The 288,358-nt window shown below is 40.7% G+C and overlaps 2 protein-coding genes across 3 annotated transcripts in view; one reads left to right on the top strand and one right to left on the bottom strand.

The window, feature by feature from the left end:
- Positions 1-122,345, top strand: part of JMY (junction mediating and regulatory protein, p53 cofactor) — a 128,158-nt gene extending 5,813 nt beyond the window's left edge. Inside the window, exons 1-11 of one of the 2 annotated variants that reach the window (XM_043546398.1) lie at positions 27,562-27,700; positions 27,815-27,988; positions 45,626-45,776; positions 52,985-53,154; positions 71,151-71,316; positions 78,720-78,907; positions 90,734-90,820; positions 102,932-103,027; positions 104,077-104,620; positions 112,962-113,272; positions 119,360-122,345. In XM_043546398.1, the coding sequence (XP_043402333.1) occupies positions 27,575-27,700; positions 27,815-27,988; positions 45,626-45,776; positions 52,985-53,154; positions 71,151-71,316; positions 78,720-78,907; positions 90,734-90,820; positions 102,932-103,027; positions 104,077-104,620; positions 112,962-113,269 (2,010 nt within the window). In that variant the 5' untranslated portion in view covers positions 27,562-27,574 and the 3' untranslated portion in view covers positions 113,270-113,272; positions 119,360-122,345. Of the gene's footprint in view, positions 1-27,561; positions 27,701-27,814; positions 27,989-45,625; positions 45,777-52,984; positions 53,155-71,150; positions 71,317-78,719; positions 78,908-90,733; positions 90,821-102,931; positions 103,028-104,076; positions 104,621-112,961; positions 113,273-119,359 lie in introns of those variants that run through there. The other variant, XM_027829003.3, reaches the window with a different exon arrangement.
- A 12,689-nt stretch (positions 122,346-135,034) lies between these two features.
- On the bottom strand, positions 135,035-285,844 carry HOMER1 (homer scaffold protein 1). Its single transcript, XM_027829001.3, has 9 exons — positions 282,278-285,844; positions 246,360-246,516; positions 224,417-224,548; positions 215,278-215,370; positions 208,485-208,627; positions 169,975-170,131; positions 149,073-149,183; positions 148,446-148,526; positions 135,035-139,321 (listed from the first exon to the last, which is right to left on the bottom strand). Exons 1-9 carry the CDS (start codon positions 282,280-282,282, stop codon positions 139,133-139,135), a joined length of 1,068 nt encoding a protein of 355 aa, XP_027684802.1. The 5' UTR covers positions 282,283-285,844; the 3' UTR covers positions 135,035-139,132.
- Between the last annotated feature and the right edge of the window lie 2,514 nt (positions 285,845-288,358).

The following is a 288,358-nucleotide window of genomic DNA, read 5'->3' as shown; positions in this document are numbered from 1 at the left end:
AGTGATGTATTTGCATGATAATTCCAGTAACTTAAAAACTAAACCATAGTTATTTGACTATCATGTAACGCCAATATTTAAGAAGGGCTCTATAGGTGATCATGGAACTTACAGACCGGTAAGTCTCACGTCCGTACTGGGCAAATTAGTTGAAACAATAGTAAAGAATAAAATTGTCAGACACACAGAAGAACATAAATTGTTGCGCAAAAGTCAACATGGTTTCTGTAAAGGCAGATCGTGTTTTACTAATCTGTTAGAGTTCTTTGAGGGGGTCAACAAACATGTGGACAAGGGGGCTCCAGTGGACATAGTGTACTTAGATTTCCAGAAAGCCTTTGACAAGTTCCCTCACCAAAGGCTCTTATGTAAATTAAGTAGTCATGGGATAAGAGGGAAGATCCTTTCGTGGATTGAGAACTGGTTAGAAGACAGGGAACAAAGGGTAGGAATAAATGGTAAATTTTCAGAATGGAGGGGGTAACTAGTGGTGTTCCCCAAGGATCAGTCCTAGGACCAATCCTATTCAACCTATCCATAAATGATCTGGAGAAAGGGATAAACAGCGAGGTGGCAAATTTTGCAGATGTTACTAAACTGCTCAGATCACTAGATCATTACCTGTTAGGTTCACTTCCTCTGGGGCACCTGGCATTGGCCACTGTCAGTAGACAGGATACTGGGCTGGATGGACCTTTGGTCTAACCCAGTATGGCCATTCTTATGTTCTTATGACTGCTACTAACAATTTGGATTTAGCTTTGACATAAATGTATCTGTTAAATGTGTAGCCATGCACTCTGTCTCTTCTCATAATTCAGTGCCCTGCTGTTTAAAGTCGAACATTGCCTTTTTATATCCATTCTGGATTATCAAATAGTTTGTGTATAGAATCATTGTTGTGATTGAATACTGCAGAAGGTAAAGATAAATCCTGTCTAGGAACTGTAATGGTTAAATCCGAAAGATTTGCAAGACTTCTTGTAAGAGGAATAAAGCATACTTTTTGTTTTATACTTCTCTTTGATTTGAAATTGATTTGAAATTCAGAGACTTCAAATCTTGGCTTCTTTATTCATTATTCTGAACCTTTTATATGACTTTCTCTGGTGGTAGTCATCAGTTAATAGGGTGGTATTTTTTTTTTCAGTTGAAATAAAAGGGAGCAGAATAAAGCCAGCATTGAGCACTTCGAAAATCGCAGATCTCAAATACTTGTTGGTGATAGTTTTATTAGAAACCAATATTGTTGTTCTGCAGTCTTGATTCAACACTGAATATTTGAACAAAATGAACGTGAAACCACTCAAGGTGAGTGTAATGGGTTGGATCACAGAAAACCCCTTGGGAACTGCCAACTAATGTGCTGAGACTACCTCTGAGCCCGTCTTCCCTGGCAGCGTGGGACTTCAGAACCTTGCCTTGTTTGAGCCAGACATGCTAGCCTGCTACAAACACAGACCTAGGTCTGAACTACATTCCACAAACTGCAGGCTTAACTGAAAACAGCTTGAGAAGCGTTCCTGTCTCCAGCACCCAGGTACCCAGCTTCCAATGGGGTCCAAACCCCAAATAAATCCGTTTTACCCTGTATAAAGCTTATACAGGATAAACTCATAAATTGTTTGCCCTCTATAACACTGATAGAGAGAGATGCACAGCTGTTTGCCCTCCCAGGTAATAATACATACTCTGGGTTAATTAATAAGTAAAAAGTGATTTTATTAAATACAAAAAGTAAGATTTAAGTGGTTCCAAGTAATAACAGACAGAACAAAGTGAATTACAAAGCAAAATAAAATAAAACATGCAAGTCTAAACCTAATACAGTAAGGCAGTGATTACTAATGAAATCTCACCCTCAGAAATGTTCCAGTAAGCTTCTTTTACAGACTAGTCTCCTTCTAGTCTGGATCCAGCAATCACTCACACCCCTCTGGTTACTGTCCTTTGTTCCAGTTTCTTTCAGGTATCCTGTGGGGGTGGAGAGGCTTTCTCTTGAGCCAGCTGAAGACAAAATGGAGGGGTCTCCCAATAATCTAATCTTTCCAAGACCAATCATAATGTGCACTAATTAGTACCTAGTTGGGAGCCCTAGCCAGAGAGGATTTTTTTCCAGAGTTGTCCTTACTCAGCTGTCTTTTTCACGTAGGGCATGTTTTCACTAGCAACGTTAAAGCGCTGCCGCAGCAGTGCTTTAACGTGGCTGTGTAGTCGCAGCACCAGCGCTGGGAGAGAGCTCTCCCAATACTATAAAAAAGCCACCTCCAGGAGGAGAGTAGCTACCAGCATTGGGAACACAGCTCCCAGAGCTGGTGCACTGTCTACACTGCCACGTTACAGTGCTGAAACTTGCAGTGCTCAGAGGGTGTTTTTTCACACCCCTGAGCAAGAAAGTTGCATCGCTGTAAAGTAGCAGTGTAGACAAGGCTTTAGTCTAAGTTAGAGTTGCTGTCTGCATACGGGCCCATTGGCATTTTTTTTCAGTTTATCATGGACTACTCAAAGCTTACAAGTGCCTTAGAGTCAAAACTCTTAAGATCTAGTTTTCTACCTGACTCATCCTGCAGCTAACACAGCATTGAAGGTACTATGATGATATCGTAGATAAATAGAAATCACAATGGAGTAACTTTCCCATCTTGCAAACTAAAAATGCAAATGCATCAACACTTCTTTCTTTTTCAAAATGAAGATCTCTGCACTTCTGAAATATCAAGTGTATTTTGTTTAAAGATTAATGTGTTATGTACAAGGTGTATGCCTGTGCCTTAAAATGTTATCAATTAAACTAAAACATTTTAATGTTGAGAGTGAGATATTAACTTGAAGGCATGGAAACATTTGACTGAGGGAGATATAGAGCTTACTCTAAGGGAACATTATAAAGAATTCTTGAGCCTTAAGTAAAACTTCTGAAGTTCTGCTGGAATTATTTTGTCCTTTTAAGTAGCAGTCTTTTGTTGTTTTTAAAAAAAAAAAAAAAAAAAAAAAGCTTCACCGTTTTGCCTTCCCTTCCTACATTTTGTTGTCTTTACATTTCACTTGTTTATATATTGCTCTTCCCTTTTACTTTTGTTTTGTGGGCAGAAACAAATTTGAAACAATTTTGGTCTTTGAAGCAGTAATATCCTATCTTTTCTCAGCGGTTAGGGTTATTGTAAATGTGATTTTGCTTTCCGCTGACAAAGTAGCGTGTTGGGGAAAACAACACAAGAATGAGCTTCTTTAAAAGTGTACAAAATTAATAGTTTTAGGCACTTCATTTGTAATAGATGACTACATCTTTGAAAAAGCACTTTCCCAGATTCAAACCTCTAAAATTGACTTATGCTTAGAAATCCTCGTGCTTTGGGAGGTTTGTGACCATAGGTAAATTGAAGTTCTGGCTTGCTGCTCTGAACTGTTGCTTTCTTGTTCCCAAGCATTATAGGGTACTTGGGCCAGGTCTGCACTACAAACTTACATCAGTATAACTGTGTTGCTCAAGGGTATGAAAAATCCACACCCCTGAGCAATGTAGTTACACCGACCTAACCGCCGATGTGGACAGCAGTATGTCAATGGCAGAGCTTCTCCCGTCGACCTAGCTACCACCTCTCGTGGAGGTTGATTAACTACACTGACAGGAGAAGCTCTCCCATCAGCATAGCAGTGTCTTCGCTACAGCGGTGCAGCTGCGTCGCTGGAGCACTGTACGTGTAGATAAGCCCTTTTCTCTAACAAAGATTCCTAGAAAACTGGACAATGTTGCATACATGTAAAAATATTAAAAAATGTTTAACATTTATATATGGTGCTTCTGTGGATGGACTTTGAAAAAAAGAAATCCTTTTAGTTCTTTATTGCTTTTACTAAAGATAATCATGGGTACTATTTTAATCTAAAAAACAATAGAATGTGCGTAATACCATACATATCCCAAAGGAAGAAAAGGGCTTTAAATTTATACGTACACTGAAAAAAAGGGTACCTACTCAAAGACTCTGGGCTCCAATTTAAAAATCCCACATTAAAAGTAACACTAATGTAACAAAAATGCAGCAATACCATTCAGTATGGTCTGTAACTAGTGAGCCAGGAAGTTTTAAAAACCAAAATCACTTTCCTTCTTCAGTAACTCCCCTCTCACTTTTCTGGCCTCTTTTCAAATGCCTGGGGAAAAAGATGAGCTGCTTACACAGCAGTAATATACTATCAAAGCAGGTTATTTAACTGTGTAGACTGTGAGTGGGGAGCATCTTGATTTTTGTGCACTGGGGACTTTAAAATTGATCTAAGGTCAGTAATAATTATTTAGTATTCAGTGTCAAAGTTTGAGTTGTTCATGCTCCTAGGTTCTGGTCATAATAAATATGCTGAAGTTTTTTTATAGTGATACTAATCTAGGCATGTGCAGTTGGATCACCTTAGTGTGCCTGAATATAGAGGGAGTGGATGTCTATGTAATATACACTTTTTCGGCTCAGGACCAGAATTAGGACACTTGCTATGTTTACACTGGCAGAGTTACATCGCCAGCAGCTAAAGTGCCGCTCAGAAAGCACTGAAGGGAAAAAACCGCTGTTGTGTATTCACACCATCAGCTGCCTGAGCAATAGCGTGTTCACGCTTGCGGCACTTGCAACGGTATTTGGAGTGGTGCACTCTAGGCAGCTATCCTGCAGAGCATCTCTTCCTCTTCTGCTGCTAAGAGTTGTGTGGAAAGGTGGAGGAGGTTGCGGGGCATCCTGGATCCTGTCCCAATGCCCCGTGATGCATTGCTTTGCATCCCGGCAATCCCTGTGCTTCCATTCGCATTTGGTGCCATCTTTCAGTGGTTTGTGTACTGTATGCTCTGCCTCTTCGGTCTGCAGGAATGGATCCTGCGTTGCTGACCAATATGCTGCTTTCTCTCACTAGCACATTACGAGTGGCAGTGGAGTAATTCCTTAAACTACAAAGGCAAGAAGAGTTCGACATGGATCTCGCCACGCATAGTAGCTATGACACGAGATTGCTTGTGGCATTCATGGGGGCGTTGACCACAGTGGAACGCCGCTTTTGGGCTCGGGAAACCAGCACGTTGTCATGCATGTCTGGGATGACGAGCAGTGACTGCAGAACTTTCAGATGAGGAAAGCCACGTTCATGGGACTGTGTGATGAGCTCGCCCCAGCCCCGCGGTGCAATGACATGAGTATTAGAGCTGCCCTGTCACTGGAGTAGCATATGGTGATTGCACTGTGGAAGCTGGCTACTCCAGACTGCTACCGATCGGTCGCTAACCAGTTCGGAGTGGGAAAGTTGACCATTGGAGTCGTGTTGATGGAAGTGTGCAGGGCCATTAATCGCATCCTGCTCTGAAAGACTGTGACTCTGGGCAACGTGTGTGACATTGTGGATGGCTTTGCAAAAATGGGCTTCCCTAACTGCAGAGGGGCGATAGATGGCACACACATTCCAATTTTGGCACCACACCACCTAGCACATTAATCGGAAGGGGTGTTTCTCAATGGTTCTCCAGGTGCTTGTGGATCACAGTGTGCGTTTCACAGACACTAATGCAGGCTGGTCCGGAAAGGTGCATGACGCACGCATCTTTTGGAACATTGGCCTATTCAGGAAGCTGCAAGCAGGGACTTTCTTTCTGGACCAGAAGATAACCATAAGGGAAGTCGAAATGCCCATTGTGATCCTGGGAGAGCTTGCCTACCCCTTAATGCTGAGGTTTATGAAGCCATACACAGGGCATCTTAACAGCAGCAAGAAGCGGGTTCAACAACAGGCTGCTGTCCATTTAAAGGCTCGCTGGTACTGTCTATATGGGAGGCTGGACCTGGCCGATGACAATATTCCTTTGCTTACAGCCACATGCTGTACGCTCCATAATATTTGTGAAGGGAAGGGTGGAAGCTTCACTCAGGGCTATACTGCTGAGGCTCAGCGCCTGGAGGCTGAATTTGAACAGGCAGAAACCAGGGCTATTAGAGGGGTGCAGCGCAGGGCCATAAGGATCGGGGATGATTTGAGGCAGCAGTTTGAAGCTGAAAGCCACTAATATTTGTTGCTATGTTCGGGAGTGCAATGCTTGTAATGCTAGGAGGTGATTGTGATTGGTGCAGACGATGCACTATGAATGTTTAAGAAAACTGCCTGTTGCTTTGCAGGGCTCTGTTTGCTTTCAATTAATGGAATACAGATTGCTTTCAAACCAAAACAATTCTTTTATTAAAAAACAACAACCGGAGGGGAGAGACAAACAAAAACCACATCAGCACTGTGGGGGAAGGGAGGGTCCCAGGAGGAGGTGCAGTCCAAGATGGTTAGATTTGTGTATGTCCAGATATCCTATGCAACCTTGTCCTTTGGAGTACAGTGCAGCGGGTACTGTACTTCAGCAGGGCTCAACTGTAGAGGGATGGGTGTTGAGTGCAGTGGGTACTGGGAGTCCACAGGGCTGGACTGTGATGGGGGAAGAGTGGAATGCAGTGGGTACAGACTGGAGCCAGGAGGTTGATAAGAGTTGGTTGGCGGTGTCTAGGGGGTGCATGGGAAAGGGTTTTGCGACAGTGGCTGCAGGGAAGGGCGGGCATGGAGCTGCTTGGTTTGCAGTGCTAGTAGTGCTTGAAACATGTCTGCTTGGCGCTCCATAACTTTTAAGAGCTGCTCCATGGCTTCGTTCTGGTGCACCACGTTCTTCTTTCGGTCCCTCTTCTCGCTGTCCCGCCACTGTTTTAGTTCTTGTTTTTCGATTGTGGAGTGCACCATGATGTCACACAGAAAGTCCTCTTTAGTTCTTCGTGGCTGCTTTCTAATTTTGTGCAGCCGTTCAGCTGCCGATAACAAAGAGGGTGGCTGGGCTTCCGAGGTGATAATCTGTGAAGCCAAAATGCAACATTTTACAGAAGCAGTATTTTTTGCAACACACAGACCACTGATTCAGTGATTTAGAACACAGCCACTATTTACATACCTGTCACTAACTGGCTGACCCCAGGCAAGCACACAGGAGCCACAAGACCCCCAAAATGGGGAGTAACTGCAGGGGCAGGGGAAATCAGTGTTCCAGAACCATACTGTACACTGGGCACATGCCTCTTGGGGAGAGCCAGCACTTTAGGGGGGGCTTTATAATCATTCCTGTACCCACATTTTCCACAGGCTGTGTTTGTTATGGAAGGTATTTCACTGCTGAGGGTGAGCAGAGAATCAAGGGAGGGCCTTCTCCAAGGCTGCAGCTTTCACCCTGGCTCTTATGCAGCTCGCTTGTGTGCGACAATGGTCCCCTCCCCAGTGACGGCAGAGTGGCACGGGAAAGTTACCCTCAATGGGGCAAGAAACAAAGCAGCTCTGCCAAAGAACCTGCGGCAGCAGATTGCCCAGTATCTCTGAGAGTTCCGTGGAGATCTCTGAGGCAGATTCCTGTGAAGTGAGGGAGTCCATCAATGCCCTGTTCTGCCGCTCAGACTAGGCGTGTGGTGGTACGCGCATCCTACAGATACAAGCCTGCTTTCTCCAACCATCCTGCCCCAACAACTTGCTTCGGCTATTCCCAGAATCAAATCCACTTACCAGGGGCCTCCTCTCCTGTTTGCGCTTTGCCAAGCTCTGACAGCTGTGACTGGCTAGCCTCTTCCGGGGTAGAGAAGAGCATGCATCTCTGACCTCTGAGTTGTCCTCTGCCTCTGGGTCCCCCTTCCCCTCCACATCCTTGTCCAAGATTTCCTCCTCCTGACTTGGTCCACTCTTGACTGGCACGCGAGCCACCTAAGTATCCACAGAGGCCCTTGCAATGGAGGTGGAGTTGCCACCGAGTATCGCGTCCAGCTCTTTGTAGAACCTGCAGCTCGTGGGCACAGCCCCCGAGCGGTGGTTTGTCTCCCGCGCCTTGTGGTAGGCTTTTTGCAGCTCCTTCACTTTGACCCTGCACTGCAGTGTGTCCCAGTCATGGCCCCTTTCTGTCGTGCATCGTGAAATCTGTCTGTAGGTATCATAATTCCTGTGACTGGAGTGCAGCTGGGACTGGACAGCCTCCTCTTCCCAAATGCTGATGGGGTCCAGCAGCTCAGCATTGCTCCAAGCAGGGGATCGCCTGGTGCATGGAGCAGGCATGGTTACCTGGAAAGATGCTTGGAGACCACTGCATGAGTCACCAAGCAAACAGGAAGGGGACTTTCAAAATTCCCAAGGAATTTAAGGGGTGGGGCTGATGGTTGGACAGCTGAGGACAGGGCAATAGAGTTCAAACCGATGACCAGAGAGGCGAGAAGAGGCATTGTGGGACACCTCCTGGAGGCCAGTCACAGCACTGTAATCGGCCAGTGTGTCTACAGTGGCACTGCAGCGCTGTAGCCCCGGCACACAAAGCTCTACACCTCTAGGGGTGGTTTTTTAACAGCGCTGCAACTGCGCAGTTTCTGTTCACTAAATGGCTTGGCAGTGTGTATGTTATACCAATAAAATAAAAACCAGCAGGATCTTATTAAAGGGAAAAAGGTAAAATACCTCATTTATTGTGAATACAGAAAGAATCATAGTAAGCAGTTAGTTATAGCTATAACATTCCATTCAATCTCATATTTATTCACACATTCATTCCTACAAACACACATACACACACAGGTTCTGCAAGGTTGTTATCATAGTTACCAGCCTTAGAGTTGCTCATGCCAAGCCACTGCCCAGATGGCCTGATCATGAGGAGGGAGCAGGGCCTTGTCAGATGCTCATCTGATGCTCCTGGAAGTTGGTTTGCAGCATCAGACCCCAAAATTCTCACTTTCTAGAGTCCATTTTTATAGGAATTTCTTCCTATGCCAGTCTATGGGAATTGCTTCATCATGCTGTTGCTGAATCAATCAGCAGATGGCACATTCCTGACGGCTCCCTGCTGCCAGGTGTTATTTTGTTCTTTGGCTCTCCCATTCTTGAGGCTGTTGGGTGGATTGCAGTCTGCCCTCCGGGGGTCCTCTGGTTATTTCCACTTGACGCCTTCTTCAGCCGATGGACACTGGATTGTTAGGCTGGCACCTCCCTGATCATTCAGTTATTATCCACGCCAAGCATCCATCCACATACATCCTCTATCTCTATTTTAATCACAATTGTTAATACAACAAAAGGGCAGGGAGTCTCTGGGTGCTGTTTCTGTTGTTACAGAGTATTGCTTTGAGTCTCTCTCTGTGTGAATTGCTTTGAGAGCAGACTCTGTCTTAGAATGTACTAACGCAATTAGCAGCTTGCAAGTTTCACACATAGAGGGAGAGAAACAGTACCAAAAACCAAGAGACCTCTTAATTAGTAATACCCTGGAATTTAAACTATGGGGAATCAAACTCATTTGTGATTTTAATACAGAACTTCTTTAATATGATCCAACATGTACACCGCGGGAGTTACACTGCAGAAGCTGCTTTACTGTGCAGAAACTTGCCAGTGTAGACAAGGCCTCAGTTGCTTGGTGTTCCTTCTCTCTTTCCACCTATTGCTGTGTTGCTTCCTGTCCTCTGCTTTCTACTTTACTTCATCTCTCCCTCTCTAGTTTCCTTCCCTTATTCCTAAATCATCTTTTCCCCTCTTTTATTAAATGTCCTGCAGGGCTTAGCTTTAAAGTCAGTCCTTTCTAAGTTGCTTACAAAATCCTGTTTTTGTTTTGTCTTCTTCACAGACTCCTATCTCTGAGATGTTTCAGAGTAACAGCCGTGTTAGTCTGTATTCACAAAAAGAAAAGGAGTACTTGTGGCACCTTAGAGACTAACCAATTTATTTGAGCATGAGCTTTCGTGAGCTACAGCTCACTTCATCAATGAAGTGAGCTGTAGCTCACGAAAGCTCATGCTCAAATAAATTGGTTAGTCTCTAAGGTGCCACAAGTACTCCTTATCTCTGAGATATTGCCACATAGGTAGGCTCTAAACTAGACAGCTGGTTCTTTCCAGTCATTGCATCTTTTTTTTTAAACAGCCATTTCCCTTCATAGTGTGTCTATAGTATGCTACAAATGGCCAGCAGGGCTTAGCTGTTATATAGCTTTTTATAACTGTGATGTTGCTATAATAGAGATGGAGGAGCCACTGAAAAACAGAATCTTGTAAATGGCTGGACCTGGCAGTTCTTCATAGGCCGCTGTGTAATCTTTGCCAGGACACATTTTGTACATCCTTTTCTCTAATCTAGTAGAGTGGTCTCCAAAGTGGGGTGCATGTACGACCATCCCTGGGACTGGGTGGCAGGAGGAGTGCCGCCAAAGGAGCACCGCCTGCACGGCAGCAGCAGTGCTCCTGGACCTGTGATTCTTCGGTGGCATGCCAGCGGCAGCTCAGCTCTCCTCGATCTGTCTTTGGCGGCACCTCTTCTTCTTCTTCTTCTTTTTTTTTTTTGTTTTGTTTCCCTAGAGCTGGCCCTGGGGGTGCGCCATTCAAAAAGTTTGGAGACCACTGATCTAATACACTATTGTTGGTACAATTCTAATCTGTTTAAAATAGCTGCTTTTAGGATAGAACATCTGCAAAAGTATAGGCTTGATCCAGTTAACTAATAATTTTATGGAATTCTCTTGCTTTTCAGATGACATTTATGATGAATATAATGTTGGGAGAGGAAAGGTTAATTCTGAATTTCTTCAGTCCCACCCAGATTATCCTCCAGATGTTTGGTATTTTTGTTCAGAGAGATTTTAGCGCCCACACTAAAAAAAAATCTGCAAAAAGGAGGCTGTGGATAGATAGGATAGGTGGGGTGCCTTTGTTACGGAAAATTAACATAGGATGTATCCTATATAAATGGCTTGAGCGCTTTGTTTAAAAGTCAGGCAACTCTTTTTAAATATGGCTCCACTCCCAGTAACTTCTTACAATAAGAACAATTATTTTCCACAAAAATAAGTCTGCATTTCAAGTCTTAGGACCTGCTAATTCTACTGTGTAGCTTTTAGTGTCATAAAGCCACTACAAATGGCAAGAAAATCAATTCTTTTTGAATTTTGTGATTGTGATGTGCGTACAACATTTTATGCAGTTTTGGGCAGCTCCAGTACTCAAGAGATGTCAATAATTTAATGTTTGTATGTTATTTTTTCCGTCTTTGTAGAGAAGAGCATCAAATGACTTAAGGGGGCAGCATCAACTTAAAAAAAAAAAAAAGACAACCTTTAGGATTGTCACCATATAGTGGTTAAAGGAGAACTAGCAGATCTGTGGCCTTTCAAGAACATTTTGATAAAGTCCCTCACAAGAGGCTATTAAGGAAACCTAATAGATGGAGTAAGAGAGAAAATACCATATATTTAAAAACTGAGATGGAAAACAGGGTTAGACTGTCACTATTAACCTTTTGCCATGTTGAAAATTGGGTGCACAAATGTTTGGTACTAGGACCAGTGTTCAGTGTATTAGTGATCTAGGAAAGAGGGTAAATCCACAGTTACAGATTTTGCAGAATTATTTAGGCTCATCAAGATGAGATGACTGAAACTGAGAAATCTTAACAAAGATAAGACACTTTGGAACAATGCACTTGAACTACTCTTATACTTTGTAGGATACTAAAATTCACAGTACCAGTCAGAACAAAGATCTCAATGTCAGCGTGTGTAGCTCAATGAAAGCCCTTCTCAGCTTGTAGTGCTATTTAAAAGCAAACAATATTATCATGTAAAGACTGGGATGGAAAATATTATACCACCATTATATAAATTGATGGAATGCCCTTCCAGAACTTTGGAAACTGAGATTTGTTGGTGTATGGGATAGTTTTCAAGGATAGCAGTAGAAGTGCTATTACTTGAATTACCTAAAACTAGGCTGTAAAAGGTACTGGAAGGAACAGCCCTCTACTAATTAGAGGGATAGACTAGATGACCTAATAGGTCTCTCTGAGCCATAACTGGTATGAATTAATAAAGGCTCTTTTCTTGTTAAGGTACATTGTCTAAACTTGCAGAGCTACTGAAGTCAGAGGAAGGTGGATCTAGACTCGGGAGCGTAGACTAGGGAAGTGGTTGACAATATTTTAAATGGTCAATTGAATTAAAACAAATAGAACTTAAATTCATCCTTGGTGTAAATGGGTGCATATCCACTGAGCACTGTGCAGCACTGACTTTTCCCTTTATGTCCTTGCAAGCATCTCTGTGCTCATCTCTTGACGTTCATCCACACTCCTCCCTCCTCAGCATAGGTGATGGCTGTGGTAGGGTCATGTGTTTGGTGTTTCTTTTATTTTTGGGTAGCAAAACTTTTCAACTGGTGCAATTCCATTGGTAGTAGCAAGAGATCTGATGTGGACAAGGTTCTGATGACAGCTGGTGTTTAACACAGTGTTGCTTAAACCTGCTTTGAGAAGGTCTAAACGACATGGTGTTAAACACTGGTGGCCACATCTACACTAGGACTGTCAATAAAATAGCTCACAGGAGCGTTGGCTGTGGTGGAAATTTTTTTGCAATCAAAATCCTACCATAGAGAAGACCAACATTTGTTTCTCCCCACATTCTGTTCATTCTTCTTTCCTTTGTCCTGTGCTGTTCCTTTGTCTGTTGTCTTCACAGTGAAACTTACTGAAATTTAAGGGTTTTTTTGCAGTTCATGGCACAGGCAAACACTGTCTGTGCTATAAAATAGAACTCTGACTGAAGTTGTGTTTCAGCAACAGGTTTCCCCTGAATGGATATTGAAAAATGGTACTAGTGTCATCTTGGCAGTATTGTTTGTTACCATTTCAGAAAGCATAACTGAGTCTCCATATTTTTCAAAATGGTACTGAAGAATGTCTTCCCCGCTCAACATGAGCATTTAATTAGGTTCTAGTACTGATTCTGGGGACCTTCTGCTGACAACTGTTGTTGACCGTCTTAATCAGAATTTAATCAGAATTTCCTGGGGTTTTAAACTTTTTTTTTTTTTATAATTGCAGCATTCCTGTAAATGGTTTTACCCCTAAATTGATGATGTATGCTCTTAATTTTTTGGCCTGGGATAGATATATAAGGTGCAATTGAAATATTTTATTACCACTCATTTGGGATGACTTGTAGGTCATTGATACAAGTAATCCTAAATGAGTGCCAACAACATCTTTTGTGCCATACCACACAATACCGTACCAACTGCATTCTATCCCTTTTTGGCTTTAAAAAGTCACATACTACTGTTCACTACTGCTAGAAACAAATGCCTTGTAATAGTGAAAAGGCAGGTTTTCCAGTCTTTCAGTGATGTAGTATTTGATTCTAGCTCTGATGCATTACAAGACTGGACCTTAAGTGTAACACTGGTCAAGTACTAATTGACATTTGACACTTCAGGCCACTGAAATTTCTGTAAAATTCCATACTTTATGGAACGGATGTGGCATTGTGGCTTGCTTTTTTTTTTTTTTTTTTTTTGGTGTGGGTGTATGGTGGTTAGACACTGTTCTGGAATGTTGCAGTAGTCCTGGCAGAAATAGATTAGTGGGACTGATGCAGTGGAGGTGATTAAAAGCAATTTATCACACACCTTTTATCTCATTGTTCAATGTGGATATCACCCCCGCCCCGGGTTTATTTTTCCATAACGTTCCCTCCCCCCAACACCAAATAAGCAAAATCATAACCCTTCAAACTCTCCAAGTTTATTCTGTGGCACTTTATTCCTTTGGTACTAATTTAAATTGCTGCTATCAAGAAAGCTGTACTCTACAGAAGTGATTGCACAGATTGCTAATTATATGGAACTTGACTGTTTTGAGTGGGAGGAAAAATGTTGTGTGCAATATGGGACTTCCACAATTCCATGCACAAGTTTAGCCTTTTATTAATAATAATAGTTTCTAAATTTTGTCTTCTCTGAATGTTCATATGTAGATCATCTACTGTTTGGTTTATTTTTAATTCATAGAATCATAGGGTTAGAAGGGACCAAAAATGTCATGTAGTCTAATAATTGGTTATTTGTGATATAACAATAGTTGCTGATAACTAAGAAGATTTCAGTTTGGAAACTTTTTCATAAATCTCTTAAAATTGGGTCACACTACTTTCTTCTTAGGGTAGCCATTTCTTATTTCCTCTGTTTGAATATGGTGTTGTGGAACCTTGGAACCATATAGGAGAGCTGTGACCATTTTGGGGGTGGGCACACAAGGTCCTGCTTGTAGCGCTAAGCATTTGATGCTCAAGGCTTTAAAGTAGATGTGGTCCCTGTAACCAGCTTGATTTCTCCTTCTCCATGGCTTTGAGAAGAGGAAACTCAGCTGTGCCCTGAGTCTGCTTTGCCATACCTTTCTTGCCTTGCCCTCCCCCCCACACCCCAATCTCTGTCTTAATTTAGTTTTAATAGATTTTTTCTATCCCAGAGTTAAGGAAAATCTTATCAGTGTGGTGATGTGCATCTAGGGTTGCAGAGCAATTATGGTTTGGGGCTAGTATTGTGGCTCCCATGAACTAACTGAAAAGTGGTGGAAGAGGTGCATTTCTTACCTTTCTGTTTTCTGAGCATCAGACGCCCAAATCTAATTTCTGATCTGCCTAACTAACTTCTGGACTTGTGTTTGTTGGGCCAGGCCTATATGCCCAGGACCTGCAAACAACAGACTTCATGTTGTCTTAATAAAAAAAAGTCCTTGAGAGTGAAGTCCTTGGATGCACCTGAGGACAGAGGCCTTACTGTATATTTGTCTGTAAATACTATTAAGTTTTGGCACTTGACAATAGTATTGTCTTTTTTCCCCCCCTTGGCTTACATGAGATATCCTACACATAATGTCTTTAGGCCAGGAGTTAACATGCTTTACGTTACAGCATAGATTCCCCAATACTGACACTACTTCCGTCTCTCAAATTCCTGGTCTTTTGGGACTTTTAGACCTGATTCTTGCAGGGCAAGTTCTTCTGGATTTATAAGGATCTGAGTAGAAAAGAGTCCTTTGCCAAACCCTTAGGATAAGATGTTACCTAGAAATTTTTTTGGTTCAAAGTGACTGTCTCCACTGATCATTGTTAAAAAACGTATTCATTAGTGACTTTATTTTTGTTGGCTTGTTTTCCATCTTTCCAAATGGAAGAATAGGAGATCTTGGATACTCTGTTTACCTTGAAATAGAGTGTACTCATCCATCCCCTCTGTTTTTCTCATCAGAATACATAGTATTAATACATCGCAACACAGATAAATACCTGATCTGTCTTCATTGTGTTAGTAATAGAAAAAGTATGTGACTGTTCCCAAACAAGGACTAGTTACATGAGTGACCTGCATAACCTGTTTAGGGCTTCACCTTTCTGAGTAATGTGCTCAAACCAAGCAAATGGCAGGTATTTATTGGTCCTTGTATGGTATGATAGTGTTAGTCAAGATTGGGACAGCTGCGTTATGAGGTGAGTTATGCAGGTTAGCCAATTACCATCTTAAAACAAAAATACTTGTACTATGCTGTCATGGATTTGCTTGTTGGCCTTCAGAGAAGAAATTTGAGTCACATATTTTGTTTATAAAAGATGCTTGGTTTTAACCTGACATTTTTTGCATTGCCTGTAAATTGCTGTAGTGACTGTAAATTATGATTACAGTTAGCAACTTAACTAAATAGAATAGTTGACTGTGAACCCCGTCTGGGGGCATGTTTTTGTGGTTTACTGCATCACAGTAGTATTTTTAATAGTAAATATTGTACTCTTTCCGCTTCTGTAGCCTCCTTGTCCAACAGTTCATTTTTTCCTTCTATACTGTCTGTGGTGATTTGGCTGTTACTGTATTTGTACTGTGATAGAGCCTAGGACTGAGCCCCCATCAATGACCAACGCCACATTATGCTAGGCAGTGTACATACACATAATGAAAAGCACTATTCTTACCTCAAAAGCTGTCAGTCTTTAAGTATAAGACACCACAAATGGTGAATACAACAGACACACACAGATCATTTTTATAAGTTTTTAAAGGGTATAGTTTCTGAGGCTTGTACAGCTGGACACATGTATATGCCTTTTTAAAGGCAAAGGGTTAGAATTCAGTGCCAGTTTATTTTTTTAAAAAGCTCTCAAACATCTTTAAAACACTTTTTACAGTGTGTGGCAGAGTCAGTCAAAATTAGATACTAGCCAGCCCATTAGGCATTGATCTTTCAAACCAGCGGCTCAGAGTTGTCAAAATTTTTGTAGGCATCACAGCAAAGGAGGGATTTGAAGGAGAGATCAGTGGCTTTGGGTGTTTACAAGGAGCTTATGCCATGTATATAGGGCTGCATGGGAGAAAGCATGAACGCGTGTGTGCATGGAAAAACTTTGCTTGCTACTTAGTATTTTCATTTATTTTTCTTAATTTTAGTTATTCTAAATATTTGATAACCCTCCCAATTATTTGAATTATGTTTTTGTTTTTTTTATTTTAATCAACTCATTCTTTGTACTAAACAGCATCTCATAAATACTAACCCCTGCCATATTGCTGTTCAAAGGCCAGGTGAAACAAGTGGACCCTGCAGCATACTCTAAAAGCTGACAAATCTGAGGTATTTTGGACCAGGGGAGGAAAGGTATTCTAGAGTGTCCTGGCCCTTATGGAGAATACCCTGCAAGTCCCATCCCCGATTTCATGTCTGTGTCTTCGCTGATTGCAACGGTGGCAATGTATAATGAGGAAAGAGACAGTCTCTCAGGTAGGCTGGTGTCAGGCTCTATTGGCCTTGTAGGTAAAAACCAACACCTTATAAAACCTGTCTGGAAGCTCCTAGGTAATAGTGCAGGTTCCATAGCACACGTATCATGTGCTGTCTGAGACTCACCATTTATCATGTGGATGGCCACCTTCTGCACCAACTAGAGCTTCCAAATCAATTAACGATGTATCCCATTGTAGAATATCTTGCAGTTGTCCAACCAGTTAGGCCACTGGTGTGTTGAGACTACAGCCTGTCATGCTGAACAGTATTGTCTCATTGCTTCCTTGTACTCCTCTGTCTGACTCCGTCTTGTGTCTTGTAAATGTATTAGACTGTAGGCTCTTTGGAGCAGGAAATGTCTTTTGTACAGCACCTGCCACTATGAGGTCCTGGTCCTTGAGTGGGGCTCCTTGGTGCTATAGTAATTCAAAATAATAACCTTGAAGTTACAAAGGCATCAGGGCCGGATTAACCCAGGGGCTTTAGGGGCTGCAGCCCAGTGCCTTGGGCTAAGGGCCCCTCCCTGCAAAAATAAATCCATAATTATATACAATTCAGTGGTCACCAATCTGTTGATCGCAATTGACTGGTCAATTCTAGAGCCTCTGCCAGTCAGTTGAGATCTCCGGACCATTAAAAGTCCAGCGGCGCAGCAGGGCTCAGGCAGGCTGCCTGCATGCCATGGCCCCACGCCACTCCCGGTAGCGGCCAGCTGCTGGCACATCTCTGCGGTCACCAGAAGCAGCTCCGCCCGCTGGGGTGGGAGGCAGTTCCGCGCGCTTCCCCCCTGCCCCCAGCACCATCCCCGCAGCTGGGGGTGGTGCTTGCGGGCATGGGCAGCACATGGAGACACGCTGTCCCCCTCCCCCCAGGGGCGTGCAGCTGGCCACTTTCGGGAGCAGCGTGGGGCTATGGCAGGCAGGAAGCCTGCCCGAGCCCTGCTGTGCTGCTGGCCGGGAGCCACCTGTGGTAAGCGCCTCCTGGCTGGATCCTGCACCTCATACCCCCTTCTGCACCCCAACCCCCTGCCCCAGGTCAGAATCCCCTCCTGCACCCAAACTTCCTCCCAGAGCCTGAACCCCTCACCCTCTCCTGCACCCCAACACTCTTCCCCAACCTGGAGCCCCCTCCTACACCCAAACTCCCTCCCAGAAAGAAACTAATATAACAGCTGTTCTAAGGTAAGAAGTAGGCTATTTTGAATTAACTTACATTTCAGTCTTAACATGTAGAATATAGTTAACTACAGGACAGCTTTGTTAATTAAAAGTCAAGTTTAGTATATCATTAATAGCCTCGATGCCATAATTGTGATCATTTTGTTTTAAATTAGGAAAAAGACTTGTATACAGGGCCCCCACAAAGTCTAATAGCCCCAGGCCCACAGGACAGTTAATCCGGCCCTGAAAGGCATGGATGTTGATAGCAGAATTCCTATCTCCAAGTCTGGTGAGGCTTATGTAGTAAGACTTTTTTGACCATCCCTGCTACTTCATCTTCTAAATGCAGTAGTTGATGGCCAGAATAGGGGACCCTGTGTGTGAGGAAGGCAAAAGTAGTTTACCAGTAATCTTGATTCCATATAATTGAAGACTATTATTCTGGCCAAATCTATTCTGTACTGGTTGTGTGTGTGGCTTCTGTTGTTGTTTTTCGGGGGGCAGGAGGGTGGATTAATGGGATGTCTTTTGGTGGGTGCAGAGGGTGAGGGAATACAAATAACTTTAAACATTAGAACATGCATACAGTTTCCAATCAAATTTTAATTGCTGCTAATATTGTATCTGAGGTTTATGTACCATTGGCTTTGGAAATGATCTCCTGGGGCTTGTGTGTTCAGTAGTCCTGCTGATCTATAAGGACTTGGCAACAAAAGGAGAGAACTCTTTGAAGCTGCCACTGTTTGGAGAAAAGGGCAGAAGTATCTAGCAGTTGCTTTAGTTTGAGTAGTGCACTCCTGCTTTGTAAATTTAAAATGATAGATAAAGCTAGGCAGTAGTTCAATATGCCTCCGTAATGAAAAAAAAAACCTTTAAAATAACATCAGGGATTCTTCCTTCTTGAGAGGCAAATCCAAAATGATAGGCAGGATTATGAAGTTTCCGAGGACATTGCATTCACTCATACGGCACCACAGTACTCTTAAAGTGTTTGTTTTAAATAACAAGCATATATGAAACCATAAGTGACCTAAAGAGTTGTGTTTGTAACACTTTAGCATCTTAAGTAAAACATCTAAATCTATGTGGTAATGAAGACAATAACATTCAATATAGAGTAAAACAAAGGAGCAATGCTAAAGGCCCTGATCCAATATTCATGGAAAGCCTCCTGCTGACTTCAGTGGTTTTGGATCCGGCCCAAGATTAAGAACAGCACATACATGTTTGCACAGACCTCTGTAATTCAGTGCAGTGCTTTTAAAGCTTTAATGGCAAAGCATTTGATTTTTTTAAATTAAGGATGGAAATCATCTGCTATATTTTCAAATGCATGGACTGTTCAGTTGAAGGCTTGGGTTTTTCTGCCAGACAGACCCTATCCGCATAATAGTTACCCAAGATGGAGATTCATTTAGTTGTGAACAGTGTAACACAATGTAACATCTGTAAAATCTGTCCTTTGAATACTGCATTTATTTTTAAGATTTCAACATCACTCAGGCCTGTAAATTCAGAGGTTACTCTTCCCCTCGCCACTTACTTCAATTAAAACAAATTTATGAATGGTTGCAAATTTTATACAGAAGTTAGGCTATTCACACACTGCAGTAAATGGACAGCTAAAGTAACACTGATTTGCTTGTGTAGAATTAATTACAGGTGTGAGGGGGAAAATATATCAACATTGTGTTACACATTTTATGTTAACCCTCTGACAGCTGTGCACTTCTTATGCATTAAGTTTATTTTGGCAGTCACCGAACTCTTCCAAGGCCTACATCTTATAGAAAAGTACTTACTGAATTTTATGTGCCTACATAGTTTTTCCTCTTGATAGTGCCTGTGGGAAACTTTCAGCATGTACAGTTAAACTGTCTGGTAGATTGTTTCCTATTGGTATTTAGAGGATCTAAGTGGCCTTATACTATAAATGGATTCAGACATTAAAGAGAGACTTTGGGCTTGTCTACACTGGGAAGTTTTGTCGTCAAAACTGCGATAGCGTACACACTGCAACACATACTTTTTTTGGAAAAAAACCCTAGTTTTGGTGACAAGAAACTTCCACCCCTGTGAGAGACTTTTGCCTTTCCCCTCCCTTTATTGTCGACAAACAGCCAGTGTAGACACCACAGAGTTTTCTTTTTATTTTTATTGGCCTCCAGAAAGTATCTCACAGTTCCCCTGCTGCTGCTCTGGTCAGTGGTTTGAACTCTGCTGCCCTGCAGCCAACCCGCCACTTCCCCTTGCAAGCCCTGGGACTTTTAAATCTCATTTCCTGTTTGCTGGCTTTGGAGAGGAGCTTCCCAGGTGAGCATGGCTGGCTATCGCCCCAAACGCGCTCCCACTTGGGCCACCGTTGAGTTGTTGGATCTGATCAGTATATGGGGAAGGGAGTCTGTTCAGTCGCAGCTGCGAGTGACCCGTAGGAATCGGAACACGTGTTGGCAAATTTCTCAAGGCTTGGGTGAAAAGGGCTATGATCGGGACACGCAGCAGTGCAGAGCGAAGATAAAGGAGCTGAGGCAGGCATACCATAAGGTCCAGGAGGCAAACAATCGCACCGGTGGTGCACCTAAGACCTGCTGCTTCTATAACAAGCTGAATGCTATCCTCGGTGGTGACCCCACCTCCATCGCCGATTGCCCTGAGGATTCTTTGCAGGCTGCTGAAAGGGGGTAAACCCTGAGGCTGAAATTGTGGATGAAGAAGTTGAGCTAGAAAGAGGTGGGGTCGCCCGGTGGGGCATGCAGCCAGGAACTTTTCTCCACTCCAGAAGTGCTCAGTGGGGAGCAGGAAGCAGATGAGACTCCGAGTAAGTTGCTGTGGCTTGGGTAGGGAATCAAAAAGTGGGAGGCAGGTAGTGTGTAGCTGATCTGCATGGCCAAGCATGGTGTCAGTGGACATCGAGACCTGCAGGGAATCCTCCAGAGAGAGGTACTTGTTAATCCTCTGCCGCAGATTCCAAGGGATTGTAGCCTTGTTAGGTCCCCCATTGTAGGAAACTGTACCATGCCATCCAGCAAACACTGGAGCTGGGACCAAAGCAGCACATAGCTGAGCTGCATATAGACTGGGGTGAAAGCCTCAAGCGTTCAAAAGCTGAGTCTGGGTTTCCCTAGTCACCCTCATCCGTGAGACGTCAGCCAGCAGGTTGGCCGCCTGTGAAAAATTGTGGGATAATTTTAGAATCAGTTCCCTGAAAAGCTCCCCTGCAAGCCAAGACCTTTTTGTCTGTATGCACAACCGCCTTCCCCCCACTCCTGGAACTCACCATGATTGGGATGCTTGTGGGGGTGTGTGCCTGCCTAGAGTCTCAGAGAGAAAGTGATTTCTATTAGCAAAATGCCCTTTTAGTAAAATGTTTCAGTCATTTGCTGGAATGTAACAATCCCTCTCCTGTTCATCAAAGACCTTGAGGAACACACCACGCACCCCTGTCAACCGGCTGCGACAATAAGAAAAAATCCTAGGCACAGCAAAGAGGAGATGTTCTGCGAGGTGCTGCAGCGTGACGAGAGACAGAGCAGGACACGGAAAGAGTGTTGAGAAGCCAAAAGGCAGGACAGGAAAGAGAGTGCTGCTTTTGCTAGGCAAGCGACAGAGAGGATGCTAAAAGTTATGGAGGATCAGACAGAGGCTCAAGTCCCTGATATAGCTGCAGACTGAGCAAATCCAAGTTCAAGTGCCTCTGCAGCAGATGCACAATTCTTTGCCAACCACAGCCCCCTCTATGCCCACACATTACTTTTCACTCCACAGCACTCCTGAATTTCCCCATCACTCCACCCCCCTCACAGCTTGAGCTACACACACTTTTGAGGTTTTACCCCTTTTAACAATAAATAAGGCTAATTTAATGGTACAGCGTTTTTATTCAGTGTTCTACAAAAGCGTATAGCAATCAATTCACTCTCGGACACAGGCTTCTAAAGCATTGTGTTGCACGGATCTTGGGCCCCAACATTGTACATGGATGCAACAGGGAAGCAACTCCAAAGCAGACGTGTTAGTGCCCCCCCCCATTGTCAAAGTGGTTCCTCAAAGCCTCTCTGATGTTAATAGTAGCCCTCTGGGCTCCTCTGACAGCCCTAGCATCTGGCTGTTCAAACTGTGCAGCCAAGCGCTCTGCCTCAGTTCTGTACACCCAAGCAAACATTTCACCCTTAGATTCACACAGATTATGCAAAGTGCAGCAAGTGGCTATGACAACGGGAATATTATCCTCGGTAAGGTCTAGCCTGCCTTTAAACACCTCCAGCGAGCTTTCAGACGTCCAAAGGCACATTCGACTACCATGCGGCACCTGCTCAGCCTGTTGTTAAAATGCTCCTTGCTGATGTCCAAGTGCCCTGTGTAAGGTTTCACGAGCCAGGGCTGTAAGGGGTAAGCAGGGTCTCCCAGGATTACTATGGGCATTTCCACATCCCCCACTGTGAACTTGTGGTCTGGAAAGAAAGCCCCTGCCTGCAGCTTTCTGTACAGGCCACTGTTCCTGAAGATGCATGTGTCATGCACCTTTCCAGACCAGCCTGCACTGATGTCCATGAAACGCCCCCGGTGATCCACAAGCACCTGCAACACCATGGAGAAATATCCCTTCCTATTGATGTATTCTGAGGCAAGATGGTCTGGCACTAAAATTGGAATTTGTGTGCCATCAATAGGCCCGCCACAGTTAGGGAAACCCATCTCTGCAAAGCCATCCACTCTGTCATTCACATTTCCCAGAGTCACGGGCATATGCAGCAGGATGCAATTTATTGCCCTGCACTTGGAGTAATACAGCCCCAACAGTGGACTTTCCTACTCCAAATTGATTTGCAACTGACCAGTAGCAGTCTGGATTCGCCAGCTTCCACACACCAATTGCAACAAGCTTCTCTACCGGATGGGCAGCTCTCAACCTGGTGTCCTTGCGCCGCAGGTCAGGGGCCAGCTCAGCACATACCTCCATGAAGGTTGCTTTACTCATCCTAAAGTTCTGCACTCACTGGTTGTCATCCCACACCTGCATGACAATGCAATCTCCCCAATCAGCGCTTGTTTCCCTAGCCCAAAAGTGATGCTCTTCTGTATTCAGCTGCTCTGTGAATGCACAAAGCACTGATACATTGCTGTCGTCCATATTACACTTGGGTGACTGCGATTCATCCTCTGCTAACTTTGCGAGTAACTCTGTGAGTAACTGTGCTGCCATGCACCATGTCCTCATGACAGCTAACAGCGCATAGGAGAGAAGTGCGGGATCCATCCTCTCACTGCAGATGCTGGCACGTACTACAAAAGAATGACAATTGGAAAAACGGCGTGAAAGAAAGCCAGCGACCTTTGGAGGGATGGGACACAAAGAGGTGGATGATGGTACATTTTGCATGTCCCAGAATGTGCTGCATTCCGTTTCCGCATTCCTGCAACATCTAGCGACGGATGGTGTTGCCAGGTACTGTGGCATACATACCCACAGTCCATTGCTCTCGCTGTCGACAAAGGTGCCCTGAATGTGGACACGATCTGTTGACAGAGGGAGCAAATATAGACACGCTTTGGTAACTTTGCTTTTGTCGATTTTCCCTTGTTGACATTAGTTTAATTGATAAAACTTCCCAGTGTAGACAAGCCTTGTAAATGGGAATGAAGGTAAGGTTTAGTTCTTCTTTGAGTGGTTGTCTACACATATTCAATTCTTGGTGTGCATGCACCTCATACATGAGACTATTCTTTTTGGTCAGCAGTGTCCATTGATCAGCCTGCGTCCTAGATGCCTCATGTCCCTCTACCCTAGACTAGAGAGGGTGGAGCAGGCAACCTTCCCTTAGTTCAGAGGCAGGCAAACTTTTCGGCCTGAGGGCCGCATCAGGTTTTCTGAAATTGTATGGAGGGCCGGTTAGGGGAGGCTGTGCCTACCTAAAGAGCCAGGCATGACCCTGGTTCCCCTCCCCCCCCAGCTTCTCGCCCCCTAACGGCCCCCCGGGACTCCTGCCCCATCCACCCCCCTCCCCCCCGCTCTCGGTCCCCTGACTGTCCCTGGACCCCCCGCCACCCCATCTGAACCCCATTCTTCTTCCTGACTGCCCCCCCGGGAACCCTGCCCCATCCTACCACCCCTTCTCCCTGACCGCCCCTGGACTCTTCACCCCTAACTGCCCCCCTTTCCTGACTGCCCCCCCAGGACCCCTGCCCCATCCACCCACCTGTCCCCTGAACGACGCCTGCCCCCATTCAACCCCCCTGTTGACCACCCCGACCCCTGTCCACGCCCCTGACCACGCCCTGAACTCCCCTGCCCTCTATTCAACCCGCTCCCTGCCCCCTTACTGTGTTGCCTGGAGCACCAGTGGCTGGCAGCACGGCTGCACCAGGACAGGCAGCTGTGCAACACAGAGCACCGGGTCAGACCGGGCTCTGCAGCCCCACTGCCCAGAGCATTGCGCCGGCAGCGCAGCGAGGTGAGGCTGTGGGGGGTGGGGACAGCACGGCAGGGGCTGGGGGCTAGCCTCCCGGGCCGGGAGCTCAGGGACCGGGCATGACGATCCCGCAGGCCGGATGTGGCCCGCAGGCTGTAGTTTGCCCACCTCTGCCTTAGTTCCTTCTTACCACCTTTATAGAACCCCTGCAGTGTCCACTTTTCTCTCTGAAAATAGCTAGTGTTAGTTGTTAGGTCTTATAGTCAATAAAGGTTTTGAGATTGTGGTGTGTTGGGGTTTATTTTGGTTTAGATAAGTTTTGTTTTGGTTAGGCTAGACATGACATCCCTGTGCTCCCCACCTCTCTTCCATAGCTTCCTGCAGGGGTGCTACTAACATGACAGAAGCTAAATCTCTCTAGGATTTAAGACCTATCCCTCATGTGAAGCTTTGCTGGCTAATAACTGGCAGTCCTGGTGCCTCCTCTGCTTAGGAGAGGGACATATCCCCAGGCAATGTTCCATATGTTGCTCCCTGTTTGGGGGACATCTAGACCGTTTCTAGCCTTTGTGGAGAGGGTTACGGATCAGTCAGTATTCTCACCGAGGTACTCTAAATGGGGTCTGCAACTATATAAAAACATGGTACGAGTTAGTCAAGTCAGATCCGTCTATCCACACTAGAGCTCATTCCACTAGAGATCAGGCAGCCTCTACTGCCTGTTTGAAGAGCGTCCCTCTTTCTGAAATCCATAGGGCAGCTATGTGGAGTTTGGTTCACACCTTATAGGGTATTAGTCTTTGGTAGCGGCTTCCAGATTGGATGCCTGTTTTCATAAGGCTGTCCTGCAGTCATTGTTTAATTAGAACCCCAAGTATCCATCTCCAAGCAAAGAGACAACTGGTTCTTAGTCATCGAGTGGAATCCATAGGGACAATCACTTGAAGAAAGAACAGTTACTTACTTTACAGTAACTGTAGTTCTTCAAGATGTGCTATCCACACCGATTCCATGACCTCTCCCCTTCTCTGCTTCTACGAGTTCTGTTTCTGTGCGATTCTATATTGGTGAAGGAACTAAGGGTTGTTTGGCCTGAAGCATCCTTTATGACCTTGAGTGGCTGGGTTTAAGGGGATCTAGGGTGCAGGTGCAGCCCCAACAAATACTGCAAGCCGAAGAGAATCTGATCTCATGCTTGTGGAGTGCACGCGCACTAAGAGTGGAATCCACATGGACAGCACATCTCTAAGAATGACCGTTACTGTAAGGTAAGTAATCCTTCATCACGGATTTTCAAGATACTTTATTTTATGCTATCGTTGTTTTTTCCCATTTATGGGTTTATACAGTAATATAAGCACTCTAACTTTGATTTCATATACAGCTATTATATATGTACCTATACTTTCAGCATTCAAAAAGAAAAGACAACTTTAAAGTACTATAAATTTGAGTCTCAGCCCTTCACCTAGCATTTTTCCACCAAAACTTCCTTCTGCAGGATTACTGTGTGCTTCCCAGAATATCACAGAGCACTTAGATATGCCTTGAAATAATAATAAACTGCAGTATAGAATAATTAGTAAAAGTTACATTCATGCTGTTGAGTTCTTGACTTAAGACTGCTTATTCTTCCAGAAACAATGAAAGAATTAAAGTTACTCTTATTTCCTTCCTGTGGGATTGACATTCTAGAATCTTAAAAGGTGGAGACATTTAAAGTAGTGCCCAGCATAAATACAACAAGAAATAAGGCTGCTTTCTTGAGTTCTCTGACAGAGGGAAGATTGCTGTGCCAAGACTATGGGAGGACTTTTTAAAAAAGTGGCAGGCAATAGAAAATTTGGGGCAAGTTAGAGGTGAAAGAATGGCATTGGCAGAACTGAGGAAATGAGTAAAGAATGAGAAGGAAAGGAGTTGAGGGAGGAGGTGGCTTTTCTTTAGGGACTACACTGTCAGGAATGTCCATGCTGTTGGAGTTAAGACGTCACTTACTGGATCAGAGACACGGTAACAGTTCCTGACACCACAACTTGGTTTAAGGTATACTTGGCATGCTTATAGTTTGGGGATTTCATTTTAAAACTATAAAAAAAAAATAACTAGAAGATATGACTTAGTTTAAGGGGAGGTTAAAATAATTTTGTGTGTATGGGTCAGAAAAAATGTAATGTGTGATATAAGCAGAGTAAGCTTTTGAAGCAGTAACACAAAAATGAGCTTTGATTTTTTTCTGTGGCTGATAATAAGGCTAATAGGATAATCTGCTTTTTGTGTAGATACTTGGAGACATCCCAAGTAAAGGGTAGGGGAATTGGTGTGGTTTGTTTGTTTGTTTATTTATTTATTTATTTTAATCATTAGCTTTAGCTAATCAGTAAGTGGCTTTCTAGATATGGCAAATGAGTTAAGTTGTATGGCCTGACCTGCCAAGGCATGTACACGAAATGGTCTCAAAGCAGGCATATGAGATAAAAATTTAACGTAACAAATCTGTGAAAGTTTCTGTTTTATCTGACTGACTGGGATTATGTACAGACAGTATTTTAAGAGAAGATTGTACAAATGGTCACTTTCTTGAGGAAACAGTTTTAGGTTGATTTAGGCCTCAAATTTAGGACTTGTACAAAGTTTACAATACATCCACAACTTTTTTGAATTCTAATGAAAATTCTTTGGACACCTTGGATTTTATTTCACCTTCCTCTGCAGCATGGAAGTGTAGGTCACTTGCCAGGATCTTCTGGGTATCTCTCAATCATTTCCCTGTCACTGAGGGAGAGTTGGGGTGTTTGTGTATCTTGGTTCCCCCTGTTCTTTGCATATAGTAGTCTCATCTCCAGTGGGCAGCAATACTTTGGACTCATTTCAGTTGGGTTTAGCGTGCGTATGCTGGCTGGTGCGGGTGGCCTGTGATACACAGGTGTTTGGACTAGATGAGCTAGTGGTCCCTTCTGGCCTTAAACTCTTAAGACGTTGTTTGCTTAATTTGTAACCTAGATAATAAAACGTGCTAAAGCACATGAACCAGAAAATAAAATAGACTAGAAATGTAGGCCACTGTCCTGCAAGCTGCGCCACACAGGCAAATCCTTTCACCTGTGTGGAACTGCAGTGACTTCATTAGGGCTCTTTGGGCCCCTGAGATCCCCATATGTGGAACAGCTCGAAAGGCCAGGACTTAGATTGTAAGTCCTTTGTGATAATGCACTTGTCTTGTGTTTTCTGTGATGCATCTCTCATCTTTGTGGTATTAAAAAATAACAACTAGAAAAATCGAAACCTGACTTCTCTCTTATTTTTTGTCTAAATGGAGTGAAATGCAATAAGTAAATGGCATAACTGGTGAAAAGTAAATCAGATTTCATCCTCCTAGCTCCACTTATGGCTATGTCTCCAGTGCCACTGTGTTTCAGGAAACTCTTGGAAAGCAGTGATAACCTCAACTCTGGAAGTTCAGTAATCAAAGGGCTGTTCAGACTTGACTGGCTTAGTTCCTTCCTTAGTATGGTAAGCTGTGCCATGGAACTTTTCATGTCTAAGTGGATTTTTTTGGGAGGAGTCGGGGGGATCAAATTTGTTAGCAGGAAATTTTGAAGTAATATTTCTCTTCTCTTTATATAGCTGTTGGAAAAACACAAGAATACAGAAAGCATGGTAGAGCTGCTTGAACTGTATCAAATGGAAGATGAAGCCTACAGTAGTCTTGCTGAAGCTACCACAGAACTGTACCAATATCTACTACAGCCATTCCGAGATATGAGGGAACTTGCAATGCTCAGAAGACAGCAGATCAAGGTACAAACTTTTATCAAGAGATAAGCCATGATTTCTATTTGAATATAAAATAGCAGTGTAGGTTGAAACCAAGCCTGTTACACCTGAATGTGGAATTTCATGTTTTAAAATCTGTTGTTGCTTGAGAACCTTCTGTCTGTATTAAAATATCTTTAGAGCAGTACATTTCTAGGTCTCCACTTCTTTCCCTTCCCCCACAACTTCTCCCACATCCACACATACTTATTACCTTTCAAGGTATTCCTACAAGCAGTAAAGAGAGGATGGGTAGGGAAAGATTTTTTTTTTTCTCATTTGGGGGAGTGCTAAAACACTACAGTGAGGAGAGTCATAAAAAGTACCTAGACAGATCATTTTTTCCCTTGCAACCTGCACTGCAAGCTTTTCAACTAAACAGTACCAGTTTCTTCCTTTATGCTCAATCAGAATTGTGAGTACATTGAAGAGTAAGCTGTTATTGTCTTAAGCCTGTACCTAATGCATGCAGCTAGTCGTCATTTTGTTTAATTTTATGTGCTTGTGACCATTTTAGTTCCACGTTTAAGTTCTTATTTAGTATGTGACGTTTACTGTGTTATGGCTTACTGGAAGTATTGACTAATGTGTAAAAAAGCTAAACGTGCTTTCTAAAATCTGTTACTGTTTAATTATTTAGTGAGATTATTTTGGAGAGTGATGACCCCCCCTTCCCCCCTTAGTGACTACTGGATTGGAGAACTTGGGTGGTACATAGTTGAGTCTAATGAGGTGAATGTATGTATGTTAAGATCTTTTCCTAATTTGGAAAACTTTGAGTATGCAAGTTGGTCAGCTGGACTTGTGAGAGAGAAAGATGCCATCTCTTGTTTTACTTTCATTGGTAGAAAGAAAGCAGTACTTGTATCTGTGATGACAAATTGTGTTCATCTTGGTAGCTAGAGTAGAAGACTTGGTTTATAAATTAAACTTGTTGGCAACAAAGTTATTTATACTAACTCGCACAGCATATGGAGTTCTAGAAGGCTTAGAAGTGGAATAAAACTCCACTGGGTTGCTATAGTTTCTTGGAGCTCCTTCTCAGGCTCAGTAGAACACTCAACATCTGAATGCCAACAGGAGCTGTGGGCACACAGTACAAGTACTACAGCAGTTTGTCTAAAGAAAATGGATGAAAGAGGAAAACTAATAAAGTAAGCTTCCATGAAACCCAGCTTCTGCAGTCAAGCATGCCTACAGAATAGTTTTAAATAAATGTTAAAGTTTAAAACAATTTAAAAATCATATTTTTATCAGGATATCAGGTGTAACTACAGGTGGTACAGCTAGTGACACTTGCAATTATGGTTGCCCCACACTGTCCATTAAAAGACCCTGTTCTCAGTTGTTTATAGCTTTTTAAATTTAAACTGTTTGGGCTGAATCCTTCTGTGTTGGGAGTTCTGCCTTGAGCTAAATTTATTTTAAAAAAAGTTTCAGATAAAACAGTTGAGCTCTTTCAGGGAATGAGACTAGGAAAAACATGTTTTGCCTTTAATCTTTCAGATTTTGCATTGGGAAAATCTAGTGCCCCAATGCTTTGGAGCAAGGGGTTGAAATTTGGCTGGGAGGTTGCCCTAGTGTCAGGGATGTAAATTTTTCAGTTGGTGTGAAACTCTGGTGACATTTTAAGCCTTGGGAAAAATATTATTTCACACATGCTCAGTAGAAACTTTAGAGTTGTGCAGCTCAATTCTTTAGTGATTCCGTCTGCACTGGTCATGCTCCGTCTCTTCACAGCACCTATCTGGAATTGCTGGTGCATGTACCGTTTCCACAGAGTGACTGAGCAAATTCTGCAGAGACTGAGCACAATTTTTCCTGCAACTGCTTTGGATTGTTATCGAGCAGAGCCCATCATCAGCATGGACGCATATCCCCTGGAATGGTGGTTGAAGCCTGAAGGGACATACGAATCTTTAGCGCATCTGGCATGTAAATATCTTGCGACACCAGCTACAAAAGTGCCATGCAAACGCCTGCTCTCACTTTCTGGTGACGTAAATAAGAAGAGGGCAGCATTATCTCCTGTAAATGAAAACAAACTTATTTGTCTTAGCAATTGGCTGAACAAGAAATAGGACTGAGTGGACTTGTAGGCTCTAAAGTTTTACATTGTTTTGTTTTTGAGTGCAGTTATATAACACAAAAATAAAATCTACATTTGTAAGTTACCCTTTCACGACAGAGATTGCACTACAGTACTATTTCTTTTATTTATAATGTACACTTTGATTTCAGTTACAACACAGAATACAATATATATGAAAATGTAGAAAAACATCCAAAATATTTAATAAATTTGAATTGGTAATCTATTGTTTAGTAATGCAATTAAAACCGCGATTAATTACAATTTTTTTTTAGTCGCAGTTAATTTTTTTGAGTTAATCGTGTGAGTTAACTGCGATTAATTGACTGCCCTACTTTTTATATTCTTTTCTTTACCCGAAGGATCCTAAAATGCTTTACAAATGTAAATCTAGAGTTCATAAGCTTTTTGGGATGAAGGGATCTGTTGAGCTGGGATTTGAATGAAGAGAAGGTGGTGATATAAAGGACTGAGGCAATGAGGAATATAGGAAGATACAGCAAAACTCTGTTTATCTGATCTAATTCGGATGGGGCCAGATGGGATAATCAGAAATCCAGATAAACCAGAGAATGGGAAAGTGCAATGCTGCAGTGCCATCTAGCGGCCACAGGAGAGATCGCCCTTCTCTGGACGTCAGTGTGCTGGTAGTCTGGTTAACACACAGAGCCGGTTAATGGAGGGTCAGATAAACGGGGTTCTGCTGTATATTGAAAAAGGCACATTAAGTGAGAAGGAACATACAGAGAGGGGCACACTGTGTGACCAGGATAGAGTGAAGGGGCAAGGGAGAGATGAAAGGTGTTGAGCAGAGTTTGTGTTTGAAATAAAATTGTGCAGGGTATTGAGGACAAGGAAAAGTAACTTAAGCATTAGGGAAAGATAAGGGGAAGCCAGAAAAGGGACAAAAGTTTTTGTTATGGTATTGCAGGAATTTTGCAATCCAGAGTTTATCTGAATTTCTTGACTGAATGGAGTAAGTTGCTTTTATGCTTCTGCTGCTGCTATTTCTTCCACAGCAGCAGTGAGAAACTTACATGATGCTAGTCAGGGGCTTTTGCTGTGGCAGTATCTGCAGAGGCTGCTCCCTACTGCTGCTGTGGGGCACTATGGTATGGGGTAGACTATGAAATGTTTGTCAAGTCTTGCTCCAAATTAATTACTTTTAATAAAAGGTCATATGTACCTGCTCTTTGTGACAGCTTTATTGATGAACTGTACTATGGTAATATACAATCACGCTATTGTATGACCTTGTGCAAATCTTGTGTACGTCATGCTTAATTCTGATTTTTGTTAACTCATATGAACTCTGCATGGAATATTGGAAATCAAAATTTGTCCTACCGGATGGTGGTGTTGACAGATACTGTGCAGCAATTGCTTATTCAGTTCAAACTCACTTTGCACCAAAGACCATTTTCATCAGTTTAATTGTCTTCCCTTTATTAGGGCATATTGTTTGAAATCTTTCTTTAGTAATCGGTGATTTAGAACAGATTCACAAGTGTAGATTACCAAGCAGCAGTCTTACGTTCAAGAGACGGAAGAACAAACAATCTTATTCTTACACGCTCTATAAGAAACTGGCTGACCTTTACTGTAGTAAGTTGCTTGTGCATAAAACATTCCGGACAAAATTTGGACCTGGTGTAAGCAGGTGAAACTCTTAAGTGGATATAGTTTTATCTACTTATTCCATTTGGCCACAAGTAGTTGAATATTTGCTCCTCAGCCTATTCGCTGCTTTTGCTCATCTTTCCAGTTGTCTAATGCTATAAGTACCTGGTTCTTATGCTTTCTTGATGACCTATGCAAAAGTAAGCTCTTAAAATGGATTCCCAATTATTTGGGTTTTTTAATTGCCAGCCTTATTGGAATAAAATGTTGAAATGTTCTCTCTTATCTGTCTCAAGTATGTGTTCAAAATTGTGTGTATATGTATGCGTCGAAATAAAACTTGTATGGGCAATGTAAACTGATGCTATTTAAATATTAACCCGGTCATTTTCATCTACAAAAGGCCCGTAGAGCATCATAAAGCACTCTCACTCCTCTTTAAACCCTTCCCTCCCTGTTTTCAAGATTCCGAATGACTAACAACTTATGTATACATTTTAAAGATGAAGTGAATTTTATCTGCTAATGCCTGAGTTTAGGATTCTGGGTTTTTCACGCAACAGTCAATGAAATTATAGTCATCCTGAGCAGCAGTTCTAGTGATTTGTCTTTTCCAGGAAAAATGCACAACTCTGAAGTAGGACCATGGAAGGTAAATAAGGGTTGAACTGATGTTAACAGCTTCAACTTCCTGTGTATTTATTTAGTTTCCCTATGTATTAAGGATTTTGAGGTCTTAATGTTTAAATGTGAGGGGGAGGAAAAAACACGTCATTAAAGGTTTGTAATAAACACTACATTATTTTATGGGCCTGTGAAGGTGGAGTGACATAATACCTAGGTTTCTTTGTTAGTACCTTTACAGTATATTTGTGTGTACTATTTAAATAATATATTTATGTAATTAAAGATGATATCAGAGTGGATATGCATAAGATAGCAAATTAAGTCTGTGCAGGCAACCGTAAATCTTGAACTTCCTAACGTTTAAGTGTTTAGTTTTCTAGCCTAAATAACATTCTCTTAACGAAGGGTTTTTTAATGAAGTTTCCTAGATTTCCTGAAGGGGGGAAAAAGTACACAATAGAACTTGTTTTTACAACTGTAACAACCCCTTATCATGCATCAACTTCAGGATTTGAACCCTGAACCTTCAGCGTTGACTTCTACCACTCAAGCTACAGGACAAACTGTTAGTTAGTAGTAAGAGAAGGCTGTCATCCCACAGTGGGGGAATGGGCTGTCAGGCACTATGTTCTAGGCTAGGGCTAAGGGATGGTTGGCAGGAAGATCTGATCTATCTCTTGATCCTTCCCCCAATGCCTGGTGAGTTGAGTGGAGTTTCTGCTCCATGTGATATGCCCAGAGGGGGCAATGGGCTGCTGGATTCTGGAGTTGGTTGTGGGAAACTTGACCACACATGCTCTTGGATGTTGGGAGAAGCACCAGCTGCATATGTTACCATGAGAGGGAGTGAGGGAATGAACTGTTAGGGCTAGGTGGTGAGTTTGCAGGAACAGGGGAAGAGTGTTTATGGGGGCAGGGAGCCTAGCCTGGTTCCCTGAATGAAGCTGGGCTTGGGGCACTGGGGTGATGTGCTGGGTTTTGGGGCAGGGGAACTAGCTGAATTCTTCTTCGAGTAGATGCAGATGTGTATGCCAAGTAGGTATGTGCGTGCCCTGTGTCCTGGAGCTGGAGACTTTTGCTTAGCAGTACCCATAGAAGGATGGTGCTCATGCCTGTAGCCCCTCATCTGGTTATACGAGGCAGTGCCGCCCTGATCCCCCTCAGTTCCTTCTTATCACCTATTGGCTGGATTTGGAGTTCTGTGTGGTTTATCTTAGCATAGTTTTTTTACTGTATATAGTTAATAGGTAGCTAGTTAGTAGCATTATTTAAAAATTATAGGATGTAGTATAGTGGTAGTGTTCCCCGGTGATGCCCTCACAGGGTTCAAGAATTGCCCTTTGTGTGGAGTGGCGATTCCTAACTGTGACCCCCCACATGTGGTGCTTGCTCTGTCTCAGCGAAGCCCACCTTAAGGAGCGCTGTTTGATCTGCAGATGATTCAAGAAGAGGACTCAGGTTGTGCAAGACTTTTTTGCTTTAAGTATTACCTGCTTGACCAGGCCATGAGGCCTGACCCAGTACCGAAGCTCTCCTTGGACTGCATATCACCCTCCAGCTTGGAAGGCGCTGCTGCCTCCTATTCTGGGGCAGGGACCTCTCAGAAGAGGTGCAGGAGTTGTTTTCTGTCCTCGGCACCAAAGAAGAGATCATATAAGACCAGTTAGGAGTCCTGCAGGTCCTGAAGCAACTCCTGCTTTCTCTAAGAAGAGCGCAGCCTGGCATGGTGCCAGCTCTGATGCATGGGATGGTGAGCGTGCCTCCCTCAGCATAGGTTGGGGATGGCAGACACCCTGTATTGTCGACCTCTGGTTCTGGTCACTGGGCATCTGTTGAGTCCGGTACTGATGGGAACAGTGCCGGTACCGACGGTGTCAGTGGTGTCAGTGTATCAAGCGGTGGTGGACCTACTCTGCCTTTTGGTCCCATCCTCGCCGCTGGTCTAAGACTTTGCAAGGCTGGCACCCGCAATGGCTCCCCTGTTGGAGTGTGCCGCTGAAATCTTGTCACCACACCACAAAGTACCCCTACAAGGGTTGATATGAGCAGAGTACTAGGGACAGTACAGGGTTCTTTGGTACTGGGCCCTCGTTCGGCACTAACACAATCATTGCCATAGATGGTTCCATGGAGTGAGTCGCTGCCCTCAACCTTGAGGCACACAGGCACTCCGGTACCATTGTTTGCACTGGGACTGACCTTGCTCGCGGCACTGACCTTTTTAGTACCATTGTTTCTGACTATGCCGGTGGCACCGATTCTGACCTCGTTCTAGGTTATGGATAAGTAGGATCGCCTGTTGGCTCCTTCTGAAGTCGCCCCTCTGATGTTTCCTAGATCCCAGGACTCCTGTGCTTCAGAGTTGGGCTCCTTATCCTCTCGCTCCACTTCACCTGAGGGAGTCTGGAGGTCACCAGTGGACCAATGCAGTTACCAAGGTTGGCTTGTGCCTTGAGGTCAGGATGAAGGCCCCTTTCCCAGCACCTACTGGCTACCAATACCTTACACGTACTAATTGCCCTTTGGGCCCAGTGAGAATCCCCTCACTCCTGGAGGTCTTGCTCGTCATCAAATTCAAGAATGAGATCCTCTGCTCGTGCGGCATTGGTGGCTGCAGACCAGCTGCAAGTCCAGATGCCTGCAGTTCCCCCTTCCTGTGGAGCCACCAGTGTTTCCTCATGTGGAGCAGGATCTCCCTGTAGTCCTTGTCCTCATCCCTGAACGATGTGGTGTTGCCCGGTTCGTACTCCCCTTTCATCCCAGAGGACCTCAGGGCATACCAGGACCTGTTATGTTTAGTGGCCTCGTCCCTAGGTATTCAGGAGGAATTTCTTTGGGAGAATACCCATACGCTTGTGGATATTCTCCAAACCTCTGACCCTGGGAGAGTGGCCCTCCGTTAATGAGGTACTCCTCGAGCCTGTGAGGGCTCTTTTGGTTACACTGGCCTCGATACCTCTGGTGGCCAAGTGCTTGGAGAAGCGCTATTTTGTCCCAGTACAGGGATTCAAAGGGTTTTATTTCCATCGGGCTCCAAACTCCCTGGTGGTCATGGCGGTGAACGACAGGGGTCAGCAGGGCAGAGTGAAATCCTCCCTCAAGGATAGAGACTTGAAACACCTAGATCATCTTCTTGGCAGGAAGATATCCACCTAATCATCACTGCAGATGAGGATCACGAACTAACAAGCCCTGCTGGCCAAATACTGCCTTCCTCAAGTGGTCAGCTATTGCCAAATTTGAGGAGCAGTTGTCCAAGGCTTCTTGAGATTAATTTTGCGTGTTTGTTCCTGCGGGCTGCTTGGTGACAAAAACATCTTTGCAATCCACTGTGGATTTGATGGACACTTTGGCCAGGACTATGGCCTTGGCAATTATAAAGAGGGCTTTCTGGCTCCAAAACTTGGGGATTGTACTGGATGTCCAGCTAGCTATTGAGTACTTGCCATTCGATGGCAGGACCTTGTTTTTGGAAAAGGACTGATGGAACCTTGTGTTCCTTTAAGGATTCAAGGGCTACCATCAGATCTCTGGGGGTGTATACACTCTGTGTGAGTAGACGCCATTACAGGGCACAGCAACAGCAGCCCTATAGGCTACATCACTTCTTTGTGCAGTCCTTCCCCCTTCTCCCCACTGAGATAATGAGACTACCCCAGGAAGAGATACAGGTCTCTCAAGAGGAAGCACTCGAGCTCTGGGCCCGGTTGCACTGCCCACCTTCTTTCGGTGCCTGCTAAGCACACATTTTGATTCACTGATCTAGAGCTCTGTTCCAGTTTTTTCCCCTCCTTTGTTGTCCCCCTGTTCCTTTGGAGACAGGCTGGCTCATTTTTATGATGCCTGGGTCTCAATGATGACGTCTGATAGTTGGGTTCTAGGTACTATCAGATTGGGCTATGCCATCCAGTTCCTCTCAGTGCCCCCTCCCCACCCTTCACCCAGTCCTCCTTCAGGACCCCTCTCACAAGATACTGCTCTTCTAGCATTGGGAGCAATGGAGGAGGTTCCACAAGAACACCACAGTCACAGGTTCTACTCCTGTTTTTTCCTGATGTCGTCGAAATCCAAGGGTGGGATGAGACCCACCCTCGAACTCTGTGGACTCAACAAATTCGTCTAATATGTGAGTTCAGCATGGTCACTCTTTCTGTTATCCTCCCTACTTTGTCTAAGAATGACTGACTGGTTCATGACTGGTCTCCGGGCACCAGGGGTGCTCAACTCCGGCTCCGCCCCAAGCCCTGCCCCCACCCGCCCCCTTCCCCCAAGCCCCCCATGCTTCATCTCCGTCCTGTCTCTTCCTGCTCAGTTCCGCCCTCTCCCCTGAGTGCACCCCATCTCCACTCTCCTCCTCCCTCCCAGTGCCTCCGGCACGCTGCGGAACAGCTGATTCACAGTGGGTGGGCAGTGCTGAGAGGGAGCGGGAGGAGTTGATTGGTGGGGCTGCCAGCGGGTGGGAGGCTGCCGGTGAGTGCTCAGCATCCACTAATTTTTTTCCCTGGGTGCTCCAGGAGTGGAGCACCAATGGAGTCGGTACCTATGACTGGCTCACTGCTCTGGACCTTCAAGATACCTACTTCCATGTGGCCATTCTGCCAAGTCACAGGAAGTATCTTCTCTTTGTGGTAGGAGTCTGCCACTTTGAGTACACGATTCTCCCATCCGGCCTCTCTCCTGCTTCACCAGATGTATGGCAGTGGTCATGGCCTACCTCAAGAGGAAGGGGATCCATATCTTCCCTACCCCGACAACTGGTTTCTGAAAGGCAGCTCTAGGGAGGAGGTTCTCACCCATGTTGAAACCACACTATGATCGCTTGACCGTTTGGGACTTGTTCTAAACATCGTGACGTTGACCTTGGCCCCCACTCAGCAAATAGAGTTCACTGGGACCCTGTTAGATTCCACAAAATTGAGGGCGTTCCTGCCGACTGACCACTTCCAGGCGCCTCTTCAGCAGTTAGGAACATATCTGATGAGAGCACAGGCAATGTCAGTGGCATTCCTCAATGATATTTCCATATTGGATGTTTGTAGGTTGGCCACATGGTCGCCTGTGCATACATTTATGGACCATTTTCAGTCACCGCTTCTTTTGGAACGGACGCTAATGTGGGAAGAGCAAACCTGCAGTCTTTGCTCAGGTAGACTCCCAGTCCTGCCTCCGAATGGGGGTACTGCTTGCTAGTAACCAGCTTGGAATACATGTCTACATCTGCTAGAAGAAGAAACAATGGTTATGTCAGGGTTCCCTCCCCACTCCAAACTCTAGGGTACAAATGTGGGGACCCGTATGAAAGACCCCCTAAGCTTATCTCTGCCAGCTTAGGTTAAAAACTTCCTCAAGGCACAAGCCACCACCAAGTGAGTTAGACAAAGATTTCGGAAAAGGGCCACTTGGAGTTCCTGTTTCCCAAAAATATCCCCCCAAACCCCTTCATCCTGGGGAGGCTTGAGAGTAAACAAGGTGAGCACAGACCAGACCCTTGGGTTTTTGGGACACTGAAAACCCCAATCATATTCTTAAAAGCAGAACTTTTATTATAAAGGGGAAAAAAAGTAAAATGAACACCTCTGTAAAATCAGAATGGAAGATAATTTTACAGGGTAATAAAATTTAAAACACAGAGGATTCACCTCTAGGCAAAACTTTAAAATTACAAAAAAACAGGAATAAACCTTCCTCTTAGCATAGGGAAAATTCACAAGCTAAAACAAAAGATACTGTAACGCATTTCCTTGCTATTACTTACTATTTCTATAATTTTAGATGCATCATTCAGTAGGAGCTGGATTACTTGTTTGGTCTCTCTCTTTGTCTCCGGAGACAAACAAAAACCTAAGTATCTTGTTTACAAAAACGAAGTATCTTCTTTCCCCATTGGTCCTTCTGGTCAGGTGCCAACTAGGTTAATGGAACTGATTAACCCTTTACAGGTAAAGGAGGGATTTTATGCCTTAGCTTTATGTTTATGACAGGTTACTTATTGTAACTGTGGTTCTTCAATATATAATGCAGACGTATTCCATGACCCACCCTGCATCTCCTCTGCATCAGAGGCTTTCCCTGGATGTTTGTTGCGAGGGAACTGAGGGAGGTCAGTGTAGCACCACCTCAAAAAGCCAGGAGAGGGGCTCTAGGCATGAGGTGTGAGCATTGCCTCTATATGGGTACTGCTAGACAAAAGTCTCCAGCTCTTGAGCACACACACACCTACCTGAAATACATGTCTGTATCACATCTTGAAGAACCACAGGTACAGTAAGTAACCCTTTCCTTCTCTCATTCTCCCCACCCTCTCCCCAGTGCTTCAGCTTCTCTGGCGATGTCCAGGAGCTCCCAGATCAGTTGTGGGCTGCTTTGTTCTTTTCCCCCCATGTTAAAATAAAATCTTCCAATTGTCTCATTTAGAAGCTGTTAGCACCTCTGTGGTTTGGTGTATGGACTTGAAATTGGGCAGGGAGTTGACCTGGTGTTAGAAATGTGCTTTTGCCTAAGTTATGAGCCTCTGAAAAATCTTGATTTACACCTGCTGAGTGAAGACTTAGTGTGGCAGCCACATGCTGTAAGGAGCCTGCCTGTACTGAGTATGCTCCTGCAGAATGGAGAAGCATTTGCAGGGGAGACTCTCTCTCTCCTGTGCTCTCGTTGTTCCCCTTGCTGTTGTCCAGGCAGCGTGGAGGAAGAGGAGGAAACATCTTGACTGGAAAGCAGAGGGGCGAGAAGTGTTGGTGGCAGAAGGAATGTGGAGACGCCAGATGGTGAGAAGTAGCAGAGGGAGTGTGTGACGTTCCCCTCTGGTGTTATCTGGACTGGTGATCTGCTAGGTCACTCCAATCCTTGACTCTGGGAGCCAGCCTTACCCTGCTCTGCTGTGAGAACCCCCGTTCCTGGGCTGTTCACGCACAGCCTCTGGCATGTAACCTGCTCCCAGCTACTTGAAACCGAATGACACTAGCCAATATCTCCGGTCCCAGACATAACCCTAGGAACCTCCATCTTGCAGTGTCCAGTTATGCCCGCTGGACGCTGAAAGCTTATAGGAGTTTGTCAATTTAACAAAGAAATTGATATGTACCAGGCTTGTTATCCTAAGGGGAGTCTCTGACATGCTTCAAACCAAACGCACTGCTTCAGGTAGAATAAACAAACAGATATATTGACTATAAAGATAGATTTTAAGTGATTATAAGTCAAAGCATAACAAGTTGGATTTGGTCAAATGAAATAAAAGCAAAATGCATTCTAAGCTGATCTTAACACTTTCAGTGCCCTTACAAACTTAGATGCTTCTCACCACAGGCTGGCTGGTTGCCCTTCAGCCAGGCTCTTCTCTTTGATCAGTGCTTCAGTCGCTTGGTGGTGATGTCTGTAGATGGAGGTGGAAGAGAGAGGAAGAGCATGGCAAACGTCTCTCCCTTTTATCATGTTCTTTCTTCCCTCTTGGCTCTGCCCCCTCCCCCCCTTCAGAGTCAGGTGAGCATTACCTCATCGCAGTCGCAAACTGACCAAAGGAAGGAGGTTGACTCACTCGAGAGTCCAACAGATCCTTTTGTTGCTGCCTAGGCCAGGTCCTTTGTTTCTGTGAGGCTGGGCTGGGTTTGTCCCATACATGTCCTGATGAGGTGTGAACTGCCTCTCTGCTCTTGGAGAGTTTTTGCCTGGGCTTATTTTAAGCCATGAAGACACATTTTCAGCCTCATAAGAGTATACATGGAATTATAACCTATAACATTACTACAACATTACTGTAACAACAATTACTATAAAATCACTAGAACAACAATGCTTAGTGCATCATGAGCCTTCCGAAGACACCCGACATGACAAACTTTACATTGGATACCACACAATCATTTTATAAGGATGAATATGGGTGTGTAGGGTGTTCCCATGAGGTACAGAATATCACACTGTGGTTGGCCAGGAACCATGGGATGGGGTCAACAGATAGGAAGAAGTGACTGAAACTGGTTTTGGGGCAGGGTAGGGGTGGGTGGGAAGGGCGGCTGTAAAAAAAGCAAGGAGGCAGGAGCTGGGTTGGAATAAATAGAAGAGCTGGTGGACAAAGACAGGCTATGGGGCACATGGGCTTAATGCTCTAACCACCAGAGTACACTCTTCAGAATCTGAAATGTTGCTGATAGAACCTTAATTTGGCCTGTGTGTGTGTGCATTATGATGATCTTTTATTGTGTGATCTATTTCCCCATCCCTCCTCTCCCCTGCACCCCAAACCCTTGCCTTATTCAGTGCACAGGATGAGAACCAATCAGGGTTGTGTAGTGAATGAGACTGTCTGTAGGAACACTGCTTCATTTGTTGCAGAAGTTGGAAGGTGTGTAGTGAATGAGATGGGATTGTAGGAAGAAAGCATGGTCTACTGATTAAGGAAATTAAGTGCCACCCTGAAGAATTAGATTCTATCCTTGCTTCTGCTACAGAGTTCCTGTGTGATGTTGGGTAAGTCACTTAAACCAAACTTTTCACAGACCGTCATTAATTGAGTTCCTCATTTCCTGGGTGCCCAGTGTGAGACGTGTGACCAGATTTGCAAAAGTGCTAAGCCCTTGCAACTGGAACTGGAGTCTTACGTGGCACTTTTCCTCAGTAGATCTCAAAGTACTTTACGAAGGAAGTCAGCATCATGGGGATACCACCACGTGTTCTCACAGGGATGTTGTGGAGATAAATTCATTAAGGTTTGTGAAACACTTGGTGAGAGCATGATAGAAATGCCCAGCAGGAAACTAACAATTTTGTATTCAGCACAGGGTTTGGATGGTATATGTTAAATAAGATTGGGGGGCATGCTTTGAATCAGTAGGATAAAAAGGAATATTGATTAACTGCACATTCACTGAATGAATCAGTTGCAAAAATAGTATATGATCATGTCACTAAAGACAGAGACTGCTGCATCATAATTCATAAACACAAGGGGACAGAATTAAGTTGCATGGACAGCGTTAATTCTGGCAGTTCCTAAACTATGGGCACTTGACTTTGCAAGTTTAACTTTCTTAATGTAGTGTTTTGAATATAATTTTATATACAGTTTTATGTTCCTTCTTCTTCATCTCCATTTCCAAGATAAACAGTCCTAATCTTCTCACTTTTCATGAGAGCTCTTTCATACCCTAATCATTCTCCCCTTTCTCTGATTCCCCTCCACTTAATTCCGCAACAACACGTTTTTGAGATGGTGACCACTACTGCATACAGAGTCCATATGATGGTGCAACATTTAATTATACAGTGGAGTTATACTATCTTCTGTGTGAGTCTACATTTCCATTTGTTCATCCTAATATCTTGTTAGCTGTATCAAGTCAGGAAAGGGATCTGAGCATTATTGTGGACTGTAGTGAAGATGTGGACTCTGTGTGCTTGTAAAAAAAACCAACCAAACAAAACAACCCAAACAAATTTAGAGCTCCATAAGGTATGAGAAGTTAAAGGGAAAAATTTGATTTATCAATGTTCAGTTCCATCTTAGCATTCAAGAAGTTAGAGCGTAAAAGCCCAAGTTCGTTTCAAAGTTTAGATAACTTATTTAGACTGGATAGGGAGTGTGTAAATACATTTTTGGAAATATCTTCAGGAGTATAGCTATGTTACAGCTGGTTCTACAGGTTTTTAATAATAGTCTTTGGAGGGAGGATGGAGCTGAAATACAGTCTCACTTGCTGATATATCAACCAAGCCAATGTCAGGTCTGAATGGTGTTCTGGTTGCAGGAATGCACTGAAGTAGCTTTGATAACTTTTGGTCTAAAACACCCCCTACATATAAAACTATATATTTTTTTCTTCAGTATACTGCCTTGTATCATAGATATACTCTGCTCCCTCAACTTGCTTTCATTCTTTCGTATTACTTTAACAGCTGTTGGCACATCTTATTTATCCTTTTCTACCCTCTAGTCCTGGGTAACTCGTAGTAATGCTGGTGGAGGGAAGATGGGCAGGACAGCAAATTCCCACTTCAGGCAGTAGTGTGGCCTGGCCAGAGTCTATTTCCTGTCACAGTTTTGCCCTTATTGCATTGACTGGTTGTGCAAAGAAGCTGGAAAAGTTCAAAAACCAAGGGAAGGGAGGGGGAGGATTCCTAGCTGAGGGAGATGTATACAGTATGAGATTTCAGGAAAAAGGCACGGTTGCAGGTCCCATTTCTGAAATCATGGTGCCCATAGCACACCCACTTTCTCTTCCCTCCTCAGCACACCTTAAAAATAAAAACAAACTTTGAGGACTTTCCTAGGGAAGTAATGACATACTTTTAAGAGCAAGGGCCCTGTCTTCCTTGTTCAATCCCATCTGGCCCTAGGAGGGAATAGGAACCTGCTGTTACAGACTGACAATACCCTGAACAGACCTTATGGAATTAAATAAAGTTAAACCTTATTGAATTAGAATTAATACCTTTTGGGGGTATGTTTGATCAAAAATGCAATTGTTTATGTGTTGTTGTGGCATTGTAGAAGATAGAAAATGCAGCTTTTTTTCCTCTGGTGTTGATTCTCACTTTGCAAGCATAGGAAAGAAGAAATAAGATGGGGAAGGAAAAAGGGGCGTGTGTGTGACAGAGAGAGAGACAGTCTCACATTCCTGGTGGTGGTCAGGATTTAGCTGAATCTGATAGAAGTGGCAATATCATCTGGGTCCCTCTTGGCCTGGTCTGGTCAGGACATCTCTTGGGATCAGAATGACAAAGGCCCAGTGATGTTACAGTTGATCCCAAGAGACAGCGGGAGGTAGCAGCATGATGGTGAAGCTCATTTCTTCCCCTTCTTTCAGTCAGCATTTGTCCCCCTTTGTTGCTGCTCTGCCAATTTCCCTTTTTCTTTTTGAGGACCACAAAAGAGAGCAATGGGCATAGTAGTTCATTCTTGCATTATTTTGTCTACCAGTAGGCCTGATTTCCAACACATCAGTTATGGTTTATTGACTCTCACTTTTTGTATTTGCCAGGCATGATCTTAATACAGTCCTTGAGTTATATCAATAGGCCTTCTTGTTTGGAATAATTCAGTCTCACTTTTGCACCTTTTCCGATCAACATTTTTTGTTGATAGGTTATTGTGACATTTTATACACTTTATTTCACTTTTCACTCTTGAGCTCACAATTAGGATAAATTTGTAGGGTAATTATTTCAGTTCCACTCTACTGATACATTAGGCTGTCAGAGGCAGCAAGCTGTTTGGTGACTCACTTGAAAAAATTGATTGAGCCAGGAAGCATAGGTTCTCAATAAGTTGCAACTTCCTTAAAAGGGAAAGACACCATCAATCAAATCTGTCACTCCAGAGTGTTAACATTCAGTAATAAGTGCCTTGCTGACTTGTTTCTTCTCTGGGATTAATTCTCCAACTTTTAGAATAAAATGTTAATCTCAGACCCCTTCCAGAAAAATCATGTTTAATGTAAAATGCCTTTTTAATATGAAAAGAGGCTATGCGCAATTGGCATGATATTACTCAATATATTCTGCTCCCAGGGTATATTCAGAATTGATGTGCAAAATTTGTTTTGCTTTTTACTCCTCATAGCACTTCAGAGCCAGAAAGTTTGAGGAAGAGTAAATGTATTCCGTTCTTGTACATGAACAGAATTGTTTACAAGCCCACTGAGTGCAATGGCAGTACACTGGTATTGCAGCAGGGCACAATATAAAGGCAAACTTGTATAAATAAAGATTTTATTTGTCCTGTAGAAACTCATAGATTCATAGGTACTAAGGTCTGAAGGGACCATTATGATCGTCTAGTCTGACCTCCTGCACAACGCAGGCCACAGAATCTCACCCACCCACTCATGCGAAAAACCTCACCTATGTCTGAGCTATTGAAGTCCTCAAATTGTGGTTTAAAGACTTCAAGGAGCAGAGAATCCTCCAGCAAGTTATCCGTGCCCCATGCTACAGAGGAAGGCGAAAAACCTCCAGGGCAGATTGGAAGAGGCCCTGGAGGAAAATTCCTTCTCGACCCCAAATATGGCGATCAGCTAAACCCTGAGCATATGGGCAAGATTCACCAGCCAGATACTACAGAAAATTCTTTCCTGGGTAACTCAGATCCCATCCCATCACAGGCCATTAGGCCTATTTACCATGAATATTTAAAGATCAGTTAATTACCAAAATCATGTTATCCCATCATACCAACTCCTCCATAAACTTATCGAGTTTAATCTTAAAGCCAGATAGATCTTTTGCCCCCACAGCTTCCCTTGGAAGGCTATTCCAAAACTTCACTCCTCTGATGGTTAGAAACCTTCGTCTAATTTCAGGTCTAAACTTCCTGGTGGCCAGTTTATATCCATTTGTTCTTGTGTCCACATTGGTACTGAGCTTAAATAATTCCTCTCCCTCTCCGGTATTTATCCCTCTGATATATTTATAGAGAGCAATCATATCTCCTCTCAACCTTCTTTTAGTTAGGCTAAACAAGCCAAGCTCCTTGAGTCTCCTTTCATAAGACAAGTTTTCCATTCCTCGGATCATCCTAGTAGCCCTTCTCTGTACCTGTTCCAGTTTGAACTTGCTACTGGTGGAAGAGTCAGCTGGGGAGGAAGAATAGTTAATGTATAGAGTACTGGACTGCGAAATTGGGTTTAATTTCTGGCTTGGCCAAAGACTTTGGGAGCTTGGCAAGTCAATTAACCTATTCTTTGTGTCAGGCATAAGGGGGGAATTGAACCCACATCCTAGAGTACTCTAATCAGTGAGCTAAAGGTTATAAGCTAGGCCTCCTCCCCCTCAAAATCCCTCCTTCAAAGCATTTTTTAAAATAGTTCTCTTTGGCTTTTGTCAAAATGCAAAAAATCTAAACAAAATTGTCTTGAAATGGGTTGAAACAGAATGTTTTGTTTCAACATTTACTAAAATGTCTTTTTTTTTCCTTTTTCTTTTTCTTTTTCTTTTTTTTGGTTTGGTAGACACTTTTGTGAACTCTACACACATTTTCTAACAGTTCAGGATCAACTGAAGCTGCAATTTTTCACAAATAAGTAATTTGCTGAAAAATTGTGCCTAGTTCTACCTCAGAATACAACTTGCATTGACTTCAGACTGCAAACCTTCATTGGTTGAAGCATTTAAGCTATTTTGACTTGTCGAAGGTGGCTTTGGTTGCAACGTAGTATGGGCTATTCGTTTACCAATTTGTTGTTTTGAGTTTCTATTCTCACAGTAAGAATGTTAGTGAGGCCCTACACTTGTTCTTTTTCAGCATAATTTAATTTGTTGATGTTAATGATGGACTGATTTATTTTCAGATCTCCATAGAGAATGATTACCTAGGTCCCAGGAGAATTGAGAGCCTACAAAAAGAAGATGCAGATTGGCAGCGGAAAGCCCACATGGCTGTCCTTTCTATACAGGATCTTACTGTTAAGTACTTCGAAATAACAGCCAAAGCACAGAAAGGTAACCATTTTCCACTGTCTTATTTTTTTCACATAAAGGTTATTTAAAATCGAAGTTGAATTTTAATAGTTCACTTCCCCCCTTTTTTAAAAAAAGGATCTGAGAAACTACAGGCCTCTTAGTTTGACCCTGGTTGTATGCAAGGTCTTGGAACAAATTTTGTAAGAGAAAGTAGTTAAAGGCATAGATGTTAATGGTAATTGGGATAAAATGCAACATGGTTTTACAAAAGGTAGATTGTGCAAGACCAACCTGCTCTCCTTCTTTTAGAAGATAACTGATTTTTTAGATAACGGCAGTGAAGTAGTTCTAATCTACCTGGATTTCACTAAGGCATTTGATAAGGTTCCACATGGGAAATTATTTGTTATATTGGAGTAGTTGGGGATTAGTATGAAAATTGAAAGGTGGATAAGGAACTGATTAAAGGGAGACTACAATGGGCCATACTGAAAGGTGAATTGTCAGGCTGGAGGGAGGTTACTAGTGGAGTTCCACAGGGATCAGTCTTAGGACCAATCTTATTTAACATTTTTATTATGGTACTTGGCACAGAAAGTGGAAATGTGCTAATAAAATGTTCAGATGACACAAAGTGGGGAGGTATTGCCAATATAGAGGAGGACTGGAATATCATACAAGAAGATCTGGATTCCCTTATAAACTGGAGTAATAGAAATGGGATAAAATTTAATAGAGCGAAGTGCAAGGTCATGCATGTAGGGACTAACAAGAAGAATTTTTGCTATAAGCTGGGTATGTATCAGTTGGGAGTGACAGAGGAGGAGAAAGATCTGGGTGTATTGGTTGATCACAGGATGACTATGACCCGCCAATGTGATGCAGCTGTGGAAAAGGCTAATGCAGTCCTAGGATGCATCAGGCCTGGCATTTTCAGTAGAGACAGGGAAGTGTTAGTACCACTATGCAAGGCACTGGTGTGACCTCATCTGGAATACTGTGTGAAATTCTGGTTTAAGAAAGATGAATTCAAACTGGAACAGGTGCAGAGAAGGGCTCCAAGATTATCCCAGTAATGGAAAAACCTACCTTATGAGAGGAGACTCAAAGAGATGGGCTTGTTTAGCTTAACCGAAAGAAGGCTGTGGGGAGATCTGATTCTCTTTATAAATCCATCAAAGGGATAAATACCAGGGTGGAAAAGGAGTTATTTAAGTTAAGCACCAATGCAGACACAAGAACAAATGGATATAAACTGGCCATCAACAAATTTAGGCTTGAAATTGGATGAAGATTTCTAACAATCAGAGGAGTGAAGTTCTGGAACAGCCTTCCAAACAGAGCAGTGGGGGCAAAAAACCTAACTGGCTTCAAGACTGCGCTTGGTAAGTTTATGGAGGGATGTTATGATGAGACTGCCCTCAAAGGCATGTAGCTGATCTGTGACTGATAGCAACGTCGCCAACGGCCAGTAATGGGACAGTAGATGGAGAGGGCTCTGAGTTACTACAGGCAAATCTTTCCCAGGTGTCTGGCTGGTAGGTGTTACCGACATGCTCTGGGTCTAACTAATTACCATATTTGGGGTCTAATTCACTGGGTTAGATTGGCAGAGATCCTGGGGGGTTTTCATCTTCTTCCGCAGCATGGGGCATGGGTCACTTGCAGGTTTAAACTAGAATAAATGGTGGATTCTCTGTAACTTGAAGTCTTTAAATCATGATTGAGGATTCAGTAACTCAGCCAGAGGTTATGGGTCTGTTAAAGGGTAGGTGAGGTTCTTTGGCCTGCAACGTGCAGGAGGTCAGACTAGAATCGATGATCACAATGGTCCCTTCTGACCTTAAAGTCTGTGATGTTGTGCTTTTCTTTCCCTTAGAGGAAACTAGAGCTTTTTCCCCCCACCCCCCCTTTCATCCTGTTCCTGCCTGTCCATCTCTCTCTTTAATCGGTCCTCCTTCTTGAACAACCACAATAGCAAACAAAAATGCCCCCTCAATGCAATAGTGTTTGTGCTCCTGCACAGCAGCACTTTTTGTGATTAGGCAACCCCCATGCAGACGAGAATTCCTACAGGATATTCTTCTTTTTCAGGCAGGTGGCAACCATAATATCAATTTTGTCTCACTCTTTCATCTGACTCAGCTTTTCTTGTTCCTTTCTCTCATCAGTTAGACCTTACAGAACTGTAAGAATCTCGTAAACCTATGTTATCTTGCTACACTACTTAGAGAATACTTTACCCAGGTTCATCTGCAAAAGGTATCTGCTGGATGGAAGTCTGGCAACTAAGGCCTTTTCTATATTAGAAAATGCACCAGTTTAACTAAATCAATTTAAAAGTCACTCTAGTTAAACCCTAAAGGAGACATGCTTAAATTGGTCTGACCCTTCCCTGTATTGATTTAGCTTAAGTCAGTATCTTACCAATGCAAGCTACACTGATTTAAGCAAGGGTTAAACTTGTTTAACTACAGTGAATTTTTAAAGATGTCATTTAGTTAAATAAGTGCACTGTGTAGTACAGACAAGACTTTAAGTCAGAAAGCATGTTAACTGATAAAGAAAAATGTTTTCCTGTGACTTACTTGCCATCAACGAAGGTGAAGTAGTTAGAATGGTCCCTTGAAAAAATGTGTTAATTACTTAACGTTAAACAATCTGTTCCACCTTGTATTGAGTTGTGACACTCTGAATAGGTTTCCCAGACCTGAAGAAGAGCTCTGTGTAAGCTCAAAAGCTTGTCTCTCTCACCAACAGAAGGTGATCCAATAAAATATGTTACCTCACCCACCTTGTCTCCAATATCCTGGGACTGACATTGCTACAACACTGCATCCATCCATCCCTCTGTTGTCTCTTGGCTTATATTTAGATTTTCAGGTCTTTTGGGCAGCTCTTTTTGTTCATATTTGTACAGTGCCTGCCACAATGGGGTCCTCATCTATGATTAGGGCTCCTAGGCTCTATGGTAATTCTAAGAATAATAAAAATAAGGACAGATTTTGTTACTGAGTGAGGAAGCAAGGTGTGAGTAACCATGTTACTAGCTTGCCACTCAAGAGCTATCCCTTACTGAGGGTACCACTGCTTTAAACACCTGGGCCCGGTTTTAGGCCTAAATTTCTTTGAGGATCTGGGGCCTGGAGACTGATTGCTTCATCTGTGAAATCCTGAATTTCAGCCAGTTTTGCTTAGCAGAAGTGTTCAAGTAATGTCATGTAATTGCCCTGCATAGTTTAAATCAGTGAATGGTTTTCTGTCTCAGCCCAAGTAGTGGTTGATGCTCAAGATAAATGAGTCCTAATCTTGATCAGGCAAGGGACTTTTGCTATCCTGGAAGGTTCCTGAAGAAGTTCTGTTTCATCTGGTTATGACCAGGTCTTCCTGTACTCTGTATGGTTAACTTGAACCTAATTCTGTAGCAAGGAGCCTGGATTTTCCAACAGCTTCAAATTTTAAAATAAAATGTTTTTGTTACGTTAAATACACAGTTTACAGTATTCACTATGGTGTTCAATTTAATATTAAAGTATAATTTTGTTGCCCCATAATTCTTAATTTTCTTAGTGCTGCAGATTTACACACAACTGCACTGTAGAAGTTGTTAAGGGTAGCTGGAGGCTTTGGTAGGTAGAAAATGACATTTGGGATTCTTAGCAGTTGGGAACATATGGGAGGCAGTTTAGAATTTTAGGCTAAACACATCAGCTGGATATTTCTGTTAAATCAGGAGCCTCAACCTGGAGGTCATAAATAAACATTGGGGAATTGCAGTTATGTTGCCCCTCACATATTGCTATTTGGGGGCAGGTGGTGGTTCCTTCTGGAGATAGTTTGTACCATTGTGCTAAAATGATTAGTAGTGAAATAATATCGGCATTTAGATTGCCATTATAAGGGCTCAAAGATAACACTCAATAGGTAGGTTTCAGAGTAACAGCCGTGTTAGTCTGTATTTGCAAAAAGAAAAGGAGTACTTGTGGCACCTTAGAGACTAACCAATTTATTTGAGCATAAGCTTTTGTGAGCTATAGCTCACTTCATCGGATGCATTCAGTGGAAAATACAGTGGGGAGACTTATATACATAGAGAACATGAAACAATGGGTGTTAACATACCTTAAATGATCACTCTCTTTACAGTGTGTATGTTAACACCCATTGTTTCATGTTCTCTATGTATGTAAGTCTCCCCACTGTATTTTCCACTGAATGCATCCGATGAAGTGAGCTGTAGCTCACGAAAGCTTATGCTCAAATAAATTGGTTAGTCTCTAAGGTGCCACAAGTACTCCTTTTCTTTTTACTCAATAGGTAAATGTGGAAGCTGACACTTATTTTAAAGATATTATTCAGGCTGTTTGCAGACTTGGGTCTCTCTATCATTCATTTGGAAAGTTTTCTTTACAACCAGTAAAGCTAAAATGTAGGGCCCTGGAAGTATCATAGAATCATAGCCCTGGTCTGCACTGGTGTGGGGGGGATCGATCTAAGTTACACAACTTCAGCTATGTGAATAATAGAGCTGAAGTCGCTGTACTTAGATCGACTTACTGTGGTGTCTTCACTGTGGTGAGTCTGCTGCTGCTCCCCTGTCGACTCCACCTGCGCCTCTTGCAGAGCTGGAATCGATGGGAGAGCGCTTGGGGGTCGATTTATCGCGTTTAGACTAGATGCGATAACTCGATCCCCGCTGAATCGATCGCTGCCCACCAATTCAGCTGGGAGTGTAGACATACGCTTAGATATGTAGGATTGGAAGGGACCTTGTAGGTCATCTAGTCCCGTCCCCTGCACTGAATCAGGACAGAGTATTATTTAGATCAGAGGTTTCTAGACTTTTCTTATTTTATACCCACTTCCAGATCAACCAGCTGCTTGCGTACCCCCAGTGATGCTGTGAATATAAGAAAGGTGACCATTTGTATCACTGTTGTTACCACTGTTACACAATTTCCATAAATCTGGTACAAAGTATGGCATATAAGGCATCAATGGAAAAGTTATGATTTGCTAAGTATGATTATCTTCTTTATATGCATGTTATCTTTGTATCTGAAGTTATGAATATTGGCTATGTACTTGTATCTTAAACATGTATTGTATTCGTGGGTGACTTTCCCAGATAGCTGTCTCGCCCTAATGTAAACCTATGTCAGAGGTGGTCAGACTGCCACTCGCGAGCTGCATGTGGCTCTTTTTACAGTTAAAATGCGGCCGCCCCTCCTCCCCCTTTCTCTTCGTACCAGACTGGGGCAGGGAGCTCAGGGTTTCAGCCCCTGGGGTTGGGCCTTCAGCAGGAGTGGGGCAGAAGCCCCGAGCCCCAGCAGGCACCTCCCATGTGTCTGAAGCCCTAAGACACTCCCCCCACCCCCGTCCCACCACAGGGCTGAAGCCCCAAGACCCCTGCCACAGGACAGAAGCCCCGAGCCCCAGCAGGTGCTCCTGGTTCTCAAACTTTTGAAGATTATTGTATGTGGCTCGGAGGGTCAGTAAGTTTGGCCACCCCTGAGCTATGTATTGATGGCCCATTAAGGTCACTCCACTCTCTCATATGGCCCATTGAAGAAACTCATCCCACTCAGCAGGTCTTCTTGTGGATGCCTCAGACAGTGAGGAGCCAATGGCCACCCCTTGTGATTCAGCAACACATATACAGACATGTGATATGTTAATGTGACCCCGGACTCCATCTTGGGCCAGTAACTTTCCATACACAGGCTGTGGGCTTTCTTTGGGACAGTAAATTTCCATGCACATGGCAAAGAATAGAAAAGACACATGAGACAACTCCATTTTGCTTCTTTCCTGCTCTAATTCTCTGTGCTGTGGATTTACAACTAAAAGGAGCATCTTGAACTATGGACTGAGGACCTTCCAATCTTTTGGAAGTTACTAGAGACTTTTGCAAGCCAGCAGTCTATTCCATCACTGCTACAAACCTGATATAAGGATTTTGTAATAATTTTTGAATGTATATGATCTGTTAACCATTTATAACTCTCTTCTTTTATTAATAAATCTTCGATTAGTTTACTAAGGATTGGCTGACAGCATGATATTTTAGTAAGATCTGAGATACATATTGACCTGTCAATAAGTGTCTGATCCTTTGGGATTAATAAGAACCTCACATATGGTGAAATGGGTTTTCAATAATTTCTCAATATATTAGACTTGGCTGTCTGGATGGGAGCCAAGGGCTGGAATGCCTAAAGGGGACTGCGTATTGGCTTCTGGTTAACCAGTGTGGTACTTCAGAAGCTGTTTTATTACTAGCTTGGTGAATCTAATTATAGAATATGCCACCAGCTTTGGGGATTGCCTGCTCTATTTCTTGCAGTCTTCCCTGAGTGTGGCATTCTCAGTGTGGTCCATCCCAGGCACCCTGTCGTACACACTTGCAGATCTCCCAGCTGCCCATGTCCCCTACCCTTCTCCGCACTGATAGTGTGTGTTTTCTTCTTAACACTACCTGTTTTTAGCCATTTGTCCATATTTCACTGTTACGTAGAGATAGAGTTATAGTGCGATGTAGGCAACTGAAAAAAAGCCCCTGACAAAGTTCTGAGCTCAGTTAGATTGGACAGTTTATGGGCAACTGAACCCAGACTGTTTGATTATTGGAGGTGATGGCTCTCTACATCAGCATCTCTGTATATCTGTGTTCTCATTGTAAACTACCGTATTTTATATAACACATTCCCACAGAGTTTTAAAGCTTTGTCTGGTTAGCCTATTAGGAAAATGCAGTAAATAAAATAATAAATCCACCATTATGTAATTTCTCCCACATACCCCCCAGAGATGTCTGAGGGAGGAGGTTTGCATGTTCTTGTTGTTTATTTTAAAGCCTTAGATTTTCTGTCAGTGGGTGGCTTTTGTGGCTGGAGTATGATGATAAACCTGGAAACTTAACATGGCGAGTGCCTCAAACAAAGTAAACAGAAATTTGAAACAAACTAGGGTTCTAAAATTTTACTAAATTTCAAACTGTCTGCAGTGGTCAGGAGCAGAAGTACAATGGAGACTGACAGTTCTGTGGAGATTATGTAGTTGCAGAAATCGTGCATCATGTTTAAGCTCTTGGAAACTTATTTTCATAATAGCTATTACTATTGCAGAAATTGTTGATGTGTTTATAGGAATTGTGATAGCGTTAACAAATTGTATATGAAATTTGACAGCACCTCAAATTTCGTGTATTTTATCTGTATTAACGGAGCTCTGTTTTTGTTTTACAGCTGTGTATGATCGAATGCGAGCAGATCAGAAAAAGTTTGGTAAGGCAGCTTGGGCGGCAGCAGTAGAACGTATGGAAAAGCTGCAGTATGCAGTTTCTAAGGAAACACTGCAGCTGATGAGAGCTAAGGAAATCTGTTTGGAGCAAAAGAAACATGCACTGAAAGAAGAGGTAATTTCTCATACAAATCTATTTAAAATTAAAAATATTGGGATTTGTTGTGAATTAATTCTGAGTTTAATTTTCTTAAAGATTTTTATCTAAACATTTATCAGGCTATTTACAAAAAAATCTCTAATTTTTTACCATTGCAGAGGGAGATGCTGTCATCAGTCTTGTTGGGCAGATGGCAGCAAGTTGCAATGTAGATATTGTATTGTACCATTTTCCTTCCATATTTTCCAGTACCCTGTGTTGTCTCCTTCCTTGTACTGTTTAATAAGCAGTCTAGAAACTCTTTGAGAAGACTCTTTTTAGTAATCTTAAAATTACTGACAATCTTAGTGGAGCAAATAGAATGGGAGTGTGGAGGGGAGGAGTAGGATCAGAAATCTCCTAGTGTATAATCTCAGCACATCATTGTTCCAAAGAGCTCTTGGAGGCCTGAGAGCAGCATTGGATCTACAGTGGCTCAATGTATATCAACATCTGAGATCCAGAAAAAGGTGACAGTCTACCCCCTCCCCCAACAAAAACAACCCACCAAAAATCACTGTCTATGGGGTGTGAGGGTGGGGGGAAATGATAGCATACTTGGTGAAAGCTGCAGAAGCAAGAAGCTTTGTTTTAGGTTTTCATTGTCTATGTGGAAAATTCTTGCTCCTTCAACTTTCATGAAGGATGTTACTCACTTTGTTTTGATGATGTTTGTGTGTTTTACTATAAATGACTAGAATTCTACTGAATTTCCAATTTGCTACAACCATGTATATGTAAACCTGCCTCTTTCTCTCTCAAGAAGTATTGAAGCCTGTTTCACTAGCCAAAATGATTCCAGAATCATTGAATCATATAAATGATTAATAGTGCACAAACAGAATCTTCTAACTTTGATTTCAACACAGAATTTTCCATGTGAACAAATCTCTATATTGTAAAATCATATTATCACTTTTATCACAAATTAGCGCATTAAAAAGATAAATACAAAGTAGCATTGTTTGGATGCCGTTTCTATGTTGGAAAGTGCAACAAACCGCTCCTTGGACTTAAACACTTATGCCTGATTTATTTTTGGCAAATTCAAATTTTTCTCCTCAGTTTTTGAATCCTTGCATCTAAATGGGCTTCTTATTGTGTGCTTTATCCACAAAACTTATAGTGGTCTCTGAAGCCCCATAGTGTAATCATGGCGTTATTACATGGTTGGCCAGGACCAGTCTGCTGCTTCTTTACTGTGGTAAAAACAGTCATACAGTATATCTATAGTCTGTCTGTCTATATGCATATGAGCTAGGGAATAGGTTGAGTAATTAATATAGCCCTTACATGCAACTTCTAGAGTTTTATTTATTTGTAACTATCTGTTGTATTGAGGGAATAGTAGGATAGCTGGCATGTAGCTGACTAATTCCTGTAAATCTCTATGGATAACTAAAAAAGGTTGCTTAAGGGATTGTGTCTTAACATTTTAGAAGTTGTGACTGGAAATCCTGTTAAGGGTGTTGTCCTTATAATATTTCTATCAACTTTTTCATCATAATGATACATTCTTTTCACTCTTCTTAAATAAACTAAATTAAAACAAAACTGTATATTGCCTTTTCCTATATACAAGTTGGAAAAAGAGCACTCCAATTCCACAAAGATATCTGTTGAAAAAGCCATTTTAGAAAAGGTGATAGCTGTTCAAATTGACCACGTTCAAATAAGCCACTGTTGAAGGTAATGCAGTCTCTGCTTTTAAAGCCTTGCCTAAAATAGCATCATCAGTGCAGGGAGCTGGACTAGATGACCTCTAGACGGCCTTTCCTGCCCTACATTTCTGTGATTAGGGCCATAATACACCACTGATGCAGCTCCACTCGTGTTAGCCTTGGTGGAAGCTGTACTGTGGTAAGGGTTCATGGATTTTTACCACCATCTATACCTCTGCTTCCATTTTTGCTACATTGGTGGAACCTTACCAGTATTGAATTGTGAATACTTATTTGCCAGTGTATCCACAGTCTTGGAATTTATTAATCAACACCTGGGGCCTCTGAATTGGAGACAAAGGGACAAGCTAGTCTTTTTTTGTTTTTGTTTTCACCTCATAGTTAAAGTGTAACCCTTTTCTGTTGTGGTCTGTAAGAATAGCCACATCTTTACATAACTAAATTTCTGTTTCTGCATTGTAGCTCCTAAATTCCATCTGTGATTGCTGTGCTCATGCTTTGTTTGAGAGGAACTATGTAAAGAGTCATCAGAGGTAGACCAGATTCCATTTTATGGACTGGTTGCCAAGTCTTGTCATCATGATGGCAAACAGAAATGTATTAAATCACAGTGAGCGCTCCCTTTCTCTATACATACGTAAAATTGTTTGGATACATGGAAGTGTGTTATTGGTCAATGCATTTCCACCAGTGTCTCATTGCAGACTTTTTACTTGTTGCTGAATTCCATAGACTTGACCTGCTTTGTAAATAGTTTGTTTATAAATCTGTTACAAGATTATTTATAAATAGAGAACATTGCATCAGATTATTTATAAGATCCCTCACCAAAGACTCCTAAGCAAAGTAAGCTGTCATGGGATAAGAGGGAAGGTCCTCTCCTAGATTAGTAACTGGTTAAAAGATAGGAAACAAAGATAGGAAACAAAGGGTAGGAATAAATGGTCAGTTTTCAGAATGGAGAGAGGTAAATAGTGGTGTCCCTCCCAGGGTCTGTATTGGGACCAGTATAATTCAACATGTTCATAAATGATCTGGAAAAAGGGGTAAACAGGGAGGAGGCAAAATTTGTAGATGATACAAAATTACTCAAGATAGTCAAGTCCAAAGCAGATTGTAAAGAATTAAAAAGGGATTTCACAAAACTGGGTGACTGGGCAAGAAAATGGCAGATGAAATTCAATGTTGATGAATGCAAACCAATGCACATTGGAAAACATAATCCTAACTATATATATAAAATGATGGGGTCAAAATTAGCTGTTACCGCTCAAGAAAGAGAGCTTGGAGTCATTGTGAATAGTTCTCTGAAAACATCCACTCAATGAGCACTGACAGTCAAAAAATCGAACAGAATGTTGGGAATCATTAATTAAGGGATAGATAATAAAACAGAAAATATCATATTGTCTCTCTATAAATCCATTTTGAATACTGTGTGCAGATGTGGTCGCCCCATCTTAAAAAAGATATATTGGAATGGGAAAAGGTATGGAAAAGGGCAACAAAAATTATTAAGGTATGGAACAGCTTCCATATGAGGAGAGATTAATAAGACTGAGGCTTTTCAGCTTGGAAAAGAGATGACAAAGGGGAGATATGATAGAGGTCTATAAAATCATGATTGGTGTGGAGAAAGTAAATAAGGAAGTTACTCCTTCTCATAACACAAGAACTAGGGCCACCAAATGAAATCAATAGGCAGCAGGTTTAAAACAAACAAAATGAAGGATTTCTTCACACAACACAGTCAACCAGTGGAACTCCTCGCCAGAAGATGTTGTGAAGGCTAAGACTATAACAGGATTCAAAAAAGAACTAGATAAATTCATGGAGAATAGGTCCATCAATGGCTATTAGCCAGAATGGGCAGAGATGCAAAACAATGCTTTGAAGTGTCCCTAGCCTCTGTTGTCAGAAGCTGGGAATGGGTGACAGGATGGATTACTTGATGAGTCTCTATTCTGTTCATTCCTTCTGAAGCACCTGGCATTAGCCACTGTCAGAAGACAGGATACGGGCTAAAGGGACCATTGGTCTTGACCCAGTATGGTTGTTCTTATGTCCATCCAAAAATGTACAAATCAGCAAAGCAAAAGGTGAAAGCAACAGATATCTTTTTAAAAACCTTGCAAGATATATACTCTGTAGATTATTGACACATTACATGAAAGCAAAATCATTTCCTTTCTTTTCTTTCATCCTGGCTGATGGGGAATGCTGTTTGTCTTTTCATGCCCATTAAGATGTTGGATGGGAGGGGGAACTCGACTTATTTGTGGGAGACTGGTCTTTTCAGTCACCTTCTAGATTTTTATTTTTTTAAAATCGTTTTTAAGTTCCCTACTGCATAAAACTGTTACCAGAGATCTCCAAAGGCTAGTGATATGCTCCTGGTCTTTTGGCTCACCCAGTGCCCTGGCTGACCACAGCATACATCTTTTGAGGATGACCCTTCAAGACTGCATCTTTGACCAAGGGCTCAGGCTCTCATCACATTTTCCTCTGTGGTCTGAGTTTTATTTTCCTTCTTTCTGGAAGGTCCTGATTGTGACTGTCCCCAAAAACAGTCATTGATCGAATTATGTTAACACAGTGATTATTTGATGTAGAAAGTCAGAATCTAAATCAAAATAAACCATGACAACAACCTAGGGAAAGCCTATTTAGCAGGAAAAAGATCATAATTGTGTATTACTTAATCAGGATAAGTCTTGCATCCCAGCAACACTTGTGTGGCTTTGTGTTCAGTGGCCTTACCACCAGATAGCCTTGTCTATTTCTCTTAAGTGTGCAATCCATCATTAGCAGCAACAATGTGAGCATTTTGTCCATATACAGGCAATATTTCTCAGTTACAGCACTGTAAAGAAAGTTTATTCTCTCTTGCATACGCTTAACTTTAAGTTCCTGTTCAGTGCTTTGATGAATAGAGGTGAGATTACTCAAGTGCTTAAAGTTAAGCATGTGCTTAATGGCTTTATTGAATTGGAGCCAGAGAGATTAAGTGGTTGCCTAAATTGATGCCGGACATTGGTGACAGAGCAGAACCCAGGTTGCTAGAGTTCCAGTCCAGTTTTAAGTCTTTTCTTACTCCAGAAAGTTTTTCCTGTTTCTTTTCACTGTGTTAGCCAGCCTGAGATTCTACACACACATTACCATTCCTACCATGAATGTCATCAATTCAGCAAATATTCCAAATTGGAGGGCAGATCAGAGAACTGTCAAATTACTCTTTAGTTGCTAACACTATGTAATTTTTAACAATGCTGATTTTCTTTCTTAAATTGATGGAAGTTATTAGCACTAACTTTATCACTTCAGATAGTTAATGAAGTGCTTGTGTAAACTTTTAACGTAAACAGTTTAAAGGAAAAATATACTGTGGATACATGTCTGGGCAAGTTCCCTTCTCAGATAGTGACACAGTATAAGATCCCTGGAATGCTAGAAATTTGGATGATAAAGAATAGGTTTGGTGCAATTGTGACACTTCTGATACAGCGCTTTCCTTTTACAATGAGAAATAATTTCTAAATGCCAAATATCAGGCTACACTGTCTGACATAAGAACACCATTTCTGTGTTCTATACCTCTCCCCCCTCTTTTTAGGGGAAGAATCAAGCCTGTTATCCTGTTTCAGAGTATTTTACAAGCTATTAATTGTTTGAATGTGCCATCAATGTCCCACTTGTTCTGTTGGCCACAGTCAGGAACTTAATGTGGGTGCCCAGTAATAGACTAAAATAATGTGTCTTGGTGTTACTGTGGTATGCAAATTACAAACTACGTATTCATAGTTTAGTGTCTGGTCAGGCTATGCCTGCTATTGTAATGAGAGTAGACGGTACTACCTGCAGCTCATCAAACTCACTGCCTTGTGAGGTGTATTTGGGAGGACGTAAGGCTAAGGGAGCAAACCATGACAGAAAAGCCCCATGGCCTTGTGGTGAATTTGGGAGAATGTAAGGCTATGAGAGTAAACTCAGACAGAAAATCTGTAGTGGAGACCCAAAGGCAGTCAGGTACTAATATCTTAGTATCTTTCTGCCAACTCCTGCAGTGGATCGGGTACCAGATGTATTGGTTCTTCCTCTCTTCTGGATTTCACCAGTGATGCTGAGAGGGGTGTCCTGATGCATAGGCAACTCAGGGCCTCCATGTCATCTGCCCAGGCTTGCGACCTAGAGAAGTACTCCAGCTTCACCTCGAGTGTCGACACAACACAGGAGGCAGCAGTTCTAAGCTCTTACTCGATTGCTGTAGAGTTGAGCACCTGGGGCTGTCTCAGACAGTGGGAGAGATCATCATATCTCACTGGACAACCACTGCCTGCCATAAAACTGGGCAGCTCCCAGACAATAGGGTGGTGTTCCTCCACAGTCTGCCTGCTACAGTGGGTGCTTGGAGCTTAGAGTTTTATAACATGACAAGTGGACTGTAACCAACACACCAGGCAAATCAAGTAGAAGAAAGAAAACATCCTTAAAAATAGGGTGCTGGAACGTTCGCACCATGACAACCAGATTATCTGAGGACCTTCAAGAAATCAATGATGCACGTAAAACTGCTGTAATAATGAGCTGAAATGACTCAGTGTGGATATTGCGTCACTCCAAGAAACACGGCTAGCATTAAGTGGCTCTCTCAGGGAAAAAAACTACACATTTTTCTGGTAGGGGAATAGCGTTGAAGAAACGCGAGAGCACGGAGTGGGATTTGACATCAAGAATTCACTTCTGGGGATGGTTGAGCCACCTATAAATGGATCAGAGAGAATTTTTGGCACTATGCTTGTTCACATCTGAGGACCCAGTCAACCTTGTGATTGTGTATGCCCCAACACTCTCCTCATCTTCTGACATCAAGGACCAGTTCTGTGACCGGCTGAACACCACCATCAGCAGGATTCCGAAACATGAATATGTTTTCCTGCTAGGGAAGTTCAATGTAAGGGTGGGAGCTGATCATGAAGCATGGACCAACTGTCTTGGTCAACATGGAACTAGTAAGATGAATGGAAATGGTCAGAGACTGCTAGAATTTTGTTCCTATTACAACCTCTGTGTAACAAACTCATTCTTCCAGACAAAGCCACAACACAGAGTGTCTTGGAAACATCCCAGATCTGGCCACTGGCACCATTTAGATCTTATCACAAGGTGTACCAATCTCAACGCTGTCCTCATTACCCATAGCTACCAAAATGCTGATTGCAACACAGACCACTCTCTGGTATGCAGCAAGGTTAGACTTAAACCAAAGAAAATGCACAGATCTAAAGTAAAAGGATGTCCTTATATTAACATCAGTGCCATTGTGGACCAAGAAAAGTCACAGCAATACAAAAACTTACTCCCAGAATCCCTTGACTCCAGTGATTGTGCCACAAGTGCCCAGCTGAAATGGGAGCAACTGAAGAATACAATCTACGATCAGCCCTGTCTGTCTTTGGGAAGAAGGAAAATAAGACTGACTGGTTTGACACATATCTCAGCGCGTTGACACCAGTCATAGAGGCCAGATGCACAGCCCAAACCAACTACAAGAGAGACCAAATTAAAACACCTTACAAGCACTGAGAGTGGCAAGAACCAAGGTAAAACAAACTGCTTGACGCTGCACCAATGACTATTGGCTGCACTTGTGCGAAAGCATCCAAGTAGCAGCTGATGCAGGGAATGTTAGTTAATGTTAAGATGAGCTATTAGCAGCGGGAGAAAAAAACGTCTGTAGTGATAATCAGGATGGCCCATTTAGACAGTTGAAGAAGGGGTGAGGATACTTAACTTAGGGAAATAGATTCAATATGTGTAATGACCCAGCCACTCCCAGTCTCTATTCAAACCCAAGTTAATGATATCTAGTTTTTATATAAATTCAAGCTCAGCAGTTTCTTGTTGGAGTCTGTTTTTGAAGCTCTTCTGTTGCAAAATTGCCACCCTTAAATCTTTTACTGAGTGGCCAGAGAGTTTGAAGTGTTCTCCTACTGGTTTTTGAATGTTATGATTCCTGATGTCAGATTTGTGTCCATTTATTCTTTTGCATAGAATCTATCCTGAATCATAGTGCGGCTTCAGAGCTTTAAGTTCTACTAACAACATGATGTTCTCACTGAGACCGCTACGAGAGAAATGCAGAGAACGAAAAAAAGCCCCTTTACATAGCCTTCGTTGATCTCACAAAGGCTTTTGACCTTGTCAGTAGAAGTGGATTATTTGCGCTTCTGGAAAAGATTGGCTGTCCCCTCAAGCTCTTAAGCATGAGTTGATCTTTCCATGAAAACATGTATAGCACAGTTCAATACAGCGGCTCAGTCTCTCTGGCATTCCAGATTTGTAGCAGAGTTAAGCAAGACTGTGTACTTGACCCAGCTCTGTTTGGGATCATCTTCTCCTTGCTACTAAAATAAGCTTTTGGTTCTTCAACTGAGGGAATCTACTTGCACACAAGATCTGATAGATAGCTGTTAAATCTTACAAGACTCAGATCTAAAACCAAGACTCTGGAAGCCCTTATCCAAAACCACCTCTTTGCTGAGGACGGAGCAGTTAATCTCTAAAACTTTATGGACAGTTTTTTCCAAAGCCTGCCAATAAGCCTAAAAAAGACTAACATAATGTGCCAAGGAGTTGAGGAAGCACCCTCTATCAAGATCAACAACTTTGAACTTGAAGTGGTGAACAAGTTCACATACCTGGGCTCCACTATCACAGTCAACCTTTCACTTGAAATGGAACTCAACATCTGCATTGGAAAAGCCACCACAACAATGTCTAGACTGAGCAAGCGGGTATGGCAAAACAACAAACTGAAGAACACACAAAGATCTGTGTTTATCGTGCGTGTGTTATCAGCACACTTTTGTATGGAAGCGAGATATGGACCTTATACTCTCATCAGGAAAAGAGGCTCAACAGCTTTTTTATGCATTGCCTTCGTTGAATCTTTGGCATCTCTGGGGGGAGAGTCACCAACACTGAGGTGCTCAAGCGGGCCAGCATACCCAGCATTCAAACACTCCTCAAACAGAGATGCCTCTGCTGGCTTGGGCATGTGTGCTGAATGAATGATGGCATCCCAAAGGACATCCTCAACAGTGAATTGCCATCTGGAAAAAGACCCAAAGGGCAGCCAAAATTGCATTTCAAGGATATGTGCAAGTGAGACCTCAAGAAATGGACATGGATGTGGACAACTGGGAAGATCATACTCAAGACCGCAGCCTTTGGAGACGAGCTAAACAAAGGTCTCTGGAGTTAGGAGAGGAAGCAGTCCATCTTAGAACAGGAGAAAAGAGCTCGCAAAAGGCAGAGCCCAAAGGGTTGAAATATCTTTAAATGTCGCAGATATGGCAGTGATTGTGTCTCTCTTGAGTGGGTCTCTTCAGCCACAGCTGCAGCAGCCATAAAACTGACTAAATTCTTTACCTCTCAGGGCCTTATACCCGTGGCCTCGAGACTGAAAGATGCCTACTAATTCTCAGTTGCAGTGTTTCACTACAATATAAATGTGTAGAACCTAATTTCTCTGTAAGAGATGCTCCAGTCATATCAGGCTGCTAATTATATAGACAGAAATTTATTCAGTAAAATACAGTAAAAATGTTTGAAATTTTATAATGTTTAATAATATTAGCAGTGAAATGTTTTTACAGGTAAATAATATAGATTACAAGGTCAGAAGGGACCACTGTGCTTATCTGGTCTGACCTCCTGCATAACACAGACCATAGAATTGCCCCAAATTAATTCCTGTTTGAACTAGAGCATATCTTTCAGAAAAACATCCAGTCTTGATTTAAAAATCTCCAGTAATGGAGAATTCACCTCAACCCTTAAATTGCTATATGATTGATTATCCTCACTATTTAAAATGTGCGCCTTATTTCTAGTCTGAATTTGTCTAACTTCAGCTTTCAGTCATTGGATCTTATTATACCTTTGTCTGCTTCATTGAAGAGCCCATTGTCAAAGTTGTGCTTTCCATGTAGGTACTTAGACTCTGATCAAGTCATCTCTTACCCTTTTTTTTGTTAAACTAAACAGGCTGAGCTCCTTGTATCGACTGATACAAGACATATTTTCAAGTCCTTTAATCTTCCTCGTGGAGCCCACTCCATTTTATCAATACCCTTCTTGAATTGACACAGTATTCCAATAGCAGTCACACGAGTGCCAGATAGAGGTAGTATACAACTGCCCTACTCCTGCTCAAGATTCCTTGTTTCCCCAAGGATCATAAGTCCCCACAGCATCGTATTGGAGACTTATGTTCACCTGATCATTCACCATGGCCCCCAGGACCTTTTCAGAATCATTTCATCCTGGGATAATGCCCGTCAACATGGGGGACTCTAATCATATCACCTTCCTTTAATTCTTCATTGAGTACCGTATCAGCTGTTCAATTATTTTCCTGGAATCAGTGTCAGTCTGACAGGTGTGGTCATCCCACTTATCATTTTTAAATACTGGGAGAATATTAGGTTTTTTTCTCTAGTGTTCTAAGAGGTATTGAAAATCAGCATTAATGTTTTTAAACTGGGGGATGCAAATAATGTAAACCTGCTGATTTTAAAAATATCTAATTTTAGTAGCTGTTTTTAATATCCCCCTGAACTACTATTGGAGTAGAAAGTATTTCATCCTCATATATGGCTACATCTGGCTTTTTTTTCAAATTCAGAACAGATATTTATTGAACAGTTTTTTTGACTTTTCTACATTATTTTTCTTAGATGCAGGTGTGTATTTCATGTAGGTGCGCATATGCACCCAGCACACTGAAGCCAGAGAATTTTGCCTAGCAGTACCCATAGGGGTTGCGCCAGTGCACTGTGGCCCTAGCTCTTCCCTGGACATATGAGGGCAGCACTGCCTCGAACCTCTTCACGGCTGGAGGTGAAACTTGGTATAGTGTTTTCACCTCACATTTTTAGTCTGTTTTCTGAGGGTTTTTTCCTCTAGATCAGTGGCTCTCAATCCGCGGCTTATGTGACATCCTCAGGGCCATACAGGTAGTATATATATTTTATGGGTGCGGTCCACATAGGACAGAGAGAGCTGCATACGCGGCCCACAGTGTTAAATAAGTTGAGAACCACTGCTCTAGATAATAGTTAGTAGTACCTTAGGTTTAGTTTAGTGTTATCATAGTGTTGTTTATAGTAGCTGGGTGCCATATGTGTTGCCTTTACCAGGGTTCAAGCATTGTCTACCATGGGGGTGGGGGGGAAATGGGACCATCCCCAATACTGATCCCCACATGAGGTGCTTTTGTCTTGGTAATGGACATGTTAAAGAATGGTGTGCCATCTATAAGTCGTTCAAAAGACCGCATATTCCAGTTATATTACATTCACATTCATTAGCATATTTTCATAAAATCATATGGAGTGCAATGTCACATATTCTTTGCTGCCCGGTACAGAGGATAGAGTTTTTAGGGGTTGTGTTTGTCTCTTCCTAGGCCAGAGCATTTCTCCCAGAGTCTGAATTCCAATTCATTCAATCTCTAATGACAGACCTCAAGTTTCATCTAATCACAACAGCCCAAAACAATACAAGGCTCCTAGGGCACATGGCCTCTTACACTTATGTAGTACAACATGCAGGGCTGCACTTCAGGCCCCTCCAGATGTGGCTGGATTCAGTGTACTTGCTAAGCCATCTTCATTGGGGGCCTGTGATCACGATACTATTTAGTTCTGATTTTGCTGAATTGTGACTGGATCCTCATCATTTGTGTAGGCGTTCTTTCTCAACCCTCAGTGACTCTGGTGTCAGATGAGTCTGCTCTAGGGTGGAGAGCCCACCTGGGGCCCCTCCAGATTCTGGGTCTTTGGTCCTTGCGGGAACTCTCTTTTCATATCAATGTCAGAGAACTCAGGGCTATGCATCTTGCCTGTCCGGTTTTTCTACCTTATAACAGAGGGGGAAACTCATTTGTTCTTATAGACAACACCACAGCTATGTTTTACCTCAAAAGGCAGGGAGGAGCTCACTCATCCATCCTTTGTTGAAGCAGTTGACCTGTAAGAATTTTTGAATAGCCCATTCAATCAACCTTGAGGTCTCTTACTTTCCACTTTGCAGAATGAGCTAGCAGACGACCTGAGCAGGTCATTTTCTAGTCACCACAAATAGTCTCTTTGCCTGGATGTAGCCAGATGAATTTTCCAGCGGTGGGTGACTCCCTAGATTGACCTATTTGCATACAACTTTCTGCTCCCTGCAAGGCGCAGTCCGGGCTCAATCACAGATACCTTTCTGCTACCCTGGATAGAAAAGCGATGCTTTCCTCCCGATCCCACTCCTACAGAGTGCTACTAAAGATTAAGTAGGACCATGCCTGGTTTATATTAATAGCCCCAGCATGGTCCTGCCAGCACTGGTTCCTCCACTCTGCTTGACCTCTCAGTGACATCTCCAATTTCATTCCTGTTGCACCTAGATCTGATCTCCCAAGATTGTGGTCGTCTACTCCACCTGAACGTGCAGTCCCTTCACCTAATGGCCTGAAAGCTCCATCGCTAAATTCCAGAGAACAGTCTTGCTCGGAGCAAGTTTTTCAGCTCTTACTAAAAAGTAGAAACCCCTCCAACAGGACATCTCCTTGTCAAAATGGAAGCAGTTCTCTATCTGGGCTTGTCAAATCAGCATCTTGTCAATGCATTTGTCCATCCAACATATACTTGACTGTCTGCTGCACGTAAAATACCAAGGCTTAGCAGTTTTCTCTGTCAAGGTTCATTTGGCAGCTGTATCAGCTTTCCACCTTCACATGGATAACCGGTGTGTTTTTTCTAATGGTATGACAATCAGATTCCTTACAGGTCTGTAAAGGTTTTACCTTCAATTAATGGAGCCCGTTCCTCCATGGGACTTGAACTTAGTCAAGTCTGAACTTATGAGACCACCATTTGAGCCTTTAGTAACGTGCTCCTTACTACACCTTTCCTGGAAGGTGGTTTTCACTTCTGCCAGAAGAGTCTCTGAACTGCATGCGCTTGCTTCTGAACCATCATCTACAGTCTTTTTTAAAGATAAGGTGTACTTACACCATCATCTGAGTTTTTCCTCTAAAGTAGTTTCAAGTTTTAAACAATCAGTTTACTTACCCATTTTTTAACACAAACCACACAAATAGGGACAAGCAGCGGCTACATGCTTTGGATGTTAGACAAGCACTGGAGTTCTATTGAGATAGGATCCATCCAACTGTTCATGGCTATAGTGGACAGAATGAAAAGCCTGCCAATCTCCTCATGGAGAATTTAGTCATAAATGACTTTCTGTCTCAGCGCTTGTTATGATCTGGCAAATGTTTCACCAACAGACAAGCTGACTACTCACTCCACAAGATCTCACACGTTCTCAACAGCATTCCTAGCGCAGATCCCTTTCCAGGACATTTGTGAAGCAGCAACCTGGTCATCGGTGCGCACTTTGTTCTTCTATTACACCACTACCCAGTAATCTAGAGATGATGCCAAATTTGGTGGAGCTGTACTACAATCCGTAGACTCCAATCCCTCCTCCTATATTATTTCTTGGGAATCACCAAGAGTGGAATGTACATGTGCAATCACGCAAAGAAAGAATAGTTGTTAATCTTTCACAACTGTTTGAGATGTGTTGCACATGTCCATTCCACAACTTGCCCTCCTCTACATTGAGTTTCCAGGATGATTCTACAAAAAAAATTATTCTGAAAAAATTGTAGTCTTAATAATGAACCATTTTTTGTTGACGTTTCCACTATTTTCATCTATAATGGACCAGTACCATTGTTAGGATTCTCCTGTTCCTAATTCACTTCTTCTCATTGTCCTTTTCTGTGATGGCCATAGACTTCCCCTTGTGTCCCATAGACTTCTTGTATCAGTTCCTATGTTCGGTACTATCAACTTCTGTGTGTGTGTTTTGATAGTTGCATTTGTTTCCCCTTTAAGCCAGGTTGATTTTTTTTTCTGTAAACTTTTTCTTTAGCCTTCTTTCTGAATTGTGATTTTTGGTCATTTAGTACAAACAGTCTTAAACAATTTCCAATTATCATTCATATTTTTTAGTTTAAATTCTTTCTCCCAGCTACTTGAATCATAATTGTTTTCAGCTTTGTGAAACTGGCCTTTTTAAAGCACCAAGTATATCTATTATTAGTTTGGTCTTGATTATTTTTGCACGTAACTAATGTGATCAAGTCATGATCGCTCTTACCTATGTTACACTAATTTTTAATTCTGATATCAATCAAGATGATGTCTAATATAGAATTCCCCTGTGTTGGATGCAACACTTTTTGAGTTAGGAAAGTATAATCTGTAATAATTAGAAATTCCAAGGATGTTTTGTACTGGCAGCATGAGATTTGTTTTATATGTTCTCAGATTGAAGTCCCCCATGATAAGTGGTTAAGGAACCAGTCTTCCTATTCTCTAGTGCAGTGTTTCCCAAGCAGTGTCCTTCAGCACGCTGGTGTGCCATCAGGCATAAACAGGTGTGCTGTGGAATTTTGGAAAAGTCACTTGTGGGGGTGAGGTGGGGGGAATTCTAATTATTTTAGTTAGTGTCAAAACCAGATTAAAATTTGTGATGTTGCTCTTTGGGTGTACGTGCGTGAGGCAGACACACCACACTATGCTCAAATTACCTTGCTGTTTGCATAGTATCACGTGGGAGCCATGTTTTCTTTTCAACGGTTAAGTTATCGTGGTGAATTTTGAATTGAAGACTCTAAAACAGACACATACTTGAAGAAAAGAGATTCTGGCGCCTCCATATCTACTTTCAGTGATGAAGCTGAATGTGAACTGAAAAGCAAAGTGGTGAGCCAACACTACTCTTAAGAGCTATTGGCAATTTGGATTTTTGTGTACAGGTGAGCCATCTTTTCCTCTTCTGCAATGTCTTGTGTGTGAAGAGAAACTTTCAAACCGTGCAATAGTGCCAAGTAAGTTAAAAAGACACCTTATAAACAAACATCTGTCCCTTGCCAACAAGGACAAATTTTTTTTGAGCATTTAAAGGATCAGAATGAAAAACAAGTGCAAATGATGAAAGATTGTGTAACTGTTTCTGATACAGTGCTGGAAACAAGCTGCTTGGTTTCTGAGCTTGTAGTGAAGACAGATAAACTACACACAATTGCAGAGACATACATTTTATCAGTATGCAAAGAAATGGTGAGAGTTATGTTAAGTGCAAATTCAGTCAATGAAATCGCAAAAGTTCGCCTTTCAGATTATGCGATATGTCGCCACATGTTGACTGATACTGAGACTGCTCTAACAAAAAATTAAATCAAGGGGAAAATTTGCATTGCAGAGTGATGGATCAACAGATATCAATGGTCATGCTCAACTGTTGGCTAACATCAAGTATGTTGATGCTGATAGTATAAGAGAATTGTTTATTCTGCAAACAACTGCCAGGTCACATGACAGGAGAGGAAATCTTCAGGATGACAGCGGCCTACCTTGAGGAGGGAGAACTGCACTACAAAAATTGTCTTAGTGTTTGCACAGATGAGGCTACCTCTGTGACTGGCAAAGTGAAGGGGTTTGCAAGCAAGGTCAATGAACAAAGCTAGATGTGCTGGTGGCCCACTGTTTCCTGTATCATGAAGCTCTTGTGGCCAAAACATTGCCAGAAGAACTTTCTTTAATGCTAGATGGAGCAGTAAAGATAATGAACTTAATAAAATCATGGTCTTAAATACACTGGCTTTCCCATGGAAAAGTTCTCGGTCATTTGTATGAACTGAGAGATTAATTAAAATTGTTCTTAACTTTGGAGGAATCCACATATAGAGACTTGATCTCTGATGTGGCATGGTGTGCAAAACTTGCTTATTTGGCTGATATATTCCACCACCACATGAGCAGGAATGCAAGGTAGAAATGAGAATCTTCTCTCCTGCATGGATAAATTGCAGGTGTTTAGATCTAAGTTAGCCCTCTGTAGTAGCAAAAGTCATAGTAGAAATCCTCCCCTCTCCCCCCCAAGCACACATGGCAGATCCTACTGGTCAATGTCATTTCTGAACACCTGAAAGGTCTGGAAGAAAAATTCAGCTCATATTTTTCTTCAGCCTATACAGAAGATTTTGACTGGATCTTTGGACTTTCCTTTGCAGTGGAAAGTGCTAAGAATCTTAAAAAAATGGCTCGAGCAATTTGCCAAATTTGCAAAGGATGGACTGCACTTTAAAATAAAGTTTGGTGACATGTCTTTGGACTCCTGGTTGATGATGGCAGATCAGTACCCAGTAATGTTACACCGTGCTATCTCCATTCTGTTGCTGTTTTCAGCAATGCACCTGCTTAAATTTTTTAAGCCCAATTTGCATCAAAAACAAAGAGTGCCTGAGATTGGTGGAGCAAGAGCTCCAAGTTGCATTGTCCACATTTCCTGCTAGGATTCAATGACTCTGCGCATCAAGGCAAGCTCAAATTTCTCATTAAATGTAAGTTTTCGTTTAATAATTTTAGCATGCCACGCACATTTTATTGAAGTCAGTGTACCTTAGACTGGAAAAGGTTGGGAAACACTGCTCTAGTGTGATCTGGTGGTCTAGAGCAGATACCAACTAACACCGCATCTTCTGCTTTATCTGTTAGGATATCCAATCCTTAACTGTTTATGATCATTTTCTTCTAAGTTGCCAAAGACTTGGAAACAGGTAATGCCTTTTTGGACAGAGTGCCAGTCCATGTTTGTCCACTCCATGTTTCAGTCTTGTGTGGAAACATGCTTTTCTAGATTAATTCAGAAAACACTTTAAAGATCATTTCAAATCAGTAAAAACTGGGAAGCCAATTTATGGCTGACTATTGATTAGAGTGAAGTTTTAATCCTTGAAGATGCTACCATAACTTAAATCTACTGGGAAGTAAAATTTTGTTCTTTTTAATTAAAAAAAAAACAACAACAACAAAAACTTTCACTTTGTTTTGCACTTTCTCACGAGATGGCCCCACTTCCTGGTTGAGGATTTATAATATAGAAGCTGGATTCTCTTTCCTCAGGAAAAGAGGATGGGCAGACTAGAAAAATGCGTCCAACTGAAGCCAAAATGTCTTTCTCTCCTGCCTCAGCTACGAGGGGATCCAGACTCCGTAGACGCTGGCAGGGATTCATTTTGTTAGGAAGTTGGGTTTGGCTTTGGCAGTGACTGGTAGGTGGGAAGGAGAACTAGAGAAATCCAGAGCGTAGATTCTCCTATAAAATGCAGCAAAAGATGAGAGATTCCTTTCAATATCAGCTGACTCTGCAGTTCTGAACTCCTACCCCCACTTTCCAGCCAAACAGGATCTGGCTGCTATGCATACTTGCCTACTGTGGGAAATGGAAAAGCTTGGAATTTTCATTTTGGCTGTTTCCTGAAACCTCGTCTTACATGTTCCTTTCTGATATATGACCGGAAAAATTGACATAATTGTTTTAAACCTGGAAAAGTCTCTATTCTCTTACTTTACCTCCAAAACAATTAGGCTCAAGAACTATCAACTTTTTTCCCTGACTAAAAAGGATCCAATGTCCTCTTCTCTCTTCTGTTCATTGCTGCAACACTGGATGTCCTGAGATTTTGAAGGGAGGCCTGAGAAATGGCACAAAAGCCTGTGGTTAGGCAGGTATGCTGCTTTATGTCAGCATCTAGGAAGGTTACCCACATAGTGTGTGAGAGTGGAAAACATGGAGTAAAATATTTATATTTTATTTTCTGGAAGATTCCTCAGTTGTTGTCCCATTGAGAGAGAGAGAGATACATCTAGTCATTTTTTTAGTTCACCGTGACCTAGACTGTCAATCTTAACTTCAGTTTTTTAGGTTTTGTTGGTATAACAGCCTCTAACAATTTTAAAACATTTTTGCATCTAAGCTAACACAGTACCGAATGGTTACATTAGACCTCTATTGCTCTATTTACAAAAACAAACAAAAACATGAAATACAGAAACAGAAGAAACAGGAAGTTGGGGGTGTACCTCTCTCATCCTTAAAGAATGGGCAGTCATAAACTGTAAGCTGATGTAATAGACCTCCTAGTGCTATATGAAAATATGTTGACTATTACATCTGAAGTGAGAGTAGTCAAAACTTTTACAGCACTGACAGTATTCAATTCAACCATATTTACAATAATCTGAACTCTCTCTCTTAAAACTAGTTTTTGGCATGTTTTAATTTTTTTAAACATAAAGATGAATATCTCGGGCTTGGTTTTACTAGGATCCTGTAGTCATGTATCATTCACTTTTTCTTTTTTTTCCTTCCTCCATTCAGATGCAGAGTTTGCAAGGTGGTACAGAAGCCATGGCCCATTTGGACCAGTTGGAAGCTGATTATTATGATCTACAGCTTCAGTTGTACGAAGTGCAGTTTGAGATTTTGAAGTATGAAGAGCTGCTGCTGACAGCACAACTTGAAAGCATCAAAAGACTAGTATCAGGTACAGTACACATTTTATGTGCATAATCTGTATTACCTAAGACAGTACTAATACTGAACTGTAAAACTTAGAATCAACCATTTTAGCATTCTTTAAATAAGTAAAGATTTAGGACTTTGAACATAAGTACAATTAAAATCAGTTGAAATCTGCATCGAGGAGAAGGAGGTAAATTTTTAAATCTTTATGTATTGCTTTGTCTCCTTAACTTCAGTTGGAATCATATACCTAACGTCTTATGCAATATTGGGAAAAATTAGGGCTGGAAAGGAAGGAATTATTTTCTAAGTGTTCTTGTGTACTGCAGGTTTGGCTAACTTACAGGAGTTGTTGCTCTCAAAATTTCTGAAATAATTGTTTAAGTGTAGCATGTGGCTGTCAAGGAGGTGTCAGGCAAATCAGAATCCTCTAGGTGAGCTTTTGACACATTATGAAGCATTTATGTTACCCTTGTAACAGAGTTTAGATCAGGGACACACAAGCTGTGGTCCCTAGACCTGATGTAGCTCACAAATCATTTCAAACCAAGTCATAGAGATGGTGCAGGGAAATTTAGTGTGTGTGTGTCCAGCCTGATATTCTGAGTTTTCTTATGCTTATACTTGTACTCAGATGTTAGCTTTCTATGCTGGCTCAGTGCTAAAGGACTTGTGGAGGAAGTGTTCATCAGAAAAGTCACTGTAGAGCAGAAATTTTCAAATGTGCTCATATTGTGAGTTACATCTTGAGATACAGCACCTCATGGCACCTTTTCTCCCATTCACAGTAGTGTGGACTGCCTCTTCTCACATGGTGATCCTATAACATCCTTATGGCAATTACTGTAATTGAGCCCATGGCGAAAGAGAGCTTAATACATTTTTAGCTGTCTTTTAATGAAATTTTGCAGTCAGCCTAGCCAGCTCTCTGCAGGCCGTGAATAAGTGCTCAATAGACAATTCTTTGTTCACAGACTGCTTTACGATATGATTCTAGTTTTGATGCTGATGTTACTGAACAGTTTACTTTCATGCAGCTAATAGGGAACCTATCTAGTAAGAGAGACAAAGGAGGAAGAAATAGTTAAATCAATGTTCTTTGAATTAGTATTAGCAAAACTATAATGTTATGTTGACTTTTACATCTGGAAGGTTCACTGAGTAATTTGAAGGACCTTTGAGTTGAGGTACATTGTCACCGGTACTTGGATTCAGTTTGGATATTGAGATTATTCCGCTATTACCAACTTTTCCCCAAAAGAACAGTGGACGTGCTGTAAAAGTAGTGTACATCAGTTTTTGCTCATGGTGCACATGGGCAAGCTTTCAGATGATTACTGAATCCAAAAAATTCTTCATAGCTCACTGCTTAAGTTACCCCCAATTTTTTTACGTTCTAAAAATATTCTTATTTCTCAATATTACACTTTTATATTAAGCCTTTATCCAAAAAAGCATAAAGGGTTTGGCTGACTTTATTGAATGCAACAGTCTGTGTTAGGAGCTAGCATTTTTAAATAATGTACAGCAACACTACACACAGGTTAGGACAGAATACTGAAAGAATACTTGGTCCTGTTGAAATTATGGGGAAGTTTTAGTTAGGCAGAATGAAACTATCTATTTGGAATTTATCCAGCAGAACTAGTGCAGTTACTCTTGTGAAAAATACCATAGGATTTTTAAATAGTCACATGTGGTCAAGACCATCCTGCATCTCCTCTGAAACGTGGCATCTCTCAAAGTACAGTGGCCTCTAGCACACACGATTTACTACTGACTCAGAGAGAGAAATGCTATTTATTGGATCATCAATCCTACTTTCTTTATGGTTACGGTCAGAAAAGTAGCAGCCTTCTTATAGAACAGATCTATGACGCACATTTTAATAACCATTGTAAGCTGGAACTACTTTTTACTCCTGGTAGCTACATTCACTCTGTAGTGCTCTGAGAATGCAGTTGGATTCTGTTCTGATTTCTGAATCATCAGCAGAATTGAGTAAATTCTGGCTGACAGTCTTTTACTGGTAATGCTAGAGCCAGAAAAAACACAACTTTACTTCAAAATCCTAGCTTGAATGTCCAGGTTGGTAGTTAGGGAGGGGAAAAAACGTTGTTTTATTTGTAAATGGAATACAGTTGCTCTGGTAGCTATTGAGACAGTAAACGGGATGGTGGTTTTTAGAGTTACCAACAGAAGATCTGTACTTGAATTCACAATCTGTAAATTAAGGCTTTTAAAGGGACAACATACCCAAACAGGCCAGCTTCATCTCTGCTGAAGGATTTGTGGTGGATGGAATGTCATCAATAGATAATGTGATAGTTGGCTGCTGGCTTAGTATTTTAATTTATCTGGCAAGTCTGAATGTTGTGGGACTAAACAAAAAAGGAATTATTTTAATTTGCATATTTTTTCATGCTCTAGTTATAAGAGAGGTTCAGTACTTACCAACCTCACAGACACGTTTTAAAGGCCAAAAAGAATAGTTTGTTTTTCTGATGAAAGACACAATAGAATTGCAAGAGTTTTTTTTAAAATATTTGTACGTTTGCAGGTCCCCTTTCATGTCCCAGTTTTAACATGGAAATGCTTGTTAAAGATATAATTGAGTAGGGTAGATTTGATTTAAAGCAAATTGATTTAAATCCTGATTTAAATAACTAGTCAGGAAGACTCGATTTAATCATGGATTTTTACATAAAAGTGCATTCTTGTTGGTTGTTATAACCTTAATACCTATTCTTCACAACTCAGAGATAGACGTAGGTTTCATTTTTAGAAAGTACACACTATACATTTTAAGTGATTTATTTTGAAAACTTTTCAGATTAGTTTTACAGCTATATCAGAAAATGAATGATTGTTTGGGTATTTCATTTACCAAAGGTAATTGAAACAGATATTTCTGAAGTCATTGGGAGGTGAACTATCTCCGGTTCAACAGGTTAATCATTAATATTTGGAGGATTTTCTTGCCATGCTGTATTAGGAGGAGAACATCACCAGACAGACATTTAAATTGTTTTATTTAACTAAAACAGCAACATTATGTATTCTGGATTTTTTTCTTGAACAGCAAACATATAATAAATATTTTAACAAAACAAGCATATGAATTTCTGAATTTAGTTTAACATTCAAGTTTTTTAAAATCAGGTTTGTTTTTGTTAAAATTATTTTTAACTAAAATATTTAACTGAAATATTTTAAAAAAATAAAAAATCAACTGTCAGCCAGGTCAACATGAGAAACCTAAAATATTGGCTTCTGCAGCTAACTGTCGTTTTCACCTTCATTTTCCTGTTCATAATCTGGAAAAGAAAAACAAGCTTTCCTGCTTTTTCAGATCCCAAATGATTTCTTAATTTGGAATGAATTAGTCCAAAGGAAGCAAATATTCTTTCTACACCAGCAGAAGAAGCTATTGCTGTGAAAAGTGAGATTATCACTTCAATAGTCTCTGAATCCAAGCACTTAAGTGACTTCCACCAGTTCACTTGTGTGACTTTCTTTAAAACATCATCAGCAAATATATATTTCTTGAATGGTTCACCCTTAGCTCTGAAGTTTGTTATAGTTGGTATTATGGAGGGATGATTGCTGGATGTCCATGTCATAGCCAACTCTTCTTCTTCAGTAGTTAAGGTTTGACCCTGGTACTGAGAATTGAGTATTGAGAATATTTGCAAGAAAATGAGCTGGAGATAGTGCTTGTCCCATTCATTTTTTTAATGCTTGTAATTTAACTCTGTCATTTCATATTTCTCTTTTTAAGTTCTCACTCAGTTCCTTCCAAATTTCAACAGTGTCAGCAATAAAACAAAACCTGCATTTTGTTCATGGCTACAGAAATAGGCTTCAGGGTACTCAGCATGTGTTCAACACTTCTCTTAAGCCCAATGTTGAGAACTTTGGCTGTGACAGTGCCATCTATTTTTTCATGATTTTGTTCACAAACTGTCATCAGATTAGACCAGTTCTTGATATAGTGCTCAAACAGTCCACTACTGAGTTCCAATGCACGTCTTGTGGGAGAGTTAGCTTGGTTCCTCCCACTTTTTTCAGAGCAGCTGCTGCAAAGTGGTTGTTACGGAAGTATTTTGCAATTTCAACAACATTAGCCTTTATTTCTGAAGTCTTTGGCTAGGAGGTGCATCAAACGAGCACGGCAACCGTATGATATTAGCTTGGGACTGTCTTCTAAATAATTTCTTCTCATCTTGGATACATTTGCAGCATTGTTTGTGACCAAGCTGCATACTAGACATTTGAATTATTTTTCAGTTTTTTTTATAGCTTTTATTGCTACTTCTTGTAAGCATTCTGTTGTGTGTGCATTTCCTGATGTATCAATTGTTTCTGTAAGGAAGACATTCCCTTCTTCTGTTGTCACACAAGCACATACAACAGGATCATTGTGGACATCGCTCCACCCATCAAGACTCAGGTTAACAATTTTACCCTCTAGACCTTTTGCACACTGCTCAATTTCTCTTTCATACACTTTATCCAGCAATTTGCCTGCGACATCTGCTCTGTTGGGTGGACTGTATCCTGGTCTTAATGACTGAACCGTGTTAATGAAGTGTGGGTTCTCAGTCATACGGAAAGGAGAGTTTGTTGCATAAACAAACTGGACAATTTTTTCATCCATTACCTCTTTTTGTAATCTGCTGGTTCTTATCACAAACTTATCTATGGTTGTTTCTCTTTTTGCTACAGGTGATATACTGTGGCTATGTGACATACATCATGTGACTGAAACACTATCATTGGCAAATAACTCTGAAACTATAGAAAATGATGGTGATCTTGAAGGTGGATAATCTTCAGAATCCTGTATGTTGAGGATGGATTCTCCTAAACAAAATAAGTCAATGCAGTTATTTAATTATCATACTGCTCATTTAGTATTACTCATTGCATTCACTGACACTCAGTACTACTTTAAAGGTGAAATTGTAAAAGGAAGATCTGCCTATTCCAGCTATTTATTTTTATCACAACTGCATCTAACATGATAGTACCATAGAGTAACAACTATATTGTTTGCTCAAACATGAGAATTCAAGAATAGTCCAGAAGGAAGAGAGGCAGTCCATGAACTATTGGAACTCATTTACAAAACTTTTCTTAAACAGTACTTGAATATATTGTCTTATACTATAGAATTAGAATTTATAATCCCTATTCCATGATGAGATATCTTTGAGCTATAATGTATCTTTAGATAGGTTTTTTCCTCAAAAAGCATTTTATCAAAAAAATCTGATTTTTTTTTTATTTTTATTGTTTAAATAATTGATTTTTATCCACCCTGTAATTGAGTCTGTCAGTTAATTTGTAAAATCCTATTTTACGACTCGGCCTCATTTTAGAATGAAACCTGCACACAGAATTCTCTCTTTGATAGCTGCTTAAGAAAATACAGTTTTAGGTGAATCAGACATAAAATTTTGCAGGCTGATGTTTCATAAAGTGGTCCAGTGACATGTGTAGCTAAATTTTTTTGTTGAATTTTTTTCTAAGTGAGTGCTAGTTTCAATGACTAGTGTTGGGTTTTGTTGTACATTGTTTTGATTTTAGAGTTATGAAGTTCTGTCCTTACTTGCTAGAATCACTGTCTTCTTCTGAGTTGCTGTTTGTTAGAGGGGTGATATAGTCAGCACCAGGGGACAGAAGATGCTACATGCAGATAACACAGTAAATGGCTGCTGCTTTTAAGATGGGTAGCCTCAGAGAAGGGAGGAGGGAAGCCCTTGCCCCAGAAGAATCCTTCAGCTGGGTAAGAGGAAGTTAGAGTTATATGTAACCAGAGTAGCAGCTTTCCTGAGAGGTGGCTGACTGCAGGAGAAATAAGAAGAGAGTGTTTCTAGGTCAGGGACAGGCAAACTTTTTGGCCTGAGGGCCGCATCAGGTTTCAGAAATTGTATGGAGGGCCGGTTAGGGGAGGCTGTGCCTCCGCAAACAGCCAGGCATGGCCGGGCTCCCGCCGCCACCTCCCACCCCTTCTCCCTGTCCCCTGGCTGCCCCCCGCTGCCCCATCCAATCCTTCCTGACTCCTGCCCCCATTCAACCCCCCTGTTCCCCGCCCTCTGACCGCCCCGAATTCCCCTGCCCTCTATCCAACACTGCTGCTCTCTGCCCCCTTACCACACTGCCTGGAGCACCCGTGGCTGGCGGCGCTACGGTTGTGCCGCTCGGCTGGAGCCAGCCACACACGCGTAGCACAGAGCACCGGGTCAGGCTGGGCTCTGCAGCGGCGCTGCTCCAGGAGCTCGCAGCCTCACCGCCCAGAGCATTGCACCAGCAGCGCAGTGAGCTGAGGCTGTGGGGGAGGGGGAACAGCAGGAGAAGGGCCAGGGGCTAGCCTCCCAGGAGCTCAGGGGCCGGGCAGGAGGGTCCTGCAGGCCGTAGTTTGCCCACCTCTGTTCTAGGTGCTCAGGGCTGGGCAACTGGCAATAAGGTCAGCACTAAGTGTTCACTGTCCTTCTTGTTTGAGCCACCTGCACTGAACTCCCCTCCTGGTAGCATCCTTTGACCTGCCTGCAGCAGAGGATATAGAGGGGTTTAGAAGGCCTTTGTGTCTCCCTTACCCAGGCATTCACAGTGAAGGATTCATCACCTTTATTCTTTTTTTTTTTCTTGGTAAGAGATTAGAGGTCAAATGTTCACAATGACACTCATTACAGCATTTGAATTCATTAGTGCTCCACTGTAGGCAAGAGAGACTATAGTGTGAAATACAAATTTAAAAATGATAGGTTGTGATAAAACCTTTTGATAATGTCATTGTCCTCCTAAATGTGGTGTCTTCAAGGTAAGCCTAACAGAGGTACTCACCCTGCCTCCAATGAGCAGAAGCTGTGTGACTACGAGCCCAGAAACCTCCTGATGGGAGGAATCTTGGGATCATCATGTTGTCTAATTTCTTTTTCATGGTATATATATGAGATATCTGAAGAAGAGTCACACAACGAAAACCTTAGGAAGTGGCGATATAGCTTGAACTTTACAGTGGAGATCACATGGGATGACTGTGCAGCATAAACTCTCCCCTCATGTTAGTTAAGTTCAAACGCTGTCAGGGGCGTAGTGTTGAGGTGACATGGGGTTATGTTTCCTTCACAAATTCCTGCTCACAGTTATTCTTAGAGTGGTATGTGAGCCAATAAAAATAACAGGAGGTACATAATTGATGTGGATTTTTATGTTTTAGCTAAACTGTAGAGCCTTAGGAGATTGTGCCACTTTAACACCTTGGCACTCAACTGTCATTTTTGTCAAGACCAGCTCTTCCTGCACATTGTCTAATGCAGGGTTTAATGTTAAAAAACAAACAAAACCCACCAACTTAGTGGTTTATGTCAATCACATACACTGATTTGACTTCTTTTATTGCTGACATTTTATAAACAGAGAAGAGAGATGAAGTGGTGTATTACGATACTTATGAAAGTATGGAAGCCATGCTTGAAAAAGAAGATATGGCAACATCTATACACTTACAAAGAGAAGAGCTGCAGAAGTTGCAACAGAAAATCCGCCAGCTGGAAGCAAGGCGTGGACGCATTTCAGCCAAGAAAGCCTACCTCAGAAATAAAAAGGTAATATTAAATTGTACAATTCTTCTCTAACAGAGACTTCCCTTTTTAGTAAAACCACAGAGGCATCCAGTCTTGGATGGGAGCCCACACAGGGAGACTCAACACCCAATAAACTGGGTTTCTTCAGGAACAGTAGCTGCACATAAGTATTCTGGGGTAAGGGATATAAGATTCCAAGTTTTTAATGCTTCTTAAAATTATGGAGGTATCCGTTATAGTTCCACAGTGAAGGCTGAGGAGTTTTGTAACAGTTCAACCTTGTTCTGTAACCCACAATTACAACACTTATTCTTTGAGCGCACATTTCATTTTTAGATAATTTATAAATCAGTCTGTTAAAAATGGGTCCTTTAATAATTGTTTTAGTCTCTAGTAATCTTAATAATGGAAAAACACTCTTCAGACTTCCAATATAATTAAAATGTCCTGAAACCTTTTTTTTGAAGAAGTTTTTGTTAGAGTTAAAAATATTTATTTCTTAGTGAGTTTGTTTATTTTGGTAGCTGCTGCTGTTCTTCACAACTGAAAGTTTCTCTTTTAGTAGAGGTTAATGTTCTTCTACAGAGGATTCCACCAAGAATTGTCCTCTTAAAATAGCTGTTGTTCACTATTCAGTGGAACATAGTCAGCCCACAGTTAAGATGCCCTTCTCAAAATGGCTTCCATCTCTGGTTGTTCTCAGTGGGATGGGAATCACAGGCTGCCCTTAGCAAAGATGGTCACTGTCTTCATTCACCTGCTGCTCAGTCATCCTGTCTTCTTTGTAACAGGATAGGGGCCACCATCTTTCCTTTGGGCAGCTTGCTTTCAGTCCCATTAGAAGTGTGGAAATTCACAATTTAGAGCACTGAAATAACTTTAACTCTGCCATATAGTGACACCATGTAATGTTACGATTAGGGCATTTCATGGTTTGGGTTCCCAGATTAGATTAAATTGACTTTTAAAGAAAAATTAGGTTTTTTCCCGCCAATTCAAAACAAGTCAGAAGACTTAAGTAGAGAAGCAACGGTTTTTCATGGAACTTTAATTTGTAATCAATATGTGAAGAGATTTAAGTTACAGTATGGATTATCTCTTTAATATTGATGATCTATCCTGAAAGATTAACAATTGTGATTCATGCGCAGAATTGTTGCAAATATGGATTATGTTTTCAAGTCATATGTTAGATTTTTGTAAATGCATATTCATTCGTTTCTCTGAAAGACTTGTTTGTAGTTCCCTTAAAGCCCATGCAATTTTATGAACATGCATTATTTGAGTGAATATATTAATGAAAATAAAACATCACAGAACTAGAGATAGTCCTGAGTTTTTTCGTCCATTGCTGTGTACTAAATTTGAAAAACAGCTGAAGAGTTAATACAGTCACCAAGCAGTTATCTTTATACTAGCTAACTTTATACTTTTTTTTTTTTTGTACGGACTGCTTTTCGGTCACCACTGTCTCACCTATCTCACTCAAGATTGCATGGGAAAGAACACAAACAGAAAAATAATGTACAGAAATTTTCCCTTGTTACTTAATCATGGGAAATATTTAGTTCAGTCACCGAGTTCACTTGTTTGGAATCTTGTTTTGGTGCCTTTTTAATGTGCCTTACTCTTCAGCCAGTAAAGAAAACACATGCAGAATAATATGTATTTAAATTTGCAGGGTTGACCAAAGATTCTATTTTTATGCAGAAAGGACAGGGGATTTCAGTAATCCTGTGCCATTAGGCAGCAAGTTTTAGGGGAAAAAGATACTTAGGCAGTTCAGGATGAGTATCTAGGTCAAAGCATTGTTTACTGTAGTTGCTCAAACTAATTTTAAATTCCATTACTGACCTCATCTCTGATTCCATGCCCTGTTAAACCTCATAGTAATTATTTGAAGGAGAAAACATCCTGTGGCTTTGACTCTCACGTTAAGTAAGCACTATCGGTCTTGGAGTACCATTGAGCTATTCTTGCCAGTGGTGGTATTAACATTTACCTGTAGTTCCATAGTTGTACAGAGTGCACAAGTCTGTAAGAAGATAAGGTCTCCATGCTGAGAAGTTAGTCTAAATTAAACTTACAGAACAATACTACAGGATGTGGGGTGACAGTAGAATCAGATGGTCTGAGGTGAGAACATTAGTGATTGAAGGCTAAGTGAAAAAAGTGAATTTTGAGGAGGGATTTGGAGGTTACTTGGTTGATCTCTCCATTCTTGAGTCTCTCCTTTAAATTTATCATGGAGTTCCAGGGAGAATAGACTGTCACTTTTCAAAATACATTCCCATTCATTAAGAGCTTAATTTAGCAAAGCATTTAAGTTTCTTTCCTCACTTGAGGCCTTAGAACCTATGCAGTTGCTGCCACCTCCTCCCCCTTCCCGCCCCAAACCACAGAAAACAAGCTGTATGTTAGATGGCATATGCCACAAGGTTCTGCTGTAGCAGGAACTTCAGAGCAGTCTAATATCTCTTGCTACGGTATAGATTTTTGGGTATTAGGGTTCTCTGTAGCCAGCTCCCTCTTTCAGGCTAAAATCCTGAATAGGAGAAGACTAGGACTGCATCTCTCTCTCTAGCTCCTGCTTGCGTTTTTTTTGCAGGAGATATAGCTAATCTAATCATCCAAGAAATTGAAAACCTCTCTCGGAAAAGTTAAAATATAGTGATGTAATATAAATCCTTTTTATTCATAAAGTTCTGACATCAAAAATACAGAAACATAAAATGAAGTGTAATGTACAATTGATAATGCACATTGTACCTGACAGTTGGTAATAGTGTAAGATCATTCTCAGAACTTATACTTCATGTTCTTCTTCCTGTTTTGTTAACAATGTCAAATCATAGCACCATTGTAACAAACCTTATAAAGTAAGAAACTATTACAATTTAAAATCAATAAGGAAACACCTTATCTTTCATTAATAGTGGAGCTGCTACACAGTACATGGAGCATGTGTTTTGAGACACTTTTTAGATGCCACTGATGCAGAATTGCTTAGAGTAGGCTGAAAAAGTAACTAAAACATTATAGCTTGATAAAAGCCTCATATCTTAAGTTGACTACACCATCTTATCCTTGTAAAACTTAAATTAGTTTCACAGGTGGTCTTTTTTCTCCATAGTCAGTCATTTTTCCAGTGCTGTTACTTCTTCCTTCTCTCAATCCAGGTGAGGTGGTTCTTCATAAACTAGTTCTTAATAGGTAATGTAGTGTAAAAGGAGTTGTCTATTTTCCATTTTTCTTTAACATCCAGCTCTGGATTCTGCCTGCAAATGTAGCTGTATTGTTATCCCACTGCTCTGACCCTAACCCTAACCCCTTGAGGAATTCCACCATGATTTCAACAATTTCCATCCCACCATCAACCTCAGCCTAGACCAGTCCACACAAGCGGTCCGTTTCCTGGACACTACCATACTAATAAGTGATGGTCACATAAACACCACCCTATACCGGAAACCTACTAACCGCTATACTTACCTACATGCCTCCAGCTTCCATCCAGGACACACCACACGCTCCATTGTCCACAGCCAAGCTCTAAGATACAACCGCATTTGCTCCAATCCCGCAGACAGAGGTGTTGTAGGAGTTTGTCAAGCATTCTTAAAACTACATTACCCACCTGCTGAAGTGAAAAAACAGATCCAGAAGAGTACCCAGAAGTCACCTACCAAGGGACAGGCCCAACAAAGAAAATAACAGAACGCCACTAGCTGTCACCTTCAGCCCCCAACTAAAACCTCTCCAGCGCATTTTCAAAGATTTACAACCTATCCTGAAAAATGATCCCTCACTCTCACAGATCTTGGGAGACAGACCAGTCCTCGCTTACAGACAGCCCCCCAACCTGAAGCAAATACTCTCCAGCAACCACACACCACACAAAAAAAACACTAACCCAGGAACCTATCCTTGCAACAAAACCTGATGCCAGCTCTGTACACATATTTATTCAAGTGACACCATCCTAGGACCTAATCACATTAGTCACGCCATCAGGGGCTCGTTCACCTGCAAATCTACCAATGTGATATATGCCATCGTGTGCCAACAATGCCCCCCTGCCATGTACATTGGCCAAACCGGACAGTCTCTATACAAAAGAATAAATGGACACAAATCTGACATCAGGAATCATGACATTCAAAAACCGGTAGGAGAACACTTCAATCTCTCTGGCCACTCAGTAAAAGATTTAAGGTTGGCAATTTTGCAACAGAAAAGCTTCAAAAACAGACTCCAGCGAGAAACTGCTGAGCTTGAATTTATATAAAAACAAATACCATTAACTTGGGTTTGAATAGAGACTGGGAGTGGTTGGGTCATTACACATATTGAATCTATTTCCCTAAAGTTAAGTATCCTCACACCTTCTTGTCAACTGTCTAAATGGGCCATCTTGATTATCACTACAAAAGTTTTTTTTTTTCTCCTGCTGATAATAGCTCATCTTAACTAATTAACCTCTCACAGTTTGTATGGCAACTTCCACCTTCTCTGTATGTATAGATATTTCTTCTTACTATATGTTCCATTCGATGCATCCGATGAAGTAGGCTGTAGCCCATGAAAGCTTATGCTCTAATAAATTTGTTAGTCTCTAAGGTTCCACAAGTACTCCTGTTCTTTTTTTAGTATAGGATTAGTTATTCAATTAGTGTCCATATGGCTGTTCCACATCAGGTGCGCATTTGCCTCTTGAGCCCTTAATTGGAGATTTTCAGTTAGCAGTGTATGTTTGGCCTGTGCATGCTCCCTGTGCATCTTCGTGCTGGGTATCAAGGCCATATTAGGCATGCATGGGCAAACTGCCCCCTGTTCCTTCTCAACCATCTTGGCCTGAGACGGAGCCATAGCGTGTCTGCCTTGAGTGTGCTTTGGCTTTTTTTCTAATATTAGTTTTTATAGTTAGTTGTTTGTTTTACTCCTCTTTCCCCTCAGGGAGATTGATTCCCCCCCCCCCCCCACCCTTGGCAGGGCATCCCTGGCTCTCCAGGTTTCAAATGTTGCTTCTTCTGCCAAGAGGAAAAACAAGAAGATTAAACTCAGAAGACTGCTAACGATGGCCAGCTTCTGAGTCAAGTCAGGAAACGCCCCTACCCCATACCTGTTCCAGACGGATCCAGCACTCCTCCTACCTCAGCACAGGCTTCCCCTAAGAAAGGGAAGACTTCCAAAAAGAGGAGTGCAGACTCTCACCTGAAGGAGACAGCTCTGAAAAGGTCTAGGTCCCCAGGGAGATCTGTGGTCTCTGAAACCTCAACCTTTCAACTCAACCCCATGCGGTTGAACTGAAGGACTCCTCCTCCTGTACTGGTCGGGCTGTAAAGTCCCAGAGGACGAAGTAGAGAGACATCTCCAATAGGGCCTTGGTACTCTCTACCAGCAAGGAGAGCAAGCATAGACAGTAGGGGCTGGTGATATTGAGTTCACACAGCTGTCAGTACCTGTGTGTTCAGCCCAGCCATTGGTACCCATGCATGCAGCACTCTTGGCACCAAGCAAGCAGTGGTGCCACCCACCATTGGCTTTGGCTACTATGTCAATACCAATGCCCTACTTGATAGCACAGGAGTTAAGATCTACTAAGGACCTCTCAATAACAACCAAAGTTCCCACTCCTCATGGGTACTGATCATCTCTTGGTACTGAGACCCTGATCTACAGACTACTGTTCTCCAGTACTGCAGGATTCTCCACCATTTTTGGTGGGTGCTCTCTCTTTGGATCAGATAGAGGAGGATAAAAGAGACTTCCAGTTGGTCTCCTCTATTTCTGTTCAGACGTATCCAACATATCCCTTCAACAACCCATTCTCTGAAAGATATAGGGAAGATAGAGATCATTATCAAGGGTGGTGGTCCCTCATGCCACTCCCCCTTCTGTATGCCCCCAGTGTCCATACTTGGACCTCTGAACTGCCTATCAACAATTTGCCAGACCACAGGTGTTGCATAGGAAGGCCAGAGTTGTACAGCCCTCTCCTCCCCAGCCCTCCCATAGCAGATGGTTGAGGTTCAGGAAGCTAGGGTAGATAAGGAGGTCACCCCTCAAACATCTCGTTATGCCTTTGCCACTATCCATGGCTCATGATTTTTGACAATATCAAGACCTCATAAAGAAGATAGCTGACACTCTTCAAATTCCTCTTGAAGAGGTCAATGATTCACAGCACAAATTGTTGGATATCTTGTAGTCAGTAACCCCTCCAGGGTGGCGTTACCCATCAATAAGGCACTTGTAAATCTGGCTAAGCTTGGTGGCAGACAGTTGCCACTGTTCCAGCCATGTGGAAATAGGCAAATAAGTAGTATTATGTTCTCCCTATGGATTCTTATTTCTTGCTCTCCCAGCCTCCACCTAACTCCCAGATGGTGGAAGTGGTAAAAAAAAAAATGGGGTAGGGAGCACTTCTCTAAGTCTACCCCATATGATAAAGACCAGAAAAGGCAGGATCTCTTTGGGTGAAAGGCCTCTTTGTCAGCAACCCTGCATTTCAGGATTGCGAATTGTCAGGTGGTCATGGCCAAATATAATTTTACACATTATAACAGATTCACAGTTTTTATTGAACTTCTGCCACAAGAACATAGGGAGCAATTCCAGTCCATCATCTGAGGGCCACTTTGTGGCCAGACCTGCCTGTCAAGCATGCTGGTGTGCTGCAGACACTGCTGCCAGGTCCATCTCCACAGCAGTGTTTATGACCAGAGCATCATGGCTCCATATAATGGGGTTTCTGAAAGAAGTACAGATTGCTGTCGAGGATCTCGCCTTCGGTTGTAAACTGTTCTTGGAAACCATGGATGAGTCCTTGTGCACTCTAAAGGACTCTAGGGCTGCTTTATGATCCCTGGGTATACATACACCTACAAATAAGAAAAAGTTTAGTAGATCACAAACTTCCCAGAGATCACATCCCATTCAGTGTTCAAGGTGCCATAGATTCACTAAACCCCCTGCTAGAAAGAGACACAGATGTCAGAGAAAGGCCAGAGAGAGCCATTTTGAAGCAACAGTTTTAAGGGATTGGTTGATGATTCAAATCCTCCTGCACCCCTGGATTTACAGCTGCGCCCATGAGCCCACCTTCCCCGTTTTGGAGATCAGCTTGCCTATTTCCAACATGCTTGGAGGTGGATCACTACAGACAAGTAAGTCATAAAGGTCATAACATCAAGTTATACCACTCCATCCCCCTTCCCTATCATTCAGAGACCCCTCTCATGACTTTTTATTGAGACAAGAAGTGAACTCTCTCCTTCGATTAGGAGCAACATGGCTAGTTCCTCTTCCTAACAAGGGCAACAATGTTCCCTCTAATTTTTCCCATCCATGTGCGGAATGAATTTTATTATGTGCACCAAATTATTGAGGTAATGTGTGGATGTGCGCCACCAGTAGAAACAAAAACCATAGATATAATATGCATTTAAAAAAAGTTACCATAGGGATAATTACTTTAGCCAGGACAGGTTAGGCACTTTAGAACTCACTACTCAAAGAGTTAAATTTAATCGTAAGAGAGAGATAAAAGTTATGAAATGCATAGACCAGTCAAAAAACTCAAATAACAGCACGTTGAAAGAATAAAATTACAGAGAATATATGTGCATTGCAGGAAGTGTCAAGAAGTAACAATAATAATAATACAAGTTTGTGTAGGGAGGTGAATGTGAAAGACAGAGATGCACATTGTGAGAGACAGACACATTGCCACTTTAAATATGTTGCCCTTTTAAGTAGATCGGCACTCAAAGCAACCACAGCAGAAGCCACCAGCACACCTGTGAGGTCATGTAATTTTAAAGCTGGGGAACTGAGGCATGAAGAATAAGGACAAAATTGACCATTGTCCACTAATTTTAGGTGCTCAGTTTGAGACATCTAGGACCTGATTTTTTTTCAGAGTATTTGGCATCATATAGGGATTTTATATGCTTGAAGCAGAGTGCCCATTGACCTCAATTGCAGTTAAGTGCTTATCAAGCCCCAGAGGTTCTCCCCTCTCTCCCAACCTCTTGCCCTCTTCTTCCTTAGGATGTTTCCTTCTCCTCCATATTGCCTGGATTCCAGCAAGTGGAATGTTTGAGATCAAAGAAGACACAGCCGCCATATTCTGTTCTAGTGTCCAGTGGCCCCTGGCAGTTAGGAGGAACAATTGCAGGAAAGGCCTTGCTCAGTATGGCTGACACAGAGCTCTTTGGGGGAGGAGCATGCTTAGTGGAGGTGAAATATTTAAAGAGTTTTGTAAATGCCCCATAACCTCTACTGAGCTCCTACAAAAGGTGATGTTCAGAGAATTGTAACTTGGCCAGATTTGGGGTGGATTTTCATGATGACAGGCAAAGATCTCTCTGTTCCTACGTGATTTCTCCCCTCCCCCCGGACAAATATGAAGTCCCAGCTCCAATGTGTGAGTGCTCTAGATCAAGGTCTCACAAGAAATTTTTTGGTGGTCTTGGAGTGCGGCCACCAATTCTTTGTGGTGGCCACTCTTACAATTTTTCCTAAAATACTTGGTTAACTTCAAGAAAAACAAATAAATATGCACACATACATGTCCAAATTTTAATTTACGTATGTAGCTTTTTATTGTAGACTCAATAATAAAAATAATGTTCAGTTATCTTTATTCTTTACTGGACCTAAACAGAATAGAAACAAATAATGTACTTTGCATGTTCTTGTGTTTTTTGTTTTGTTTTGCTTTTTTGGTTGCTTTTATTAAGACTTGCTAGCTACTAAGTCTGTTTCTATGAAAAGTGATATTTATTATATGTTTGTTAACACTGCTTTGTCCCCCCAATCACCGCCCAGGAAGCTGTGGCCGCACAAAAAACCATGGTGGCTGCATTTGAGAAATGCTGCTCTACATGTTCTAAATGAAACCAGTTGTAAGATTCATTGTTTTGCCAGTTTTGCATGCTTTTCCCTAACCTCATTCTTGACAATGGCTGAACCATTTTTGCTGAAATTTTCCCAGAACTTCAGGTAGACACCTGGCATTGAAAATTGCAACCTGAATGATTAAATTCATGGATTCCAAAGACAGAAGGGACCATTGTGATGATCTACTCTGACCTCCCGTGTAACACAGGCAATAGAACTTCCCCAGAATAATTTATTTTGAGCTAGAGCATGTCTTAAAAAAAATCCAGTCTTGATTTAAAAATGTCCAGTGATGTAGAATTTACCACAGTTCTTGATTTAAATTGGTTAATTACACTCACTGTTAAAATTTGGCAAAGTTATAAGCAACTGAAAACTGGATCTTTTAACGGATAGTGTTAGGCAAACTTAATATAGGTAGTGTGGCCATCTCTACCTATAACAACATTGTTATGGAGTACAAACCCATGCAAGATAATTTTTTTAATGCACTGTATTTAAATATGAATGCAAAGTACAATGGAAGTTACAAAATCAACATATGTGTTCATTTCTGCTAGTATTAATCAAGTAGTTTTATCAAGTGACAAAGGTTGAAAGGGTTGACCAGATTTTTGTTAGAAAAAGTGAAGATAATTTGTAAACTTGAGGGTTTTCTGTTTTCTTTGTTTTGTTTTTGTTTTTAAGAAATAGAAGCACAATTTGATATCACTGTAGAAATTAGCCGACTGATTTAAAGAGAGAGAACCTGTTACTATAGAATCCATTAAAAAAGCCTGCTCTTTGCAGCTATTCCCATATGTTTTCTGAAACAAAGCCGTAAAATGCAAATAGCATGCATCTTTAGCTAAGTCTCCATGATCTATGAATGTCTAATTTCTAAATTAAAGAGCATCGGAACAAGACTTTGATTTCTTACATTGATACCATCCTTTATTTTTGCATCTTAACTTTAAGCATTCCTATTTTAATTAGCATATAATCAGCACTTCTTACAACCAAAGGAAGGGCAACTGTACTAAAAATAAAAGTTAAACATTTAGTCATCTTTTCATGTTTGTGTCTCTTATCTTAGACCTTGAATTTCTCTCTCTCTCTTTTTTTTTCTCAAGGCTTTATTTAAATTTAATAACTTTTAAAATTAGGGTAATTTTAGTGGATAATTTGTAAATTCAGTCCTGCTCAAGTAACATCAGAGCAACGTTCTAATGAGCATCTCAAATTTTAAAGGTCTTATTTTAATAGTTCCAAATCAGAGTTTTTATTTAGATATAAAAAATAAAAGAAATAGAGACCTAAAATATTAGAATGGGTCATTTCTTGATTACTAGAAAGTGAGCTCACTATAGGTTTTGTGCTAATTGTTTACTTGCCTAACTCATTAGAAACATCTTTCATTTTTGTTGTTTCAAATTTTTCTTTATTGTCAACTCTTAAGTGAAACTCCTTTTTTGGTACATTTGTCTGAGGAATTATCTGTAAATATAGTAACCTTTGTCATTTTCTTTCTCTAATTTCTCTTTTCTCCCCACCATACTAGTCACAATTTAAAATATATTAGCTTAGAAATGCAGTACCTTGCCCAAAACGTTACAATAATCTTTTAACCAAGGTAATAGGTTAGAGAGAGAACAAAACAGAGATAAACTAACATTAAAAAAGTCTCAGCTTTTATCACATTCTAAATTTATTATTGTAGTCTGCAAAGTTTAGTTTATAGGAAGCTTTTGCTGCCTAGTGCCTTTATTATCAGGCAGTTCGTGACCAATTAAATGATTGAAAAATGAAAGTGTTAGTATTTACCAATAGCAATTGCTATAGCTAAAGTTGAGAAGGGTATTCCATTATAAACCTACATTCTTCTTTGAGTATTTCCTGCATGCATTTCCATGTGGGTGTCTGCTCTTTGAAATTTTCCAGATAACATTGCCAGTTGAGGCTGGATACAAACGCTGCCTACCTCTGTGCCCAGCACTATCCCCGCTGGTCCTCTTTGAGGAGAGTGTAGCATTTTCCCTTTATTTCTGTTGTAAAGGATTTCCCTTTCTTCTTAAAGTTCAAGAGTTACTGTTAAGCTTCTGTCATATTTTTGGTCTCCATTAGACATTTTGATTTCTTTGTTTTCTTGACTTAATTGAGCCTTCCTATCACCACTGTAGGTGTCTGTTGATTTATGGCTTAGGTCAAATCAAGTGTCTTTGATGATGCTTGCGATGGTGCCTTGTCTGTAATGGATAAGCATACCCAGTGCCCCTTCCCTCTTAGGGAGGGGCATGCTTGTAATCAGTGCTCCATATGGAGCATAATCCAACTGAAGTTTGGCCAAGTTTACAATATTGTGAGAACTTCCTGTAACTAATTTGAGGTAACTGTGTGTGTGTGTGTGTGTGTGTAATGTAACGCAGTAAGTGTAATGGCTAAAGAGCCAGTTTTCATCAGTTCTTTAAATTAGACATGTCAGAAATGACTCTTAGAAAATAAGGTGCAAGTGCAGAAATGTAGATACAATAGCATCCATGTTCTGTGTGCAGTCACCAATTGCACATTGAAATTAGGAATTTGCACTTGTGAGTTGCCAGTTGTCTAGCTGAATACATAATTATCTAATTTTGCTTGAATGTTAGCAGTCATTGCTCATGTCAGTTAAAATGGAGTTGCCTGAGCAGTTGTGCACTCTCAACTCTGAAAAAATCAGTGAGTTGTGCTACATCTGTAATGGTCTTAGACTTGGCTAGTGGCTGCTACCTATATATGCTCTGGGGGTAGTCAACACAGTTGTTTAGGTTTTGTGTTTTTATTCAAAAGTTAAATTAGATTGTTTAAGCAGTCATCATATAATTTACTTTTTAATGCTTAGTGCTGTTTATAAAAGGTTACAGTAAGCCTTTATAAGTTGATATTTGGAATGTATGCTTTATAGGTAATATTTTGTCTCTACAGGAGATCTGTATTGCAAAGCATAATGAAAAGATCCAGCAGCGCCATCAGAGTGAAGAGAAATACAGAATGCATCATACTGTGCAGCTAGTGAGTTTGTGCTCTTACTGAAATTAGCTTTTGATTCATTTTTTATATCTCTCACAATGCATTAATTAGAGCAGTGTTTTCAGATGGATTACTGTTTTGAACAGTTGGCACATAACCTGGAAACTTTGGACAAAGATGAGTAAGTAGAAGTTGATGATAAGATATCTTCTATTTTTGAAAGTAAAACTTATGCTGTTTAACCCCCAATACTGTGTGGGAGTCATTAGCTTTTTATTTTCTTTTACTATAAGTCTTTGGACTTGTTTTTTATTGTGATATCTTTAAAGAAATATTTTGATATATAGTTAGAACACTGAAATGTGTTATGTGGTAAAAAGGGGGTTCATCTAAATTGTTGGATGTCAAGTAAGTTTATTTTAAAAATTATAAAAATATTTAGTTTAGAGAAATAAGAAATGGTAAGTCAGCTCTTACTAAATTTTTTTCTTATCGCCAGTTCTGGGGTGTGACTCCATTATTTTAGTCAGAGGGGTTCTTTTACATATCTTAGGGGATATCATGATTGTGTCCAACCACAATAATCATAATTATTAACCATAGTTCTAAAGAAAGGAAAAGAAAACATTAAACAAAACACCACATGACAGAACATAAATGATAAACTGCTTACTTCGTTATACTCTCTTCTGTATGTGTCTGTGTGGAGAGCTTTTAAAAGAAATTACACCCTTGAGAGTAAACCACCTCTGGGGAGCATTTTTCTCTTAAACTAAGACTAAATTATATTGTTTCCCAAAATCATCGTAAATTCACTCTTTGTATCTTCTTAGATACTTAAACTGTTTATGTATGAGCAAAACAATTTGTTTAAGGGCAGGTGGAACTTGTCCAGTTATTAATAAATACCAGTCAGTTTTATAGATGGCCATACTAAACAATCTTAGTTAAATCCTAGGAAATCAAATTAGCTATTTAGAAGAAGCCATGTGAGCTGTCTTGAAACAGGCGAGTTACAAATATCAACAATCTTAAATCCCACTGTTCTTCTGTTTACCAATGTTTAGCCTCTGTCTCCTCTCTGAGAATACACGATCTAACCATCTGGTGATTAACAGGAAAAACTGTTAATATTTTAAGTTACAGCAGCATTTTTACATCCCAATAAAATCATTAAGAATTTTAAATCTGATCCCTTGACAATGTTTTAGTTAATGTTCTCTCACCAAACCATGCTGAAATCTTGGTGAGGTTTTCATGGGGTTGTTTCTTCTTGTGTTCCCTTTCATAGCTGTCTGTGGTAGCTTGCTTGTAGAGATGGACAGGATGAGCTATACTGAGTTTGAGCAGGGTAGCAGAGGGTGTGTTTTATATCCTTCTTCCTATTTTCATAAAATTACAGGAAAACATACCTCTTTCAGATTTATTTAGATTCAAAGTTGGTTGCTGTCACCTCTTCACTGTTAGATTACTTCCATTGGTTGTCCTCAGAGGCCTCTTCATCTTATGAATATGTAGTTTCTTAATGTATTGGAGTTCAGCAGGAAATGAAATTGTTTTCATATATATATAAATTGTTTTTATAGAAAAGTTTTTTTTGTTTTGTTCTCAAAACAAAGTCTTTGGCTTAAACAGTTATTAAAGAAGTTGTTGATTCTATGTGATAGTTTTTAGAAAGATGATTCTTCTTGTCGTCTTGAGTTGGGTGTAAGAATTCCTTGAGCACTGCCATTAATTAATTAATTTTTACCCATGAATATAAATAGCCTATACTTTAATAGCATCTTACATTAGTAATTAGTTAGCAAGGTCCATCTTGATACATAAAGCATTTTACCATTTACGCAGCAATGATATTAGGAGTTTAGCATTTGGTTAACGTATTTGCAAGTATGCATCTCACAAACTTTTAAGAAATAAAAAAAAGATTTAAAATATTTCCAACTACAAATGTTTTTCCTGGTGTTTTAAAGAGTAGCAGAGGTTTTTTTCATAGTATAAACTCTTAGGGGTAATAAACATGGGTTTATGGTTAAGGAGATGTTATATTCCCGGCATTTGCTTGTCTTTGGGAGACAAACAGAAATCTCATGGAATTTCTTTGTAGCCTGAACATTTTGTGACATATTAAGTTTAGCTAGTTATGTATTGTTATTTTCATGTATTGTGGCTACAATCTACTTGTAGCTATGTCGTCTTATTCAGTAAAGATGCAGACAAGTTTGTAATGACCTATCATCAAAAAATGTATAATTTAATATCATTTTTCATCAATAGTGAGGTCTCTCTGGTACAGTATCTTAAATGGCAAGAAACAATTGCAAAGAGACAAGAAATGTCATTTTTCTTCCAGTTAGGCAAAACTGGCAAATTGTGGTGGTCTATGAATACGAGGTAGTATCCCTGCCATTAACTGCTGAAAGGTTGTTTTGCAAGAAGCAGTGAAATAATATAACTTGGAAAAGTGTAGGAAGGATTTCTTGGCATATTTAAACAGCCAGTGAATCTTGTCTTGTAGTTACATTAGGGTTTGCAGCTGTATTGAAGTTGGGCACAAAATACAGTTAGTCAAAGGCTGTTTATAATACTATCCATCCGTGATACTTGTCATTCAGAAACCCATCTAGAACTGGCAGTGGGTGGTGCTATCTGAACAGTAGCTTTCCACCATGTTAATTACAGCCATGCCAAACAACTGAACCTGATGTGGGTTGGTGAATCCACTTGCTTACAAACTTTGGCAAAATTATATTTCAGTCACATTGGCATGTCCACAGTTACCATCCCCCATAGCAATGTGTAACTGGACATTGAGAATCCTGGGTAACTATCTCATACTGCATCAGCAACAGATGTTAGGTATGAAATTATAGTCACTTTCCAAAAAGTTACTTTGTACCTAGTATTAAATAAAACAATATGTAGTCCCAGAATCTCTCAGCTGTATACTTCATGGCATTGTTCCCCCTCCCCCCCCTCCCCCCCCCCCCCATCACAGAGGCTGTATTAGCTGTTTAAATTGTCATATTTCTCTCACAGTTCCTGTTAGATGTGGTGATTTTTCAAAATTCCTTATGGGTCTTGGACACTTGTTTATATTTAAATATTTATATTTAGTTACAATATTTGGGACAGAGATGCACCACAATCCAAATAGTCTCTTCGCTGTCAAACATTGATTAAAGTAGTAAAAGTAGACACACTTTATATCATACATGTATGATAAACTTGTCCTGAGATCATGTAACATAATTTGCATCATGAAAGGGCTGCATGTGAAATATCACATATGAATTTATATATTGTTTCAAGAAATTGCAAAAATATCAAATTCACTCTGACAGTGAAAATTGATAGTTTAGTTCAGCTTTTACTATAAAGAAAAGGACTCTGGTATGTCAAGAAAATTAATTTACTATTTTATTAATCATATTCTGACATACTGAAATCAGTTTTCCTTGTTTCTGTTGAACACTACAATAAGCTTTAAAGAGCTTAACAGTGTTGCCATCTCACATGATTTTATCACAAGTTTCTCACTGCTTGCTGTTTTTTTTCCATAAATCCCAAGCTTCTGGAGTCAGTGATTATGTGAGAATCTCTGCATTCACATCACAATCCATCTGGTCCACAAACACTATCTGAGGTTCATGGGAGGAAACCATTATTGACAATACAGGGTTCTATCATTTGGGCTATCAGCAGCTCCCAGGGTATTCACAAAGTGCCTAACTGTTGTAGCTGCCTACCTCAGAAAAATGTGTACCCAAGTATTCCCATACTTGGATAACTGGGTAAATTTGGGGGACATCACAAAAAGTGGAGGAAAACGGTCAACATATCCTTCAATTATCTGTCATCTGGGCCTATTAATAAACAAAGAAAAGTCTGTATTGATCTTCTCTCAGAGAATAGAATTCACCAGAACTGTATTAGACTCCATCACAGCTAGCTCCAGAAACGTTCCAAATAATGCTCCAGTTATATAATCCACCTCCCCAGCCCTCCCCCCCCCCCCCCCCCAAATCCCCAAGCCTACCAGCTGATCTCTGTCAGAATTTGCATCAAGTGGCTAGGCTTCATGACATCATACATCTTTGTGTCTCAACATATGAGATTTCATCTGAGAAATGTGCAGGGCTGATTGGGATCAGTATACTGACGAAGCAAACATCACCTGCATGTGTTAGTATACATCCCAACCAAGGACCTCTAGTCACTGAATTGGTGGATGGACCTCACAGATAGTTGTAAGGGAGTCTCCTTTGCCTCAGCTCCTCCATCAAAGATTCGTGTAACAGACGGTTCTGCACTGGACTGGGGAGCCCACATAGGCAGGTTAACAGTTGAGTGAGCTTGGTCCGCTTGGGACAAGTCCCTCCACATAAACATACAAGAGTTAAGTGCCATCTACAAACCTCTGAGGTTTTCTTCAAGAAATAAAAGGCCTTACTATTCAAGTAACGATGGACAACACAACCACTGTATTTTATATAAATATAAACAAGGAGCAAGATCCTTCCTCCTTATGCAGAGAGGCGGTAAGATTGTGGAAATTCTCTGTCCTCCATGGCATTACCTTGACCGCTATGCACTTCCCTGGGATCCACAGTGTGCTAGCAGACACTGTAAGCAGATGATTTGTAAATCGTCACAAGAGTTCCATTAAATATGAAGACATTCACACCATCCCCTCAGAAGGGGTTTCACTTGTATGGTCCTGTTCACAACAAAAGACAACAAAGCATCATCATTTCTGTTCAAGGGAAGGATAAAAAGCCCCGGAGCCAAATAAGATGCATTTTTAGTCACGGATCTTAGGCCTATTCTGCGCATATCCCCGCTTCCTCTCCTGCCAAGAATAATAAAGCAGATCAAGCAAGAAGTAGCCAGATTACTTATGATAACCCCAGCACACCCCAGGCAGACCTTCAGAGCTTCTTGGTGTGACCACCCATAACCTTACCTCTAATTTTGGATCTGTTCTCTCAGAATCTTGCGTGGCTTCATCTGGCAGCATGGATGCTGAATGGTTAACTTCCTCAGAGAGGGGGTGGGTATGCGTGGTGTGTGTATTCTCCTCTGATGTGCAGAACTAATACACAGTAGAAAGGAGTCTACCAGGTCTACATTCCCAGTAAAATCAAAGAGATTTTGCAAATCGGCGCTACAACATCTGTCACCATCAAAATCTCAGATTCTTATTATTCATGACTACTTATTACACCTTAACAAATTGGGGCTTTGATTAAGGTCTCTGCAAATACTCTTAGCAGCCATCTCATCCCCCTATACTTGGATCCGCAGTGTTCTCTCACCCAGTGGTGAAGAGATTTATGAAAGGTTTAACAAAAGTTTTTCCTCCAGTAAAAGACTCTGTTATGGTGTAAAGGAGCGGACTCACCCCTGCAGCGCCTTCTGCTGGTTATTGGGGAATTAGCTCTTTCCAGTGTGGAGCGCCCTCTGCAGGCCGGTGATCCGCTACAGCTCTGGCCCCCATGTCCCTCACAGACCCCCTGGCAGCACCCCCACACTCTACCTCTGGGTCTCCCCTTCCTGGGGAACCCCCAACCCACTATCCCCAACTTGCCTCAGTCTGGGCTACTGCCAGTCATCACCAAGCCCCCACCCTGGGGCAGACTGCAGTGTAAAGGCCACTCATTGTAGGCAAGGGGGTTTAGACCTGTTGCCTTCCTCTGCCTCCCAGTACCTCTGTGGGCCTTGGCCCAGGCCCTACAGCCTGGGGAGTTGCCAGCCTGGAGCGCCCCACTCAGCCTGCTCCTTCCCCAGCACTGCATCACCCTCAGTACCCTGTCAGGCAGGCAGCCAGGCCCTGTTCTCTCCCAGCCTGGAGAGAGACTCCTTGGGCCTCTGCCTCACAGCCTTTTTATACAGGCCATTCAGCCATCCCAGCAACAGCCCTCTCCAGGGCTGCTTTTAACCCCTTCTATTTTAGGAGCAGGGTAGCCACCTTGCTACACACAGTTTGGGATTTAAATCTAGTTCTGTTAGGACTTGTGTGCCATGCTTCAAACCCCGGCTCACATGCTCTTTTCCATCTTGCATTTAGGCAACTTTCCTGGTGACAAGAACATCGGATAGGGGAGTTGCATTGATGGCAGGCCTGCAATACACACTTTTCCACAAGAACAAGGTTTCCATAAAATCATGCCCCAAGTTTCTATCTAAAGTGGCTTCAGAGTTTTATTTAAACCAGGTAATTGACTTTTTTCCAAAGCCACATTCTGATAAAGGGTAACAGAGGTTACATTAATTAGAAAGTACTCTAAGCACATCATTTTGACAGAACTAAAGACTTCAGAAAGTCTCCTAGATTGGTTGTAGTTTATGGAGAAAGTCACACAAAGAATCTCTAGTTGGATCTCCACATGTATGAGACTTTATCAGCTGGTTAGTAAACCCCCACCTGCTAAAATACTTGCTCATTCAATAAGAGCTCAATTCACTCTGGTGTTCTCTCTCAGGAACCTACTGATTTGAGACACCTGTGAAGCAGCAATGTGGTCTTCTGTCCACACATTCACTCAGCACTATGTCATTTCACAGGCTTGCAGAGATGATGCCATCTTTGGTAGAACTGTGCTTCATTTTCTGTTTAACAGATCATTGCTTGGGAGTCACCAACAGTTGAACATACATACATATAATATATCAAACAATCACTCGAAGAACCTGTTACATGTATACTAAATGTGGTTACTTTTGAGATGTATAGTCCATACATATATTCCATAACCAGCCATCCATCCACACTAGTGTGGAGTCTTTCATCACTGATTCTGCTGGTGGTGAGAGAATTGAGTGTGGTTGGGATGACCTTTTCCTTTATGCCCTTGGTTTGGAAGCACAATGACATGCAGGGTGCATGTACCATCCCAGTCTCCGGCTCAAGCACATTGGGTCTGCACCCATCAGCAGTGGACTATATATGTATATATGAAAAATACGTCTTGAAGAATCACAGGTTCTGTGCAGGTAAGTATGTGTTTGTTTTTCCTCCTCGGCTTTTCTATGATGCTCATGACTCTAGTATGAATGTTTCACAGACATTAATGAATGTATCTTCACAACACCCCTGCGAGATGAGGGGGTGATATTATCTCAATTTTCTGATGGGGAAATGGAGGCACAGAGGGATTAAAATGAAAAGTGTTCTCTGAGTTTAGGTGCTCAATTTGAGGTGCTTAGCACCTGATTCTTAGTGTACGTAGCATTATATAGCACTTCAAGCACAGTTCCTAATGACTGCAGTTGCAATTATGAGTGCTTAGCATGTCTGCAAATCAAACCTCAGCATGTCAAGTTTGACACCCAGAAAATAAGGAACACACAATCTGGATATGTCTGCACAGCAATTAGATACCCATGGCTGGTCTGTGCCAGCTGACTCGGGTTCGCAGGGCTCGGACTACAGTGCTGTTTCATTGCAGTGCAGATTTCCGGGCTCAGGCTGCAGCCCAAACTGTAGGACTCTGTGAGGTGGAAGAGTCCCAAAACTTGGGCTGCAGCCTGAGCCTGGAAGTCTACACTGCAATGAAACAGCACCGGGAGGCCAAGTCAGCAGGCAAAGGCCAGCTGTGGGTTTTTCTTCACAGTGTAGACTTATCTTAGTGACCACCTGTGAAAAATCTGGTTTATGTGACTTGTCTAGCATCACACAGGAACTCTGTGACAGAGGCAGGGATAGAATCCAGGTCAGCATTCAGCTGCCTTAACCATGAGACTGTTTTTCCTCTTCCTGCAATTCCCTGCCTCAGCTTCCCTCTTCCTCTACAAGTGAGGCAAGGGATCCTATCAATAGTCTCCTTCACTATATAACCCTGCGCATGTCCATCCTGTGCAATGAACAAGGCAGGGACCTGTGGAAAAAACAGTATGTGATCTGTATCGTATTGCCTAAGTAAAAGGGGGCTGAATCTTAATTCTGGCGTATCTTAACTTTTGACTGTTTGACTTTTCAGCTTTAATGCTCTGTTAATGTAGTTTTTGTATGTAATTTCCTCTGTGTTTAAAAAAGCAAACCAAAAAAAAATCAAATGTCATTATGTGGCTTATATTGATGTCCACGTGGGTCGTCAGCAGAGTTGGAACCTCTAGATCCATCACGCAGATCTCTGCCATTTGAGCTTATGGAATAATTAAGAGCAATAGTAGGTTGTCATCTTCTATGTGGACACACAGGAGAGGGATGAGACACACTCTGCCAGGGGGTTTCCCAGATGTTGCTGACAGCAGAGGAATGGTGAAACTCATGAATCTTGGGTTCTATTCCAGGCTTTGGAAGGAGTATTTTCTTGTGGGCACAGACACTTCTTTCTCTTTCACCTCACCTCTCCTCATCCCACCCCAAACTTGATGCTTTCTGTCCTGGTCCCTCCAACCTGTCCCAGTCCTCTCTTTCCTGCCTGGGGCTCCTTGTCCTTGTCCCCTACACCTTGCTGTCCCAGTCTGTCTCCACTCCTCAGGGTTTTCATCCCATTTTCAATCTCCCTGCCCAGCCAGTCCCAGTTCTCCTCTGCACCCTAGCTCGTTGGCTGATCTCAGTGTCCTCTCCATCCCTGGACAATTGGCTCCCAACTCCTCATCCTCATTTCCACCATTGGCTCCCAGACTCCTTCCTCCCACCAAATCCCAGTGACAGTTTCTATTCCTCTCGCTTCCTCCCTCTCTTCTCCATTCCAAATTGATCCTTTGCATTTCTTCCTCTCCCTCACCTCCAGTCTGGCTCTTGTACCCTGTGCATTCAAGTCAGGTGGATTCCTCTTCCATGCTGTGTGGGTACCAGACGAGGAGCATTATTGAGAGTACAGAAGAGAGAAGCCCCTGGTTGTCATTTCTGCTGCCCAGCTCCACTCCAGCTGAGAATAGCAGCAGTTGCAAGGAAGGTCCAGCTCTGCCCCTGTAGTTCTGGTGGATTATGCTCTGTGCAGATGGTGGACAGTCTGGTCAGGACTAAGAGCTGAGAGGCTCGAGCATGCTTGGTGAGGAGGGAATATTCAAGGAGTTTAGTGACTAAAATCTAAATCTCTAGAATTTTTTTTGTACAGTTTATTTTCATAGACTTATAACTTGGCCAAATTTAGGTGGCAAAAGGCATATCCCTCACACAAAGGCCAATCCCTGCCAAATTTCAGGTACCTGCTTCAAAGCCTGGCACTACCACTTTTTATCGACAAAGTGGCTAGGATCTTTTAACATGGGCAAAATAACATTTTTCCCTTGTCTAGTTCTCAGAAATGACTAAACTGTTCTGACTTTAAAACTCCAAAAAAAAATTCAGCACGAGGTAGATACTTAGTATGGAAAACTTCAGCAGAAATGGTAAAACTTTGGCAAAGTTATAAATAACTGAAAACAAGGTCTTATAATGGGAGGTGTTGGCCAACCTTCAAAAAGGCAGTGCCACCAGTTCCACCTGTAACATTTTTATGAATTAATTGGTATTTCTGTTTGTACTTGCATTGTCTTTTGGCAGTCACATATTGAGGAATAGCATACTGGGGTTGGGATAGAGGGAGTTGAACTGCTTCCCCTCATACAAAATTTTGCAATATGCATCTTCACATTTGCCAGTGCAAATACTTTTATCTGGGGGAGGGGGAACCAAACCTTCAGTCCTCTGTGGAGAAAGAAGTGGTTCAGGACTATTTAGAAAAGCTGGACGAGCAGAAGTCCATGGGGCTGGATGCACTGCATCCAAGGGTGCTAAAGGAGTTGGCGGATGTCATTGCAGAGCCATTGGCCATTATCTTTGAAAACTCATGGCGATTGGGCGAGGTTCCAGATGACTGGAAAAAGGCTAATGTAGTGCCCATCTTTTAAAAAGGGAAGGAGGGGGATCTGGGGAACTACAGGCCAGTCTGCGTCACCTCAGTCCCTGGAAAAAATCATGGGTGATCAGGAACAGTCAGCATGGATTCACAAAGGGCAAGTCATACCTGACTAACCTAATTGCCTTCTATGATGAGATAACTGGCTCTGTGGATGAGGGGAAAGCAATGGACATGTTATTCCTTGACTTTAGCAAAGCTTTTGATATGGTCTCCCACGGTATTCTTGCCAGCAAGTTAAAGAAGTATGGGCTGGATGAATGGACTATAAGGTGGATAGAAAGCTGGCTAGATTGTCAGGCTCAGTGTGTAGTGATCAATGGCTCCTTGTCTAGTTGGCAGCCAGTATCAAGACGAGTTCCCCAAGGGTCAGTCCTAGGGCTGGTTTTGTTCAATATCTTCATTAATGATCTGGAGGATGGCGTGATTTGCACCCTCAGCAAGTTTGCAGATGACCCTAAACTGGGAGGAGAGGTAGATACGCTGGAGGGTAGGGATAAGATACAGAGGGACCTAGACAAATTAGAGGATTGGGCCAAGGAAATCTGATGAGGCTCAACAAGGATAAATGCAAAGTCCTGCACTTAGGAAGGAAGAATCCCATGCACTGCTACAGTCTAGGGACCGAGTGGCTAGGTAGCAGTTCTGCAAAAAAGGGGTTACAGCTGAGGAGAAGCTGGATATGAGTCAACAGTGTGCCCTTGTTGCCAAGAAGGCTAACGGCATTTTGGGCTGTATAAGTAGGGGCATTGCCAGCAGATCAAGGGACGTGATCATTCCCCTCTATTTGACATTGGTGAGGCCTCATCGAAGGTACTGTGTCCCGTTTGGGCCCCAAACCACAAGAAGGATGTGGAAAAATTGGACAGAGTCCAGCAGAAAGCAACAAAAATGATTAGGGGGCTGGAACACGTGACTTACAAGGAGAGGCTGAGGGAACTGCGCTTATTTAGTCTGCAGAAGAGAAGAGTGAGAGGGGATTTGATAGCAGCCTTCAACTACCTGAAACGGGGTTCCAGAGAGGATGGAGCTAGGCTGTTCTCCGTGGTGGCAGATGACAGAACAAGAAACAATGGCCTCGAGTTGCAGTGGGGGGAGGTTTAGGTTGGATTTTAGGAAAAACTTTTTCACTAGGAGGGTGATGAAGCACTGGCATTGGTTACCGAGGGAGGTGGTGGAATCTCCTTCCTTAGAGGCTTTTAAGGTCAGGCTTGACAAAGCCCTGGCTGGGATGATTTAGTTGAGGTTTAGGTCCTGCTTTGAGCAGGGGGGTGGACTAGATGACCTCCTGAGGTCCCTTACAACCCTGATATTCTATGATTCTATGAAACCTACTTTATCCCTAATTTGACTGCAAATGGGTTTTAAAAGAATTCTTTTACACCAGAAAAAGTGAACCATTAAATGGATTCACTTTTCACAAGTGTATAGACTGGCATTTTAATGTTTAGACTGGGCATGTATCAATGTAACTAATAGTCTTCTGTTTGCTCATCGTTTTTCTTAATCACCTAAATTCAGTTCTAATCATATGAAAGTAGGAGACCAATAGTACCAGTCTGAGCCAAGAATGACACTGGCAATGCTGTGCAATCTTTCCCATACTTTTGTTAATGTATTTCAGCCAGCATTTACACTCCTGCTTTTCTAGTGGTGGACATCTAGAGCCAAAGAATATGTTTTGATGAATTTTGTGGGCAAATTAAGATTATTTATTTTTAGATCAGTTTTGTAGCAGCATAAATTGAGAATAAATTTGAAACCTGAGGTCTCATTAGGGAGCCTTTAAATCCATTTAATCTTCCAACTGCACTAATTCCTTACAGGCAGCCTGTTTCGTAGTCAGACCGTGAATGCCAAAGCACACTTGTTTTTTAAACAATTACTTTTTCAGTTTAGTTTTATTTACTTAATAACATAGGATCTTCCACACTGGATCAAACAGTGGCCCATTGAGTCCTATATGTTATCTCCAACAGTAACTAGTCTTGGCTGCTTCAGAGAGACAAAATCTGCAGTAGGCAGTTATGGGATAACTAGTCCCCAGGGCATTATACTTCTGGCTCCCGAAAGTTAAAGTTTGGTTTATGCCCTGAAGTTCGAGCGTTTATATACCTTTCAAAATTCTTGTTTACTTTACTTTTGTAACTTAGGATATTCTTGTTATTCATATACATATCTAATCTTGATAAGAGTAGAATCCTGATAAGCTCTTGGCCTCAACAATACCTTGAATTTGAATTCTTATGATGTATGTTGTTCTATACATAGTAACTGATGTGGTTTTGATGTCCTTTCTTAGAAGCAAGATCAGCTGCAAGATGAAGAGGAAAAAAAGAGCTCCTGGGTTAGTCAGGAGCGACAGAAAACACTGGACAGACTTCGCACATTTAAACAGGTAACAGAAGTAATGACTACTCTTCTTCATTGTGTAGCATTTATTTTTGAAAATATGCTTCAGTTATATTCTGCTAATATCCTGAGAGAGATCTGTTCTTCTTTAAATACTTAAAGCATTCATTTTGGGAATAGGTGTTAAAATTCCCATAGTCTTTAAGTGGATTTAAGTGGAAATAAGGTACAGCATTAGATAAAATTCTTTGGATGTTTTGCAGCATAGTTCTGTGCTTAACCTCCATCTTCTCAGTTTCTCTTCTGTTAATATTTACAGGAAAATAATCAGGAACTGAAGCAGGGTCTTTCCTTTCCTTATATAGATATGATCCAGGTGCTGTTTTACACATGTATTGGATCATGTGACCTGTTTGCATTACCATAGTACCTAAAAGTCCCTGTCTCAAAGAGCTTACAACCTAATACCAGACAAGAGACAACAGATGGGTGCAGACGGGAGTACAAGAAAATGACACAATATTAACTCCTTTTAATGGTTCCTGGCCTATGCATCTAAGACTGAACAAGTAATAAAATTGGAGAATTTCTATTAGCAAGAAATCTTGTTTAGTAGTGATATAAAAAATGAGTCTTTCCACCCGAATTGCTTGCAAGGCTGCTAGAAACTTACAGCTTCTATACACTAGTAAATTCACACACTGAAGCAATAGGAAATTAATCAAGTAATTAATGGTTACATTATGTATAGTATATCCATATGGATAGGATCTATGTAGCTTTGTAAAAATGTTATGTTTTAAGTCATTTGTGGTAATTTAAAAAAAAATACACATTGGGCCAGGTTTTCAAAAGTAGCCTTTAATTTCACCTTCAGCAGTTTGTATGCACAGTTGCAATTTGAAAGGACACAAACTGGGGGGGAGGGAGGGGCAAATACAATAGCAAAATAAAGAATAAAAATAGCAAAATAAAGAACAAAAAGAAGTGAGTTTCCTTGTCACAAAGGCAAAATCACTTGATCACATGTTCTTTAGTTTCTAGTATAGTATATTGCATACACTGATCTAATTTTAAATAACTGTTTCCTTTTAGCGGTACCCTGGGCAAGTAATACTTAAATCAACCAGACTGCGACTGGCACATGCAAGAAGTAGTAGTACACCCAGCTCAGTGTCCTATGTAGATCAACCTCAATCTCTGCCAGTAACCACACAGATCCAAAAGAAAACTGAGGAGGTGGAATTGGGAAAAGTAATCCAGCCTTTACAAACCCAGGAGCCCAGAAGCTTAGAACAACTTGAAGATAGTTCGTTACCACCCAATGGCATTACCTCTGAACTGTCTCATCATACTACTCCTCCACTTCTTGCCAGTAATGAGCTTCAACCAGATCCTGTTACTGTAGTTCCACTTCCGCCTCCTTTGCCGCCACCGCCACCACCGCCTCTGCCTATCAAGGAAGATTCTACTGAATCCTTAGAGAAAAGTGACAGCCCTGTTAAACAGGAGAGTGAGGATAAGGGAGTCCCACAGTCTACCACTGTCCCATCAGCACATCTTTTTGATAGCAGTCAGTTAGTCAGTGCCAAGAAGAAACTTAAGAAGACAGATCTAGAGGGTTTACAAAGGAGGAGAGGTAATATTTTTGTTTATATTTATTTAAACATAATTAACTGCTAAGGAATGTACTTGTAGTCATTTTGTTTCCCCCTTTTTTGATTGCTGTGTAGAAAAGGGTATGGTGGATTTTATATATAATTATCAATGCAACACTTGTTTTAATGCCCTTGACTGAAAAGTTTGGTGAAATCAAGTGGTGGGAATTTGTACTGTAGTGTATGCTGTTGATTCAGTTATATCTAACTCCACGTAAACTGCAAATTGTACTTGAGGATGCAGTCAGTTTTTCAGTTGACAGACATTACATAACAGACGTCTTTAGATCAGACCTGGGTGCAAAAACTTCTGCAGTATACAAAAATGAAATTAATTGCAGTACTTACCTTATCTGTCTCACTCTGCCACCTTTGTGTATCCTTTCTCTTCCCACCAAACGAGTTGGTGTGGGCAGCCTTGAATAAACCCCCACAGATTGCTAGTTAGAAATTAAATAAACATTGAGACATAGGTGATGAATTTTAAAATTTTAGTACTTAATTTTCATTGTTTCCTCTGGGAAGCATGGGAAAACAGTCTTTCCTTACCAACTTGGGATGGAATCCTTGCTCCAAGAAGTCAATAGGAGTCTTCCCATTGACTTAAATAGAGCCAGGATTTCACACTTTGTACTTTTCGTTTAGCAAACTTTGTTTTCTAAAATACCTACCCTTCTGGGTCTGTGCCAGTACCTTGATTTAATTAACCTTAATTAAAAGTGTGCTGAGAAGTAGTCAGACATAAGTGAAGCTCCTTTTGTGCCTCATGCACAGAGCTATGGTAGTGACTGGATGGAGCCTTTATTTGTACCCCTTATTGTTAATCACCTAACTCCTTCAAAAAGGTGATGTTTTTAATTCTCCTACCACAAAAAGAATTCTCTACTATTGTAAGCGCACAAAAGCCCTGATCCTGCAAGGATGTCTGTGTGTGGAGACCCATGCACCTGTGCAGCTTTCTATTGAAGTCAGCTATGACCCAGAGCTCTGCCTGCATGAAACTCCATGTCTAATATACTCATGTGTTTGTAGGTGGGATGATCCTTACTCTCTAGAATTCTGTTTTACATCAATTTTAGGGATTGCAAAATCTGTGTGAAATGAAGAGTATAATTACATTTGTTTAGTATTAATATGGAATCTCACTAATGCCTCAGCGGTTATTTCTGTAACTTTGTCTGTTTTTAACTCCCTTTTTGGCTTTTTCCAAAAACTTCTTTTGGACTGAAATTCCTAGTGGTCGGTCTGAAACTAGAAAGGAAACTTTTGGACAATTGAAGTATATTAGTCAAGCTTAAAGCTTAAAACATTTTTCAGTGTTTGGAAAATGTCCTCAAAATTTTGCAAAAAGAAAAGGAGTACTTGTGGCACCTTAGAGACTAACCAATTTATTTGAGCATAAGCTTTCGTGAGCTACAGCTCACTTCATCGGATGCATACTGCATACCCAGTACCGAGTTCACCCAGAGCTCTAGACTCGCCAATGACTTCCTGCCACATACCGCCCTTTCTGTCATCTGAGTCAAAAAGTGAGCAAGAGGACCTGGCTTCCCGCCTCTCTTCTCACTTGCCATACAGAGCCCAGTTCTACTATGGACATTGGGCACACTGCCCCTCTGACCCACAGCCTTCCTGGTTTGGGCAACTGTGGTACCAACCACTGGCCCCCTTCCCATCACAGTAACCATACTGGGACCCTTGGGGGCCTGATGCCTTTGGGCCTGCCATTACCTCTAGTGTGGCCTTCCAGCAGCCAAGGAAGTACCCTCCTTCAGCTGCTGCCTCAAGGGCCTGTGAACCCCCCGAGCATCCAAGGGAGGAACTAGAGGCCAAAGTTGAGGAGGAAGTCACTCCTCAAGCCCACTTCTTGTCATTGTCACCAGACAAGACAGCGATGTCCGCCTGCCATCAATGGTGGATGACTTTAAACTGTACCAAGACTTGGCACAGAGGGTGGCAGAGGCACTACAAGTACCACTACAAGAGGTGACTGGATGAATCACACCACAAGCTGGTAGACATTGTACATTCCTCCACCTCTTCCAGAGTGGCCATCCTATTAATGATGCTCTGCTGGACGCCCCCCCCCCCCCCCCAAGGAGATATGGCAGACCCCCGCATCCACTCCACCAACTTGCGAGCGGATGGACAAGAAATATTACGTGCCACCAAAAGACACAGAATTTCTATTCTCACACCTACCTCCCAATTCGATCATTGTGGACACAGTTAATTCTAAGGGCTGCCAACACCCAGTTTAAGTCCACCCCTTATGACTGGGACTGGAAGCGCCTAGCCTTTTTGGCAGGAAGGCTTACTCCTTGGCCAGCCTCCAGTTCAGAGTGGCAAACTATCAAGCCTTGTCTAAATATGACTATCAAAGCTGTGCAAAGCTTAATTATTTTATTGAACAGCTCCCCAATTCTCATAAGCAGCAATTTAAGGCCTTAGTCAATGAGGGCCAACTGGTGGCTGAAACATTTCTCCAGTCTGCACTCAATGCAGCTGACAGGGCAGCTCATTCTATCTCAGTCGCCATTGTGATGAGATGGGCCTCATGGCTTCACCTATCCCTCTTCCCAAAGGTGGTCCAACTGACTGTGGAGGACCTCCCTTCTGAAGGGATGAAATTATTTGTCGATGAGACTGATGCCTCCCTCCAGACATTAAAAAATTCAAGATCCACTCTTCGATCCCTCATGATCTGTACACCTGGGTACAAAAGAAAGTACAGCACTCAGCCAGCATTCAATCCTCTCTCATCACAATACTCATCTCAATATTCATTTAAATATTCACAGAGATCTTTTGAACCCCAGAGGAAGAAGCCCAGGTTCCCAAACAGAAGACGTCGGGATCTCAGCAAATTTCCTCTCAACCCTCTCAACTCGAAGAGACAGTTTTGAAGGGTTGGTCGAGGTGCCCGTAGAACACTCTCCTCACTGCTGCATCACACTGGAAAACCCCACCCATCCCTTTGGCGACCATCTCACTCTATTCCTCAGCACCTGGGAACAGATAATCTCTGACAACTGGGTGCTGGAGATCATCTGGGATGGGTACTCCATCCATTTCTCCTCCTTCCTTCCTCCATGATGGTTTGTGGACAACTCTACTGGAAAAGGCCTAACAGAACTGTTTATGAACGTTTTGAATGAGAATAAAATAAAGCTTCAGGATGCTGCAGCCAAGGCTACAGCAGTGGCGTGAACCTGAGGGGAAGAAAGAGTGGTGTCCAGGCAAGGATCCTTGCGCTGAGTTCAAAACCCTTTTTGTGTGCCTTGTGGCTGCCATTCCCTCAACTTGGTTGTGTCAGATACAGTGTCATCATCTTTAGAATCAGTATCTCTCTTTGGAGTACTGCAAAGGATATGTCTTGTTTTCAGCATCAGCTGTCAAGTGGAAGATCCTCATGGACAATGTTACAAATCTGACTGTGAAGCCGCTAAGTGACACTTGCTGGGAGAGCCGCATTGACAGCATAAGGCCAGTGATGTACCAAATGACTGAGGGTTACAACGCCTTAATGGAACTGGTGCAGTTGAGTAAAGCTGAGGCCAGGATCTGATATGAGGCACAAAGCCTGGCAAACCAGATCATTGATTTCAAATTTCTGGTCTCAATTGTCATTTGGCACGATATCCTGTTCCAAGTAAATGTAAGCAAGGCATTACAAACTCAGTCCATGGACATCGTGAAGGCTACTACTTTGATAAGAAGCTGCCTTGCTTTCGTTGTGGTCTACAGAGACAACGGATTCCAAGGAAATGTGGAAAACTTAGGAGTTGAGCCTGTCTTCAAGGAAACTCATATTTTTCAGAAGAAAAGACAATTTGGTTACGAGGGCAGAGATAAGGTGATGGTAAGCTTGGAAGAAAGATTAAAGAGGGAGTTTTTTACTCACTCGTTGAAACTGCTTGAATGTCCATCGAAGAAAAGTTTGGACAAGTGAAGCCTCACAAAAAGACCTGGGGTTTTTTGTATGACCTCAATAAGCTGCTGGCAGACAGGAAAACACTTGAACAATTTATATGGACCTTCACCAGACCCTGACACATGGGGAATGTTTGGATGTCAATGATAAAGACCTCTGTCAAACTGGACAACATCTGCCACATTTTGCAACACAGGAAGCACTCTCCACTTCAAGTTCTCCAATTCATTTATGATGCAGAGCTGAAAGACACTTTTCCTAATGTCTGGATAGCTTTAAGGAGTCTTCTTACGCTGCTGGTCATAGTCGCAGGTGGTGAGCACTGTTCCCTGTAAGCTGTGCGCATGTGTGCTAGCCCAGACCCTAAACCCTGCGCACACGGTGAAACACCGTGTGCACAAAAATTTGCACAGAAGCAAAACAATTTGCACAGAAGAAATTTTTTTGCGCACATGGCCTATCAAAAATTAGAGGGAACATTGGTGGTGAGTGCAGTTTTTCGAAGCTGAGGCTCATTAAAACATATCTTTTATCGACAGTGGCTGATGAGAAACTGACATCACTTGCTGTTTTGTCGCTTGAAAATGCCAGTGGCCAGTCTTTGGATCTCTCTGACTACTGTGCTTCAGTTTGCGAGGGCAAAGGTGGAAAAAAGCGACCTTTTGAACTAAAGGACTAGGGTTAACATTCTAAGACTGTCACTTACTGTAACACTATTTAATACTGATCCACACAATATTGGTGCACAGTTCAATTTTTTTATGTTAATACATTTCAGTTATTCCTAAAATTTAAAAGTTTCTATAAGCTTAGAGGAAATGAATTTTTTTTATTTTCCTGTATGTGGCATGAATAAATTCAGATTTATGGATCCTAGCATGCAAATGTATTGTCTTTTATATGACAGGGATAAATCATGCACTTAAATCGTGCATCAAAGTCATGAAATGGGCTACAAATGCAATAAAAAATAAGGTATTGAAAAGTTTAACAAGTGGAGGGGAGGGCGCTGAAGATAATCCTCACCTGGGGTGCCATTTGGTCTAGGCCGGCCCTGAAGACACTTACTTAGAATGTACCCTTATGTGTTTGTCTTTACAAAAATCTGAGCTAGCTTGACCAAATTTGGGCAGATTTTCACAGAGGAGGAGGGTCTTCAAAAGGCATATCTCTGACAGCCCAAGTCCCTGCTCCAAAGCATAGAAATGCTAGACCTTTCTTACGAAAAATTCACTAGGTTTTGTTTTTTGCATGGACAAACAACATTTTCCCTCAGTCTTGTTCTCAGAAGCAGCTAAACAATTTTGGGTGAAATTTGCCAAAGAAATTGAGCTTGAGGCAGACACCTTATATGGAAATTATCAACCCAAATGGTTGGTTTCACAGTTTATAAGCAACTGAAAACAGAACTTAATAATAGGGGCTACCAGTCCCATCTCTAATTGTATGTGTAATTTGATATTCAGTTATATATAAATTAGGGCTGTCAGTCACGATTAACTCAAAACAAATTAACTCTATTAAAAAATAAATCATGATTAATCACAGTTTTAATCACACTGTTAAGCAATAAATAGAATATCAATTTAAATTATAAATATTTTGGATGTTTTTCTGTATTTTGAAATATATAGATTTCAGTTACAACACAGAATAAGTGTACAGTGCTCACTTTATAGTATTATTTTTTATTACACATATTTGCCCTATAAAAAGATAAACCAAAGAAATAATATTTTTCAGTTCACCTCATACAACTACTATAGTGCAATCTCTTTATCATGAAAATGCAACTTAGTTTTTTTTACGTAACCACACTAAAAAACAAACCTATGTAAAACTTTAGAGCCTACAAGTCCACTCAGTCCTACTTCTTGCTCAGCCAGTCTCTAAGACAAATGAGTTTGTTTACATATATGGAAGATAATGCTGTTGTAGCCGGCATTGCAAGGTATTTATGTGCCAGATATGCTAAACATTCATATGTCCCTTCGTGCTTCGGCTACCATTTCAGAGGACATGCTTCTATGCCGATGATGCTTGTTTAAAAAAAATGCAATAATTCAATTTGTGACTGAATTCCTTGGGGGAGAATTGTATGTCTTCTGCTCCATGGTTTTACCCGCATTCTGCTATATATTTCGTGTTATGGTAGTCTCAGATGATGACCCAGCATATGTTGTTCAAGTTAAGAACATTTTCATTGCAGATCTGACAAAACATAAAGAAGGTACCAATGTGAGATTTCTAAAGATAGCTATAGAACTTGACCCAAGGTTTAAGAATCTGAAGTGCATTCCAAAATCTGAGCGGGATGAGACATGGAACATGCTATCGGAAGTCTTAAAAGAGCAACACTCCAATTTGGAAACTACAGAGCATGAGCCACCAAAAAAAGAAAATGTTCTGTTGGTGGCATCTGACTCAGATGATGAAAATAAATGTGCGTTGATCCACACTACTTTGGATCGTTATTGAGCAGAAGCTGTCATCAGCATGGAAGCATGTCCTCTGGAATAGTGGTCGAAGCGTGAAGGGGCATACAAATGTTTAGCATACCTAACATGTAAATACCTTGCAATGCTGGCTACAACAGTGCCATGGCAATGTCTGTTCTCACTTTCAGGTATCATTGTAAATAACAAGCCGGCAGCATTATCTTCCGTAAATGTAAACAAACTTGTTTATCTTAGCGATTGGCTGAACAAGGAGGAGGACTGAGCGGACTTGTAGGCTCTAAAGTTTTACATTGTTTTATTTTTGAGTGAAATTATGTAACAAAAATTTTACATTTGTAAGTTACACTTTCACAACAGAGATTGCACTACAGTAGCTGTATGAGATGAACTGAAAACTGTTTGATTTCTCTCTTTGACAATGCAATTATTTGTAATCAAAAATAATAGAAAGTGAGCACTGTACACTTTGCATTGTGTTGTAATTTAAATCAATATATTTGAAAATGTAGAAAAATCCAAAAATATTTAAATAAATTGTATTCTGTTTAATAGTGTGATTAAAACTGCGATTAATCGTGATTATTTTTTAATCTTGCAATAAATCAGAATTTTTCAATTGTTTGACAGCCCTAATATAAATAAAAACATAAAAAGAAATTGCACACATTATATTGTGTAATAATATAAAAACTATAAATCTACCCTCTCCTCCCCAAGAGTATCTTTGACTTCTGCATCTGCACTCTCCCCACTAATCCATCTCCCATTGGATTTATTTAACATTCTGAACTTCTACGTAGCTTCTGAAAGCTGAGTCTTTATAACGTTGATTTGCCAGAGAAACTTCACCCCTTACTCCCAAATGTGGGGCCCCATCACAGCAAATATATAAATAAATAAAAATGCTTGTCCAAAGCTCAGGATTGTTGAAATCCAGAAATGGATAACAAAGGATATCCTGATAATGTATTCCACAATACACTTAGGAGAATTGGAGAGAGTTTTTCAGCTATGGATAAATGTTTCACTTTGGATATGATATGCTGGTACATAGCTAGTTCCCATTGTTGTACTGAAAATACTATGCTGTTTTGTTTTTGTTTTTTGTCGACACACTTAATCCTGGCCTCTATCTAATCTGGAGACCTGCAAAGCCAGAATCCAGTTGAAATACTAAGTGTGTTTCACAGGGGAGTAAAGCTTCAGGACTATAAAGGGCCCTCACTCTGTGCCTTAACATAGCTAAATTGCTGCACTGCTTGCTTTAATTGCTGGGGAGGGGAGCATTTGAGAAGGCTGGGATTAGTACTGTGCAAATCCACCGGCCAAAACCTCCACATTTCAGATTGGAGGAGAAGGAAATATATGCTGTTGCAGCTGACCACATCTGCTACTCCCGATGGCTTGTAGTAGAAGTCATGCAGTGGATACAAACCAGCTACCTCAGGCATGTTGTGAGAACTCAGTTTCTCCTCTGGTGCTTGCATTACACAGAGTATGCAGCCCAGTCAGTTAAGTTATGTGCTCACTATCAGAGTTTCAGCCATGGGAAATAGACATCATAATGTATTTTGATTTTGTAACTCATTGTCTTACAGGCAGGATAATTTACCTGCCAAAGTAGCCATACTGTATACCATATGCTGATGATGCTTGGTTTTCAGAAGTCATATTATGGTGTTCATGGTACAAATATAATTTCTTCTTGACATTAGAGAAAAATACAATTGGAGATAAAAACACCATTAGAAAGTTAGCACTTAACCAACAGTTATATGACGGTATCTAAACTACTACTGTTTTCCCTCTATTTAGGATGCAAAATTGCTGTGGTAACTACCCTTTGTCATATAGGAAACAAAAATGAAGATGCTGAAATGTGTAAATATCTTAAACTTATTACTAACTCAGTCTTTTGATTTGTTGCAGTGAGTTCCCCAATGGATGAGGTGCTGGCTTCCTTGAAGCGTGGTAGTTTTCACCTAAGAAAGGTTGAGCAGAGAAATCTCCCTCCTTTCCCCGATGAAGATGACGGCAATAACATCTTGGCACAGATAAGGAAAGGGGTGAAACTGAAGAAGGTGCAGAAAGATGTTCTGAGAGAGTCGTTTACAATTCTGCCTGACACTGACCCTTTAACACGTAGCATCCATGAAGCACTGCGAAGAATTAAGGAGGCATCACCTGAATCAGAAGATGAAGAGGAGAGTTTGACTTGCACAGACTGGGAAAATTAACCTGTAAATTTCTTACATTTTTAAAAATTAAATTTTAATTTTGTTGACACTTATTTAGGAATACCTCCTAAGCTTGGGCTAGAAAGTCTAGGAGACTTAGGAGTGTGCCTAAATCATCCAATATATATAAACTGGTAAAAATGTGAATATCTAATCTGAACCACTGGCATTTCAAAGGGAGTTAATTAAACTTCTTATAAGGGAAACATATTTCTGGGCTGTTGCCAGAAATTTTTTTTGTAAACATTTTTTGCTAAACCCGTGACAAAAATTGTCCTCACAAAAAACCTACACCTCAGTATATTGATGAGACTGTACCTTATAAGATTGAAAAGGGCTTTCAGAAATAATAATGCAACAAAATCACTCTTGAATATATCCCTACATTTACTAATGTCAAATGTTTTCTAATTGCTTCTGATGTGTAAAAATCCAGTGTATTTCCCGCTTGAAGCTAAATAATTACAAGTCAAAGAAGATTAGATTTGACTACTAAGCATATTGAAATCTTGTTGACTACCCTGTCTGTCTGTCTTTTTGGTGGCTGGCTTTTTGATAGCTTTCTTTCAGATCTGTGAACGGTCTGATTAGATTTCTAAACCATAAACAGTAAATATGCCAGTATAATTTACACTTCTGCTATGCATAAAATACCCCACAAATTTCCAGGCGTTAGATGTGATACAAGAACAGAACTTAGACTTAAGATAGCTAGTTTTAATGAGTTCAGAACAATGTAGAAATAGCCAAGGAATTTTAGTTTTCAAGATTGTGGTGGTAGTCAAAAGACACAGATTCTTCTGTGCTACTCCTATAAACTGGACTGACAGAGTGCTGTATTTCTGAAGCAAATCTGCTGATAGAACATGGCCATATTTAAATATAAATAAAAGGTTCAAATAAACATATTTGTAAGTAAATAAAAATGTAAATCTAGATCAAGGAGAAAGGCACAAGGATCTCTAAAGAACTTATTTCACAAACTTTCTAAGAAATGGACTCTCACAAGGTGTATAGTGAGTTAAAGGGAATAAATAATACATATTGCATTCAAATTACATATAGTGGTAGCAAAAGACACCCCATTTGTATGTTAATAATTAAGCAGTAATGCATTCCAGAGATTGAGAGCTTTTGGGACACTGCCACAGCTGGGAAATGACATTTAGTGCAAGTACCACAGGTATTAAAAAGGGATGGTAGCCCAGCAAAACAACCAACCTGTAGAATTGTACTGTGATGACAAATCTTTATTAAATTAAAGCCAATTTAATTTCCTATTCTAAATTTTAAAAAAGGAAAATAGTTACCTGACACCTGCCTCAAAACTATTATTAACTTCACAATGATTGCAGGTTTGGGTCCCTCATGATTTCCTATGGCCATTGTTATAATCAAAGAAGATGATGTGGGCTGAATTGCTTTTTTAGTGTGTTTATTCTTCTGTCACTCTTCTTAGACATTTGACCAAACCTGTTTCAGTGATTTGGTTTTATGTAATTGTTTTGTAAGCCTAATTGTGTCTCTTTGAATCTTGTTTTCCTCTTGGGAAGAATACCCTTTAATACCTCAGGATATTGTGAACTTTTTGCTTTCCTCAGAATCCTTCCCTTTTTTTTAATCTGAGGTATTGATAGGGCACCAGTTGCCATCATCTTTTGTAAGCTAACGTTATCTGAACCTTAAATACTCTCACCATGAGAGTATACTTTTATGGTCCTTTCCCTTGTTAAGGACACAGTCCTGCCAAATGCTGAGTTTTCAACTTCTACTGAAATCAGTAAGTTGAAGGTGCTTAGAATTTTATGGAATTTGGACTCTAAGTTCTGTAGAGATTTATACACACATTTGGCATTTGCATTTTACCCCCCTCCAAACTCTGTTGTTATAAAAAATACTTCAGTGGGGTGTAATTGTTTAACTGACAGTTTTTTGATACATTTGTAATGGTTTGTGTTTAAAAACAAACTAACTTACAAAAACTAGGCTATGCTGAGGAATTGTATGAACTAATCTGATTTCACGAGCAATAGACTGAAACATATGTAACACTATTCTCCTGAATTACTGTTGTTTTCACAGATATGACCCTACTTGATTCAATGTATAAATTGATTTAACAGAATTAATTACATAGTACTTTAAATAATGGTCTACTGCAGAAATTTCAGAGCATGTTTTGTAGTACAAGGAAATCAGTTTAATGCCAGGACCTGTTAAAAGGATGACATTGTTGATTAAAATTACATCTCTGGGGCAAAATACATTACAAGAAGGTATTTTATACTGCAAATGGGCATACATTGTGTACTGGCAGATATTATAAAAAATCATCTTCACTTAAATCTGTATAAGCTAAATTTTATACTGTAATTAATACAGTACAAATAATACAGTAAAAAATAAGCTTTAAGGCTAAATCTGAGCCCTGGTCTACACGGGGAGGCGGGGGCGGGAATCGATGTAAGATACGCAGCTACAGCTACGAGAATAGCGTAACTGAAGTTGATGTACCTAGATCGACTTACCTCGGTGTGTTCATGCCAGTAAATCGACTGCTGCCGCTCCCCCGTCGACTCCGCTTGTGCCTCTTGTGGCACTGGAATTCCGAAGTCGACGGGAGAGAGCTCGGGGATCGATTTATCACATCTAGACTAGACACAATAAATCAACCCCCGATACATCAATCGCTACCTGCCGATCAGGTGAGTAGTGTAGACCTACCCTGATACTTTCTCTATTTCAAACATATAAACTATATTTAAATTAATACACTACATGGTAAAGAAAAGAATTAACTAAAAGGGAAAATAAGCAATAATGAATGACTAACAGTTTAAGGGATTTCCCTTTATAACTGCAGTCTGAAGATAAAACAATTTTAAAAGAATCACCCTCACTAAAAAAAAAAAAAATTCGGTCCATGATAAATTGAAATAAAATCTGAGCTGACTTGGTAGAAAGGTGTCCCTTTGGTTGATCTTGGGTATGTCTCTTCCTTATAATATAAGGAAGATGGTAAAATTGTTTGTGAATGCTTTGTTTCCTCGAATACGGATAACTTAGTTATAACTCCAAATAACAGTAAAGATTTGGGGCAAAAAAAGTATAGTGGATGTGTAACAATTAGAACTGTAGATTTAATCACAGTTAACTCATGCGATTAACTCAAAAAAATTAATCGCGATTAAAAAAAATTAGTTGCAATTAATCGCACTGTTAAACAATAGAATACCAATTGAAATTTATTAAATATTTGTGGATGTTCTTCTACATTTTCAAATATGTTGATTTCAGTTACACCACAGAATACAAAGTGTACAATGCCCACTTTATATTATTTTTTATTACAAATACTTGCATTGTAAAAATGAAACAAAAGAAATAGTAGTTTTCAATTCACTTCATACAAGTACTGTAGTGCAATCTCTTTATCATGAAAGTGCAACTTACAAATATAGGGGGGTTTGTTACATAACTGCACCCAGAAACAAAACAATGTAAAACTCTAGAGCCTACAAGTCCACCTAGTCCCACTTCTTGTTCAGCCAATTGCTAAGAGAAAAAAGTTTGTTTACATTTATGGGAGATAATGCTGCCCACTTCTTAATTACAATGTTACCTGAAAGTGAGAACAGGCGTTCGCATGGTACTGTTATAGCTGGCATCGCAAGATATTTACATGCCAGATGCGCTAAAGATTCATATGCCTCTTCATGCTCTGGCCATCGTTCCAGAGGACATGCTTCCATGTTGATGATGCTTGTTTAAAAAAAAAAAAGTGTTAATTAAATTTGTGACTGAACTCCTTGGAGGAGAATTGTATGTCTCCTGCTCCATGGTTTTACCCACATTCTGCCATATATTTCATGTTATATCAGTCTCGGATGATGACCCAGCACATGTTCTTCATTTTAAGAACACTTTCACTGCAAATTTGACAAAATGCAAAGAAGATACCAATGTGAAATTTCTAAATATAGCTACAGTGCTTGACCCAAGATTTAAGAATCTGAAGTGCCTTCCAAAATCTGAGAGGAACGAGGTGTGGAGCATGCTTTCAGAAGTCTTAAGAGCCACACTGATGCGGAACTACAGAATCCAAACCACCAAAAAAGAAAATCAACCTTCTGCTGGTTGCATCTGACTTAGATTATGAAAATGAACATGCGGCGGTCCACACTGCTTTGGATTGTTATCATGCAGAACCCGTCATCAGCATGGACGCATGTCCTCTGGAATAATGGTTGAAGCATCAAGGGACATATGAATCTTTGGCGCATCTGGCATGTAAATACCTTGCAACACTGGCCAAAACAGTGCCATGCAAACACTTGTTCTCACTTGCAGGTGACACTGTAAACAAGAAGCAGGCAGCATTATCTTCTGCAAATGTAAACGAAGTTGTTTGTCTGAGTGATTGCCTGAACAAGTAGGACTGATTGGACTTGTAGGGTGTAAGTTCAACTTTCATCATAAAGAGATTGCACTACAGTACTTGTATTAGGTGAATTGAAAAATACTATTTTTTGTTTTTTACGGTGCAGATATTTGTAATAAAATACATAAAATTGAGCACTGTACACTTTGTATTCTGTGTTGTAATTGAAATCAATATATTTGTAAATGTCAAAAACATTCACAAATATTTAAATAAATGGTATTCTATTATTAACAGTGTGATTAATCATGATTAATTTTTTTAATTGCTTGACAGCCCTAGTAACAATGTTTTATAAGTACTTCATAGGGTGCTCTGTGTAATATATATTGATCCTAATTTATTACTCATATAGAGTCTTAAAAATGCATGTGTTTTCAAACAAAGACTAAGTCCTTATCCCAAGGAGCTTATAAAATAGGGTATGATAAAAAATAAGGGTGACTTATTTGGGAGCTGTGGAGAGGGTGGCATGAAAGGAGTATTCCTTTTTTCTTGAATTTTGAGAGAAAACTAGCATTTATACAAGTTTTAAAAGAGGAAGCATGTGAAGTGTAAAATGAGAATTTAAAGTGGAATGTTCGGTTTCTCTGCCAGTTTTAAAATGTAGTGTTCATCTCAGACTAACTCACTAAGAGGGGAGTTGAAACTTCCATTTCTTATTCATATTTTCTTTGTCTTTGTCTTCAAATAATTACCTGTTTCTAAGACCTTAAATCACACAAACTGTCCCTTTAAAAAAAAAGTCCCCCTTGCACTTTCTGAAGCACTTAATTTATACTTCCTTGCATAGAGTATAATCCTCTGTTAATTGTACGCTTATGCCATAATGAAAGGCAAAAGTGGAATATCGATGCACTATTTTAAGCATTTTAGCAACCCTTGTATACTTTCACAAGAACTTATTTTAGAAGTTCTATAGATGAGATTGTAATTTGAAAAATAGTTATAAATATACAGAATGAAACAACACATGAAAGATTAAATCTGGTCTGTCAGAGGTTCCAACTACGTTATGTGAATTAGCTTCTGAAACTAAATTTTTTCCATTGATGTCTTCCCTATAATTTCTAAATCTCACAAGACAATACATGAGTCAGCTGCATTCATTTGAATCACTACCAGAAGATGCAGTGGCACACAGAAAATTGTTGATGCTCAGAAAATAGCCAGTTGGAAGTTTTAGATCCTTTATACTTTTAAGATTGCATAGTCTCTGTTAAAGAAGTTTGTTTTGACTTCAGTCATCAATCAAATGCTGTAATAACATAAGAGCCCAGATTCTCAACTGAGACCAAGGAATGCCCAGAGCAACTCAGGGAAGAGGTGACTGTAAGATTTTTCTAGATACTTTGATTTTGGGCCAGCTATGTGACAGTGCAGTCCCCTGTAGCAATTTAGAGCAACCTGAGAGTGCTCTAACTTGTATTGGCTGCCAATAACCCCAAGAGGGCACAGTGGAGGCCTGGTTGTGCCCCATACACTGGTTGCTGGGATTGGTAGGAGCCATTCTGATGGCTCTAAAACACTGGAATTAGTGAGAATCTAAGGGTTTAGAAATGCTGCTTAATGTATTTAATGGAGGGGATTTGTACAGCTGAGATTAAATTATGTTTTTCAGTTATTCTTTGTTTTGTTTTTTTACACAGGTGACTAGCAGCCACTGAAGCAAGGGAAAAAAACAACAACAAAAAATAGCCCACAGCTGGAGATCAATCTTCCTCTTCATTTCAGAAAATTAAAAGCCAGCAATTTTGACCATCAGCTGCATAGTAGAAAAAAGGCTTCCTTTGGCAAATGATTGAGTATGTGAAAAAACGTGAAACACTGATTTTTTTCAGATTATTTTTTATTCATTCCACAAGTGCAAGGTTGGACAAAAAGCTAAGTTGTTTAATTATGCATTTTGTATAACTGTAATGAGAAAAGGGTCTTCAGGATGTTTTCTCAATTCTTTAAGCACTTTTTACATTTGTGTTAGTATATATGGCCAGTTAAGTGAGGGAACATTTTAAGTGGGAAGAATGCTGCATTGATAAAGCTACCAGGGGATGCAGTTAAAACATCAGGACAGCTATGAAACCTACTTTTCAGTGCACTGAAAATATCATCTGCTTGAAAAACAAATTTAATAGCTGTTCCACAATAGCTAAAATTCAGATAGAGATGCAAGTAAGATCTCTTTAGTTATTCTTCTCACTGCAAAGAAATGTGTTAGTATGAAAAATAACAACAAATGACTGTACAGTCTAATAAGTACCATAACAGTGGAATACATGTATTTAAGAATGTATGTGTTTACAATATGGTACACTTAACATGGCATATTACAGCACCTTTTTAGAAGGTCAGATATAATCTTACACCCTACATTTTAAAAGTAGATTTTCCATGCTCTTTTAAACAGTAATATTTAGGTGAGATGAACTGAGTTAATAGTTATACCATACATACAAACATGTTATAAGAAGCAATATTTTGTAATTTGATACTTAAAATTATTTTTCTCTGTTAGCTTGACCTGTTCTTGTTTGATTACTGTAAGTAACCTTCTTTACTTTCTTATTTAAGGAGAATGCAGGACTTAAACATATTAACACCAGTTATGAAAGTTATGCTTCTCTGTTAATTGTTAGTATTTCCTTTAGTAGCTACAAAAAATTGTACATCATACCTAACAGCCTGTTTTGCTGAAAACTACACTTTTATTGCTCGCTGTATGTGTCTCTAAAGGAGGGGAGAGTACAATTTTCAATACAGTGAGAACTTAAAAAGAAATAATCCTAAACTGCATGACTAATAGCTGCGGGCAGCTAGTTTTATAATGCCAGTGTACTTAAAAGTACATCTTATACAGAGTAATAAGTAATCTTGTACCATGTTAAAGGCTCCATGTAATGTTTGTTAGTTGAGAAGTGCTCAAATTCTATGAAAGTCTTGACCAGCATTTTATTTCATTAAAATTTTATGTACTGTTTGAGAGACACGCCACCCCTTTCCTTTTACAAAATTATTTTTGTGTTCAGTATTCATTTTATGAAGGACAAATTACTGTACTCATTTTCATTTAGAAGCAGATTCATGAATTGCTATTGTTGTGTAATGGAGTACATATTCCTCTTAAACTTTTATATCAGTTCTTCTTAAAATAGTTGTGGGAGCAAGAATATTTACCTTGGCAATAGGTTATATAACCAAAATGAACCTCAGATCTTGGAACATTTAGGCTGTTTTACAATGATTGTCCTGAATAATAAAGATCTGTCATGTTTTGAAAGATAATTTGCCACTCTATACTTGGCATTGATAGGCATTTTTCTTGATTTTTTTTTGCCTTATCTATAATGTTTAGTGAAACATTTTCATTTTCAGAAGAAATGCTTATGAGCAGCATTTTTCAGAAATGATACCAGTTTTGCTCCAGGTATCAGCTTTTGGGGCAGCATCTTTCTTGGACAGAGCATCAGTTCTATGACACATCCATCATTAGCTTGTCAAGGACCTGACAACCTAAGTTCTTCCCAGTTTATTTCTATGGTTTTACATCTAACTAATAATTTCAAAATGTATCATGTGTAATCATTTAGCATAGATCATAAATGTAAGTAGTTTGTGTGCCTATGGTGTACAGGCATCCATATTCCAGATTACATTACAGTATAAACTGGGTCCAGTGCATGAATTTTTAGCTGTAGCACAAAACAGAAGTATCTGCAAATTACGATAATATAGTGTATGTCAGTGGTTCTCAAACTAGGGCGGTCGCTTGTTCAGGGAAAGTCCCTGGTGGGCCGGGCCGGTTTGTTTACCTGCTGCGTCCGCAGGTTCAGCTGATCGTGGCTCCCACTGGCCGTGGTTCGCTGCTTCAGGCCAATGGGGGTTGCGGGAAGCGGCACGGGCCAAGGGATGTGCTGGCCGCCCTTCCTGCAGCTCCTATTGGCCTGGAGCTGCGAACCACGGGCAGTGGGAGCCGTGATTGGCCGAACCTGGGGATGCGGCAGGTAAACAAACCGGCCCGGCCCGCCGGGGCTTTCCCTGAACAAGCGGTGGCCCTAGTTTGAGAACCACTGGTGTATGTGAAGCTGAGTGCTAGACCAACAGCAATGGTGGGACATCAAGTATGTCTAGTTTTTCTTGCTGCAAAAAACCAAACTGCAGATTGGACAGTGTGCATAAAACACTGGCAAAACTTTTGAGTTGGGGGGGTGAATAGTGTAATTTGAAAAAACAGGAATAATGTTCCTTCCCCTTGCACTAAATTTATTATCCACAAATTTATCACTATATAGGGAGATGTTTAAATAGCTCTGTACTGGGTTGTACTACAGAGTTCTCAGGTTTATCTACATATGATTTGTCAACTTTGCATTGAAAACTTGTTCATGATTAAGAATAAACCTGTCCTTGATACATATATATTTAGTTAAAATATTAGATTCCTGACTGAGTCTGTATACATTGCTTATTCATAGGAATATCATATTTTATGCACATGCACACAAAAGATAGCTGCTGTGCTGAGCATAACAGTTTATATCAAATTCAAACTGCAACTTTAAAAGGGAAAGATGGGGTGTGTTATCTACAGCATATTAAAAATCAGGTTTTAATCTAAAGTAGTTACTGGATGTCACAGTTTCAAACAGTTATTCAATTTAATAGCCATTTACAATTCCATGCATAAAAATACTCCCAGTGCTTTTAGATAATGATTTATACTGGTATTGCAAAAGAAGTTATATGGGGAAAGTCCAATTACTTTCAGAAGAGTTAGAGAAATTATGACAATCCTTGCTAGTCTGGCACATCTGTGACTGACAGTAAGTTTATTGAATAGCTCTGCACTTGAGATACCATGGCAAACATCACTATGGGGATAGCATTAATACTTACATGTGTACAAGAGGAAAAAAAGCTTTCACATAAAATGATCACTAGAGATTTTCAGTATTTGCTCTTCATGGATGCACTACATCATTTCGCTGAATTGTTCTTTTTCTAGCCACTGATCTTCAACAATTTCTCATCTTTTGCGCATTCTACATTCCAGGAAAACTTGCTTGTTTATTCAAAATAGAGCAGTTTGGTAGTGAAATGGGTTCACTGAGGTAAGGAATTGGAATTTCCCAATCTGAAATACATATAAATTCAGGAAGCATGAGTATATACTGTACTTTGGGGACTGAGAATTTATCAGTGAGAAAAAGGAATTAAAACGGTTTATTTTTATTAGAGTAACCAAAAATGAAAAGTAAACAATAGTCTTTTGATCAGGAATGGGATTAGCATTTATTTGAATTTCTGTACCTCCCTCACTGTGGTCCCAAAATCCATTAAAAATGACTAACATTCTTATTTTATTCACTTTTACATATTATGTTTGCATATTTTGAGTGGGATTTAGTTTTTAAGCATAGATGAAAGTTTTGTTTCTCTTTTAAATGTTACTTTTAAGATTTCTTTAAAAAGTTTAGCAGCCTGTATTCTACAACACGTAGCTGTAACATAAGTAAACTTGATCCGATATTGTGGTGTTCAATGGCTGCATCAGGGACTTTGGGTTCAATAGACTTCATCAGATTCTTTGTAAAGAGTCACTTTGCCTTTCAGCATTATGTTCTGTAAAGTCAAAAATCTTCAAACTATGAACGGTTCTTTATTGAAATGCAACTAATTGAGACGAGGAAGCAGAAACTTCCATTAGTTAATATTCTCTTTTATTCCCTTCGTTGCACTGAATTTAAAGACTGTAACTGTAAATTAAGGTTACTTGCAGTTTAAGCAGCTGTTTTCATTGTAATACTTATGTACTTACTTTACCTGTGTTATTTCTGGTAATGATCCCGTAAGCATGAAGCAAGATACTGTGTATAATGTTAGAGAATCGATATGCTACAGCCAAGCAAGGCTTATTGTAAAGAGAAGCAGTAAGATCTGGAAGTATCTTACTGAGAGAGCATGTTGCATTTGCTGAATGCTATTGGAGTATATGGGAAAGTAGGTTCATTCTAAAAAGTGCTCTTTGGTATAGTGAAGCACATTGACCTGTCTTGCTAGCTAATGCTGTGTAAAATACAGAAGTGGCTGTTTTTATCCTATAAATATACTGTAATTTAAAATTTTCCTACAAAATGAATTTATATTTAATTGCTGCCTAAAACATCATGTATTAAAGGTTAGAATTTTTAGGAGGGGGCTGGGTATGCCAGTGTATTTTGGGGAGAGGGGGGTGTTGTTGTGTATATTATTCTTTGCACTGCCCATTCAGTTACAACTTCGTCCAAAATTCCTGGCTTTGACCATGGTGAATCTGCAACTTGGGATTTATATAACTTTATTGTAATTCACATCTCCTAAAACCTGTGTCCTTGGGCCTTATAATATTACCAAAATGGTCTTCCTTCCCTTCCCCTCTGTGGATCTCAGATATCTTTAAATATGGACCATGACCAATTTGTGACTTTATTGGACCTATAATTATGTGAATGAGGAAAGACTGCCTACAGCTGATAGAAAAGACCAAGCTGGGGGTGTCTGTTAAAAGAAAAACCTTGACTGGGCACATATTGCTCGTTTATTATCTCAGTGGGTAGGGTCCCAACTAATATGAAGCACAGCATCAAGTTTTTAAATAATTCATCATGGCTTTTATTCAAGTTGTGCTTGGTAATTCAAAGGTTCTACAGTAATTAATTAACCGGTAGAGTTGCTTGATTTTCAAGTCTTCACATCCATTGGAAGATACTTTTCACCCTCATGAATTGTGGAGAGGTATGTGATTAGAGACAGACTCACTGTGACCTCTCCATACATGTTTCTGTGGTTGCTACCTACTTTACAAGTTATCTTATGTATTTCTAAGTGCAGAGCCACAAAGTTAGTGACATGCAGAAAGCTGCAGATTTGCATGAATAAAGGGTTAATAAACTGACACTTTCTAACTTTGGTTGAATAAATCAGAAATAATCAAATGGAAAACTGATTCACCATCCACTAGCTTTGTGCAATATTATGAATAGAATCAAACACTAGCACATTGTGCTTGGCTTTAAGAAAGTCTTTAACACAATTATATTTAAATGGACATTTTAAATGCACATTGTATTATAAAACTACTCCTGCAAATTTACAATACCTAATAATGCTCAATGTTCTAAAGTATTAAGCAACAAGTGTAAAAAATAAAAACTAAGTGAGCATTTCTAGCAATACCTGAAAACTAAAAAGAAAAAAAATATTGGTTTGACTGTTTGCCTTTTGCTCTCTTTCTTTAGTACAGCTTTTCTGTAATTATTATTATTCTGTGTATTTCATGTTTTTACTATCATGACTTCAAAGTTAAACCTGTACACAAAGTACCAAATCACCTTTTTCTTGTACATGCGATGTAACAACATACTCACAGTTTTGGTGCTTAAAAATGATTTTTTTCTTTAATAAAGGATATTTATTTGAACACTTGTTTGATCTGAGATTGTATCTCCTCCACTTTTTAAAACAATCAACACCATTTAGTTCCCAAGATGTTAATTATTTTTATGAAACATTATCCTTCCATTTCTATAGCATTCTTAACTGCTGATGGCAAAATTTAACACTTAGAAGTACCTAACTTCAGCACAGGTGTACGTCAGGCTGCTGACATGCTAAATTCCTGAGTGTTTGTATTATCACTACACTGTTGCATCAGTGGATAATTATTAATGGTTGGTAAAGAGACACTGAAAAATTCTGCATTTATTTATGCATCCCTTTATGGAACTAGGTAGCATCTACATCTTATTGTGGAACCAGAACAAGCCTCCAGCTGCAATTTACTTGGTTTAAAAAGACTTGAGTTAGAATTAAAATAGACTCAAATACAAAAATGAGTTTTTAGGATTTCTATACAGTTTGCCTTTGCTTATTGGAATATGTACAATATAATCTTCCAGAAACAACTAAGAGACCAGATAAGTCTGTATTATGAGTATGGACTGCCTACCTATCTCTAAATGTCTTTGCTATTCCCTTATATTATTACAAAAAATAAATCTGCATTAAAAGGGTGTTATACAGATTGCAAGGTCAAGCACTCAAATGTTAGGAAATTCCCATTCAGCCTTCTTTTGTGTATATGTTCGGATTGTCTGATCATATTTCATCCATAGTATCCATGCCTAATTTCCAGTGATTGTTGATGTGTGGGCCTGTGCTTACATTAGAATGAAATTTGTGGTTTTGGCATGATTCAAAATGTTGCTGACAATGCAAGTGCCAGATGGAAAAGGTGATGGCTAACAGTTTGTGTCACCCAAACCTGAACAGAATTCCATGGGACAAAGAAAAGGCCGAAGGATCTTCTCCCTGCCCAATTTTGCAAGCAACAGTAGTATGAGTACTTAGGTATCTTATAATGGAAAGTGTCAGGCAGCCTAAATATAAGGCTGGTTACCAGCTGCTATAGTACTGTATGTACAAAATGCTTTTATAGTTATTTTGAAAAGATTCACCCATTTATTTTCTGGGGGCAAGGGAGGAGGGGAAGTAGTTTAGCTAGGAACCAGAAATAGGTACCAGGGGTGAAATTTCCAAAGAGAAACTGTTACCTTTTGTGTCAACTGGCTGATTTAAGTACCTCCACAAAACGGACATAAAGATAATTTCTATGTATCTATCTTACAAAAATATTAAGTTACTACATTATTGAATATGGCCATATACCATTTACTTATATACAGAGCCATTTTTCCTTATATTTGTTTGATATTTAGGATCTATACCCATGTAAATCCACTTGCAGGAATCTGCTATTAAATTGTTAGCTTGTGGGGGCAGGAACTCTGCCTTTTTATATGTGCAAAATGCATAGCAGATTGTTGTTGGAAGCACCACAAAGATTGCTCAATTATTCCCACATTAAAAAAAAGTGCACTATGGTTACATTGGATGTGCAGTTATGCTTTGCAAAGTGTCTTTGTACAAAATATGGTATTCTTGAGTTCCTCTGCTGTCTCAACTTTCTAAATTAGCTGAGTTTACACTGAGATTTTGGAGGGCATGTCTGGTACTGTGGATTGTGCCTGGGATTTACTCAACAGCTACAATCATCTCGGTATCATTTTTTGTGACTATGTCCATCTGGATCACTCTTTTAACCTTGGGATACATCTCTACCCGCTTGTCCCTGACTGCTGCAGCAATGTACTTACTCTTTCCTGGCGTTTTGTACTTACTCCTTAGGTTCCACTGACTTCAGGCCATTCCATGTGATGAATCAGCAGTTGAGAGCAGCATGGGTGGAGATTGCAGGGTCTCTTCTGGCATAGGCTTGAGTGGATGAGCAGCTCCTCTGTGCACACTTTCATCTTAATTGATATGTCCCTATCTCAGCAGTGTATTTTTAATGTGTACAACAGAACCTTGCAAGTTAGATTGTGTGAATTAGTGAATAAATCAACAAGCATACTAAGAAATGAAATGATTACCACCAAATGTAGCTAAGGTCACTACTGTACTAGAGACATGCTAGATATAAAGGATAATTACTCACTAGAAAGCCACTGTCACAATCCTCTTTCCAGTCCTATAGGAATAAAGCATTACATCAGCCTGTTATCTCCACCAAAGGGGGACGTAGGTTAGCCACCTTCACAGCAAAAAATGAAAGAAGGGAAGGAAGTTTTATGCAAAACCAACCCACTGAGGGTTCCTTTTCCCATTGCTCCTCTTCCTGTTATTCATCTTGGAGAAAACCTATTATGTTACACCTAGTGCCACAGCAAAAGGAAAGCCTCTGTGAAACAAAATTTTTGAGGACACTTCCATACACAAACACTGGTAACATTTGAACTGATCATGTGGTTGCTCTGCAGTTCCTGTCCACTAAAGCTTCAGCTTTCTGCTTACAATACACTTGTTTCTCTGCTCAGCACAATGATCTAAGAGGGCAAGCTTCTGTCCACTTTTCTATGGTGGAGGACTGCAGGTAAAATGTGTTTTTGGTTGCTGAGATGCCTTCCTGTCCTCCTCTCACACCTAGATTCTCATTGAATCCTGTCTCGTTTTCTATAACTTGTCCAATTCTGCATCACCTTTTCCATCCCAACTGCCAACACTCTCCTCCACACCTTTAAAAAGAAAAGGAGTACTTGTGGCACCTTAGAGACTAACAAATTCATTTGAGCATAAACTTTCATGAACTACAGTTCACTTCATCAGATGCATGGTGTCCCCTGAATAGATATGTGGACACAGTTGGCAACTGTTCAAGGGCTTTGTTGCAAGGATAAGTTCCTGGGTTTGTGTGTTTGGTGTGTGGTTGCTGGTGAGTATTTGCTTCAGGTGGGGCGGCTGTCTGTAAGCAAGGACTGGCCTGCCTCCCAAGATCTGTGAGAGTGATGGGTCGTCTTTCAGGGTAGGTTGTAGATCCTTGATGATGCATTGGAGAGGTTTTAGTTGGGGGCTGAAGGTGATGGCTAGTGGCGTTCTGTTACTTTCTTTGTTGGGCCTGTCCTGTAGTAGGTGACTTCTGGGTACTCTTCTGGCTCTGTCAATCTGTTTCTTCACTTCAGCCGGTGGGTATTATAATTTTAAGAATGCTTGATAGAGATCTTGTAGGTGTTTGTCTCTGTCTGAGGGGTTGGAGCAAATGCGGTTGTATCGTAGAGCTTGGCTGTAGACAATGGATCGTGTGGTGTGGTCTGGATGAAAGCTGGAGGCATGTAGGTAAGTATAGCGGTCAGTAGGTTTCCGGTATAGGGTGGTGTTTATGTGACCATCGCTTATTAGCACCATAGTGTCCAGGAAGTGGATCTCTTGTGTGGACTGGTCCAGGCTGATGGTGGGATGGAAATTGTTGAAATCATGGTGGAATTCCTCAAGGGCTTCTTTTCCATGAGTCCAGATGATGAAGATGTCATCAATGTGGCAAGTAGAGTAGGGACATTAGGGGACGAGAGCTGAGGAAGCGTTGTTCTAAGTCAGCCATAAAAATGTTGGCATACTGTAGGGCCATGTAGGTACCCATAGAGTGCTGCTGGTTTGAAGGTATATATTGTCCCCAAATGTGAAATAGTTACGGGTGAGGACAAAGTCTAAAGTTCAGCCACCAGGTTTGCCGGGATACTATTCCTGACCTCTTGTAGTCCATCTGTGTGTGGAAGGTTGGTGTAGAGGGCTTCTACATCCATAGTGGGTAGGATGGTGTTTTCAGGAAGATCACTGATGGATTGTAGTTTCCTCAGGAAGTCAGTAGTGTCTCGAAGATAGCTGGGAGTGCTGGTAGCATAGGGCCTGAGGAGGGAGTCTACATAGCCAGACAATCCTGCTGTCAGGGTGCCAATGCCTGAGATGATGGGGCGTCCAGGATTTCCAGGTTTATGGATCTTGGATAGCAGATAGAATACCCCTGGTCGGGGATCTAGGGGTGTGTCTGTGCGGATTTGTTCTTGTGCTTTTTCAGAGAGTTTCTTGAGCAGATGGTGTAGTTTCTTTTGGTAACCCTCAGTAGGATCAGAGGGTAATAGCTTGTAGAAAGTGGTGTTGGAGAGCTGCCTAGCAGCCTCTTGTTCATATTCCGATTCATGACAACAGCACCTCCTTTGTCAGCCTTTTTGATTATGATGTCAGAGTTGTTTCTGAGGCTGTAGGTGGCATTGTGTTCTGCACGGCTGAGGTTATGGGACAAGTGATGCTGCTTTTCCACAATTTCAGCCCGTGCACGTCGGTGGAAGCACTCTATGTAGAAGTCCAGTCTGTTGTTTCGATCTTCAGGAGTCCACCCAGAATCCTTCTTTTTGTAGTGTTGGTAGGAAGGTGTCTGAGTTGGTATGTTGTTCAGAGGTGTGTTGGAAATATTCCTTGAGTCGGAGATGTCAAAAATAGGATTCCAGGGCACCACAGAACTGTATCATGTTCGTGGGGGTGGAGGGGCAGAAGGAGAGGCCCTGAGATAGGACAGATTCTTCTGCTGGGCTAAGAGTATAGCTGGATCGATTAACAATATTGCTGGGTGGGTTAAGGGAACCACTGTTGTGGCCCCTTGTGGCATGTAGTAGTTTAGTGTCCTTTTTCTTTTGTAGAGAAGCAAAGTGTGTGTTGTAAATGGCTTGTCTAGTTTTTGTAAAGTCCAGCCACGAGGAAGTTTGTATGGAAGGTTGTTTTTTTATGAGAGTATCCAGTTTTGAGAGCTCATTCTTAATCTTTCCCTCTTTGCTGTTGAGGATGTTGATCAGGTGTTTCCGCAGTTTCTTTGAGAGTGTGTAGCACAAGCTGTCAGCATAGTCTGTGTGGTATGTAATTGTAATGGATTTTTTACCTTCAGTCCTTTTGGTACTCCTGCTAGTAATAGCTCACCTTGCCTGATCACTCTTGTTATAGTCTGTATAGTAACTCCCATTGTTTCATGTCTGCTGTGTGTATAAAATCTCCCCACTTTATTTTCCACTGCATGCATCCAATGAAGTAACTCACGAAAGCTTATGCTCAAATAAATTGGTTAGTCTCTAAGGTGCCACAAGTCCTCCTTTTCTTTTTGCGGATACAGACTAACACGGCTGAAACCTCCACACCTTTGTTACTATTATCTGCACTGCTCCAGCAGTTTCATGTGCCTGCTCTCTAACCCACTCACATTGTAGCTAGAATAAAATGTTCCTTTCCTGCCATGCCAGTCATGTGTTAGCTGGTGCTCAACTCCACTCTGGGCTTCCTGGCTCATTCCAGGAATCCCATCAAGGTCAAACATCACTTTCAGGATCAATATAATTTTTTCACACTTACTGTAAATAATCTGACATCTGAATGAGACTCAGACCCTGGATAGATAAACTAAATGTCAGAGAGGACACTAACCACTGTTCTGAGACTTTGTGATATTAAAGCTTTGGGAGTTTAGGATTCCCTAGATGCAGACCTCATACACTCAGACAACAATGGCAACACAAGACTAAGTGAAGTTGATGAGGCCGGATGTGCTTATAACTATCACTGAGTCCACCACTAGCATAGATCAAACTTTTTGACAAAAGATTTCAACTAGAAAATAATTTTGTAGAAATCAAAACAGTTCAGGGGATCATTTAATGAAACTTTGAAAAGTAAATAGCTTTGACTTGTTTAATGTCAACATTTTACTTAATAAAATACTAACTTTGAAACAAATGTAATCTATAAATACAATCTTCAGAATGATTTGACATACTGTTTCAATGATCCTGGCTTGATTTTTTTTTTTTTTTTTTTACTTTAACTTTCTGTGAAGTTTTGACTTTTTCTTCCAATTTGGAACAAAAACCAATGTCAGAATTTTCCATGGAATGGAAATTCTCTTTTCCAATCACCTCTGCCTAGACTATCCATCAGACTATCAGAAGACTAACCCAGGAGTTCACAGAGCCATAAATACAATCAGGGTGGGGGTATGTTCTCACTAACTTTCTCTCATAGTGGTGATGTTCTTCCCAACTTTGCTGGATAAGTAAAAAATGAGTCAGGTCTGTTCCCCACTCCTCTGCTATCTGAAGAGGACAGCACTGGGAGAAGGAGGTGAATGGAAACATCAGGAGGAAGAGAGAAGAAAAGGATTAATACAGCCTGGGGAAGGGAGAGTATGAGGGTGGATAAGAAGAGCCTTTGGAATGACACTATGGAGGGATTGGTGAGGGAGTGAAGAGGGTGAGGTCTAGAAGGAGAAAGTGAAGAGGAAAGCAAGGAGGCAAAAAGCCTGAGTGAGGAGACTATTTGGGCGGGGGGGAGCATGAACCTGTACATGAGAGAGGAAGGGGAGAGTACAGAAATTAGGATCAGGGAACACCAAAGAGTGCAAAGGAGAAGAGAGGGAGAGTGTGAAAACTTGAAGGAAGAAGAGACAGAACAAAAGGAAAGAAAGATGTGGGGAAAGAAAAGAAAGGAACAATTATCACACAATACAGAACCATACTGAAGGCTGCATGGATAAAAATCAGATTTTTAAATTCAGATTAGCTTTATTTAATACGTTTTTTAAAAAACGCAACCTGTGTTGAAGCCTAAACTTACTATAATTATTAAAATGATTTAGATTAAATAAATAATACCATTCAAGCGTTATATGTTTGCTACCAAAGTTTTCAAGAAAGTCAAGCTACTGAACTGGTGGAAGTTACTGGTTAATCACCGGGAAGCAGAGTCTGCTGAACTGCTAAACCAGCTTTTGACAGCAATAGCCTCTTGTAAAGGTGAGGGAGAATATTTTCTTCATTGAGTTTACTCAACTAGTTCAGCTCAATAACTAGTTCAGTCAAAGTTAATAAATTTACTGGGAACTGAAAAAGCAGGAAAGCTTGTTTTCTTCTTGCAATCTATCAACAGCAACAACTAGCTGTGAGACAATGAGATCTGCTAATTCTAAAATCTTGAAGGACATGGCGACCAGAAACAATCAGTTCAGTTCACTAACTACACATAATACTTACCTTGTTTAGTAATTGTTTGCAGTGTCTTAGCTGTGTTGGTCCCAGGATACAACAGTGACAAGGTGCGTGAGGTAATATCTTTTATTGGACCAACTTCTATTGGTGGAAGGGACAAACTTTTGACCTACACAGAACTCTGCATCTCTGTGTAGCTCAAAAGCTTGTCCCTTCCACGAACAGAAGTTGGTCTAATAAAAGATATTACCTGACCTATATTGTTTAATAAGTCAGTTTCAATGCAAAACATGTTTGGATAAACGGTTTTTCTTACATACCAAATAAAAAGTACTTTTCTTTTTTTTAAAGATTTTATGAAAGTTTTAATTGAATTCTAATTTTCATCCAAATACACAAATCATGAGTAAAACATGATCAGCTAGTAAATAAATGCATTATTCACCATTTTTTCTAAGAATAAACATGTAAAAATTAAGAATCTGAATAAATATAAATTAAGCCCTATAACTGCTTCCATAAATGTATATAGACACACTATATCCTCCTGGTTAGTTAAAAAAACCCAATTTTAGTGTGAAGGGTATATTCAGTTGCAAATCAACCTTTTTTTACTGGTTACCTACCAATGGGAATCAACCTCTTGTTAGGAAAATAACTAAAATTAAAAATGTACAACAAGATTAAAATCAATTATTTAAATCATGATTAAAATCAGTGATGAAAATCAATCCTCTCTGAGTAAAACAGACTGAAAAAGGCATAGAAAAAAACAAAGTGAGAAAGAAAAAACAAATACAAGGGAGATAAAGTAAAATTTTAAGAAGTTTTTACGTAATAGTGTGATGCAGAAATGATAGAACACAGACATCTATGCGGTTATTTATTACTTTTTAAAGCGTGCAATAAAATATGCTGGGGGAAGAGAAATTTGCCTAGGTTGAGTCCTGGCTGCCAATTCTGCTTCTCCCGTTTAGTTGCTGGTGAACAAAATTCTCCCTCCTGGTCTCTCTCAATTTTTTTCTGTGGCTGCATGTATATGTATATACAAAACACACAAGAGCAGAATGAGGGGACTGACATATACAAAAACCACCTCTGGGGAGCTAACGTAGAACTAGACACAGATGCCTACAAAAAAGGTAACACAAAACTAAAGTTTTAGAGGGGCAACCCAGAAGAGCAGCTGCTGGAGACAAGAAAAGGACAGCATATTCAGACAGCCAGACCTGCATAGGGGATGGATGTGCTGTGTGTTTGAGGTGGGGGAGGGGCTTGGTTTCTTTGCATCTACATCTGCTGGTTGGAGGATATAATAGCCTCTTACTAGGCAGGGATATCAGGAGGATTTTTCCCTCCAAGATATTTCTCTTATCTGGGGATGAGTATCAGTTAATGGTCTGGGAATCTGAAAGGTCTAGTCCAAATTTGGGGGCGGGGCGGGGGGAAGCACATTAACCTCTAAATGGCCCTAAATCCTGTCAAGGAAAATTTGATTTCCCATCCGGTGACAGATACTTTGTTAAGACTAGATTTTTTTAAATCTTACCTGTTAATTGTGGCTCTATTTCTTCTCTCAACATCTCGGTGTGTCCTTCATTTGTGAAGGTTCTGGAACCTCTGCATTAGCTTCTGAGGAGGCTGATTCTACCTGACCTACAGGAAGAATTTGTTCCTTATCAAAAATTCCCACATTCACAGAAGTGCAAGTTCTTTTCCACTAAAATATTTAGGTTGTTGGTCTATCGTTTTGTGCGTAGTGGAAGCAGTGCTTGACAGGTATTGAAAATCCTGGATAAACAACTGGAGGAGGTTTCTGCCAGTGGATCATCTTAAACTACCCAAAAATGGAAGGGAAGGGAAAAAATGAATCAATTAAAAAGCAATCTTCTGTCATGCTAATAGTGTAAAGGTGTGAGACATGGGTGGCCCACAGCTGCTGTGACACCAAAATAGCTGAGTATTTAGAGACTGTGAATGGCAAGACCACCACCAAAATACTTTTTGGATTTGTGGAGGCAGAAAGCCATGAGAAAATGGGGTTTGCGGGTACCAGGGTTCTCAATGTATTTATAAAATATATTCCATACTGAAGTATGTTTGATACTGCTCTTGGGATCCCTGGCTGTATGACTCTTCCTCCTGGCACACCCTTTTGCAGTTAGTTTCTCCAGCTAGTTTGGATGCACCCAAAGTTAGAGTGGCATGAGGAATTTGGAAAGCGGTGCCTTTTTCATGAACCTGCTGTTGCAGATCTTCACTTCAGAAGTTGTATATCCTGCCTTGAAAGCTATGAAATGTCTATTTCTAAGCTGGGTCATGTGACAGATTCTCTATGAGAAAGCTCTCAGGATTCTTTTACATTCTAAAATATTTTTTAAACCTGTGCTTTTTTCCGTCTCCATAAACTAAATGATCTAAAATAACATCAAGATCCAGATATACTGGTCTATCTGAGCTCATCTTTATTCAAGATTGGACCATGAACTGCAAATGTGGCTTTAAATCACATATATGTTCTCCTGATCCCAGGGCTGGCTGCCCATACCCCAGAGGGTCATTCTGGCAACTAGGACATATTGGTTCCCCAGTCTCCTTTGCTTTATGCCAAGACGTGAGCAGAGTGAGGAGCACAGGAACCACTATTCCACCTATGGATTGCCCTACACATGTGGACTCCCCATGTAAACAATTATGCCAGCTTTCCAGTTCCTTTACACTGCCAGAGCAGTGGAAAGTAGCTGAACTAGGATCCAAGATCTAGCCCATAGACTCTACTCACTATCTTGCATTTAACATAGTGGGTCAAATTAAACTCTGATGTAAATTGAGTAAATCCAGGGGTTCGTTTTATTAAGCAGGACTAGGAATTTTTAAAATATTATTCAGCGATAAAGTCCCAGCTTTGTATCATTGAGAGTTGGTGCATGGACATATTATCGTCAGAAAAAGCTCCACCAACCAATCAGAACATTGCTTTGCACAATCCAGAGCCTTGTTTAGAGAAAATGAGTGCATAATTGCGTGTCTAATTGGCATAACCAGTTACTGAGAGTGCACACAACTCCAGCCCAAGTGGGCTTGATTTTTTTAAAATTACTCCTCAATGTTCAGAGATGTACTCTAATCAGATTGACATTTGGCCCTATTCTAAGGTAATGACAAGTAAAGTAGTCAATATATTCTTAATGCTAATGGGCCAGACTTTGCAAGATAGAGAATGACCAGGAAGGATTGCAGCCTTTTTCTCCTTTGCCTCCCACCCTGAATTTGTGACAATAGCCTGATGCAGATTTTGCATTTGACTCTGTAACTACCTCCCTCAAAGAATATGATGCATAAAGGAAGGACATTGTTCAATAGCCTCTTCAGCACAGAAACAGAGAACGTGAGGATGGAACCAACTGAGGTTCACCCATTTACTCAAGTTAAACCTAGATTTAACCCTTAATTGATAGGCTGGAGAAGGAAAAGGCGTGAAAAAAGAAAACTTTCCATGGCTGGCAATTGAAGGAGGAAAACCAAAAATATTTTCCCTCAGTTGATGCATTCTTATCCACTCTCTTTTCTTATTAAAAATTTACTTTATTAAAAAAAGAATTATCTTCTCCAAATGCCACCATCACAATATTAGTCACAACCACCACTTCCTTACATTCAGTTTCAATTATATCTGTGTATTCACTACTCTAAACTACTTCTTACCTGAAATGCGTGCTTCTTTGAGATTTTATAACAATTAATTATTCCGTATCCTTCCCTGTACCATGTAAAGTCCACTGTTGATGAATTATTTTTGTTTTCCTTTCCAGTTTTCTTGGAAGTTTGCTGAGAGCAGGAAATCATGGCCTATATTACAGTTGACAGATTTTAATACGTCAGTACAGAAGAATACAACTTCGGGTCATTCCGGCATACGGATTACGAGAGAGACACTCCAAAAACTAACTTTCCAGACGGGGATGTACTTATAAAACCTTTTATGTCAAAGTCAGGATTTCACAACATGACACGCCAATGCAAAATCCAGTAGCACCTGAAGGATTAAGGTAACTGCTGCCATCACTTGCACACTTTTTAATACTTGAAAAAGTTTTAAGAAAAAAATAAAGAGAAAAAGTACATTCTCCAGAGAACAGCAAGTGTATTTCAAAATAAAAATTATATTTTTGGGGTTTTTTTTCTTTTTCTTGTTGGGGTTTTTTTTCCATTTTTTTTTTTTTAAATAAGACTCCATAGTTGTCATATAACAAGTTATACACAATGTGATTGCTCTCCTCTCCTGTGTAGGTTCTTGTTCACATTTTCAGGCTACAGTACCCAACATTGTTTTCTGGCATACATATTCCCACAGTTTTATCTAAAGTTAGATACAATGTATAATATCTGTTTCTGGGGAAAAATTAATGTTTCAAATATCTTAATACAGAAGTGGAGAGGCTACAGTAGGTATCACCACCTAATTATGAACTTTAGATTACAATTTCTATACACTCACCTACTGAAAATGAACATTTAAAATATTCTTACAATAAGATTTTATTTATATGTGCACTTATGTCCACCTTATCCCATATCCATGTTTGACGACTATTTTGGGAATTCAAAGGTGCAGCCCTCAATAGATTGCATTATTTTAAAAAATGAAATCAAGCATCTCTACTTTATGAGAAAAGAAATTTTCAAATATTATTTTCCAATTTTAAATTTCATTTCACTAGGAAAATATTAAAAATGTGCACATCTAAATTTTTCCCATGTACTATATATACATATGTGTATGTATGTATACATAAAAATACTCATGTAACACACATATACAAAAAAGTAAGTGGAAATATTTTTGTAAGCTATTTTCCCACATGTAAAGGATGACATTTTAAAAAATTCTGATAATATAATTTAAAATAATATCACATTTATTATCCTATCAACTTGCTATTGTTTCACCTTTTACTTCCTCCTAATTAAGCCCATCCAGTTCTAATGGCCTTGATTCTCCTGGCACATAAACCAGTTTTAACCAGAGTAACTCCATTGACATCACTGAAGATTCTTCTGATTTAGACTGGTGTAAATCACAAGAGAATCAGGCCCAAATAGCTTCATGTAAATTAAAACCTGGTGATTTCTGCTCACCTGATGAAGTTACCCATATCATCATCATTTAACATCCACCAAATAAAAAATACGTAACTCACCACAGCAAGCTTTCAGCCATATGCACACTGAACTAAGCTTTTTTTCCCCTCTTAATAAATAAAATAGGTGAGAAAATACCCTAAAAATATGGAGGAAATGTAAATGGTGTGTACAGTACATACGATATAATATATGATGGTTTAGTATTTGAACTAAACTGTTCTCCTGACTTGTCAGGGGAACCTGATAAATCACTTGTAAAGAAAAAATGATATTTTATAAACAAACCATGTATTTTCTCTCTTTCTAATGTAAATTAGAATGCGTGTATTATACATACAGTACACACACACAAACCAGACCTACATTTTCTAGTTTTGAATAGCACTCTGTAAAAGTGGAGAAAATTGTCTGTTATACAAATTTAGTAATCATCTGGATTTTGTATTTAACATTCAAATTAATTTTGGGCACAAACAAAAACTCAGTGCATCTTGAGACTCTTGAGTCTGATACTCATTCATACATTTTTTTTTAAAAAAACCCTCTCCAACATTGCAGGCAATTTATGGCAACAACATACTTTGATGCACTTCCCATTCAATAAGCAAACATATGACACTTGGCTTACCTTTCAATGACTTTTCTTAAAATCAATATATTATTATAGAGAAATGCATGTTTGCCAAAAGTCTGTTAAAATTACATCAAAACAACTTTAAAACCCATTCACTGAGGATAAGTGAATTCAATTCCTCTTTTTAAACAACTATGTAACAGTTCAGTTGCCTGGCGTGGTTTCGGTAAAATGTGGTGTGAAGAACTATACAGAGAAAACATGTCTCCATTTCAATTTGCTATGACTACACAGCTTCTAGAAACATTTCTCTTGGCTGGACAAGTTCAATGCAAAGGTAATCCCCTTGTAATAGCTCTATATCCCTAACATGATCAATAAACAGTGTTCTCCACTAGGCATTATTACACAAAACTGAAATGCACTGATCATTCCGAAAAGATTTCTTGCAAAATAGGCTAATAAAACATCTTCAAGTAACTGCACATTCTAATTATATTTGATGTTTAATAAGGCCAGACAATAAATTACTGGCTTTTAAATTTAAATTTTAAATTTAAAAATATTTTTTTCTGAGGAACTCACCTGCCTTCATTGGTTGACTTTAAAATGTATAATAAAATGGGAGACAGGATCTCATTGTAAATACATGGAAATAATATGGAAAGTAAACCATACACTGGACAATATTATAGAACACCAGAGTGAACTTCATAAAGAAATACAGTATCTTCCAGTATAAAAAAAAGGAAGAACTCTATACAAGCAGTTCTATTAACTATGTTTCAATTAAAGATGCAATTCTCTCTCACTCCTGGCAAGAATTAATTGGTAATGGCACTGTTTCTCAACAGCGCAAAGTATCCTGAGAAATTATTAAGATTACAACAAAAGACAGGGCTGTCATCACTAAGTTTTTGCACAAAACACATCAATTAGATATCTTAAATAAAAAAAGCAGATAATCTATATCGTGTCTAACACAAAAAGGGGATGTGACCTGGGACACTGCTAATTCTTCCACTGGCTAATAATCAGAAAATCATTGCATTCAATTACTGTTAATATCTTTCTTCAAGTTATTTATGGCCAATAATATACATGGAGGTAATTTGTAATTCAAGTGTTTTCTTTTTCAACTAGCTACAAGATGATTTCTAAATTTTACATTGAAATATACTATTCAAATTTAAAATAGGCCCTCTTGGAGGAGCATTTTTCTAATTTTGTGCAACTTTGATGCAGAGCCCAACAAAGTCCTATGAAGAGAGACAGTGCATCTTTAAGATGATTGGCACTGAAATCCCATTTCTTTAGCTGCATTCTATTAGCTTGGCCAGGTTATCTCGTAATTCTGTTAGTTCAAAGATTTTTCCATCAAGAATTTCTAAAAGTGTCTTCAAGTTATTGCGAAAAGCTTCTTGCTCATTCTGACTTTTCTCCAGACGTTGCTCTAGGTCAGACAGCTGCCCTTCCAGGTCCTTGTTTCGAATTTCTACTTCCTTCAGAGAAAACATGTAATATGTTAATGTACTGTTTATAAATAGAATGTAGTTTTCTCTTTCTGCTGTCATTCATGTATGTCTTAGTTAATACAGGTTTTAAAAGACCACAATTAAATTATTTGCAATCTCTCAGTTACAGCTAACTAAAAAACCAGTTTTTTTTAAAAGGACAATGAGGAGTTTGAAAAAACACTATCTTTCTTTTATCTTCTCAGTAAAACATCCAAGGGAGAGGACATTTGGAACAGAGTGATAAAATTATATAGCCACTGAGTGCCATATTGAATGCAAGACATTAACTGAAGTAAATTTGCTATTGTTTCAGATATATAAATATGCCACTTACTAAAAGTGGCTTCTCAAGGGATTATTTTAATCTTAGCCATTCTCCATTTTAGAATACATAGGACACACTCCCCACTAAATAAAAAGAATGATCTTATATCTTAGACATTACTTCATGTGTGATTGAATACTATCCCACTATAAACCCACTGTATATGCTATTTCACACTACACACTGACCTATATAGAGTAAGACTAATATCAAGGTCAAGGTAACTGTAAGAATGTATAAACAATAACAAAATACTAATTACGTCTTTTATTTTACTGAAATATATGTTTCAGAGCTTATCTCTGTTCCTAGGTGCTATGTGAGTACAGTTTCTGAGATAAGCTATAACAGTGGGTAGGAGGGGAGACAATGTGTCTGCATGTCAAATGCAGCTCAAGGGGAATTACACCATGGCAAATGTCTTTTCTCATCTTTAAGGCAGAGGAGCAGCCCACAGTTGCTACAGGCCACAGAACATGATGCTGCTCAAATCCAGGCTATTGGATCAAGATGCAGAACTGTATGCTTGGACCTCTAATCTCTGGGGTCACGTATTAAAGAGGAGGGCAGCTATAATAAGCTCCATTTTATGCAAATTGCATGCTGCCCTTGGGCTCCTGACAAGTTATCAACATGAGCCTCATTTGTGTCTGGTGTAGCTTATTGTTATTTGAGTATGTCTCAATTTTAAATTTCAATTATTTGTTTATATAATATACTGTCTACAATGAAAAACAGTTTTCAGGAAACAGACAAGAAACATTATTTATATATTTATTTATAAACATTTTTTCATCATTTTGTGGGCTACTTGGACTTCCCCCTGTTTCTCCCTTCTCCCAGAAACTCAGCTGCCCTTTCAGTAGAACTCTGTGACAGAACAGTCACTTTCAACTCAGTTGCATTTTATCAAATTAAATTTGAAATATTTAATAGTTCCAATATTAGGTTTTACGATGACTGGTTTCAAGCTGCTGCTGAAAAGCACTTTGAGAAGGGGTCAATTTACAGTGGTCACTTTTTCTCCTTCTGCGTGTCCTCCTCTCCCCTGCAGCTGCCTGCATTCACCACCTCCCCTCTCTGCACTGCCTGTTACCATTTCCCCCCCAACTACTTAACCTAATGACTGTACTAATATTTTCCATTGACATGGGCCCAGCCATATCAGTGGGAGCTGGACAAGGACAATAAGAACCCATCTATGATGGGGCAGCTTTATGCTGACTGAGTGGCTCAAAACTACCCTAAAGTCAATGTAATCAGTTTCTCACTGCACAGGGAAATCCTTGTGTGGTGCAGATAACTGTATTGGCTCCTACACCATCCCACCTCTTGACGACTGGTCACAGGCTGAAACTGGGGGAAAGGTGATGTGGTGAAAGCCCCTCAAGGCCCAAAGAACAGCCCCTGGAGCATGTGGGCCAGAAAGCCACAGGATCAGGGAATCACAAAGGAGGCTTAAAACCACACTTACATGAATGCACTGCAACCCACCCTAGGTGAGCATGTGCTCATGGGTTACATTAAAGTTAAACTGGAACCCTATGCTTGCTTTTCATTTGTAAACAGATGTGTGTTCAAAAATCTTAACAAATCACGGGGTTTTGATTACTGTGTCTTGTACAAAACCCTATGAGTAGGACTTTCCCCCTTGCTCTCGGAGTCCACAGCAGAGTACTGTTAGGCCATTTATAACTGAATACGATAGTTCTGGAAGTACTTAGAAGGGAGAATTGACTGAAAAAGATTTATTTTTACTGAATGGCATTGCTTGGAGCACTTGGCATTGCTTTATAGGCTCCTATTATTACTAGGTATGTAAGAATTGCCATAACAAAACAGACCAATTGTCCATCTTTGAATCCATACCTGTGCTAAATTCTATTGCCCTGCTCTTTCGTGTTTACAGCTGTACTGTGAAGTGTGTAAAATTGTACCAAATTACATGTAAATGATTACACAAATGCAATGCAGTAAAGAATCAGGCCCCCTTTGTCCAGATCATCAGTGACATATGCCTAAAAAGAAAGTGTAACTCTTTAAAATGTTCTTAGCTGCACAATGTCTATTTCTTCTTTCCAAAGCGGAACTGACTGCTGCTCTTTCTCCTCTTCTTTTTCTGACCTCCTGGCAGAGCCCCTTCTCCATTTCCCAATGCTACATTACCCCAAGATCTTAAAATGCTGTAAGCAGGGAGGGCAAGAGGATGTACTAGAACATTTTTAATCTCTAATGATATTCATATAGATGGATGTGTGAATATCATCTAAATATTAGTACCCCTGAATATGTACATCATCCAGGTCTAAATAATGGCTGATTTGCCTATATCTAATATTGAACACCTTCCTCAGTCTAGTCCACTGTCCAATTGCTCTTAAAAAGTTAGGAATTTTTATCTAATATCTAGCATAAACATTCCTTTCCTTACTGTGCCCTTGTTCCTTGTCCCAATATCTTCTGAGAATATGAATACTTTCTTTCTTTCATTTAAATTATCTTGTGGGTACTTACAGACTGTATTTATGTCCCTTTCTTGTCTTCTCTTTTCTAAACTATACACAGTTAGCTCCCCAAATATTTCCTCATATATATATTCCTCCAATTCTTGCATAATTTTTGATTTCCTTCTTTGTATTTAGTATACTTACTAACCTGCAGGAAACAGAATTGCATGCAATATTCCAGCTCCAGTTGCAGAAGGGTTATGGAAAATGTTATCTCCTTAGCTTTACATACAACCTTCCTATATATACACCCCCAAGAATAGCACTAGCATTTTTGGCCCAAGTATTGCCTTGCAAGTTCATAGGTTTCAGAGTAGCAGCTATGTTAGTCTGTATCCGCAAAAAGAAAAGGAGTACTTGTGGCACCTTAGAGACTAACCAATTTATTTGAGCGTAAATAAGATACTGAAGTGAGCTGTAGCTCACGAAAGCTTATGCTCAAATAAATTGGTTAGTCTCTAAGGTGCCACAAGTACTCCATTTCTTTTTGCAAGTTCATAGTTAGTTTAGTATCTACTATTACAACTAGGTCTTTCTCACACTTGTTGCCTTCCAGATAGCTACGTCTCTCTGTTCCCATCTGTAGGTATGAGATTTAACTTTGTTATAATCAACTCACTCTTCTGATCTCTCCAAGTCCATTTGCAGCTATATTCTCTCCTGTGTTTTTGAGCTCCTCCTATAATGGTATTGTGCTTAATTTTTTTATAATATATTTTTCATTTCGAATAAAAATGTCACACAACAAATAGTGTTTGTTGTTTACGTCATAATAAAGTCCTGTGGGTCTTGTGCAAGGTATGTAGTAAACAGATCAGAATTAAATATACATGTTTTGAGTAAAAGCTATATTTATGAATCTGCTATTCTAATGAAGGAATACTTACTTATTGTGAGCTTATGTGATCTTGGCTGATTGTGTATGCTCTCTCTACATTATTAATGAAAATATTAACTAACAAGGCTCCTAATACTTACCCCTCCACTGTAATAGCTTACTTGATACTGTTACCCATTGGAGTTCTTACCATTAATGGATTACTCTCTGTTTCATTCCTGTTCATCAATAGATTTTTATCTAGTTGATATGCAGAACAACGTGATATACTTTATTTTGTATAAACTTTTTTTATACAAGATGTATTTCAAAACATTTTAGAGGTACACAATACATTAAATTGAAAATAATAAAACAGAGAGAGAGGAGAGAAATGAAATGAGAGTTATGCAGAAAGGAGAAAACATCTGTTTTTAGATGAGATCTGAAAACAGAAGACAGATCAGAGAATCACAGAAATGAAGGGCTGGAAGGGACCTTGAGAAGTCACCAAGTCTAAACCCCTTTGCTGAGGCAGGATCAAGTAAACCTAGACCATCCCTGGCAGATGTTTGTCCAACTTGTTCTTAAAAACTTCCAAAGATGGAGATTCCACAATCTCCCTTCGAAGCCTATTCCAGAACAGAGCTACATCGTTAAAGCTTTTCCTCCTAACATCTAACCTAAGGGTGCGCCTTCACTAGCAACGTTAAAGCACTGCCGCGGCTTTGTTGGCTGTGTAGTCGCGGCACCAGCGCTGGGAGAGAGAGCTCTCCCAGCGCTGTAAAAAACCACCCCCACAAGGGGCGTAGGTACCAGTGCTGGGAGCGTGGCTCTCAGCACTGGTGCACTGTCTACGCTGCCACTTTACAGCGCTCAGGGGGCTGCCAGTGCCTGTGGACAGTCCATGTAAATGAAGTGTCTCACGGCCCGCCACTGGATTACCCTGATGAGCTACATGCGGCAGGATGCCCACCACGGCACTTGTTTGTTTTGAATTTCATCTTGTTGATTTCAGACTAATTCTCTAATGTGTCAAGGTCATTTTTAATTCTAATCCTGTCTTCAAAATGCTTGCAACCCTTCCAGATTGGAGTCATCTCCAAATGTCATAAGCACACTCTCCACTACATTACCTAAGTCATTAATAAAAATATTGAATAATACCAGACCCAGGACTGACTCCTCATAGAATCATACAGGATTAGGGTTGGAAGAGACTAGTCCAACCCGCTGATCAAAGCAGGACCAACCCCAACTAAATCATCCCAGCCAGGGCTTTGTCAAGCCAGGCCTTAAAAACCTTTAAGAACAGAGATTCCACCACCTCCCTAATTAACCCACTCCAGTGCTTCACCACCCTCCTAGCAAAATGTTTTTCCTAATATCCAACCTAGACCTCCCCCACTGCAACTTGAGACCATTGCTCCTTGTTCTGTCGTCTGCTACCACCGAGAACAGCCGAGCTCCATCCTCTTTGGAACCCCCCTACAGGTAGCTGAAGGCTACTATCAAATCCCTCCTCACTCTTCTCTTCTGCGGACTAAATGAGCCCAGTTCCCTCAGTCTCTCCTCATAAGTCATGTGCCCCAGCACCCAAATCATTTTCGTTGCCCTCTACTGGATTCTCTCCAATTTGTCCAAAACCTTTCTGGAGTGGGGGACCCAAAACTGGATGCAGTACTCCAGTTGTGGCCTCACCAGTGCTGAATAGAGGGGAATAATCACTTCCCTCGATCTGCTGGCAATGCTCCTACTAATGCAGCCCAGTATGCCGTTAGTCTTCTTGGCAACAAGGGCACACTGTTGACTCATATCCAGCTTCTTGTTCACTGTAATCCCTTTCTTCAGAACTGCCGCTTAGCCAGTCGGTCCCCAGCCTATAGCGGTGCATGGGATTCTTCTGTCCTAAGTACAGGACTTTGCACTTGTCCTTGTTGAACCTCAGATTTCTTTTGGTCCAATCCTCCAATTTATTTAGGTCACTCTGGACCCTATCCCAACTCTCCAGCGTATCTACCTCTCACCCTAGTTTAGCGTCATCCACGAACTTGCTGAGGGTGCAATCCATCCCATCATCTAGATCATTAATGAAGATGTTGAACAAATCCGGCCCCAGGACTGACCCCTGGGGCACTCCTCTTGATACCGGCTGCCATCTAGACATCAAGCCATTGATCACTACCCGTTGAGCCTGACGATCTAGCCAGCTTTCTATCCATCTTATAGTCCATTCATCCAATCCATACCTGTTTAACTTGCTGGCAAGAATACCGTGGAAGATTGTATCAAAAGCTTTGCTAAAGTCACGATATATCACATCCACCACTTTCTCCATATCCACAGAGCCACTTATCTTATCTTATAGAAGGCATTCAGGTTGGTAAGGCATGACTTGCCCATGGTGAATCCATGTTGACTGTTCCTGATCACCTTCCTCTCCTCGAAGTGCTTCAAAATGGATTCTTTGAGGACCTGCTCCATGATTTTTCCAGGGACTGAAGTCTGTAGTTCCCGATTCTCCTTCTTCCCTTTTTTAAAGATGGACACTATACTTGCCTTTTTCCTATCATCTGGGACCTCCCCCGACTGCCACGAGTTTTCTGAGATAATGGCCAATGGCTCTACAATCACATCAGCCAACTCCCTCAGCACCCTTGGATGCATTAGATCCGGCCCCATGGACTTGTTCATGTCCAGCTTTTCTAAATAGTCCTTAACCTGTTCTTTCACCACCGAGGATTGCTCACCACCTCCTCATACTGTGCTGCCCAATGCAGCAGTCTGGGAGCTGACCTTGTCTGTGAAGACGAAGGGAAAACAAGCACTGAATACTTCAGCTTTTTCCACATCCTCTGTCACTAGACTGCCTCCCCAATTTAGTAAGGGTTCCACACTTTCCCTGACCACCTTCTTGTTTCTAACATACCTGTAGAAACCCTTCTTGTTACCCTTCACATCCCTTGCTAGCTGCAACTCCAATTGTGCTTTGGCTGGCTGAGTTTTGGAGACAAGGGATCCTTGGTCAAAAATGGCTGGGTCCTAAATGTGGCAGCATCCTAAATGTGGCAGGGGAGGAATTTAATTAGTCAGAGATGGCTGTATTCAGGAATTATCAAGCCATATAGAGTCAGATTATGGACTTTACAGACACCATTGGCTATTTTTATTATTTTTTTCTTCCTGCAAACTCACAGATGACAGGAGAGGTCCCTGAAGATTGGAGAAGGGCTAATATAGTGCCCATCTTTAAAAAGGGGGGAAAGGAGGAGCTGATGAACTATAGACCAGTCAGCCTGACTTCGATACCTGAGAAGTTACTAGAGCAATGTATAAAACATTTGATTTGAGAATATCTGGAGGATGAAGAACAGTGGTGGGCAACCTGCGGCCCATGGGAATGATATAAGATTGGAGGGAGGTCTTAAGGGGGGTTCCACAGGGATCTGTTCTGGGTCTGGTGTTGTTTAACATCTTTATTAATGATCTGGATGTAGGTATAAAGAGCATGCTGATCAAGTTTGCAGATGACACAAAGCTGGGGGGGGGGTTGCCAACACTTTGGAGGCTAGAACTAAAATTCAAAGGGATCTTGATAAATTGGAGAACTGGGCTATAGACAACAAAATGAAATTCAACAAAGACAAATGTAAAGTGCTACAGGAAAGAAAAACCAAATGCACAGATATAAAAGGGGGCGGGGGGCTGGCTAACTGGCTTGCTAGCAGCACTGCTGAGAAGGATCTGGGAGTTGTGGTGGATCACAACATCAATGTGTGTCAGCAATGCTGTTGCAAAAAAAGCAAATGCAATTTTAGGTTGCATTAACAGATGCATAGCATGCAAGACACAGGAGGTGACAGTACTGCTCTGCTTGGCACTGGTTAGGCCTCAGCTAGAGTAGTGTCCCATTTTAGTCACCAATTTATAGAAAGGATGTAGAGAAACTGGAAAGGATCCAGAGGCAAGTGACAAAGATGATCAAAGGGATGAAATACAAGCCATATGTGAGCAAGGGCTGAAGTATGTTTAGTTTGAAAAAAAGAAGATTAAGTGGGACATGATAGCAGTCTCCAAATACTTGAAAGGCTGCCATAAAAAAGATGGAAAAGTTGTTCTCTTGCGCCACAGAGGGCAGGACAATAGGAAATGGGTTCAAACTACAGCATAGCCGATTTAGATTAAATCTCAGGAAAAATGTTCTAATTGTAAGAACAGTAGGACAATGGAACAGACTATATAGGGAAGCTCTTTCACTGCAGGTTTTAGAAAGGAGACTGGATAGCCATCTGTCTTGGATGGTTTAGACACAACAAATCCTGCACCTTTGCAGGGGGTTAGATTATATTATCCTTGCAGCCCCTTCTAACTCTATGGTTCTATGATTCTAACAGACACAGAAAAAGGCAATGCAAGCCTCTTCCTTGCCCTGTCTACACATTTAAATCTAGATCTGTAGGGACCTATTCTAGGAATTAGATGTGGGCCCAAGAGACACAATTCAGATATGAATTTCAAAGCTCCTAAATTTTGGGGGTGTTTGAACACAGCGTCTTAGTTAATGCCCATCTCTGCTCGAAATAAAAGAATAGTTCAGTCACCAACTACATCTGGGCTTCTGCCGAGTCTGCCATATGGTTTTCAGTTAAAGGGACAGACTGAGGTCACCAATTCATTTTACACAGGACTACTGAATTGTCAGACTAACAATTTTCAAATTGGGGCTAAATTTATACTGATTTTGAAAGATGAAAGGCTCCATGTTCCATTTCCAATTTGCAGAGGCATTCAGCTCTAAAAACAATTTTTACAAACAAAATGAACACACCCCAGTAAGACCCCCAACCCAAATCCTGGGTTTAGAGACTCCTGAGAGAATGTTAAGAATTGTTAAGTTATTCAAACCAACAAGGAATAAAGAGATACTATATAAATGGACAGTTTAAAATCAAATTTTATTACAGTACAGTTGCAATTTGATCTAGATTCATCCCCGTGTGTTCTAAATAACCTGATGAAGGCACTCAATGGCAGCAGGTCTGCCAGAAAGGCCTGAGAGAAGCCAAGTAGTGCTCAAAATGGGAAGAGTGTTGGCCAGTGAAGGAAAGTGGCCAGAGAATGCATTAATGTGGTGCATCTCCTAAGCAGCTTCCACTACAGTGGCTTCTATGTGGAGCTCCAGCTGCAACTTAAAACTGTTCCCCTGTGGAGCAGTTAGGTCAAATGGCCCAAGGGAGGGCAAATGGCAATTTGGTGTGAATTCCCCCTGGAGGACATGGGGTCCAGACTGGTTCATGGAGGCATAAATTGCACCTCTCTCTGCCAGTTTGGGTGAATCTAGCCACGAAAAGATAAGCTGTGCATATGATAAATATAAGCGTCTGCCTACTGCCCATCTTGCTATAAAATATATACACATATACATATACACATATATACACACACTGTACTGATGCTTACCTGGAGCTTCTGGGTCAAAGCATCCCTCTGTGCCTGAAGCTCTCTGGCATTATCAATTTCTTGTTTCAATCTTTCTATTTCCTGAGGAAGGAAAAAACAATCCCTTTAACAACATATTACCGGATCTTAACTCAGTGCAAATAAGCCACTTATTCTCTTCTGGGCCAAATCGTTCCAATGATACCAAAACTGACACTGAGCAGCTGCTTACCTTGACACTTCTTGTGGGTGGAGTTCAAAGCCCCCCCCCCCCAATAGTATGCAATCAGCAACTTCTGTAATTTATTGATCTGTATGTTAGATATTCATATGCCAACAATGAGCAATTCCATCTTGAAAAGTGTAACAACTCAAACAACATATTTGCCATCAAAGTTTAAGCTTTGTGGAGTTTCTCTTACTCTCCCACCCCAGCAAGGCTGGAATATTTTTTCTGGAAAATTGAGGGTCATGGTAATTAAAAGTTCAATCCTGGTCTGTATTTATTTAAAAAAAAAAATTTTAGTGCACACCAATGTACTCCTCCTCCTTTTCAAAAGAGAAGTCCAGACTTCAGTGGGGAGCTGCTTCCTATATCATTAGCAAGGGATGAAGCCAGCAAATGTTATGAACAACATTAGCAAATACCTCTTCTTTCTTCTTCAGTGTGGATTCTAATTCCTGTATTGTCTGGTTTAATTCTGTTTTATGTGTATGGACTGCATTTGCTTGACTGCTCACACACTCCAGCTCAGTCACCTGTAGAAATAAATGTCAGCAATAAATATAGAATTAAGTGACAACATGAAGAATTACAAGGTACTAGTGCCTCCTTGCATTAACACTTACATCTGAAATATACATCTGTTGAAATATACTTATTAACTTTAGAAAATATATATGGATTAAAATGCTGAAAATATTTTTGTAAAACATTAGTATAAAATTCTTTACTCAATGGTTTGTATAATATTTCTCTCCTCTGAAATTTAAGTTTTGTTGCAATCTCTGATAGCTGAAAAATATTGGTTCTATAGTCTGATAAAAAGCCCCTTTGCATGAAAATGTGCACTTACTAATTTTGATTCCACCATGGGATCTAATTTTGATTCCACCATGGGATCTAATTTTGAAAATGTTCAGGGAAGAAGAGGCATTATCTCTCTAGAGTCCACATGGTCTAGAGGATTGATCACAGATTTGTCTAATCTGATCTATCTAACCTATCCACTGAAAGTTTTTAATATTGCATCATGTTAATCAATGCCCGCCCTGTCCTCCAAAAAGCAGCTACAATTTCTCAGATTCAATTTCTGAATCCGCATGCAAGACATAATGCTGCATACTTACCTACCGACACATGGCTGCAGACATTTTAACTCCTTTATATTTTCAGATCTCACCTTTAGGCCAGTGGCTAAATGGCACATTTTGGTACTATACAGTTCCCTTTATTAGCAGACAGAGTGCTCTGTCCATCTGTCTTTGGATGAAACGCATAGCAATGGCACGTACAATTTCGATTTGAAGAGATATTAATATGCCTGTTGTTATACACAGACAAATTATCCTTGAGAGAACAATGGGTAACATTTTGTACATCCATGAATTATATTCTGTACTAACGTTGTTCATAAATCATTCAGAACACTGATGGAGCCATTATGTTTTCTATCAGTCCAGCTCTTGTATGTGTGAAGTAAGCTAAAAATATATTAATACTAAATAAAATGTTACTGAAAAATATTACTGCACAAAGCCCGACAACTCAGTTTTCTAAATAAATTATTTCCCTCTGAAGTTTAAGGCTCTAATTTTCTTTAAAGACCATAATTACAAAGAGTCTGCTTAATTACAGATACAATATGCTCCTGACTTGCATGAAGCATCTTTTAAAAGGGCCAGATTTTCAGCTGGTTTAAAATGAAGGTTACTTATTTGTAACCAGAGTTCTTCAAGATGGACTCTGCATATTCACACTCCTGGGTTGTGCTGGCTGGTGCAGCCTGAACAGGGAGCTTTCTCCTAGTAGTGTCCGTTAAAGTGCTCATGCATCTCTCCACCACTTCCCTCAGAGTTCCTGAATATTCTGATGGAAAGGCTATAAAAAGTGGAAAACTGCTGCCTCAGTTCATTCCACCACTGCCTCAGAGGTAGATTTTATTAGGACTGTGAGGAAGAGTGGGAGGGGCTAGAGATCCAGAGCCCATCTCAAAGAACTCTGGTTACAGGTAAGAACATAAGAACAGCCATACTGGGTCGGACCAGTGATCCATCTAGCCCAGTATCATGTCTTCCGACAATGGCCAATGTCAGATGCTTCAAGGGGAATGAAAAGAACAGGGCAATTATCAAGTGATCCATCCTCTGTTGTCCAGTCCCAGAGGCTTAGGGACACCCAAAACATGGGGTTTCCTCCCTGACTATCTTGGCTAACAGCCATTGATGTACCTACCCTCCATGAACTTATCTAATTTTTTTTTAACCCAGTTATAATTTTGGCCTTCACAACATCCGCTGGCAATGAGTTCCATAGGTTGATTGTACATAACCTTCATTTCTTCTTTGAATGTCCTCTGCATATTCCCACTCCTGGCATAGTTTGGAAAGCAGTACTCCATAAATGGGAGGTGGAACTCAGTGTCCTAATTAAATAAGGACTGAAGTACAACTCTATTAAACTGGGTGTCTACTCAAGGTGCCAGAACTAATGTATAATGTTAAGTAAAAGTATGTACAGTGCTCCAAGTGGCAGCCCTACATACCTTCCAAACTGGCACATGTCTAAGACATGCCAAGGATGTAGCCATTGCTCTAGCAGAATGTGATATAATCCAGCAGGGGGAGAATAGTTGCTAATCTATAGCTTTCCTGAATACACTGTCTAACCCATTTAGATATTGTTTGTGCCGAGACAGCCTGACTGCATAGGAAAAAAAGAGATTTAGGAGCCTGTGAAATTCCTTAGTCCTATTCAGATAATAAGCTAGGGTTCTCTGAGCATCCAAAGTATGTAACCTTGATTCACTCTTGTGACCGTGAGGAATAAAACTGGTAAATTTACTATTTGATTAATGTGAAATTTCAATATTAAGTAAAAATACTGGGTTAGGACAAAGCACCACCCTTATATTTGTGAAAAATAGTGAAAATTGGTCCAGCCACAAGGGTATGTAACTTGCTCACTTGCCCAGCTGAAATTATAGCTATTATAAAAGCAGTTTTAATAGACAAACGGAATAGAGAGCACTCTGCCTAAGGCTCAAAAGGCAACTTTACGAGTTGTGCTAAGACTTACTTGAGATCCCATGGTGGAATTGCGTCTTTTACAGGTGGTTACAAATTAGAAAGTCCTTTCATATATGTCTTGACCGTACTGTGCGCAAAGTCAAATGTAATGTCTATGAAAACAGCATGCTGATATAGATGCTACCTGGAGCCATAAAGAGGAAACTGACAGATCTGAAACCTTTAACTGAAATAAGTATTCCAGGATTGGTGTTAATACTGATGGTTCTGATTTGTTATGCATTCAGTTTACAAACCTCAGTCATTTAAGGTGAAAACATTTTCTGGTAGATTGTTTTAGAACTGAGTAGCACCTGTTGCACTTCTGAAGGACAAGATTTTTTAAAGTCTGTTAAAATCCTTTCGCCCACGCAGTCAGAGGTAGAGATAGAGTATCCAGATGGTAAATCCCACCCTGTTGTTGCAACAATAAATCCGGTAATGCCAGAATCAGTCTGTAAATTCCCTCAGTAGCAGCAGTAGGTTGGTGTACCATTGTTGCCCCCAGCCATGCTGGAGCAACTGGGATCATTTTGGTTCTATACTGTTTTATCTTTCTCAATAATTTCTGCATTAATGGCAAGTATACAGCAGGCCTTTTCCCCAACTCAGGAGAAACACATCCAATATGGATTAGGTGTCCTTTCTTGCTCTCGAACAGAATTAGTGACACTGTATTATGTCTGGTGGCAAATAGGTCTTTATTTGGAAATTCCCAGAGGTTGAAGATGTTGTGTATTAGTTTCTTCTGTACTGATCATTTGTGTAATTGCATCATGTCTCTACGTAGTTGATCCACCAGTCATTGCGCTTTCCCATCAGATGAGAGGGCTATGGGATAAATGTTGTGCTGGACACACCAATCCTGCAACTTGATTGCCTCACTGCACAATTGAGATTAATAAACTCTGCCTTGCTTATTGATGCAATACGTGACTAACTACCTTTCCTTTGATGTGAGGTAGAGAAGATTTGGCAGACAGACATATCTCTCTCAACTCTAATGTGTTTATGTATAGACTCTTTTCCTGAGAGTTTCAGTGTCCTCAAACTGACAGAGAGTTGAGATGATTCCCCTTCCCCCTGTTGGAAGCACCCAATGTCACAGTCATTGATGGAGCTAAAGATTGAATAATATCCCTCTTACAACATTTGTACTCTGAGTCCAGCACATTAAGGAGGTCAGCACATCTTCTCTTATGGTTAGAAATTTTCACATACTGTCTGTACTTGGTCTGTAATTTACTGCCAACAAGTACTGTAGAGTTCCCATTCTGAGAAGAGAGGATGGTGTGACATAAATTGCTGCAGCCATTAGAGCCATACGTGTCAGAAAAAACCCTCCTATCTGGATAAGTTGGCAATGAAGCCTACATATGGTTGTCTGAAGTTTCAGAAATCTCATCTGTCAGAAAGGGCCTGCCTTCCCTATAATTGGGATTTTCTGTGGGAGACATAGGCATGACTTCCTCACGTTAATTAAAATGTCCCAGGTCTTTGAAGAGGGAACATGTATAATGAATATCATGGAAAAGATTTTCTTGCATTGTCTATTTTAGTAGCCAGTCATAGCGATGAGGGGTAAACAAAATGTCTTGTCTTCTTAAATGAACTGCTAGATCACAAAGGCACTGTGTAAAACCTCTGGGGGCAGTAGACAGACCAAAAGGAAGAACCTTGCACTGAAAATGTCTTTGACCTACCAGTGATACTTGAGGCAACTTGGCCTTATGGAAATAGGCATCCTTTAGAACAAGAGCCAGAACCAATCTAAGGTGGAAAAGGGGGGTATGATGGACACTACTGCCAACATGGGAAGCAGGAATTTCCTGAGGAAGGCATTGAGCTTTCTTTAACAAGAATCAGAGGAAGCCCTCCATCCTTTGGTTTGAGGAAATATCTTGACGAAAACCCTTGATGTGTAAATTCTCTTGGAACCTCCACTATTACACCCACAAGGAGCAGGTGTTACAGACTGACAATATCCTGCAACATCCTGGACAAACCTTATGGACCTAAGATAAACGTAACTGAACTAATTTAAACCTTACTGAATTAGGGTTAATACCTTTGTGATCCATTGTATTAAAAATTCAATTGTGTATGCGTTATTGTGGAATTGTATGCAACTCCTTTAGGAGAACGGGGATGATAACGGAATTGCCCTGATTATCAACCCCTTTGAAGCCACCCCTGGCAAAGTTCACATATACTAGTTCAAGCTCGATTCTCAGGGACCAACAAAGAAAGGATTTTTAAATAAATAGCCTGATTTTACACAGTCTTGGGGCCTTCTTCCTGATTCAGCAAATGGACAGGCCCCAATCCTTAAGGAAGGGTTGGAAAGACTGGGCATACTCAGGCCTCATAAGACTAGGTGTTTGTTCTGAGCTGAAGCTGCGCTGAACTTGAAACCACATGGAAATCCTTTTGGGTGGGGTATTGAAGGACTGCTCCTTCCAGAGCCCATGTTCAGGTTGGGGAGATTATTACCGTGAGTATATGTTCTTATATTGGTTTTAATATGTTTTCTCAGTAATGCTTTTATCTGAAAAATAAAATAGGCTGCTTAGAAAGATCTGTGCTGTAACTTACAACTGTGGGCAGTAAGCCTATTAACCATGACTGAAGAGAAAGCAAGCAGATGTGCTTGGGCCACCTGCCTTGGCTCCCAATAATACAGTGAAAGGAGGGTACTGTGCATTCTGGAAATATCCCAATCAGACGGGAGTAAGACTGTCTTCACCCAAGAAAGGCAAACACCTGGGGAAATGGAAGCCTCAGAACAGGTGCTCTTGCTGGACCACTGAAAGTAAATACAGGTGGAGCTGCACTGAACTGGGACTGGACCTCTGATGTTATCAAGTTCTTCTGAGAGGGATTCCTGAATAGGGAAGGGTTGGGAGACTGGGAGAAGGTATAGTTTTGAATTGAATTGCATACCCTTTTTCCATTACTTCCAGGGTCAACTTGTCTGACATTATGGACTTCTATTTGTTCACAAGCCAGGTAGTCTGTCCCCAAATAAGGGATGGAGAGGACTGATGTAGAATTGATTCGGAGCTCTCTATCCTCATGTCAAATCTGTGACCTGGGAACTGAGCAGAAGTTGAGGCTGCATGCTACTTCCCTTTAATTTGTGGTTGAAAAGACTTCCTTTTCTGCTGTGTTTGAAAAGAAACCAGCTGCTGCTGGTGAAATTCCCATCTTTGAGAGAGATACTATGAAGAGGACAATGATGGATAAAATTATCTGTTGTATCAAAATGTAGGACAAGAGGCCCCTCGCTGTTGGAGAAACATCCAAAGAACAAGCAGCTGATCTTGTATCTTTCATGTTTTCCACTGTCTTGTCAGTATTAATACTGAATTATCCATCCCCTTCAAAAGGGAGCTTCTCCACCTTGCACTTTGTTTCAGGAGGGAGAGTAGAGGATCTCAGCCATGCATGACTTCTTAATGTGACTGCAGATGCTTCTGCCTTAGCCAAGGAATCCAAAGCATGAAAAGATGCTCTGAGGGCATGTTTTGATACATTTTGACAGTTATTATAGCATTAACCAGTTTGTACTGGTCTTCGTGAAGTATTTTACTGAAAGTAGAAATCTTTTCCCATAAATGGAATTAATATGCATGGTAATTTGCCATTGTGGTTCCAAGCGACATAGAACAAAACACCTTTCTTCCTATCGCATCCAAATTCTTGCCTTCTTTACTATATAGAGTAGAAAGTGCTTGTCCCCCTCTGGTACTATTTACTTGAGGCTGCAACAACCAGAGAATGCACATTGGGGTGTGAGTGAAAGGAAAACCTTTCATATGGTAAATGAGACAATTTGTCTGCCTTTTTAGAAATTGGTTGAAAGGATGCCAGGGTAGACCAAAACATTTTGGTAGGTGTACTGCATCTAGGAAAGGGAGAGAGACTTTATTCTTCAATGGGGCACCAAGAATGTTGAAAAGGGGGTGAGATGTTTCCTTCAGTGCCACAGATGGAAGTTTTAAAGTTAAGTTTATGAAATTGCATTGCATCCTCAGAAGGAGAGGAAGCAAATTTTATTCCAACATTCTCATCAGGGGATGAATCTCTGTTTCCAAATCTGTCTCTAATTGTTGGTATTCCACCTGAAGAACTAGTTCTTTCTTCTGCAAAACTGTAAGGTACAAAGGTGCTCTCTGAAAGTAGAAGTCGTAATTGGATCCGTGAATCTCAAATCTGATGGACAAGTCTTTTATTGTTCTTTAGTCAAGGTGGGATTCTTGTGCCAATAATGCTAAGTATATAGCACTGGATGGCGGCCAATAGGACCGGACAACTGAGAGTGGCCAATCGTGCCAGTATCTTGCCACATTCTAGTAGTGATTCATAACCCAGAGGCAAGGAGGTCTGAAAACTCCACATCTAAGAGTACACCCTGTCCTGTAAAGCTGAAATCTAGCATGGACCACCAGTGGCTTAGTTCAACCCTGTTCCTGTTTTGACTGAGGATCCAACCTTGGAACTGATGCAGATACAACTGGCGAGACCAAATGAACTGGGAAGTGCAGCATAACAAATGGTAGGATAATTTTATTTAGCGAGTCCAAAGGTGTTTTAGGAGAAGATAGAGAAGACTGGAGAAAAATGAGAAAGTTCATCCACCCATCCACTTTGCTTTTCAGGTGTGGAGATCCGAATAGCAACATCTGAGAGTGCTTTTCTCTTCCCTTCTTTAGATGGTCTGTCCCATGGATCCGGTACAGGATCTGGCTGTGGATTTGTGTAGAGTATTTCAGCTGTCACAGTAACATTGGTAGCTATATGTGACTGTGATAAAAGAACCATCTATTCTGGAAGGATCTTGAGTACCATTTTGGATCTGATGAACTCACGGGATTTGGCAGTTGTGGTCTATGCCAAGTGTCAAGCTGTCCTATAGTGGCTCAAGATTGTGAATACCAACCTCAGACAGTTAAGATGCAGGTACAAACCCCAAACTGGCTGTGAATTCTATACTTAGATTTCACCAACAAATATCAAGTGTGAACTCCTCAGGCACTATAACAGCCTAACCATGGAGTCAAAGAGAGTCCCCTTAGCTACTTCTCTATCTTGTCACCCAGGTAAGCCTGCCTTTGTGATAGATGGTCCCTTACACCAAAAATCACAACAACATTCAGGTTGTTTCCAATCCCAAAGGACCAGTCACTTATCCCAGGTCAATCGCACTTCAGATCTTACACCAAAGACAATGTTTATAGCCAATCCTATAACAAACTATCTAAAGATTTAACAACTAAGAAAAAGAAATGAGAGTTATTTACAAGGCTAAAGCAGATAAAAATACACACAAATGAGTTACAGTCTTAAGTTTCAAAAGGTAACAGAAGCTTCTATAATAAGCAAGCTCTATATGTCCTTCAGTGTTAAACCAGGCCAAGCCTGCTGATCTTTTGGTTATGCTTAGTAATCCTTGCTCCTCAGAGTCCAAGCAGAATAAAGATATAGTTTTTTCTTGTTAAGGATTTTTATTCCCCTGTCCCCCAAGTTCAAGCTGATGGGATGTGCTCATGCTCACATCTCATCTTCACTGGATGGGAGGAATGCAATTACCAAAGCCTTAGTTCTTTGATGTTTCACAATGATTCATTTGGTTTCAATGGACCTTCTTGGTGGGCCTTCTGTAGGAAGCCAGCATTTTACATTAATTAATGTTTCTTTCCTGTTTGATGATTTACACAATTACAGAGGATTACAATGCAAACCCTGAATATAACTTTATAGTATGGGGTACAGATGTTATAAGTGAGATTAATACATGCAGCATCCTGCAAGAGTTTAATAAAGTCTATACACATTTTATAAACTTAACATCTATTTTAACAATGCTAACACACAGGTGAGCCAGACTAATTCAGGTATGTATTTGTCAGCGTTCAGCAGAGGAATAGGCATGAGCTGGTACCAGGTCTCCCAGCATCACACCAAGATTTTCCCTGATGGACAGCCTTACTTTTCAGTTTTGGAATGGACATAGTCAGATCTGAGTGTGCTGGATCTGATTAATCTTTTGTGTGGGACTTGACCCTGCTCAAAGGGGCCCTTTTGTCTTTTGCCATTTTTTCAGAACCACCATGAAAGGATCCAACAGCTTCTCTTGTGCCTCAGAGCTTACTGTTAAGCTGTTGACTGGCATCACAAGACATCTCAGAAACCTTTTTTCTAAGATCTGAGGATACCAAATCCATACATTTGTTTTGTAAACTTTCATGTGTTTCAGAACAACCCAGTTATTGCCAAAATTTTGCCATGAAGTGTGTTTCTGATACTGAACATTTCAGAAGAAAGTAGTGATCTTTAGTCATTTAGAACTTTATAGTTTCAATGAAGCTGTATGCAGTCTTTTTCCCTCTGAGTCCTAGGTCCATGGTTGGGAAGGAGGGCAATTGGAGCAGGAAGATAGGGGGACAATGGACAGCAAACTAATATAGATTAATGCACGTACCTAGTCCTGACTTGCCAGTGTTAACAAGGGGTGAGACTTTCAGTTATTGGCACATCTTCAGGGGCTGCTGGTTCCTGTATTTGAGGACCCAGATCCTCTGGGAGGACCCTAGGACCTATTAATAAGTTTTCCCAAGCCCAACAGGGTTTTAACACATTTCATAGAATCATAAACTTTAAGGTCAGAAGGGACCATTATGATCATCTAGTCTGACCTCCTGCACAACACAGGCCAGAGAATCTCACCCAGCCACTTCTATAACAAACCCCTAACCTATGTCTGAGCTACTGAAGTCCTCAAATCGTGGTTTAAAGACTTCAAGGTGCAGAGAATCCTCTAGCAAGTGACCCGTGCCCCACGCTGCAGAGGAAGGCAAAAAACCCCCAGGGCCTCTGCCAATCTGCCCTGGAGGAAAATTCCTTCCCGACCCCAAATATGGCGATCAGCTAAACCTGAGCATGTGGGCAGACTCATGAGCCAGACACCCAGGAAAGAACTCTCTGTAGTAACTCAGATCCCACCCCATCTAACATCCCATCACAGGCCATTGGGCATATCTATCAATAATAGTTGAAGATCAGTTAATTGCCAAAATTAGGCTATCCCATCATATCATCCCTTCCATAAACTTATCAAGCTTAGTCTTCAAGCCAGATATGTCTTTTGCCCCCCACTGCTTCCCTTGGAAGGCTGTTCCAGAACTTCACTCCTCTGATGGTTAGAAACCTTCATCTAATTTCAAGTCTAAACTTCCTGATGGCCAGTTTATATCCATTTGTTCTTGTGTTCACATTGGTACTGAGCTTAAATAATTCTTCTCCCTCTGTGGTATTTATCCCTCTGATATATTTATAGAGAGCAATCATATCTCCTCTCAGCCTTCTTTTGGTTAGGCTAAACAAGCCAAGCTCTTTGAATCTCCTTTCATAAGACAAGTTTTCCATTCCTCGGATCATCCTAGTCGCCCTTCTCTGTACCTGTTCCAGTTTGAATTCATCTTTCTTAAACATGGGAGACCAGAACTGCACACAATATTCCAGATGAGGTCTCACCAGTGCCTTGTATAACGGTACTAACACCTCCTTATCTCTACTGGAAATACCTCACCTGATGCATCCCAAGACTGCATTAGCTTTTGTCACGGCCATATCACATTGGTGGCTCATAGTCATCCTGTGATCAACCAATACTCCGAGGTCCTTCTCCTCCTCTGTTACTTCCAACTGATGCGTCCCCAGTTTATAACAAAAAGTCTTGTTATTAATCCCTAAATGCATGACCTTGCACTTTTCACTACTAAATTTCATCCTATTACTATTACTCCAGTTTACAAGGTCATCCAGATCTTTCTGTATGATATCCCGGTCCTTCTCTGTATTGGTAATACCTCCCAGCTTTGTGTCATCCGCAAACTTTATTCACACATTCCCGCTTTTTGTGCCAAGGTCAGAAATAAAAAGATTAAATAAGATTGGTCCGAAAATCGATTCCTGAGAAACTCCACTAGTAACCTCCTTCCAGCCTGACAGTTCACCTTTCAGTGTGACCCATTGTAGTCTCCCCTTTAACCAGTTCCTTATCCACCTTTCAGTTTTCACATTGATCCCCATCTTTTCCAATTTAACTAATAATTCCCCATGTGGAAACATATCAAATGCCTTACTGAAATCGAGGTAAATTAGATCCACTGCATTTCCTTTGTCTAAAATATCTGTTACCTTCTCAAAGAAGGAGATCAGGTTGGTTTGACACGATCTACCTTTTGTAAAACCATGCTGTATTTTGTCCCAATTACCATTGACCTCAATGTCCTTAACTACTTTCTCCTTCAAAATTTTTTCCAAGACCTTGCATACTACAGAGGTCAAATTAACAGGCCTGTAGTTACCCGGATCACCCTTTTCCCCCCTTTCTTAAAAATAGGAACTATGTTAGCAATTCTCCAGTCATACAGTACAACCCCTGAGTTTACAGATTCATTAAAATTTTTTGCTAACGGGCTTGCAATTTCATGTGCCAGTTCCTTTAATATTCTTGGATGAAGATTATCTGGGCCCCCCCCCCCAATTTAGTCCCATTAAGCTGTTCAAGTTTGGCTTCTACCTCGGATGTGGTAATATCGATGTAAGCAGTGTCAGGATGAGCTCCACCCTGACATCTGGTGGTGAGGTGTGGCAAGTTGTGGAAAAAAAACTTCAGGGGCCGATCTCATTTGCATAGGCACACCCACCCCGCCTAGACTGAGGCCATAGCTGCCTAAATGGTCACTTTGGCTGCTGTGGGATCCCCAGTGTCTCTGTTATTGGGGCAGGAAGAATAAATTGGTATTACCCTGATTATGGGAACTGTGCTTGGAACTGTACTTGGCCTTTTGTTATGATGGAGGGACTCACCATCAACTAAGTAGTACTCGCTAGGCAAGGGTCATGGGTTCCAAAACTGTGTGAATAGAGAGAGGCTGGGGACAAGTATTAATACTTGGTGGCATGGGCCCCTTGGTGAGGGCCTTACATGCTAATTGCACTTCCTCCTCTCTCCACTGTGGAATATCAGAGCTAATTTTGATTTCATTAGAAGTCTAGTTACAGGCTGCTGTGCTCACTTTGGGCTAATAGTGCACCAGCACTGAGGCTCCCCTACTACAAGCTGAATTCACCAAAGAGCTGACCTGACTAAGAGCTGAAACCACTGAGCATTGTGTTAAGTAGTGGGGGAGCCTGAAGATATATCGTGGAGCAGTTTGTGGGACGGCTGGAGTACCTTGTGGACAGACTGGCGGAGCAGTTCGTAGGACAGCGGGAGCTGTTGGCGGGAGCTGTTGGTGGGACGCGGAGCAGTTTGTGGACCGGCTGGTGGAGCAGTTCGTAGGACAGCGGGAGCTGCTTGCGGGCCGCGGAGCTGAGCTGAGCGAAGGAGTTCGTGGGGCGGCTGGCGGAGCGGAGCGGAGGCCTATGGAGCTGTGGGGAGGTCAGCTTCAGATCATGTAAGGTGCCTCTTACCCCCCCTCCCATCTCCACCCAGGGTGGGAGGTAAAGCTCCGCAGATAAACTTTCGAACTCTGGGGCTGCCCTGACCAGGGACAGAGACTTTTGGGTCATTGGACTTTTGGGACTTTGGGTGATTTGGCGTTGCTGGACTCAAGAACCAAAGGGAAAGGGGCATGCCCCAATTTGCTTGGGGTGGGCTTTTTGCTCATGGGTTGTGTTATGAATCCTGTTGGTGGTGTTTCCCCAACATAATGCCACATTGTTTCTCTCTGTTATTAAAAGGCTTTTTGCTACACTCAGAGTATGTGCTTGCAAGAGGGGAAGTATTGCCTCTTGGAGGCGCCCAGCGGGGGTGGTATATATTTGTCCCAGGTCACTGGGTGGGGGCTCGAGCCGGTTTGCATTGTGTTATTGGAATGGATTCCCTAGATATTGAACCCGGCCCTTGTTGCTGCCAACTCTGACGGGCAGAAGGGTCACATCTACCTCCAGATCCTCCTTCCCATTTGTCACCCTACCATTATCCCTAAGCTCCTCATTAAAGACTGAGGCAAAGTATTTGTTTAGATATTGGGCCATGCCTAGATTATTCTTAACCTCCACTCCATCCTCAGTGTTTAGCAGTCCCACTTCTTCTTTCTTTGTTTTCTTCTTATTTATACGGCCATAGAACCTTTTACTATTGGTTTTAATACATGGAAGATCTCATGTTTCTTCTTTTTGTCCAGAGAATTTCATAATAGACCTCTCTGACTCATTGGACAATATAGGTTAATACACATAACTAGAGTGGAGCTAATTCATTTGTTTTTAAAAATTGAATGAAGAATAATCAGGGACAGGGGTATTTTGGCATAGTTTCTGTATTAAAAAAGGATGACGAGATTTACAAATAATGTAAAATAAATAGAAGAGACTAAGGCCATTGTTTAAAGGCAAGGTTTTGAAAATATTTATATAAAATAGAAAAAGCTTGAGTTTGAACGAAATTCGAAATATTAAAAAAGACAAAGGTATCTGTGACAGGTGGGGCTGCTCCATAGTGCCCCCGGTGGAACCAAGTGTGGTTCTGCGGGTGCTCCCTGAGTCCACAAGTTTTGACTGCCTGCTTGGAGAAGGGCAGCTTGTGCCCTATGCTTAGCAACAGTCTCTAAACAGTTAAACACAAATAAACTCAAAATTTGGCTGTCTGTGCCTTTTAATAAACAAACAACAACAAAGCAAGCACTTATTTGCAGCACTTGAAGGCAAGGCCCTGACCTGGCATTGGGCTTGTGGGTTAGCACTGAGGAGCACAGTCTCTGCCCAGTCTCGCCCAGCTCTGCCCCGAGAAGAATCAGGGAAGCATTCTTAACTGGCCTGCTGGCTCCTGATTGGTCAGTTCTCCTCCTTGCCCTTCTAGGACTCTGGACAACTAAGTCTTGTTGGTAGCCCAGCCTGACTGTATGTGCGGATGTGTGTGCATGGATGTGTGTGGGGAGGGAGGTGTCAGGATGCCAACACCTCTAGTAGGGGTTAGAGAAGGCCTGATAGATCCCAAGGGCCCCAATTTCCTCCTTCTAGAATATCCACACCATCCCAGGAAAAGAAACCTGCATTCTAGCGCTGTGAACCTTGGTATCGCATGCAAAAGGCATATGGTTGCAGTGCCAAATAACATTGAGTAATGCGAGGACTAGTATCCTTCATCACCTGCAACCATTTATGGGATGGATTGTCCATTATTAGGTTAAAGGGAGACCCTAAAATATAATAATGTAATTCCCCAACAACCTATTTGATGGTCAGGCATTCTTGCTTGATGATGAAGAATCTAGTCTCTAGTGGCTGCAGCTTCTGAATAGTATAAGATCCTTCACAACCTGAAAGTTTTGTGACACTGCTCCCAAACGTACTGCAGAAGCATCAGTTTGCAGTAAGAACTGGAATGAAAAGAAGTCCAGATTCTGAAGTACAGGCTGCTGACACAGGGTACTCTTTATCTTAATAATGGCTTCATCACAGTCAGTTGTCCACTGCTCTGGGTGCAGTGGCCTTTGTGAGGTCTGTCAAGGGTGCTGCAAGGTTTGCGAAGTGGGGCATGAACCTAATGTAGTAGTTGGCCCACTCCAGAAAAGCACCCCCCGCCATAGCACTATGTCCATCCATACCCTACTTCAATGGTGTGCTTATGAGAGAAAGGAGATCAAGGGAGCCCCAAGGTGTCCTTTAGGTGCTACCTGTTGGCACTGAGGGAAAGCGTCCCAAAAATTCACTACTTCTTTGTGGACCCCTGGCTGATAAAATCTCCAGGGTTTTTCCTCTGCCCAAGTGAGCAATGAAGGGACTCATGTGCCAGCTGTAGCATTTTTTTCTGAACATTTCAAAGCACCAGGATCTAGTGGCATACCTCACCTGGGCTGGAGTTCATCTCCACTCAATAGAGTAAGTCATTTTGCCACTTGAAATAAGGACATTGGGCGGTTTAAACCTCCTGAGAGATAGTTCCATTAACCGCCACAATCTAGGTGTATGCCTCTCCAAGGGTGGCATCTCCTTGTTCTTCTCAGACCAAATCAAAGGAACTGGCTAACAGCATTGGGTTGATGTTGGGAAGAGAGTTATTCCAAGGCTGTTCTGCTGAGCTGCCAAGGCTGTTTGCAATCAAGCAAGTTGTCACTGTTTCTGAGTCTTCTTGAATTGCAAGAAGCCATTACAGAGGAGCCATTACAGAGCCCACAATCAGGAAGATGTCAGACAGGTGGTCAGATCTGATGTCTGAGCTCTCTGAGTGGTGCGGTAATAGTGAAGAGAAGCATTGCCAGTCCCTCCTGATTATTACTTCCCATGGCAAACTGGGTGTTATACCAACCTGAAGCATTCTGGTTGGTCCTGTATGTTCAAAGGTTGCCAGGTTATTGGGTAGGTATGAGTATCCCCATGGACCCAGGTCATACTGGATCATCCTCCTGTTGTTCTCCAGAATCCAGTAAGGTCTCTCAGACTAGGGTTCAGAAGCACCTTGAGTTTATTAGCTCTGATACTGTTGAGCCCCATAGAACTACTGGATTTACAAATCCTTAGCAACAGTTCTCATCTGTTCTTCCTGAGAGGCCCTAGCACTCCATGAAACCACACTCTATGAAATTGCATGAGTGACTGATGTACCCCAGCTTTCCACAGTGGAAACAGATGATCATTTGTTTAGGGGAAGCTCCCTGACCGGCTCCCAGGTGTGACTCCATGTACTTCCTCTCTGATGCTCTTTTGGTGGTGTTGTGTGGTGCCTTCTGGGGTCCATGAGGAGGGTACCCCTCATTCTGAGACTTTTCCAGGAACCCTCGGCCCTTTCCTGGTAGTTCAAGTTGATTCCTCGGGAGGTTGGGGCCAGGCTTCTCCAGGCCCAGGTGGCTCACACTGGTCGGGTCAACCAAACAGCATAAAGTCCTCTATGAATAGGATGGCACCTTCAGTGGTGCTGGAGTTATGTCTGCATATGGTAGATTTGAATGGTGGCTTGCAAAACCTCTAGATACTGTCTGCACACTACAGACTCTACAATCTCAACTGGAGAGCGGGAAACCAGCTGAAGCAAGTAGGTGGCCCAATCCTTTAGTTGCTGGGCATTGGAACAGGGTTGTATCCCAAAGGAGAAAGTTTCTATCTGGAACCAGTGCTGGTAAGTCTCCAGTGATACTCCTGGTCAGTCAAAGATGGTGGCTTTCAGGGTATCATAGTCCTTTGTGGCTTCATCATTTAAGGCCCAGTAACCTGTCTGAGCTTCCCCAGACAGAAAAGGAGCTAGTCATGCAGCTTAGGTAGTCTTTTCCCACTGAACAGCGTAACATGTATTTCAAGATCATCATCAGGTCCCAGTTTGGTAAGGTCTATTCCTGACCCCAACAGTGTCCCTCTGGAACGGGAGAGGCTGGTGATCCACCCGTTTATTGCCTCCTGGAACTGTCATTGCCGCTATGGCTGCTGCTTCTACAGTAGCTTGAGGAGCACAGCTTGCTGCTTCTGGGTGGCCTCGTTGGCCGCCAGTTGTGCGTCCAGGAAAAGCCTCTGCTGCAGAGCCGGGAGTTATACAGTCTCCTCCATGGTTCTCATTTACAGAAAGGAGGAGTCGATCCTATTGCTAATACCAAGTTGGGATAGGTGGGGCTGCTCCATAGTGCCTCTTGTGGGGCCAAGTGTGGTACTGCAGGTGTTCCCTGCTTTAGACCACAAGTACTGGCAGCCTGCTTGGAGCAGGGTGACCATGTCACAAGCTCAGCAACCGTCCCTGAAGAGTTAAATAAAAATAAACTCAGAAGTTGGCTGTCAAAACCTTTAAATAAACAAACAACACACTTAGTTGCAGCGCTTGAAGACAAGGCCCTGGGGTTCTGGGCTAGCACTGAGGAGCTCCAATTCTGTCACAGTCCTTATCTGGCCTGCTGGCTCCCAATTGGTCAGTTTCTCCTTTTGGCCCTTTCAGGCCTCTGGAGGACTAAGTCTTGTTGGTAGCCTAACTGGGCAGGTGGGTTTTAGGGTGCCAACACCTCCAGCAGAGTGCAGAAAAGGCCTGATATTATGCTTCTGATATTTAACAGCAAGATAGACAGACAGGCTAGAATTAATGAGAATAACAAAAAATGAAAAAAGGGTTATATAGAACTGTAAAGATGAATGCTAATTATAAACATACTACATCAAGATTCTGGTTGAATATAAAAATATACAGGAAAAAGGCAAGCAGTAACATAATTTTACCAACAAAAACAATAGTGAAGGACTAAATACAGAAAAATAAGATCAAGCTAATAGTATGTAGCCCATTGTTCAGTACGTGTGATATGTTGCTTCTGTGTTTGATCCTCAGAGGATAAGAGTCTGCTACAGCTCCCAGCTTGCGGACTTAGGCCCCCATCCTGCAAACACTCACTAACTTAACTTTACTTAAATGAGTAATTCAATTAAAGTAAATGATCTTACACTTCTAAAATACAAATTATAAAGCAGTTTTACCAAATTGCATAGAAAATTTAATTTTCAAAACTACACTATGCATCATTAAACAGATGTAAAACAAGTCGTTATTTCTGGAAACTCCAATTCATTCTTGTTTCTCTCCTTTCTCTGGTAACAAATGTGATTATCCACTATGGTTCTCCCTCTCACTATGTACACTGGCTTTTTTGTGGTTTTCTAGGACAATCTGATTGGTGTGTGAGCTTCCCAAGAGAACACAGACAGACACACAGGCACAGATATAAACACTGCCCATCCTGGATGCTCTCACAGAAAAATCTTGTGTACAGAGAACCCATTTAACTACCCTTTAACATGCAAACCAGTACTGGGGTTGTTGTCTCCCCTTGAAATCTATCTTAATATGAATATTTCTAAAAATCAGGGCTATTCATTACAGGAGGCTCTTTTCTTGACAGGGCTCTCAGGATCAAATGGCATGTTTCTTGGGAGCTTAATGGACAGATTTTTGGTCATGTTTCATCTACATGCGCTCTGAAGAAAGAGTTGGATTTAACAACTGAGCCTATTATAATGATAATCCATTTGTCAAAAAAGGCACAATCACTTAACCTCTGCTTGCCATCATATGGTGTAGCTAAAACATTGCCTCCTGGTCTGTTATTCCAATATTTCAGCAGAATTTTAAGCACCAGTTTCTATCTTTATTACAGAGGGAGCTAACTGAGATGCAGTAGCTTGTCAAAATTGTGCTTTAAAAAAAAGTCACTGAATTAACTACCAAATCTAAAAGCTTCTCCAGTTCCAAACATGGGACCTCACCCTAAAAGGTACTGACTGATTCTTGTAAAGTGCTGAGGGAAGTTTTGAAAGTGCTCAGAACCTTACAGGATCAGGCCCAGTCTAGATTAACCACCTGCATCCTGATTTGATCCACTTTTGCATCAATCATGCTGATGGCATATTGATGTTGATTTTTTTTTTTAAAAATGCCGGAACTCCATATATTTGCTTAGAGAGCTGGATTTATTGGGTCAGGTCTATCTTGAAGATAGCTGGGAGTGCTGGTAGCGTAGGGCCTGAGGAGGGAGTCTACATAGCCAGACAATCCTGCTGTCAGGGTGCCAATGCCTGAGATGATGGGGCATCCAGGATTTCCAGGTTTATGGGTCTTGGGTAGCAGATATAGCAAGATAGATATAGAGATAGCAGCACTCCCAGCTATCTTCGAGACACCACTGACTTCCTGAGGAAACTACAATCCATCGGAGATCTTCCTGAAAACATCATCCTGGCCACTATGGATGTAGAAGCCCTCTACACCAACATTCCACACAAAGATGGACTACAAGCCGTCAGGAACAGTATCCCCGATAATGTCACGGCAAACCTGGTGGCTGAACTTTGTGACTTTGTCCTCACCCATAACTATTTCACATTTGGGGACAATGTATACCTTCAAATCAGCGGCACTGCTATGGGTACCCGCATGGCCCCACAGTATGCCAACATTTTTAGGGCTGACTTAGAACAGCGCTTCCTCAGCTCTCGTCCCCTAACGCCCCTACTCTACTTGCGCTATATTGATGACATCTTCATCATCTGGACCCATGGAAAAGAAGCCCTTGAGGAATTCCACCATGATTTCAACAATTTCCATCCCACCATCAACCTCAGCCTGGACCAGTCCACACAAGAGATCCACTTCCTAGACACTATGGTGCTAATAAACGATGGTCACATAAACACCACCCTATACCGGAAACCTACTGACCACTATTCCTACCTACATGCCTCCAGCTTTCACCCAGATCACACCACACGATCCATTGTCTACAGCCAAGCTCTATGATACAAGCGCATTTGCTCCAACCCCTCAGACAGAGACAAACACCTACAAGATCTCTATCAAGCATTCTTACAACTACAATACCCAGCTGCTGAAGTGAAGAAACAGATTGACAGAGCCAGAAGAGTACCCAGAAGTCACCTACTACAGGACAGGCCCAACAAAGAAAATAACAGAACGCCACTAGCCATCACCTTCAGCCCCCAATTAAAACCTCTCCAACGCATCATCAAGGATCTACAACCTATCCTGAAGGATGACCCATCATTCTCACAGATCTTGGGAGACAGGCCAGTCCTTGCTTACAGACAGCCCCCCAGCCTGAAGCAAATACTCACCAGCAACCACATACCACATAACAAAAACACAAACCCAGGAACCTATCCTTGCAACAAAGCCCATTGCCAACTGTGTTCACATATCTATTCAGGGGACACCATCATAGGGCCTAATCACATCAGCCACACTATCAGAGGCTCGTTCACCTGCACATCTACCAATGTGATATATGCCATCATGTGCCAGCAATGCCCCTCTGCCATGTACATTGGTCAAACTGGACAGTCTCTACGTAAAAGAATAAATGCACAAATCAGATGTCAAGAATTATAACATTCATAAACCAGTCGGAGAACACTTCAATCTCTCTGGTCACTCGATTACAGACCTAAAAGTCGCAATATTACAACAAAAAGACTTCAAAAACAGACTCCAACAAGAGACTGCTGAATTGGAATTAATTTGCAAACTGGCTACAATTAACTTAGGCTTGAATAGAGACTGGGAGTGGATGGGTCATTACACAAAGTAAAACTATTTCCCCATGTTTATGCCACCCCCCCTCCCCCCGCCCACCCCAAACTGTTCCTCAGAGGTTCTTGTCAACTGCTGGAAATGGCCCACCTTGATTATCACTACAAAAGGCTTTCTCCCCCACCCCCCTGCTCTCCTGCTGGTATTAGGTCATCTTAAGTGATCACTCTCCTTACAGTGTATATGATAACATCCATTGTTTCATGTTCTCTGTGTATATAAATCTTCCCACTGTATTTTCCACTGAATGCATCTGATGAAGTGAACTGTAGCTCATGAAAGCTTATGCGCAAATAGATCTGCTAGTCTCTAAGGTGCCACAAGTACTCCTTTTCTTTTTGCGAATACAGACTAACACGGCTGCTACTCTGAAACTGTTAAAAGAGGTATTCTTGACCTTTTCCGTTTATGGGGCTTATATTGCACTCTGTGTGCTCTGAAGCCGAGCAGCTGGTGTACCTCTTGCAGGGACAATCCGCATACCAGCTGTTCGGGGGTGTGAGCAAGAGGGGATTGAAAGGGAAACAAGGATGTGTGAAGGGGAAGGAGGCGGATGAAGGGAGATGCAGGGGGCCGGATGGGATGGGGGGCAGGGGCAGTGGGTGCAAGGCATGATGGATAGGGCAATGCAGGGGAATCAGGGGGCAGAGGTAGAAATGAAGGGGGAAGGAGAGGAGGGATGGGGCAAGTGAGGAGGGGGCAGAGCAGGAGTTGAGTGAGGGCGGGACCATGAGCAGAAGAGGTGGATGGGAAGCTAGCCTCCCCTAGGGGAATCGTCACTTACCGCCCATATCTATAAGGTGTCACACACCCTTACAGCATCGTCTAAGTGATATAAAAATATACACATTTCTTATGACAATTTACAACAGAATACTTATTCTGTTGTAACAGATGTTACAGAATACTTTGCGCCACCCTGGGGTTTTGAGTAAATTCCTAAGAAAAAAGTCAGTGCACACTTTAAGGTGTATTGCTCTCTCTCTCTCTCACACACACACACACACACACATTCTCTCTCTCTCTCTCACAAAACCCTGCTTGGGTGCAGTTTGGCAACTGCAATATGAAAAGATAATCCCTTGAGAGATCACTATACTTCAAAATAATCAAATATATTCACTAGCTCCTCAGTCTTATGGATTTCAAGGACCTCAGCTGTTTGTCTGGACTCACCCTCTTATGTAGACGTTCTGCTTCCTCCTGATATGCAGCAAGCTGTTGTTTCCATTGTTTTACATTGGCAGTGGACTCCAGCAGAGCTGCTGTGAGCTTGGCATTGTTACCCTTAAGTGTGGCCAGTTCAGCCTCCCAGTGCTTGCTGATTGTCGAACTACAAACATAGAATAAGAACAATCATAATAATGCAAATCACCATAGCCTCATTTTTTTTTTTCTTTTTGGCTCTTCATTGCCAAAGTGCTGTCTTTCAGAAAACATTCAAAATACAGAAAATCAAGGACTAATTAAAAAAATCTCACTCCATTGAAAGCTTAAATGAGAAAGGTACCCATGCTGGTTTAGTTGCTCAAATAGTTCAAATTCTCAAAATACTTCAAATAGATTTCACCATGGAAAAGTATAATTACAAAAACCTTCAAAGTCCAATTTATCCTACCACAAATAGATGCTGAAGCCCAGGACTGCTTTCTAAAAGTAACTGCATGTGATTTAAAAAACATATTCAACATAATTCCTAATGATTTAAATATATATATGCTTTCTATGTAACTGATTGTTTTTTAGCTTTAAATTTTTGAAATATATTTCAACATATTGATTTCAGAGAATGAGTACAGTGGTTTGGAGCTACAGTGTAGTCAGCCTAATTACAATATTTCTAGTACAGGAGTAAATCAAACCTGAAGAATACACTCAGGCATACATTCAAACATCCTGAATATATTGGGAAGCTTCTCCTCCGAGGAAGTCCATCCTGGACCTCCTCGAGAATAACTTTATGGGGAATTAATATGTTTCCATAAATATGCATCCCTATTTCTAATGCTGCAATTCTGCTTTCCTGTCATCTGTAGATAATAAAAAATTAGGTATACTTCTCATGTACGTAACACTGTTCTCAACAGTATGAAAATCATGCATGTTTCTGTAACCTTTCCTTTAGGTGTTAAATAGGATAAAAGATGAGGCCTCAGTTCACATAGTACAATGTCTCAGTGATTACTTCTCAGATTTCATTACAAGATAAAAAAATCTTGTGTGGAGTCTGATTACCAAATCTAAAGAACCATAAAATTAATTACTATGACTTAGCTACTTTTAAAGAATTTTTTTTTCCTGCACCAAGAAATTATGCAGATGAATACTACCTGGAATAAGGACAAGATAAAAATAAAGGTCCCTCTTAATCTTATTACCCCAGATGGAGATTAAGGCTATCCTTCACTAAGGGTAAATCTCTCCTGGGATGCAGCTGCCCTCCCTGCACCCACACAAGTGAATCAAGACTGAAAAGTTTATCCCACATTGGCTTTCCTGATCTACATTTATGGAGGTTAAATGTCCAAAGGTCTACACAGGATTTTAAAACTTCAATACCACAGTTGTCTAAAACTAGAGTCCTTTTGACTTCCGTGCATCCATATAAAAGTGATTGATTTTTACCCAAATTATAAAAAGACCATTAGACATACCAGTATTTTCTAGCTTTGCTTTTCACAAATGCTCTTCTATTCTAACCAACTAGTTACAGTACTGTGTTTTAACATGACAATATAAAATAATGTAATAGTGACATTAATGATCAAACAGAAAGGAATATTTTAGATATTTCTCTTTGTGCTTCACTGTTAATGCCTGTAGCAAAAAAACAGCCCAGTTAATGGCTTAAATGGAAAGAATCAATTGTCTCAGTCCATTCCAATGGACAAATTTTCACATCACAAAAACTATCACCATAACAATTACACTTTTGACAGCAGCATCAGCAAAAGAGACCAAGGACTGAATAGGCAGAGATCTTTTATCACTCTATCTCAGCCCTGGTCTACATTACAGAGTTAAGTCGAGGTAAAACAGCTTATGTTGACCTAATTCTGTAACTGTCTACACGAAAATGCTGCTCCCACCGATGTAACTCACCCACTACACTGACTTGGGCCTGGCCTATGATACAGCGTTCGATCGATGCAAGGCAGCTTATGTCGACCTAACTCGTAAGCGGCTACACTAAAACGTCGCTCCCACTGATGTAACATGCCCACTACACCGACCTAATAACTCCACGTCTGTGAGAGGCGTAGCACTTAGGTTGACATAGTTAGGTCGATGCAGTGTCAGTGTAAACACTGCATTACTTACATTGACTTTAGTGGCCTCCAGGAGGTTTCCTACAATGCCCAAAATTCAGTCACCATTTTGAACTCCACAGCCCGGTGACCAGGTAGACAGCTCTCCCCTTTAAAGCCCTGCGAATTTTTGGAATTCCATTTCCAATTTGTTTGGCGTGGAGAGTTCACCTAGCAACTGCCCCGCTGACCATGCTGACTGCACACTGCTGACACACTTCTGCGTGGAGTACACAGGAGGTGGTGGATCTCCTGGGTCTGTGGGGAGAAGAGGGATCTGCAGCAGTGCCACATGAAAGCCAAGGAGCTGAGGCAGGTGTACCAGAAGGCAATGGAGCCTAACAGTTGCTGTGGTGCAGAGCTGCAGACATGCCACTTTTACAAAGAGCTGCATGCCATCTTTGGCGGAGCAGGAATCACAGGCCGCTGGAGTAAACAGTTAGGAGGAGGTGTTGGATGAGGAAGAGGAGGAGTATGGGGGACAGGCGACTGGGGGATCCAGCGGTGCAGCGATCCAGGACGTATTTTTGACTCCAGATCAGTCAAGCCACTTCCTACAGTCCAGCATGGGCAAGCCTGATGCCGGGGAAGGAACCTCTGGTATGTGTACAGTTTGCTTTGATATTGCAGGGACACATCTGTTCATTTACTCTTTTTTGATCATGCTAGAAAAGGTAGTGAAATAACCAACAGAGGTAGATGCACTATCTGCTTCTTATGCCCCTGTAGAATTAGGCAGAGGGGGTCCTGCAGAACAGTTTGTTTATGTGCACCAGGATGCACCTTGAATTCCTAGAGATCTTGAAGAAACTTTTCTGAAGGTACACTGCAATCCTCTGCTGAAGGTTTCTAGGGAGGGCTGCCTTATTTTTTCTGCTGTGGTAGGACACTTTCCCATTCCACTCAGCAATTACTTAAGCAAGCATCATTGGAACACACAAGCTAGCTGCACATGGATCCAGTCTACAGCCAGACATGTGCAGGAGCCGTTCCCTTTCAGCCTCCATTACCCTCAGGAGTGAGATATCACCTACAATCACCACTGCCTGTGGAAAATGGTGCCAGTATTCAGTTCAATTGCCCTATCTACATATACCGCCATGCTCTATGAATCCCAAGGAGAAGTGAGAACATAGTGCTTGCAACTTGTGTGGATCAAGGGGAGTGAGTTCAATATACCATGTTTCCATTTATCTTGTGAATATATTCACTATAGTACCTCTGTGCATTGTATCTTTTGCAGCTGGAAATGTGGCCTTGAGGGTCTCTCCATCCACACCAGTGGAGCAGCTCAGTCAGATAAGGAGGAGAAGGTGCAGGATGACATGTTCTAAGAGATCATGCAAATCTCTGGTGCTGTGGACACCGAGCACAGGGCTTGGAGGATCACCCTTATGGACAGAATGGACAAGGATAGAGGGGAGAGAAGAAAAGCACAGGAAAAGGAGAGAGACACGCAGCAGGAGATTCTAGTGATTTTCAAGTGGCAAACAGACATGCTGGAGACTCTTGTTGACCTTCAGGTTCAAGAGAACCCGTGCTCACCTCCCTCTGCAGCCCATAGAGAATTGCATTCTGGGACCTCCCTTTACCCCCACCCACATTCCACATGGTGTCTATTATGGAAACATAATTCATTTGTATTAGTTCACAACATATGCTGGCTGGGGCTGACATAATTCACAGATAATAGCAATAGGCGCATTTACAATGTTATATTACTACACACACAACACTCATTACAAGGGTCATACTGGGGGGTGAAAAAAACAATGCCAGGCACAGCACACTACAGCAACACACATTACTGGGACTTACTATTAAAACGGTCTTTCAAAGCTTCCCTGAGCTGTATAGCTCCCCATCAAGCTCTTCTTATAGCCCTGGTATTTGGCTGCTCAAAATCAGCAGACAGCTGCTCCACCTTTGCCCTCCGCCCTGGCAGAAACTTTCCCCCTTTTGATTCCCAGATATTAAGAAGCACACAGCAGTTACCTATAACCATTGAGATACTTTTTTCAGTGAGGTCTAATCTCATGAGTAGACAGTCCCAGCAGCCTTTCAAATGGCCAAAGGAACATTCAACTGTCCTGCTGAGCCTGTAGTTGAAGTGCTCCTTGCAGCTGTTGAGGTGGCCAGCATACAGCTTCCTGAACCACGGGAGTAAGGGGTAGGCTGGGGGGGTATCCCAGGATCACTATTGGCATTTCAATACTCCCAATGGTAATCTTCCGGTCTGAAAAGGAAGTCCCTGCATGCCACTTTCTGAACAGGCCTGTGGTCTTAAAGATACATGCATCATGCACCTTCCCTCACCATCCCGCACCGATGTCAGTAAAACATCCCCGTGATCCACCAGCACTTGCAATAGCATAGAAAAGTAGCCTTTTCTGTTGATGTACTCCGTGGCAAGGTGGCCTGTGCCAAAAATCGGGATATCCATGCCATCTATCACCCCACCACAGTTCGGGAACCTCATTGCTGCAAAACTATCCATTATGTCCTGCTCGTTTCCCAGAGTCACAGTTCTTTGTAGCAGGATGTCATTAATGGGCCCGCACCCTTGCATCACAGCAATCCTCTGAGTGGATTTCCCAATTGATTCCTGACTGATGGTAACAATCTAGCGTTGCAGGCTTCCACACTGCGATCGCTACTTGCTTCTCCATTGTCAGTGCAGCTCTCATTCTGGTGTCACTGTGGTGAAGGACTGTGGCAAGCTCCACAGACACATCCAGGAATGTAGTCTTGTGCATCCAAAAGTTCTGCAGCCACTGCTCGTCATCCCATACCTGCATAATGACGTGATCTCACCAGGCAGTGCTTGTTTCTGGGGCCCAGAATGGCACTCCACCGTCTGCAGCTGCTCCATGAATGCCAACAACAACCTTGAATGGGTTCTCATAACACAAGAACTATGCAGCAAGTTTAAAACAAACAAAAGGAAGTATTTCTTCACACAACGCACAGTCAACTTGTGGAACTCCTTACCAGAGGATTTTGTGAAGGCCAAGACTATAACAGGGTTCAAAAAAGAATTAGATACATTCATGGAGGATAGGTCCATCAATGGCTATTAGCCAGGGTGAGCAGGGATGGTGTCCCTAGTCTCCGTTTGTCAGAGTGGGGAATGAGTGACAGGGAATGGATCACTTGATGATTACCTGTTCTGTTCATTCCCTCTGGGGCACCTGGCATTGGCCACTGTCAGAAGACAGGATACTGGGCTAGATGGACCTTTGGTCTGACCCGGTATGGCCATTCTTATGTTCTATGTCCCACAGTAAGCTACCCTGAAGGAATTATCATGTTCCCTGTGGCTCCTCTGGCAGCTCCACAAATACTGTAAGATCAGGTTTGCCATGCTCACAACACTCATCACAATAGTACAGAGCTGTGCAGGATCCATGCTTCTCACAGAGATGGTGGACACACAGGCTTGCGGGGCTTTTGAAAAGAGGCACAAAACATTATGGGATGCAGATAAAATGGGATGGCAAAAACTGCATCCCGGGACATTGAAACCATGTACCCAGTCACCCGAATGTGAATCATTTGGCCCCATGAGGCACTGCAAACCCTTCCCAAAACACCCTGCACAAGATGGTGGCAAGTTGCACTGTGGGATAACTACCCATGGTGCACTACTCTCTGCATCAATGCAAGTGCTGCTAGTGAGAATGCACACCGCTGACACTGGGAGCATAGTGTTGATATGCAAAAGTGACTTAGTTGATGTAACTTAGGTCAACTTAATTCTGTACTGTAGACTTGCCTTCACATAGAGTAAGTTCATCCAGGTTGGGGTTGAGATATATTGGCAGAGCACTATAGGGAAACTGCCGCTGCCTATTCTGTAGTTGCTTTTTGGATAAATAGAGAGCTTCAGCCTCCGGGAGCAATCAATATGGTATCATCCACAAGCCCTACATTAATATACAACACATGCAAAGGAAGGAAAACAACATCTAAGGTAGATACACATAGGTGACTGTATTAAAGTACACAGGCCAGTATGTACAATACCATAAACATACAGCCTTGCACAATGTTGGAATTATACAAATAACTAAATAAATATGAAAACATGGACTGAAAATCATTTATCTTGTGCTGTGAATATTATTATGTATTTTGCCTGTTTTGTTTTTACAAGAGCAACAGCAACATTTAAAACCAAGTGCTCTGTGACCCTGAAGAAAAGTGGGTTTGCCTGCAGGTTTACATGTGGTTTGAACATTGCCTATAATAATATCATTCTGTGTCACTATTTCACCCATCGGGTTTCCTTTTCTTATCCTATGCAGCCTTACACTGCTGCAAACCTTACATATGAACTGGCTGACAGATTTTTAAAAGATGTTTATGCCATTCTAAACCAGCAGCTGAGGGATGCTTGTGGGCAATTCAGTACGTTCTATGCAATACTTTTTAGCTTTAAACCTGCATTTCACTAATTACATATGGGTTCCCCCCTACAAAAAGTGAATAGTGTTGTTGTTTTAAATAAATCACCCACCTCCCTTCCAATCAGAATGTAGAAAAAAAATCCTCTAGCATGGCATTTCAGGATCTATTCAACTAATTAGAAGCTTACAATTTAGAAATATCAACCCTCCCCCAACTGTTAGAGTAAAATGACTAAATTTTAAAACAGTGAAAATCCTACTTTCAAAAGTATGAAGATTACAAGGGAAGGCTGTGACTCATTTCTTCCAGGGAAGGCAAGAGAACTAACTATTGAAAAAGAACTTCTCATTCTTTGCTTTTGTGGGTGATGGTTAGATTTACTTAACAGTGGTGACAGCAAAATCTATTAAGAACATGCTTAAGGAAGCCAGATCATTCATTTTAATAGGTATTACTTAATTATACATCATATGCATATTTCCTCCCTTATGTCCTGATCCTGCAAACACTTATCCAGCTAAGTAACTTAATGCATACAAGCAGTCCCACTGAATTTAGCAGGACTAATCACATGAGTACAATTGCTCAAATGTGTGTTTACACTTGAGGCTTTGAGGCCCCTACCTCCTTATGAAAGAATTATATGTACAAGATTTTATACTAATGTATTATAGCACATGAAAGCTCTTTTTCCAAATAAATATACAGACTAATCGAAGACTGGATTGATTATTTTATATTTTAACTTAATGCAGCATAGGTAAATAGATATATTTGTTTAACTTTGATATATCCATCTTAATACCAGGTAAACTTCTGAATTATTAAGATTTCAGAAGGTTTCCAGCTACTATAAATAATGATGCAAGTGTGATCTTTACTGAATGCATTTCACCTGTACTTTCGTATCACCCCCTCACCACCATGCCAAGTAAACAGCCTTGGCCTGTTTTATTACTGCTTGAACACTAGGATGTTGGCATTAAATATTCCTGAAGCATTCATTTTCTAGAAGATTAGATTCAGCAACAATTCTATTACTGCCCTAGCTATTCAGATCTAAAACTTAGACATTGTCCCGAGAACTTTTTCTGTATTTAGAATGGGAATTTTCAATAGGGCTTCACCAATATGATTTCCCAAGCATATTCCCAGGCAATAGATTTATACAGTGGACTTGAACACTGTTATTTTAATGCAGACTTTCATAATACATAATACATAATTCACAACATGCACTGGTATTTCTATATAGGATTTTACTGTGCCTTCTGTAGATCTTTTAGGATTACAAAAAACAACAGGCCATATTCTTCCTTAATTTGTCTAGTTTTATTTTTGATGATGCAGAATAACTTCAGAACTGTTTTGGTATTAGTACCTCCCCCTAATAAAATTTCACATCCTCTAACAAAACTATGACAATATGGTTATTATTTCAAATTTCTTTTCCTTTAGACATTACAAGATTTGAACATATTAGAAGTTATATACCTAATAGAATCAGGACCTGATTTAAATAACCAGCATCAAATTACTTTGTTCATTTTCTTAACAACCAGTGACATTTTGTGTAAAACCCTCCAGAATAACTCAATTATAGCCCAAAAATGCCCTCCAATAACAGTGCTGAAAATACAGGAATAACATCCACGAAAGGAGTAAAATGTCAAACAAGACTCCAATGGAAGCCATTCAGACTGAGGTTTCCCCAACTACCAAAAGCAGGCAGATCATATCTACAAGTAAAGCAAGCTGGCATTAACTACGTGCTGACTGAACTGAGGACTTACCCGGAGAAAACCAAAATTCCAGATTTCCCATGAAATATAGTGGTTGACTAAACACAAAGGGTCAGAACCTCACATGGTGCAAACTGCCACAGCTCCACTGAAGTCAAGCTTCCGGTTTGAAGTAAATGAGGCAATGACAATTTATGTAGCCTGAAGATCAGCCCTGATATCACACCAGTTTAACTAAAGGTATTATTTTAAATTGATTTAATCCAGAGCAAAACGCTGTTTGGATACCTATTTTGGGTAAACCAGGTTTATTTTGGATTAGTTTAAATCTGTTAGGAATCAGATGGCATTTACACCACAATGACATTTACACCAGTTTAACTAAATTAGTCCACATTTGTAGACAACACCATAGTTAACTAATATCATGTCATTAGTCCCACAGGAAACATACATTCTTTGCATGCTCTGTGTGCACTCTCTAGTAGGATGGTAGGGCGTAAGCCAAGGCAGGGGCTACATGGATCCAACAGTTAGAAGTAACTAAATAGGAAATGCAGAGATGTTGCAGGCACAGTTCCAGCCAATAGGGTGGAATATTGATAATGGAGGAGATGCACGGCAGTCCTCCAGTTGATAATTGATGATAAAGCAGGAAAATTTTCGGCCTAACAGATGGATTTCAGAAAACAGTGGAAGTCTGAAATTAGAAGATTATAATGGAAGAGACTTTTCAACCGTAACTATAGTAGTGCTACTTAGGGTTGCCACCTTTCTAATTGCTGGTAACCGGACCCCTAAAACCCCGCCCCCGACCCCACCTCTCCCCCAAGGTCCCACCCCCTCTCTGCCTCTTCCCCCTGACCCCAATCCTGCTCTGCCTCTTCTCTTGAGGCCCTATCCTCCTCCTCCCCCTCTTCCCCTAAAGTCCCACCTCCATCGCTCACTCGTCTCCTCCCCTCCCCACATCACTTGCTGGATTGTCTTCACTTCCCTCCCCCATCCCACCCCTCAGCTAGGCTCCCTCTGCTTTGGGGCTGGTTGGGAGCTGCTGCAGCCTGACAAGGAGCCTGCTTGCAGGTAGGAGGCAGCTCCAGCTGAGTAGGGGCTGGCAAGGCTAATGACCTGGCGCCTTCCCCCACCCCATGGTAACTGGGCTTTCCAGTTGAAAACTGGGCACCTGCAACCCTAAATGGAACCCGGACACAGAAACCAAAAAACAGACTGTCCAGGTAAGACCCGGACAGGTGATAACGCTAGTGCTATAGCAATATGGTCTCCAGGCCTGTGGATAAAGAGGAAAACAGACCATAGAATTATGCAATAATAAATGAGTGCTACTAGGATCAATTACAACATATATATACTGTAGATGTGTACAATATACAGAGGAATGCTTATGTACTGTATATAAAACCATGTTTATGCTATCATTTGCCTTCATGATCATAAACATCTGGGAGAGAAAGAGTTTGAGTGTCCATTAGAAATCTATATGACACTTTCCTGGCTTTCTGGTGTAGATGTAGTGTAGTCAGTTTAATATCAGACACATCTGCTATCTGAGAATCTTGCATTTCTCAAGGGGAGGGATTCTGAGTAATAGATTTTCTTCAATCTCTAACTTCTTTGATTTATAATAATTTGATTGTAGTGGTGTTGTAGCTATGGTGGTCCCAGGATATTAGAGAGACAAGGTAGATGAGGTAATATATTTCATGGGACCAACTCCTGTTGGTGAGAGGATTTTAGTTGCGTTGTTAACCTTCCAGGATTGTCCTGGAGTCTCCAGGAATTAAAGATGAATCTTTAATTAAAGATTATGTCATGTGATGAAACCTCCAGGAACATGTCCAACCAAAATTGACAACCCTAATTTTAGTGTCTAGCGAAGTTCACTAATTTAAGTACTTTTCGCAACGCAATCACTCTGTATCTGACCTCTCAGTCCTCATCCTCAGAGGAAACCAGCATACCACCATCAAAAGATGAGCCTGGAAGCTTAAATTCATAACTTTGCTAGACACTAAGGCTATGTTTACACTAGCACTTATGTTGGCAAAACTTATGTCACTCATGGGTGTGAAAAAACACCGCCGCGCCCTCCCCCCCAGCAACATAAATTTCACCGACTTAAGTGGTAGAGTGCACAACGCTATGTCGGCACCCGGCATTGGCCACTGTTGGAAAACATGACACTGGGCTAGATGGACCTTTCATCTGATCCAGTAGGGCCATTCTTATGGCAGCTTCTCTAACGGTGAGGTGGTTTTATGATGTCGACAGGAGAGCTCTCCCCCATCTGTATAGAGCAGCTACACGAGGGATCTTGCAGTGGCACAGCTGCATCAGTACAGCTGTACCACTGTAAGCTCGCTAGTGTAGACATGGTCTAAGAATCATGGACTGACTAGAGACACTTGATTTATGTCTTATTACAACAACCTATAACCCACTAAATCCCTTCCCACCCTGGCCTTTTTTCCCCTCCTTTCCCCCCTATGACTGGAGCAGTATTACTGTTCACTTCACCTTCAATGGTCCCTTGAAATATGCTGACTACTTATGCTAAACAGTCTGTTACACCTTGTATTTAGCTATGACACTCTGAGTACATTTCTCAGACCTGAAGAAGAGCTCTGTGTAAACTCGAAATCTTGTTTCACAACTTTGCTAGAGACTAAAAATCAGACACTGAGTAGACACACTGGATTTATGGCTTATTACAACAATACATAGCCCACCAAATCCCCACCACACCCATTTTTTTTCTCATTTCCCCCCATGACTGGAGAGGCCATTTCACCTTCAGTGGTCCCTTGAAATGTGTTAACTACTTATGCTAAACAGTCTGTTCCACCTTGTATTTAGTTATGACACTCTAAGGACTTGTCCACACTTGAAACACTACAGCTGCGCTGCTGTAGTGCTTCAGTGCAGACACTACTTATGCCGATGGGAGCAATTCTCCCATTGGTGTAAGTAATCCACCTCCCTGAGAGGCATTAGCTAGATCGATGGAAAAATTCTTCTGTCGACCTAGTGTTGTCTACACCAGGAGTTAGGTCAGCATAACTACATGTCTCAGGGTGTGGATTTTTCACACCCCTAAGAAATGTAGCTATACGGATGTAAGTTCCTAGTGTAGACCAGGCCTGGGAAATGTACTCAGGGATGGTTTATACTGGGAATTTACATTGTTATAGCTATCTCTCTCAAGGGTGTGAAAAATCCACTCCCGGAGGGATGTAGATATACCAACCTAACCCTCAGTGTAGACCAGGCCCGCCGAGGGTGGGGGGATATAGGGGACAACTGCCCAGGAGCCTGGGTGATTTAAAAGGGCCTAGGGACCCCCAGCCCTTTTAAATCACCCAGGCAGTCTGCAAGGCTCCAAGGTGCACGTGGGGTGGTACTGGTGATGACGAAGGCAGCTGGGAGGCTACGTGGAAGCCCTGGCCGTGCTGGAAGAGCGCCCATTGACTGTTCTGCCCTAGGGTCCAGAATTGCTGTCGGCGGGCCAGGTGTAGATAGCACTGGGTCAACAGAAGAATTCTTCCATTGACCTATGCCTGCTCTACACTACAGAGTTAGGTCGACATAAGCTGTCTTACATTGACCTAACTCGGAGTGTCAACACTAAAATTTTGCTCCCGGCAATGTAACTCGCCCACTACACCAACTTAACTCTACCTCTACGAGAGATGTAGCGCTTAAATAGGTGTAGTTAGGTTGACACAGGGTCACTATAGACACTGCATTGCTTACATTGACTGTTGCAGACTTTCAGAAATTGTCCCACAATGTTCCATGAGGGGGAAGGGGCTCCCAAAGCTCGGGCTTCTGCCTGAACTCAAACATCTACACTGCAATTAAACAGCCTCTTAGTACAAGCCTACAAGCCTGAGTCAGCTGGCACCAGCCAGCCGTGGGTTTTTAATTTAGACATACCCTGTGTAAGCTCAAAAGCTTTCCTCTCTTACAAACAGAAGTTGGTCCAATAAAATATATTACCTCACCCACCTTGTCTTTCTCATAATTTGACTGTCAGTTCAAAGCATGTAAAAACAACTGCTTATTTTCACTGTTTGGAAATAACCTTGATTCCCTTGCTTAATATCAAAGTAGATTCCACTGATCTTTTTAGGGAACATGAACAATTAACATTGAGCCTGTCCTCATTCTTGTTAGGTATTAGTATTATAATTTAAGCAAATCACTAAGCAATAGCTTTGCTATCTGTCCATCTGTGACCCGAATACAGCGCCAGAGGCTATAAATGCATGATTATTTTTTTCTGCAAACTAGGTCACTTAAGGAACATTAATCCTGAATGCTCAAATCACCATATTTAGTTGTTTTTGGCAAAATAAATAAATAAATAAAAATTGCTGCATTTAAAGTGAAGGATATTCCAATAGATGCCTTCAGCATGTCAGAATACAAAAGATGGCCTAAGTAACAGATATTTTCTATATCTCAAGCCCGTAGAGATTAATCATTTGGTTTGCTGAACCATGTATATAGCAGGGGTGGCCAAACTGTTAGCATGTGGCTCTTGTACAATTTAAGTGCAGCTTGTGGAGCCCTCCCCCCACAACAGCTTGAGTCATGCCTTCCCAGGCACACCCCCCCTCTTACTCTCAGCGGCCTCTCCCTGCAGCTCCCAGGTGTTAGCTCTGTGTGTCTTTTTGTTAGTTGCTCCTCAAATTCTTTTTTGGCCTGCTTGATTATACTTTATGATAGACTCAGGCCAGTTGTGTACAGCAGAGTAGTCCTGTTGGTATCCAGGAAGTGGGCGGGCAGAGCCTCCCCAGGCCTAAGGGGAGGATCCACAGGTCCGCGAGGGAGCCTGGTGGAATCATGTGACCGAGTGGGGCCAGCAAACCCTTGCAAAATCTGGGGGGGCATGTGACACCCCCCCCATATCACCTCTGGCTTCCACTCAGTGGGCAGGGGGGTCTTGGAGCTTCAGCCCGCAGGGCGTGCCTGCCAGGGCTTCAGCAGGAGTAGGGCTGAAGCCCTGGGCCCGGGCAGGTGCCTCCTGCGGGCCTGAAGCCCTGAGCCCCGGCAGGCGCCTCTCATGGGGCTGAAGCCCCAAGCCCCAGCAGGTGCTTCCCGCGGGGCTGAAGCCCCGAGCGGTGCACCCCAGCTCTTGAACTTCTGAAGACAATTATATGCGGCTCAGAGGGTCAGTAAGTTTGGTCACCCCTAGTATATACCAAGATAATATCAAAGTTTTGCTTTAAGTTTTGCTTCAAAATGGCTATGATTTTAATATCATTTTTATAGAACCACACTTGTTTGTGTCAATTTACAGAGTAATTACGTATTTCCCTGCCCCAATAAGTTTATAATCTAAACGAAATAATATAAAGCAACGGACAAGTACGATGAGAGAAAGAATATAAGAATGACGGTTTCATTAAATTTTTTTTTCTTTTTTAAACCATGAGATAAGCTTTGGTTATATACTCATCTTGTTGGCTACTGGTTACTTCCTTCCCGTCTATTGTTGTGATTAAGTAGACACTGTACACAAAGGAGATCATATTGGATATTGACTGAAGTTATTGACTAATTGAAAAATTTAACAAAATATGCTCTCTTTAAAGATATGACCAAGAGATAAACAGAGAACTTGCTTCAGGTTTAACACTTTAAACAAGGCCAGTCAAAGACTAATTAACTTTCAAAAGGATCCTTATTCTTAATTAGAGCATTCAGAAGAATCTTTAGCACAGGAAGATAGTTCCCGGCGGATTGGGGGAGGGGGCAGAGGAGAAGGGAACATTAACTCTGAAAGATTTGTTCTTCCCTCTGGACTAAGGAATATTTATATTAAGTCAATGGAGCTATGCCAGTGTGAAATGGAGAAATACATTTGTGAATCAGGCCCCAAATTTCAGATTTGATCAGAGGAAAAAAGATAAAAGAAGTGTTTTAAAGAATGACTTGATTACACACAGGTTAAGGACAGAGAGATTTATCTATTGTACCGCTTAAAGAAAAGCAGCAATGGCAGCTAAAGTCATTGGGCATGACCTTATCGGAGGTTCTTTTCTTTTTGACAAAATATAGAAGATTGGTCTCATTTCAGGAAGTTATGTCTTCACGTGGAAGTTTTCTAGACAGTAACAAACTTTTGTACACTGGACAATAAATGGGGAGTATCAAAAACTTGTGACTCAGGATGCTAGACAATACATGAAAGGACACTGAAATAGGGTGAAAACACATTCTCTCTGAAGGAAAGTATCTAGGGCAACTTGATGACTCAGAGTAGGTTCTCTGGCCAACGGGGTATCGAGAATCAAAAGCAGGCAAGCTCCTGGGGCCATTAAGGTAATCTGAGCACTTTAGTCTCACCCTCAGACATGCTTCTTGAATCAAATGGAATGGAAGAGAAGGCATGAAAGAATCGGTTACTGTGGTTATGTTTTGTCCCATGTTTGGTGCAGTATATGATATTTACCGTTAAGCTCAGGGAACAGCAGAGTTGCACAATCTCCTCCCCATTCAATGGCAGAGATAAAACACAAAGTCTTTTGGGCAAGCGGATCAGGGTGGGTATTTGTGGGACTATTTCAGGCTTCTCTTGCAAGGGCTTTTAATATTCAGACTTACTATTTTCATTTGCATTTAGCATTTGACACATTAAATGCATAATTAATGCACGAGATCTACTGTCATTTCACACGCTGACAATAGCATAACTTTATTCCATTAAGGAAGCAAAAGCTACATGAGATCATGGTAAATTTAATTAAGCCTAGTTATATCTCCCCTGATAACTATGCAATTTAAAGTCAGTAGCTTAAATAGACAGCCCAAACCTATTCTTTCTACTGAGCTGTTAAAAGACACTAACAAGTAAATGTTAAGGGATGTGAAACAAACAGGATTAGCAATGACCTGACTCACAGTGTTCAACCCTCACAAAACCAACATAACTCAATACAGGCTTTCAACACCCCGTGTGTTCAGATACTGACAACTGTGCCATTTTACATCAGGATTTTACACTAGACTAAAACTATCAAATTAGTTTCACTTAAACCAAATCCGAGTCTAGGAAAAAGGCTCCTAGGGGTCAAACTTTCACTTTTGCACGCAAAGATACAAGCTTCCTTGGTAGAGAACAGTGGTTCTCAAATTATAGTCTATGGACAATTTCTGATCAGCAGAGACTTTCTTGCGTTCCCCACAATAACATGCTTTAAAAGAGAGAGAGTGAGAGAGAGAGAAATGGAGTGGTAATGGGAAGGTGGTCCATGAGAGGATTTATAAAAGCCTGGTTTGTCCCCTTTGTTTACTCCCTCACTTTGTCTTCCATACACAGTTGGGTACTACTTTTTTAAACCTATTTACAGTAATATTGTGGACAATATGAAATAAGCAAGGTAACTGATACTTTACATAACCAGTGCTGGATCTTCATTCATTGGACTCTGATAGTGTCTAGTTTAATTTGATCCCTAGCCAAATGAAGGACCTTTCAGTGAAGTTGCAGGTCCTGAAGTATCTTAGATTTCTGTTAGCACCTTTTTGGAATGAATGAACTTGGCAGAGGCGTAGGCATCTTTATCTGTAAATTACAGAATGAAATAGCTGAGCAAGAGGAGTATGTTCAACAGTCTACTGAAATAATAGTTTCAAAGAAACATTTAAACTTTTGCCAGTTTATGTCATTCATCTCTTGAAGTAAGTCATGGGAAACAGACTGGGTGGCAAATAGCCATCTGTACTTTTTGGATGGTTTGTAAGTTTTGGGCAAGGTGAAATGATACTTTTAATCGAGAAGAGGATCTTCAGACCCCCCCAGCCATAGCCTCCAAAGCCTTGCCCACACTAACCTTTTTTTCCTAAAAGAATTTTCCACGATTGCTACTATTGTCTCAGCTTCACTGGTGAGATCACTAGTGTAGTGGGGAAAAAATAAGCTCTGGCTGGTGGCAGCATTTTAACCCCCAGTAACCAACATTGTAGTTAAAATGCCAGAAAAAAATCCCCAAGTAACAGAACTCAGGGAACTTAAAGCCATCTTTCGCCAACTGTACTCAACATGAGCTCACTAAGGACTTGGCCCACATGTCAATACGCAAGCCTCTGGCAAGCATGACTTGACAATTCTACAGGACATATACTGTCACTCATTTTATTTTTAAAATTTGAAACTTGAGGCTGAATAAAGTGAAACAGCTCTCTGGCCTGATCAATTAGACTTAAGTCTATGCTGACATGATGAGTCTACTTACATTTTACTCACCATTTTTAACTATGGAAAAGGAGAATAAGGAGAATAAGATCTCATTTCTGTTATGGGAAGATTTTATTTGATAAACTATGCAATTGGATAGTTTATTTTGAGCTTTAGAAATATTTCAGGGTTAGCTTCCTTTGACTGACCCACACTGGCTTAATCAAATCACACGGTTTTCACTTCATTTGAATTTCATAAGATTCTTTCCAATTCTCACACCGTAGTCACATCCTCTACAAAAACACCTTGCAGGATATCACAATCCTTTGAATTTAAATAATTTAAAAAATTGGGTGTGTCATGACAGCATGATGGAACACTATTATCACACATCAAGTGATCATCTTGTTTCTTCCTTAAACTGGACAAGATTTGCAATGATAGCAACTCTAGTAACAAAGTTCATTATAATGAATGGCCTGATAACAGAACCTTGTATATGTGTATTGGAAAGAGGTCAAAAGTATCCTGGACATTTTATTTTGTCCTCTTCATTCATTTGAAGCGTGCTGGCTTTTCTCATTTGGACACATGTTTAAGAGAAACAAAGCCTCAAGGTTTTATTGACTAAATGGCTCAGGTGGTTGATAAGAAGTTGTATAGCCTTTCGCCTCTAGATTATCAGTTTGAATCCAATGCGCATTGCTACAAACCAAAAGTTGCTGGCATCTGATGGCTCTGTGGTGATCACTGTAAAATTAGTTTGGTGGTCCAATGGTACTATTTGGCAACCTAGATTACAGTCTCAGCAAACAGAGGCAGAAATAGAGCTACTTTTAACCTCTATACTCTAAGGATTTTTCAGGTTATATGATCAGAATAAAGAGGAGTATGAAATCTTATTTGGCAATATTACCCATTGCCACTAGCATTTATGGTGATGTTGACAGAACCCAAAGAGACAAATTTTCTGAGGTCAAGGTTTACTGGCATCTTTAGCACTGTTAAGATCCTGAAAGCCTCTCAAAATCTTGAAATTTATGTCCAAATAAGGGAGCTATTCATAGGTACTGGAATTAGGGGTGCTGCCACTAATTCCATGGTTTGAAGTGGTTTTCATCATATACAGGATTTACAGTTTTGTTAAATGGCTCTCAGCACCTCCACTATACAAATTGTTCCAGCACCCCTGGAGCTGCTCCCCCCCTCACCACCGAAGCTAAATCTTCTCTCAAGATGATCAGAGAGGATGGGATAGAGAAGTGACTCTCATGTAACACCAGATAATAAAAAGTCCATCTCCATGCTCATTTCCATCTGTATACCTGCTCCTAAACCCAAACTACAACACAGTTTTAGGAAAAGAGATAACATCACTGAACTTCCATTTCAAGGGGCTTCTGTTTGCCACGCTGTGACAAAAAATAATTATCCTGAGCAATAATGTTGCCCATAAGCTACACCCCAACATTAAAACTTACATTCAAATTCACATTTAAACTAGACCATTATGGGACATAACCAGAAAGACAGACAACTGACTCCTCTGGTCTGTTTGTTGTAATCCCCTCTTCTCATTTTATATTTCAAATTGTAACCTCTTTGGTCTCGTTACACTGACCTCACACTTGGTAAGGCAACTCCCATCTTTTCATGTATTTATACCTGCTTCTGTGTTTTCCACTCCATGCAGCTGATGAAGTGGGTTCTAGCCCACGAAAGCTTATGCCCAAATAAATTTGTTCGTCTCTAAGGTGCCACAAGGACTCCTCATGGTTTTTGCTTCTTGGAGCAGGGACTGTCTTTTTGTTACATGTGTGAATAATGGTGTCCTGATCCTTGACTGGGACCTCTAGACACTATACTCTAATTCTTGCTCTGCATGTGAGTAAAATGAGTTTAGAACATATGCTGGACACATCATATGGATTAATACTGGATGGTTATGGTCAATTACAATTTTTAATGTCACTGTTACATGCGGGCTTTGGAAGCCTATTTATACTGAACTCTGATATTGTGGAACTGGAATTATTCTGGGGAAGTTCTCTCACCTGTGTTATACAGAAGATCAGACTAGCACTAGATGATCACAGTAGTCCCTCTAGCTTTGGAATCTATGAATCTGTGTTTATAGTGAAGTGGAAATTCAAAGTTGTTTTAATCCATTTCAGTGAACTTTCACTCTTTGCTTTTTAGGGGCAAATCCAGCCTCCTCCTCCAGGTAGAGCCCCCCTTTTAGAGCAAAACCAAATGGGTAGCGGGAGAGAGCATACAAGGTATAGGTGAGCCAGAGGAAGGCAAAAGTGGGTTTGGAGGATCTGTCGCTACATAGATTCCTCCTATCCAATAAGGCTCAGTGGCGACTACTTCTACTTGGGTTGGAGTACCCTTCATGGAGTGGCTCCATATGCTAGAGGTGGGAAGGAGCCAAGTTCCTACATAAACATGTAGGATGTCAATTATAAAAGTTTGTCATTCATCTTTAATACAGCTGTACTATCTGCATACACAGCACAGTTCTATTTCACTCCAATGAATAGATCATCATCTTTAGAAGCTACAATATTGCATATTTATAAACATACAGATACCAGTAAAAAATAAATCTGATTAGCGTACTTGTAACAGCGATGATAAAAGTTGTAAATGAAAATAGCTAAAAGAAAATTAATATTTTCTTACAGGAGGAAAAATAATTCTGTCTTAATGCTGTTTCATAAAGTTTTGCATAAAGTTTAAGTAAATTCGAATGAAGTAACGCTGTGACAATCCCAGTTAGTAAGAACTTTGCAACAACAAAACACAGTACTCAACTGAGGAGGCTACCATAAGGCACAAATAAATGCCTGATCCTCTAAAGAGAACTATGTGGATGGATGAAAGCCCCATTCAGTGGGGCTCTGTGTAAGTACAGGGGTCTGACTGAGCAGTTCTCTTTGCAGTTCCCCAAAGAATTTATTATATCAGTTAGACTCTTCTGCTATAGCACATCTTCAAATTTGGGGGTGGGGAAGATCTTTAGGAATCCTTTAATTAATCTGACAAAAGTAATAGATTCCATAGAATACCACGAAATAAACTCTGTGTGGGCCTTTCGAATGAGATTGTTAAAAGCAAGCCGTCTGCTTTGTGTGAACGTTTAAGATCTCATGGGCCTTCATGTTATAACAGGAGTTTTTCCTAACGCACTAGGATATACTTTCTCCTCCTTTACTGTGATGCAAAGTGATCTCCTGGTATTAAAAAGTGCTATAGAGATGCCAGATATTATATCCTGTATTTCAGATGCATTTTAAAGGCAAAGTAACATCTTGATGAAGTTGAGTATTTATTTGACTCATCAAACCACCAAACAACTCAAAAATTATTTCAGTAGTTCCAATAATTTAATGTTCTTTTTAAAAGCTTTGCGCTTTTTTTCCCTCCAAAAATTTGGAGGACTCAAATGCGGGCATCAGCACCATCATGAAATTAAAGTCTCTCTTTAAGTGTAGTTTTTAATGTAAGATCGATCAAAGATAAGTCATTCTGCCAAACTGCTCAGGTACAATTGTGCCAACACACATGTAGAGACTTGGAATTGGATTCTCCAGCCCACTACAGCTGCTTTACAGCTTCAGGCAACCAGAGGCGCTGACTTTGTCAATTTGGAGGGGGGTACTCCCCCCTCCATCCTTTCCCCCAAGGCCCTGCCCCCACCCCACCCTGCTTCTTCCTGCCCCTGCTCCACCCCTGCTCTGCCTCTTCCCACCCACCTCCTCCCATGCATGCACCCTGCCTTGCTCCACACCACTGAACAGCTGATCGTGGCGGGTGGGAGGTGCTGATCGGTGGGGCTGACGGTGGGCGGGAGGTGCTGGGGGAAGGGGAAGGAGCTGATTTGCGGGGTGCTCCAGCCCCAGAACACCCATGGAGTTGGCACCTGGGCAGGCAGCTCAAAGTTGCACAGGGGAACTCTACGGCTACAAAGTTGGCCGAGGCAATAGAATCAGCTCCTGTGCTAGTCTCCCCCTCACCTCAGGTGTAGAAGGAGATAAAGTGGTGTTCCAGGGCAGAAGAGCATTCAGCAATACCATGTCTGATCTCCCACTGGCTTATAGTCACTGAAAGACTTCACAGCAGAGGTATAAGATAGAGTTTCTCAACAGACCTAACTTATACCAGGCTGGGGCGGGGGCGTGTGCAGGATTGGGAGCTGCAAATCAACTGCTGACAGCCCCTCTGCAGAGTTCAGAATCCAGCTCACCCTATTTAATTTAAAAGAAAAGAATTCTTAGTTTAAGGTCAATAATTTAGAAGTTATAGGTGGAGGATTTTACAGACACTGCCAAAGAGGAAACTTCCAACTAAGAAACTTGTTCTGACACAAATACAGTTGTTTAGAAATGATGTGGTAGGCCGTGGGGTGGGGGTGGGGGGCGCACAGAGCTTCTGAAAACAACAGCATTTTATGACTGAACAAAACACTTCATGAATTTCCTAAACACAATTTGGGTGAATCCATGATTGATAATTCACCATGAGAATTGAGAGACTCATCAATAGGTATTAAGATCTGAGGTTCACTGTGGTATAATCTTTGGTGTAAGGTGTATTGGGTAATGATAACTTCACTTGCTCCATACATAATAGGGCCCTTAGAAACTCCAATTGTGGTAAAAAAAACCAAACTTTTCAACCCTAATTATTGCAGCAGGTGGTGGTGATTAATGCTGATCTCTAGACTAGTCTATCGAAGTGCAGGGCATGTCCCTCCTCCTGGGGTACATTAGTGTACAAAGAATTAGTTGAAGGGGGTGGGAAAATGTCTAATTGAAAATGGTTAAGCCTTTAACAGCTTATGTAAGAAGTGAGGAGTGGGAGCACAATTGCTTTCATTTCTCTGAAGTGGCTCAGCTTTCAGAAGTCAGGGAAAACTGCTCTAGATTCAAAAAAACAGTTCCAGTGGGTCAGCCACCCTTTAAGGTTCCGAAACACAAAACAGCATGACAATAGTCACCAGCCACTCCAGGAATGCAAGTGAAATAAAGAGAGACACAAAAATTCCAGACTGACAATATTGTCGGAGATATCTGCTCAGAAATTTTGACCGTGTTTGTAGGAGACTCTGAGATTTATAGTACATAACTAAACTTCCTTGATTCCAGCAAAATCATCATAATCTTTGAGATTCTAAGGTTCAACAGAGGACTCCTGAACAGTAAAAGATATCTACTATCCTCAAATAAAGTCAGTGTTAGTTGCCTAAAAAGAGCAATCCGTACAGTGGTTGGCATTTTAAAAGTCATTATTTGCCATTAGTTATCTACCATATGAAATATCACAACCCCCCTTTCTTTACTATAAGAAATAACTATGGCATCTGCTGGCAAATACCGACTATTAAAAAAAATGGCATGCATTGAAGTTTACATGATGTGTGCTAGATTGGCATGAAAGAAGCTTATATGGAGAACAAAGCCCTCCACTCGCCTTTTGAAAAAAGGTAAAACAAAAACAAAGAAAAAACAAGATACAAAGTATATGGAGGAAGATACAAGCTTCTAAGACTCAGTTTTGGTCAGCTGACCCAGGCCCAAGCTGGAAGCACTGTGGGTAATATTAAAGGAGCTAGGGTGGGCATATCCAACGTTAGAATACAAGGCCATGTTATTTACTGTACTGAGCCTTAACCTCATTAAACCATACTTGGGAAACAGCTATTTGTAGGGTTGCTAGATCTCCCTCTGCACCAGCAGCTTATTGGAAATTTTAAAGGGAACGTTTTCAAATATAGCAATTTCCAGTACACTTAATTCATTGTCTGAAGACATGTATTCTGACCTCCAGGCCAGGCTGAACATTTCGCTGCTAGAATACTGTACATTGAAGGAACTACTTGTGCTCCTAGACACAAAATTTAAAGGGTTGAAATGCTTTCCCAGAATACACATTGAAACTTTGAGAACTCATCTTTCCACATAAAATTGTTCTGTGACCAGAAAGGAGAACCTCATTAATACACCAAAGCACAAATTAAAAAGTGGTCTATGTTCAGGTAGGTTCCCTGTCAATCTTCGGGAAGGAATAATTGACAGAAGAATTCTAATTAAAATAAACTACTCTCTGCTTGTAGTCGCTTGATACATTCCTTTTGAGTTACACCAACCTAGGTTTCCTTAGACATACTTACACTAACATTTGAATTTGGGCCCTGATCTCTGAAATACTTCATGTTGTTTCTTTAAAAACAGCAGGATTCTAGCCAAACATAGCAAAGACGAGCAGCAAAGTAGAATTATGTATTGTAGGAACTTGAGAGGAATAGGAGAATGGACAAACTGCAGTGGGTATACTTGAGGCAAAGGGATAAAACAACAAGGGAAAACAAAGAGCCTGCAGGGGGAGGGGAAAACCACTTATTTTAAGAAATGTGCATACACCAAACCTCCCCCCCACAACCCTCCCCCCAACTTTATTTTGCATGACAGCCTCAGTTTTATATAAAGCCCAACGAGGCTTGAACCTGGTTCCTGGATGACTGATCAGTACTCTAGCAACCAGAGAGGATTTTTCAGTCAAATATGAAATTTTTAAAAATATTAAAAAGGTGCAGTGCGAATCCATTAGCCCAGCTGTGATGAACATGTAAGTCTGCATTTAGTACTATATGAATCTAGTGCGGACCATAACAAAAATAAAGCTGTTTGTTTTTTTCAAAAAAGTTTATTGTGCATGTGCAGTAACAGATTTTAAAGTGTGAAACCTGACAGTCCTGTCTTTGCAAAACTTGACGCACACTAAATGCACACCACTTTAAAATCAGTTTTCAACATAAATTACTTGAAAGCTGGTTTGGAGCCCATGGACTCCGGGGAGCTGAAGAGTTTGTTAGGTACTGTTGCACTGTCCTTTACTGCTGATTATACTAATCTGCTTTGAGAAGCACTTTGAGATGTGCTGATGAAAATGCGCTATATAAAACAGCTAGGTATTATTATTAAAGAACATTAGATGGAGGTTTTAGAGGCATCAGACCTTGGCTAAATCAGACAACCGGAAATTAGGAGATGAATTTATCTTCTATGTATTCATAAAAAGTCAAAACCAACACCAAATTAACCTTGAGATTATCCTGGATAGATAAAAGATAGTGAAGCAGTTATTTTGTAGCAGAAGTGAAAGGCTCTTAAGCCTGCAAGCCATATCTTAAGCCTTTTGCTCTTTAATTTATATGCCCTTCTGTTGGACTTCTTTCTAGTAGCCATGAGGAATACAGACATCTAAAATGTAAGTTCAAGCCTTTCTTCTGCTCCATAGGAACCAGACCATGATACAGAATCTAGTTAGGTACTTAGTTTATTGAGTTGGAGTTATGTAAGGGAAGATTTGTCTGGAAGCAGAGGCAACTATAATTATATAAATCTTTTCTCTTTTGTATTTCATTAAAACTTTTGCCCTTAGAGGTATCAGATGGTAAACAAATAAGTCTTAACTTAATGTTTATATTTCAGAGTAACAGCCGTGTTAGTCTGTATTCTCAAAAAGAAAAGGAGTACTTGTGGCACCTTAGAGACTCACCAATTTATTTGAGCATAAGCTTTCGTGAGCTACAGCTCACTTCATCGGCTGCATACTGTGGAAAATACAGAAGATGTTTATATACATACAAACCATGAAAAAATGGGTGTTTACCACTACAAAAGGTCTTCTCTCCCCCTACCCCACTCTCCTGCTGGTAACAGCTTATCTAAAGTGATCACTCTCCTTACAGTGTGTATGATAACCTGGATTTGTGCTGGAAATGGCCCACCTTGATTATCATACACATTGTAAGGAGAGCGATCACTTTAGATAAGCTATTACCAGCAGGAGAGTGGGGTAGGGGGAGAGAAGACCTTTTGTAGTGGTAAACACCCATTTTTTCATGGTTTGTATGTATATAAACATCTTCTGTATTTTCCACAGTATGCAGCCGATGAAGTGAGCTGTAGCTCACGAAAGCTTATGCTCAAATAAATCGGTGAGTCTCTAAGGTGCCACAAGTACTCCTTTTCTTTTTGAGAATGTTTATATTGTTCCTTCATTTCATCAGTGCGTTTCTTTTCTCCTAGCGTATTAAATTTGTTATTTAAATTTAACAATTTAAGGCTGCTCAGGTATATTTTGGACAGCTCTAACTTGGAGAGGCAGAGGAAAGCAGGTAGCATGTGAATGAGAGTAAAAGATTCTTACCTGCAAGAAAGATTGCAATAATCTTGCTACAAACAGTCAAGTTTCAAACCTTTTAGAGTTTCCCCACCAAAGTGAAGGGTGAATATGACCCCTCACGGATTGACAAAAGTCACCAATTCATGGTCATCTTTTTGATGAGTACAAATGTTGAGTACCTCATTTCTGAAGACAATTTAAAGCATTTTTATAAGTATTATCATATTCAGCTAGGTCTCTGAAGAGGCAGAGTATTCTGGTTATGAAATACTTTCACATATGAACTTCTCTCGCTAATTGAGACACAAGTATAGTTACTGCAATTTGATGAGTTAGGTTTGGTTAGAGATATGGTTAAATAGGCGATGTGTGACCTGAGAGAGCAGAACCCTTATTTTTCATAAAAGGCACGTTTCTTACAGAAGAGTCGTGACTACCTTAAGTATTGTTGTGGCTATCTGGATCAACATCTTTATCATAATTATTCCTAATAGCTGCAAATTTTTTTTTTATCAGTTTAATCTTTTTGGTTGAAGAAAAGCTTTCAATAGGCCTTTCAGAAGTTACCTTTGACCAAATACACATTTGTGGTTTCAGATCCAAGTAAAATGACATTCGTTGTTTCAGAAAATACATAGAAGTAAATTCTTCATCTCTCTTCCCACTGGTGACTCAAGAACTGTCATTTCCACAAAGAAACTGTGTATTTCTTGTTAAAAATGCTTCATGATAGTCTGCTTGATCATTCTGGAATACACTTTGCTCGAATTCACAACATTTATTTGGTGTCCATTTTCTGTGACAAGATTTAAATATTTTAAGGTGTTTAGAGACATGTTTGACAGGAAAGATCTTTGTGACAAAAGTTGGAATTCCAACTTTTGTATTTGTATCTATCCCAAATACAAGATAGATATTTGCTGAATGAAACATGGCAGTGTGGAATCCCTAATCCTACAATGAAGAAGATCTATCATGCAGTTTAAATCTACTCTTTGCAGTGCTCTAGTGTTCAAGCAATGACAAAAAACGCTGAAAGATGGAAGTGTGTGTAAGAACACCACACGATGACATAACTATCTTTCATAGAAGGCTTTCCCTACAACTCATCCCCTAAAGATTTCTTCATTGGAAGGAAGATAAGGGTCACAGTCTTAAAACTCATGATACTGTAAACTGTGTACGTATTCTCACAGCATTTCATACCAAACTATCTCACAGAAGAACACCAGAGGCATCACACATGGACGAACACAAAACAATCATATAATGTTACAACTCAAATAAAAACATACTTCTCCCAATGACATTTACAAGAAAAAACTATGATAAATATTAATCAAACAGCAGGAATCTTATCACTAACCTACAATCTCAGCAAAATTTGAATGGGATAGAGCTCTTTCACCAGTGCCTCAAAAGGACAAGAAACTCATCACTCAATATGCGAGAGTGGCATTTGAATAGGAATAATGAGTGTCAAATATTTGTATTCTTGAGACATGCCGGGGCAACCCTAATGGCTATGCTTAAAAACAACTCTCTTAACCAGTAGAGAACTTGGAATTTGATTCCTTATTTTTAAGTACCAAAGGACACAATCCAGGTTTATGGAACCATAAATAGTATTTATCATCAAATAAATATATATATTTTTTTAAATACAGGGTATGAGAGATCTGGCTTTTGAATGGTTGAAGACTGTGGCTGTTCCTGATATTAGAAATAAAGTTCTTCCGCTAAGCAAGCTATCTCCAACTTTTAATTTTTATATAGAATTCTTATGGCTGTGATAAGCTGGAGAGGAAAATAGCATGTCAATGTAGATTGTATGAACATTCTTTTATGTAAACTACATAATGATTGTCTTGGTCTTTAAGAATGTGCTTGATAGACTGTTTTATATTAGTCAAACTAATAGTGACAAATGAGTATTCTAAGGATTTATGGCTTTTAGTTACAGTTATCACCAGTTCCAATGTTTGCTAAAATTAGCTCCAACCAATGCAGATTTCAGTTTTGTACATGATTTTTCAAGGTACCTAGCAATGTATGCTTTATGTCTACATTTATAACAGTATGATTAAGCCTCCTTCCCCGCACTTTTGGAGATTGATACTTACCTTTAGTTACATTAGCAAAGAAATCTGATATTCAGTGTAACACTTTCCAGTTTGAATGTCTTCATAGGCCTTAATATATAATCTAGAAATTCCTTATTACTTATTGGGATGGTCACAACTAGGAAAGTCTTTAGATGAAATTCAAAGATTTGAGTTAAATGAATTCAGTTAAGGTTGGCCAACATTTTTCTTTCAAATTAAGAACATAACATTGACAAACAATAGGAATGTAATTTTTTTTTTATTGATAGTAAACTCCTTAGCCTAAATTCTGGAAGCCAATGGAGGAGTGCCAGGGAGAAGGGGGAAAACAGGAAACTCTTCCCCTCCCCCTATGCACCTGTTCAGTGGGCAACCAGCATACTGGTCTTGAACTTCTTCTTGAACACAAAGGACAGGAGGACAGCACACAGACAGGTGCTCCATAGTAGTGAAGGACATGGTGGTTGAAGTGAAAGCCACATGTGGCCAGTCCGTCCCCGCACTTCACCCTCCCCCATCCACTAGTGGCTGCATGACAGCGCTGGCAGGGAGAACACATTACATTGTTTAATGGGTAAAGTAGTCACCACTTTGAGCACACCTCAAGGGATTCTTTTCTCTTCACAACAAAATAATGGAATCCATTAGAGTTCTTCCAATACACACAGAACTTATCTTTAATGAAAAAGTTACCGGTCACTTATGGACCGTTTAATTTTATAAAAAAGGCAATAAGTGTCCTCAAAACTTTTAAAAGAACCTAGCTCTCTTTAGGTTACTACTTAGAGAAACTATAACAATAATACTGTTTTATAAAAGATTAAATTTAATCATTTCACTCAAAACTGGTTTTTTTAAGACCATGCAAAAGAAGCTAACTATGACAATATAAAGGGAAAATATACATCTGGATTCCAGTACAAATTATCTCCATATGCCCCAAGACAGGAAATGCAGTTATTTCAACTCTCAACTTTTCTTTTGTAACTCAGACAAACTTAGTAAGAATTCAACATAATCCACGAAATATAGTTTTACTATAATGCAGAAGTAAACCCACAAATATTCAGTCTTTTAGCAAAAGTGCAATTGTAATATAAAATAAAGAAGCAAACTGATCTACTAATAAGATTTCTGCATACAACCTTTAATGAAAACCCATAGAAAAACATGGACTAGCAGCATGGTTTTTTTTTGGGTACAGCACTGGATTTACATGCAACATTTTCAAATGGTATTCAGTCTAGACAATAAAAGATCTAAGATATAACCAACATTTGAAATAAAATTCTATTTTTCACTAAGGCAATGAATCAAATTTTCTTATTAAAAACTTATTTGAATACAAAAATAGGAATTATTTGAATGAACAGGCAATATATATATATATCTATATATATCTATTAATAAATCTGTTTACTGTCAAAACATTATGTAGCACACTCACTTCTTTTTCCAAAATATAACACCATATATTTAAAGGTTCATTAAATTTAACTGGCGTACCACAAATTTTTTGCACTGAAATATATATATAAAATTTTGTATTACATGAAATGTGAGGTAAAAGCTTCAAGTCATGGTTGCTGAGAAAAACAATCTTAAGATGGTCAAAAACAAAGTCCTCACCTATTTAGTAAAGCCTTTGAAAGCTGAAGTTTATCACATAGTTTTACAAGGTATTGAGAACTGAAATATACTCTGCTAGGAAAACACTTTATAAAGTATCGAACAGTTACTAGGCAAACTCAAAGTAATAAGACAGGAGTTCACTGACCTATTTATTAAAAACTTATAATTTTAGATCTGCTTTCTAAGACTGAACAAACGAAGTGCTCTTTCTTAACTGTCTTTCTTCTCTCTGAATGACATTTTACGGTTAACATTTAAAAATAAAACTCAGACTGAGGATGTGGAAAAGAATTACACACACCCCCGACCCCCAAAAAAGACATCTGATGGTATTAAAAATCTTAGCCCTTTCTTGACCCTTTCAAGTTAAGGGAGAAGATAATTTGTGCATTTTACAAGGTCTCATTTTACTTTACACATGACCTCTGGTTCATTAGTATCTTCCTGAAAACTAGTTTGCATATACAGGATATACAGTGCCTAGACAGGGCTGAGAAGAAAAAAAAGACTGTAAAAAAGTGTATGATGCCAACGATTACTTGTGACATCATAGGCTACAAATCATTTTATTTTTTATCCTAGGTTTCAGTTAACAGAGCAAGGTTAATGCTATACTATATATTAACTATTGCAAAAGGGAGAGATTGAACTGCAAAACAGTATTACTGGATCATTCAATGCTAACTGCAGTTGTCACTTTGAACAGAGACAATAGGCAGATATTTAGTTGTATGTGTTTATCTTTCTTTGTAAGGGTCATATTGAATATTTGTGCAAATTAGCATATGCTGAAAAAAAATCTGATCTCCTTAAGATATTCTGACTACTTAGTATGCTTAGTAGCAGTTTTATTAACACTTTTCAACTAAGGCTGAATTGAAATGACTGAACCTAAATTCTGCTCCGTTACATTCATGGAATATGAATGGAGTTACAGCAATTTAGTGACAAGCAGAATTTGTCTCAATATTTATAATTATTAAAATAAAATAATTAAAAGTTAAAGTTTGCATAATAGCCAGAACTCTGTGGTGTGGTGATTTACATGGTGCTGTAAGTTAGTATTTGGGTGCAAAATGCTACTTGTTTCTGAGCAAAATAGTCTAAACTTATGAGCGGGGCCAGCTCTAGGCACCAGCAAAGCAAGCACGTGCTTGGGGCGGCACATTTCCAGGGGCGGCACAATTCCAGCCATCCTTTTTTTCCCCGGCCCCGTTCAGTCAACCAATGAGCCCCTGTGTGGGGTGGTGGGCTCAGTGCAGGGGTCCCGGCCCGGGGGCAGTCTCTGCCCTGGCCCCCTGCCACACTTGTCACAAGCGGTGAAGGAGCTGGAGTGGAGTGGAGCCCGGGATCAGGGCAGGACACTCGGCCAGTAAGGGACCTGCTGCCCCGGGCGGCTCGGTGCTGGGCGGGTGCCCCTGGTCCGCCCCCCTCCCCACAGCTGACCCAGCCCCCAGCCACTCACGCCGTTACTGTCCCCTCTGCGGGGGTGGGGCCGGGTCTGAGATCGGGCTGGGGGCCCACGGGCGAGATGTACAGCCCCGAGCACCTCACTCCAAACTCTGCTATAGAATTACGCATTCTTTTAACATTACCAGTATCAGTGGCTTCTGGTGAGCACAATTTCTCAAAACTGAAATTACTAAAAAATTATTTGAAGTCCACCATGTCTCAAAATCGTTTGTCAGGACTCGCATTAATTTCAATTGAAAGTACCACTGCAAAAAATTTAGATTTCACTGAGTTATTAAAAGACTACACAAGTACAGAAACCAGAAAAATTCAGTTCATATAATTTTTTAATTTATGAGAAACTGGGCGCGCCAGAAGACTAACGTTTTTCATTACAGTGTATAGTGAACCCAAATTGTTTGTAATTGTGATTTTGTTAAAATTAAAGAGTACAGTAGTAGGAAATTGTTTTATTTCACTAACTACAAATTCTCGGTTTTCACTTTTTAAAATTTTAAACAGACAAACAAACCAACCATTGCAAAGTGCAAACGTGTAAAAGCCAAAAAAAAAAAGGGGGTGGGGGTGGGGGTGGGGGGAGGCCAAAAATGTTTTTCCTTGGGGCAGCAAAAACCCTAAAGCCAGCCCTGCGTATGATACTGACATACTGTGCAAATTAAAAGCAACTCCACTAACAGGAAAAGAGAGGAGAGTGTATGTTGTCAAAGGGAGTATAGCTGGCCAAAGAGAGGGTGCATCATGAGAAAACTATAAATCAAACCTGTTCTGTAGATGTGCTAGCGGACTAGAAGGGACTAATAGGAAAGGTGCAAACTAAAATACCACCCCCTATACCTCTGATCATCTGTTCTCATCAACACCCACATCCTCTACGTCAAGTCCACATAACACTGCCACTAAAATCCCCTTCTTTGACTGTTATTCTTACATCACCCTCTTTGAATCGTTCTACTGTCTCTCCTTCTGCTACTGGATCAAGTTCAAGCTTCCTGTAACCACCTGTAAAGTCTTTCATTCCCTCTCCTTATGTACCCGTCCTTGTCTCATCTGCATGGCCCTCCTGCCTCCTCAGCTCTGTCCATTAAGTTAGCTCTGTCTGCCAATTTGTCAGCTTCTTCCACATTGCTCCCATGCCTTCTCCCATGAGCTGCATTTTCTGAGCTCAAGGCAACCACACTCCCTGCATTCACCTCTTTCCCGAAGACCCACTTCTACTGTGCCATCAGTGGGAAAACTAGTTGACTTATACTGTCAAGACTGAGGAGTAATTGGGAGTAACAGATATACCCTATTGGCTGGAAAAAATAAATTTATTAAGCTAACCTTATTTTACCAAAATATGGCCCATCACTACTTTTACCCTGCTATTAATTTGTTGTATCCTTTCTCCCTACCCTCTGTTTGTGAACTCCTTGGAGAAAAGACCATGGATGCTTTTCTGTTTGGAAAGTACCTAGCAAATCGTGGACACTATCAGTAATAAAATAATAAACACTAAACATTTTAAAAATCCAGCACTACACATGAGAGCCTTTACATGCTCTCCAATGGTCTTCACAACCAAAAACATTGCCAAGATATCAACTTTGTCACTACGCATTCACCAGGGAGACACCCGACAACTGCAGAGTAGTAATTTCAGAAATGCACTACTGTGACAACGAAAGGGGATATTCACTTTGTTCTTTACAGCGGTGCTGTTGTCAATAACCATCACTGGTTATCTGTACATCTGGAGGGGCGGGGTGGAAGTATCAGAATGATATATCAAGGTAGATCAAATTTGCCAAGTACTGCGAAATGCTGTCAAGATATAGCGGGCACTACAGAGTGTAATTCCTGTCTATAGTTCAGTTCTTGTGAAAATCCCAGATAATCTACAATGTTTAGTGTGTATTTTACACAAACAGTTTTCCTATAGGCATCTGCAAGTTGAATTGTACAGCAAAACTGAACTGTCAAATCTATACTGCGTACCCTACCAACCAACGCAAACTGCATCTAACTCGTCCATTCAACATTGTAGAATCCCATCTCAGATTTGCACTTTTGACCACGACCACTTGCCTATGTAAGCTCATTTTACGTCTATTTTGTACGTGCACTACATAATTTGGCCCATTGAGACTTCATTAAATCGAGCACCAAACCATTATACAAAAATCAAGGCAACTGACTTTCAAAACTTAGTTCTGTCATAGGCTGAAAAAAAAAAACAAAACAAAACAAAACAGATTTTACTTAATTGAGCTATTCCTGAAAAGAGGCAACTTTTTATCTATCAGAAAACATACAGGATTCCAGTACAGCAAAGACTGAGCTCTCATAATCCTCAATAAAAAGTAACTTTCATATGAAACATTTTCCACAAATAAAACTCTTTGAAGAATAATATTTCTCTTAATGTTAAATACCGCTATATAAATATCCACAATTGAATTTTTCAGTAAAGTTAGAAAAATGGCTTGTTGTAATCTGTATTGAACTACAGTATAAACTAGTTAACCCAGAATAATTTAACTTCACAAGGTTACCTTCTTTGGCTTTTCTTCTGAAAAAACATGAATGGCTCACTGGCTAACTTGTGAGTACCCATTAGCAAAAGAAACACTGGCCTTGTGAAAATTAACTTCATGAATAAGTGACACTCTAAAATACAGATTTCAGAGTAGCAGCCGTGTTAGTCTGTATTCGCAAAAAGAAAAGGAGGACTTGTGGCACCTTAGAGACTAACCAATTTATTTGAGCATAAGCTTTTGTGAAGTGAGCTGTAGCTCACAAAAGCTTATGCTCAAATAAATTGGTTAGTTTCTAAAATACAGAGTAAATACTGGAAGACAAATCCTAGCTAGTAAAGTTAAACATAGTATAATAGAATATTAAATAGAAAACTCAAAATACATATATGAAATAGACAGAAAAGAGAAATGCAGAAAAAGTTTGGAACATTGTAGTTTCAAAAAAATAATGGCACATATGGTTCATTTTAAAAACATCCAAAGTAATTTTTTCCATGCATACTCAGTGAAGGTGGAAGTCCATTTACTATACTGGTGTAGGAGAAATGCCTATTAATTATGTAAGGGGCAGTTCTTGCAATGATCATAATTTGTTTTTTTGTTTTTTTTTTTTTTAAAAAAAACACTGTTGACTTAGCCCTTCCCTTTTCATACAAAATATTTATAGAAAATTTAAACATGCGAATGTAACAAGCTTAAATAAACCGATTCACCAGAACCCTGTCTTCAGGATTTCAGAGAAGTGCAATTGAGTAGATGCTCATTAGTAGCAACTAGGGCTGTCAAGCAATTAAAAAATTAATCACGATTAATACGTGATTTAAAAAATTAATCATCGTGATTAATCGTGCTGTTAAATAATAGACTACCATTTATAAAAATATTTTGGATATTTTCCACATTTTCAAATATATTGATTTCAGTTACAACACAGAATACACAGTGTACAGTGCTCACTTTATATTTAATTTTTATTATAAATATTTGCACTATAAAAATAAAAATAGTATTTTGCAATTCACTTAATACAAGTACTGTAGTGCAATCTCTTTTTCATGAAAGTTGAGTTACAAATGTAGAATTATGTACAAGAGTCCACTCAGTTCTACTTCTTGTTCAGCCAATCAAATGACCAGGGATGAGTATAAAAATATTGCTCGGGCATGCAGGAGTGAAATCAGGAAGGCCAAATCACACCTGGAGTTCAGCTAGCAAGAGATGTTAAGAGTAACAAGAAGGGTTTCTTCAGGTATGTTAGCAACAAGAAGAAAGTCAAGGAAAGTGCGGGCCCCTTACTGAATGAGGGAGGCAACCTAGTGACAGAGGATGTGGAAAAAGCTAATGTACTCAATGCTCTTTTTTGCCTGTCTTCACAAACAAGGTCAGCTCCCAGACTACTGCACTGGGCAGCACAGCACGAGGAGGAGGTGACCAGCCCTCTGTGGAGAAAGAAGTGGTTTGGGACTATTTAGAAAAGCTGGACGTGCACAAGTCCATGGGGCCGGATGCGTTGCATCCAAGAGTGCCAAAGGAGTTGGCAGATGTGATTGCAGAGCCACTGGCCGTTATCTTTGAAAACTCATGGCGATCGGGCGAAGTCCTGGACGACTGGAAAAAGGCTAATGTAGTGCCCATCTTTAAAAAAGGGAAGGAGGAGGATCCTGGGAACTACAGGCCAGTCAGCCTCACCTCAGTCCCTGGAAAAATCATGGAGCAGGTCCTCAAGGAATCAATTCTGAAGCACTTAGAGGAGAGGAAAGCGATCAGGAACAGTCAGCATGGATTCACCAAGGGCAAGTCATGCTTGACTAATCTAATTGCCTTCTATGAAAGCAGTGGACTTGTTGTTCCTTGACTTTAGCAAAGCTTTTCACACGGTCTCCCACGGTATTCTTGCCAGCAAGTTAAAGAAGTAGGGGCTGGATGAATGGACTATAAGGTGGATAGAAAGTTGGCTAGATTGTCGGGCTCAATGGGTAGTGATCAATGGCTCCATCTCTAGTTGGCAGCCGGTATCAAGTGGAGTGTCCCACGGATCGGTCCTGGGACCGGTTTTGTTCAATATCTTCATAAAGGATCTGGAGGATGGTGTGGATTGCACCCTCAGCAAGTTTGCAGACGACACTAAACTGGGAGTAGGGATAGGATACAGAGGGACCTAGACAAATTAGAGGATTGGGCCAAAAGAAATCTGATGAGGTTCAACAAGGACAAGTGCAGAGTCCTGCACCTAGGATGGAAGAATCCAATGCACCGCTACAGACTAGGGACCAAATGGCTCGGCAGCAGTTCTGCAGAAAAGGATCTAGGGGTTACAGTGGACGAGAAGCTGGATATGAGTCAACAGTGTGCCCTTGTTGCCAAGAAGGCCAATGGCATTTTGAGATGTCTAAGTAGGGGCATTGACAGCAGATCGAGGGACGTGATCTTTCCCCTCTATTCGACATTGGTGAGGCCTCATCTGGAGTACTGTGTCCAGTTTTGGGCCCCACGCTACAAGAAGGATGTGGAAAAATTGGAAAGAGTCCAGCGGAGGGCAACAAAAACGATTAGGGGACTGCAACACATGAATTATGAGGAGAGGCTGAGGGAACTGGGGATGTTTAGTCTGCGGAAGAGAAGAATGAGGGGGGATCTGATAGCTGCTTTCAACTACCTGAAACGGGGTTCCAAAGAGGATGGCTCTAGACTGTTCTCAGTGGTAGCAGATGACAGAACAAGGAGTAATGGTCTCAAGTTGCAGTGGGGGCGTTTTAGTTTGGATATTAGGAAAAACTTTTTCACTAGGAGGGTGGTAAAACACTGGAATGCGTTACCTAGGGAGGTGGTGGAATCTCTTTCCTTAGAAGTTTTTAAGGTCAGGCTTGACAAAGCCCTGGCTGGGATGATTTAGTTGGGGATTGGTCCTGCTTTGAGCAGGGGGTTGGACTAGATGACCTCCTGAGGTCCCTTCCAACCCTGATATTCTATGAATTGCTCAGACAAACAAGTTTGTTTACATTTGCAGGAGATAATGCTTCCGGCTTCTTGTTTACAATGTCATCTGAAAGTGAGAACAGGCATTCACATGGCACTGTAGTAGCTGGCCTTGCAAGATATTTACGTCCCAGATGCGCTAAAGATTCATGTGTCCCTTCATGCTTCAACCACCATTCCAGAGGACATGCGTCCATGCTGATGATGGGTTCTGCTCAATAACGATCCAAAGCAGCGCGGACCGATGCATGTTCATTTTCATCATCTGAGAGTCTCTCTCTCTCTCTCTCACTCTCAAAAAAGAATTTCCTCTATAGACATACTGGGACTACATGGGTGACAGTTCAAATATAAAAACGACAACACATGATGCCACCAGCAGAAGGTTGATTTTCTTTTTTGGTGGTTCGGGTTCTGTAGTTTCTGCATCGGAGTGTTGCTTTTTTAAGACTTCTGAAAGCACGCTCCACACCTCGTCCCTCTCAGATTTTGGAAGGCATTTCAGATTCTTAAGTCAAGGAAAGTGCGGGCCCCTTACTGAATGAGGGAGGCAACCTAGTGACAGAGGATGTGGAAAAAGCTAATGTACTCAATGCTCAGTACTTCTACTTGGGTCGAGAGCTGTAGCTAGCTTTAGAAATCTCACATTGATACCTTCTTTGCGTTTTGTCAGATATGCAGTGAAAGTATTCTTAAAATGAACAACATGCTGAGTCATTATGCAAGACGACTATAACAGGAAATATATGGCAGAATACAGGGAAAACACAGAGCAGGAGACATACAATTCTGCCTCAAGGAGCTCAGTCACAAATTTAATTAACTCCTTGTTTTTGGAACAAGCATCATCATCAGTGTGGAAGCATGTCCTCTGGAACGGTGGCCAAAGCTTGAAGGGGCATACAAATGTTTAGCATATCTGGCATGTAAATACCTTGCAATGTCAGCTATAAAAGTGCCATTTGAACATCTGTTCTCACTTTCAGGTGACATTGTAAATAAGAAGCAGGAAGCACGATCTCCCATAAAAGTAAACAAACTTGTTTCTCTTAACAGTTGGCTGAACAAGGACTGAGTGAACTTGTAGGCTCTAAAATTTTACACTGTTTTGTTTTTGAGTGCAGCTATGTAACAAAAACAAAATCTACATTTGTAAGTTGCGCTTTCCATGATAAAGAGATTGCACTACTGTACTTGCATGAGGTGAATTGAAAAATACTATTTCTTTTGTTTGGCATTTTTACAGTGCAAATATTTGTAATAAAATATAAAGTGAGTACTGTACACTTTGTATTCTGTGTTGTAATTTAAATCAATATATTTGAAAAAGTAGAAAAACATCCAAAATATTTAATACATTTCAATTGGTATTCTTTTGTTTAACAGTGTGACTAAAACTGCAATTAATCGTGATTGATTTTTTTTAATCGCGATTAATTTTTGTCAGTTAATCGCGTGAGTTAACTGCGATTAATGGACAGCTCTAGTAGCAACACATCACTGTCCTTTTGCTATGTTGCTCCTAAGTGGCTGTTGCTATGTGGAGTGTTGACAATTCACAGTAGAAAAAGTGGTCCCAGGGGAAATGTTGCTCATAAGCAATGGTTGCTTTTAACAAGCTGTTGCTGCAAACAAGCATCTACTGTATTTTGAATATTCCTCTCTCAAAAACACTCTCTCTCTCTCTCAAAAAAAAGTCCATTTCCTCTACGGACATACTGGGACTACATTGGTGACAGTTCAAATATAAAGACGACAACACACACAATCACTCGTCAAAGAATTTAAGTGCAAAATGATGAGTATTTCAGAGTTCTAAAATTTGTGAGCGTTTCCAAGTGATGTTAACACATTCTTCATAAGGAAGACTGAATTCTTGAACAATTTAAAGTTCATGTCTCTGCTCATCCTAAATTCCCCGCACAAAATTTCAAAAGATTCTGTTGTCACCCAGTCTCCCAAAACAAAATCTTAGCAGTTTAAGGTTTTTAAACTCTTCTTAAACTGAATCAAATTAATAATTTAAGAGAAATTTAACATTTCAATCTTTGCTTGACTTATATATTTATCTAACTTTTCCCTGCTCTACTTATTCTGCTTGTAAAGAAAGAACGTCCCATTTATGATAATTTCTAATTAGATACATTTTAGCTCAGAACTTTCAACTTTAAATCAAAACATTGTTTAAATTTTCCTAAGGGGCACTGGAGCAAAACATGCTCAGTTCAATGAATTATAATTCATGCTGAAGCGCAAATGTAACTTTCTTCTATATTTTGGAAAAAAACATTAAGGAATATTTTAAATGGTCAGAGAGATGTTTAATTAGAAGGTTGCTTTAAATTTATAGCACTTCAGGATTACACAGACACATTCATCTTCCAACAACTTATCACCACAAGGCTGAGTCTAATGTTATCAGTCTTTTAAAATAATATGAAAGTGAACAAAAAAATGTAAGTTAATTGGAACAAGTTCTTTGAAGCAGTTAATTCTGCTGAGGTCTCAGGCATGTAAGTATTGCTTCCTGTTAAAGGGACACCTTGTATTCAGGAATAAAGTGCTTGTACTAAAATATTCACATTGTAAGAGAAATTCCAAAAAACCTCCTCAGTAGATTTTCTTATATAATTTTTCTGTGAAAGCAGACTGAATTGCAAACATGAAGCTGAGTCCTGTACTTTGCTTTTTAAAAAAGAATATTAGGCCTGGTCTACACTGGTGGGGGGAAATCAATCTAAGATACGCAACTTCAGCTGTGAGAATAGCGTAGCTGAAGTCGACGTATCTTAGATTGACTTAGAATCACTTACTTTGCGTCCTTGCAGCGCGGGATCAATACCCGCCACTCCCCCGTCGACTCCGCTTCCGCCTCTCGCCGTGGTGGAGTTCCGGAGTCAACGGCAGAGCGATCGGGGATCGATCTATCGCGTCTACACCAGACACGATAAATCAATCCCCGATAGATCGATCACTACCTGCCGATCCGGCAGGTAGCGTAGACGTGGCCTATGGTTCTTTAATTCATGACACTACCATTTTGGAGCCGTCTGAAGAAAAAAGGTCCCTTTAACAATGAAGTAAACATGTATTACTTAATTAGTATGTGTGAACTGAATCTGTACCTATGTGTAAATGGCAATGCATTCTGGGTTGGTTCAGCCCTTGGTTCCGAGTTTTGTGTCACTTCTGGAGTTGTTCTTTCATCATCTGTTCCATTAATGCTTTCTGGTGTTAAAGGAGATTGAATGTCCCCTCCTGCTGATTCCTTAAGTAAAAAAAAAAAAAAAAAAAATTACAATTATACACTAAACTTATGCCACAATGTGCATATAAACAAAGACAAAATTAACATTTTTAAGTGCATGGTTATTAATTTAAAAATGACATTAAGCTGAGGCACCCAAAATCATCGGTATACAAATTTGAAAAAAAAACAACCCACACCCAAACTATCATGTGATATGATTTAGAAACTTAATATGACTTATATGAAAAGACTGTACACATCAATATGTACAATATATCAATAAGTATGCAGTCTCCTGCTTATAGGGTGCCTGGACCTCTTTTCCTTCCCTTATCTTCTATCTACACATTGGTACAGACTTAGTGGTTGAAAATTCTTCACAACCATGACGACAACTCTTACCTTTCACTTTGTATTTTACCACAGTGTAACCACCTTGAAGAAGTATTAAAAGCTGTTTCTCATTTTACTTTAATAAAAAATGAAAGTGGAAGAGTCACTACTGGTACAATCACAGCTTCAGCTGCACACCAATTATAGTAAAATCTGTACAAGGGTCATCTGAAAACCTTGTTCAGCCAGGGTGACTTGGACCTAGCTAGTGCTGGCTGAGGCAGCTAGTTTATGGATTGACTCAGCCCATCGGTAGCAAGTATAAGAGGCCAGGGGAGACTAAGCCTCTCCAAGCAGCCTGCCTGCCAAGACCTTGGTCCCACTCACCCACTTCCCTCAAGGCTCTGCCTCTTCCTGTCCCCACTCCACTTGCAAAGGAGCCTTGCTGAGGGTGCAGAGGTGCGTGCAAATTGTGAGTGGCCAGCCGGTGAGGAGGTTCGGGGGGACACGAAGAGGTGCGAGCAGCAGGCAGGAGGGCTGGGGGAGAAGAGGCGTGTGAGCGGCTGGCCGGTGGGTGGGAGAGCCTGGGGGAGGGGACGAAGAGGCACAAGTAGTGAGGGGGGGAGGCCTTGAGGAGGGGGCTGAGCAGGGCTAGGGGTAGAGCATGGGTGGGCCTTCCAGGGAGGAGGCCAAGCATGGGCAGGCCCACGGTCCAGGTGCATGCAGCCTCCCCAAATGGAGAAGTCACACCGCCATGACTCAGCCCATCCCTTGAGCAGTCTCCATTAGTGTGGGTCTCTGGATCCCCGACTATATTTAAAGATGTCCACTACTGTACAGCACTGGTACAATCTCCATCACCCTACAAGACAACACAGGTACATTTGTGTTCTGCTGTCTCTGTCAAGCAACCAATATTTATTAAATCCTGGACATTAGACATATTTCACTGTAATTTTAATTTTAAAAGGAACATTGCTTAGCCTGAATCCTAAATCTGGAATTAGAGTTTTTCCACTCACTGTGTATCATTTCCCTGACATGAATAGGTTACAGGAAGCACCATGTTTTCCCATAACTAAACACATCCTGTGTCTCTAGCATTTCTTATACCTCTTAATTGAGGGTGTGGGGGGAAAGTGGTGTTGTATTGACCAAGCAAGGTACTAACAAGCTTCAACAGGACTTTATTTTCAAAGTGGAAACCTCTTTACCAAGATGCTGCTGCACCCTCTGTAGCTCTCTCCCAGCCTCTCAACTCCTCCCCCCTCCTTCCCATTTCCTGTCCTTTCAGACTCCCAGCAGCCAGTGCTCCAAATTCTAATAATTACAAGCAACATCTAAACACCACAGGTGGGGGACAAAAGCTATTGTTATGAAACCCCATGGGCTGGAGCGATGAAAAGGTTGCACTTGTAAGAGTAATGTTTATCCTCCCCATCCCCTCAATTACACTGACCTCAGTGGGAACTGAAGGCCACAGCACCTTGTCAAAGGTGCTCCTAACTTTAAAGGACGAGGCCATTATTGTGCACATTCTTCCCCACTTGTTTTTAAGGGAGTAAAACTATCTAAATTTACAAACATTAGCCCTTTTGAGCTGCCACTTCTGAATCTGACCCAGTTACTCCAAATCATTAAATCTGCAGGAAAAGTTGACGAGGGTATCGAGACAGAACCAGACCACAGAGTTCCAATTTCAGATGACAAATAAACCTTTGCTTTCTTTAACAGGACTGAAAGCGGAGGTTTCCTTTCCCTCCCCAGAGAACAGATATTGTGTAACCAGAAATATTCAAGTCAAAATTGTACATTACTTTCAACTTGGCCTTTACAAGAGAGTCAAAACATGGTTGACAAATGTTTAATAACTGTTCATATTTTGCTTTTGATTCATATATGCAGCGTTTACATCTTAAAGAGTTGCACAAGTGGCATGATACAAACTTACCTTTTAACAAAGGTTTCTGTAATTCTTGACTTATAGTTGTATTATGTTAAATGTTTTTGTTGTTTTTTTTTAAAATCACATAATACACAAGTAACCCCTCCCTCCTTCCTACTCCAATCCAGAATGAAGAATCTATTAGCTCAAATTATAGGGAGTACACGCTTCTTTCTTTCAATCTTGTTACCATTTCTGTGACCAAAACTACTTCTGTTTGTTTGCACTCTAGTGAAATTCAGAATTTAGTTTTATCTACAGTGAATGTTAAAGACAGAACAGTCCCATGTGAGAAAAAAACTAGTGTAAGAAAACAGCTGCCAGAAGGTTTGGGAGAAAAACATACAGGCATATATTATGCTAGTCTATGTAAAACAGACTGCCCAAATGTTGTCCTCTGATATATAAAGTAACTTCTGCTGAAATTAGATAAAAAGGCACAACTGAGGTCAGAACTTGTCCTAAACATGAAAAATTTTACTTCCGTTTAAATAACTTAAAGAAATGCATAAATTACATTTAGGACCATTTTGGGGGTAAAGCAAGTTAATCTATTTTAAGTACAATGGACTTCTGTTGACAAATACCTCATTTTAATTATTACATTAGGGTGACCAGACAGCAAGTGTGAAAAATCGGGATGGGGTGAAGGGTGATAGGAGTCTATATAAGAAAAAGACCAAAAAAACTGGACTGTCCTTGTAAAATTGGGATATCTGTTCACCCTATATTACATCCAAATCCATATCAATCTATGAGATGAAATCTATATCTTGAAAGGCTAGATCAGTTTCTAGTAGCCATTTTTCTGACAAGGTAGGTCAATCAAATTATAAATTAGTGCTCCCATATAATTAGAACTTCCAGTAGATATTAAATTCTTTATTGCAGCCAACCGGTATTCCAAAGGTGAGAAATTCTTTCCTGCCTTTGAAAACATCAAAGACTGTTTCTAATCTGATCCTTTTAAACAAATTCTTACCATCTTAATCAGTATAAAAGTCAAATTGCCACATATGGGACTAACTTTTAAGAATCACATCAATGTGTGTGATCCGTAAAAACAAATTCTACTGAACATAAAAGCAATAATTCTCTCTCAGCTGCCTGGGTAGTGAAGTGTGCCCACTAGGGGTTGGGAAGGAATTTTCCCCCAGATCAGATTGTCAAAGATCCTGGGAAGTTTTAAACTTCCTCTGCAGCATGGGGCCTGGGTCACTTGCTGGTTTGAACAACAGTAATTGGTGGATTCTTTTTAACTTGAAGTCTTTAAAATCAAGATTTGAGGACTTGTAGAAATGGCAGAAGTGCTAAGTGACTTTTTTGTTTCAGTTTTCACCAAAAAGGTTAGTACTGATTGGACAGCTAACATAGTAAATGCCAGTGAAAATGAGGTAGGATCAGAGGCTAAAATAGGGAAAGAACAAGTTAAACATTACTTAGAAAAGTTAGATGTCTTCAAGTCACCAGGGCCTGATGAAATACATCCTTGAATACTCAAGGAGCTGACTGAGGAGATATCTGAGCCATTAGTGATTATCTTTGAAAAGTCCTGGAAGACGGGAGAGATTCCAGTGGACTGGAAAACGTCAAATAGGGTGCCAATCTATAAAAAGGGAAATAAGGACAACCCAGGGAATTACAGACCAGTCAGCTGAACGTCAGTATCCAGAAATATAATGGAACAAATAATTAAGCAATCTATTTGCAAACACCTAGAAGATAATAAGGTGATAAGTAACTGTCGGCACGGATTTATCAAGAACAAATCATATCACACTAACTTAATAGCTTTCTTTGACAAAATAACAAGCCTTATGGATAGGGGTGGAAGTGGTAGATGTGGCATATCTTGACTTTAGTAAGACATTTGATACTGTCTTGCAGGACCTTCACATAAACAAACAAGGGAAATACAACCTAGATGGAGCTATTATAAGGTAGGTGCATAACTGGCTGGAAAAACTATTCCCAGAAAGTAGTTATCAGTGGTTCACAGTCAAGTTGGAAGGGCATATCAAGTGGGGTCCTACAGGGATCAGTTCTGGGTCCGGTTCTGTTTAATATCTTCATCAATGATTTAATTAATGGCATAGAGAGTACACTTACAAAGTTTGCGGATGATACCAAACTTGGAGGGGTTGCAAGTGCTTTGGAGGACAGGATTAGAATTCAAAGTGATCTGAACAAACCGGAGAAATGGTCTGAAGTAAACAGGATAAAATTCAATAAGGACAAATGCAAAGTACTCCACCTAGGAAGGAATAATCAGTTGCACACATACAAAATGGGAAATGACTTTCTTGGAAAGAGTACCGCACAAAGCAATCTGGGGGTCATAGTGGACCACAAGCTAAATATGAGTCAACAGTATAACATGTTGCAAAAAAAGTAGACATAATTCTGGGATGTATTAGCAGGAGTGTTGTAATCAAGACACAAAAAGGTAATTCTTCCGCTCTACTCCACGCTAATTAGGCCTCAACTGGAGTACTGTGTTCAGTTCTGGGCACCATATCTTTCAGGAAAGATGTGGACAAATTAGAGGAAGTCCAGAGCAACAAAAACTATTAAAGGTCTAGAAAACATGACCTATGAGGGGAGATTGAGAAAATTGGGTTTGATTAGTCTGGAGAAGAGAAGACTGAGAGGAGACAGGATAACAGTTTTCAAATACATAGAAGGTTGTTACAAGGAAGAGGGAGAAAAATTGTTCTCCTTAATCTCTGAGGGTAGGATAAGAAGCAGTGGGCTTAAATTGCAACAAGGGCAGTTAGGAATAACCACCCTGATAGTTAGGAAGTTTAACACTGGAATAACTTGCCTAGGGAGGTTGTGGAATCTCCATCATTGGAGGGTTTTAACAGCAGATTAGACAACCACTTCTCAGGGATAGTCTAGATAATACTTAGTCCTGCCTTGAGTGCAGAGGACTGGACTAGATGTCCTCTTGAGGTCCATTCCAGTCCTATGATTCTATGACATTAATGTTACAGTAACTGAGAATCAGACCCTAAATGTCTACTTTGAACATCGACATAGCAGCAGACTATAAAGCACTTTAAAAACAACAACAACAGTAAAACTGGAGAAAAAAGTCATTTTAAAAACACTAAGCAACACTCAGTATATTACTGAAACCTGGTGGGAAGATTCCCATTATTGGAACATGAACATAAATGGTTACCACCTTTTTAAGTAGGACTGTGTGGGCAAAAGGGGAGGGGGAGTGGCACTCTGTCAAAAAACAGCATTACAGTAGAACCTCAGAGTTACGAACAGCTCGGGAATAGAGGTTGTTCGTAACTCTGAAATGTTCATAATTCTGAACAAAACGTGGCTGTTCTTTCAAAAGTTTTACAATTGAACATTGACTTACTACAGCTTTAAAACTTTACTATGCAGAAGAAAAATGGTGCTTTCCCTTTTTTGTAGTTTAACACAGTACTGTAATTGCTTTTTTTCCCCTCTCTGCTGCTGCCTGGTTGTGTACTTCTGGTTCCAAATGAGATTTGTGGTTGACTGGTCAGTTCATAACTCTGCTGTTGGTAACTCCGCGGTTCTACTGTACTTGTTTCCAGATTACTGGCAACTCCAAAGCAAATTACCTCTAATGCTTATGGATTAGTGTTCTAACAGATAAAGCACAAGATGCAGTAACTAGCTGGTATCTGCTACAGATCACCAAATCACACTATAGAACAGAATGACCGGCTCCTTAGACACTTATCTATAATGCGTAGAAAAAAAGTTGGATTGAAGTCTCCTGTGACAATGCAAGTGACATATGCCGGAGGTCTCACACTGCCCATACTAAAACATCTTTGGAATTTCTAAAAAAAATATAGATGACAATTTCTTAACTCAAAAAGTGTTGCATCCACCACAGGGAAATTCTATACAGGACTTTGTCTTGACAGAGACAGACGAACTGATCTCAGAACTCAAAATGAGTGGTTGCTTAGGTACAAGTAATCATGACTTAATTCTGTTTGTACAATCCAATTAAGTCCAAACCAGTAACATATGTACTTGCTGCTTTAAAAGGGCCAATTTCACACAGTGGAAAACAATTGTGAGCCAAGGCAGCTAGAAGAAAAAAATTTAAAATAGAAAAATATGAATGATAATTGGGAATTGTTTAAGCACATTTTACTAGATGCCCAAAAAGCCACAATGGAGAAAGAAGGCTACACTGGTTTAAAATGCTCTAGTTCAAGCACAGCTATTGGACTTGAAGCAGGAGTTAAGTCCTATGGCCTGTGTTAGTAGTCTAGTGTGACCACTTGCATTATACAATGGTCGCTGCCTGCCAAATAAATTAATACGTACATAAACAAAATTTAATAAGCTATAAAGATATGGTTTGATCTGAGCTCATAAAACCTACCTGTGAAGGTGTACTTGTTAGCTCCATCTTTTCTTGGGATTTCTCCTTTGCTAATCGTGCAGCTTCTTTGAATTCCTGAAATTTTTCTGCAAACTGAAGGTACATATGTTTAAAAAGATTATAATACAAATACAAAATAATTGCTACAGAACATCTTACAAAAGAAGACCACTATAGATTCAGTCAGTTAAGGGTTTTTTTCCCCTTAGTAAATGATCATTTAACCAAATGATTGTACTGTATTATTTATGGTACCTGAGTTTACATACACTTAAAAATCCATTTGTATGTGGGCAATACAGACACACCCATCAGGAAACTACCACATTAAAATTGTGATATACCAACAAAATATAATGCCACACACAAATGGTTAGCGTGAAAAAGCCACCTCAAGCATAGGTATTAAGTGTGTTAGATAGCCTTAAAAAGCTTCCTTGAAGTCTGAAATTCATTTTCCTCCTTATAGATGTTGGGATGGATGTAAAACACACTGAATTCAATACGAGTCTCTCGATCTTCAGTGGCCTTAATCCTTTCTCATATGGAAAACATACTAATTTCTCCCCATATCTTGGCTAAAACTGAAACTCAAATGGGTGAAAAATCAACCAGAGGAATACTAAACCAAATTAAATCTCTGATGTAGCTCCACTGAAATCAATGGAGTTACATGAAGGATCAATGTGTTTCATTATGTCTAAGTAAATGTTTAGTTCAGATTAATTTCAAGGATTACTATTCACACACTTTGTTTCATGAATTTTCATAAGAAGGTCAATGTTTCTGGCACAGAGTCTTCTTCCTGAAAACTGTTCAACTAGTTCTAATAGTGACTGAGAAATTATTTTGAATTAAATGTTTAAATTTAACGTGATGGATTAAATTGATCTTTTGAGCAACTTTATTAAAGTGATGGAATTACAGAGATGAATTTGGCTTGATGTGCCTAAACCTGATGAGCACTGCACTCAACGCAGTATCCAAGCAACTGTTTTTATTTGAATTACGATTTTCTTATTAACACCTCGAGAACAACTAGTTTTGAAGAAGCATCTGACTAAAGAGTTTGCAGAAATATTTTAATTTCTCTGATACTGGTATACTCAGGGTTTTTTTGGTTTTGTTTTTTACACTGCATATGATCACATGGATTTGGAGGGAATGGAAGACGTTATTGTATTACACAATTTTCTCACCCATTTTCAAGCAAAACCTGACCTGTGGCCAAAGATCTAGAAATGGAGACAAAGAGGGCACCAGTTTCTCAGAATGAAAGCAATTCTGAATAACTTAATCCAGGGGTCAACTGCTCAGCTACTGTAAATAAATGTGTTCTCTATGTGGTACGCCAAAGTCTGGAGGAATGTGGTATCCTCCTCACTGGAATTGTATCAATCTTCAATAAAACTCAGATTTATTTGCCTGGAGATGTGAGAAAGCATACAGAATTACATCTCTTTCCTCTCAAGTCTCAGAGGGAGGTGATTTAGAGAGAAAATGAGTCAGAAGAGTTTTTCCAGACGTTTAGACCTCTTTCCTGAAACACACTGCAGACTCCTAATAGGAATCTGATTGTAACAAGGATTTCTCTTTTCCTAGAGAAAGGTAAATTCAAGAAAGCTGTGCTAGATCATTCTGCCCTTCATATCCTAGTAGAAGAGAGCTGGTTCTCTCCTTCAGACATTAACATATTTTGCGCTGAGTTCTTAAAAACCAAATATAAAAACTTAAACAAAGAGCAAACTGGTGTCATCCAAAATGGACAGTCATTATTTCTTACATGAAAAAGGCAGAAAATGCCAATCTTGGAGAACTTGGTTCCTTCCAAAAAACTCCCCCCAAGCACTGACCTTGAATGAAAACAGTGATGCACTCTAAATTGAGTGAGAGTGGAGATGGAAAAGACTGGTGACAATATGACCAAGCAGAAGCTGAGGAATGACCCCAAATGCAAATGTGGAAAGCCTCCACAATCACTTGAACGCTGTCTGAAGTGGTACCCCTTGTCGATATCCTGTCCTCCAGAGGAACTATTTGAAATAAGTGAGACCACCAGATTTTGGCTACAATTTTGGAGAGATGATCTATGACTAAGACTTCTCACACTAAGGTTTCTTTCTTCTCTTTCCTTTGGATTCCGTCATCTCCACCAGATTAACACTGGACAAGAAAACTAAAGTTCCCTACCCACTTCACAACTAAGACATAATTTGTAGATTAAACATATTTCAAGAAATTATTACGATTGACAGCTTTGTGGCTGATGGGGCAATGTGCACAACGTTCCCCAAAGAGCATCACTATCCCATTTAGGTGCCTCATGGCCTTTAATATTACAATATATTTCCAATATTCTCTGAAGCTAACAACCAACACAACAAGCACCTCAACGTGTGCTGAACGAATAATTTGGCTGCATCCTTAGGAATACGATTTTCCATACATAACAAAAATGAATAGTCCTCTCATTCAGCAGAGTTCTGTATTCTGCAAATCGGCTACATTCCACTCTTAAGGAAGCAAAAGAGAACGTCATCTCTGTGTAAGTGACTCAAGCTTGAAAGAAAAATCAACTTTTTTATTTAGATATTCTCACCACATTCCTCATCTGAAGATTATTGGCTACGTTCAGAAGAACAGATTCTCCATTGCTGCACACATTGTGTAGTCATTCACACTTGTGCAAGCTGAGTACAAAAGGGAGGATGTTCTAATAGGGTAGCATTTTACACATTTTGCATTAGTATATGAATACACAAGGTGCAAAGCAGTGGGAAATCAGGCCAGAAAGTCTAGACTAGGAGTACTTGTGACACCTTAGAGACTAACCAATTTATTTGAGCATAAGCTTTCGTGAGCTACAGCTCACTTCATTGGATGCATCCAATGAAGTGAGCTGTAGCTCACGAAAGCTTATGCTCAAATAAATTGGTTAGTCTCTAAGGTGTCACAAGTACTCCTTTTCTTTTTGCAAATACAGACTAACACAGCTGCTACTCTGAAACCTGTCAAAGTCTAGACTGAAATTCCAACTATTGCTTTTAGAAGTTTTCTTAGACCTTCCAAACAGCTAACAAGCCTGAGAAAAATGTCTTCTAACCATGATAGTAGTTTAGTTCCAGGAAGCATAATCTCACGTCCTGGATAAGAAACTAGTTCTCTTTATGGCCTTTTGGAGCTATTGTATACAGTTCCAGTCCTCCTATTCAAACACCAATAGGAATTCTGACAGCAAATTCTTTGGTTCAAGAAAATAAAGGGAACTTTCCTTCAAGGGCGTTTTTCACCTTAACCATCAGTATCAGACGCCTTTTCCCAATGAAAAACTCAATTAACAGATATATTTAAATGGAGATTCTTCATTCCATCCTCATATCTTCAGACTGATTTATAGCTTTTATCTCTTCAAGGTTACATATTTGCACATCCGCCATCAGAGATTCCAGAGTCTGTTTCTTTCCCTGTTGTTATTTTTCAGCATTAGTATTTTCAGTCTGGTGATTTTCACCAAAGTAATGATTATAATAGCTGCTGTGTTGAGGAAAGAGGCTATCCTACATGGATGATTGGTTTGGGAGGGCAGTAATACCCGCAGAAGAGGAAGCAGTCCACAAAATGAAAATACTAGTCTAATTTTTAGGATTTATTGTTAACTAGAGAAAATATACCACCTGCTAAGGGAACAGGCAATGATCAGGCAAGTAGCAAGCTGAGAATACTACTTATTATGAAAAAGATATTTGTTTTACAGCTACCTTGTACTCCACAGCTCTGCTTGTCTGTTTCATCCATCTAAAGTGTCTACTCATAAACCTAGAAAGTAAGCTCCCTGGGGCAAGAACTGTCTTTTTTCTATGTTTTTACAGAGGCTAGCTCAATGGGACTCTGATTAGGGCCCCTGTATACTGATGTAATTCAAATTATATATAATGAAACAGCTCATCTAGGGGCACTGATAGTCACAAACATAGAAAAGGAATTTTAAAAGTGGAGTTACAGGTAACAAAGGAATAAATTGTTTCTGAAATTTCAGAAACAAAATGTTAATATACCGTATATTCTCGTTCATTACCCCGTTTGTTTATAAGCCGACTCCCCAAGATGGATAGGTAAAAATAGCAAAAACTGTATAACCCTTTCATAAGCTGACCCTATATTTCAGGGGTTGGCAAACTTTGGCTCCTGGCCCATTAGGGTAAACATTTTGTTTACCTGGAGCGTCTGTAGGCATGGAGCCCCTCAGCTCCCTGTGGCCGTAGTTCGCCGTTCCCAGCCAATGGGAGCTGCGAGAAGAGGTGCGCCATGCCTGCAGACTTCCCGCAGCTCCCATTGGCTAGGAACAGCAAACCGCGGCCACTGGAAGCTGAGAGGCTCTGTGCCTGCAGACGCTCCAAGTAAACAAAACATCCCGACCTGCCAGCGGCTTACCCTGACGGGCCGGGAGCCAAAGTTTTCCAACAACACCTGCTATATTTTAAAAGCTGGCATCACAAAAAACACTGAAAAGTTTTGCTAGAATTACTTTAATGTAGTCTAATGAAAAACCTGCTATAATAACTGAACAAATATGTATTCACCTTCAAAATTACAGTCAGTATTTAAAATCAGTAAATGGATATTTAAAACAAGTAACTTAGAACAATATGAGACTTTAAAAAGTCTTAAAATCCTTCAAAGTCCGAATCAGTCTCTGATTCACCAAACAGTTAATTAAACTCTGCTTCAGTCACAGCTGCACCTGCATTGTCATCGTAGATGTCGGCTGAGTCTTCAGACTCAGATTCCTTCTCATCATCAGCCTCTTGATGCCATATTTGATGATGACACACATCTTCTGACCCGTTGAGTGCATTGCTGATAAATGATTTTTCTAGGAAATACTGTATCATTTCCGAGGGAATGGACACCCACATGTCCTTGATCCACTGGGAGATCAGATTGATTCCCGGCTTCAAAAGATTCCCACCTTTGTCAACTTCGCCATACCTGAGCACATCCATTTAGACCACATTTTGCGTAGCCTGTCTTTAAAGGGTTTGCTCAGGCAGACATCAAGCGGTTGTAGAACTGAAGTTAAGCCTCCAGGTATTACAGCCAAAGTAGTTTTCATATTTTTGGCCACATTTTTCACCTCATCCATCTTGTGTGCCCTGAACATGTCCCAAATGAGCACAGCAGGTTTCTTGAAAAGTGCTCCTGGTCTCTTATTCCACACTTTTTCCAGCTATTCAACAGACCCACTTTCATCCATCCATCCATCCCTTTTCGTGTGCACATACGATGACACCAGCAAGAAATTTCATGTTTTTAAGCAAGGTTTTTGTTTTATAAACAACAACAGGAGGGAGCTTTGATCTATTTGCCAAACACCATAAAACCACTGTAAAATGGATTTTTTCATGGCCAGTCGTTTTAATTATAACTGTTTTTTCACCAACACTGGTTACCGTTCTGTTGCTCGGGAGATTGAATGTCATCGGTGTTTCATCCATATTTCCTATTTGTGATAGCTCAAATGCATATTCCTTTCGATATTTTATAATAAACCTTTGGAAAGATTTGATTTTTTCTTCCAGAACTCTTGGCACCTTTTGCGCTATCTTTGTTCACTGATGAAGACAGAGACCATGACGGTTCATGAAACGAGTACACCAGCCTGCTGATGCGACAAACATTGACAGCTTTACTGACTTGTATGTCATCTTTCGACATTTGCAGAGCATGCTGACGAATTCCAGTTCTAGTGACAATGTACCCATTTTGTCGACATTCAACACTCCAACTATTGAGATCTTTCTCCAGCTCAGGAAATGAAGCGCACTTCGCTGGACATTTTTTCTTGCTTCTTGGCATGTCTTTTAGTGTTATTTTTTCACCATTCTCTTGCTTCTCATGGATACAGAATTCACGAGCACCGGCGCAATTACTGTTTGCTTCTGCATATTCAACAACTTAAGTTTGAACGCTGTGTGATAAGCGGACCTTTTTCTTCTATTTCACTGTTCATTTTAAAAACTAGTAGGAAAATAGATTATTATTGTAGTTATAGATTTTGTAGGACTTTATATAGGAATGTCACCTGCTTTATCTCTGTCGAATTATTATTGTTCTTTATTTCAAAGCAGCCCTGTAGATTAGTATGTCTGTGGGGATAACAGGCTATTTCAATTTTATTAGCAATTCCATCGATTCTGCACGTTATATTTTTATATTGGCTCAAGACTTATGAGGTCCATTGATAGAAATGCATGAAGAGATCAAATTACACAGTAGCGGGCTGACACCAGTGCTATAATACTATCGTTCATTGTATTTTTCTGATTGGCTTGTAAGGCATAGCATTTTGTGAAATGCATAGGTCAAATGTCATGAAGATCTGCAGCACTGCTCTTTTAGTATTCCTTTCAAGTCAATCTAGTCCATTAAACAAAGTCTTTGCAACTTTAAAAGGCTGCAGTATGGACATCAATAAATGGGTCTACAAACTTTGGCTCCCAGCCTGTCACGGTAAGTCAGTGGTGGGTCGGGACATTTTGTTTACCTGGAGCATCTGCAGGCATGGAGCACCTCAGCTCCCTGTGGCCGTGGTTCGCCGTTCCCAGCCAATGGGAGCTGCGCGAAGAGGCGCGCCATGCCTGCAGACGCTCCAGGTAAACAAAATGACAATGTATTAGACAGTCAATTCAATGATTCCACAGAGTTTAAAATCGTCAAATTTTGGTGTAGACCCGTTTATAAGCTGACCCCCGCTCTTTGATGCGTCACTTTTTTACCAAAAATATTCGGCTTATGAATGAGTATATACATTAAATTAATATTTCTCTGGCACCCTGAGGTCCCAGTCAGAACTGAAGTCCCATTCCACTAGGCACTGTACAAATACCTAGTGAAAGGCAGTCACTGTGGACAGGACACTGTGGAAGGGGACACAGTGACGGAGGAAGTGAATTGCCCAAAGTCACACAGGAATTTAATAGACCTTGATTATAATCCAGGTCTTCTATGTCTCAGTCCAGTGTCCACTAAATAAACTTATTTCCCAATTCAAAAGTGACTGAATAGATTACGATAAAGAAGTGAAGATTTCTTTTCCCCTGCTAAGAAGTTTCCATAACCTTTTCTTGCATTTTGCTATTTAAGAAAACCACTAACAAAACAACTTAATTTTAAAACTTCAGTCTTGTTTTGTGGGGGGCGGGGGGGGGGGGGCGGGGGGAGTCCTGAACAAGGACTGGGTGACTAACATATCTAAAAGCTGTAGGTTTAATCATTAAGATAAGGAAGGCACCATGAAAATAGCATACTGAACGTGTACTGAATGTTCATCATCACGAACTTCAGAAAAAGACAGTTTGATTTTTATACAAGAAGTTTACATATCTGCCAAAGACCATGGAATTCAGGATGTGCACTTCTTCACAACGGCTTCCTACAATAATTCTCATTTTTTTCAATTAATCATCAGCACATTGGCTATATCATTATTTGCATGTGTGATATCAATGTATAAGCATATCCCAAGAGGATTAAGATACCACGAAACACAGAAAGAGGCAAATGAAGAGGCAGTATCAAGACGCTTGAAAAAACAAAACAAAACAGGAATTCCTGCTCCTTCTTCCAAATGTTGGAAGAAGGCTGAATATAAGGCACTCTTATTAAGCTCATATGAGATTCTGTTTTGAGAAATGGAGAGACTGATCTGCAACAAGCTAGTACATTAGAAAGGAAAATCAAATCAGCACTTGTCAAATAACCCTTGTAAGTATTAGCAATGCAAGATATACACCACGTTAATGAGTAATTGTCTCTTGGGTAGATGTGGACACCAGTTTAAAACAATCTACATTGACTTGTTTTTTCTGCTTATTGATGCAGTGACATGTGAGAATGCACATACATATTATATCATCATCAATGTCATTCAGAATTTTTTCCTTGGTTGTGTAACTTAGTAGAGATTGATGCTATTTGATTAAGAAAAGCAGATATAATTTTTATAAGTAAATCACAATAATATCCAACTGGACAGATATTCCATCAGGAAATATTTTGAAGGGGGGTGGGCACAAGGGAACTATTGTAACTCCTTGATCTGGACTGAAGCCGGCTCTACACTTTCCTAGGTGTAGAGTGGATGCAGTAATGCAGATAATCTGGTTTAAGGGAGCTCCACTGAAAGCAAAGGTAGGGTCTTCTGAAAGGCCCAAGGTTCTCTGGAAAACCAGGTAATTCAGCGAGAAAACCTGGAGTTTCAGGAGTTTCTCTATTTCAGTATGCCCTATGAACTACTGCATACACTACTAACAACTTGCAGTCTGTTGTTCAAACTGCAGCACTAAAGATATCAGGAATACTCACTGGGATTTCTCTGGGAAACGTGAGCAACTTGCCTCCCACTATGAAAGTGCACTTTTATTTTCAAGAAGGCCAGCATAAAATTTCACATAGTCCACAAGGTGTTTCTCAATATTGCTGGTAATCTACTTGAATTTTCTATACATTAGAAAAATACAGTGGGGGTAAAATAAAACTAACTTTCCCTTAAGTTTTCAATTTTTAAAATGTTTGTAATAAAATATTAGTTATATGGCAGAGAATGGAGGAAAAGGTGAAAGAAGAATGTGGGTGAAAATTACAGTTGAAAAGAGTGTGTCATTGACTGAGCAACAATTTTCCTGATGGGATCTAAATATAGCAAGAAAGAAACCATTTGAATTTAAAGCCTCAATCTTCTTCCTTAAAAGAAAAAAAAGTAAACTGATCTTCCATGTAAATGTTCTGGTTTCCTACAGGGAAAAAATGCGCTCTTACATGACAAAAGAGAAGAGAAAATCTGACATTTTACATCGTGCAGTAAGGTTAAAAAAAATATCTAAAATTTCTTTAAAAAAAAATTCATTGGTATCACCAAAGCGGTTTAAAAACTTGCTTCCATGGTTGCCCTTCTCACTTTTCCATGTTATAAAGGCTAGATTCAGAGAATATGTAAATATTACCTTAACACTACTGAGTGTCAAGGAAATATAAGATATCAATTTGGTTCCAGCTCTTCATGAATCACCCTGACTGTTCAGGAAAAAACTTTTTCCCCATATCTCTCAGGTATTTTTAAAAAAAAACAAGGTTTACTTACTTTTGAAAGATGATGTTCAGAGGAAAATCCCAAGCCATAGACCGTATTTGCCCTGCTGTCTGCCCACTGGCCAAACTTCTGGGATGTTTTAGTAAATGTCATGTTGGGGGTGATAGTGCTATTAATTATTGCCTGCAAAGAAAATGTAATAGCAGTTGTAAGAAGTTCTCACCACATTTTAAATAATGTAAGATCCATCAAAAAGCATGAAGATATACCCAAATATTTGGATATAGTTACATGGCCTCAAGACAACTCTTTAGCAAAGCCATATAAACTGGTAGCCATGATTTAGAGGTGATACAAACTGTTCCAATCACATCTACTGTTGTTAATATTCAGAGTGGCATTTTTGCTAGGAGAGATGCCAATGAGGTCAGAAGGAAAAAAACCCAGATTTTGTGATGGGTACGTTGATGTGTCATTCTAAAGACATACTGCTAAGACAGCTGTTGTCTTACACTAAAAGTTTCAAAATGTGTGTTCAGAAACACAATTTTGTAGTTTTCCGTACTCTTATTTTTCCTTTATGTGAACATGGCTAGCATTAATGAGATAACACCTAACTATAGGAAAAAAACCATGCACATCTTTTATAAATACTGCAATATAGCATAGGATGGATCAGTTACATACGCACAGCAAGCAGTAAATGTGTATGTATTCCTCTGTTACACACAGCATTGTATACTGGACACCAAAAAAAAAAAAAAAGCAGCTATTGAGTGAAATTTTGGCCCCGCTGAAGTCAACTGGACTACATTCGAATCCCTGTGAAGCGGAACTATCCAGCTGACTCAAAATTCATGTGAAAATAAATACTTAATGTATTAATAATACCCAAATACTCTGTTAGATCAACAACAAAATCAGTCAAGACCTATTGATTACTGAAATTCAGACTAGCCAAACTGAGCAAGAAACAACATTGGCTACATAGTATTCAGCAGAACTTATTCTGTACGACAGATAATGTGAACTTGGCAATGTCCCTCTGCCTGGGTCTTTCTGGCATTATAAACTACTTCCAACTTACTATTTAGGCAACCTACAACAGTTATTACACATACATAATAACAGAGTGAAAAGAATGGCCTAGTCTCATCTGCCTTTGGCAATTATCCTGGAGTAGAGGAGTTGCATGAAAACGCATATATGAGGTTTCAGTTCCACTGTACAAGAAAGGCTTCTGACAGTGATCCTGAACTCATACTCCCTCTGGGGCAGAAGTTCTGGCACTTGACATCCTCCTTGGTAGTAGAACAATCCTATTAATGGATGAAATATCAAGTTGGTGATTGATTTTTGCAGCGACCACTCATGGCCTGTGATAGACTGTTTAGGATGGATGTCCGGTCACTGATGACTCCCAGGACATGGAGCACCACTGATGTCATTCTATGTAGACACCATTTCCAAAAGTGATTGCTTCTCTACAGAGGGGGAGAAGAGTGGGCACCCCTTTGCTTATTTACATAGTACACTGCAGCCTGTCAATAACTGCAGTGAGTGTTGTAGAACACACTTGCTTGATGGCTCTGAGCTCTAAGGCTATGTCTACACAGCAACTAGACACCCAAGCCCGTGCCAGCAAACTTGAGCTCATGGAGCTCAAGCTGTGGGGCTGTTTCATTGCTGTGTAGACTTCCGGGCTTGGGCTAAAGCCTGGGCTCTAGGACCCTGAGAGGCAGAAGGGTCCCAGAATTAATCAGGAACGAAGGCATCCATACTGGAAGAGCTACTGCACTTTAAATTCACACTCTATTTTGCATTCACTCTCAAGTGAAGACAAGCCCCTAATCATTTTGCACATGGTACCCACTCTAAAAGAACTGAACCTTTTTCCTGGAGACATCAATTGATTTAAAAAAAAAAAAAAACAACAAACAAACCACTGTTACCAAATAAGTGCTAGCATCCTCAATGCTAATTCATAATAAAGCCAATCCTATTGGATTCAGTCATTAAAAACAGAGGTGAGGAGCAACTCTAGAAAAGCATTAATTTAGTAAGTGAAAGGCACAGTAAAGTTTTTAATAACCTCCACCACAAAGCCCACATGTGCATATACCACAAACACTCAAGACAGTTTCTCAGGAACCTTCCTACAAACGGAGGCACCACAGAAAAAAGGGATGAACTGGTAGGATGAGCAAAAAGGGAAGACTACAACAAAAGAAGCTACTGGCAATTTCAATTTCTTCTCATCCCCATCCTAAGAACAGATTAGTGATGTGCTACAAATATTTTAACAAATGTCCCTCACAAAAAAAAAAAAATAAAATCTCTCCTTCAGCTTGTGATAAAACCTGTGCATCGGGACATGTGTTTGCAGAGTGTGTGGAGGGAGAGGGAGAGTTGGTGAGGAAAGAGGGGCAAGTGATAGAGCATCTATTACTTTATGAGTTCTCATTTAAACAAAAACATTTTGTAACTATTCCCAAATGAGGAGACAATGCCACAAGGCAAAACAAACTTGTATTAAGTGCACTTAACTATAAGTATTTGGATGCACATTAAGAGTTTAGCACTGTGCTCAGTGTGAGTAATTTGAAATGGGGCGGAGAGTAGGGAGAAAATATCCCAATCTCCTGTACTGGGAGATTATTTGAGAATATCCAGTACCTTGTGTGATCTGGTATATTGCAAAAGGATGAGATTGCTTGCCCAAATGATCACTTTTGGCTGGTGTTGGATCCACAGTCTCCTTGTTATTGGGGCAGGCCACTTCCCCATGGCTCCTGCACATTCTTCAGCCTTACCTCAGGGCCTTGTCCTCGTGGAGTCCCAGCAGCTAGCCTGGAGCACTATCCACTCTCCTCCAGCTTTAACAAGGAACTGACGTCGCTCTGGCCCTGCAGCTCTTCTTATACTGACCTGCTGGGCCCTGATTGGCTGCTTCCCACACAGCCACTCTAGACAGCTTGGAGGACCTCTCTACTGCCTTTTCTGGGGTGGGGTGTGGTAGGGCCACAAGACCTCCAACAGGGGGCTTCAGGGTCTAGTCCACCCCCGTCACAGGGCTTTAGACACCATTTGACCCTTCCTCTCTCCACTGTGTAATAAAAGAACTAATTTAGACTCAATTGAGTATCTTGTTACACACTGCGGAGCGGAAATCACTGATACCTAGGTCTAAGTGTTAGACCTACTTTGGGATAGTGTGTCTGATGCAAGAGGCTACCCAGTTTGCACCAGCAGCAAGGTTCCCCCACTAACAGCTGAAGTCACTGAGAGCTATGTTAAGTGGTGGGGCCTGAAGACATCCTGGCGGATCGGCGATCGGCTGGCAAGGCGGCCGGCGAGTGGAGTGGCGAGGAAGTGCTGGGCAGGGTGCAAGTAAGGTGCCTTCTTACCACCCGCCCCAGGGTGGAAGGTGAACTCTGCAGATGAACTTTGGGTTTCGACTCTTGGCATCGATATCTCCTGATCAATTATTGGGAGTGGACAACATCCACCCTGACTAAATTGGCCTTCAACATTGGTTCTCCACTTGTAAGATAACTCCCTTCTCTTCATGTGCCAATATATATTTATGCCTGTAATTTTCACTCCATGCATCTGAAGAAGTGGGTTTTTTACCCACGAAAGCTTATGCTCAAATAAATCTGTTAGTCTTTAAGGTGCCACCAGACTCCTTGTTGTTTTTATAACTATCCCAGGTTACTGGGTGGGGGCTTGAGCCGGTTTTGTGTTGTATTGTTGAAGACGAACCCCAAGATATTGAACCCAGCCTTTGTTGCTGCCAATTCCAACAGGCAGAAGGGTTACATATGAACATACAACCTTCCTGATACGCAGGACAAGTAGTATGTGTATGCTGATAACATCGCTATTGCTGATGCTGGAAACTATTTCCAAAAGATTGAAGGGAATCTCAGCCAAGGTATGGACATTTTGACCACTTACTTTCAGCAATGGAGATAAATTCTTAGTGAAACCAAGACAGCAGCAATTACTTTCCCTCTAAACAATGGTCTTATCTTGATCCACATACAAGAATGGCTACTGCCTCTCCAAACAGTTGTCACATACTTGGGAGTACAGCTCTGCCATAGCTGGACATTCTGGCCTCACATAGAACAACCTGAAAACGAAGATCTCTTCCCACACCTCCTTCATACAAAAGCTAACTGGAACCTCCTGGGGAACAGTCCCTTCGGTCCTTCATACATCTGTATTATCCCTGATGTTTGTTCCAGCTGAACATTACTCTGCAGTCCAGTAGCACACTCAGCTTCTTGACACAGAATGGAATTCAGCCACTCATATTATTAGTGGGTACTTGAATGATACACCAACCACCAGTTTGTTTGTACTAGTACACACAGATCTTCAATGAGACGCTTTTACTGTTCAGACTTCCTGGAGAGCAAATACTGATTAAACCGATCTATTACAGCTCCAATTGAATGATGCCCCATTTTCAGACACAAAACAACATGTGTGTGTGTGCGTGTATATATATATATAAAAACTGCTGAAGGTGAATCTACTTTTTAAAATGTTCTTGTACTTCTTACAGTAACATTTTTCTTAATTCTGAATAGAGTATCAACTGGACAATCAATTTCATTTTAAAGAAAACTGCATTTTTTATCTCCTCTAAATTGGGTTGGAATAATAAAACAGCTTTCATGTTTTCCTTTCAATTGAGTTTATCTGGGTTTGAGGAAACAGGGCACATATCTGAGCTGTTCTTTTCACTGACTACACAGACAACAGCTGCAGTCAAATATTTTATCTTGTGCTAGAAGTGATGGCAATATTAATTTTCAGTTTCTTCAAAAAGCATAGCAGTGAAGACCCACCTTAAAAGTCTTATTTTAATCTATATTTACCATTAAACAGATCACATGATAATACTTAAGCAGTTTCTTTCACAACAGTTGTTAAATATAAAGATTCTCTCCAGCAGTGATATACTCGTGGCTGGCTTATGAGTCACACTCATGTGCAGGGCCAGCTCTACCGTTTTTGCCACCCCAAGCAGTGAAAAAACCTGTCGCCACTGAATTGCCGCTGTGGACGGCAGGAGGGAGAGAAGCTGCCGCCGAATTGCCGCCGCCGTGGAAACTCTGCCTCCCCTTTCTGACCACCGCCCCAAGCACCTGCTTGGAACGCTTGTGCCTGGAGCCGGCCCTGCTCATGGTGTCTTCAAACCGGAGCAGCACTCTTCTTGTTCTACATTAGCTTTAGCAAGCCCGAACGTCAGGCAGAGCAAGCACAAATAACTGGAATTCTCCCCACATTGCCCAGTACTTGTGAAGGAGTGAGGAGCAAGTGAATTAGAAGGGTGGAAGCAACTTTTCCTGATGGGGCAGAGCAAGGTATTGCCAGCAAGGAGTAGGATCCTCTGAGAAGCTGCCAGGTGGTTGGATGGACAAGACGGAGAAAGCAAAAGAAACAATCCTACAGTCCCACTCAGCAGCAGTGTGTTGAGGGTAAGAAATAATGAAGAGTCCCTTCCCTTGCAACAGGCAGGAGGCCAAAGAAAGAAGCATTAAGCTAAAGTCTGGAGGAAGATATGAACTTACTGTATAGTAAATGAAAACTGAAAGACTTAGCAACAACTGCTCTATATTGTCTTCTCACGTCACATGGGGAGTTCAGAGTTAGACTTTCAGGCCTGGTCTTATTCCCTAAAAATATGGGGAAGGGTACCAGATAACATTTTCTGTTAAAACGATATTAACTTGAGTTTATTTATGGACAAAGAGGTATATTACTATATGTAACCCTTCTGCCCATCAGAGTTGGCAGCAAAAAGGTCCGGGTTCAGTATCTAGGGGGTTCTATTCCAATAACACAATGCAAAACCAGCTCAAGCCCCCACCCACTGACCTGAGACAAATATATACCACCCCTGCTGGGCGCCTCAGAGGCAATACTTCCCCTCTCGCAAGCACAGAGTCTGAGTGTAGCAGAAGCCTTTTAATAACAGAGAGAAACAATGTGGCATTATGTTGGGGAAACACCACCAACAGGATTCATAACACAACCCATGAGCAAAAAAAACCATCCCAAGCAAATTGGGTCGTGTCCTTTCCCTTTGGTTCTTGAGTCCAGTAACCCCAAAGTCACCCAAAGTCCCAAAAGTCCAACAACCCAAAAGTCTCTGTCCCTGCTCAGTGCAGTGCCAGAGTTCGAAAGTTTATCTGCAGAGTTTTACCTCCCAACCCGGGTGGAGATGGGGAGGTTAAGGGGCAGCTATGGGCTCATGCTAGGTGGGGTAGGTGTGCCTATGCAAATGAGATCAGCCCCTGAAGTTCTTTTCCACAACTTGCCACAACTCACCACCAGATGTCAGGGTGGCGCTCATCCTGACTCTGCTTACATCTACAAGCTCTTCAGGGCAGGGACCATATTTTCTTTGTACAGTGCCCAGCACAAACACATTCTGTGATCCCTGGATGCTACTAGGCACTGTACAAGGACGATATAGTCCCTGTCCTGAAGAGTTTATAATTTAAGATGACAAGCATCATTCAGAAGTTAGGGAGAGGGATACAATCAAACATGTTCAAGTTTTATTTAATATATTAAAGTGTAAACCCACCTAACCTTCCTTTCTGGTAGGCATCATGGAAGAAATGGGCCTTGATGAGATGTGAAAGAGGAGAAGATGGTAGCCTAATGGATCAGTTTGGGAAAGAAACTCCACACTGACAGAATGGCATAAAGACCCTACATGTACAGGACAGTATGCTTTGGAATTCTTGGAGAAACTACAGGGGAACAGACAATCTAAAAAAAAACTGGATCTGCAAGAATCATGATCATCATGGCAGCCTTGTCCAATTTTGCTTTTTATTACATGTTTAATTACTTACCGGATTCACTTTAACCCTTTGCTAAAGTAAATTTCACCAGCTAGCACAATTTCCATGGTCAGTATCACCCACTTTGAACTCCAACAGACTATTGGCTCAGCAATGAAACTGCTTAAATATGCTAATCAATCCTGCAAGAAGTATCAGACATTCTGGGGAATGCTTGAGTATCCCAGGTAACTTTCAAAGCATTCTCTGCCTTTGGTACATGGAAGAGTGCCGGTTTGGAATGGATGAAAATGGTTTCTTTTTGTAAAAAAGCTGCCAAAATATCCAAAAATAGGCTTCATGGAACAGTTCAAGTACAATTATAATATATTGTGGAATATCTGGAAAAGCAGAATCTCTGGAAGGAAAGAAACTGGGATGTAATTTTTTTTGTCTTTAGTAAAAGGGGGGGGGGGGAACTGTACACCATCCTAAACATCTTGAACAAGAGAGGCACAAGGTGGGGGAGGTAATATATGTTGTTAGATCAACTTCTATTGGCGAGCTTTTGAGGTTACACAGAGCTCTTCTGGTCTGTGAAACTTAGGGCAAGATGTACACTTAAATGCTCTCCCATCAGTGTAGTTAAATTGCTTCCCAAGAGGCAATAGCTATGTTGGTGGAGGAAGCTCTCCTGCCAACATAGTGCAGTCTACACAGGAGTTAGGTCGGTATAACTATGTCCCACAGGGGTGTTGATTTGTCAACTCCCCGAGCAACACAGTTATACTGATAGAGATCTGTAGTGTAGACCAGAATGTGTGTCACAGATAAATACAAGATGGAACAGATTGTTTAGCATAAATAGTTAACACATATTTTAAGGGACCATTCATGATGGCCTGTTAACAGGCCATTTCACCTCGAATGGTTCCTTGAAATATGCGTTAACTACTTATGCTAAACTATCTGTATTTTGTATTTAGCTGTGACACTAAATAAGTTTCCAGACCTGAAGACCAGCTCTGTGTGGCTCGAAAGCTTGTCTCTCTTTCCAACAGAAGTTGATCCAATAACAGATGTTACCTCACCCACATTGTGTCTCTAACGTCCTGGGACTGACATGGCTACAACTACACTGCATACAAAGAAACTTTTTGTCAAGTTCCCCAGCTCAGAGCTCTATGGTGGCCACAGTCTTCCAGCATAACTATGTGAATCTTTCCTTTTTACAGGAATGGGAAGAAAAATAATATCTCCCAAAACTAGTATCTTTCTGCTGAGACGTTCTTGTTGGCTTAAAGACACACTTAGTGATTTCAAAACGAAAAAAAAAAAACCCCACAACATGCCTTGGGGCCGGGGTGGGGGGTGGGGGGGTGAACTAATGGCCCCACTGAAGTTGATGGGAGTTTTGCCATTGACTTCAGCGGGGCCAGGAGTTCACCCCGGTTTCTTACCTCTCTATGATCTTGCCTCTCTGAAGTTAGATCAATTAACTTGCTCCTTTGAAGGGAAGGGAGGCTAAATTCTTTTCTAGGACCTCTAAAACACACAACCTACATTGTCCTTCTATACCAAAAGAAGGACAGGAGATACTTGATATGGTTTTAATCAGTCCACAACTTGATTATTAGATGTCTGGGACTACCCCAGAGAAAAAAAAAAATGTGTGCAGTACTGGTAACTCCATGATTGTACAATATCTACCTGCGGGCTTCTACCAGCCCCCACCTTTTTCCATCCAGGTCCTCCAGCCAACCCACTGCTGGGACCCTACAGTCCCCCTCCCCCCAAATGAGGGTTTAGGTGGGCTATAAAGAAGGGGGGGGGTTGGTTTCCTGCCATGCCAGTCATAGAAGCCCTAACCACCCACCTCCCTCCGGTTCCACTCTTTAACCAACATCTTCTAAGTCCTTTACCAAGCCATTTATCTGATCACTGCACCCTTCTCTATGGAGTATCTGCACTGGACATCCACCCCACACTTACACAATGAGTTGCGACATCATAACTTAACTCCCATTTCTACTCACCATAACAAAGCCCTTCCCGAACCTGCTTGCGGAGAAGGTGAAAAAAACCACACTCCACCTAAGCCAATCTGGTGGTGAGGGAAAAATTCCTTCCCAGCACCCCTAGAAAGGAGCGGCTAGCGCAATGCCCACACCAGGTCCTGACCAAACCTGGTATTTTGCCACCTCAAGGGGAGGGAGGGTAGGTGCTGCTCCACCTGGTGTGGGGAAAAGGGGCTTCTCCCACCAGGCTTGCCACTTTTCACTCTCCAGCCCTTCCACTCTCTCTTTTGTAGCAGCTTCTGAGCCCTCTCTCACCTCCCAACCGTAAAGCGCTTTCTCCCTTCCCCCAGCAACTTGGAAAATGCCCCTGACTATCCCCACCCAGCTTAAGATGTGGCATGGTCATTTGCACTCCTGAACTTCAAAAAATATGGGGTCTTCAGTGCAGCACTGTAATAGAAAATAAATTGTGTAGTCCCCAGAAACAATTCCTTCTCAGAACAGTAGTTTTTGCTAAGACTACCATAATGGCAACATCAATTTCGGTTGCAACAAATCTGAACTAATTTGGAGTTTACCTGTATTCATTAAGAATTATTTCATATAATCAATAAAAAAAAAAAAAGATATGTAGCACTTACATAGCACTTTGCATATTTAAAGCACTATAGGACACCTGTTTTTAGACTTTTGCCAAAGACTAAATGAAGAACTGATCACCATTTTGCACTGAAGTTTATCATCCTCCACATGACTCAGAGTAAGCAAAACCTGATTAAATTGGGAAGTCATGTCCACTGGTTTAAAGTAACAATGCTAAATAAACCATCTACTCTTTCCTCTCTTCAACTGAAGAAGGGTGTGCTTTGGATGATGGGGTGTGTCTTAGGCCTTATTTTGTGCATTTTACAAAAGCATCTTATTAACATACAGTCCAGATACCATTGTGTGTGGAAGTTACAGCTTGGAAATTAGAGAAGGCTGAATTAAAAAATATAATTGGCTCTGGATGTAGAGCTGACTCTTTAGAAAGAGTATGACCTGCAGTCTGATCAGTTCCTGAACATGAAGGTTAACTTCTTCAGGATTAGAAATAAAGACTGCTACAGAAGCCAGCTATTGCTACCCACCTCAATATCAGGAAGTGAATGTTTACTCAATAGTAGCCTAAATTGTATCTAACCTAACATATTACTTAATAGGAAGGCCTTATTTTTTAAAAAATACCTTTTACTTTCTTACCTCTCTAACTAAATTCCTTTTTTAAATATGAGAATGTGGACTGCTAGACAGAAGGTTCATACTTTCCCAGCATTCACCATCTCTTCCTATTCTGGTCTTTCCTTGTTCCTGTCTTCTTTCAAGGAAACTTATTTGCTTATGGCCCTTATTACTGTAGCAGCCCAACAACAAAATTTTTTAACTAGGGTGAAAGATCTTAACATCTTTAGAGAGTATGCTGGTAGTGAAATAGCAGGGGTTTAAAGTTTTGAAAATGGTATGCCTCTGTCAGACAGGGTGAAGTAGCAGTAAGTATGAAACATTTACCTCTTGAGCAAATTTTGGAAGGAAGATATGCAATTTATTTTTGAGTGACATACTCCAAGATTATTACTTGGTGAGGTGGAGAAAAACTAGAAGGAAACTAGACTACGAGCTTTTAATTTACAGTAGACTGACGCAGTGGGACTTATCTCACTTAACTCTGGTCATTCAATAACCGTGCTGATGATGGTACCCAGGAAACACCTTAACAGAACATAAAATAATGCAAACCAATGCACATTGGAAAACATATTCCCAACTATACATACAAATGATGAGGTCTAAATTAGCTGCTACCACTCAAGAAAGATCTTGGAGCCATCGTGGCTAGTTTTCTCAAAACATCTGCTCAATGTGCAAGAGTTAAAAAAAGCTAACAATGATAGGAACCATTAGGAAAGGAATAGACGAGACAGAAAATATCATAAGGCCACTATATAAATCCATTGTACGCCCACATCTGGAATACTACATGCTGTTCTGGTTACCCCATCTCAAAAAAGATATATTAGAATTGGAAAAAGTACACAGGATGGCAAGAAAAATGACTACTAGGGGTTTGTAACAGCTTCCATACAAGGAGAGATTAAAAAGGTGGACTGTTCAGTTTAGAAGAGATATAACCGAGATCTGTAAAATGATGAATGGTGTGGTGAAAGTATAATTTACACTTTCACATAACACAAGAACCAGAGGTCACAATGAAATTAACAGGCAGCAGTTTTAAAACAAACGTAAGGAAAGTACTTCATACCATGCACAATCAACGTGTGGAACTTGTTGCCAGAGGATGTTGTGAAGGCCAAAAACATTACTAGGGTAAAAAAAGAATTAGAAAATTTCACAGAGGATATGTTCTTGAATGGCTATTAACCAAGATGGTCAGGGATGAACCCCATGCTCTGGGTGTCCCTAAACCTCTGACTACTAGAAGCTGGACTGGACAACAGGGGGTGGATCATTCGATAAATTGCCCTGATTTGTTCACTCCCTCTGACCCATCTGGCACCAGCCACTGTCAGAAGACAGGATACCGGGCTAAATGGACCATTCGTCTGACCCAGTACAGCCATTCTTATATTCTTAGTACACTAAAAACCTGATTTTTATGTACCAAAATCCAAATAGATAATTGGAATGAATGGTAGTGACAAACTAAGAAGAGGCTCAAGTGAAAATTGGGATTGAATATCCTCAGACAGTCAATACAAAAATTCATTTTTATTCCATACCTCATATGGATGATCCAATAGAAGGCATTGTACAGGCCACTCAAAGGACCACACATGGTCTTAGTAGGGATTGCCCGTCTGTTTTGCATGCAACAAAAGCACACACTATTTTCTATATTCCCTGAGATTTATTCCAATTGATAGCCATGCCTTTTGGTCTGCACACAGAACCACTCAGTGCTCTGCCCACTTCCAGCATCCAGAGGAAGAGTAGCAGCCTCACAGAGGCTTTTCTCCATGTCCCCACAATGTGAATAGTTTATAGGAGAGTAAAGGAACACCTTATTCCTCCTTACTCTTCTATGCAGGTGCCTAGGATAACCCAAGATACTTCCTCCCTTCGGCTTTTTCACACATCCTGAGGAAACAAAGAACTGAAAGGCAAACAGGGGAAGGGAAATAAGGGAATGCTGCAGAAGTAAACTAAATAAATTTTCTATAAAAACACCCTTAAGAGATTCTAAGACTTGTATAGGAATGATTTAATAATTAGACTTGTAACAAATTTTTCCTGTGTCCTTCAAGTAGCCAAGGTACATGGAGAGCTTTCAGAGATAAAGCAAAAAATGAAGGTACAAGAGGAAGTTTTTGGTATGTTTCCTTAAAGAAAGAAGTTTTAAATGCAGGGTATTTCCTCAAACATCTCCAGGAACTAAGCTTTATAGACTTTTTCCCTCCTCTAATTTAACATTTGTCTGACCAACAGAGAAAAGCATTACAACCTCAGATGACAACAATGTGTTATTGACAGGCCCTCTCAGAGGTTTAGAGGGATCCGGGCCACTTCCAACTTTTGAGGCCCCTAGCCATAAAAGAAATAAAAAATGACACATGAAAACAAAATAAGGCACCAAAAAAAGACAATTTGAATTTTTTATTTATTTAACAAATGCTTTTCTAGCCTTTTTCTATGCAAATGCATTAATTATTGAGGGGGGAAAAAAAATCTACCTTTCGTGCAATGTCACAGTTGATATTAAGCATGGCGAGCCCATTCAAATGCTCTTGTCCCAGAGTTGAACAGTGATAGTTCTTTACCTGCTTCAACACATTGAAGGTGCGTTCACCTGAAGTCAGTGATGCAGGCAAACTGACAAAAATACGTAATGCAATTATGATATTAGGAAACGCACCAGAGAGTCCAAGTTTGAGTATTACTTGAAACAATGCCTTTGGCTTGCAATCCAATTTAAAGTTCATGGAATATATTTGTTTGAGGAAGATGAACTTGTCACTGAGACCTTTTGAGATTTCTTTGTTGCACTGTTGCTGAAATTGTTCAGCTGCAGAAATTAGATTTTCATTACCCATCTGTTGAATTGCCAAAGAAACTCAAAAAGGGTACAAATTAGTTGCAGAGACTCAAATCGACATGTAAGACCTAATTGAATAGAGTCAGTCAATGACGACAAGGAAGACACTGATCCTATAATGCTGCTTGGCATCAGACTCAGTTTCAGAGTAACAGCCATGTTAGTCTGTATTCGCAAAAAGAAAAGGAGTACTTGTGGCACCTTAGAGACTAACCAATTTATTTGAGCATGAGCTTTCGTGAGCTACGGCTCACTTCATCGGAGGCATACTGTGGAAATTGCAGAATATCATTATTATATACACAGACACCATGAAACAATACCTCCTCCCACCCCACTCTCCTGCTGGTAATAGCTTATCTAAAGTGATCATCGAGATGGGCCATTTCCAGCACAAATCCAGGTTTTCTCACCCTCCGCCCCCCCACAGACAAACTCACTCTCTTGCTGGTAATAGCCCATCCAAAGTGACCACTCTCTTCACAATGTGTATGATAATCAAGGTGGGCCATTTCCTGCAGAAATCCAGGTTCTCTCACCCCCCCCCCCAAAACACACACACACACAAACTCACTCTCCTGCTGGTAATAGCCTATCCAAAGTGACCACTCTCCTTACAACGTGCATGAAAATCAAGGTGGGCCATTTCCGGCACAAATCCAGGTTTTCTCACCCCCCCCCCCCAACTCACTCTCCTGCTGGCAATAGCTCATCCAAACTGACCACTCTCCCCACAATGTGCATGACAATCAAGGTGGGCCACTTCCAGCATAAATCCAAGTTTAACCAGAAGGCCGGGGGGGGGGGGGGGGGAGAGGGGGAGGAAAAAACAAGGGGAAATAGGTTACCTTGCATAACGACTTAGCCACTCCCAGTCTCTATTTAAGCCTAAATTAATAGTATCCAATTTGCAAATGAATTCCAATTCAGCAGTTTCTCGCTGGACTCTGGATTTGAAGTTTTTTTGTTGCAAGATAGCGACCTTCATGTCTCTGATTGCGTGACCAGAGAGATTGAAGTGTTCTCCGACTGGTTTATGAATGTTATAATTCTTGACATCTGATTTGTGTCCATTTATTCTTTTACGTAGAGACTGTCCAGTTTGACCAATGTACATGGCAGAGGGGCATTGCTGGCACATGATGGCATATATCACATTGGTGGATGTGCAGGTGAACGAGCCTCTGATAGTGTGTCTGATGTTATTAGGCCCTGTGATGGTGTCCCCTGAATAGATATGTGGGCACAGTTGGCAACGGGCTTTGTTGCAAGGATAGGTTCCTGGGTTAGTGGTTCTGTTGCGTGGTATGTGGTTGTTGGTGAGTATTCGCTTCAGGTTGGGGGGCTGTCTGTAGGCAAGGACTGGCCTGTCTCCCAAGATTTGTGAGAGAGTTGGGTCATCCTTCAGGATAGGTTGTAGATCCTTAATAATGCATTGGAGGGGTTTTAGTTGGGGGCTGAAGGTGACGGCTAGTGGCGTTCTGTTATTTTCACAAAGCCCGTTGCCAACTCCTTTTCTTTTTGCGAGTAGGTAAGTTGCGATTGGTAGAGAACTCAGATGAAATGCCAATATTCTGTGCTACTAATTTGGACTTGACCAATGCAGACTTGAAAATCTGACTTTAAACCTTCTAGAATTGCTAGTACTTGAGCAGCAATTTCTTTTCCAGTTTTTCAGGTGAAATTATCAAACAAAATAAACCTTTCTTCAATTGAAAATTTTGAGCTGTCTACAATCTTAACATATCAAATAACCATAGCAGTCTGTTCCTTGTGAGAACAATCTGGAGCGGCAACAACGATTGAAAAATACTTGGCATTTCGAATCTCATTGAGAATAGTTGTTTGTATGAATGACCCACATAGCTCAATAAACTCGTTTTGTATGTGTGTGGAAAGATAATGGACTTGCATGCGCTTTTGACTCTCTTGCGATTCTTGAACACGTTTAACATGCTCTGATAAAAGTGGGTCATATTTGCTGAGGAGCTCAACAATGCCGAGAAAGTTTCCATTTGCACGATCACCAATACGTTGACTGGAACCAAAGAAAGCCAATCCCCACTCAGAAAGAAAAAGGATGACATTCAGGATGCGCTCAAGAAGTTTTTTCCAGTTATTAGTTTCTGTAGAGAGTTCAGTCAAGAGTAAATTCTCAGCTGAACTTTCAGCTGATGCTGCCCTACTGGCTGATTTCTATGCAACATAGTTTTCTTTGTGACACGTTGAACTCTCCGTCTTTCAACTTCCTCCAACCTCTGTTGATGCTCCATCCTGACTGATCAGAGAGAACTGAAGCATTTGCAGCACTTTTGTTCAAAGGAAGCAGGGTGCACAGTACAGAGATTGGTTATGCTGGAGTACGGAAAAACTGTCTTTTGTGCAGGTCTCACCATTTGGAAGAGTTTTTGTCACCAGACAAGTACGGAAAGCATGATTATCAGCATCTCATGGAATGCTACTTGGAATTTCCAAACAACTAATTTGAAGAAAAGATTGCATCTGGGCAGCATTGCTCTTGTCAATAATTCCAATGTCTGTCACAGTCATACCTGTAGTACTCATGAATTGCTCTTGCTGCGTAAGATCTACATCTTCCTGTTGCTGTTGAGCTACTGGATCGTACACAGGATCTTTTGCTGCATTTGTTATTGTTGACACATCACCTTCTTGACTACTGTCCTCATGATCAGGTATTGGCATTGAAATATCACCTGTTGCAGCTGCGGAGTTTCCATTATCTGTAGCATTGTTTGTTGGGTAAGGTGCGTTTTCCAGTGGTTTTAAAAATGAAGTTATTGGCTTTGAGCTCTTAGCTGTTTCACTCAGTTGTTTTCGCCCTCTCGTATTTGCAAGATTTTCAAATCTCCTCTTCATAGTAATCTATCTGGTCAATATATAGCCTATGAACACTTGAAATATTCTACTGTAAATAAGTATCTTATCTACACTTGAAATCTTCTACTGTAAACATGTACACAAATGCTGAATGGTACACATGCTGAAAAGACTTACAACAAAGGAATACTAATTAAGAACACAAAATGGAACAGGTTATTTTCCTTATCACTGAATCAAAACTCAAGCATGCAAGGTATAATATAACAGGCTTAGCTGAAGATAAAAGGGATGACTACAGATAGATAGACAGACAGAAAACACAGAAAGATACAGACAGAGGGATAATGTCCAAAAATTTCAAATGTGTCTCCTCACGAAACTCATTGTACAAGATTGTCCTCACAAATTTTCACCTTGAATCTGGGTCTATAGCCTACGAAAGCCTATGATGATAGCCAAGCTACCAAGTTCAACCAACCACCTCTTTTAGCCATCATATGAAGATAATAATGAAAAATTCTCATACACAAATAATTCCTTAGTCAACTAGATGTAAAACTTTAAAGACATTAAAATGTAACAATTCACTACCTTTCAACAAGCACTGGATCCAGCACCAGCCACTAGTAGTGATTTGTTTACAGAATCAGCTGATCTGAGAGGACACATTCATCACGGTCTAATCTTGTGCCATCAGAACTGATATATTTTTATTAATATTTATGAACAATTTTAACCCTTTAATATGACAAAATCTATAACAGTTAAAAAAATTATGTCTTTTACCAAATCACATCTTATTTGCTTAAATTTGCAGCTCTAAGTGGTCACATTTTTGTCTGATAGGGATGCACATAAAAACAAGCAAAAACCTTATCAAATGCCAAAAAATTAACCAGTGTCTAAATTTGAGGCCCAGGCCATATGGCCCTCTTGGCGCCCTCCCCCGCCCCCACTCTGATTGGCCCTGGTTATTGACACCCAGCTCTATCCCAAGTAGCAGAGATATAATCTGGATATGATTTGAATTTAATGTTTTGTGACATCTGAACTGTGTGCTTAGCAATATATTATGCACCCCCACACACACACACTTACACTTAATGGGGGGGATGGACAAGGCAAAATATAGCTTAATTTGTAGAGATATATCTGGAAAATATCCTGAATTTAAGATTCAATCTTCCACTAGTGACTTATTTACACAGGTAAAATGTGTTTATTTCAGTGTTTGCAGCAGTACCAAGCTCAATGGGACCTTGATCCTGATTGAGGTTCTGGGAAACAAGATAAAGTAAAGTAAAAAATAAATAGCAGCAGCAGCCCATGTATTTTCTTCCAAGATCTCAATGAGTACCATATTATTGATGGAATGCTTGAAGAGGAAATGATAATTAGTGTGAGCTGCCCCCATATGTAAATACACAAAAGAAATGACCCAGTAGATAAATGTAGATATTACACTCTTCAAATGCTAGCAGTTGGACAATACAACTCAACAATTATTTTGAGACTGTTGATGCTTTTACACAATGAAGCCTCTATACATAAAGGAAAAAAATGGTGGACATATGAATAAGGATTAGGACTGCAAACAGACGAAACAAATCTAGGTATAAACAGATTATTTAAATTACTACCTTTGCTTTTACATAGCACATTCCATCTGAGATCTTCAAATACTTTACAAACATTATCGAATTATAGCTTAACAGTTTTGTGAGGTAGAGAAGCATTATCCCTATTTTACAGCTAGCGAAATGGAGAGAGATACCAAATGACTTAAGATCACACACTAAGTCTGTAGAAGAGTCAGGAATAAAGCCATGCATCATTCTCCCTTCTATGTGAACAATGGCTAAGTAGGTTTCAGAGTAACAGCCGTGTTAGTCTGTATTCACAAAAAGAAAAGGAGTACTTGTGGCACCTTAGAGACTAACCAATTTATTTGAGCATAAGCTTTCGTGAGCTACAGCTCACTTCATCGGATGCATACTGTGGAAAGTGTAGAAGATATTATATACACACAAAGCATGAAAAAATACCTTCTCCCACCCCACTCTCCTGCTGGTAATAGCTTATCTAAAGTGATCACTCTCCTTACAATGTGTATGATAATCAAGTTGGGCCATTTCCAGCACAAATCCAGGGTTTAACAAGAACGTCTTGGGGGGGGGGTAGGAAAAAACAAGGAGAAATAGGCTACCTTGCATAATGACTAAACCACTCCCAGTCTCTATTCAAGCCTAAGTTAATTGTATCCAATTTGCAAATGAATTCCAATTCAGCAGTTTCTCGCTGGACTCTGGATTTGAAGTTTTTTTGTTGTAAAATAGCGACTTTCATGTCTGTAATCGTGTGACCAGAGAGATTGAAGTGTTCTCCGACTGGTTTATGAATGTTATAATTCTTGACATCTGATTTGTGTCCATTTATTCTTTTACGTAGAGACTGTCCAGTCTGACCAATGTACATGGCAGAGGGGCATTGCTGGCACATGATGGCATATATCACATTGGTGGATGTGCAGGTGAACGAGCCTCTGATAGTGTGGCTGACGTTATTAGGCCCTGTGATGGTGTCCCCTGAATAGATATGTGGGCACAGTTGGCAACGTGGGCTTTGTTGCAAGGATAGGTTCCCGGGTTAGTGGTTCTGTTGTGTGGTATGTGGTTGCTGGTGAGTATTTGCTTTAGGTTGGGGGGCTGTCTGTAGGCAAGGACTGGCCTGTCTCCCAAGATTTGTGAGAGTGTTGGGTCATCCTTCAGGATAGGTTGTAGATCCTTAATAATGCGTTGGAGGGGTTTTAGTTGGGGGCTGAAGGTGACGGCTAGTGGCGTTCTGTTATTTTCTTTGTTTCGCCTGTCCTGTAGTAGGTGACTTCTGGGAACTCTTCTGGCTCTATCAATCTGTTTCTTCACTTCCGCAGGTGGGTATTGTAGTTGTAAGAATGCTTGATAGAGATCATGTAGGTGTCTGTCTCTGTCTGAGGGGTTGGAGCAAATGCGCTTGTATCGCAGAGCTTGGCTGTAGATGATGGATCGTGTGGTGTGATCAGGGTGAAAGCTGGAGGCATGTAGGTAGGAATAGCGGTCAGTAGGTTTCCGGTATAGGGTGGTGTTTATGTGACCATCGTTTATTAGCACTGTAGTGTCCAGGAAGTGGATCTCTTGTGTGGACTGGACCAGGCTGAGGTTGATGGTGGGATGGAAATTGTTGAAATCATGGTGGAATTCCTCAAGGGCTTCTTTTCCATGGGTCCAGATGATGAAGATGTCATCAATATAGCGCAAGTAGAGTAGGGGCATTAGGGGACGAGAGCTGAGGAAGCGTTGTTCTAAATCAGCCATAAAAATGTTGGCATACTGTGGGGCCATGCGGGTACCCATAGCAGTGCCGCTGATCTGAAGGTATACATTGTCCCCAAATGTAAAATAGTTATGGGTAAGGACAAAGTCACAAAGTTCAGCCACCAGGTTTGCCGTGACATTATCGGGGACAGTGTTCTTGACGGCTTGTAGTCCATCTCTGTGTGGAATGTTGGTGTAGAGGGCTTCTACATCCATAGTGGCCAGGATGGTGTTATCAGGAAGATCACCGATGGACTGTAGTTTCCTCAGGAAGTCAGTGGTGTCTCGAAGGTAGCTGGGAGTGCTGGTAGCGTAGGGCCTGAGGAGGGAGTCTACGTAGCCAGACAATCCTGCTGTCAGGGTGCCACTGCCTGAGATGATGGGGCGCCCAGGATTTCCAGGTTTATGGATCTTGGGTAGTAGATAGAATATCCCAGGTCGGGGTTCCAGGGGTGTGTCCGTGCGGATTTGATCTTGTGCTTTTTCAGGGAGTTTCTTGAGCAAATGCTGTAGTTGCTTTTGGTAACTCTCAGTGGGATCAGAGGGTAATGGCTTGTAGAAAGTGGTGTTGGAGAGCTGCCGAGCAGCCTCTTGTTCATATTCCGACCTATTCATGATGACAACAGCACCTCCTTTGTCAGCCTTTTTGATTATGATGTCAGAGTTGTTTCTGGGGCTGTGGATGGCATTGTGTTCCGCACGGCTGAGGTTATGGGGCAAGTGATGCTGCTTTTCCACAATTTCAGCACGTGCACGTCGGTGGAAGCACTCTATGTAGAAGTCCAGTCTGCTGTTTCGACCTTCAGGAGGAGTCCACCTGGAATCCTTCTTTTTGTAGTGTTGGTAGGGAGGTCTCTGTGGATTAGTATGTTGTTCAGAGGTATGTTGGAAATATTCCTTGAGTTGGAGACGTTGAAAATAGGATTCCAGGTCACCACAGAACTGTATCATGTTCGTGGGGGTGGAGGGGCAGAAGGAGAGGCCCCGAGATAGGACAGCTGCTTCTGCTGGGCTGAGAGTATAGTTGGATAGGTTAACAATATTGCTGGGTGGGTTGAGGGAACCATTGCTGTAGCCCCTTGGGCTAAGTAGAGTACTGTAGCTGCAATTAAAATAAATACTAGAGAAGTCTGCTAGAATTCTTTTGCTACTCCCTTCTAAACTTGCCTAAAGTGGTGTCAAATAAAACATCCATTTAAAAACCTTACAGGTGTCTACAAAAATAAGCTTTTCATTTTTTTATTTTAAAACATCAAGAATGTTATTTAAGAAATGCAGAGGTTCACATTTTAGGTTTTATTAAAATAAGAAAATACTCTAGAAACTGCACTCTGTGCAAATCACGCTACTCAATTCATAAGAATTTTGCACTACTTTAGTGTCTCCCTCTACCTCCCAAGGCAGTGGCTTTAATTATGCAAATCAGAGCCAAATAAAATCCAAAGCAGAAAAAGCTGTCAATACAGATGTGAGAATTATGTTGATTTGGGTATTTAAGCAAACTGATATTAATACCACGTAAATGGAGCTTTGAAACAAATATGGTCATATTACTATTCATACTTAATTTATTATTTTGTCAGTGTAAATATAAAAACATTTGTAAGCTATATTTGCATTTACTGTACTTTTCAGAATTCTCTTGTTTATAGGCTTTTGTTCACCTTACATGTCTGATATGAAACCATGTCAATTTTGGTCAGAACTTATTTACACTTATTCAAAATTATCTGTATGCAAATTTATTTTACTAGGGTTGGCCTCTGATCTCTGTGACTATGCAACACCCTGTTGACTTCAATGGGAACTCATGTGGGCACGAAAGCTCATCCAAATAGAGTTTTTGACTCCTACTATGGTGCTCTATCTATTGGACCACACTGACAAACCTGGCAAAGTTTTACAAAACATAGTAAACCACAAATAATACAGAACATTCATTAAGGAATTAAAACAAACTCTACTGCATCATGCAATTAGCATTGGAATAGACCTTAAAACTTTGGTTAAGATACAAGTCATCTATGCCACTAAATTCTTGGGTTGGTTTTTTTTTTTTTTGCTATACCCCTATTTTTCAATTCAGTGAAGCCGGCAGAAGTTACAACCTTTTTGTAAATTAAGACTTTTGGGAAAAATTCCAGCTTTTAATTTTTGAATTACACTTTGCACTTACACAGTACCCTTAGCCCACAGATTTCAAAGCACTTTACAAACATTTAAAAGCTCACAGCTCCATGTCAGTATTTTAATATGTATTTTACAGATGGATATTGTTCACACCACACAACAGAACAAGATTCCTGACTCTTAGTCCTCTAAATCCAGGTACTAGACAATTTACAATGCCTAATCAAAATATGTATTGAATTTTGATAAAAGAGGTTACTTCTGAAAGCATTATAGGAGAAAAGTCACCATTTTTCCTATACAGAAAATGAAGGATTATATGCCAAACAAGGATTTACTGAGAGATTATAACAACTGAACAGATGTCTTTCATAATGCCAAGGAACTAGTTACATTAATACTCCATAGAAAACAAAGCTGAAAATAGATATGATCATTACCTACACATAACTTCCAGTATCTTTTACAGTAAATGCACTTTTTGAGATTGCTCAGTGACTAAAAGGCAATTCCTGAACTTTGGTAATAGGTTCATATATTAATGTATTGACAGCAGCATTTTCTCATGAACAATTAAACACTGTAAATAAAAGTGTTCCCATTTTAAAACTCCAAAAATACATTTCCTTTTGGGCAAGATTGTGACGTAGGACACATTTCTAAGAAGGTGTGTGAAATATGCCAGACTGAAACAGAGTTAAAAAGTTGATCAAGCAAGTCAAAGTAAATAATCTTAAAATAAACAGAATTTACCTTTGAGCCATCCAAGCTGATTATCCTATAGACATTTCTTGTGCTGTCATAGAAGTAGGACACAGTAACAGCATGCTTGCTGGTGGGAACCCAGTTCTTCTTAGTGTTTGGGTCAATCTGGAAGACATGAGCTCGGGTGCTGAAGATGGGTTGTTCCCTGCAGGACAGAAAGTAAAAGTGATGAATCTGGTTTGGACACAGCATGGTTTTTACATTAGTGATCTGGCAATTCTGACTATCGGGATGTACATATTTTACTTTGCATGTGTATTTTTCCTCCACAAAAATCGTTATGTGAAGTGGGATACAGCAGTTTTAAGTGCATTAACACAGAGAAGAGCAAGATTTTTAAAACAAAATCAGTGGCCAGCTGTAGAGTCAGATAAAAAAGGATATACAGTAGATATCTAAATATAGATTCATCACTGATCCACCACCACCTCAGCTCCCACCCTCCATCTGTCTACCCCTTTAAACACTGGCAGTCATTAATACAAGTGTAATTACATCTCAGTATACTGAACATTGTAGAGTGCATTGACTTCAAATCCTTCTTTTCCTTAAACTTTTTAATACTCTGATTATTCAGTAATGGTCTATCATCTGAAACTGAACTGGCCTGCTCGATTTAATTAAGCTACAGATGACATTCATTAGTGATAGGAATATGTTTTCTGAAACCCTCATCTTTTGGAGTTTATTACTTGAATGTTCTAACAGAACCATGTAATTAGCCAATGGCAGCACAGTTCCAAGTGAAGTCTGGGAAGAACATGAGACAGATCGGTACAGGATGCCAGGCCTCCACACAGACACCACTGCACCCACAGTATTAGGTCATGCCTTCCCCAGGATTCATGGGGTTGGAAGGCTGTTTTCCCTGACCAAAACACAGCGGCTGAACTCAGAAGCTAAAATTCATTTTCCTCATCATCAGTCCTCATATCATCCCTTCCTTCTGAATCATTTCACTTACTCCACTTGTCTAGCATATCATGTTTAAACTTATGGCCCTCATTCAATACCTGACACGAAATTTGTTGCATCTACGCCTGAATTGAATGCAACAGAATTTTGCAATGGCACAAATCCAGTTCTCTCCAGTGTTCAGAAATTTAAAAGCCATAAAAAACAAAAATTTTACAAATCTTTATAAACAGCTATTTTGGAAAGATCCATTTTGGGATGGGGAAAAATACTTTTGCATCATAAATCCAACTTTTAGGTATACTGATAACTACTATAAGAACAGGAGACGAGATACCACACAGGAGCTATGTTCCTGTTCAGTTCTATCAAAATGGAGGATTTTTTTCAATATATTATGAGTCAGTACCCGAGTATGTAAACTGTAGGTATTTACTGTTAAGTACAGAACAGTGCCTATCAAGTTTCCTTGCACTGACTGTTTTTAATGCTTTCTGTAAATTAAAGAAAGACTGCTCTTCCTATCTTTTTTGTTGTAAAGCTGTCTGTTCACCAGAAGAGAAAAGAGGGGAAGCTTTAAAAAAAAACAAAAACACACACACAAAACCCAATTTATACAGTACATTAATCCATGCAAGAAAGAAATAGTAGCTAAACATAGTAGTAAATAGCACAGCCCTATTTGGTTAAACTAGTTGTGACAAACAATTTTGCCCAGATATCCTGCTGATTAGAATCTCTTGCAGCATCTAAAATGAAAAACTAGCCTTCTCAGAAAGATCAAAAACCCGAACCATGCCCCTGTTTTCTGCTGGCACGCTTAATTTTTAGCTAGAGCAAAAGTTATACTAAATAGAATGTGCAAGGGGCATTTGTCAATAAATCAATTACATTAGTATAAATCTTTGCTTCCAAAAACAAATGAAAACTATTGAAAATGTATTCTTCTGTCTACCTAGCTACCACCTCAAGTTATTTCTAAGGGGAAAGTGTTATAGAATCTCAATTAGTCATTCAACATTAAAGATTTTCAAAAGTTCCACTAAAATAAAGTCTTTTGTATTCATCGACAGTAGCATTAAAGCATAAAGTACATAACATAAGAGCTACTTACATTTATTTACTAAGACATTCAGATACAACCAGCAGCTAACTGTGTTAGTACTTGCCTCTAAAAACTGTATACAAGAGTCATGGCTTCAGCTGGTTAAACCTCTCTTCTGAGAGCTTTCTTCCAGTAACAGCGTAGGCCACGGGTGATGAAGAATATATGCTTTAGCTACCTAAACACACACATGCAGTTTTGGCACCAGTATTCAGTGTATTAAGCAGCGGATTTCGGGGCTTTTCTGCACATCAGTTATATCGTATGTATGCTCACAGAATTCACTGATTGTTTACTGGATCCATCGATGGTTAACATTTCAGAAAGACTGAAAAACATCCTATCTTCTACCTAAAAGCAGGCCCACACATACAAACTATATGAAACCTGAACAAAGTTAGTTCTGGTATTTATGTATATAGTATATCAAACTGATGTACTATCATTAATCAGAACCTCTTAGAGAGCATTTTTGTAGTCATATAGCTGAAAAACACCGTATGTGCAATATAGATGAAATATTTTCTATAAGTTCGCAGCTAAATAACTTTCCCCCCCAAAGTTATTGCATTGTTACATATGACAGCAGAAGTGAGTAACCACCACTGTTATATATAGATCGGCATGGGTTTCATGTTAGTGAGTTCTGAGACCTCTAAAATTTTGAAACAAAAAGTTAAAAAGCTACATGCCTGTCTGCATGGATTTCTTTGAGGGAGAAAGGAAGAAAAGGTCTATAAGAACAGTTAGTCCCATCCTCTCCTAGCTATCGTTTTCCTAGCTTTCCGTTTGCAACTGCCTCTTTTACTACTTCTCCACTATTATGAAGATGCTTTCAGTACTCATTAAAATGCACAAACCAGGAGTAAAGCAAGAGCTAGTTACTAATTACTAAGAACATGAACTCTTTTCCAGAAATATCTTGACAATGAGCAATGGCGAGTGGAATTTTAAAGAAGTGACACAGTATCCGAGTTTAAAATAAGTTTAAATTCATCTGCATGTGGCAGACACACCTAGGCTAATCTGCTAAGCTCCAGAGCAGACACTTCTGGGGCAACAGATGTATTCTTCTGTCTACCTAGCTACCACCTCATGAGGAGGTGGATTTACTACAGGTGAAGGGACCAAACCTGTGAGGGAGCCCTAAATTCATACTGAAGTCAATGTTAAACCACTTGCAGGATCAGACCCTATGGATAAAACCGTAGGTAGAATTAGGAATCTAAGGGGATCCAAAAATACCAGAAGCTGCAATAACAACGATATTGTCCTTCTATTTGTCATCATTTTAAAATATTTTTAATGACCCTTTATCACCTTAGTCAGAGATATGCGCCAGGAAGATGATCCCATGAACAACATTTTGAATGGACTGGAAGGGGCAACATGGCTGGCATTAAAGCCAGACAGCAGGAGATTTGTTGACTGTCATCATCTCATGTCAAGTCTACTATAGAGTCTTGGCACTCTGAGCAGAGAGGATTAAATCTTGGCATTATGGCGGTAGAAGTGGCAAGCCTCGAACAGTGCCAGGATGCGTCCATTGGGAGGCAGAGTAAAAAAGAACATACAGATTATGACATGAGTGACCGGGGGTGGGGGGAAGGCGTGTTTCCATCATCTTATCTACAATGAAGACAATCAAAAGCTTGTCTTTGGTAATGTTGAGTTTAAAATTGCCAGATGAATCAATGTCAGAAGCACAGGAGAGATACAGGACTGGAGGTAGGGAAACTGTCATGACAAAGTTTTTGAAGTTTCCTTATGGATGCTGAACTATTCAGATTGATAGAGATGCAAGGGGAAAGAGCAAGTGCTATTTCAATGAGACACTGAGCTCTTCCTTTCCTACCAATCTTTCCAGAGAGTGCAGGACACTAAATAGCCCAGAGTGGAGAAGTATTGGCTTGCTCTTCTCTTGCAGACTTTTTTTCCCCCACAGAGAAGAAGAGTATTGTTGGAGTTGTAACCAGTGGTTTATAGTTTCAATAATGCCAACTATATCAAGTTTCTTAATGAGAATTTCCCATTCCACTTGCTTATAAACAAATGCTATGAGTCTGGGTAACAGGCAACGGAAAACTCTTCTCTTCATGTTCTTTATGACATGCTGAGTGATTTTTTACTGAACTTGTCTCCTTAACACCCTCCCTTTGCATTGCTAATTTAAAGGCTCTCCATGCTGCTTCAGCCAGGCTCCAGAGAAGACTCACCTATGACATTCATACCATCCCATTCATACAGCCCTCTCTCCTAGTGGATTGTGGCCTAATGTTCCACATAATCAAAACCTTTGGCTTCACACCATTCACGCAACCCACATGAAGTATTTTCTACCTTCTCTCACTCACAGGACTGGAACAATCTTCAAGATTACTTGAACTTTCCTCTTCTTCAGCTTCCTTCCAAGATCCCTGAAGTCTTCCATAATCCATGTAGTTCCATGTGATGCCATGCCATTGGTTTGAATGTGTATGACCAATGTCAACTTGCCAGACAACTGCATAATCCCATCTAATCTTGCAGTTAGGATCTTGTATTTTTGCTGTCTTATTGTTCTTGTGTCCCTTCCTTGAATTCTCTGTTCACATTTCTTAATATGGAGTCACCAATAATATTGCTTGCCTTCTTCGGATGGATGAAGAACCTCCTGTTGGCTGCTCCCTTCATACCACAAGGTTATTTACCAGGTATGACCTTGGTAGCTCTCTGTTCAGAGGTGAAAGTAAGCCGGTACGCCCCAGTACGGTGTACCGGCAAGAGCCGGTGCGCCGTATCGGGGGTGGATCGGCTTCCCCAGGCACAATTTAAAGGGCCTGCGGCTCCCAGCAGTGGCTGGAGCCCCTGGCCCTTTAAATTTGCTGCCAGAGCCCCGCTGCCAGGGCCATGGGGTAGCGGCAGCAGGGCTCGGGCGGAGATTTAAAGGGCCTGGGGCAGTAGCAGCGGCCGAGCCCTGGGCCCTTTAAATCGTCCCCAGAGCCCAGCCCCCGCTTCCCCGGGCTCTGACAGGCTCCAGGGATGATTTAAAGGGCCCAGGGCGGTAGTGGTGGCTGGAGCCCCATCCCCGGAGCCCTGGGGAAGCAGTGGCGGGGCTCTGGGGACGATTTAAAGGGCCCAGGGCTCCGGGCACCGCTACCGCCCAGGGTCCTTTAAACCGCTGCCAGAGCCCCTGACTGCCGCTGTTACTCTGGGGAGGGGGAAAGACACACTTACCGGTACAGGGTGGGCCGGGGCTGGCTCTGACCCCCCCAGCCCCACCCCTTCTGCCTGAGGCCCCGCCCCTTCCGGGGGCCAGAGCCGGCCCCAGCCCAGTCCTGTACCGGTAAGTCCTTAGACTAACTTTCACCCCGGTTCTGTTCCTCCAGAGACAGACCCCTTAGTAATTTACTCATTGAGTATTTGACAGTGATTCAATACTTCTAATCAGGTCAAAACCCTCCTGGTTCTACTTCCCCTCTTGGTCAAAAGTTGTCACGCTCTCCAGTTCCTTTATAGCCAGTCCTTTCCCTTATATAGATGGTTGTGGAAACAATTTCTGAATTTAGTTGTCCAAGAAGTCTTGTTTTCTCAGATGCTGCAGTGTTGAAACTTGCACTTCCGGACAATACATTTTGTATACTAGTATGGCCGTCAACTTGCAGTTCATGTACCAAAAGTCCTGTCTGTCTTCTAGCAGAATGGAAATAACATATCCAAGGCAGGTCACAGCAGTTGTTTCCTTGTTCTCCATATCAACTACTTAGTGTGGAGCCATCCCTAAACAGAAGGAACCACACTCCCTCTCCAAACCTCTTCTGTTACAGCTCCCGTTTGCTTGGCAACCAGTTTGTATAGTAGAGTTGACCACACCTCACCTAAAGTGGGCAGAATATTGTCTGGGCTTGCTGAGGGAAGGCAGCTGTGCTTTATGTCTGGGGGTGAGAACAAGGTCAGAAACTGCTGCAAATGGTGAACAGCGGTCAGCTTTGCAGCGCTGACTCACCCCACAGGAATGTGAGGTTTGAAGGCTATAAAGGTGCAAGGCCTGGGCATTGGAAGCCCCTTTTTTTCCATGCAGCAGGCAAGGCAGCACCCATCCTCCCTCCCCTAGAGGTGGTGAATATCAGGTTGGGCCTGCTGTGGGCATTATGCTAGTTGCTCCTTTTTAAGGGGGTCTGGGAAGGAATTTTTCCCACACCACCAGATTGGCTTCAGTGCAGTGAGGTTTTTTCACGATCCCCACAGCGGGTGTCAGGGAGGACCTTTCTTGGTAAGAAGAAAAGGTGGTAGGCTATATGTTGCAACTTATTTTGTAAGCATGCGGCAGATGTCCAGTGAAGGTACTCCATAGGGAAGGCATCCAGTGACCAGATAAATGGCCTGGTAAAGGACTTAAAAGGATGTGCTAGATAAAGGAACAGAATGAGGGAGGGGCTTGGGGACACCTATGATGGGTACGGCATGGAACCAACCTCCCTCCCCTCCTCCAATTATTATAGCCCACCTTAACCCTCCTACGGGGGGTGGTAAGGTCCAAGCCATAGGTTGGCTGGGGGGACCTGGATGGAAAATGAAGGGAGGCTGGCGGAAGCCATGGGTAATGATTTTAATAAGCATAGATTTGCCTGCATTGTACACTTGATCTGCCCGGTAGTCCCAGATATCTATATAATAAAGTTGTGGCCTGACTAATATCCACATCAGGTGTCTCCTGTCCTTTTTTCGGTATTCCCAGACAATGGAGGGTGTAAATTTCAGCTTGAAGAGATTTACCCACGCTAGCGCTGACTGAGCTAGAGTGCTAAAAACAGCTGTCTAGTTGCGGCAGCACGAGCAATGGGAAGTACTGCCCCAAGTACATACGAAGGAGAGGAAGCCCCTCCTGCTGCTCATGTTGCTGCAGCTATACTTCTGTTTTTACACAATCAGAGCTAGGATAGGTATGTCTCCTCAAATTGGAATTTACACATTCCAGTCTAGTGAAGACAAACCCTAAGCCTTACTGTTCAGCTCCACACCTTTACTAACAGATGGACTAGCGGATCTTAAACATAAAAAAGAAGCTTACAAGAAGTGGAAGGTTGGACATATGACCAGGGAAGAGTATAAAAATATTGCTCGGGCATGTAGGAAAGATATCAGGAGGGCCAAATCGCACCTGGAGCTGCAGCTAGCAAGAGATGTCAAGAGTAACAAGAAGGGTTTCTTCAGGTATGTTGGCAACAAGAAGAAAGCCAAGGAAAGTGTGGGCCCCTTACTGAATGAGGGAGGCAACCTAGTGACAGAGGATGTGGAAAAAGCTAATGTACTCAATGCTTTTTTTGCCTCTGTTTTCACTAACAAGGTCAGCTCCCAGACTGCTGCGCTGGGCATCACAGAATGGGGAAGAGATGGCCAGCCCTCTGTGGAGATAGAGGTGGTTAGGGACTATTTAGAAAAGCTGGACGTGCACAAGTCCATGGGGCCGGACGAGTTGCATCCGAGAGTGCTGAAGGAGTTGGCGGCTGTGATTGCAGAGCCCTTGGCCATTATCTTTGAAAACTCGTGGCGAACGGGGGAAGTCCCGGATGACTGGAAAAAGGCTAATGTAGTGCCAATCTTTAAAAAAGGGAAGAAGGAGGATCCTGGGAACTACAGGCCAGTCAGCCTCACCTCAGTCCCTGGAAAAATCATGGAGCAGGTCCTCAAAGAATCAATCCTGAAGCACTTACATGAGAGGAAAGTGATCAGGAACAGTCAGCATGGATTCACCAAGGGAAGGTCATGCCTCACTAATCTAATCGCCTTTTATGATGAGATTACTGGTTCTGTGGATGAAGGGAAAGCAGTGGATGTATTGTTTCTTGACTTTAGCAAAGCTTTTGACACGGTCTCCCACAGTATTCTTGTCAGCAAGTTAAGGAAGTATGGGCTGGATGAATGCACTATACGGTGGGTAGAAAGCTGGCTAGATTGTCGGGCTCAACGGGTAGTGATCAATGGCTCCATGTCTAGTTGGCAGCCGGTGTCAAGTGGAGTGCCCCAGGAGTCGGTCCTGGGGCCCGTTTTGTTCAATATCTTCATAAATGATCTGGAGGATGGTGTGGATTGCACTCTCAGCAAATTTGCGGATGATACTAAACTGGGAGGAGTGGTAGATACGCTGGAGGGGAGGGATAGGATACAGAAGGACCTAGACAAATTGGAGGATTGGGCCAAAAGAAATCTGATGAGGTTTAATAAGGATAAGTGCAGGGTCCTGCACTTAGGATGGAAGAATCCAATGCACCGCTACAGACTAGGGACCGAATGGCTAGGCAGCAGTTCTGCGGAAAAGGACCTAGGGGTGACAGTGGACGAGAAGCTGGATATGAGTCAGCAGTGTGCCCTTGTTGCCAAGAAGGCCAATGGCATTTTGGGATGTATAAGTAGGGGCATTGCCAGCAGATCGAGGGACGTGATCGTTCCCCTCTATTCGACACTGGTGAGGCCTCATCTGGAGTACTGTGTCCAGTTTTGGGCCCCACACTACAAGAAGGATGTGGATAAATTGGAGAGAGTCCAGCGAAGGGCAACAAAAATGATTAGGGGTCTAGAGCACATGACTTATGAGGAGAGGCTGAGGGAGCTGGGATTGTTTAGTCTGCAGAAGAGAAAAATGAGGGGGGATTTGATAGCTGCTTTCAACTACCTGAAAGGGGGTTCCAAAGAGGATGGCTCTAGACTGTTCTCAATGGTAGCAGATGACAGAACGAGGAGTAATGGTCTCAAGTTGCAATGGGGGAGGTTTAGATTGGATATTAGGAAAAACTTTTTCACTAAGAGGGTGGTGAAACACTGGAATGCGTTACCTAGGGAGGTGGTAGAATCTCCTTCCTTAGAGGTTTTTAAGGTCAGGCTTGACACAGCCCTGGCTGGGATGATTTAACTGGGACTTGGTCCTGCTTCGAGCAGGGGGTTGGACTAGATGACCTTCTGGGGTCCCTTCCAACCCTGATATTCTATGATTCTATGACTAACCACTCAAACCCCAGGCTGAACACAGACTCAAGGCTCCCAGCTATGCAGCCCTTTCCAAGGCAAACAAACCTGTCTCACCTGGCTAAAAACTCGCTACTGGATCTGTGGACCTGCCTGCAATTAAGTATATAAGACTCTACATGTTTAAAATACAAGCGAAACAACTAAACTTTTATGGGGTAGGACAATCTATAACATCTCAAAAGGTATGCATTTCTTTTTTATTGTTTTTTATACATATGATGACTTAGAAATCTTACCACCTAGTAGCTTCAGCTCTTCAGCAGAAGAATAGCGTGAACATACATAAATATTAGAAGGGGTCAGTTTGTGAAGATAAAAAGTGTACAGCTGGCAAAAGGCATTTTAGGTTTCTATGTTTGATAACACCACACCCACTCAGTCTGGGATTTTAAAAAGTGCTCAGCATTGCCTAATCATTGTCTTTAAAATTGACTCATTTCACTGAGCATTTTTAAAAATCCTATCCATAAAGAGTCATCCCCGCTTCTCCACCATGCTGATAAAAATAAATTTTTAAAAAATCATAGCATTTTACCAAGAGGCTAAATATATTTAACTTAAGATTCATATGTATACCACTAGAAACTGAGGTAATATACAGTTACATTAATATGTACACACAGGGCCAAGTTTAACACTGCTGTAAGCAGGTGTGATGCCACTGAAATCTGTTGTAGGTGGCCACTTACATTTTTATACACTGAAGGCATAAATTGTGTATGTGTGTTGCATGGGTGATACATCAGGAAACCAAATAGCTATGCAGAAAATAAAATAAGAAAACTTTCTTAAATTAGATCCTTTTGATAATGTTTTGGCATTTCCACTAGTTACTGACAGAATCTTTACAAGTATTTAATCCTATAAAATAGTGCATTTGGGAGAAAAAATTGGCTTGTGTACTATGACGTCAGCTGAATGCTCTGGAAGCCCATAAGGTATAATTTCAAAAAGAGAAAAGGAATAACTAGAAAAGAAACTGCAAGCAGGTTTTGCTAAAACAGCAGACAGCATTAGCATTCTAATCTTTACTTACATGAGACAAAAAAAAAAAAATTGCAAGAGCTATGATTGCTCAGCCTGGGAAAAACAGAGTTTCATTAAAGGGATTCAGTATTTTGAAGAACATAGTACAAGTTTTACTTTTTCTACCCTGTTCTATCATACAAGAGGACAGAGGTCACTGAATAAAGTCAATGGCTGCTAAAATTTAGAATAAATAGAAGAAAGTACCTTTTCAACAGTGTATATTCCAATTTAAAATTCACTGCCAATGCAAAGTTATCTCACAAATGTAACACTGGCAGGTTACGTTTTGGCAAATTTACAAAACACTGAACAAACTTATGTCAAGGTTCCAAACCTTATAAAAGACAGGCATGAGCCAGTATAAGGAGTCTCTTCCTGGAATTGTAGGGTAGATTAGGAAGGTAGCAGACCATGGTGGTGGGAGAGAGGAGATTGTCTTATAAACCCAGTATGTCAGGCATAGGAAAGCCCATCTAGTGAAGAGGGCACTAGGGTGGGGCTCAAGAGAACCATGTTCAATTCCTGCTTCTGCCACACTTCTTGTGTGAGCCGCGACATGTGCTTGATTTATCTGGTGTCTCAGTTCCTCAGTAAAATCAGGGATAATACATCCATATTTCACAGAGGTATTGTGAGGATAAAGTCCATTAATGACTGTGAGGTGCTCAAATTGCAATGAGAACCATATAAATTCCTAGATAGAATAGTCTAATACTCTACTTTTTATTGGCCTCTGTGGCTTTGATTTCACATATCCATTTTAATAAAATTATGGGTGGTGTTTATGTACTTAGCATAGATACTACCCAAAACATGCTAAATGCATGATACATGGGCAAGGAAGAAGAAACAGTGATTACCCTGGTTCGTTTAAGTAGTACCAAATAAGGATTTATAATATCAAAGCCTCTCAAGAAATAGTCTGGTGGGCTTAGCATTCATTAGATAATTGTTTAAATGCTAAAACAACGACGAGTACTTGTGGCACCTTAGAGACTAACAAATTTATTCGGGCATAAGCTTTTGTGGGCTAAAATCCACTTCATCAGATGCATGGAGTGGAAAAAAACAATAGGCATCTGATGAAGTGGGTTTTAGCCCATGAAAGCTTAGAGACTAACAAGTTTATTTGCGCATAAGGTGCCACAAGTACTCCTTGTTGTTTTTGCTGATACAGACTAACATGCTGAAACCTATTTAAATGCTGTTATTCTATTTGGAACTGTGCAAGATAAATAAAAATAGACCCTGCCCTGAAGAGCTTACAGTATAAAAACAGAAACAGAATACAAGGAGCTCCTGGAAGCTAGAGGTGATTAGTTTATATTCATTCTCATCCCCAATTCACATACACAATGCGAGTGGAGAGGGCATTGACTGACATAGGTTAACATCTGTGGAATAAGCGAGTCTTGACGAGATATTTCAGTGGATCAATGTACATTCTACTGTTTGTGACAACATTTTTAGACCTATTTCTCTATAGTGTATTAGCCTGCTTAAATAACTAAGTTTCCACATTTCCCCCTCAATCTATCTATAAACACTGTGCTACTTTTATTCAGATACTTTTAATGCTACAAATGGAAGGACAATTTTTCTTTCACATCCCCACACAAATAAGCAATGGACCAAATTCACCCCAGTGTAACTTTAATGAAGCTAGACCAAGGATGAACATCACTTTGTGTCTGTCAGATTTCATAACTCCCCAGATTGGCTTCTCTGTTCTGAAAGCCTGTGCAAGGACACAAAATTATCTCATTTCCAAAATATGCACAGGCTTCTGCAGTGAAAGAGTGGGATGGAGTCCTTCTTAAATCTGGCCCTGATTAGTAATAATCATAACCTTCTATAATCTTGAGCAGTAAAAATTATAAGAGCACCTGTAAGAAGTGTGCTGAATTTATGAATTGTATCTTAACAAGAATTTCATTCTCTATCAAAATTCTGGTAACAACCATTTCCTCCTGAAAGACTTGTCCTCCCACTAGTGAGTCTCAGCCAGCCAGTCTCCTAACTCCACACAACAGCTCAGAATATGGAGCTGTTGCTCACTGTTGCTCATGAGGCTGCGGAGGTGCCACTTGCAGATGCTGCTGTTGAGCTCTAAGTAGTGCAGCAAGGCTACTGGGGCCATCTGCCCCCAAATTCCTGGCCCCACGGAGAGGCTCAGTGTTCAGAGAGATATTTACCTGTTAAAATGCAAGCTGCTATTTTTTTTTTAGTAAGATGCATTCTAAATACAATATGAGTACCCGCTCCTGAAAACAGAGAATTGCAACATCATCATCATCATCGAGACAAAAACATTTACCAATGCTTCCACATTCTTGTGGAACACGTATAAAATGCGGTTTGTCTTTCTGCACTTTGTAAAACCTTGTCTGTCTATTTAGGCAGCATCTCTTACTTAGGTACAGTAACGGAGGGGAAAGAGGTTTAACCACATACACAATGGAAGGTGTACGACAATCTAAATATCAGAGTGGCTGCCGCTCCCCCATAATAAAAACAGAAATTCTAATTCTTTTTGAATGGTCCAACAAACTAAAAAAATTTCACTCCCTCCGTTAACCCAAAATATCCTGTGCCATTTCAGCTCCGTGTAAACACTTCTTGCAGAGTGCTATTAAAAGAAAGGCAAGACCAACATTAATTGCCGAATATGGCAGTTTCACTGACTGCTGCTTTGAAGTTCCATCTCACTGAACAGTTTCCCTTACTCTGTCTTTCCAGCCAACCATCAAACATTCATCTTCCTTGTGCCATGTACCAAATGAGACCTCTGGGAGTAAGATGTGAACAACCAGGAGAAGGATATGAACAAGGACAAGCATTTGGCTTCATACAGTTCCATTTTGGAATGCCTTCATGAATTACCATTAATAAATGTATAAAGAACATCTTAACTGCTGATTTTTTAAAGATTTGTAAAGTGCTTATTGATCTGGAGATCTTCCATTTATTTGCATTCTATTACTTCTGAATTACCTCTTATTTTAATTTATTCTTTTGATTAAAATATAAAAATGGCTATGATCTTAGAGTGATACTATAGCAATTAAATTTACAATCAGTAAAAATATCATCCAGCAGTCTAATCAAGTAAAAAGCAAATATTCCAGTCACCAAACAGCAGCAAAACTCCATCCCAAACAAAGCCTCATACCCTTTGTTCTCATCAAAAGCCCTAAAAAATTTAAAAAGGGAAAGAGGGGTTTTTTTTTGTTTTTTTTTAATACTGTGTGACCAGCCAACCAAGCTTTAAAAAATGATAGCTAGCTTTCTTATCTGCTAACCAAAAAAATAATCCCTAAACAAAACAGAATAAAAAGAATTCAACAAATCAGTTAATATATTCTATGAATTTATGACACTGAAAAATTTTTAAAAATCCAATAAATATTTCCTAAAATAAATTATATTAATTGTTGCAGCACTTGGGTTAAGGTACAATGGAGAAGTTTGCAGATGAAATGAAGTGGAGCATACATAGCTTATCCCTCTTCCTACAGAGCACTCCCATGGCAAGCCAGCAAATATTCAAAATGATATCTGCACAGAACTACAAGGAGTAACGTTAGTTTCCCCTTTGTTAGGAGGAAGAGAAGTTAAGTACACGGCTAGGGTTCCAGAGTGAGCCAAGTAGAGATGCCCCAGGACCTACAGAGATAAACAATATTTCCTCACAATCTTACAGCACCTGTATGGTTGGAAGACCTCATTTCCAGCCAACACTCAAAGCTCCCTCCTATCAAGATGGATAAAAATATAGGGTTTTTTTTTTAAACAAAAAAGAAAGAACATTTTTAAATTTTAAAAAAAGTTTTTTATTTTGTTATAAGAAGTTTTCTTTTTAAAAATAAACCTGTTTAAAATGAAATCTGAATTTAATACAAAATATATTAAGGCCTAAACTACTTATAATCTCTCAAAACATTTAAACAAAAAATAAAATATGCTGTATCCATAAGTCTCTATCAAAAACTGAATTAAAGGCTGCTTTTCTATATAAATAAAGAATCTGGGGAAAAACATCTAAGTTTTCAGGTCAAGCTTTATAAATATGGCACAAGATGTCAAGTGCTGTATTAAGGGCTTGATACTGAGGGGGATCCCAGGTCTGTGCTATTGGGTGCAAGAGACTGGCGACGTTATGACAAGCCTTGGGTCCCAACCTCTAACTCTCATGTGATCCCCTCAGGTTCATCCACAGAGCTCACCTGGGTGATTTCAGACTCCTATTTTATAGCTTCTCCCTACCTGAGCTCTGATTGGCTCAATTCTCAAAAAACTATAAATATTTATGACTCCATTCACGATGGAAACTTATTCTTCGGCTCATGGAAAAACACTGATCTGCCCAGTAACTAACTGCCAGAACTTGCTTCTTCATGGTTCTGGGCACTTCAGGTAAATGGCCTTGCTCTGTCTCCTTGCATGTGTGCGCACGCGCGCACACACACACACACACACACAGAGAAATCCAATAATTTCTCAACTGTCTCCCTCTGTCCATAAACAAATAAAATACTGCAGCGTAAAAGGCGTGTGGGTTACATGAACAAAAGGCTTGGATTGTTAGTTCTTTTGTTTTTCTGGGAGTGGAGGAGTTGTGTAACCAGAAAGGCGCAACACTGGTGTCAAAGCAGGTCACTGTGGAAAGAAGGGACAGAGTGTAGCCTCTAGTGCTGATTTCAACACCTGAGATTTGGAGGAAAAAATATTGCCATGGCTGCAGGTCATAAAAAAAGACCATATTTGGGAATACTTTCATGAAATTCCTGTATCCCTGGCTACAAGAGGAACATGTGCCAAATGTAAACAGTGCAACAGAGATACAAGGCCTGGATGTCAGAATGAAACAGCATTAAGAAAAATGCTTCTCAGAAGGCAACAACTTTGAAGATGATGATGCAGACATGTCTGAACAATCTGGATCAACTGGATAGTCAAGTTATTTTTGAACCATTCTTCTTTTGAACTATCCTTTCTAACAATGCTATTAAATGGTAATTTAGATCATCATCAAATTTGTGTTTTCCACAGATGCTTATAAATTTCAAAATATTTGCATCCAAAATATAATTGGTATGTTAGTTTCTTGAGGGAGTATTTATCTGTTACTACTGGATTTATTAAATGATTTTTTTAATCGCTCAATACAATCAAACAAACATTCTACATGAAGGTTTCCTGTTTAAAAGTTTTAAGTAGGCATTTCTGAATTTTAACACATGAGGTTTTTCCCCCCAAGTTGTTTGGTATGTTGCTAGAGATAAGGGTTTAAATAGATTTAGATAATCCTTATAATTTATTATTTTCCCTATAAAACTGGGTTTAGAATAATTATATCATTTAAACAGTGGTACAAACAGCTCCACTAGGAAGGATCTGTCATTTACTCAGTGCACTGATTTAAAGAGAGATTGTAATACTCAGTGAGTGAGAGACCTTTTTACCATTTTTCTTTCAGGGATGTTCAGATGTACATTCATCATCTGCAAGGTCTAGAACTTTAGTCATCTGCTGCTGTGACCAGAAGTTCTGCAACTAAATAAATATATATCAAACAGTAAATTACCTGCACCCTCCCCTACTTTCTTCATCATCCAGTAAAACCATGAATGAGTTCGTAATTAGGACCAGCAAACTCCAACAAGACTGAATAGCTGAAAAGATTGCTTAGCTTATTTATGCAACCAATTCTCCCTTCACCTTGCTCAGAACAAACATTTCATTGATATGGTTCAGTCATTACAAACAGACATTGCTGGAAGGTTGCCAGATACAGCATATGAGAAGGAAGTTGAACAGGGTGCAAAAAACACGGATGGGAAATTTGTTAATCTGAGTCTTGATGTGTGGTGCAATGTAGATACTGATCCAGTAATACGTGCTTGAGTGACAACAATGGGGGGGGCGGGGGGGGAGGAGGGCTTACAGAAACAATCGATACATCAGGAAATGCTCATAATGCAGAATACTTAAAAGTAGCAGCAGTAAACGCTGTAACAACTGTGAACAAAAATTAACCCACATATGTAGCATTGTCCCAAACAATGCTACAAATGTCGCAAAGTTGAGAAGAAATCTTAGAACAAGATAATGAAGGGAACCTGAAACTTTTAACATATGGGCACAGTGCTCATTTGATGCACATTTTAGCCAACGGTTTAGGTACAATTCCAGGAATAAAGGAAAGTGTTAAAACTGCATAATACTTCTGTACCAACCACTTTGTTTCAGCTTCACCGAAGAGAGCAGGAGGATTTCAAACTAATTCTCCCCCAAGATGTATAATGAAATTCAGTGGTTGGCTGTTCTGAGCTATTTATTAAGAAGCATTCTGATGACAATTTGTGAAGAAAATTGTGACAAAATAGATGGAACTATCACAGCCAAAGCAGTCAATATTAAAGATATGCTGAATATACTGAAATCTATTTCCATAGCCTTGGACAAACTGTAGCAAGATTGCTGCTGTGTTGCTGATGCTGGTGAAATTTGGAAGGAACTTCAAGAGACACTGAAGAAAGAAATACCCAACAACAAAGTTAAATTGCAGGCAGTAAAGAAGCATATGGATCAAGCACTTACTCAACCTCATTTTTCTTGCCACTACTCTCAACCTAAAATACCAGCGTAGATGCCTAAATGCTGAGAATGCAACTGTTGTAACACAGGCATCCAATAATCACGAAAGCATACCAACTATAAGTTTCAGGACTCAAGGTGAACCATTCAAGCAGTACACGTTTGCGGATGATGTTTTAAAGAAAGTCATACCACTGAACTGGAGGAAGTCACTAACCAAGACCTGAAACCAGAGTTGTCGAAGTGCTAAACCAGCTTTTGAAAGCAGTAGTACACTTTCTGTGCCTGCTGAAGAGATTTTCTTCATTTGGACTAATTCAAAGTTGAGAAATCAATTGGGAGGTTTTTTGTTTGTTTGTTTTTTAAAAAAGGAAAACTTGTTTCTCTTGCAGTCTATGAATAAAATCTAGGAGGGGGTGATATTTACTAGTTTTAAAAGTCTGAAGGATAGCCTAAAGTAACTTAGCAAATTGTCTCATTGTCAAGAGACTTAGACAAGTAGAAACTTAAGCTCCAGTCACTTTCACCTTAGCATATCTGAAAATTTTCCCAGACTGAACTGAAATAATCAGTTTAATTCATTGACTACAGTTAATCCCTTTGTTCCTTTTATAAATCATTTAATTGTAAATGTGAAACATGTTTTGAGAAAAGTTTATGCATCCAAAACATGTAAGGTTGTTTTGTTTAATAAAACCAAATTCTATACGCTGTTGTGTGTTTAATTCCAGTTTCTATCCTATTGCAGCTTGACACAAATCATGAGCAAAAAGTTAAATATATCATTCACCATCTTCTAACATATTAAAAAAGTATTAACAAAATCTGAAAATATTAAGCTATGCAATTGCTTAAATAAACGTTTATTGGTATAGTGTACCCTCCTAAGCAGTGAAAAGTTATACCAAAACTAGTGTAAAGGCTCTATTTAGTTATAAATCAACATGTTTTAATGGTTATATCAGCTAATGAGAATATATCTTTCTTTAGAAAATAAATACAAATCGAAGAGTTGATTAAAATCTAGGCTTTCTACTTGGTGATTTAAATCACCTTGATTTAAGTCAATCCACCCTTCCTCCTGTCTAGTGGGAAAGCATGTCCAAATGATCTCATGGAGTCTCTACTGTTTTCATGTCAGGGGAGAACATGATCTTAAGTTTTTACTGCTGCTCAGCAGCCTACCTCTTATTCACCCCAAGACATCAATCAGGTTACACAACCTGCAATTGCCAAAAACAGGCAGAAAGCAGCACTTTATGCATGCCCTAATACTTAAATCTCTCCTATTCCCCAGTTTAACGGATGGGTTGTGGTGGTAAGGTAGAGTACCTGTGATTTACTAGACAAAAGCTACAGTTAGCAGTGTAGACATTTATTTTTCCATACACCTAAGTGGACATTTCCCCCCCCAGTATCTTTAATTTTAAAAATCAGAACATTTAACCACCATATCAGAGACACTTTATATACTGATGCAAAAACTACATGAAATATTGTCTGGAACCAACTTATTTTGTGACCAGAAGTTTGATCTGATAAAACAACCTCCCCACCATAATTATTTCCTTCAGACATCAGAAAAGAGTCCCTGCATACAGTAAGAGCACAGAGAAAGAGCTGATTAAAGCCCTGTGTACTCTATTGAAAGCTTCACCTAAATCCTGCAGCTCCTGTACTATCAGACTGGAAATTCTACAGTAAAAGAAAGGATTTTAATAAACTAAATACAAAAATGAATATAGTACAGTAGCCCTTCTCTTGTTTGATATTACTCAATTCTACGTTGTCTCCATATTTGCAGTTTTTGATATGCTGTGGATGTTTATACTGACAACTCCTAACTGCATCATAGAAGTTAACAAGATCCAAGCTTGAGGTTTTGGCAATGGGGTAGAGGACAATTCAAGTGTTTGGTACCTGAGGACAAGGAGAAGGCAGTTAAGATCATGGAACAGGCACATTTTAGCAGAAATATTCGCTTAATCAGCAGTCAAGTAGTAAAGGTTGATGTTTTAAAAATCATTAACTTTGGAGAAAATCACATCCAAGAGTCATTTTTCAGGCTAAGACTCAGGAAGTAACACTGAATCAATTTACACCCTGTTCAGGGTTTTCTTTGCATGCACAAAGGTTATTTTGTTTTGAGGAAAGTTGAGATTCTGGAGCAACGGATGGATTCTACAATGAATTCTTCCACAAAGGAATGAAGCAATCTGAGTCTCTGGTCATAATACAGAAGCAACAGAAGATTCACCTGGCTATGACGTAGCTGTGGTGATACGTACAATAGACTTCCATCTTGAACAGTCCTTTGAAAGTCATCTCTTTTTTTTGGAAAAAATAAGTGTGGGAGGATTTTGGTTTTTTAAATCCCCCCAAAATTGCATCTTCCAACCTCAATTTGTGGTTGGCCTTGTGCTCTACTTCCTTCAACCTCACCTCTATAACCCTTCTGTAAATGTATACCTTTTTTTGCACGTTGAACTCAATCCTACAGACAAGACTAATCCGACATGTGACTTTGGATACAGAACATCCTGCTGTCAGCTGACTACCCAGATAAAAACTGTTCACCCATTCAATGGCACTGCCATCTACAGACAGCATCTGCAGATCATTCATTTCCATTTAATAGGAGGCACAAATAGCATTCGTTTTACACTATTGATCTTAAGTCCCATAGATTCTATAGGTTTTCACAGCTGTTCCACCACTAGCTGTAATTGGTCAATAGTCTCTCCCAGTAAGGCAATATCAGCTGCATACCCAAGATCCTCTAAAAATGAATCTTTAGATTTCACACCTCTTACTACTTTGGCCTCAGTCAGCTTTGTCATCTGGTTGTCTATTATAACATTAAATAGCATAGGTGAGAGAATGCATTCCTGCTGTATTCCTGAGTCTATTGAAAACCAGTCTAATACAACTGTTGACCCTCACACAGCTAAGTGTTCCGCAGTACAGTTCCTCTACTAAGCACACTAAGCCCTCAGGCACACCATACTGATGCAGCAATATCCACAGTGCTGATCAATACAATGAGTCAAAAGCAGCTGCAAACATCTATAAACACAAAGTAAGCTTCTTATTGTCACTCTGGTGTGGTCAGAATGAGTCACCTGGAATTTATCTGCTATATTTCAGTAGCAAAAGTAAGTTTTCATAAATTGGCACTAACTCTATGGTCATTCTCCTTCAACATATTTTCCACATCAACTTTAAACTCCTTGTCCTTGCCTTCAAGGCTCAGCCCCTGCCTCATCTCCGCCTTAATTTATTACCACTCTTCTCTTTACCCAATGAATAAATTCTGCCTTATCTTTCCTCTTCACCTCTACTCACTCTTATTTGTGTGCATTCTTTCAATGCTATGTATCAAACTCCCTTCTTATCCCAGTGTATTAAGCACCCACCTGTCTTCTTTCAATTCCATCCCAAACACTCGTTTAGCATAAAAGCACTAACCTACATTAATAAAAATGCTTTTAAATTGCAAAGTTAAAAGTTTAAAGATAACTGTCCTTTATGATGATGTTCTCATGATGTATTCTAGGTCTATCTATTTAGACTGTAAGCTCATTGGGATGGGGAAGTATCTTCATCAGCACTGAGTACGGTGTTGGTGGTTAGAGTGACAAATAGTAAGAGGGGCTAAAATGGATAAATACCCATTGTCTCCATCATCAATTTCCAAACAGTTCACATTTTCTTCCAGGCTGCTTTAGAAGCATGCTAAGTTTTCAAAGGAATTGCTGATCCAGATCATAAGATCAGCCAATAACTATTTCATGCTACATGGGGAATTGGATGAGCGTCTTTAAAAAAGGTAAATTAATTCATCTTACAGTAATAAGTATCAAATCAATTACACTCATTTTTAATAAGCACTACATATAGTACTTCAGGGCTATCTGCCATCACTGATCTGGAAAGTTACTCCTTTTCCTTATGTCTGACAACATACTGCATGATAAAGACTGTTACATTATGAGAAGCTGTGGCCCTTGATCTATAATAAAACATTGAAGTAGTATTTGTCCATTACAGCTGTTGCTCTGGGTACACTGTTCATTCACAGAGAGCAATATCTGCTGTTGGTGGGGCAGATTCAGTGTACAGTTATGGAACTATTCTGTGACCAGATTCTCAACGATATAATGGACTTGGCTGAAGTGAATGACACAGAAGATTCAGATTTGAATCAAATGTTATACTTCTATTTTTGCAGGTTATGAACATGTCATCATGGAACTGCAGTTCCAACACCCCACATTATCAGGATAACACAAACTGTTAGATGGTTCAACCTAGATAGAAGTTATTTAACTTACAGATGGTATAATTAGAGAACAGATGTAATACAGAATGCTGGCCACTACCTAGGATTTTACCCAATTTTGGAACATCATGGTATCCAGAAACATGTGGTGCACATAGAAGTACTAATTCAAGTACTGTAGATTGCTTGATCATATGAACATCAAATTTATATACTCCAAAGTATCCAAAACATGAATGTATGAAAAACATACTATTTCAATAGAATTTATTAAGGTTCCAATTGATATGAATAGATCAGCAAGACCACACAAGGGTCAGCTATGAGGGTTACTTAGTATTTATTAAGTATATGCTCCTGGCACTAATTCAAAGACAATGGTTAGGGCCCTACAAAATTCATGGTCCACTTTGGTCAATTTCATGGTAATATGATTTTTTTTAATCGTAAATTTCATGATTTCAGCTATTTAAATCTGAAATTTCATGGTATTGTAATTGTAGGGATCCTGACCCAAAAAGGTGGGGTGTGTGTGTGTTTGGGGAGGGGCAGTTGCAAGATTATTGTAGGGGGGCTTACAGTACTGCTACCCTTCTGCACTGCTTCTGGCGGCGACGCTGCCTTCAGAACTGGGCAGCTGGAGAGTGGTGGCTGCAGGCCAGGAGCCCAGCTCTGAAGCCAGAACCACCGCCAGCAGCAGCGCAGAAGTAAAGGATGGCATGGTCTAGTATTGCCATGCTTATTTCTGTCCTGCTGCCTTCAAAGCTGGGCCCTCAGTCAGCAGATGCCACTCTCCAGCCACCAAGCTCTGAAGGCAGCAGTGCAGAAGTAAGGGTGGCATGGTATGGTATTGCCATCCTTACTTCTGTGTTGCTGCTGGCTGGGCACTGCCTTCAGAGCTGGGTACCTAGCCAACAGCCGCTGCTCTCTGACCACCCAGCTCTGAAGGCAGCAGAGAACGGTGGCAATACCGTGACCCCCCTAAAATAACCTTGCAACACCACTTTCCCCGCAATCCCCTCTTAGGGCAGGACCCCCCGTTTGAGAAACACTGGTCTCCCCCATGAAATATGTATAGTATATGGTAAAAGCACACAAAAGACCAGATTTCATGGATGGAGACCAAATTTCATGGTCTGTGATGCGTTTTTCATGGCTGCGAATTTGGTTGGGCCCTAACAATGGTGTATCAACCTTGTGATGCCCAAGATTCTCTGAGAACTGTAAAGATCTGCTATAAGAGAGTTAGTCATTGATATATCCTCAGAACTGAAAAATAAAAAATAGTTTAAATTATTTGAAGCAACAGCCAAGCAGTAATACTAACCTTAAGAAGCTGGATGGGAGCGTGAAAATAATTTAATGGAATGCAGCCAGCCTCTTTGCACTAGAATAAAGTTTTATAGTACCATATAATCACCACCTGGTCTCCAAAAGCAGCTAACCAATCATCCCTTATCTTCCAAAGTGAATCCTTAACAGGTGATGAAACTAACATTAAATTTGTGTATCTGTAGCATCAGGAGTGCCTCCTCTGGGTCTGTCATCACCCCCCCGCCCCCCCGTAAAAAAAATCTGGGTAAATGCTGATCAGGCATCTGCTCTCAATTCCACAGGAGACAGAGAGATGTAGCCTAGTGATGAGTGCAGAGGGTTATGAAACAGGAATTCTCAAGTTCTATTCCTAGCTCCTACACAGATTCAAGCCATTTTTAAAGACATTGGCAGATAAATAGAGAAATTAAGTTGTATAATAAGTGAGAAGAGAAGCTTTCAGGTAATATTTGAAGTGAGTGCATCAATGACTGGGAGAGAATGAGGGATTCTACCACATGGCAGCAGCTGCAGCAGTGTAGGTTGTAGCACAGACAGCAGCCAGTGGGAAGCCTGGAGGAGGGGAGGGGGAACCAGGAAATAGACAAGTGAGAAGGAGAATAGTCAGATGAGATTCATAACATTTAGAACTGAATCCTAAAAAAGAAAAGAGCAAGGAGAGTTGCTGGAAAATAGCGATGTAGTCATGTGTCTTCCAGCGCGTGACAGCAGTAGCATTGTGGAGAGCATTGAGGATTTAGGGAGGCCACAGAAAAGAATGGCAATAATCAAAGGAGAAGATTATATGACAGAAAGTTTCATCACAGGCTGAGTCAAGGTAGTGGTATACATGGGAATTGTTGAGGAAGTACCAACAGCCATATTTTCAGGTCTAGGAGATGCCGGAGATAGAGTTTGAGGTCTAAGAGGACAACAAGACTACTGACAATAGAAGCAAATGGAAGGTGGTTTGAGGTCTTAATGGGAGAGCCATCAAGAGGGAAGAGCCTAGTTAGACCATCCAGTCCATCTCAATTTCAATCCAGGAGAGTTCTGTAGAGTACACTTTTAAATATTTATTCCAGCCTAGTTTTAAAACTTGCAAGCAATGGAGTTATATTTGAGGATATACTTTGTCTGTCCCAGAACCCATATTATTTCCATCTCCTTTTTCAGACACCATGCCCAGAAGTGAACAAAATATCCCAAGCGAGGGCATACCATTGACTTGGCATTATAACACTTATTTTCTATCAATCATTATGCATCTTCACGTTTGATTTACTTTTTTGACTACCACTGCATGCTGATGAGAAATTTTTATTGATAAGTCAACAACTATATCCATGTCTTTTTTCAGCTAATTTTGACACTAGTAGAGTTAATCCTTTCAAATAGCAATTTATCAACTCTGAATTTCATCTGCCATCATATTGCCCACTCACCTATTTCTGTTAGGGTCTTCTGAAATTCTCTCTAACATTAATCACCCTAGATATTTACGTGTCTTTTGCAAATGCGTACAATTAATGCATAACTGCCCTACTTTGACTTTAAAGAAAATAATTATTTTTTAAAAAAAAATCTCTTCAGAGTTAGTCCTCTGACAGTCTAGAAAACCAACTAGCACATATGCTGTATGTATGATTTGTTACTGTGAATTCCCTAACATTCACAAAGTTCAAAAGCATGATGACATTTCATTTTCAAAAATAGATGTCTTTTTGAACAGAACATTTACTAGCAACAAAATAAATGGCATAAAGAAAATAACGTATTTTGCAAATAAGTTTAAAGGTGATGTACAAGCAGAAGTTTGCAAATGTTAAGTTGAATATATGTTGAATGCCCCAAATGACAAAGGTAAACCTGAAGAAGAGCTCCGTGTATCTTGAAAACTTCTTTTCGTGAAAGACATCCAATAAAAAACATTACCTCACCCACCTTGTCTCTCTAGAAGTAAACGTTCACCATTAGAAGTAAATTGCAGCCAGAAGTGATAGGAGTTGTAGGGGACAACAGGTGGAGACATGCTGTCAGAATAACTTCGCTGTCAGAATAACTTCACTTCAGAATAAGTGATCATTACTAGTGATCTGGAGCATAGGTGTTACCCAGACCCCTGACTGCTCTTCTAAATAAATTTTCTGGACAGTATTTGGTGCTTTTCCCACCACACTTTTTCAGGCCTTTGACCAGATCAACCTATGCTATGCAACATACTCAGTCACTTCCATCCACCGGCTTCACTCTTTTTTTAAAGAAAAACAAATCAGCTAATTAGTACATATTTTATTTCAAATCGCTATCACACCAGCCTGCCTATCTAGATTTAACAACTTCCCCCACTAGCCAGTGAAAATTAACCTATTACGGCCACAAGCAGCAGAAGTGGAGTACAAACTGACCTATAAGACATATCTTCTAAGCCACAAAAGAAAGAATAAGAGCTTAATCATGTTCTCATTAGTATCTGCATCTACCTTGTCTGACATGCTACCCATTCCTCAAATTTTGGAAGTGCTACTTCACTTGCTTGTTTTCCTTCCATAAGCTTAGATAAAAGGTGTCTCCTTGCAGCTGAATCTAATGCTCAAGCTCTACACTAAACCCTTAAGAAATCCATTGATGTACTGGTTAAAATGTTTGTAATAGCTTAACCCTCACCTTTTAATTTAACAAGTTAAATAACTTGAGTGTTTTGAACTGGATGAGTGCTTACAAAGCTAAATGGCTACAAATGGGGGTCTTAACATTGTGGACAATGTTTCAAAAGATCCCTCTCAGAGCTATGTTCATGTTTTTTCTTCAAATTCCTGCAACAAAACGAACACATTGGGTGGAAGGTTTGGCTTCCTACGTCCAGCTGGCTACTCAGCTACTCTTCATTCCCCTCTCCATGCCAAACAAACAACTATGCCACAGGAAAACTCGTACTTGGGCTTTTGTTTGTATCTTCCTCCTCTCTGGTCTCCTTGCTCAATCTCCTCCAGTCCCTCCAAGATACCATGCCTAAAATAGATTCTCCTAACCCCTACCCAGTTACTCTCTCCACTGAAAACATCCATGAGCTGTCTCACCTTCATCAAGTTCTGATTTCTCCTACTGTCCTTCAAGATTCTACATGTGCTACCCATGCTTATTTCTTTCTACTCCCATTTTTTCTCCACCCAGATCTCCTTCCTCACCTCTTCCTTTGCATTTCCCATTCATCTCTGGACAGTACTTTATACATGTTGCTATCACATGTAAATTCCTTTCTGGCCCTGCTGAACACGGGAATCACCTTCTTCATTCAAATCCCTTTCTTAAATTCAATATTTCCATGAAGCATCAAGTGTTAATCCACTCAAAAACAGACAGTACTGATATACACCCATATGTAACATTTACTACTCTAAGACCCATTCTCCCAGTCATTCAATGCATTTTGTATCTGGATTTTGTAGGTTGCAAATTCTTTGGGGCAGGGACAGGATCATCAGGCATGTTTTGTACAGTGATAAGGATACTGTCAGTAGTCCAGTTAAATATTTGAGAAAATAAATATTCAAAAGAGAAGAATGGAAAACAAAAAAAAGTTGAACCAACGTAGGTTAGTTTTGTAAACAATTCAGAGTATGCATCAGTGGGTACTGGAAATTAGAAGTCCATAACTCATATGAAAGTATAGATGGTACAATGGCTTGTTTGAAAGTCAGTAGGCTAAATAACTGCTAAGGCCCCAAATTACTTATGTAACTAGAATGCTGGTAAAAAGCCACCTTCAACTACCAGCCATTATTTCTTAGTTTCCTTCACTGATTACATTTGTGTATACACAAACCAATGGCTATTCTTTTACTCAGCAAGTTTCTAGTAAGAGACACAATTCATTTTACATTGTCTTACTATTTTCAGTTTTCAATATGCTAATAATTTTTGTTTTGATAATTCCTGGCTGCATCTCAAGACTTCGGTAACACTGGAGGTTTTCACAGCTGGGTAAGAGAGAGCAAAGCCTTTTGGCACCTGAGAGGCATGGGCCACATGGTTGGCAGCTAGAAATGGTGGGATAGACATTTCAGCTGAATACTTCATTGCTAAAAATAAATCAAATATTTACCTTTCAGACTTAAGAACTCACTGAGTTCACACTTCTCCGAGCTATATTTAGGCTAATGTAGATTTGAGACTTTTCACCCTAACTTACACTAGTCACATCCACAGTGTCTTTGCAACCATATGGATGAGAAGCATTTTTTAAAACCAAAAACAAATTCAAGAACTTAACTTTTGGGAATGGGTCGTTTCCATAAACAAGGAACACAAGAGGACCTACTTATACTTAGGTTTATGTTGTCAACAAGGTACTTTTAGAGAATCATGAAAGGGTACTTGTCCTAATACAGAGACCAACCCAGCCCTCCAGATGGTCACAGAAAACTCTCCTAGATTAAATCCTATGACTCATGCCCAGAGAAGATGGGGAGAACAGGGCCAATGTCTGTGAGGACACAGCCTTGGCTCCTGCACCCAGAGCTGGCCAGGCACCATGATGGGGTGCAGGACTTACTCTATGAGGTAGTAAATTAAAGTGTGTGTATTTGGGAGGTGGAGGGGGTTAAAGGGTAGAAAAGAAACCAGAGAGGAACTGTGAATTTGAATCACAATTTCTCTTAGAGCTGCTTAGCTACCAGCCATCCTTTCAAGCCAGCCAAGCCCAAAGGTGCAAACTAGTTGACTTCATACTTGTCGGTGACAACCAGTATAAGATATTAGAAATATAGGTTTACCCTGTTTTTTCAAGTGAAAGCATCAGTCAGTTGCACTTGGAATGAGAGCAGCTGGATGCTTGAACAGTGTCTTTCTGGATTGGTGTTATTGTTTTTGTAGTAGTAATGACTGCTGTCACCAGCATTATATTTGACAGCAGAACAAAGATATCAATCACAGTACACTTCGGTGTCATGCCAGCAGTGTGTGTTTGATTTCTAACCCTGCTGTTTAATTCCTTGGAACTGCAATGTATTCCATGCTCCTCCTTCCCAGAAACTAGTAACCTGCACTATTACCACTCCCATTGTTAATTTTGTCTGACCCCCAAACCGTGCAAAGTTAGATGCGTTAGGCTGCTATCTGTAATTTTAGTCCTCGGACCCCATTCTAATAGTGCCTTACATGGTTCTTTCATGATCATTGCACTTAGTCATCCTTTTTCATTGAATCCTATAAGAGACTGTATTACAGACATTTGTAAGAAATCAACATTTGAGAGATGTTAAATCTTGTTAAAAAGTCAGGAAATTCAGATTAAAGGTTCCAATAGCAGCCTTAATTCTACCCCCTTAAAGGCATATTCACCTAGAAGTAAAGATCCTACTAATGATGGCACACTATTTGAAACCCCTCAAAATTAAAGCCTTTTACAGGACCATGCTTTCAAATTAAAAATCTGTCCACACAGAGATAAATTCCTACCTACCATTATAGCCTTAACTCAAAGCTTCCCAATTTGTATAGTTTTTTTGGTGCTTGGCAGCTCTGTCATCACACCCTTCTGTTTGTGCCCTTCATGGAGGTAAAGATTGCGTCAGTATCATATCACAGAGTTAAAGAAAAAAAATACATATACCTTCACCCTACCACCAAGACAATGAACCCCCACACATAACAGACTGGAAACTAGAGCTAGGAGCCTGAAACCCAAGCTGCAAGCTGAAGAATAACAGCTCCAGTTTCAGTTTGTTGGTTTTGTCAGTTTATTCATTCCTTCAACATCATCTGAACCAGATATTCCTGATCTTTGAGGGAAGGAGAGAGAAAGAAAAAAAAAATTTTTCTTGAAAGAGGAAGAAATATATAGTGAAGCACAAACACCTGCTTTTGCAGTTCACTTCAAGTATCATCCTAATTCTCCACTAGTTGCTGCTAATTCAATCACATCTTTCATTATATGAAACATGAAATCTGTAAACAAACATGTCCTTTAGATTAAAATAAAATAATAAATAATAATAATAATAATACCTGATCAACAGAAACTGTCTTATCTACTTACATATTTCAAAACTTCTTTACATATACACAATTTGAGATATACTGGAAGTTATAGCTACAAGATTAATATTTCATCAAGGTGATCTGGACAGTTATTTTATACAGATATCTGTAATCCAGTTTTACAAACACTGGAACAATACTTTTTTCTCCCTATGCATTAGTGTACCGTGGAGGTAGATAAGCAACATTTCTGACTTAAAAAAAAAAAAAATTAGCCATACAGTTCAACATTAAGTTGCAGTGCTGAACAGAGGTGACAAATAAGAGTGAAGCAGATAATTTTTGATGGACCAATTATTATAAGAAGAAATTTTTATTTTTAGTGTGTAACTTGCTGTGCTTGCCTGTATATTACTTCTTGTCCTGGCCCCTGTGCATGTGCATAGACTGCAGACACCCACAGATGGCATAAGAACATAAGAAAAGCCATACTGGGTCAGACTAAAGGTCCATCTAACCCAGTATCCTGTCTTCTGACAGTGGCTAATGCCAGGTGCTTCAGAGGGAATGAACAGAACAGATAATCATCAAGTGATCCATCCCCCGTCACCCTCTCCTGGCTTCTGGCAAATAGAGGCTAGGGACACCCAACCTGGGCTGCTAGGCCATTTAACTGCTATGTAGATGTTCCAGGTCAGGCTGGAGCCCAGGATCTAGGACCCTGCAAAGTGGGAGGGTCCCAGAGCTTGGGCTACAGCCGGAGCCAGAACATCTCCACAGCAATTTAACAGCCCTGCAAGCCTGAGTCAGCTGGCACTGGCCAGCCGTAGGTTTTTAATTGCAGTGTAGACATACCCTATGACTCTTGAGTTTTTATTTATTAAAAAGAACATTTAGCCAGTAGTGATGCACTCTGCTTCTAATACAAGTGACCAACATTACACTAAGCAGTCATGCTGTTATGTTTTCATCCTTTAAGTGGATTGTATATTAAAGCTATTCATAAGAACCTGTGGTAATTCCATTATCATTTGCAAGCCATAAAAAGACACACTCAGCAGCCCGCTAATCTATTTTGAAATGACACGTTAACCAAGAGATATGCAATGCAGCAGTGTCTGTAGCTTTAGCCACATCCATTTATTATGTATTTGAAAGACATCCCAAGAATAAAACCACTCGCAAAATAATCCTCTGGTATCCGCCATGTTTGTCTTGAGACATTAAGGGTGAGATCCTGGGCACACTGAAGCGACAGGGAGTTTTGCTACTGACTTTAGCAGAGCTAGGATTTCACCCTGAGGTACAGTTTTCGTCCTGATCTAGCTATACTGGTTTACCAAAAAAAGGTAATTAATTGGTGCAACCCTTAGTGGATAGAGTTATACCAATATGAAACCACATACATACTGTGGGGGCAGGTCATACCAATTTCACTATATTTGTCTCTAAACTAACAAACAGTTGTGAGTACAAAAGTTTTAAGGGGGTGGTCTAACGTGTCTGACAAATCTATAACATGCTCAAGTTTGATTAGGGAGCAGGATTGGGATAGAAAGGTGTTTTCAGCCCAATCTACTCCATGCCTATGTGCTGAAAGGCTGCAAGAGCAGTTTTAATCTTCTGATGCCTGTTTCAAGGCCATAAAAAACACATGCTTTAAGTGTGTGGAGTTCCCGACAATGTTACTTCCTCGGGTAGTAGTCTATGAACTATTTAATATTAAGAACAAACACAAACTGGATTCTTTCTAGACATTTATACCTCACTCATCTAGTACATACACTTTGTTGAGTGACATGGGTACATCTGTAACAAAAGTTCTTCTTATTTGTTACTACTCTCCACCCCTGCCAGAGGAATGGGTGTAATTTTTTTGGTGTTAAAAAAGTGTTTAAGTGGAAAAGCAGTAGCAGTGAAAAATCTTTTTGTCCTGAAAGTGCCACCGTCTGTGGCTTTTGTGGAAGGGAGTTTCAAGATCACGAATGCATTACCAAAAAGCTCTTCCCTCATACTTATAAGGAATATTTCCAACTTCTGTAGGAGATCACTACTGTTGATAAAAAGCTGGTTCCTGGGTGGCTTGAAAAAACATCAGGATAAGAATCTTTAAATTTGATGTGGTGTTCAACAGGGGACATCACATCCTAGCTGGCTGTTTAGTATAAGGTCCAGTTTGTGGTGTATGAAGGCTTCTGGTATTGTCAAATATTGTTTAATACTCAGTTAATGTAGTCTGCAAGAAGAAATAGTCTGCTATTTATATCCCTGAAATGCTTTTTAAAAAAAAAAAAGAAAGAAGGTGAAAATGACAACATTTCTCCTCTCTCCTGTTTTATAAATCCCTCAGATGAATATTTAAGTTGTATAGCATGTATTTCTATGCTGTAAGCCCAAACAAAATGGTTCATCACAATTCAGTGTAGCTTTTACAACACCAATTGTAAGTTTCCCTTTAAATCTAGGGTTTGTTTGGGGGCAGGGGTTGGGAGGGGTCAGAGGGATTGATTGAGGCTACGTCTACACTGGCAATGGAATGACAAAACTTTTGTCTTTCAGAGGTGTTAAACCCCACTCCGCACCCCGAAAAACAAAAGTTTTGCTGCAACAAGCACCACTGTGAACAGCACGTTGTTGGCTGGAGCGCTCTCCTGCCGACAACGCAAACGCTGCTTGTTGGTGGTGGAAGTTTTTTGTCAGCAGGAGAGCTGACAACAGCGGCTACACTGTACAACTTTTAGCGGCACAGCTGTAGCGACACAGCCGTGTCGGTAAAAGCTGTGTCGTGTAGACATAGCCTAAGTGTAACAACTTCCCTCTAAGAGTTTTTCCCAAAGTGCATTAAGCTACTATGCACTAAGACATTCTTAGTGAGCAGTAAGAGTGTCCACATGGGGAGTTATTGCACACTAGCTACTCCACACTAACTGCTGCAGGTTCTCCCTCCTTCCCTCTCCCTCCCCCTGTAGCTAAGCCCTTGGTAAACTCTCTCTGAGACAGAGTCCCACACAATTAAAGAAAAATCCACTTTTTAAGAAGATTTAAAGAGACTCTGTGTGTGTGTGTGTATTTGCTAAAAATTGGAGTGTTATCTAGATGCCTGAGACTCAGAGAACAAGTGTAGAGGAGTCAAAACTAGGGTACTCAATCAACTAGAAATATGCATTCTGCCAGGTGTCTTAAAAGAGCCCAGGCATGCACTATTTCAAATACTCATGCGGAACTTCTGTGTAAGTTAAGTGAATAGTATCTGTGGAATAACTACACACATACTATTTTCTACAACATTTCCCAGATGATGAGAAAGGCTTGCTATCCTGACTGTGCAACATCCCAGGAATTTTTTATAAGTGTAGGTGCATGCAAAAACCTTTACACCTGAGGACTAGAGGCTGACAAATGTCATAACTATTATTAGAGAAAAAAAGAAAGCAAAGATAGGAATTACTGTAATTTTTTGATCATTCAGCAAGGGTAAATAAAAGGCAAATTGGTTGACAATTTCTTTGTATTTTCAAGAAATATTTGACAAAGTCCTGCAAAAAGGCTATTAAAGGAATTAATAATTTGCCAGGGGCCTGAAGGACGTTCACCAGCTCACCGCTGCGGCAACATGCTGGCTATCTAACTCAAGTATAAATTTGTTGTCATTGCTACCTACTCAAGCCATATGAAAGAAAGCGTTGCCAAACCTCCAGGATTGTCCTGGAGTCTCCCGGAATTAAAGATTCCTTCAGTCCAGGAATACGTCCAGCCAAAATTGGTAACCCTAACGAAAGAAGAAGATTATAGGGCAAAAGATAGTGTAGTAAACCAGGATCTTATGCAGGAAAGTACAAGTGTAGCTGTGATCATTTTTCACTTTGCAAGGTTAAGACTGTGCCCAAGTTTTTCACAGTAGAACTGATATTTAAATATATTTTTCAATTATCTTTAAAAAAGGGGTGAACAACAAATTGGCAGAACTTCTAGATGACAAAGTTGCCTTCACTAAGTTAAAATAAAGAAGGTGAACAGACAGCAAAACTGCAGGTGAAATTCTGTGTTAAACAATAAAAGGTAATACTCATGAGTAGTGCAAACTATTCCTTCTAATAGGACTTGGATTGAAATTACCTGTAGACACTCAGGAAACAGAGTATGACTGGAGATAGAGAAATTTGTATATAAGGAGAGACCAAGAAGATTGGAACTGTTCAGTGAGGAGATGAATAAGAGTGGGCATGATGAAAAGGTACAAAATAATGAATGTTACAGACAAAAGTAGATCATGCGTTTCTATTTACCTTCTCTTATATTACAAAAGCAAAGGGACATTCAATGACACTGAAATGCAACAAATTTAAGACTGAAAAAAAGGAATACTTTACACAGTGCATAGTTAATCTATTAGCTTCAGTATCTTGTAGCAATGAGTTCAAGAGTTTAGAAGGATAACACTTACAGTGCCAGTAAAAACATCCAGTTACATTAGAGATGACTAAAACAGCAAGCTTCTCTTTTGGACAGGTTACTCCATAATTGTCTATATGGGGTTTCTTGTGCTTCCCTCTGAAGCATCTGGTACTAAGCACTGAAATAGGTACACCATTGGTGTGCTCTGGTACCAATTTGTATGTTCATAGGCTGAGTGAGAGATGTGTAGAAAAACAGCACCTCTTAAGTATTAGATATGTTGATAAAATAGATGCACCCCTCCTGCCTAAATGTCTCACTGCTTCTATCAGAGTAGCCATGCACTCTTGTAACTTGACTCTAAAGGATTAAACTTCAAGAGCTTACAGTCACTCACTTTGCATGCCACTTTAATTTATTTTGAATAGAAGCTTGACGAAAAAGCCATGATCAAGATAACTTTAGAAACTGCAGTGTTACAGTTGCCATATCTTACATTCGAAAAAGCGTCTACACAAATGCCACAGGGTACCCTCTAACACAAAAAAGGACTTCAGTCCCATGAAGGGGATGGATACTTCATGCTATGTGGCTTTCACCATGAGCAAAATTACCCATTCTTTACAGTGGATTCAGCTGAATCTGCGCTAAACATGGTTCCCATGCACTCATTGTGAAACCTGTCAGGAACAGATAAGCGTAGACAAGGCTATACAGCAATAGTCTTAGCAATGGTTAATATCATCATTCCTGATCTGATTGTGCCCATTCCTTTACAAAGAAATCTGCAGAGAGAATAGTACATCTTCCGAGTTAATAAATTTCTCTACATTATCCAGCATGCACTTTCGCTGAAGAGTCATTCTTCAAATGAAGACCTGCTAGTGATTTTCTGCTGAAATTACTCAGTTAAGGGACCTATTCTCTGGGAAGCCATTTTTGTAGTCTCTCCTCTCTCTCTATACCCCAAAAGCCCCTCGTTTTATATATCTGCAAGAAGAGGTAATTTGCACTGGCTAATTAACCACAAATAACCAACACACCAGATCAACACACTTCAATTTCTCTGCAATGGTGAAATATTCAGTTTATACTGGCTAGCTTTTATTTTCAGAAATGATAAAGTTGTGAAGGGGTGAGGAACTCATTACTTCTTACTACAAAATAGTGAAAACCTAGATATTGGGCAGAACTTGTATATCCAGGTAGTATTAAGTATGTTCATATTTTTCACCGCTCTGTGAAGGACAAAATACATTTTTCATTCCTATGTGGCATAAGATCAACTAACCAAGTTCTTAGAAAAACTATTAAGAGCAGACTTTAGTAGTATTTTGAAAGTCTTCCAAAAGCAATAATTCCTACATCTGAATTAGTGCAGTTTTAAGGTCTGTACAACATTTATATTCTATGAAGACCCCACAATCATTTAGCCACTTGTATCACAAGGAGTACCTACATTACTGCTTGCTTGAATACATCTTCTATGTATGTAGCTTGCTGCAAATGAAAAGTGAGTTGGGTTGTTGTCTGCTGGGTGAGTGGAAAAAAAAAGAGAGAAAGTAAGAAAATAGCTAGCCTAAGAACAAGAGAGGTACACCACTGGGATCTAAAAGATTGTCAGTCTATTCATCCCATGCCTTATATATAGTCTACTCCAGAATGTAGTCAAAACTATGTAAAGCCCCCACAAGTAGCTGCTGAAAAAATTGGAGATTTAAAATGCCCATTTAAACTGTCCTTGAAGAGAAATGCACTTTTCACTTCCCACCTGGTGTACCAATTTCATGAGAACAAATCCTTATATGAATGAGGCACCGAAGGACCATAACTTGTCTTGAGTCACATTTCTGTCTGAAATGTTGGCCTTACTGTTGTATAAAGTTGGTATAATTAAAATATCAGAAAAAAAAAAGGAATTTTGGGGGTTTACTCGGTGCATCTTATAGCATTTTCTTTATAATCCACACTACTGTTTCCTGTGTATGGTTAATTAGCCAAATTTCCCCAACTGATGTTCCGTGCAAAGAAAAAGGAGAAAGCCATTAAAAAAAAAAAAAAAAAAAAAAAAAAAAGAGAGAGAGAGATCATATGTTTTTTCCATTATACTTGGTAGGGGCTGTCCAACCAAGTGTGCTGCTTGGGATGATTTCAAGACAGTTTATAAAAATTCCAGTTGGCCATGGGAAAAGATTTCCAAAATGGCTAAGTCACTTCAGAGTCTAAATGACTTAAAATTTACCCCATCTCTCTACTTCACAAGTTCTGATTAACACTGAATAACTAGTGTACAGTAGTTTTCCAATACAGAGAACATTCTATAAAAGTTGGGAAGACTACACATTAGATCTAATTTCTGTTCTGTAGGGAACCTGGAAGAGGAGCTAGAATAAATCTTTCCTTCCCTGGTACCTACTGTTAAGTTAATGTAACAAGCTATACTTTAAACTATGGTTCAACTCTGAAAGTGACTAATAATGTCATTGAAAGTTTTCATGTTTCTCCCATTCTGGGATCTGAAAGTCAAGCTGGGTTCTTTTCTTCTTGAGTGTCAGCACCAGAAAGAGAGAGTTCTGCAAACCAAGTTATGATCAATGAAACCTGCACAACTCTGCTGTCTTTGGTGGATTTGCCCAGGTTACTAAATGTAATTAAATAATTCTGAGGATGCCCAAATAATAGAATACAAATTGCTTTCTTAGCTCATCTGGCCCTGCAGAGCCAATAGGAGTAAAATGGTTTGTCACAATGCAAGTACGTATGACTAGAGTCACACAAAGAAATGATCAGTTCAGTAGTGAGATGCCATTTTCATTCACTTTTCAGAGTAGAAATTAAAAATGTAAACATGAAATAGATGTTATCCCAGTCTGGAAAGGGCAGAAACACCAATTTGCTGTTTTTCTAGCTATTGTTTCATGTCTTGTTGCTGAAATACTCCCTAGTTCCATACTCGTTAGCAAAAACCTGTTATAGAAATAACAGTGTCCTTTAATACAACTCCTGGTGCCCTATCCAAGTCCATAGTGCTGAGAGACCAAAGACTAGATCACATGGCCATGAAAGCATTCATTCTACTAAAGTTAAAATGACAAATTTCTACATACCAGACTTCCTGTACCAGAAAAACTTATTGACAATAGAAATTAAAAGCTCATTTGCTCTGCATTTCATGTCGGACCTATGTATTTTGCTTATAACTTGTGAACCACCTGGAAACCCAGTTCCTTCTATGGAGCTCCCTCTTGACAAGTCCATTTCTTAGTATGAAATCCTTACCCCATGATGCCCAACGGAAGCTTGAACTGAAGGTGCTCTATAGACGATTCCCAGAGGATTTTCCTCGCCTCTCCACCACCTGGTTCTCTACCCCTCTGGTCCGACGTTCCCTTAGCGATGGTGACACGAGTCTGGGTCACCACGTTTCCCGGCTTGATTATATCCCAGGCTTTTCAGAGAAATCCAAGTGGCCCCGCGCTCCTATTAGCAGGGCTTAAGCGCTGCCCTAGTGGGTCAGCGCCTACCACAACGGGAGTCCGTAGGCATGTGGAGTTGTAGCCAATGAAATCACAATCCCCTTTGGAAGGAGAAGGAGCCGAGGCGTCCTAAGGAAGAAGCCCGAGGGGGGTTTCTCCCATATCCTCTCGGAGCACGCTCTTCTCCAGCCCCAGAGTAACTCCAGCCCACTGCCAGAGGAGATGGCCTCGGAGGTAGTAGCAAACAGCGAATCCCCTCCCCACAGCCAGCCAGCCTCTCCTTGCGCGGGGAGAAGGGGAGACGCTCGCCTCTCACGGGGGCGAGGGACCCTGCAGCAGCGTTTATCCCCCGGGTAAGCAAAGCCCCAGGGCACCGCGAGCTCGGGGTATGTCAGGTGCAGCGCGGGATGGGGCCGGCGTTATGCGCAGCGCTCCCCGCCGCTTCTCCCTCTAACACCCCCGCCGGCGGCAGCGGCAGCAGCAGCAGGATGGGGGGTATCGATTCATTTTCCCGAGCAGCAGGCGGAGGCGGAGGGAGCCGTTTCACCGGCGCTGGCATGAGGCTCCCCGAGAGCGGCAGCAGCAGCAGCTATGCGGGAGCACTGGTGGCACATCCCCCGCAGAGAGAGGCCCCGCTACCCGGCCGCCGAGACGCGGAGCGCCGCTCCCTCTTCCAGCAGGGACGGGTCCTTTCAGTCACGCCTCATGCTGCAGCGACCGGGCGAGCATCTTCCTCCGGGCTCGGAGAGGCGGATCAATCACCGAGAGCGGCAGCGGGGGATGGGAGCGGCAGCGCCCCCCGCTCCCCTATGCCGCAGGGGAACGGTACGGACCGAGGGACCGAGCCGCGCGGCCCCCCCGCTCCCTGGCCCCGCACAAGGCGGCGGGATCCCAGTGTCGCGCGGCGACTGGCGTATCGCAGCTGGGAGCTCAATGTCGGGCTGCACCCGGCTGCTCCAGCGCCCCCGAGACGCTGGTTCCCCGCGCACCTCCCCCCTCCCTCACACCCGCCCCCGCTCCAGCTCCGCTCCTTCTCCGCCTCCCTTGCTCCCGGGAACAGCAGCTCGTCGGCGCCGGGGAACAGGCGCTGCTTGTCCCGGCCCCCTCGTCTCTTTCTCCCTCACCCCTCGGGTGCCGGACCAGGCGCTTGTTCTGTCAGCGAGACCGCGGCGACTTAGCGGTCCCGGCTGGGCACTTGCCCCGCCTCCTCCCCGTGGCCGGGCACCCTACGGTCCCCAGCAAGCTGCGCCGCACGCTCCCTCCCTGTGCTCTGCAGCCCCGGCGCTTCCCACAGCTGCACCTGCTTGCTCTGTCTCCATCCTCCGCTTGGGGACCTTTAAATAGGACACGTCAGCGCGTTCCCCTACGCACCAACGTCACACACTGCTCCCGGCGCTGACGTCATCGGGGTGCGGGGGATGATGTCAAAGTGTTCCACGCCGCCGGAAGCGCTTCTATATTAGGGAATGGAACGGAAAAGCAGAGGGAAACCTCGGCTGCCGCCCACTTCCATGAGTGATCTTCCCCAGAGTACTAGCTGTGCCTTGTCCTAGCGCATCCATCTCCCACCTCCTCTGCCCACCTCACAGATTCTCCACAGAACACCTTGTGTTCAGCAAATGGGAAGAAATCTGGAGTGTGCTCATTCTTGGCTCTCAAGTCCCAAACTGTACCATCAAAATAGTTAACAAGTCCAGCTGCCTCCTATCCTACCAGAAAATAAAAATGCATACCAGATGCATCTCAGAGAATAAACACTACAAAAACTTGGAGAATAAAGACTATAGAAACTTGGAGCCTCTGAGACCTAGCCAATTTTTGGTTTCCCTCTATACCACCTTAATTGCATAGCCTGGATAGAGAACAGTTATAGCTGGATCTTTGCAATTTTTGGCCCAAAGCCCCAAAATATATAATCTAAATATAAAACAAAGTATGCCTCTACTACATCACTTTAAAAATCCAGAACCTGATGCATTGCAGCCCAATCCAGTGCCTGCTTTCTGCCAATTTTTAATTCCAATTTGGGTTTTTTGGTGTTCATTGTATCAAAATTTAACAGCTCCTAGTGCGCCAAAAAAATCCTGATTCTGTTGTAAACTGGCACACTAGCACCATAAAGATATATATCCAATCCTTAGATCCAGCTACTTTTACAAATCCAAAATCTCCACATTCTACCAGGTAAATACAGAAGTGCAGCACCTTCTCCAGTTTTACTGCAAAAAATCTAAATCTCATGCACTCCTGCTAAGTAACACTGCAAAGACACACCAGCACCTAGAGTTTTCCGGATTCTACTATTTTTGGCCCACTCCTCCAACTGTATTGCCAAAATAGATAACACATGTTGCTGCTGCTACTAGACCGGAAATTGCCAGACTCTGTTAGAGCCTGGTGCTAGTTTAATGTAAAATCCTTTATCTGGCACCTGAATCTTTGTAGGTTCAGCAAATTTTTGTACCTAAATTTCTAAATACTAATGCATAAATAGAAATCAAGGGCAGCTGATCCTTGGCAAAGTTAGTACAGTGAGGCAGTTATATCAAAGAGTCCCAATCTGTGGTCTGTGGTGTGCTTTCCATCAGATTAGGCAACCAAGAATTCTTTAAATATTTTCCCCATAAGCAATCTAGTTAGCACAGGGACACTATGCAATCATGAATGAGAGGGGAGGTATCCATGAGACACTCAAATTGTCTACCTGTACGTAAAAGTCTGATTAGCCCCGAGTTATACCATTGGGGTACATAGGACTCTGTCTCACTCAGAGAGATGACAAAACAAAAACAAATAAAACAAGGAGTAAAATAAAATTATGTTCACAGCTTTTCCTTTATCAGACAAGCTCTTCCTCATATAGGATAGCTGCATGACAACAACTACAGTACATCCAACTGAGCATATTTCAGCAGGGAACTCTAAAGCTGTAGCATGATTTTACTGAACGACTTGGCATTGAATGACTGACATTTTCAAAAAGTAATCTTAATTAATAAGTGTGAGTAGATATGATGAGTTAGAATGCCTTACCTAGCATTTTGACCTACAGCAGTAACTGGACACAGGTAAAGAGGACTTCTTACAAAGCAAGAGGAGGCTGACACATTACACAGCAAGGGAAATCTTCTCCAAAGGAAAATAAGTCCAAAAAAAAAAAAAAAAAAAAAGAGTGTGAATCATTCATATCAGCAGCATGGAGGTGTCAGGTGGATTTCATCACAAGGGAGGAAACAGCAGTTTCCTTAGTTTCACATTTCCCACTCCCTCCCTCGCAATTAAGAGTACAGGGTAGGCATTCATCTATGAAAACTTTAGAATCAGTGGTGTAAATCTGTAATTTGGTATTAGCAATGTTCAAAGTATGCATAATTGAGGTTAGCATATAATACTCTCAAACTGTGGCTGTCTTTTTCATATCTCATTTGTTTTTGTGCTTTTTGATTTGCTTTTTATGTGACTTTAGAAATAAAACTATTTGTAATGGACCCCACTGGCAATGGGTGTTCTGGGAGGAATAAAGCTGTATATCACTCCTTTCTTCCACACAGTAATAGTTTAGGATTAAACAAACCAGCACTAAAAAATAGGCCAATTATTACAAATATAATCCTTGTTGTTGAGGGGATAAAAACATGTTTGTATTATTAACCCATAATGTGACACATTTTGCTTGTGGCAACATAATTCAAGGGTAAAGAAATTAACTAAAGCTCCAAGTTCTTATGAGAAATGCCATGCATCCACCAGTTCTGTTCTCTCAACCAGGAGTTCTGAAACTGGTGAAAATGCTATAGAATTTAATGATGTCCAAAGTGAGATGTTTAAAGATTCCAGAGATGGCTCAGTCTGTCTCTACCATTCAACTTGTTCACATTTTTGGCCATCATGAAATGCAATATTGTTTTCCCAGCATACAGGACCAAAAACAGAAGTTCCCGAGTCTGGACAAAATAAATAATAAAACCCACAAACCAAATCCTGAGGGAAACAACTGCATATTGTCTTGAGAACCAGAGCTGTGAGCAGATTCAGAGCAGAGAGACTGAGCCATCTGGGCACCCAACATTAGTGGGTACTTTTGACCTTAATCTCCCTCTTCCCCACCTGAAAAATGGGGACAATACTGACATATCAGAAGAGTGTTATGATACAAATTGATGTTTGTGAAGCACTCAGATACTGTATTGGTAAGAGCCAGAGAAAAGCCCATGAGGAAATCAGTTGGTGTATTCTAAACAAGGTTTGAATAGTGTGCAGTAAGTAAACCATGGGGCACAACATTGAACAATGAGGAGAAAACAAAATATTGAATAACTGCTCATTAAATGAATACTGTCTATGCTGTGCATTGAATAAGGCAGGGGTCCTGTGGGAAAATTATTATATAATTAAGAACTGTATCATAAAGCATATGCACAAGGCATCTGAATTAGGATTGCACAGGTAACCTTAATTATAGTTCTTGAGTGCTTGATTTTTGCAACCTTAGTAATGTTCTTTTAATTTGTTTTTGTGCAATATTTATACGCAAGCCAGGATCTGAATGAGCTCTCCCCTTCAGGTCCAATTGAAGAAACGTTTAGTTATGAAAAACAAGGGGAAGTGGCCATTAATTTGAAAAATAAATCTTCAGAAGTAATCTGTACACAAGGTTTCAGTTAATTTAATGTAGGAAGTTTGAAGCACACCTCCCAACAGTCCCAGGTTTTGCAGGACTGTCCTGTTTTAACCCCCAAACCCTTCTGTTCTGGGTGAAGCAGCTCCTGTCCCATAGAGCTGGCTGGGCTTGGCTCTCAATTCTGGGCATTGAGTCCTGGCCCCTAGCAAATAGGGTTGCACCACCACTCAAGTTGGGCCCCTCCACCCCTCCATAAATGGAGATGGAGGGGTGGACAGGCTATATGTGAGAGTGGCGCAGGCAGCACCTGACAACCCCTCAGGCCTCCTGCTCCTTGGGGCAGCACCTGTCCTGCTTTAGCCACTTCAGATATTGTGAAGTATGTCATCGTGCCTGCATTATTCTGTTAAGAAAATTCAGGACCAGAAAAGGAACACCTCATGTCACCAGATACTCAACACAATATTAACAAGTAGGAAGGAACACAAGCCAAAATAGGGAAAAACAACAGGTTAAAGAATATTTAGATGAGTTCGATCAGTGGTTCTCAGCCAGGGGTATGTGTACACCTGGGGGTACATAGAGGTCTTCCATGGGGTACTCAATTCATCTAGATCAGTGTTTCTCAACCTGGGTGTTGCGACCCCCATGGGTGGGGGGTGTCACAGGATACGTTTAGGGTGGGTCACAAGTGCAGGGCCTGCATTACAGGGTGGCTCACAGGGGGCCCTGTGGAGTTATGTTATATGCTTCAGAACTGGGTGGTGGGACTCAGGCTTCAGATAAAGGCTCACATGTGAAAAACAGGCTCAAGTATCACACTGAAATTAAGTACAATATTTATACTGCAATCAGTTTATTTTATAATTATATGGTAAAAATGAGAACTTAAGTAGTTCTTCAGTAATAGGGTGCTGTGACACTTTTGTATTTTTATGTCTGATTTTGTAAGCAAGTACTTTTTAAATGAGGTGAAACTTTGGGTACACAAGACAAATCAGATCAGTGAAAGGTAATCTGTAAAGGTTGAGAACCACTGAGCTATATGTATTCAAGTTGGCAGGGCCTGATGAAATTCATCCTAGGGTACTTAAGGAAGTAACTGAAGCAATCCCATAACCATTACTGATTATTTTTGAGAACACATAGAGGAATGGTGAGGTCCCAGAGGAGAGAAAGGCAAACATAGTACTTATCTTTAAATACAGGAACAAAGACGACCCAGGGAATTATAGACCAATCAGTTTAACTTCAACATCTGGA

This window comes from Chelonia mydas, chromosome 5 (assembly GCF_015237465.2).
Source record: "Chelonia mydas isolate rCheMyd1 chromosome 5, rCheMyd1.pri.v2, whole genome shotgun sequence".
In the NCBI taxonomy this organism is placed as follows: Eukaryota; Metazoa; Chordata; order Testudines; family Cheloniidae; genus Chelonia; species Chelonia mydas.
This window is presented reverse-complemented; position numbering and strand designations above follow the sequence as displayed.

Coding starts and splice junctions, on each gene's coding strand:
- HOMER1 (XM_027829001.3), bottom strand. Junction 224,549..246,359: donor TCAGCTTGGATGGCTCAAAG/GTAAATTCTGTT, acceptor TTTTCTTTGCAG/GCAATAATTAATAGCACTAT. Junction 170,132..208,484: donor GCATTGCCATTTACACATAG/GTACAGATTCAG, acceptor CTATGTTTGTAG/TTCGACAATCAGCAAGCACT.